General features: G+C 50.4%; 4 protein-coding genes, 2 long non-coding RNA genes, 1 other non-coding gene and 1 pseudogene across 14 annotated transcripts; 4 read left to right on the top strand and 4 right to left on the bottom strand.

Annotated features, from left to right (window-relative positions):
• Positions 1-20,380: 20,380 nt before the first annotated feature.
• On the bottom strand, positions 20,381-107,969 carry FBLN1 (fibulin 1). Of its 2 annotated transcripts, XM_047785992.1 has the most exons (17): positions 107,797-107,963; positions 91,840-91,945; positions 84,291-84,426; positions 81,644-81,815; positions 78,333-78,392; positions 77,018-77,119; positions 76,239-76,376; positions 74,809-74,946; positions 69,656-69,799; positions 68,781-68,909; positions 67,929-68,054; positions 65,426-65,545; positions 64,013-64,144; positions 62,221-62,344; positions 46,306-46,448; positions 44,288-44,419; positions 20,381-21,186 (listed from the first exon to the last, which is right to left on the bottom strand). In XM_047785992.1, the coding sequence occupies exons 1-17, from the start codon at positions 107,873-107,875 to the stop codon at positions 21,047-21,049; spliced, it is 2,121 nt and encodes a 706-aa protein (XP_047641948.1). In that variant the 5' UTR covers positions 107,876-107,963; the 3' UTR covers positions 20,381-21,046. The 2 variants fall into 2 exon arrangements, with proteins under 2 accessions (XP_047641948.1, XP_047641949.1); XM_047785993.1 differs by lacking the exons at positions 20,381-21,186; positions 44,288-44,419; positions 46,306-46,448 and adding an exon at positions 55,492-55,964 and having other exon boundaries at positions 107,797-107,969.
• Positions 98,122-100,663, bottom strand: LOC125130544 (uncharacterized). Its single transcript, XR_007135729.1, has 2 exons — positions 99,182-100,663; positions 98,122-99,123 (listed from the first exon to the last, which is right to left on the bottom strand). It is a non-coding gene; the product is annotated as an uncharacterized LOC125130544 (long non-coding RNA).
• Positions 107,970-108,382: 413 nt separating the features above from the next.
• Positions 108,383-138,010, top strand: LOC125130545 (uncharacterized). 5 transcript variants are annotated; one of them, XR_007135734.1, is made up of 5 exons: positions 108,383-108,651; positions 110,565-110,661; positions 131,984-132,120; positions 133,852-134,825; positions 137,346-138,010. It is a non-coding gene; the product is annotated as an uncharacterized LOC125130545 (long non-coding RNA). The 5 variants fall into 5 exon arrangements; XR_007135733.1 differs by lacking the exon at positions 137,346-138,010 and having other exon boundaries at positions 133,852-134,985; XR_007135732.1 differs by lacking the exons at positions 131,984-132,120; positions 133,852-134,825; positions 137,346-138,010 and adding exons at positions 116,585-116,652; positions 117,358-117,670.
• On the top strand, positions 109,242-109,348 carry LOC125131931 (U6 spliceosomal RNA). Its single transcript, XR_007136102.1, has one exon. It is a non-coding gene; the product is annotated as a U6 spliceosomal RNA (small nuclear RNA).
• A 10,079-nt stretch (positions 138,011-148,089) lies between the features above and the next one.
• Positions 148,090-156,956, bottom strand: RIBC2 (RIB43A domain with coiled-coils 2). Its single transcript, XM_047785994.1, has 7 exons — positions 156,659-156,956; positions 155,790-155,871; positions 153,719-154,063; positions 152,705-152,823; positions 151,420-151,647; positions 149,425-149,591; positions 148,090-148,324 (listed from the first exon to the last, which is right to left on the bottom strand). Exons 1-7 carry the CDS (start codon positions 156,770-156,772, stop codon positions 148,246-148,248), a joined length of 1,134 nt encoding a protein of 377 aa, XP_047641950.1. The 5' UTR covers positions 156,773-156,956; the 3' UTR covers positions 148,090-148,245.
• Positions 156,957-157,070: 114 nt separating this feature from the next.
• On the top strand, positions 157,071-251,108 carry SMC1B (structural maintenance of chromosomes 1B). 2 transcript variants are annotated; one of them, XM_047785995.1, is made up of 25 exons: positions 157,071-157,224; positions 171,628-171,816; positions 175,707-175,819; positions 175,908-176,111; positions 179,289-179,527; positions 180,745-181,003; positions 182,774-182,914; positions 189,649-189,731; positions 191,049-191,256; positions 193,869-194,054; positions 195,885-196,064; positions 203,981-204,127; positions 212,228-212,365; positions 213,353-213,469; positions 214,852-214,958; positions 226,624-226,765; positions 227,557-227,702; positions 229,887-230,040; positions 234,736-234,834; positions 236,860-237,016; positions 238,162-238,316; positions 239,451-239,602; positions 241,385-241,454; positions 248,898-249,008; positions 250,528-251,108. In XM_047785995.1, exons 1-25 carry the CDS (start codon positions 157,116-157,118, stop codon positions 250,627-250,629), a joined length of 3,708 nt encoding a protein of 1,235 aa, XP_047641951.1. In that variant the 5' UTR covers positions 157,071-157,115; the 3' UTR covers positions 250,630-251,108. The 2 variants fall into 2 exon arrangements, with proteins under 2 accessions (XP_047641951.1, XP_047641952.1); XM_047785996.1 differs by lacking the exons at positions 239,451-239,602; positions 241,385-241,454.
• LOC125131011 (V-type proton ATPase subunit E 1-like) lies at positions 209,330-210,921 on the top strand (annotated as a pseudogene).
• A 2,631-nt stretch (positions 251,109-253,739) lies between the features above and the next one.
• FAM118A (family with sequence similarity 118 member A) lies at positions 253,740-284,635 on the bottom strand. Of its 2 annotated transcripts, none has more exons than XM_047785997.1 (9): positions 284,391-284,635; positions 276,659-276,714; positions 274,989-275,241; positions 271,873-272,094; positions 269,913-270,041; positions 267,813-268,098; positions 266,119-266,151; positions 264,382-264,465; positions 253,740-254,835 (listed from the first exon to the last, which is right to left on the bottom strand). In XM_047785997.1, the coding sequence occupies exons 2-9, from the start codon at positions 276,703-276,705 to the stop codon at positions 254,816-254,818; spliced, it is 1,074 nt and encodes a 357-aa protein (XP_047641953.1). In that variant the 5' UTR covers positions 276,706-276,714; positions 284,391-284,635; the 3' UTR covers positions 253,740-254,815. The 2 variants fall into 2 exon arrangements, with proteins under 2 accessions (XP_047641953.1, XP_047641954.1); XM_047785998.1 differs by having other exon boundaries at positions 276,659-276,784.
• Between the last annotated feature and the right edge of the window lie 363 nt (positions 284,636-284,998).

A 284,998-nucleotide genomic window follows, 5' to 3' on the forward strand; every position in this document is an offset into this window, starting at 1 on the left:
TGTTGTCATTTTCACACACTTTGCCCAGAATCTAGCAGATTCTCCATAAAAATCATGGTCAGCCCCGCATCCATGGTTCAAACAGAGATCAGACAGCGAAGAGTAATGACGACGGCCGAGGTGGCCCATAAAGACGGCGCGGGCGCCTCTAGGAAGCCCGACTTGGACCCAGTACCAGCCTAGGTACTGCTCACAGTGCCAAGCCATGCCTCTGCCCTGTTGCTATTCTTCTTCCACTTCGTCCACCAGCACATGGACTCAGAGAGGTGCAATGGCTTGTCCGGACCCACATAGCTGTGAGGTAAGTGGCTGCCCTGTTTTGCTAAGTTATATGCTTGGAACTATTTTAAATGACTCACGCATGCTCTAGCTCCCTATAGAAGGTGAATTTTTTTTTTTTATGTACCTCTAATAGTATCTCAAAAAAAAAAAAAAGAAGAAGAAGAAGGAAAGGAAGAAAGGAAACTTTTTTTTTTTTTTTGGCTGTGCCCACGGCATACAGAAGTTTCAGGCCAGGATGGAACCTGCTCCACAGCAGTGTCAACACCAGATCCTCAACCCACTGAGCTACCAGGGAGTTCCCAAAAGGAATCTTTTCAGGGTGCGCAGAAGAGTCCCTGTCTGTGTGTGCCGAGGGGCGCCCAGAAAGCTGTTGTGATAAATGCCGCCACAACGTCTGTTTTTCTTTTTCTTTTTTTTTCAGGAGGTCTCTTTCTCCCTCCGTAAGAGAAGATGACTACATGACTCTGCCACCGATGTGTTTTGCTGGAGTGAATCGGTTCACCCGTGAGCCTTTCTGGAATGTGGAGCCATTCTCAGGCTATTGTCAGACCAGTCTATCGTCTCCCCACCACGAGGCACACCCGTCACGCAGATCAGGAGCTGCCTGGGTTTCTGGAAATATTTTACGGAAGCAAACATGCCTGACTGCGGTATGTTCATTGATTTGTTATATCCCATTTCATTCGAGGTTTGGGGGGGTTGTTTTTTTATCCAGTCCCTGGAAAGGAATTCAAGGGTGAGACCCACCCAGATAGGCAAGGCCTGGATGCCACTCCCTCCCCGCGAAGCCAGGGCCAGCGATGCACCTGCAGATAAGCGAGGGGGCCTGGCCGCTGGGCTGGGGAGCCTGCAGGGTGGAAACACACAGCCCCAGCTCAGCACCACCTCGTCCCACCTGCAGGCCTGGGGCTTTGCAAGGCAGGGAACAGGATTTAAAATGTTTACATTTCAGTATCTCCAGTCATTGCTTTCACTGCCATTAGAGACTTTTGCTCTTCGTTTTTCCCGTATTTCTACCTCCACCCAAATCAAGAGGCCTGGGCTGGGCTCAGACCCAGGTCAGATCTGGACTCCTCCTCTCACTAAACCTGCAACTGTGCCAGGGCCCGGGCCTCCGTTTTCTCATCTGTCAAAGAAAAATTAAAGACACAAGGAGTTTGTCGGGAGGATGAAGCTGGTGTACATGGCCTCAGCCTCGCTCAAAGCAGCTGGTTTTTTGTCTTGTTGTGTTTTGTTTTTCTCTTTTTGCCTTTTCTAGGGCCGCTCCCGCGGCATCTGGAGGTTCCCAGGCTAGGGGTCCAATCGGAGCTGTAGCCGCCAGCCTACGCCAGAGCCACACCAACACGGGATCTGAGCCACGTCTGCGACCTACACCACAGCTCACGGCAATGCCGGATCCTCAACCACTGAGCAAGATCAGGCATCGAACCCACACCTCAGGGTTCCTAGTCGGATTTGTTAACCACTGCGCCACGACAGGAACTCTCCAAAGCGGTCACCTTTCTCCCTTGACTGTCCTCACCGGGAGCTCAGGATGTGATAAAGGCCTGTCTGCTGAGTACTTGCTGGCCCTGTGCTGGGCTGGGGGTTTGGTGGGAGATAAAAGTAACAATGACAACAGAAAAAGGAGTTACCTTGTGGTGCAATAGGAGGAAAATCTGGCATTGCTACTGCAGCAGCTCGGGTTGCTGCTGTGCGCGGGTTCGATCCCTGGTCCGGGACCTTCCCAATGCTGTGGGCACAGCCCAAAACAGCAAAGCAAGGGAAAGGGAAGAGCATCCTTGCTCCGAAGGAGCCGAATCCAGTTCTGAGGACGTGGCTTCAGACGACTCAAACAGGGCAAAAGGTGGCAAAAGGATTCTAACCCGAACAGGTGTTCGCCTCTGCTTCTTGAAAGGGGAAACCCGGTCCTAATTTGGCTCCTACGTTGCTGCCCTCTAGCAACTCCAGGATCTGCCTGGTGACCGCGTCCGCCCGCCCGCTCTTGTCCAAAGCCGCAGAAGAGGCTGCCTCCTCACACGCATGTTCCATCCCGGAGCCAGCGACCTCTGCCAACGATGACGCAGGTAAACAGGCCATCGGGCCAGCCGCCAGTCTCCCCGCTGTGCTCCGGTCCCTGGAACCAGGGTGGGACCCTCTCCACTCGGCCGAGCAGCTCCCAGGAAACTCCCTGGCTTGTCTCCACGGGAATCGAGGCGCAACCCACAGACGGAGAAAATCACCTTACAGTCACCAGCGGGGAGATGGGGGAGGAGAAATGAGGAATTTGGGGTGAACAGACACACGCTTCTAAATATATGCTAAGTAAGCACCAGGGACCTGCTGTACAGCACGGGAACTCTGCTCAGTATTTCGTAACACCCTATGAGGGAAAAGATCCTGAAAAAGAAAATATATATATGAAGAATACATATGTGACTATATTTAAGAATATAATATAAAAGAATATATGTGATATATGCCTATATATAAATACATATGAGATATATCTCTACATGGGTATAACAGAATCCCTTAGCTGGACATCTGAAACTAACACGTTATAAACCAACCATACGCCGGTAAAAAAAGAAAACACATGTCCATTTAAGGACTTATTTTTAAGGAATAGAGTGGCGTTCCCATTGCAGCCCAGCAGGTTAAGAATCTGACCAGTATCCATGAGGATGTGGGTTTGATCCCAGGCCTCGCTCAGGGGGTTAAGGATCCAGTGTTGCTGCAAGCCGAGGTGTGCATCAAAGATGTGGTTCCAATCCTGCGTTGCTGTGGCTGTGGTGTAGGCCAGCAGCTGCAGCTCTGATTCAACCCCTAGCCTGGGAACCTCCATATGCCGCAGGGGCAGCTCTAAAAAGACCAAAAAAAAAAAAAAAAAAGAATATAGATGCAAGAGAAGGAGAGAAATGAGTGGGAGGAGAAAGAGGACAGCCGTGTAGGGGACGGTGGAGGAGGGCACACATCTGCAGTGCTTGACGCTCGGCCTGGGCTGGGAGGACCGCCAGCAACCAAGCAGCTGGGAGACTGACTTGCAGGAACTTAGGGTCTAACGGAGGCAGCATCTCTAAAGGACAAGAGGACATACCTACCAAGAAGACTTCTGAAATCATTACAAATATGGTAAGTTCTAGAAGGAAAAAAACAAAATGGGGTGATGAAAGAGGACCTAGTGTAAACTGGGAGGGGGTCAACATGGGCAACTTCAAAAGGAACCTTGAAACAGAGACCCGCAGGAGAGGGCCTGGATAAGCATATTCACCAAGGGAACAGCATGTGGGTCCCCAAGGCGAGAGAGAGTTTGGAACATTGGAGGTATTGAAAGGCGGCCAGAGTATTGTGAGCACAGGGGACAGTGGCCTGATGGCCTTACTTCACAGAACGAAGTGTAGCATCTTTGGTCTCCTGTTTGTTGGGTGGAGTTGCTAAGACTTGCTTCAGAGCACGGGGCTCTGAGTGGGTTGAGAACGTGGGTGGGACATGCCCAGGATGGTGATGGGCACGTGGTGGCCCTCGTTCATAGGAGCTACTATCCTTGTTCCAAACACCTACCCTCACCCTCGACTTGGGACCCTTGGGTCCTGAATAAATGCAACTGCCCCTTCTGGTTTTTCCTCTTAGCTTCCTCAAAACCTGAAGGAGGGAAGAGAGTAGTATTTATTAGGACCCTTTTGGACCCCCCCCCCGGCCCCAAACCACACAGCCAGAGGGTGTGGGTGACGCTATCTAAGAGGAGGGAATCAGTAGAGAATTTGGAAGGAAAAACATTTTTTAAGGACAAGAATAAATGTTTGAAAAGCTATGTAATATGTTTGTTTTGGCAGCACTTGCATAAAAATTGGCCTGACACATGGAAGATGGCATGGCCCCCAAGGGTGACATGCAGATTCGTGAAGCATTTCATGTTTTTGGAATCCAGGAGACAATGGAATAACATCTTTAAATTGCTGGGGGGAAAAAAGAACTCCAAACCCAGCCAACATTTTTGAAGAAGATATTATGCAGAGAAACAGGCCAAACAGAAGGGGCTTTGAACAGAAGCTAAGAGAAGTAGTTACTACCAGCAAATCAACACGACAAGGACCCCTGCAGGAAGTTCTTCAGGCTGAAGGAAAGAAATCTCAGGTGGGAGCACACACTACAGGAAGGAATAAACACTGGAAAGGGTAAAGATACACAAATATTAACTACTTAAAGCAACTATAAATTATGAAATGCCAAAAGACACTATCAATGGCACCAGGGCAAGGAAGGGATAAATGCAGCCATGGAACATTTACCAAAATAGACCATACGCTGGGCCCTAGAGCAAGTCTTAACAGGTTTCACAGGGCTGAAATCACATAGAGTGTGTTCTCTGACCACAGTGCAATTAAACAAGAAATTAATAACAGAAAGATAATTAGAGAATCCCCAAGTGTTTGGAAATTAAGCAACACACTTCTGAGTAACTCATGGGTCAGGGAAGATAGCACAATGGAAATTAGAAAATACTTGGAACTGAATGATGATGAAAACAAATGTACTGAAACTGGTGAGAAGCAGCTAAAGGAATACTTGAGTGGAAGTTTTTAGGTTTTTTTTTTTTTGTCTTTTTGCTATTTCTTTGGGCCACTCCCGTGGCATATGGAGGTTCCCAGGCTAGGGGTCCAATCGGAGCTGCAGCCACTGGCCTACGCCAGAGCCACAGCAACGCAGGATCCAAGCCGAGTCTGCAACCTACACCACAGCTCACGGCAACGCCGGATCGTTAACCCACTGAGCAAGGGCAGGGACCGAACCCGAAACCTCATGGTCCTTTAGTCGGATTCATTAACCACTGCGCCATGACGGGAACTCCGAAATTTTTAGTTTTAAATGCACTCATTAGAAAACTAGAAGACTGAAAATCAACACTCTAAGCTTCTGTCTCATGAAACTAAGAAAAAACCCAGTAAATTAAATCTAAGGAAAGTCAAAGGAGGACTATAATCAAGATGAGTAGGAATCTGGGCGTTCCCATTGTGGCTCAGCAGAAATGAATCTGACTAGTATCCATGAGGATGCAGGTTCAACCCCTGCTCTTGCTCAGTGGGTTAAGAATCTGGCATTGCTGTGAGCTGTGGTATAGGTCGCAGACTTGGCTTGGATCCTAAGTTGCTATGGCTGTGGTAGAGGCCAGCTCTGATTCATCCCCTAGCCTGGGAACTTCCATATGCCACAGGTGTGGCCCTCAAAAAGCCAAAAAAAAAAAAAAAAAAACAGTAGGAATCAATTAACTAGAGCACAAAGTACGATAGAAAAATTATCCGAGCCAAGTTAGGTGTTTGAAAAGACAAGTACAAATTAATAATCCCATCAAAATTGATCAAGGTAAAAAGTAGGAAAAAAAATAAGGAGTTCCCGTCGTGACGCAGTGGTTAACGAATCCGACTAAAGGACCATGAGGTTGAGGGTTCGGTTCCTGCCCTTGCTCAGTGGGTTAACGATCCGGCGTTGCCGTGAGCTGTGGTGTAGGTTGCAGATGCGGCTCGGATCCCGCGTTGCTGTGGCTCTGGTGTAGGCCAGTGGCTACAGCTCCGATTCAACCCCTAGCCTGGGAACCTCCATGTGCCTTGAGAGCGGCCCAAGAAATGGCAAAAAGACAAAAAAAAAAAAAAAAAAGCCCCACATTTTTTTTTCATCCCAATAACAGAAATTAGAAGGGGCTATCACCATAGACCCCAACATGTTAAATATAATGACATTATGAACAACTTTGTGCCAATAAAAGTGACAACCTGGCTGAAAAGGACATATTTTTTTAAAAAAATCACAATTTAGTAAAACTAAAACAAGAAAAAACAGAAAACCCAAAGAGTCTTGAATTGTTTTTTTTTTTTTTGTCTTTTTGCTATTTGTTTGGGCCGCTCCCACAGCATATGGAGGTTCCCAGGCTAGGGGTCGAATCGGAGCTGTAGCCACCGGCCTACACCAGAGCCACAGCAACACGGGATCCGAGCCGCATCTGCAACCTACACCACAGCTCACGGCAACGCCGGATCGTTAACCCACTGAGCAAGGGCAGGGATCGAACCTGCAACCTCATGGTTCCTAGTCGGATTCGTTAACCACTGCGCCACGACGGGAACTCCGAGTCTTGAATTGTTAACAACAATAAAATCTGTATTTAAAAAACCTCTCACAAAGAGAACTTCAGACTCAGGTGGGCTCACTGTTAACTTTCCAAACATTTAAGGCAGAAACTATACCAACCTTCCATAAAATCTTTTCATGAACAGAAAAAGGGAACACCTCTCAACCCATTTTATGAGGCCAGCAAAACCCCTGATATTAAAACTTGACGAGGACATTCCAGTATAAGAAATCCACAGGCTTATATCTCTCACAAATACAGATGAAAAATCTTAAACAGCACATTAGTAAATCAAATCCAGAGATATATTAAAAGCCTAATATTTCATGACAGGCAGAGTTTACTCCAGAATGCAAGGTTGGTTTTAACATGTGAAAATCAATCAATGTCATTTGCCAGAGCAACAGAATCAAGGAGGGAAAAAAAATATGATCATGCCCATTGATGCAGAAAAACATTTGAGAAACTTTAACTCTCATTCATGATAAAAACTTTCCATCGATCAAGCAGTTTTAAAAAACGTTCCGAATCTGATAAAGACTACATATTAACAACCCTACTGTTAATGTAAATAAAACTTCTACATACTTTCCTCTCGTCATCCACTGTTACCACTTCTGTTCAATATGTCCTGGAAATCCTAGACAGTGCAATAAGGCAAGAAAAAGAAAAGGAAATAAAGATTGGAAAGGAAGAACGTAAAACTGTTTTTTATTTTCAGGTGACATATTTATGTACATGAAAAAATCCAAAAGAATGTACAAACTATTAGAATAATGAATTTAGCAAGATCACTGGATAAAATGTTAATATATGAAATTAAGTCTGTTTCTATATACTGGCAACAAACAGCTAGACAATGAAATTAAAAATAGCTTATAACAGCATAAAAACATAAAATATTAAGGAATAAAATATGGGCAAGACCTACACTGAAAACTACAAAACATTTCCAAGAGAGCTTAAAGAAGACCTACATAAATAGAAAGATATACCACATTCATGGATCAGAAAGTTCAGTACTGTGCTAGCATCCAGTCTTCTAAATTGATCTATAGATTCGATGTAATCGCAGTCGAAATCCAGGCAGTGGTTTTGTAATGGGCATTGACAAACTGTTTTAAATGGAATTTCAAAGAACCTGGAAAAACCAGGATGATTTTGAAGAAGAACAACGTTGGGAGACGTATACTAGTAAATATCAAGACTCATTTTTAAAGCAACTATAATTAAGCAATGTTAATTACGCAGTGCCGGAGATGTTGCTGATAGAACAGACATAGACCCATGGACCAGAAATAGACCTGCGCATTTATGACCCCTTAATTTACAACAAAGGCACTTAATGAAGACAACGGAGGAAAGGATGGTGTTGTCCACAAATGAGCCTGCACTGGATATTCACGTGGAAGAAAGGGAACCTTGGCCTCTACCGCACAGCCTGCACAAAGATGAATTCAAGGATGAGTCTATTCCTCACGAGAAAGGTAAAACAATAATGCTTTCCGAAGAAAACAGGACAATGTCTTCAGGATTTTCAGTTAAGCAAAAAGTTCTCAAACAGGAGATAAAATGAATTAATTGTAAAGGAACAGGTTGATAAATTGGATGATATTAAAATTAAGAACTTATACAGGGACCTATAGCTCATCGCTTGTGATGGAACATGATGGAAGATGATATGAGAGAAAGAATGTATATACAATGTATAACTGGGTCACTTTGCTGAAAGTTGACGGATCATTGTAAATGGACAGACTCCTGTAAATCAACTCCAATACAGAATTAAAAAAAAAATAAGAACTTCTGTTTACCAAGAGAAACTAATAAATGAGTGAAAAATATAAACTGCAGCCTGGGAGGAGATGTTTACATTATGTATATCCAAAAAAGGATTCATGCGGAATATATCAAGAAACCACAGATCAACTGAAAGAGATAGGTAACTTCATTACAAATGGGCAAAGGACTTGAAGAGACACCTTACGAAAGAGGATTTCCAACCAGAAAACATAACAAAAAGAGCTCAGCAACATGAGATACCAAAAAATAAATAAATAAATAAAATTAAAACCAACAAATTTGGGAGTTCCCATCGTGGCTCAGCAGAAATGAATCTGACTCGAATCCATGAGGACGCAGGTTCCATCCCTGGCCTTGCTCAGTGGGTTAAGGATCCGGCGTTGCTCTGAGCTGTGGTGTAGGCCAGCAGCTACAGCTCCAATTCGACCCCTAGCCTGGGAACCTCCATGTGCCACGGGTGCAGACCTAAAAAAGATAAAAGCAAAACAAAATAAAACAACCCAACAAATTTGGAGTTCCCATCACGGCTCAGCAGAAACGAACAGCATCCATGAGGATGCAGGTTTGATCCCTGGCCTCACTCAGTGCGTTAAGGATCCAGCGTTGCTATGAGCAGTGGTGTAAGTCCCCGATGTGGCTTGGATCCTGCATTGCTGTGGCTGCAGTGAAAGCCAGCAGCTACAGCTCCGATTCAACCCCTAGCCTGGGAACCTTCCTATGCTGCGGGTGTGGCCCTAAAAAGACCAAAAAAACCAAACCAAACCAAAACAAAAAAAACCCTCAACATATTAGGGTTAAGGAAGTACGCCAAGTCATATAGCTAACTAGAATGGCTAAAATGAAAATGACCGCAGTACCAGCTGGGTAAGGACGTAGAATAAATACCACTCTTACATGGCCATCACTATGAAGGCACATAGCTGCTCTGTGATAAAGAAACTGTAGGATTTCCCTGGTAGCTTAGCAGGCTAAGGATCCAGCATTATCACTGCTGTAGCACAGTTCAAGTCCCTGGAGGGAAATTTTTGCATGCCTAGGGCACTGCCCAAAAAGAGGAAATTGTAGGAGTTCCCAAAAGGGTGCAATGGGATTGGGGGTATCTCTGCAGCTCCAGGACACAGGTTGATCCCGGGTCTGGCACAGTGGGTTAAAGGATCCTGCCTCTCCCTCGTCTGCCACCAGCCACACTTAAAGCACCGGGCATATGGCCCCCCCTCTGCCTTCCTCCTTTCCTGGAGGGCACCTCTTCTCTTCTTTTCCGACGTCCTTGTATTGCAGTGGGACGTCCCTCCCCCAGCCAGCTGACAAGCAAAATTGGGCATGATGATATAATATGGGTAATAACGGGGAAGCAGTGTGAATCCCTGGAGGCCAGAGATAAAATAAAACGGTGATGACAGTGGCGGCTGCTGCTGAAAGGCCACATTTACTGTGTTCCTTTCTGACGAGGCCCTGTGGACCCGCAGGTGGGGGAGGCGGGGGTGCAAAACCGCCCACCTGCTCCGGGAGTGAGGTTTGCATCACATTTCAGCGGGACTGTGTTAGCTGCCCTGGGAGCCAGGCTGCAATGCCTCCTTGGAGAGGGCTAGACGTAGGAGGATAGGAGTTCCCATCCTAGCGCAGCCAACACAAATCTGACTAGGAACCTTGAGGTTGCGGGTTCGATCCCTGGCCTCGCTCAGTGGGTTAAGGAGCCGGGGTTGCTGTGAGCTGTGGTATAGGTCGCAGGCGCAGCTCAGATCCCGAGTTGCTGAGGCTGTGGTGTAGGCCGGCAGCTATAGCTCTGATTAGACCCCTAGCCTGGGAAGCTCTACACACACACAAAAAGAAAGGACCTAGGAGGAGAGATACGTCCAAAGGTGGAAGCTACAGCAATATTTTTCTCCTAAGGAAAAAAAAAGCAGAAACTGGCCCAGGGCATTTTGTATAAGACAAAAATTCTACAGTGTTCATTTTCAGGTGATTTCTCTCTCTCTCTCTTTTTTTTTTGGTGGTAAATAGTATAAAATTTACCATTTTGGAGTTCCCTGGTGGCCCAGTGGCTAAGGATTCAACATCATCACCTCTGTGGCTCAAGTTCGATCCCCGGCCTGGGGAACTTCCGCATGCCACAGGCAAGACCAAAAAAGAATTTTTTTTTTTTACCATTTTAATCATTTTTTTTTGGCCAGGCCCACAGCATGTGGATGTTCCCAGGGCAGGAATTGAACTCACACCACAACAATGACAATGCTGGATCCTTTAACTGCTGGGCCACCAGGGAACTCCCCATTTTAATCATTTTTAAGTGTATCATTTAGCAGCATGAAGTACATTCATCTTGTTGCATGACTGTCACCACCCTCCACACCCAGACTCGTTCCCCTTCCCAAACTGAAACTCTGTCCCCATTAAACGCCCACTCCCCATCTCCCCTCCCCCAGCCCCCCAGCACCCACCATCCTACTTTTTGTCTCTATGAATCCGATGACTCTAGATACTTCGGAAATGTGGGATCACGCAGTATCTGTGTTTTTGTGACAGACGTATCCTCACTGAGCATAACATCCTCAAGGATCATTGTGTAGTCAAACTGGGTCAGAATTTCCTTCTTTTTTAAGGCTGACTAATATTCCACTGTATATGTAGACCACAGTTTCCTCATCCATTCATGTCAATGGACCCTTTGGTTGTTTCCACTTTTGGCCTATTGTATCAGGTGATTTCTATGATAATACTCCATCTTTTACTAAATTATTTGTAACTTGTGCCTCATTTGTAAAAAGAATATGAGATGACTTCCTGTTTTAAAAATATGCTTTAGCAGAGAAAAAACTAAAGTGAAAAATGGAGATTAGAAACAAAGTGGAAGGTAAAATTAAATTTTAAATGTCAGGTAGGATATTATTCAATTAAGCATTATATTTAGATCTGAGCTTCCTAGTAGCCAAAGTAAAAAGGGATATGTTGATTCTTAGGGTTTTAATAGCATATGATACTTGCATCAGCAAAGTTAAATTATGACCACTTCATTGGATCTTTCTTTGAGAATTTCTCTGAATATTTGTAAACTCGAAGTCTGTCTTAAACATCTTGTTGCAAAGAGAGAAAACTAGCAAACTAAAACTGATGAAAACAAAATTGAGTCCAGCAAGTTTGTAAGAGACAGTGAAAGAAACCAGCTGCTTCTAGACCCGAAAGACGCCCCCCTCCCCCCAACTCTCCATCTTCCCCACTGGCCACTGTGTCTTGTTCACTGTATCCCTGGGCTTGGCTCCACACCTGTGATACAGAAGATGTGCAATAAAAATTTATTTAAAATTTCAAAAAGAAGGGAGAGTGAAGTGATGTTTCCTGAGAGCCACAAAAGCGAGTCCCCAGGGAAGGAAGCGCGGGGTGGGAGCAGGTGTTTTCTGAGCTCCTCTTCTGGCCCCGGCCCAGGGTTCAGGTGAATGCGTTTCCCGCTCGCATCTTGCTTCTTTCCACTAAAATCTCTGTGAGGGAGTAACTACCAGGCCCATTTTTCAGACGAGAAAACGGATCCAGATGAAGAAAACTCTTAGAAAGATCCTGAAATGAGTGGAGAGAAGCGCTGGACATAGAGTTTGGTCCTAGGGGGAGAAGTGAGCGAAGGCCTTTTTTTCCGGGGATTTAATGCCAGATCCGCCCTCCTGGGATGTGGGGAACGGCCTCGGTGGCTCAGCTGCTCTGGTGCCACAGAGAAACCTGTTCTGGACCCCGAGTCCACGGCCAGCATCTTGTGCTATTGTCTTTATTTCAGGCGTATTTGGAAATGGGGATTTGCATATTATAACTATTCAGTCAACATTTATCAAATTAGGAGTTCCTGTTGTGGCTCAGTGGTAACAAACCCGACTAGCATCCATGAGGATGCGGGTTTGATCCCTGGCCTCGCTTAATGGGTTAAGGATCCTGCATTGCCGTGAGTTGTGGCGTAGGTCAGAGACATGGCTCGGATCTGGCATTGCTGTGGCTGTGGCGTAGGCCAGTGGCTACAACTCTGATTTGACCCCTAGCCTAGGAACTAGTGCAGCCCTAGAAAGACAAAAAAAAAAATATCAAACTAAATGGAAAGTTGTTTGCAGGAAGGGAAGATGTGTCCATGGACCTACAGTTTATCGAGAGCCCAGATGGAAGGTAACTTCTCCTCTCTGTACGGTGCAGAGGGCGTCCACAGGCCCCAGAGGAGGGAGCAGCCTGGCCCGTTGCTGGTCTCCAGGGGTCCCTTAATGTTTGAGCTAAGGTTTGTCCTCTGCAAAATGGTAACGAGCTCCCAGTGTTGTCTGGAGGCAGCCTATGCCACGCCAGGGATATTTCTTTTTTTTTTTTTTTTAAAGCTGCACCTGCGACATATGGCAGTTCCTGAGCAAGAGGTTGAATCAGAGCCGCATCTGCAACTTACACCACAGCCACAGCAACCCTGGATCCTTAACCCACCGAGTGAGGCCAGGGATCAAATCTGCATCCTCACGGACACTATGTCAGGTTCTTAACCTGCTGAACCACAATGGGAACCCCAAAGCTGGGGGTATTTCTCCAAGAACGTCATGCTGCTCCCGTTGAAGCTGTCTTGTCCTGTCTTGTCTTGTCTTTTCCAATCTCTATTTGAAACAGACTACAGGAGTTCCTTGGTGGCTGAGTGGGTTGGGGATCCAGCAGTGTCACTGCCGTGGTGCAGGTTTGATCCCTGGCTCGGAGAACTTCTGCATGTGCAGGTGTGGAAAGAAAAAAGAAGGAAAGAAAGAAAGAGAGGGAGGGAAGAGAGAGAGAGAGAAAGAAAGGGAGAAAGGAAGGAAGGAAGGAAAGAAGGAGGGAGGAAGGCGAAAGAAAGAAAGGGAGAGAGAGCGGCTATAAACATTCGAGGGCTTCTGTCTCTGAGCTCCGCCCTCCTGTCGCCTGTCACGCCACCCCGCCTCTCCCTAAGCACCTGGAAGCACAGAGGACCCGGGGTGCTCTAACCACCAGCCAGGCCTCACCGCCAGCTGCATCCATCACCCTGTCGGAGAATAAATAGAAAGCCTGGCAGGAAAGCCACAGACTGACCTAAAACACTTTCTCGTATTTTCTGCCAAAATGGGGGGGCACAGAACAAAATAAAACCAGCCTCCTTCCCCCCATGGAACTGGAGGGTCTGGAATGTGGAAAACGTCCCTCCGTCCAACTGGATGAATTATGCTGCGGGGATTGCTTCTCGCTCACCCCAAACGCTGATACCATCAACATAAGTCACCCCTGACGCAGGACAGAAGGGGCTCTCCCGTGACCTTGATGCCACTGGCCTGCGGTCCAGGGATGTCAAAGTCTATCTCTGCCGTGACTTGGGTTTGGGGGCAAGTGGGTTCCCGTTTCCAGGGCGACGCCACAGGAAGGGTTCTGTCCGTTCCCACCAGGAAAAGCTCAGGAGAAGCGCTTTCAGGCCGGGGGCTTTGCCAGTCAAGGGAACGAATGTGGAGATAGTTTCTTTGGGCAAACCCACGTTCCTCGTGCTGGGGCTGGCGGGGTCTGCTGTGGGGAGCAAGAGGTACACACCTGCTGTGTGCCCTGCTGCGTACTGGTCAGAGAGAGAAGCCTGTCCAGGAAAGTGAGTTCTTGGCTCTCGGAAGATTTCTCCTGGGATCTGCCTTATTTTGACCCCAAAACTGCAGAATAGGCTTTCGCCTCTCAGGAATGGTCTCAGCTCACTGGCCAGTGGACCAACAAATGACTAGAGTCATTTGCCCTTAACCGTGCAGAAACAGGGGCAAGTGCTGCAGGTAGTGATACAAAGTCGGGGTCAGGTGTGTTGCTTGAGGAGTTCCCGCTGTGGCGCAGTGGTTAAGGATCCAGTGCTGCTGCAGCTGTGGTGTAGGTCACAGCTGCAGCTCAGATCGGACGCCTGGCCTGGGAACGTCCATGTGCCGCGGGGGTGTGGCCAAAGCCCCCCAAACCCCTGACTCTATGCCTCAAGGTGGGGAGACAGTTTGACTTCCACCACCATGGCAGGACCTTGGTTCCAGAAACGGCCTTGGACTTGACCCAGCAGAGCAAACAGGCAGCAGCAGGGCCACCAGCGCCTCAGGCCAAACTGCTCCCACAATCAGATGTGAGCACAGCAGCCCCAGGGCACGCTGGTGGGCGGCTCTCCCACCCTGGGATCTGGTGCAGGGGTGCGCCTGGCCACGTTCCAGGAGAGTGGGCGTCAGGCTCCCCCCTAATAACCACCTTCGCTGGGTGAGTTACCTGCATGCAATTAATTATGCAATTATCTAGGCTGGGCAGAGAAGAGCAACTATCAAGCTGTCAAGATAGGCCGAGGCCGAGAGCATGTCCCTCGCAGGGTGGGAAGAATTCCTTTCTAATTTCTGCCGCCCATGCGACGGCCATACTTAAAGCAACACCCCACACTTTCGGAGTAGCCCAGCTTACCTGTGTATTTCTCATTTTTAAAACTGAAACTCTGAATGGACATTGAAAGTACAGGTCAGCCAGCAAGTACCACAGAAAGACTCTCAAAGTACAACAGAAAAGGAGAGAACTGATCAGACCTGATCAGTTCCTATCAACTCCTATTAAAGGAGTTCCTATCAAATCCAACTAGGTTCCATGAGGACGAGGGTTCAATTCCTGGCCTAGCTCAGTGGGTTAAGGATCTGGCGTTGCCATGAGCTGGGGTGTAGGTCACAGATGAGGGAGGCTTGGATCCCGTGTTGCTGTGACTGTGCCGTAGGCCAGCAGGTGTAGCTCTGATTCAACCCCTAGCCTGGGAAGCTCCATATGCTGTGGGTTCAGCTCTAAAAAGACAAAAATAAATTAATTAATTAATTAAGGCAGTGTCTCAGAGCACTTGGCATTTTTTTTAGCATTTTAAAGAATTATGGTAAAATAGAAATAACATAATATTCATTGTAAGCATAAAATTCAGTGACGCTAAATATATTGTGTTGTAGCTATAGTATTTTTTCCAGAACTCTTCCAAGCTCAACAAAAACCGTGCCCATTAAACACTAAGTCCCTTCCCCCACCCCTCCATATCTCTAGTCTGCTTTCTGTCTATGACTTTGCCTCTTTTGAGTACCTCTCAGAAGTAGGATCTTCTAATATTTGTCCCGTGTCTGGCTTACTTCATTAAGCATACTGTTTTTAAGCTTCATCCGTGTTGCTGCATGTATCAAAATCTCAAGGAGTTCCTTTGTGGCTCAGCAGGTTAAGGACCTGATGTTGTCTCTGTGAGGATGCAGGTTTGATCCCTGGCCTCACTCAGTGGGCTAAGGATCTGGCGTCGTTTGCAGCTGCAGCTCCGATTTGACCCCTTGCCTGGGAACTTCCACATGCTGCAGGTGCAACCGTAAAAAGAAAAAAAAAAAGTGCTCTTTGTTAAGGATGAGTAATATTCCATGATGCGGCTAAAGCACATTTTGTTTATCTGTTCGTCTGTTGATGGACATTTGGGTTGTTTCCACCTTTCGGCAATCATGGGCAAGGCCGCTCTGAACATGTGTGTACAAATAGCTGTTCGTGTCTCCGCTTTCAGCATTTTTTGGATGGGTACCCAGAGCAGTGGGCGTGTTATGCTGGGTCGGGTCAGGAGAAGTTCCCCAGGCAGAGAAGTGGGAAGGGGTGTTATTCCAGGTGGACGGCCTCCCCTGGGCAAAGCTCGGAGGCCTGCTCGTCCAAATGAGTTCTGCGTGTCTGGACGCTGTGTAGACTGGATGGCGGGGCTCATGGGAAAAAAGGTTGTGGCCCAAAGGTGAAGGTCCTGCGGCTACGCCACGAGGTCGCAGGAGGCCCTGAAGAGCTGAGATCAGGAGGAGCTCCCATCCAACCTGGGGTTTGGACAGACGTCCTGGCAGCTGCAGGAAGGCTTGGACAGAGAGGGGAGGAAACTCAGGTGCCATGATTCACCAGGGGGAGGGGTGAGATGAGGTCACTGAATGAATGAATGAATAAAGAGGGTGGATGGAAGGACGGGGACCAGATGGCTCAAGGGCTTGCAAACGAGGTGGGGGAGTTGGCGTTAAGTGTGTTTTACTCGAAATGAATAAATGAGGAGCTCCCTGGTGGCTCAGTGGGTTAAGGACCTGGCCTCAGTAGCTGCTGTGGCACCGGTTCAGTCCCTGACCCGGGAATTTCTACATGCCACGGGCGCAGGAAAAAAAAAAAAAGGAGCAAATTGCCAGGAAGAAGCAGGACCTGGAGGTCAGGGCAGCTGGAGTGAGAGGAGTTAGGATGCTCCATCCAGCAGCTCCAACTCAGAAGAAACCTGCACTCGTTTCACGGTTTGGTACCAAGTACAGCATCCAAAACTCGGCTCAAAGAATCACAGCATTGGGTTCTTAAGCGCCTGCAGAAAATCAGCAAGGAAGAAGCCAGAGTGATGTTTATCTGCAGGGCAACCAAGGCCAGGGGGGTTTTAACAATTCAAAGTAATCGCTTCGGTCTGACCTATCCTGGTGACCCTTCCCACGCATAATGTCATGCGTAATTATAGTTCCATTGCCTAAATCACACTGATTCATGCAGGAGCCACCACCGAATATGAACAAGCCGCTGTGTGAAAGCTGGATCACTCATCATGAGCCAAGGCCTGCAAATGCCCCGTAACTTTTAATAATTGGATGGTGACACCTCAGACTTGCAGCAGACACTGCACAGCCCAGTGGAACTGTCTAAAGCGAGGCAGCTGCCCTTCGCCTTCTGTGGTCCGTGCGGTCACTTAGGGGGCTGAGTTTCCCTGAGCCAATCGTGTGGAGGTGGCTGCTTCCCTGTGCGTGGTGGCCCCCCTTCTGGCAGCAGCTCCCAGGGAAGTGGGGTCTCCAGACGGAGCTGCACCCCTCAATCTGAGACCATGGGGACCCATGAGACACACACACACACACACACACATACATGCCCAAGAGGGCCACGTCTTTGAAAAACGTGACAAAAGAACAGCATTCATTCATTACCTATGCTGTCCAAGGAACTGACAAACCAAGAGATCATGACTGGGTAGGAGTTTTTAAAATATACACATACGCACATATGTACACCCCCCCCCCCCCCCACGGCTTCCTAGGGCTGCTGTAAATTACCACACACTTCATGGCTTAAAACAACAGATACCTCTCGTCTCTCAGGCTGGAGGCAGTGGTCAGAAATCAGGTGTGGGCAGGGCTGGCTCCTTCTGGAGGCTTCTTCCCAGGCCTCCCTCCCAGCCTGGTGGGTGGGGACAATTTCTGGCCTGCAGGCATCTCACTCCACTCTCCGCCTCCGTTTTCACAGAGCCTCCCCTGTGGGTGTGTGCATCCTGTCTCGCTTTCCTTTCTTTCTTTCTTTTTCTTTTTCTTTTTTAGGGCCACACCAGCAGCATGTGGAGGTTCCCAGGCTAGGGGCTGAATCAGAGCTGCAGCTGCAGCTGCCGGCCTACACCACAGCCACAGCAATGCCAGATCTGAGCCGTGTCTGAGACCTATACCACAGCTCTCAGGGCAACGCTGGATCCTTAACCCACTGAGAGAGGCCAGGGATCCAACCTGCTTCCTCATGGATCCTAGTCAGATTCATTTCCACTGCGCCACAGTGGGAACGCCCAGAAACTTTTCATAATAAAATATTTGGAAAGAAAAGAATGCGGCATGTTTTTTCCCCCAGAACAGACTTGAGAACCTTGCCGGGACTGAAAAAAAGCTGACTTACCTCCTTGGGGTTTCCTTGGTGGGTGGGCACTGCCACCCTTAACACTGGTCCCTTCAGGACACCAGGTGATCCTACCACATGCCATGGCGCTGCTCTGAACATTAGAGTAGGTTCCCTTATTCAGAGCAGGCACAGCTTTCTGGTAGAATTGTATAGCACAAGACCTTCTGGAACCTTCCTTCCAAGCTTCTTCCACTACCAGATCAGCAAAAATGATTCAAGCTGGTGTCTCCTGTGTTTGCCCTCTCATCCTGCTTATAACCTGCGTTCCCTTTAGCCATTCCCCTCAATTGTTTTGTTCTGAGGCTGCACTTAAGGGGTAGCTGTTGTGGGGGAGGGGAACCCAGAGGCACCGCTAGCTCCCATGAGCTGGTCCCCTAATGCAGCCGACACTGGGCCATGACAGTAATTACTCTACGAGAATAATGGGAAATTTATCTGTCCATCAGATGCCCAACTTGGAGCATGGTTTGAAATATGAAAAGTTAGGCTCGGGTGTAAATGTATGCGACTGTCTATATGGAGTCTCTCACGGACGCCTGAGAAAAGGAAACGCAGAATTAAAAAGTTGCCTGGCTTCCAGAGTGTCTTCGGCGGCTTAAGAGTGGTTGCTGTTATCATCATCCCCCCTCATGACCGTGAACAATGAATGAAAACATCTCACGCAGGTGCACAGGTTATGCAGCGCGCTACGGTTTGCAAAGCCCTTTGCGCTCCTCACCTCCAGCGCTGCTCGCCGCCCCCTGGGAGCAAGGCAGCTGAGATGCAGAAACCGAGAGCTGGCAGGTGGGTGGCAGTGACAAGCTCCTGCCAAGGTAAGTTCAGACCTGGCCCCCCGACTTTCCGATGAATCAGGGAGGACCAGGACACCCCTCCCTCTCTTCCCGTCTGCTTTTCTTCCCCCAGCTCCCAGGCCTCACCGCCTCGCCTCTGCTTTTTCCCATGCCCCACCTGCTCCACTTTTCCTCAGGAAAGCCTGATTGGATAGCCTGAGTCATGTGCTCATCTGAGAGCCAATCAATGGCGGGAGGCTTGTCTCTACTTACCAATGGCCTCTCTCCCTCTAACCTATGTTGCGTGGAGGAAAGGCCGTCTCGCAGAAGGAACCAGTCCTTATGTCTCTGCACCCCACTCCACCCAGCCCTCAGGAAGGAAGAGGCCCCCAGAAACCTTCCTCGCCAAGGGCCGGGACCCAGCCCTGCCCCCTAAGCTGCAGGTGGGAAACTGGAACCCCATGTGGCCTCCACATTTCCTGCCCTTCCTGTGATCAGGCCCCAGGCACCCTCCCCTGCCCAGACCCCCATTCGCCAGCACCGAGAGGTGCCCAGGTGCACCCCCTCCTCACTCTCTTCAGCCCTGGACTTGACTCCCAGGGCCGTCCAGCCCCACTTTGATTCCCCACCCCCACCCCCCCGTTCAAGGTGCCCAGACCCCAGCAGGCCTTGTGACAGGCTATCCCAGGCCTGGTTTTGATGGTAAGTGACCTCAGAAATACTGGGAGTTCCCAAAGGTTCTACAGAGTTGGAACAGGGCTGGCTTGAATCACCAGAACACCTGCTCCACTAAATCCCAATGAGGCTGAAGTCCCATGTGTGGGGCTGAGAGCTCTGCCAGTGCCAGGGTCCAGGCTGCTGAGATGAGCTGGGGCGTGAATGGGAGGCCTAAGAAGATGGGATAAACCCAGGGCAGGATTCAGAGGAGAGGTGTGTGTGGACAGACACCAAGGGCGTGGATGTTGAATTCCTGTGAACTCAGCAGGGTCTAATCAGGCCTGGACGCAGTTGGGGGCTGGTGTAGAGTGCCGTTGCCCCGCCATTCCCGTTTGAGGTGGTGAGGAAACCCCGTATATCCTCCGCCACGTCTCTTCTGACTCAGGGTTTTAGGAATGGAGTTTGGAGTCTGATCAATTGAAGGTGAATCCCATCTTTGCCCCTAAAAAGTTGTGTGACTTTTGGGCAGCTGAGTTCCTCTCTCTGAGCCCAGTTTGCTCCTCTCTCAATGCGGCCGGATCACCCCCACCTGGCTGTGTTGCCTGGAGGAAGGAATGAAGCATCACCTGCGGAGTGGGTGGGGACTCCCCCTCTGACGTCTCTGTTCCCGCTGAAGAGAATCATTTCCCTCCCTCCACGTGGCGCAGGGAAGGTGCTCCAGCCACGATTTTCGGGGGGAGGCATGGTGTCAGAAGTGTCGTGGGCTGAAAGGTTTTCTTTTTAGAGCCGCATTTTCGCAAAGGGAAGTTCTTATGGGCTAGAGCTTGAATGGGAGCTTCGGCTGAGGTCTACACCACAGCCATGGCAACACCAGCTCCTTAACCCACGGAGTGAGGCCAGGGATCGAACCTGCATCCTCATGGATGCTAGTCGGGTTCTTAACTCCCTGAGCCACAACGGGAACTCCCTAGAAGATTTTCTAATGCATACCCTTGGCCCCACCCCAGAACCTTGGGGGTCAGGAGGGTCTAGGAGAAGCCCTTGGGGAATATTTGCGGGCCCTTTGCAAGCAGGGAGCCCCCTCTGAGAGACTGCCGTGCACGGGTTATCAGGAGGATCACACAGCTGTTTATTTTCCCACTTATGATAAAAGACGGATGCAAGGTGCCTTGACCTAACAGCCTCTGCTTTACCGAGGGGGTCTCTGTTTCCACAGAACTGTGACTGACCTTTAAAGCATTCCCCAAGGCACTGCGACATGCTGCTTCTGGGCAGAGTGGATCATACCTTTGGCAGCCGTGTCCTTAGAACTGGACATAACAAACTGATTGGCAAAAAAAAAAAAAAGTGCCAGATGTCAAATTTCATACAATCAGGGCAAGAACTGGTCTCCTCTTGGCATTTGGATTACCTGCCCCCTGAAAAAAAATGCCTTTTTTTTTTCCCCCCTTGATCTTTAGCAATAATGCCCAGCTCACAGGCAGGAAAAAAGGCAGGAAAAAAAGGGAGCAAAATTTAACCTCTGCCTTAAAAAAAATAAGCAAGATTTTCAACTGAACAGTGAAGTAATTGGACTCATTTTTGAAACATCAAAATACATCAGATGGATGTATTCATCTGGCCCAGCTTAATACATGTCAGCCTAATGCTACAAACAAGTACATACAATCAAGATATGTCTGGGTGGTTGGTACAAACAGGGATAGGGTGTTGTCGTTTTGGCAATGACTTGGCCTGGAGGCACTGACGTGGCTGCTCCGTGGACCGGGCCTCAGAACCAGTACTCAGAGACGAAGATGTGGACGTTGACGACATTCCGATGGGACACCACACCCCCGACCACGTAGTTCATCTCCAGCTTCAGGACCGCGTGAAACGGGCCCACGATGGGCCGCACCTGGCGCACAACACCTGGGGAGAGAGCAGAAGGTGTTCTGGAAGTTAGCAGGGACCCCGGCAATGGGGAGAGGCTAGTGACGTCCCCTCCAGGGATTTCAGAGCTAGAGGAGGCCTCAGACCTCATCGAGTCCCACCCGAGCCAGAAGCTTGGGTCTCCTACATAGCATCTCCATCCATGGTCACCCTTGGGCTCTGCTACCACCTCCAGGGCCGAGGGACAGTTGGCTCCCTATGACATTCCCACTGTGTGCCACTTGGACTGTGAAGGAATCTGCGTGGGGTGGGCTTTGGCGTCGGGTGGCTTAGGGTCAGTGCCAGCTCCCGTTCTCTCGGAGCCCAGGTTTCCTCTTCTGCCATCATCTACTTGACCAAGGATTTGAATTCTTTTTTTTTTTTTTAAGGCCGCACCTGCGGCATATGGAAGGTCCCAGGCTAGGGGTCGAATGGGAGCCACAATCACAGCAACACTGGATCCAAGCCTCATCTGCAACATACACCACAGTTTGGGGCAATGCTGGATCCTCACCCCACTGAGCGAGGTCAGGGACCAGCCCACATCCTCACAGATACTATGTCAGGTTCTTAACCTGCTGAGCCATAATAGGAACTCCCTGACCAAGGATTTAAGAGTCTCAATAAAGGGCCTGGCACGGAGCAGGTGCCCAGTGGACCCCTGTCCCTCCCTCCTATCCACTGTGCCCAGTCCTGCCCTCGGGAAGAACAGAAGCAGGTGTGATCCTCCTCCTGCAGTGCCTCATAGTGAGGATGGGCGCTGGGGTCCTGGAAACCTTTTATCAGACTAGAAATGTCCCCATTCCCTGTGGGACACGCTCCTGGATCTCTCGCTCACCACACCTTTTTCCACTGAAGGCTGATAGTGTTCAGTGTTCATGGTAACAGGTAAGCCAGAGGCGCTTGGGTCCAGCCAGAACAGCAGAGATGGGTCAGGACAATCAGAAGGAGGGCAGGTGGCAGAGGGGAGACAGGTGTCCATTCTGGGGAAGCAGGAACCCACTGTGTGAAGCTGCTGGGGGAGTTCTGCCTGGTGCAGGGTAGGGACAGGCAAAGGCCATGATCCGTGGCCTCCCCTGCCGACTCAGACAGCACAGGGCAGACGAGCTCGGCTTGGTCAGGGTGGAAGAGGAGCAGCCCCAGGCGTTCTGCCGAGGAGCAGGGGAGAGGGTTGGGTGCTAAGAGGGGATTCCGTGACTCTCCCCAAACCTGTGCCTGGTAGCTCCATGTCTCCAGGCCGGGCCCTCGTGGCACCTCCTGCCTATGCAGGCCACTCAGAGGCTCACAGAGAGAACGCTTCTGCACTCGGAGACAAGACAGAGGAGGCCAGGGCGAGTGTTACTGTCCTGGACTTGAACAGACGCCGCCCTTCCTGGGCCTTGGGTTCCTCAGCGAGCCGCTGATGCCACGTGAGCCTGTGCTTTTTTGCTCTGCTCCGTCCAGAGACCCCAGCACAGCGTCTGCCCAGGTGAGAGCTCCAGATGTGCGGGTGACCTCCCCACCAGACAGCGGGCTCAGCTCTCCGCCCCTGGGGCATTCGCACTCCTCCCCGGGCCCCAGGCGCTGTTCCCGTGATACAGAGAAGACACACAGGATCCTGCTTTCAAAGCCGGTGGCCGGTCTAGGTGGGCATGTCCTCTGAGAGAAGTTGGCATGTTGTCCAGCAGGGGCGAGGATGACGGTGAGGAAGGCTGAGGGAGTCAGGAAGGCTTCCTGGAGGAGGTGCCCTATTCCGCAGATCCCTGGTGCCTGGCACAGAGCAGATGCCACCCGCAGCTGTTGACAGGAAAGGTCCCACCTCCATCGCACCCACTGTGATATTAGGACCTCCCCCAAGTCAGGGGGCACAGGCGTGCTGGGACGGTCAGCTCTCTGCTCGTCCTGTACGTCAATGTCCTTGGCCAATTTCAAGACACCAACATGACGTCCCAGAAGGCGGGGTTGGGCAGTGCCTGGTCCCCACACGCCACTGCCAGGATTCCTGCAAAGAACGCCCTGGAGCCTGCTGCTCCTCAACCACGTGCTGAGAAAGCACCACTGACGGTTTACTGCGTCCAGTTGCTGACTGCAGGCGGCTTTCTCAGCAGCCCCGCCGCAGACCCAAGGACGTGCACCAGGCGGCGGGGTCAGGCCTTTGGTGCCCGATCCACGTGCAGTGCCAGGGGAGACTGAAGGGTCCTGAAGGCCCCTTGCATCAGTGGCAGGTCCCTGGTCAGGGCCACCAAGTTCACGCTCAGAGGGGGAACTTGGGTGCGCCACCCCTCTCTCACTCCCTGGGCTTCTGTTTCAAAACCAAAGTGCCCAGCCCCGGGTGGAATTCCAGGCTATTCTAAGCAAACAAGGGCTTTAGCTGTGATGGGGAGATAAGCACAGGCTTCTGTGGGCTGTCAGCACCCTTTCTCTGCCCCCGCCAGGCGATGACATGGCAGCTTTGTCCTGCCGGAACGCCCACAGACATCTTCAGCTCCTGCAGTTGTCACCACCCTCAGTTTGTCCACGGCCCCTGGTGACCGGCCGCTCCTGCTTGCTCCTCCCCAGGGGCAGGCTGGGCCGGGGTTGGCGTGGCCCCCATAGGAGCACCATCCAAGGGGCAGGGCTCCCACCAGTGTCACCCCCTCCTGTCCCCAGGCCTGAGACCAACACTGGAGCCCACCGGCCTCAGTGGCCTGGGTCACATCCCAGGGGCAGTGCTCCGAGGGGCTCAGGGGACCTGAAGAAAAGAGGTGAGAGGTTGGAGGAGCCCACGATCTATTTTAGGACAGAGGAGCAGCGGGGGGGGGGCACATTTCTGCAAGCTACGATCAGATTATGTATTTCTATATATTATTATTACATCAAATATCATATAATTAATATGATATCTGACTATACAGTATTACTATAAATACAAAATATACATCATAGCCATGTGATATAAAAATGTAAACAGACTTATTTAAAATAGATAAAAATCTAAGTTATGTATAAATATGATCATAAATCAAACCGGTTATTTCTTCTATATTTGTATACACTTTTGCATATATGTATATATTTTATAGAGCGGTTTGTAGAATGTGCAAATGTTATAGATGTATGCATACATATGTATTATATATGTAAATATGTAATGCTGATATGTGTAAATATAGGTTTACATAGTAGCATTTAAATGCTTATATATGTAAGTATTACACATGTGAATGTCTGTAAGTTATATTAACATGTACAGGTGTGTATTACCAATTTATAAAGTGTGAATTTACAAAATATTATAAAATAATTATATCACGCACAGGCACATTTAAATATAGATGCCTGGCTGCATGTGGGAAGCTTGATACCATCAACAGTTCAGCCCCACAGAAGTTTCTGGGCCCACCTCTGTGTGCCAGGCACCGGGCTAAGGAAATAACATCGAGAAAATGATGAGTTATGCTTGGGGGGCTCAGCCTGAGGATGGAAAGGCAGCGTGCTGATGCAGTGAATGTGGCTCCAGGACGCGGCCACATTCCAGCTGGATGCTGGGGTTCGAAGCTCTGCAGGACACCCGGTCTGAGTCCACCTGACCAGAGTCAGTCATGTGCCCCCCAGGGAGCTACTTAACCTTTCCAAGTCTCCACCCCCTTGTCTGTGAAACAAAAATTCAAAATAACAACCTCCAGGAGGTCCCTGGTGGCCTGGCAGGGAAGGACTCAGCGTGACCATGGCTGTGGCTGGGGTTTGATCCCTGGCCCGGAAACTTCCACATGCTGCGGGCAGGGTCCGAAACAGACATATCAGCCTTCAGAATCAGAAACAAAACCAGCCCAAGGCCATCCTGCTTCTCCTCCAGCAGAAACGACCGCTGGAGATGGATAACCTTCCCACGTTCCAATGAGATCTGACTTTCAGTGAAAGCGTGGCTGACGCCGTGCGTGACTGAAAACGGAGCAAGGGTTGAGTATTTTTACTGGACTGACTTAAAATCTTATGAGACAGGAAAGCTCGGAGTGTGTAGAAAACCTCCTTAAATATACCATGTTGGGGGCCCTTCCCAGAGTCTGTTTTTTTTTTTTTTTGTCTTTTTGCCATTTCTTGGGCCACTCCTGCGGCATATGGAGGTTCCCAGGCTAGGGGTCGAATCGGAGCTGTAGCCACCGGCCTACGCCAGAGCCACAGCAACGCAGGATCCGAGCCGCATCTGCGACCTACACCACAGCTCATGGCAACGCCAGATCGTTAACCCACTGAGCAAGGGCAGGGATTGAACCTGGAACCTCATGGTTCCTAGTCGGATTCGTTAACCACTGCGCCACGACGAGAACTCCAGAGTCTGGTTTTTAAGATGGCTAAAACCCAGAACTCCAAGCAGTCGGCCGGCTCTTCCGACTGCACACAGCTCGCAGACAAAGAAAACGCTGAAGGCGGGAAGGGCTGCTTTAGGGAAAAAGGGCGTTGAGAAGGGGCAGGGAAAGCAGGAGGCTGAATTTCAGAGACGGGCAGGTCCCCCTCTGGGCCTGGATTTTCTCAGGACCTTTGCATCTAACAAGAAAAATGACTAAGGTGGAAGCAACAGGCGTGCGGCCAGGGTTAACCAAGACATCCCAGGTGTGTGCCCAGCAGGTGCTCAGGGAATGTGCCTCCCTTCCCGGCCCCCCAGAATCAGCGCCCCTGTCCCTCTCCTCTGACCTGAGGTCCACACTGCATCTCCAACTCCACCCACACCCCTCGTCAGCCCGGGGCTCCCTTCCAGGCCACACCCATTCAGTGCCTTGACCACAACTCCTCCATCCTCGCTGGGAGCTCTGATTTGGGTGAACCTGCTCTCTTCTTCCCCGGTTAGTTCAGGCTTGAGTCCTCACCTTCACTGAACCTAGACTTTCTCCTGAGCTGACTTCTTTCTTCACAAATTTCCTGCCTATCCATCCAACGACCCACCCAACCACAGACCCATCCACCCATCCACCCATCCATCATCCATCCACCCATCCATCATCCATCCATCATCCATCCTTCCACCCAACCATCCACCATCCATCCATCCATCCTAAGGAGACCATTCTACATGGAGGAGGTTTAAGGGGGATTCCACAGAGAAGCTGACTTTAAATTATATTTCAAAAACTAAGTAGGACCTAAGGAGGCAGCTAGGACACGTGCAAAGTACAAAGGTTCAGGCCAGTTCTGGAAACAGTGTAAATCTTGGGGAAAGGCAGGCCGATGAGGCCAAGGAGGTGGGAAAGGACTTCTCCAGGGACCCCACACCTTGTCAGGCTCCCAGACCTGGGGATCCCAGTCCGCAGTCTCCTGGCTTCCTCCCCACCACCGATTCTGGACCAGTGTTCTTTCAGAACCACCAGCAAGCTTCCATGCAGGGAAACATGAGAGGGAAGAAGAGAAACCCTCGCTGTCCATATGTGGCACCACAAATATTAGAAACTGGACCTCCTCCAGGGGCCCAGTTCCATCATCCCTTGATTCTACAGACGTGAACTTGGCATCTGCTATGTGCCACGCACTGGGGACCAGCTAGACCGCCTCTTTCTCCTTTTTAAAGCTATGCCTGCTGCATGCACAAGTTCCCAGGCCAGGGATCAAACTCGTGCCACAGCAGTAACAATGCTGGGTCCTTAACCCCTAGGCCACCAGGGAACTCCCCAGACTGCCTCTTTCATGAAGGCTCCGTGGCCCTACTCTGTGTCACTTGGTACGTGGTACCCTTGGTTGCACCACTGCATCTCCCCACGGCAGGGAACCTTCAGCCGGCTCCCCCTTCAGGGGCAGAATCTGCATTGTGTTCACCTCTGTCCCACTGTTCCCAGTGGCGAGCCGAGGGCAAGACACCTCAGCAGCACCATGACAATTATTGAGTGCGATGCAGGCAGAGGAAGAAAGGAGAGAGAGAGGAGAAGAGGGAGAGAGGCAGGAAGGGACATGCGTCCTCAGAAGCCCACAATCTAGGAAGGAAGACAAGGCTTTGTCCTAAAGGGAAGGGGCCCCTTGAAGGTCCCGAGCGGCAGCAGCTTTATGCAGAAGGACCTTCCCACAGCAAAACGCAGCACAAAGGGAGAGGGGCGTTTCCCTCGCGCCTGCCTCGTCCATCTTCCCTGCTGCGGTGTTTACCTCCCCAGCTTTCAAGAGCCCCAGGAGGGAGAAAAAAAAAAAAAAGGGCCATGATGCTGAATTCAACTGTGTTAATCTTCCAAGCCCTCATCCTGGCATTTCTGCTCCGGGTCTCAGACACTGCTGGTATTCCGCGGCGTGTCTGTGCCTCTTAAAGATATAATTAAGCCTTTTTTTTTTTTCCTTTGAAAAATGTAGGTCCCCTCGGGCACTTCACCTTCATGTCTTGACTCTGCTTTGTAAATTGCAGCCCATGTGCCGGGGAGGCAGGGGCCTGAACACAGAGCAAGGGAGGCCCCGCGAGAGCCCTCCATCCCCTCGTGGGGTCTGGGGCTTGGATTCTGGGCCCCTGACGCCAGTCCCCAGCTTTTGATGTTGGAGGTGGCCAGTGACTGTCCACCCGAGGAGGAAGATCAGCCGTGGGCGCGAGCGCCATGCGTCTTCTGTGTCTGCCGTGCGGCCCTGCTGTTAAAGAGACCTGGAGTCACGGCGTGGGCGCCTCTGCTGGCTCCTCACCGACCAGCCATGCGACCTTGTGCACGTCACCGTCCTTCTGATGTTCAGGCTCCGACGGACGTTGTGATCCCGTGATTCTAAATGACCAGGTGTCACGGCGTGAGCAGCATTGTCAAGGAGCAGCGTGACAAAAAGACAATCCAGAGACGGCACGCCGCCTCATGCCCGGGGGAAATTAACCGTGCTCTTCCAAAGGCAGAGATTACGCGAGTTAGAAAAGCCAGGGGTGGGTGAGAAAGCTACAGGTCATTTGTCTTCCTGGTCATCGCAGTCTTCCCACGGCCACGTGCGGCCAGAGGCCGACGGCACTGTCTTTCCTGGTCCCTCTTGTGTCTCTGGTTCTTGGGCCATAGCAGGTCCTCGGTCCTACCGTGTACCTGACACACAGAAGGCGCTCGAGCAACAGTTGCTGAGTGAACGACTGAACTAAAGCTCAAAGCATGAAGCGCAAAGGTATAAAGCTGAAAATTATCACCCAGAAATGCAGGCGCTGGGAAGGGATGGACAACAGCCAAAGGTCATGGGGCGTTCAGGTGCTGACCACGTGGGAGGAGAAAGGGGACCCATGAGAGCCAGGCCGCACTGTCTGGCCCTGGTGGCCCCCACACAGAGCCAGGCGCGAGAGGCGGGGTCAGGTGTGGGCCTGTGGGGATAAGGTGCTGGAACAGAGAACCTGGGAGCTCAGAGGAGGCCCACGAGGTCTCGCCAGACACTAATGTGGTGGGAAGCAGCAAAGCATCACCCGGATGCCAGTCAATTCTCCTTGCTGGAGTAGTGAGCTCCGCAGGCTAGATTATAAGCACAGACCAGGAGTTACCGCCGAGGCACAGTGGGTTAAGAATCTGACTGCAGTGGCTCAGGTCGCTGTGGAGACCCCAGTAGGCTCCCTGGCCTGGCGCAGTGGGTTAGAGGATCCAGCTTTGCTGCAGCTGTGGCTCAGATTCAATCTCTGCGCCAGGAACTTCCATATGTCGTGGGTGTGGCCAAAAAAAAAAAAAAAAAGGCATAGACCAAAGGCAAAGAGGAACCACCAAGAATACAGAGAAAGGCTGCCCGTGCTTCTCAAGCAAAGTCCTGGTGTTACTGATGGGCTGGGAAGAGTCCACAGCCGGGTAGAGCATGGAACTCCATGGGCCCCACGTGCCCACTGCGCCCTCCGTCTGCCCGCCCTCCTCTGGAGGGAAGGTGAGTGCCTGCCTTTCACTGTGGAGCAGAACGAGGCTCCGGAGGCAGCAGGTCCCAGGCCCTGCAGCTCCCGGGCTGGGCGTGGCTTCCACCCGGAGGGGACTGACCCTGAGCCCGGCTCTCTCCATCCCAGTGTGACGTGTCTGGGGGAAACTCCCAGAACGTTCTGCCCCGTGGCTGAGTCATCCAGGGGACCACAACGGGAAGCGCAGGCTCATCACATCAGTAACTGGCGGTGAAGGAAAGGGATTCCTGAAAGCCCGTCTTCTCCTCTTGCCCTGAAAAAACACCAGGCAGGAGCTCGAGGGAAAGGGGACAGGTGTCTGGACCACTTCAAATACCAAGTGCAGAACCTGGCAGAACGCAGCCTGATTTCTTCATTACGACACATGCGCTCCCCCGCGGGTGCCCCCTGAGCCACACCAGACAGTGCGGAGGGGACAGCTGCCAGTACCTAAGCGCCACCCCAGTGCCACCTCTCCCTTGGGGAGGAACGTGGAAAGAAACGTCAGCTCTGCACAGGCCTTTCCCATGCCTCCCTCACGCGATAATGACATGCCCACAGCGCCTCGTCAGTCCCAGGCCCACTGCTGTCTCCTTCCCCCTCGTCTCAGCCCCCCGCCACGGGGCCTCGTCCCCCAGGTCCCTGGAGGGGCAAAGGAGGCTGTGGCGGGGAGCTGAGTTCTCCAGGTCAGGGACCAGCAGGCAGCACAGCAGCCCCCGGACCCAGATGCTGGCCACTGCCCCTTCCGCCAGGCTGGCCAGGGGAAGAGAGGCCTGGGCGGTTTTCTGGGAGAGGGCTGCCCTCTGATGCACCTGCTTTTGCCAAGGTGGCCGACAATGTGACAGGAAGGGTGAGAAATCCTTTCCTCTTCCTGTGTGTCCTCCTGCCTGGACGGGTGCACTCACCCACCTGCTGGGGTCCCACCCCCTGCCCCCACCTCCTCAGCCACTCACATCTCCCCAGATGCCCCCAGATGGGCAACTGGACCCCCCATCCTCGTCCCCCAAACCTACTGCCCTTCTCCCAGGCCCCTAGTCGGGTGCTTGCAGTCCAAGGCCACAGGCAACCAGCCTCCTGCTCCACCCCTGCCAAGGCTGACTCACTCCACTGCTCCACCCGCAACCCCACCTGCCTCAGTTCCGGCCTGTCTTTCCACCTGAACGCTCCCAACACCTTCGTCCTCACCCCAGGCCCCCCTCCCACCCTGGCCGGAGCCAGCCCCCTAGAAGCAAGTCCCCTGGGGGTCACCTTGCGGTGCCGCCTGGAACTCTTCTCGCCCGGCAGGTGAGGCACACCTTGATGAGGCCCTGCCCCCCATCCAGGCTGATTTCTCAGCACTGCCCCTGCTCCAGCCCCGCCGAACCCCTCGAAGGCCCCCCAAGATGAGCTGAGACCACGGGAGGGCAGGATGGGCACGGGTGTGGGCAGCCTGGCCTGATTGAGGACGGAAGACCCGAAACACGGCTCTCCAGGCTCCGAGCCGCGCTCCCGCCTCCCAGAGGCCATCAGGCTGAGGGATTAAGAGGCTGGATCGCCGCTGATCTCCGCAGGGCAGCCTGGGCGCCCCGAGCCCTCCGCGGAGCTGTGTGTGCGCTGGGGGTACAGACAGTGAGTGGCGCTGGGTCCTCCCGAGCCCTTGGCCCCCAGGGAAGGCAGACAGACACAGATGACAGCAGAGGTGCTTTGGTACGGCCAAGGGAAGCGCCCCCCCCCCCCCCCCATCCGCCCCAGACCCGGCGCAGGGCCTGGGGATGCTTCACCAAGGAATTGACCTGGAGCTGACTTTGGACTGTTTGGGGTTTTCCTTGTTTGCTTGGTTTGGGGTGTTTTGTTTGTTTGTTTCTTGGTTTTTAGGGCCGCGCCCACAGCATATAGAGGTTCCCAGGCTAGGGGTTGAATTGGAGCTGCAGCTGCCGGCCTACACTGCAGACATGGCAATGCAGGATCTGAGTTGCGTCTGCAGCCTACACCACGGCTCACTACAACACCGGGTCCTTAACCCACTGAGAGAGGCCGGGGATGGAACACATGTCCTCATGGATACTAGTTGGGTTCTTAACCCACCGAGCCACAGCAGGAACTCCTGGCGCTGGACTTTGAAGGAGAGGTGGCCAGGAACAGACAGCGGGGAGGGGCTCACGTGGAGGGTTTCTGCTGTTTCCCAAGTGGGCGAGAATTAAGGGGGGCGGGCAAGCAAGGAGGCCAGCGGGGGCGGAGGGGGTGCCAGCGGCCAGATGGCCCGAGGCACTGAGACCCCTTCCAGGAGCGAAGGGGTCACCGTGGGATCTCAGAAGGAGGGGACATGCTGAGGTGTGGTGAGAACTGTCACTTTTTCTCCTTTCCTCCCCAGGAGATGCTACGAATGAGCCAATTCAGGACAGAGGAGGCTTCCTGCTGGTGGGGCCACAGCATGAAACCCCCAAGCTTCAATTCCCTTGGCCCCCAGCCAGGGCCCCGCAGAGGTTCGGGATCCTTAGAGGCAGAAGCACCAACCAGCCTGCGACTGAACATTCATTATGCACCGACTCTATGGACTGGTTCACTGCCAGGGCTGCAGAGAAATGCCAGGCCTGGGAAGACCCTGAGGAGGAGGACTCGGTCTACCCAAGGTCACACAGGAAGGTCACGGTGGCAGAAACCCCACAGGGAGCACACGCCTCAGTCTCCTCACCTGAAAATGGGACCAGCACCTCCTCTCCGAGGAACAAGCGACACGGCACGTTTTTACAGCGTGCGGGGAGGGTGCCTGGCGCACAGCAAGGGCCCAGGAAGGTTTGCTGTCAAGATGGCTGTGACAACAGGGACCGATACCTGGGCTTCCCAGCCGCAGACACAGATGGAACATGCTTGGCTGAGTCCATCAGAAACACCGCCACCAAGGCCAAAGGACGTGCCCTTCGTGACAATGGCTGATGGGGGGGTGCCTGGGTCCTCTGTGACTTGACGGTCGTCAGGTGAGGCCGTCGGAAGATTTGTATCATCGTCAGCCTGTTTTTTTCTAATTTTGCACGACATGCCTCTACTGCTGTTTGGCTAACACACTTCATTTTCTTAAAAAAAAAAAAAGAATAATTTATGAATGTGCCGGTGATACCAAAGGCTTTTCAAAAGGTGCCTAAGAGCAGCGGTAAGAGTCACAAATCATTCTGGACACAGACGATCCCCAGGAGAACCTTGGGAGATGCTGAGAGGCTGCTCTGGGCTCACTTTAACCCCTTGGTGACTCTGGAAGGAGCAGGAGAGCATGATCCTGCAGCCTGCTGGGCGCTGGGCCCGGGCCACCTCCTGGTGGGTGGTATGTGCGCGTAAGTGTGTGTGCAAGAAAGAAAGATGAACATGCTGACGGCCTGGGGTGTGGCACAAGTGAAGCCCTTGTAGGCTCTTTGGATAATTTTTTTTTTTTTGTCTTTTCAGGGCCAAACCCACAGCATATGGAGGCTCCCAGGCTAGGGGTTGAATTGGAGCTACAGCTGCCAGCCTACACCACAGCCACAGCAACACCAGATCTGAGCCGCATCTGCGACCTACGCCACAGCTCACGGCAACGCCAGATCCTTATCCCACCGAGCAAGGCCAGGGATCGACCTGTGTCCTCGTGGATACTAATTGGGTTTGTAACCCACTGAGCCATGACGGGAACTGCCCCCTTGTAGGTTCTTCACTCTGGGAATTCACAATCCATGGAAGAAAAGTCCGGCAGAAACTCACAAAGCCGTGACCACCACATCCTTCCCACTGGCCCGAGCCCCTCTCTGCTCCCACCCAGGGCAGGTCTTCTGGAAGGGGTTCCCCAGCACCGCCTCCAGAGTTCCCGCTCAGGTGTGTCTCTCTTTGACCCCACCCCACTGAGACGGCCTTGTCAAGGTCACCATCAGCCAGGGCGACACGGATCCCAGGCTGAATCCTGGGTCCTCCTCCGACAGGACTCTCACCATTGCTGACACGGCCCACCGCCCCTCCCCCTGGAAAGCCGCCTTCTCCGGGCTGGTCTCCTCTCTCCTCTGTCCACATACAGTTCCTCGGTGAGCTTGTCTGGCCTCGGGCTTCCAACCACCGTCCACACACTAATGCCTCCCAGACTCATTAGTCTACCCCACGTGGCCACAGGGGTCCACCAAGCCCCCTCCATCTTACTGTCATCTTCTGACCTCCTCAAAGCTGCCGCGTCACAGCTTCCCTGTCTCACCTGAAGACAACCCTAATTTCTTTGATCTTCAGGTCAAAACCCACGGCGTTACCCTTGCCTCTGTGCCTCACCTGGTACCAGCGCCCGATCGTGCTGGAATCTGTCTGCTGCTCACCCCACCAGCTGGGGTCACATAGTCACAGCCACCGTCATCAGGATCCCACCTGCATCCCCGGGCTAGCCTGCAGCGCCTCCCTGCGCCCAGCCACACCCCAGCACACGGAGGGCGCGTTTTCAAAAAGGGTCGCCTGGCGCCTTGTCTCCAGACCCTCATGGGGACCCCATCTCACTCGGCAGAAAAGCCAGAGCCATTTCGGCGGCCTCCAGACCCTGCCTCGTCAGCCACTGCCTCACACCTCTGCTCCAGTCCAGTGGCCTCCTGGCTGCAATTTCAAATACACCAGACTTGCCTCTGCCTCGGGGCCTTTGCACATGCTGTTTCCTCGGCCTGAAGCTCTGGGTGTCAGTCTCCGCATGGTTCGTTTCCTCAGCTCCTCGGGTCTTAAACAAACTGCTCCTCCCCGGACCCTGCCGCCCACTCTGCCCTCTGCCTGGCACTCATGGTGTAGAGATGCTTGTTTCTTGTCTGCTCCTATCTTCTGAAATAAAACACATCTGAGGTGTGGATTCATGTCTGTCACTCTTGGTCACTGTCATCCCCTAGAGCTGGGCCTGCCCCCATACAGGCCTGAAAGGTTCGTCCTGGGTGCCCTGGGGGCACCAAGGAAGGCGCTCCACATGCTGCCCGTAGGGGGCCTGGAGGGCAAGGGAGAGGAGGTGATGGCTGACTTGGGCTTTGAGGGATGCATAGGAGCTCACCAAGAGGAGAAGCAGGTGAGTGCCATAGCTAAAGTCTGGGAGGAGAGAGGGGCCATGACAGGGCTGGGGTCTGGGACGTGGGCTGGTGTGGCTGGAGTCAGTGGAGGGGACAGGAAGGGCTAAGGGTGCTGGACGCTGGGAAAGAGCTAAGCAGGCTGAGGACGTCTCTCCAGCACACGGGCAGCGGGTCTGAACAGGAAAGGTGGGGTTCGAAACCTGGCAGAGCCAGCAGCAACCGCTCTGGGGGTGGGAGGTGGGGAGCAGAGGGTCCCTGGCTTCTGGCTTCAGGAACCAAGTGGCTAGGGCATCTTTCACATGATTGGGGCACACTGCTAAAGAGGGGGGGCTCTGCCAGGCTCAGAGGTGCTCATAGGACCACACGTCCGGGTGAAGACCTCAGGAGGCGGGGCCCGCAGGTGTAGGAAGCATCCCACGTCACACAGGGGTCTGGGATCAGGAGCTGGGAGGTGTCCGGCGCGGCTCCCTGTGGTCCCTGAGTGGGGGACTCACAAGCAGTGGACCCCTCTGAGCCCACAGGGTCCTGCCCAAGCCAGGGGGCTGCCTGGGGGTGACCTCTGAGAGTTTCCGCGTCCGGGAAACTGGGCAACGAAACCCCTCCTTACTGAGTCTCGGAGGGGGCATAGCTGTGAGTCAGGACGGCGCTGGGCCTAACCAGACCCCATCTCTGCTCCTGGGGTCCCAGCAGGGAGCACGAAAAGTGCCAGTGTTTGTCCCCCTCTTGTCCCCGTCTCCGCTCTCTGAGGGAACCCCACCTGCCCTCAGCCTCCCTCTGACGCACGGCCAGCCTCCAGGTGAAGTCGGCCGAGGCTGTCCCGCGTTGTCACCTGGGAAACAACTTGGCTGCTGGCCAGGGTGTGGCCCCGGGTGACGGGGCTGTGCCTCCCAGAGAAGAGAAAGCGCCTAATCCCCGGGATTTGCCGTGGAAGCCGGGACAGGACCCATCACTCGCCACTGGCAGGGACGGCCTCGCTGTTGTTTTTAGGTGGAATTTCTGAATCTCATTCGTAATGTGTACTGATCCCGGGCCAAGCTTTCCGAATCAGGCTGCTGGATGGGGTCAGCAGCGCGTGTTTAACCCCTTCAGCAGTAACGATTTCAAAGAAGTGATCTGGGCCCTGCTACCTGGGACAATTGATGGTGACTTGAAGCCATATGGCTGGGCAAGCAAGCTCTCCACTTTGTCTGAGGCCTCGCCTGGCCAGGGCAGAGGTACAGCTAGGTTGGTATCTTCACTAGCAAGCTCTTGCATCTGGGCTGCCATGTCCAGTGGAGTAGGTTGTGCACTGTACACAGAAAAGGCTGTGCGCATGCCCATGGGGTTGTGCAGTGCACAACACTTTCAACGGTACACGGCAGCCCTTCTCTCTCTCCTGCTGAGACATTAACAGGGACAGAGCCGACCACTGACAAACAAGCACTTTCCACCACAGGAACTCAGCAGGAGGCCAGGAAAGCTACGAGGCAGCTTCTTGGAGGCAGCGTCTGTGGCTTGGGTGTAAATTTGTTCCCCGGCACCCAGCACAGGGCTTGGCTTGGGGTAGGAACCCAGGACATTCTTGTTGAATATTCATTATATTCAGGATAATTCAAGGATGACAGAACATGGGAGGCGTGGCCTCCACTATTCTGCTTCAGGGTGGGCCTGGCCCGTCAACCCAAGCCCTGAGCTCCCAGGTAGCTGGAACCACTCTAGGGAAAACTGTCCTGGCATCGTCCCATGTGCCTCCCTCTGGCCCGCTGCCCTGTCCTCTAGGGGGGCTCTGAGCTCTTGCCAGCCGTCCAGCTCCAAACAGCTTCCTCGCACTGGCACCTTTAGCCCCTGAACAACCTACCCAGTTACATCAAAACGCCTGCGACTCCTCCGGGTGCTCATACTCCCACAAGGCAAATATTATTAGGACCATTTTGCTGAGAAGAAAACCAAGGCCCAGAGAGGTCATGGGACCTGCCTGAGGTCACACAGCTAGAATCAGAGAAGCAAGAATCAAGCCCAGAATGCAGGACCCCGAGTTCAGTGCTCCATCTGTGGCAACAGACCCTACGGGGCTGGCCCTACAAGGGTCATGCCGGCCGTCGGTATTTTCCGAACTTGACGAGAAACAGAGCGTGACTTCAAGAGGTCAATGTTTGGGCTTCCCTTTCGGAGGGGGTGTGAGGCCTTGTTAGGAGGGTGGTTACACTTAGAGCCCCTGTGTGTCTTCAGCACAGACACGTTACACTGGGGAAAGGACTGGCTTCCATTAATACTGACTTCCTGCACACCTACTATGTGCCGGGCACCGCTAGGAGCTTGCACGTAATCGCTTCATCTAACAAGAGCGGCGTCTGTAACGAGGGACTGTCCCTCCTCAACCTAACGCAGGTGGCCACCTCGACGGTCAGCCGGACCGTGTCATTCCTTCCGATTCACTGGGAGCAGGGCTGGCGGCCGGGGTGCCTGGCCCGGGGCTGAGGGCAGGAGCCCCTGCGCTTCTCAGGGGACCTAGCGGAGGACGAGGAGCGCAGGGAACAACCCACGGCAGGCATGACATCCTGCACACCTGCTTGCAAACTGCGGCGCCGACTCCCTGCCTAAGGGCCCCGGGGCCGGCACTTGAGGTTTTTTTTATAGAAACTGATGCCAGTCCAGGGGGGGCCGGCCACCCTGCGAGGCTGCGTGAGCGCCTGCGTGACACTGTGAAGGGTGAGTGGACAACACGGGGACGCTGGGTGGCTCGTCCACTCCCGAGCAACACTGAGCAAAATCTCTAGACCTTGTGCACGGGTCCAGGGTGGCCCCAGCCTGGGGACACGAAGCCAGGCCTTGATGCTCCAGGGTTGTCCCTTTCTCCCAGCCAGCGAGGCAGAAACATCTCAGAGGTCAAACCCTGCGTGTGGACACACTGGTCCCTACCCCCCCTCACACCCACACAGCCCGCAACACCCTGCTGATACGTTCACTCCCACCTAAACTCACACACACACACCTGCACTCAGCCCCCCAGACCCGCATGCGCACCGAGTCAGACCCGAGCAGAAAGAAGCTGTGAAGGCGAGTGGGGTCGGAATCTCTTCTCAAATGTGCAGGTTATACTTAAAGCACATTTCCAGCCAGAGAGGGTCCTGCCCAGCCTACAACAACCTGCCTAAATCACAGGCGATCTCAGTGTCTGCCTGAAGGCAGCGTGGCCCGGCTTTGGTTGCACAGCCCTCCCCTGAGACCCCAGACCCCCCACCAGTTCCTGTCTGCAGAAGAGGGACCGGGCAGAAGCCCCTAGGCAGGAGCTAGTTGGCAGTTCTGCAGGGGAAGGGCCATCGGGGAGCCTCCAGGACCCTGTCCCCTCTCTAGCAGGGTGGTGGTGTGAACCTCACATCTTTTTTTCTTTTTGGGGGGCGGAGTGCACCTGCAGCATAGGGAAGTTCCCAGGCTATGGGTAGAATCAGAGCTATAGCTGCCGGCCTACACCACTGTCACAGCAGCACGGGATCCAAGATGCATCTGCAACCTACACCGCAGCCTGTGGCAACACCGGATCCTTAACCCACCAAGTGAGGCCAGGATCAAACCCGCATCCTCATGGAGACTATGTTGGGTTCTTAACCCGCTGAGCCACAACAGAAACTCTGTGAACCCCACCTCTTAACCACAGACTTGAGGGGTTTCTGAGTCCCAAAGAGGTGGCCCAAGCCCCCATGGCCAGGAACACTGCAAGGGCTTAAAAGGAGACACTTCATTATGTATCCTCTCAGACTAAGACATGGACCCAATGGCTGCTGGTGTAGACACCAGCTGGTGTAGACCAGAGAAAAATGGAGACAGATGGCCTGGGTCTAACTCCCATCCTCAAACCCTCCTGGGCTGGGAGAACCTGGGCAGCAACTAAGTACCTCTGGCCTCAGTCTTGTCATCTACTAAGTGGGGACAACCACCACCTCACGGTGCCAGAGGGACCTTGAAACACCACCATGGGCACTGCCAGCCCCCCAGGAGCATCTGGGGGGCCACAGGAGAATGTCCATGGAGTCCCGGGGGTGCAGACACCCCCATCCCCTGCTGTCTTCTTCCCTGGTGCATTCTGGATGTTTTGGGGGCAGTAAATTGGGTGCCCGCCCCCTCCCGCCTCTCATCACACAGCCCCTGGGCCAGGAATGCCGTTTTGCGCGGTCGCTCCATTTTGGCCATCAAGACCCAACATTTATGTTGGGTCTTCCAAGAAGCCTCCCCAGACTGCTCCATGAGTCCCGCCAGGCTGCCTCTGCTCTGCACGTCCAGCACCTCCCATGTGGTATTAGAACGGTCTGGTGGGGCATCCTTCTCCCCCTCTGGGCTGGGAGGTCCCTGAGCGTGTGAGCTGTGTACCCCCCACTGACAGCCTCTCCAGAGCCAACCCACGGCCTGGCCGCAGAGGGCCTCAGAGTGTGTCTTGGATTGAAGGGACAGTTAGGTGACAGGATGACAGTCTTGGTAAGGCCTCCAGGTGCACAAGACTGGTGGGAACCAGCAGAGAGCGGTGGGGAGTGGAGCAAGAGCCAGGGAATGCTGGGTGTGTGTGTGTGCGTGTGTGGTCACGGGAGATGAAAACTAACCTGCATTTGGTCCCTGGGGCGGGTCAGTGAGGACTGTGACAAGATGCCAAACCCCAGGACCCTGGGAAGTCACAGCTGAGATTTGTTGACCTGCGCCGGCATTGAAGGTGAAGAACGAGCAAGACTTGAGCCGAGCTCCGTGATTCGAATAGGAGCAGTGGTCTCGAAGCTTCAAGGCCACCCTTTTATGAGGAAGGACGCCCCTTCAGGTCTCTGTGGTCAAGAGGAGAGGTTCAAAATGCCACCACGCCAAGGAAAGGAACAGAGCCCTGGCATATCCGTCTCGGAGATTCTTATCCTGGCCGCCTCCTCCATGCAGCCTGCCTCGATTGGCCCAGGCACAGGCAATCCGGGCTATGCACCCACAGTACCTCCCACAGTGCTGTCTTGTCACTCTCTGGTGACTGCCAGCCTCCCTAGAGGCAGAGGGGCCCCCTCTTCACTCAGCACATAGTAGGTGATCCATAAGCACGGTGGTGGAGCCAGTGACCTGATTCGTCCAAGTGCCCTCCAGGCCTGCTGGCCCTTGACCTCCGAGCAGCCCACGGACAGCCCTGAGCCTGGACACAGAGCCTGGTCACAACGGAGGGAGGCTTCTTACTATCCTTAAGGACCTTCTCCGCTAAATGGAACAGAAGCGGGGAGGGACAGTGCGTTTCAGGACATGGGGGCAGCTCAGGGAAACTCTCTGTTTCTGAAATGATTACTCGTGTCTGAATGAAACCCACGTGAAACACAGATGGACGTACTTCCTTCCAGGAGCTGAGGCCGCAACACAGGCACTCGCGTCACAGTTTAAGCGAAGGGACTGGCGGAAACTCCCGAGGCCCAAAGCTAATACCGGGGGTCCCTTAACAGGGATTTATTTCTGTTTCGATGCTCCTACTGGTTTTCATAAAATAGAGGCTTCCTGTTAATTACGCAAAGACTGAAAAACAAAACTGGTAGGGGAGGAAAAATGAGGAAAGGCCGCTCTTTCTTTCAATCTCCTTTTGGGCTGGGGAGCTCACAGTTTTAGAGCTGTTCTTATTTTTATTAGCAGTATTGCTGTCACTTTTAACAGCCACACCTGCTGTATGTGGACATTCCCCAGGCCAGGGACTGGATCCGAGCCTCAGCAGCTGTAGCAACATCCTGCTCCTTTGCAGCAACCTGAGCTGCTGCAGTTGTGCTCTTAACTCACTGTGCCACAGTGGGAACTCCTAACTGTTACTGTTATTAAGAAGGGACATCCATCAATACAGTTGAATTCGACGAATCTCAACTCACATGCCAGGGGCCCGGCGTGGCTGATTCCTCTCGGAAACCAGAGAGCCGGGATGCGGAGCCAGGAGAGGCCAGGGCGGAATGGCCATTCCATCACCTGTGGGGGGTCCTGTCCTGCCAGGGAGGTGTCCAGGCTTCGGAGGGCTGTTTTCCCATTGAGCTCCCACGAGCTGGGGCGCTGGTGTCTTTTCCGCTAGGCCTTCAGTACGGACTTGATGGCGCGTGTACCGGACGTCAGCCCCTGGCGGCAGCTCAAAGTCCTCGCCGCCCAGACCTCACGCTCCATGGGGCTAATGCGACAACACTCCCAGCACGTCCACAATCTCACGAAACATGTCGTGTGACAGGAAGAGCTGACTTGCAAATAACTGCTACCCTACTGCCACGTACCACGCTGGCCAAGGATCGGGCTCACAGAATCCACCAGAGGGTCTAAAAAGCAAGCTAACTGAGAGCTGTCTAGTTCCTACTGGCTTCGGGCAAGGTGTTTTTTGTTTTTTTTTTTTAGGGCTGCACCCGTGGCATCTGGAACTTCCCAGGCTAGGGGTCGAATCGGAGCTACAGTCATCGGCCTACACCACAGCCACAGCCATGCCAGATCTGAGCCGCATCTGCGCCCTACACCGCAAGTCACGGCAACACCGGACCCTCAACCCGCTGAGTGAGGCCAGGGATCGAACCCACACCCTCATGGATACTAGTCAGGGTCGTTACCGCTGAGCCACAACGGGAACCACTTGGGGAGGTTTTAACAGAAATTTTGGCAAAGCTGATCCTCAGTATAGAGATTTTTTTTCCCTCTCCTTAGAAAAACAGTTACAAAGCAGTGGTGGCGGGGCCGCGGGGGGTTCGGGGAAGGCTGAGGCTCAGATACCAGCCTCTACCCAGCGGCTGGCTGTCCAGGGGCGGCCGCACTTGCTGGTGGCTGATGATAGGCAGCCCACGCCCAGCTCGCGAGGGCGCCCATTAGTCATCTCTCGGGAGCTATTACCTGAAAGACCCCTTATGGAGCAGCCCCTGCTTACAGCCGGCACTCGGCTGAGCAAGGAATGAATCCGGGGGCTGGATAAGGAAGGCTTTGTAGTGGCCCGAGAATACCTCAGGCATTAATAGAGCATTTTTGTGCAGATGGAGAATACACATCCTTCATTTTTCATTGACAGCTGGTGAAAGAGGAATGCAGCGGGCGGCCGCGCGCGGCTTTACACGACGGCAGCTCGGCCCTGCTTCACAGCCGCCTTTATCCCTGCCAAGAACTGGTTTTTAAAGGATGCATTAGGGGCAGGCCCGGCCCTTTTAGGTTCTTAATCGACTCTGACTCTGGGGTACTTTTTTCTTCTGTTATCTGGGGAGGAATGAGCTCCATGGCCTGGGGGTCTTGGCGGCTTGACCCTGGTTATTTTTTGGGGATGCAAACTCTTAATAACCGCATCCAAGCCAACACCAGCAGCTGGCGGGCTCCAGTTCTCTGTGTTTGGGGAAGGCTGGGCTCGAAGCCTGCTCTGCCCCCAGCACCGAGTGGCCTAGGCCAAGCCTCCTGCCCTCATTGGCCCTTGCTCCTTCACTGGTGAGTGGGGAGACTCTCACCAGGTCACAGGTTGTGGTAGTGACAAGGCACCTGCTCCTGGTACTAAGTGTGAGCTGCTCCTTCACGTGCCTTATGGCCTAGCTCAGACCTCACCTCTTCCAGGAAGCCCTCCAGGCCCGGTGGCCAGTGTCTGCACAGGGCGTGGCCTAGAGCTCTCTAGGCAGGGGTTCAGGCATCGCCTGTGAGTAGTAGGCAGGTGTCCCCTCTAGGTGCTGCAAGCTCAACGGGCCTGGGAGCCCCACTGGGGGTAGGGGGTACAGCAGATGGGAGGCTTAAGCGGCCAGGAAAACACTTTCCTTGGACATAAAGGGTTTCTGCCTAAGACCCTGCTTGAAACGAGAATGCACGGCTGAAAATGAGTCTGCAAACATCCTGGGCCCTGCGGTTTTTCAGTTGCTTAGTCTCAGACAGTCATTTCCTTGGCTCTGTCTTTGCCAAGAGAGACAATCACATCCCCAGAGGCCTTCCGGGGACCGACCGGGGATGTGGCGGGTGAGCGGGCTCGGGGCGGTTCCCAGGCTACTCGAGGCCAGGGCAAAACCAGCCATTGCAGGTGGATGGACCCAGAGCCGTAGGGCCAGACCCGTGTCCAGGGCTGGGATGCGCCAGGGCAGCTACCCCCCAGAGCTCAGAATATTCCAGGATGCACAGAAGTTACTAGGCGCAGAAGAGGAGGGGGAAGGGGGTGGGATGGGGGGAGCCCAGGGGAGAGACACCCCCCGACACACCCTGAAGCAGAGAAATAAGGCAGCACCTGGCAGGCACAGAGAGCCAGAGCTCAGCACAGCAGTGAGCAGAGGCTTCTTTGTCTCTGAGGCCCGGGGAGGATGGCACCTGTGGTGGCCTCTCACACCAGGGGCTCTGTCCTGTCTCTCCCCTGAGAAGACCAGCCAGCCCCCTTGCTGCTCTGGGCCTCGGTGTCCCCTTTACAAAAGAAGGAATTGGAAAAGATAGCCTCAGAGAGCCTCCGGCCTTTGAGATGCCAGGATTTTCTGCCCCAGTGGATGGGAAGCCAAGAAATAGAGACTCCCAGGTTGGTTCTGTTTGGACTATAGATGCAGCTAGAAAAATGTGCTGGTGAGCACTGGCTCCAGGCCCGGCCGCTTCCCAGCCCCCGGCCCGGGTCACCCCAGGAAGGCTTTAGCTGGAACGGAAGGCGCACACATTCTAAGGAGCCTGCCCCCCAGGGAGGCCTCGAACCGTTGGAGGCTTGTCCCTGCCTCTCGGTTGCTGCGCTTTGATAACCTGTTTCTGTCCCCCTTTCTCAACCCGGCAGAAGGCAAAGCCTTTAGGGGCAGGAGCTGCGTGGTATTGACTCATCTCTGTACCCACAACGCTGGCCCAGGGCCTGGTATGGGGCGGGGGCCGGGGGGGGGGAGGCTCTGCAAGAAGAGAGCACAGAAATGCAAAGAGTGAACAACCACCTGGGAAGGTTCTGATTCCAACTCCTGTGGTTCCGAGAGCTGCGAATCGCCCCAGAGCCGGCCGTGTTGCAGCCACGCCTACAGGCTCGGCATCAAGCACGAGGCTGGCCCAAGGTGCGCTTCTGCGTGGGTGCCAGCAGGCTGCTCACCAGCCCCCACACGGGGGGACAAACCCTCGACCTTACCTCCTATCGTCTGCTCCCACCTCCCCATCCAGGCTCCGGAAGGCCCCTTAAGCATCTCTCCACCTAACGACGGGGGAAACTGAGGCCCCGAGTGGGCAGTGACTCAAGGGCAAGCGGCAGGTTTTATGGCTGCTGACACCCAAACGTCCGGCCCTCCCCTTGGCATCCCAGCCATGGCTAATGTGCCATTCATTGTAATTAACTAATTATTCCTGCTGCCAACTAGCGGAGGAGGCCGGGGGTGGGAGGCCCCCCCAGATGAGTCAGTCATGTTTACAACATGCAAACCCATTTAACAGCTTGTAAAGTCACTATAAATGACTCTTTGGCAACAGGGGAAAAACCATCCCCTGTCTCCAGCTGCAGCTTAACAACGGTCGGCTCCGGGGCCTCGGGGACCAGGGTTCTGAGGTCCAACAGCGCCACCTAGAGACCGCATTCCAAAAACGCTCTGCTGGGGACCAACCGCAGGGATGCTGAAGACCTCACAAAATCCCGGGCCCGGAGACGCCCGTAGCCCACTGCTCCCGGCCCGACTCACAGCGGGGAAACTGAGCAAAGGCAAAGGACAGCGCCGGGCCCTCAGCGGCTCAGCTGCTTGGAAAATGTTTACAGAGTCTAACTGTAGATGCCACGTGGCAGATGTGGTCGTTTTCAACCCACGAGTTTGGATCCTTTCCAACGTGACCGTTCAGGAGAGGCGTTGCCGAGGGCTTCCAGGCTCACCAACACCTGTGTTCCTCCCGCCACCCCCCCCCCCCAATTCCAGCCCTCTTTGTACACCCAAGGCATGTTCAGAGGCCTGGTACATCTACCCACCGACACGCGGGAGTGGCCACTACTGGACCGGGGGCAGGTGAACAGGTCCTGATGCCCATTAGCTAGTCTCCAGCTGCACCACAAGAATAAAAATCCTATCTGCTCCTACAACTGGGGGACGGTGCCAAGTCCTGGGACCAGCGCTTGGCCTGCGGGATCTTGTCTGAAATTCACAGTGGGGAGATGCAGAGACCTCGTCCGTCCCCAGTTAATCCACCCCTGGTAGGTGGGGAGACTGAGGCCCACAGGGGTGTCCCCGAGAGCTGGTGGCTCCACCACCCTGGGCGACGAGGGGGTTCCAGCTGGGCCCTGAAGGATGGGACGCAGGAGGGAACTGAGTTGGTCCCCCACAGGCCTGGGCTGAGCCACCGGCTGGGCGGGCGGGGGGGGGGGGGAGGGGGGCACGTCCGGACGGCCCTGACGTCTCCGGCCACTCACCCACGGTCATGCCGTCCATGTAGCGCTTGATGATGTCGAAGGAGTCCCGCAGGTTCCCGTCCGTGATGTCGAAGATGATGTCGGCGTGGTTGGCGGGATGCGCTGGCGTGACGGCCCGGAGGAAGATGATCTCTGCCAGGGAGAAGGATGGCATGAGAGGGCACAGCGCTGGGCCCCGCGGCCCCGAAACAGCCCCTCGGGCAGTGAGGACCCAGCACGGGGGGCCCCCGTGTGGGGAAGGTGGAGGGGCCCCCAGGGGCCCTGGATCACAGCCCATCCCCCTTTTGCCAACCGGGAAGCCGAGGCCTGGCGAGATCTGGGTCTTCCCTGAAGTCATGGGGCTGAGGAGGGGCAGGGGCGGCGATGGAAGGAACTGGAATTAGTCGTGAGTCCTCCGGAAGCCGGGCTGTCGCAGAAGGGAGGAGGGTGAGGGGACAAGGAGAGAGAGGCCGGAAAGGGCAAGGGAGCTGGCTGGGCTCCTGCCCGCAGCAGTGAGGGTCAGACAAGCCACTGCCCAGGCCGGGCCGGGCAGTCTGGTGGCTGGGTCCCTCTCCCGGACCACCCGACACCAGGTCGGCTGGCTGTCCTTGGCCAGGAGCACCCCCTCTCTGTGCGATCTCTGGGGCGTCCTTTCTCTGGGCCTCAGCTTCCTCACCTGAGACGTGAAGGAAGTGCCCAGCAAGGGTCCGCCCATCACCAAAGGTCAAGGTCTGGATTTCCTGGGCCCAAGAGGCTAACAGGTGTCCCTAACCACGCCCACTCCCGACACAACCAATTATAGGTCTGCCGGGGGGGGGGCGGTGGGGGGACACAAAACCGGGTTAGGGATTTGGGAGGGATTCATGTGTGGTTTAGTGGAACCGCCATCCTGCACAAGGCAAATAGCACTCAGGGATTTTCTCGGACCCAAGTCTGGGCCATGCTGCAAAGATTCTGTGCCTCCCCTTTTCTAGAGGAACAAACTGGCGGCTAGGGGCCAGGGCCACCGGCTCCTGCAGGCGACCACATCCCTGGGGCACCTCTCCTGCCCTCCCACCCCCGCCGCCAGGTGCTGTGTCTTGGCACGGGCTCCCGCATCACCTGAGGACCCTGTTGCACTCGGCGTGTAGGCAAAGGGCAAACGGTCTGTCTTCCCTGAGAAGGCCAGGGGCTCCCTGTTAGCGCTGTGCCCCACACCAGCCCTGGCCTGCAGGCTGCACACCCCAAGGCGAGGCGTACAGAGCAGCACCCCATTTCATCGCTGCCTGCCCGGGCCCCACTGGTGTGAAAAGAGGGCTGTGATGGCAGGTCTACACTACAGGCTGGGAGCTGCCTGTGGGGGTAGGGGCGAGACGGGCACACTGACTGCTTGACTGCTGGGCTCTTGGAGCCAGTCTAGCCACGCCAGCCCATCTGTCCCCCTGTCTCCAGGGTGATGCTGCAAAGAGCATCAGCTGCAACCCACTACTGGCTCCCAAAGCCTTGGACTTGAAGCCCCAGTTCCAAGTGCAGGCCCCCACCTACCCTTTCAGCTCACCTCTTGCCAAGCCTCTACCACTCCAGCCGGAAAAACTCGCTTCCTTCCTCAAAGGTCCACACTCCTCACGTACCGGCAGGCCTTTCGGGAGGTGTTCTGCTCTGCCTGGGACCCTCCTGTCTCCCGGCTCCCCGACTGCCCTAGATGAGCTCCCAGAGGAGAGTCATTGCCTCCTGGAGGCCCTCCCTGATGCGCCCGTGCTCGGCACAGAATTGACACTTGGTAGCTAGTTGCTGAACGGCTGAAATCCCTAAGAGACCCCCCCGCCCCCACACCTGCCCTGAACTGAGAGACCCAGGGATGGGCTGGCACGCTGCTGTGTGGTCTGAGGAGACGGAGGAGATGCAGAGGCAGAGAGAGCGGTACCTTGCAAACCCCAAAGCCGCATCTCACCCAGGAGGGGCTCCTTCAGGCCAAGCTCTCAGCTCCAGCAAGGGGGCTGCCTGGCCGGGAAGCTTACCCAGGCGACGGCCCGTCCCAGGCCGTGGGAGCGGCCACTCACCTTCAGGGCGGGTGAACTCGCGGAAGGTGGGCAGCGAGACGACGGTGTGGGAGATGGTGTGCACGGGGGCCAGCACGCAGGTGACGTCGTTGGGGCGGCAGGACTTGATGCATCGGATGGTGTCCGTCTTCTCCTGGCGGAGCCTGAGGGGGACCACAGCATAAGGGGCAGAGCAAAGCTGGGGCCACCACGCCCCCCAGAGACTGGGGTCCAGGCAGGAGATGCCGGCGGCGGGACAGGAGCGCCGGTCCCCGAGATGGCTCCGTCGGAGACCTGTCCGGGCTCCACAGCCCAGCAGCTCCGTGGGGAAGCCTCCTGGCCCTTCCTACAAACTGAACCAAACAAACACCCACCACGTGCCCCAGGTTCCGTCTGCCCTGGCCAGGATGAGCAGAACTTTGCTCTTGGCCAACGATATAAACTGAGCTTCAGGTTCTCCAACGGCAATCAAATTCGTTCATTCGCTTGCTCAGCAAGCGTGTCTTGAGTATCTGCTGGGTGCCAGGAGCCAGGGACACCAAAGCAAACGCGGGAGACAGGGTCCCGACTTCCTTGGGGCCCCGGGTCAGGTGGGTGGCAGGGCTAATAACTGAGGGTGTGATTGTTTTTTTTTTTTTTTTTGTCTTTTTGCTATTTCTTGGGCCGCTCCCGCGGCATATGGAGGCTCCCAGGCTAGGGGTCTAATCGGAGCCGCAGCCACCAGCCTACGCCAGAGCCACAGCAACGCGGGATCCGAGCCGCGTCTGCAACCTACACCACAGCTCACGGCAACGCCGGATTGTTAACCCACTGAGCAAGGGCAGGGACCGAACCCGCAACCTCATGGTTCCTAGTCGGATTCGTTAACCACTGCGCCACGACGGGAACTCCTGAGGGTGTGATTATAAAGCCCCCAGCTCAGTGCCCAGCACGAAGCAGTTAAAGCCCCTGTCACAGGACAGATGGGGAGGAAGAAGGGACATACGTTTGTTACAGGCCTGGGTATATTTTATAAACCTCTTCGGCATAAAATACAACATAAATGCAAGAGCTACACAAGACAAAGGGACAGATGAATGAGTATTTTAAGGCCAAGCACTTTATAATCAGCACTCAGGGCAAGAAAGAGATCTCCAACTCATAAAGTCTTTTTTTTTTTTTTTTAGGGCTGCACCTGCGGCATATGGAGGTTCCCAGGCTGGGGGTCCAATCGGAGCTGTAGCCACCGACCTACACCCCAGCCACAGCAACGCAGAATCCGAGCCACGTCTGTGACCTACACCACAGCTCGCGACAATGCCGGATCCTTAACCCACTGAGCGAGGCCAGGGATCGAACCCGCAACCTCATAGTTCCCAATCAGATTCGTTTGCACTGCACTATGACAGGAACTTCAGAGATTTTTGCAACCAAGTTTCTGGTTACCTAAGGGGAGACGTGGTGGGGGAGGGATCAGTTGGGGGTGAGACTGACATGTCTACACTACTGTCTAGAAAATAGGTGGGTGACTAGGACCTGATGTACAGCACAGGGTAATCTACTCATAGAACCCAGATGGGAAAAGAACTGAAAAGGAACGGATACATGTGGATACATATAACTGATTTACCTTGCTGGACACCTAAAACTAACACAACTTTGTAAGTCAACGCTGCTCCAATAAAATTTATTAAAGAAAAAAAAAAATACAAGGAGCTCCCATTGTGGCTCAGCGGTTGACGAACCCAACTAGCATCCATGAGGACACAGGTTCGATCCCTGGCCTCACTCAGTGGGTTAAGGATCTGGCGTTGCCGTGAGCTGTGGTAAAGGTCGCAGACGCGGCTTGGATCTGCCGTGGCTGTGGCTGTGGCATAGGCAGGTGGCTGCAGCTCCGATTGGATCCCTAGCCTTGGAACTTCCATATCTGTGGGTGTGGCCCTATAAAAAAAAAGGGCAAAAAAAATTTTTTTTCTAAAGAAAAAAAGATCTTCCCCTGCCACCTGAGGTCCCTGCATGTGTCCTGGACCCGTCTCAATCCCCTTGGGCGTCCCCAAAGTAACCCCTGTCCCCACTCTCCTAGAAATCGCCTACCTGGGTTCCTTTGCGTGGCATCACACAGGTGTGCCTTGCCAGACACAGGCATGTAAACGTTTCCACTAAAAAGTCTGTCATCTGTTACATCTTTTGAAAGTCCTTTCTAACCCACAGGTGTCCTCCCCACCCCTTCATCGTCCATACAGTTTATCTGTTAAGGAAGCAAACAGGTGAGCCAGAGCGCTTCCTAGACCTGGGCGTGCTGACCACGTCCTCCTGGTGCAGCCTCGCCCGAGCCTCTGTCCTCAGCATTCCTGGCACGTTGGGAGCTGGATCCAGACACCTGATCAGATGCAGACCCAGGCCCTTCGGAGAAATGATAGTTGATGGTGAGTCTTCCATGGGGAGGGGGTGCACGTGGTGTCTGCGCGTCTCCTTTCCGTGATGTCATCAGCTGCTGATGCTCAGGGCCCAGATCTGCTGGTTTATCGTGGATCGAGCCATGCTGGAGTTTGACTCTATAGTTTCTTTTTCACTTAGTAGTTTGACTACTTCTGTAAAGAGATGCTTCCCCTCATACTCTCTGGCTACCAGGGGGCATAGTTTATAGAGGAAAAGCAAGATCACTGCTTGATTGTTTATCTGCATTGACCCGAAGGTAGCTATCAGCATTCAGAGGTTATTAGTTGACTTTTAAAATTTTTTTCCTTTATTTTTTTTTTTTCGGCCGCACCTGCAGCATATGGAAGTTTCCGGGCTAGGGGTCGAAATGGAGCTGCAGCTGCAGGCCTACGCCATAGCCATGGAAACACTGGATCCTTAGCACACTGAACAAGGCCAGAAATCGAACCCATATCCTCACGGACACCATGCCAGGTTCTTAACCCACTGAGGCACAATGGGAACTCCCAGTTGATGTTTTAAAAATATCATAGAAGTTCCCTTTTGGCCCAGCAGTTAAAGGATCTGGCATTGTTACTGCTGGGGCTCAGGCTGCTGCTGTGGCACAAGTTCGATCCCTGGGCTGGGAACTTCTGCGTGCCATGGGCACAGCCAAAATAAATACATAAATAAAATTATCAGTATGAACTCATAGCTTTAAACTATTTGATGAATTTCAATCCATTGCACTTATTATCCCTTGTTGGAGCTCAAGTTTTCCCATCTTTGGCCACAGAAAAAACCAGATTGGCCGCTGAATGCTCGTGCTGGGGCCCTAGGAACCTCTGATAGCTTCCTGCTCTCTGGTCTGACAAGGCGGTCCAGTCTCGTCTTATACTTTATGCCCCAGCTATTTCTCCAACAAGTCCTGGGTTTGTGTTTCGGTTTGGTTTTGTGTTTTAGTGCAAAAGGGTATTTCAACCACAATCTGGATACCAGGACTGCTCAGCGCTCCTGAGCTGGTCCTTGCTTCCAGGCCTCTTCTGTGGACATGTTCAAAAATAAAATACATCATGAGTTCATCCTGATAGCTACAATTCAAAACAAGAACTATACATTTTAAAAAAATTAATCTCCCCTACATACAAAAGAAATGTCTCTCTCTTTTTTTTTTTTTTGGCTGCTCCCATGGCATGTGGAAGTTTCCAGGCCAAGGATCAGACCCACACCACAGCAATGACAACAGCAAATCCTTAACCACTAGGCCACCAGGGAACTCTCTAAATCTCCTTTTTTTTTCCATATCAAAATCCTGGTTCACAGGAGAAGATAGACTATCCCGTAATTATTTATCTAATTTATTCCCTATATTGACCCAGCAGTCTCAGAATAACAATGCTAAAATTACCATCACTGACACTTAATAATTTTTTGGATCTGTTTCCCCTATTTAAAAAATTTATTTATTTAGGTCTTTTTAGGGCACATGGAAGTTCCCAGCCTAGAGGTCGAATGAGAGCTGCAGCTGCCGCCCTAGTAACACACAGCCACAGTAACACCAGATCTGAGCCACGCCTGCGACCTACACCACAGCTCTCAGCAATGCTGGATGCTTAACCCACTAAGCAAGGCCAGGGACTGAACCCTCATCCTCTTGGATACCAGTCGGGTTCTTAACCTGCTGAGCCCCAGCAGGAACTCCCACAGGTCACAGTTTTCATCTAGTCTTTCTGGTGTACTTTCTAGTGGATGTCACGCTGTTCTTTTATTTTTTTCCCCCCTCCTTTTTTGGCTAATCATTCTGTTCTTTATTCCATTTTTTCCTACAATAACTTCATATGAGATTTCACCTTGATACATTTTGGTTGATCTTTTTTTTTTTCTTCTTTTCTTGTCTTCTTTTTTGGCCTCCCCGTGGCACATGGAGTTCCCAGGCCAGAGATCAGATCTTAGCCTCACTTTCAACCTACGCCAAAGCTGCGGCAACACCGGGTCCTTTAAACCAGCATCCCAGGGCTCCAGAGATGGCGCTGATCCCATTGCACCACAGAGGGAACTCCTGCTTGATCATTTTTTATGTAAAATTAGCTTTCCTGGAATTTGAGGAAGAGGTGCGGTTTCCAGCGGTTTCTCGGAGCTCCCTCGTCTTTGTTCTTGGCAGCCTGCTCTCAGGACCTTCCTTTTCCAGAGTCTCTACTCTCGCTTTCCCACTCAATTCTCTACTTCATTTCTAGCAGTTTCTCCTTAGTGTGAGATCCTGACCTTCAGAGAAGGCCTGATGGCTCAGTTTTCAAAGGTCCTTGGCATTCCCGTGTGGCTCAGAGGGTTAAGGATCCAGCATTGTCACTGCTGTGGCTTGGGGGTCACTGCTGGGGTAGAAGTTTGATCTCTGTCCAGAGAACTTTTGCATGCTGTGGGAATGGGCAAAATAATAATAACAATAGTAATAAAAATAATAAAAAGGTCTTCCAGGCTGGGCACTCCATCCCTTCCACCCTGCCCTGAGCTCCCTCTACTACTGGCCACTGGAATGAGCAAGATGCCTCCGGGTCTGCTCTCGGGCTGGTCTGCCGTGCTTTCTAGGGGCTACGTGCTGACTGCTCTGGGGTTTTCCCACGGCTCTCTCCTGCACGGATGCCAACACGACACAGGTGGCATGAACAATATTTGGGGGTTCATGGGGACACTGTGTCACCTTGTTTAGCTGAAAATGTTTTCCGTGGAGTAAAAAAAAAGTCTTATCTCATTCCGGGTGCTTTTTGCTTGGGATCCAGAGAACTTCAAAAACCACACGGCAGCATCTTCCCTGACCACGGTGCCCGACAGCTGGCACACGTCATCTCATGTAAGCGTCCCAGCTTTTTCCGCTACACCGCACTGCCTCCTCCCTTAGCTAATAAACTGCCTTGTTTTTCACTTGGGAATTTTAGAACGGCGCTGGTCTGAGGGGCTTTCTGAATATCTGACAAGCAGAGACTAATCCAAGGAATCCTGCCCTCTTCGCAGCATGGGGCAGGGCTTCTGAGAACCAACCGTGGAGCCAGGCTGCCTCGATTTAGAGCGTGGCCCCACCTTACACCAGGGGTGGGGCTCTGGGTCAGTTAGTCACACTCTTTCCGTGTCTTCACCGTGAAATGGGGTCACAACAGTACTTTGCTCACAAGGCTTTGCGAAGCTTATTTAAGTGCTAGAACAGTGCCTGGTCCACAGAAAGCAGTGTCATCATTGTTATTATTTTTATTGTTATAATAACAACGACCCTAACTATCCCTCACCCTGGGGAGCTCGGTTTAGCACAGTGACAGTCAGAAGCGCACGCCCAGGTCCAGGAGTTGGAAGTGATGGCAGCTCTACAAATTCTCTGAACTTTTATTCCCCATTAATGAATTAATTTATTTTATGGTTGCACCCCCAGCATATGCAGGTTCCCTGGCCAGGAAGAGAATCCAAGCCGCAGCTGCGGCAATGCGGGATCCTTTAATCTGCTGCACAGGGCGGGGGATTGAACCCGCACCTCCGCAGCGACCCAAGTCGTTGCAGATTCTTAACCCACTGTTAAGGAACTCCCACTCCTCATTTAAATCAAGATCCAAATGAACATTCAAGTACTTTCCAATAAATGGAGAAGCCAACACTTCCTGGCTGCCTGCTAGACGCCACACGCGGCCTTGTGCCTAAGTAACTTCATGTTATTTTCAAAATAATCCACAACATGGGCCTTGAAGCTCGGAAAGGCAATGACGTATCCAAGGTCACAGAACTAGCAGACAGCAAGGTGGACATTCAAACTCTTGTGTTTTGGTCTGTTTGGTTGGTTGGCCTGGTTTGGTTTTTGTGCACCGCGTGACCTCAGCAGACTGATACTGGATACCACGATGGAGCCTCAAGGGACTGCGGGAGGTGAGCATTCAGGTAATTCAGCTATCACCCCCGACGTGTGCCCTCAGGCACACACAGAAACACCAGCGGTGCCCTAAAATGGAGCAGGCCACTTTAAGAGGTAGGGTGCTCCACAAGCAAGGGATTGTACAAGCCAAGCTGGATAGGCAGTTGGTGGGAATGCTGTAGAGAGGATTCTGGCCAGCCATATATGGTCCGTGAATGGCTTATAAAGCCCCCGAGAATTTTTCTACCATCTTAACACCCCTTTGGAAAAAAGTGCTCCTCTAGCCTAGGAATCTGGACCACGATGAAAGAACAACTGAACACAGTCATGAGTCCTTACAGTGCCCTGCTGATGTCACAGAATAGGTGGAATATGAACTAAGCCTTGAAAATACCATCCATCCACCCAACCTTCAGTCATCCAACCTCCATTCATTCATCCATCCAACCATCCATCCTGCATCCATCATCCATCCATCCATCCATCATCTATGCATCCATCCACCATCCATCCATCTTTCATCCATTCATCCAACTATTTCCTATCGAACCATCCATCCATCATCCATCCATCATCTATCCATCCGCCCCCCATCCATCCATCCATCATCCATTCACCCAACTATTTCCTATCCAACCATCCATCCTTCATCCATCCACCCATCATCCATCCATCCTTCATCCATTCATCCATTACCTACCCGTCCAACCATCCATCCCTCATTTACCCATCCCGCATCCATCCATCTATCCATCCATCCATCCCCCTCCATCCATATGTTTATTCAGATGTTTACTGCGTTCCTCTGACAGGCTGAACATTCTGAAAGCAACGGAGAGAATATACAGATCCAACCCCTGCCGTCAAAAAGGCCCCAGAGCAGTGGGAATGATACAAAGCAACAACAGCAAATGCCAGGGTAACTGCTCTGATGGAGTTCGCCCGGCACTAGAAAAGCTCAGATTCAGGAAGGGCTTCACTGAGGAGGTGACTTTTACACTAAGTCTTCAGGGAGAGTGGCAGTTTGCAGGAGGGTGGTATGGTACGTGCTAAAGCCAGGAGAAAGCACATTCAGAGAAAAGCAAGAGGCCTGTGTGACCAGACATGAGCGAAGGGGTGAGCCAGAACAGGGAGCAGGAGGGAGACACAGCTGCAAAGATGCGCAGAGGCTGGAGCTGGCAGGGCCTCGAATGCCATCCCAGGGAGTTGGGCTTCAACTTCTAGTACAAGAACCACAGAAGCTTCTAAAGAAGGTATAGACATAACCAGACTCATCCTTCTGAAAGGCCCTCGGATAATGGGATTCTGGAAGCTGGTCCAGACCAGAGAGCTCAGAGGGCAGTCTGGGAGACAACGAGGAGCTTGCAGATGAGTGGCTGGAAGCACGTGTATGCTGCCATGGCAAGTACCTGCTGCCTCTGTCAGAGGGCACAAGCCATAGAGTTAACTGGAAATCCATCGTCTCTACTGGACAGCCCTTCCCCACCTTCCTTCCATGTCCTTGCAGGCAGGACCTTAGGATTCTCCAGTGTCTTTTACTTGAGTCCTCCGACTTTCTGCCTTCCCCTCATGTTTCTGCTGGAAAACAGCATCAGAAGCCACAGAAATGACAGGCACATAAAGCAATGTTGGCAGGAAGTCATCCAGTCCCTCGACAGACATGGGAAGGGCACCTACTGTGTGCTAGGCACTGCCAGGAGCTAGGGACACAGCACTGAGTGGGACAGAGTTGGCCCGGGCCTGCACAGAGACTTCGGAAGAGGGGGAGACGAAGGTGAACACAGATCAGCGGGACCCGCAGACTGCAATGAGCATCCCAAAGGCAGGGCTGTGTGCGGAAGGCGGACAGAAGAAACACAAGGGTGTCAAGGGAGGCCCCTCGGAGATAGGGGCCCACAGGCTGAGGTTTAGCCAACATTCAGGCCAAGGGCGCAAAAGCACGTGCAAAGGGCTCGAGGCAGCAAAGAGCTCAGCGGTGTGGCTCAGGGCAAACCGGCAAGGGGTAAAGCACCTGAGGTCAGGCTGAAGATGGACATAAGGATTAAAGCACGTGGGGCCTCGAAAAGCACGCTGGAGGCTCGGCTGGGATCACGGTGGGAGAGATGAGGAGAGGCAGACGGATCGAGGCCCTCATGGGCGGTACTGTGACAGAAGGGAAGAGTCCAAGCTGTAGAGTCAGCAACCCGAGGTTCAACTACACACTGTGTGATCTTGAGAATCACTCACCCGCACTGAGCCTCTCTGGGGCCGGCACGCCTGCCTCACAGGATGGGCAGTAATGCATGGCAGGGCGGACACACTCATGATGCCCTCCTCTGCCTCCTCCTGGTACCAGCGCAGGGGACAGACCTCACTCAGGTCAGGGCTGCTCGCAAGATGCTGCAACTTTGGATGCTGCAACTGTGCTCAGGGTTTTCCACCACAGGTTCGGGCTTCCCATCCAGACAAACAGAACCAGAGGCTTGAGTCTCAAGAGACAGCTTTTTGGTCTCGTTTAAAGCCTCAGGTCCTGGTGATACAACATGAAAACCAAGCTGGTGCCAGGAGGCTCGGATGGACCACAGACAGGCCACGGAAGCTTGACCGAGCCCGAGCCCCCTTCTCTGGGCCTCGATTTCCACATCCGTGGAGTGAGGGGGGGATGGAACTCCATTTGCTACCGTCACCTCGTCCTCTGGGCTCAACCCAAGTGGAGGAGAGAGAATCAGCTCAAGATAAACCCCAGAGCCAGCTCGTTCTCCCTCGCCGGGGCCCCCTGGCGGTGTAGACCCCGACTCCCACCAACGGGGCTCCCAGGCGCACACCCCTCACGGAAAACACTCCTCGGTCACCCTGGGGGCTCCAGGCCGAGCTCAGCTGCCCCAGGGGTCACAGCGGCAGAGACTCCGGACCGCGCCAAATAAAACCAAGGCACGCCCGCCAGCCATGCTGGGTGGGATCTCCCGCTAAAACTTTATTCAAATCCCGGAGGGGAGGGCGAGGAAAGCAACAAGAGGGAGCCCCCCCCCCCACCCCGGCCCTGCCACGGCCCAAAGCGAGTGCTCAGAGCTCTGCGGACACAAAGATGTAAAGCTTGGCCACAAAGGAGCTGACGGTGCCGTGGCGATAGAGGTCCATTCTGACGGTGAGCAGCAAGTCCCTGGGCTCGGGGACGGGCTTGGTGAGGGCCACCACCCCGCTGTGGTGGTTCACCTTCTGGGTGGTGAAAAAGCCCTCCTCATTGCCGCCGGTGATGGCCAGCTGCATGCTGTCCCCGGGGACGGCACTGGAGGGGCCCATGCGGAAAACCACGGCGGGCACTTGGATGTTGGTGGGGAAAGAGAGGTGGTAGTAGGTTATTCGCAGAGGCAGCTTGGGGCACTCCTGATTCTCATGGCAAGGCAAGCGCTCGCAGCGGCTGCAAGAAAAGTGGACAGAGAGACAAGACGAGGGTTAGGGCCGGTTCAGCAAGCGGAGAAATAACAGAGCAGGGCTGGGGAGCGGGGGCTCGCTGGGCGGGGCCTCCCGCAGCCCTCTGGCCAATCAGCCAACGGGAAGCGCACCCCTCACTCACCTGTGGGAGGGGCCGGGGACCTCCGGGCCGCGGACTCAGGCACCAGCCTCTTCCAACACCCTGGGGGGGCGCTGGGTGGCTGGGGTCAAGGGTCGTGCCTGGAGTGAGGTGTGGCCCCTCCTCGCGGGCAGAGCCCCACCCCGGGCTGTCCTCACTGGGCACACCCTGGCCCCTGAGTGGCGTCCAGGCTCCTGGCTCCTCGCCCAGACAGTGGTCTGGGCTGCACAGGGCTCGCGGTGGCTCTCGGGGGCGACCCCCCCGACGTGATCGCCTCCGCGCCAGCCAGCAGGGCTGCGGCCGGTCCCCGAGCGCTTGGCTGGCCGTCCCGACGCATGTGCTGGTTTGACCGCGCCGGCGCTGGGAGGGTGGGCTGAGGGCAAGTCAGCGGCCTTCCCGGGGCCACCGAGAGAGCGCCCGAGGAAGCCAGACCTGCGCGCAGGCGGCGAGGTCTGTTCCCCTCCCTCTCTAAGCCCTGTGCTCTAGGCCCGACCCATCTGCGACCACAGGGCCAGCCAGGGCTGGCAGCCGGGATGGGACAGCTTCTCACGCCCTGTGAGGGGGTCTCACTTCCTGAGACAGGATGGGGACAGGGTCTCACTTGCCACGAGGTGATAAGAATAGGGCCCATCACCCTCTGAAGGCGGCGCCTGAGAAGTGGAGGAGTCAAGGCGCAGAGTCCCACAGGACCTGAGCGCGCTCATCCCAGGACGTCCCGCCGTCTGGACTGAGCTGGATTCTCCAGTCGGGAGCATCGACTGTCCCGGACTCCCGTCCAATCTCCCCTTCCACTTTCTACGTTTGCATGCCTCACGTTGGGTGAGGAGGACGTATTTGACACTTGGCACTTACTGTGAGCGCCGTCTCTTTACGTCCTGGGCCCAGGCTCTTTATCAGGACTCACAGGAATCCTTTCAGCTACTTGGCCATGGGCCACTCGGACCTCTTAGAAAGGACAGCCCTCGGAATGAGCTCCACGCTAGCAAAGGCACGCGAGGGGCAGGAACCCCGAGGAGGAGGCTCCTGCATGAGAAGAGCAGGGCCCAGAGGCAGAGGCAGTGATAGGAAAGAAGGCAGGCGTCAGGGCTGCTGAGGGGCGCCCACCCCCAGAGACACCCAGGTCCAGGCCAAATAAGAGTGTGCCCGGTGACTGGGGAGAGACCGCGGACCGGTGCCTGGCCTAGTGCTGGGTACATCGGGGCTTCTCCTCTGCCAAGCTGCCCTCACCGTCCTTATTCTACTGACCGGAAGACCGAAGCTTGGTGAGGACACGGGACTTGCCCAGGACCTCACAGTCTGTGCTAACTGGCAGAGGCAAGGTCAGCCTGTCTCACTCCAAAGACTGTACACACACACACACACACACACACACACACACACACACACACACACGCACACACAAGCACGCGCGCGCGCGCGCACACGCGCATGTACCTCCCCCCCACCGCGCTCCAGCTGCTTCAGGAAGGGCCTGGGGGTCTGGCCAGCAGGTGGCGCTAGAGTCCCCTTCATGTGCCTTCGGTTTTCCCACGTCTCCCACGTGCAAGGCCAGGGGTTGGCTTTTGCCAGGGGACGAACCCCGCGTGCGCATGCGTGGAAGGCAGGGGACATGAGCGGTGTGCGAGGTTCTGGTACAGCCCCCGTGGCCATCGCACACCCGAGAGCGGGCCACATCTTCCTCTTCGATGAGCTCCCTGCCCCCAAACCCACAGAGTCGTTAACTGGAGCCCCCCGAAGCTTTTCCTCACTCTGGGCATTTCTGGGCCTGGCTCCTTCGGGACACTCACGTCCCCAGGGCAGGAGCGTGGCTCTTTGGCTTCTTCTCCCCAGCAGCAGCACCAGCTGGACGCCTACCATGTGCTTTCTTCATGTGCACAAACCAGTATGGCCCCATCCCGGCTCCGACCGTCCTATCCTGCTCCACCCCTACTTGCTCAAACAGCCCAGAGAGCAAACCTACCGCAGCCGGGAGGCTGCCTGTCCAGCCGGGGATGGCACGGAAGTCTTGGTGCCCGGGGGTCTGGACCGGGGAGGGGCTGCCGCGGCTGCATTTCCTCCAGAGCAGGGGAGGCCTGGGCCCCTGGGCCCCAACACCTCGGTTTCCATCTCAACTCACGTGACACAACAACACGCCCCAATGTTTCAGTTCAACACATTTGATCAGGACACCCCAAGTTCCATGAAAACGCATCTGCTGCAAGGCGCCCCACACCAGAGGCAAACAGGCTCCTCCGGGGGGGGTCCCTTCTCCTGGGAGGCACAGCGTTCCGGCCGCCCCCAGGCCGTCTGCTGGCAGCTCCCCGACTTTCATGCTCCCGCCATCCTGGCCGCTCTTCTGGACACAAGCCCCAGGAACCGGCCAAGGCAGGGCTCCACCCGCTCTGCCCACCAGCATCACACCCTGGGGCCGGGAGCCGCGCCAAGCAAGGCCGCTCGGCCCGGCTCTGCTTTCCCAGACCACTGGTGGGGTGAGGAGGATGTTTTGGTCCCGTCTCCGCTCCAGGACCCGGCACATTCCTCTGGTGGGTCGGAGGGAACTGTGTGGTCAGCGTCTTAACAGCCCTGCCGGTCCGTGAGGCCCAGGCCTGTGGTTTGCGGCCCAGCCTGCTGGGTCATGCTCCAGTTACCACCCTCGGCCACCAGGGAGACTGGCCAGAAAGTGGCTGCGAGCAGAGAGAGAGGACTGGCCGGAGAGGGAGAGAGACAGAGACAGAGACCCTCAAATCCTGCCTGTCAAGGCTTCCTGCGTGTTAACCACTGAAGGGCTGGCCGCTCGTTTCTTTCTCATACAGCTCTGTTTTTTTCTTTTTCTCTTTTCAGGGCCGCACCCGCGGCATATGGAGGTTCCCAGGCTGGGAGTCGAACCTAGCTACAGCTGCTGGTCTACACCACAGCCACAGCAATGCCCGACCCAAGCCATGGCAATGACCTACACCACAGCTCACAGCAACGCCGGATCCTTAACCCACTGAGCGAGGCCAGGGATCGAACTTGCATCCTCATGGATACAAATCAAGTTCATTAGAGCTGAGCCACAAGGGGAACTCCTCTAATACAGCTCTTTTAAATTTTGCAAATTGCTTTCTAAAGGTCAGGTAATAGATTCCTTATAAGGATGTTTGCCGAGAAGGAAAAGGCCCATAAAATAGAAAACTCCAGGCTGAGTTGTCCGCAGCGCTGAGGGAAGGTTGGCCTCTGCTCACCTGGAGCTTGGCCTGCGTCCTGCCCACATCAGTGCCTTGTCCCCATGTCACACTAGGCTAGGGGTGCTCCTGTGGTCCCAGAGTAACTCTCCTGAATGGAAATGGGGCAGCCAGGACAAGACCCCCTGAGGCCCTCAGCCTGGGAGTCCGGGCCCTGCCCCTACTTCCTGTGCCGGATGCTGGGCTCCTGGCTGGTCCGATTCCTCAGCAGTGTCAGCAAAGGAGAAATTGTAACCAAGCCCTGCACTGTGTGCAACAGGAATGGGCCCTGGACCACAGAGCCCCTGGGGAGCCCGTGTCTTGTCTTCCCAGGGGAAGGCTGAGCAGCCCTAGCCTTGGCCGGTCCCAGTCAGCCCACAGGGCACATAGTCAGCAGCAGAGCCGGAGCTGCGGAGCGGCTCTGAGGAAGCTCTGTATTCTGAGAACGAGGCGGCCAATTCTCAGCCTCCTCGCCACCACTGTTCCCTAAGCACGGATGCCGGCTCGGGGCTGGGCACCTGGAGCTCGTTACCGCTAATCCTTGTTAATCCCCAAGGCAGTGACCAGCGGGGGCTGCCAGCGCTGTGTTACCGAGACAGAAGGGGCCCTGGGTGGCCAAGACCCAAGGTCATGGCACCAAGGAGCAGGACTGTCAGGTCCTGACACGGGGGCCACCGCCCACCTTCCCGCTGTCCATAACAACTGGCAGTCAATACACCTTGGGGCGCCTCCCCACACTCCCAGGGCTGAACCCAGCAAGCAGTGTGGCGGTTGGCTCTGCCACAATCACAGGTGGTCCCACAGGAACCCAGGGGGACAATACCAGCACCCCCTTTACAGCAAGAAGTTCACGGGACCTATTCCCAGTCAAGGTCAAGGGGCCTGGAATGGACTGGGCTGGGAAGCAAACCTAAGTGAGCCCGACACCCAAGCCAGATCGTTCCAGAAGGAAACAGCATCTCCACTAGGCTTGGGAATAGCCACAGGGGACCCTCACACCCTCCCCAGCTCCACTTGCCTGCCGGCCTCTGCTCCGGTGCCAGGTGGTGCTGGCGAGCAGAATGTGTGTCACCGGGGCAATGGTCTTCCCTGGGGGCTGCCTGGAGCCTCCTCCTCCCCGCTCCTCTTCACTGTGGGTGGGGGCCCGCTTCCTGCCCTTAATACAGAGACTGCTGGAGCCCCCACTTTATCCGCCCCCAGAGGACAGGCTGACACATCCCCGGGATGGGACAGACCAGGCCCTGGGGCATCACCCGCTCTGTCAGCAGAACGCGGTTCCACTTCCTTGCTGGGAACCCTCCTGTTCCCCCTTAATGCATGTCCACACCCCACTCCAAGCCCACCTCCGCTGCCTCCCTCTCTGCCTGACTCCTCTTCCCTCCTCATTCAAGCATCACCACCTCCGGGCATCCCTGCCTTGTGCCCCCAGCCGGGCGGGGCCCTCCTCTCGGCATCCCTGCTCTCTGGAGCCACTGTGCTTCCTGCCCACGCTCCTCCTGGGTGCAGAGCAGGAGTTGGGGGTCTTTGCGGGCCCACTGTCTGTCCGGATGCCCGCACGTAGTAGGCTCGAGGTGAACCATCTCCCCAAATGAGTAAAGGACTTTCCCTGGCACCAGCGGGGGCTGGGGAGGTGGGGAGGGTGCAGCCAAGGATTCCACTACTTGCATCCGGCCGACTTCGGCTTCAACCTCAGCGCGCAGCGCCAGCCTGCCACCCCCGGCCCCGGCTTAGGAGGAGGGAGAACCCCCTCCCCTGTGGCTTTCGTGGCTGTGTGGGAGTTAGAGGCCAAGAGCAAACAGCCCATCTTCAGGAAACCTCAAGCCCAGACACAGGCAAGGGCCTGGGAGCGTGGGAATCTGGACAGACAGCCGCACAGCCTCAAACGGAGGACACGGATCTCTCCTCACGGCTCTGGGGGCACCAGCCCTGCCCACCAAGCTGCTGCTGGGCCCACGGGCTCCTGGGAATGCTGTGCCCTTGCACGCCCAGTTCTGGGGCAGCTTCCCCTAACCAGCTAGAAGGCAGCTGGGGAACCAGAGGGGGCCTGGGGGGGGGGCAGATGAGCACCCCAATGTCGGAAGGACAGCAAGCCCCTGAGCGGCTCCCGCTCTGGCAATCCACCAGGACAGCCAGAACTGTGGACGTGAGCAAGTGGACGCCGGGGCCTGGCACTGACCCTCTGGTGGGAGGAGCAGGAGCAGGCTCAGGAGGCGAGTCACCCAGGCAGCCTGGCGGTGGCTTTGAGCGCTTCCTGGGACACATGTCTGTGCTCCTGACATTGGCTCCCACCGCAGGGCTTTTCCTGAAACACCTGCCAGGGGCACTAATACGATAAGGGGTGGGGTCGTGTGTGGCAAGACAGAGGGTCCTCACTGATCCTTGAGGAACGGGGTTCCTGGACACCCCAGCAGACACCCCGGGGGCCTGAGAGGGGCAGGCTCACAATGACATGTGGACACACAGTGACAAGCTGAGGACACAGAACCTCCCGAGCTGTCCGCGCAGTCACTGGGCTGAATGGAATCTGGCTTTCCCCCCCGTTTCATCTAAAACCTGGGCTGAATGGAATCTGGCTTTCCCCCCCCGTTTCATCTAAAACGGCACCCCAGCAAGTCACAGCAGCTCACCCACAGTCGTGGTCACCTTCACCCGACCCAGAGCACGCTCTGACACCTGCGGCTCACAGATGCGGAAACTGAGGCCCAGACCCTGGCCCGAGGTTTCACCCGGCAGAGCGAGAAGTCATGACCTTGGCTTCCTGGGACCCGTCTCACGGGCAGGTGGGGGCCTGAGAACCAGGGCTCCTGGAGTTTCCCAGGAGCCACGTGGGAGGGCACAGCTCATTAACTCCTGGCCCGGGCGGGGAGCCGGGCCCCGGCAAGGCCGACCCAGACAGACGATCGCGGGGCCCAGGGACTTACGTGTCTGCGGAGCGGCGGTAGTTCTCGGGACACTCGAAGGCCAGGCAGCGGAAGCTGCCCTGGATGTTGAAGCAGGTCTCGTTGATGGAGCAGTTGTGGATGCCGGTCACACACTCGTCGATGTCTGCGGGAGACCCCGAAGCAGCACCGTGAAGGCCACGGCCCCCCAGGCCACCCCTGGCCACGGCGGGGGGTGCCCAGACCTCCCGCCAACCAGGGCCGGGGGAGGTCAGCCCATCCGTGCTGTCTGCTGGCTGCTCTTTCACTTATAAGTGATTTAGATTTAAATCTAAATGGCTGTTGGTCACAGTTCCCGGGGCGAGCGTGGTAACGGTGGCGTCCAACGCTCTCTGATGGCCCTGGTTTTGCAGGAATAACGCCCTTGATCCTCATAACAAGTCGATGAGGCAAGGGCTGTGCTTATCCTCATTTTAGGGACGAGCACACAGAGGTTAAGCGACTGGCCCAAGGTCACGTATTTTGTAAGTGGCAGAGGTGAACTCGGATCCCAGGCAGCCAGCGCCTCTCTGAGGCTCAGAGGTGCCCTTGTAACGTCCCGGGAGGAATGAGCAGAAGCTACCAGCCCCGCTTTACAGACGAGGAGACTGAGATTTAACGGGTTCTATGTCCCACCCAGTGTCCAGCGCTGGTCACTATCTGGGCCTGGGGGACTGTCACAAGGTGACCTTGGCCATGGGGAGCCGTCCCCCTTCCCACAACTGTCCAGAGCAGCCAAAGGGTGGGTTCAGGGGATGTCACCGCGCCAGAGGCATCTGTTAAGAGATGCCAAATCCTGATTGCCGGTGGCAAAAACAGCCCTGCCCAACCTCAAAGGCTGAGGCTCAGGAATGTGTTTTTGCCGCGTCTGGCAGGACCCCAGGCTGCGGTGAGGGCGCCTGGCCAGGATCAGGAAGTCAGCTGCTCCTTCAGAAACGCGAAAACAAAGCAACTTCCACCCAGAGTCCTGGACGGGCTGAGCAGGTCCCTCCTAGGAAAGCCCGCAGCTCCTTCCCCGCCTTTGATCTAAGTCCTCAAACCTTCTGACCAGGAATGACACCTGCAGAGCCCGGGGCCCCCAGCCGCAGAGGGGGTCATCAGGAAGGGGCTGGACAGACCTGACCTCTGACTCAGCCTCTGCGGCCGCTCCCGGCAGAGAGGCCCACGTGTCCATTCCAGGGCTGCTCGTTCACAAATAATCTGCTCAGCAGCCCCTCCGGAACCAAGTGGACCATCTCAGGTGCGGGGTGTCCTCAGAAACGGGAGCCGAGTACCAGCCGGATGCCACTTGCCCCTCTTTTGGCAATGCTGGAGGCGACTCTCAAGCCCCAGCAGACCCTACAGCCATTAGGTCCCTAAATACAGAGACCTCAGGCTTGTCACACATCCTGACTGGCCCATCTCCTTGCCAAGTGCGGACCAAGACCTTGAGACAGAGGCCTGTTCCATCTGCTCCCTGCTTTGCCCTTCATACCTGGCAGAGCCTGGCCCAAAGCAAGGGTTTGTTGAATGACTGAAGGAGAGCCTAAAGGGCAGTGCTAGGCTGTGGGTCTTCCTGGCACTGACGGCCCGTTTCCTTCACAGTGGGCATCTTCCAAAAGGCTGCCCAGCCCCCCTTTGGGCCCCCCTGGGGCTTCCCAGGTCGGGGCAGGAGGGCTCAGCCCTCCCGGAGGACCAAGTGTGCCCGGGGGCAGGAGATCAGGGTGCCTGTGGGCCCCAGGACACAGCTGGGCCCCCTACCCGAATGCAGAGCCCCAGGACGGCCTGAGAGAGACCAGGGGCTCCACGTGCTCACCTTGGCAGTTGCGGCCGTTGGGGGCCAGCCTGTACCCGGTCGAGGGGCAGCTGCACTGGAAGCTTCCCGGGATGTTGATGCAGCGGTAGGAGCAGATATGGCCCCCGGTGGGCAGGGCGCACTCGTCGATGTCTGTGACGGCAAAGCCCACCCTCAGTGTCCGTGTGGACCCTGGCCGGGCTCCACCCCCGTGGGCTGACTGAGCTGCGGCCTGGGGGGCAGCTGCCCAGGACGAGCTGGACCCAGGGGGCCTTGAAGCGCTGGGGCTGGGGCGGCCTCAGAGGCCATCACGTCAGAAGGGAAAACTGAGACCCAGAGAGGGGATGCGCCTAGCCTGGAGCCACACAGCAAGTTCATGGCGTGAAGCGTGTTTGTGGGGGAGGAGCCAAGGCTTCAGGGTGACTACATGGGGAAGTGTTTTGCCAGCCAAGCCCTAGTGCCACTTGTTAAATGTGTCATTAACACACGCACCTTATGCAGAAGTAGGAATCATCTTAACAACAGTTGCCTAGGAGTTCCCGTAGTGGCTCAGTGGTTAATAAATCGGACTAGGAACCATGAGGATGCGGGTTCAATCCCTGGCCTCGCTCAGTAGGTTAAGACTCCGATGTTGCCGTGAGCTGTGGTGTAAGCTGGGAGCTGTAGCTCCGATTCGATCCCTAGCCTGGGAACCTCCATATGCCACAGGTGCAGCCCTAAAAAGACAACAAAAATAAAGAACAAAAAAAACAGTTCCCCTTCAGGCACCCTAGGAAGTGCTTTTAAGCCATGATTTGGTTTCCTCCTCCAAGAAGCTGCAACTGTGGGCTTAACCCGCATGTCACAGCAGAGACGGCCCAGGCCCAGAGAGGGGCTTTTAAAAGGCCCAAGGCAAGGAGTTCCAGCTGCAGCTCAGTGAGTTAAGAACCTGACTAGTATCCATGAGGATGCAGGTTCAATCCCTGGCCTCGCTCAGTAGTTAAGGATCCAGCACTGCTGCAAGCTTCGGTGTAGGTGGCCCATGCAGCTTGGACCTGGTGTGGCTGTGGCGGTGGTGTCGACCAGCAGGCTGCAGCTCCGATTCAACCTCTAGCCTGGGAACTTCCATATGCTGCAGGTGCGGCCCGAAAAAGGAAAAAGGGCCCAAGGCAAAGCTGTGAATCAGCCCCTCCTCACCCCTGCACCACCTGCCCGCGCCAAGCCCCGCCCAAGGTCCCCCCACGCACAGCAAACACCGCCGGGACGTTTTATTTCACTACAGAAAAATCCGAGGAGAGGGTTTGCTCCTTTGCAAGCTTTACTCCATGATGGGTAGAGGGCATCCTACGAAATCTTGGGGGAGTGAAACCAAACCACCCGCCAGGCAGAAGGGGGGGGCGGGGACAGGGACTGAGGTGGAGGTGCTCCGGCCTCCGCCCAGCGGGAAGCCCTCACCTTCGCACGTGGTCCCGTCCACGTCGCTGAGCTGGTAGCCTCGCCGGCAGTAACACTGGTAGGAGCCGTAGACATTGGCGCACTCCTGGCTGCAGGGGCTGCTGTGACACTCATTCACGTCTGAAAGAGACAAGGTTCCCCGCTCGGAGCTGCGTCACCCATCCCTGGCCGGCCTGGGACCTCCCTCGCGTTAACACATAGGCAGAGGCAAAGCTTTCCAAGTTCGGGGATCAGGCATCTGCCCGGGGTCACCCCAAGGGAGACAGACCCCAAGGGAGAGAGACCTCACGGCTGGGGGATCGGGCATCTCCCCACCCCCACCCGCTTCAAGCCACACGGCCTCTGGGCTCTGGCTCCTCTGCTCGCTCAGCAGGGATTGGCCAACTTCCGGCCCCCCACTTGAGTTTGCAAATAAAGTTTTATTGGCACCCGGCCACGGCCATTCGTTCACCAGGGTCTGTGGTGGCTTGGGCCTCACGACAGCAGAGTGGAGCTGTCACAACCCAGAGGTGGCCAGCAAAGCCTGAAAGATGTCCTGTGTGGCTTTCAGGAAAAAAGCCTGTCCATCTCTGGCCCAGGAGTGTCTTCTCACATCTGTTTTCTCCTAATTCTGGGCAGCCAAGACTCTCCACTAGCCTCGCATCCCCTGTCTCAGCCCTGAGCCCCACACACTTGGCTGCCACCTGATCCCCTGTTCACATGCTCACCTCCGCCCCATGTGGCTTCTCACATCCTAGAGACACTCCCTGAAGGCAGGAACCTGGGCGGGAGGCAGTGGAATAATCTGGCAAGGCTGGCCAGGCCCTGGTTTTATGTCCACAGTATGAACTAGACAATATCTGTGTTAATCAGTGGTTTAGGGGCAACCAGGGACAGCACAGGTCACCAATATAATAACAATAATGCCAGCAGCCTCCATACGGGAGCACTCTGACTCGTCCTGGGCACTGTGACAGACAATACATCACAGGCGTCCCCTGGGTTCATCCTGACGTCCCCCACGGGGTGGGCCCTACCATCCCCATTTCACAGATGAGGACACTGAGGCCCAGAGACGCTAAGCTACTTCTTCAAGGCCCTAAGAATGACAGAGGTGGGATTTGAAGCCAGGCCCAAGGGACCCCCAGGCCTGAATCTTGTTCCCTGCCCTTCCACACATGTTGGGTCTGGTTCCTGGGGACAAATCCCAGCATCTCCGGGGAAGCCCAGCGCCCAGGAGTCCCTCGCACTGTCCATCCTCCAGGCCGAGAGCTACAGTCTGGGGGGCATCCTGGCACATCCGATTTTTGTGCTCATCCCTCTTAATCCAGGATTTTAAGAGCTGCTGAGTCTTGAGTCTGGCTCACAGGTCACCCCCGGGGCACTGCACTGCCAAGAAGGGGGCTTGATGGGCCACGTGAGGAGTTGCCAAGGGGGGTCCAAAGCTCTCCGTTTCTACTGACCTCATCACCTACTGCCCGCAGAAGATGTGGCGTCTGCTGAGCACCCACCGTGTGCCAGGCCCTGCGCGGTTCACCTATCTCAGTCCATCACCACAGGGGGCAGTGTTATCTGAGAACCCCAAGACTCTCGGCACCAATAATTCGGTCCAACCCACCCCCCAACACAGAGACCCAACCAAACTTCAGCACCCCCCAAGACCATGACCCTGCCTGGGAAAGCTCAACGCTGCCAGAGAAGTTACTGAGGGTTCCGGCCCGCATCAGACTACAGGCCCTGACTCCCTTTTTTTCTCAGAAGCAGGTACTTTAGAAGACCTGCGAGTACATATCCTTTCTCTGTCCCTTCGAGGTGTATCGTTAGCAGCCCCGGAGCATCTTTCTAAGGACCTGGGAACCCAGCCTTTGAAATGCGATCATCAAGGAGGGGAGGCCCCGGCCCCCAGACGCGGCAGGAGGGTCGGAGCCAGTGAGCAGGCGGCTGGCCTGACCGCACCAGCCACTCCCCCTGACATCCTTCAGCACTAATCCTTAACCACTCGGGCAGGTGACAAGCCTGCGCTTTTTCTTTCGGTGGAGCCGAGACCCATTTGTGCTGAGGTCTCTCTCCTCTGCTGCAGTAGCCTAAAGCAAATCCGTCTTACCACTTTAAACAAGTGTACCGCTTTTGTTTCTCTTTGTCACAACCACCCATGTGCCCTGGGAGGATGCTGAGGCAGGTGAGGGCAGCCAGGCCCCAAGGGCATGTCGGTGGCGGGTTGGATGCCCCCAAGCCCCACCCTCCCCGCCACATCCATGCAGCTTCTGCAGCCAAGTCGCCCACCCCCATGTGTGCAGCAGGTGTCACCAGCTGGGCCAAGGCCCAGGGAAAATCGAGGTGAGCTGTTGTCTCTGACAGGTACATTTTTAGAGGCATTTTCTCCGCTAACACGTCCTTTCCTATGTGCCGGGGCACGGATGTGACGCAGTCCCAAACGGGTCTGTAGACCGGGCAGAGTGGTGAGTTTCCCCAGGAGGCTGCAGCCTGGGGAAGGATGAGGTCTCGGGGCACCCCCGTCCCCCACCTTCACAGGAGCGGCCGTCGGAGGAGAGCCGGAAGCCTATGGTGCAGCTGCAGTAGTAGGAGCCCGGCGTGTTCTCGCACTTGTGGCCACACAGGCGCCCCGGGTAGCGCCGGCACTCGTTGATGTCTGAAAAGAGCAGGCAGGCGGCTCGGGCAGCATCCTCCCTGGGCAGCCCCCAACCCTTGTCCCCCACCTCCCCGGATCTCCTCCCAGAGAAAGGCACCGTGACTTGTCCCAAACACAGGACGAGTCGGCAGGGGGAGCCGGGACCACACTTGGCCCATTTGCCCACTGGGCAAGCCTCGTGCCCCCTCCACGATGGCATGTCCGGGCACATGCCCACCTGCCAGTCCTTCACCCCAGAGCCCAAAGGAGGAATCTGACAAAGGTGCCAGGGGGGTGGGCGGGGCAAGTGCCAGCCTCCCCTGAGCACCCCAGTTTGGGGATAGGATTTGTTCTGGCCACTGTGCCATCCTGGGTTCTCTCTGCCCTGGGTGAGCTCTGGGCCGTGCAGGTCAGCAGTGGGTCTCTGGGGAATCATCAAGACTCTGGAGCTTTTATAGAGCGGACTGAAGTCGCATAAGACCCAGGAGGTCCTAGGCCAGGCAGAGCACCTATTCTCCAGATGGAGAACCTGGTTCACGCCCGGGGGTGGGGGTGGGGGCTCCCGAAGAGCCTCAGGACTGGCCAGCTAGAATAAGGGGGAGTCCCCTGACTGGGGTCTTTCCTCTTGGACTGTCTACACTTGGCATTTTCAGAGGTGAGGAGCGGGCCTCGGTCACTGCAAAGGACCCCCAGGCAGGTCTCTCCGGGGCATCACCCGGCTGGCCCCCTGAGCAGATGGCCACGTACCTACACACGTCCTGCTGATGCCATCGAAGTAGTAGCCGGCCTTGCACTCACAGCGGAAACTTCCAAGAGAGTTCACACACATGTGCCCCGGCCCACAGGGCTCAGCGGGAGGTGAGCACTCATCCACATCTTGCAAAAGAGAAAGAGCCAGTGAAAAACCTCGTGTGTGTGTGTGTGTGTGTGTGTGTGTGTGTGTGTGCTGGGGGGGGTTATGGGGGGGAGGGCCTGCCCTGAGATGATCAGAAAGAGGGGCATGGAAGGAGCCCACAAAGCAGCACCCGTTGATTCTTCAACACAACGTCACAGAACACCTGCAACGTGCCAGCCCCAGGCCAGAGAGACAGCTGCCTCTACTCTGGGGGGCCCCTGCCCCTGGGGGGCAGGCAGGGACCCTGGTGGGGGCTATGAAAGTGCTCGGGGGGCTATAGGGAGGGGACCGTCCAGCCGGGATCTGGGCAGGCTGGGTGCACAGGAATGCACAGCAGCTGAGTAGAAGGCCGCACGTGAGAGCAAAAACCACACGGAGAGAGAAGGGCAGGGCTGGGCGAGGACTGACTTGTAAGCAGGGCCACCTGCCCTCTGCCTGTCACCCCTGGGGAGCCATCACCAGGGCTGTGAGCAGGGAGGGCAAGAGAGCCTGCAGCTCAGGACCCACTGGACAGAACGAAGGGGCAAAGCCGCTGGCAGTAGCTGGGCTGGCATTCCACTAAACCAGTCCAGGCACTAGCCAGGAAGGACCAGCCACGACGGGAGGGATGGACGGGGGTCAACAGCTCCCTTTGGGGAGCGGCTCTCTCCTTCCAGAGAAGGAGGGGCTGTGCTGGGAGCAGATGGGAACGCCCACTTCAAACACGGTTTTCTTTTTTAATACCAACCAACACAGCGGGTTCCCTCCTCGTTGAGATGGTAGCCACGGCCACAGTTGGGCACGTTCTTCTGGCATGTGTAGGAGCCTTCTGTGTTGATGCAAGTCTGCCCGACAGGGCATGGGGCACTGATACTTAGACACTCATTGATATCTACAGGGGGGAAGAGAGAGAGGGTGGTCAGACCCGGAGGGCTTTCCCAAAGCCAGTGCCTGGATGGCCAAAGAAATCCCATCCCCCTCTTTATAAAGCCGCAGACGGAGTGACCATGACGCCGCACCCTAGACCCCTCAGCAGCCTCCTCACTGACTCCCCGATTTCACCAGCACACCACACCTAACTCCCACCTCCCTGTCCATCTTCCTGCCCCTAGGCCCCCAACCCCTCCACGGTTCACAGCACCGAATCCCCAGCCTGGCGCTCCAGGCGCTCTCCTGTGTTCACAGACTCCTCACCGCAATGAGGGTCTTCCCTGAGCTGGGCAGGGGCTCAGGGGGACACGGTGGCCGCCGCTAGGGGCCAGCCCTTGTGTCCTGGGCTCCTCCGCCTCCCAGCCTCACTCCGGCCGGTCTCTCCAGCCGCTCAGGCTCCAGCCCTAACAACACTCCGATGCCACCTCTGTGCCTTCGCTCACACGGTCCCTGCCCGGGAAGCCACTGCCCCTGGCAAACACACCTCTCTTAAGCTACAGCGGGGCCCCCTGGGCCCGGCTTCCTCCCACATCCCTGCCCCCATTCCAGGCCCCCTCGGGCCTGCACGGACCGGGGCAGGGCAAGGGCTGCTCTGAGGTCACCCACCGACCAGCGGGCTCCCTCCCTGACTGGACCAGCCTCTGATGGGGACCACGGGGTGTTCACTCCCCTTTGACGAACACACGCCCAGCAAGTGCGGATCAACAAAGCAACAAGAAGGGGGGTTCCACATTGGTTCACGCCTCACGCTTAGACTGGATGCAAAGCCACAGCGATGGGACTTCCCACCGGGGGGGGGGGTCTTCCAGAAGGACCTCAGGTTTTAAGAATCACTGGCTTGACACTTATAAACACCTGGGGGGTGGGGGTGGCGAGGGAAGGGGGTAATGATGGCAGAAGGTCAGCTGTGCTTCTCCTCTGGCCACCAAGCTCCACCCTCTGCAGACAGAGGGGTCAGCCTGCCTTCCTCCTTGTCCTTTATACTGATGGTCTCACGGGGGCAGCACTTTACAGTTTACAAAAGCGTTGACCCCATTACAGCCCTCGACCACCACCGCTAGCCCGCAAGATAGGCAGGCCCGGGATTGTCATCTGCATCTTTTTTTGGCCACATCCGAAGCACGCGGAAGTGCCTGGGCCGGGGAACGAACCCGGGCCACAGCAGCGACCTGAGCCACTGCAGTGATCACGCCAGATCCTTAACCCGCTGTGCCACCAGGGAACTCCTATTATCTGCATTTGAGAACCAGGAAACTCCCTGAGCTCAAGGCTGGAGTTGGGGTCCACTCAGATCTAAAACCAAGGTCTCCTGCCCTCCAGCCAGGACGAGGACCCTGAAATCTGGGGTGGGCAAAGCACAGCCTGCGGCCAATGCAGCCTGTGTTTTTCAACGCAGTTCTACTGGCGCACAGCCAGGTCCCTTCTCTCGTGTGGCTGCAACAGAGACCCGACAGTGGGCGAAGTTGATGTTTGCTCTCTAGCCCCACAGAGGAAGAGCCTGGCGGCCCCCACCCTGTATCAAGAATAAGGACAGCATGTAGACACACTCCTGCTGCCTTCCCCGGGGCCACGAGCACGCCAATCAGACCTATAGTTCCCAAACTCCGAGCCGTGGAACCCTGGGGCCCCTGGAGACATCACCCGCTCCACGGAGAGGGGAGCCCCCAGGCGCTGTGCTCCACAAGATAAGGACCAGGTGATGAAGGCAGGAATGAAGGGAGGAAAGAGGGGGTAGGAGAGTGAGCAAACGGGATGGGCAGACAGAACCAATCCGGGGAGCCGGGGACCCAGATCGTGCAATCTCTCCTCTCAGGGGATCACGTGGGGCAAGCCCGGGTGATGCCAGCTGCCGGGGGTGGGGTGGCATGGGGGTGGCGCTCCCTTTGTTTCACCCAGTGATCCCGAACCCAGGACCCTCAAACATCTGGAGACCAGGGTGGGTCCATGGTGGGAAGCCTGGGGCTGGCCTCTTCTCTCATCCTCACTAAATCGGAAAGGGAGGGAGGTCGGGAGGTGGGGAGGGGGGATTAGAAGACAAAGAAGAACGAAAATCTGGAGAAGACAAGACGTGAGAGTCGCAAGGCTCTCGGTGACCAAACCTCAAGGCCCCGGGACATTCAGACAGGCTCTCGGGACCCAAGGGATGGGTCCAAGAACTCCGGGAAGATGGTTCTGGCTACACACGAGGTCCCAGCTTCCCACCACGGGTCACGCTGCCGCCCACGGAGAAGTGCACACCAAAGACCCAGGACGTGGGGGGTGGGGGGGGACCGCCCTCCCCCCAACACCCATCCTGACACTCTTCTCTTGATACACTTTCTCCCTGGAAAGGTTTACTTTGGACCAGGCAGTCATTTTTTTAAAAAAAAAAAAAAGACAGAGAGGTACTGGCATGAAATGCTGTCAAAATACATGAAGTAGGTTTAAAAAAAGAGTGGCTGAAACGTCTGCCCCCCCCCCCCCGCCTTTTTGGCTGCCCCACCACACATGCAGTTCCTGGGCCAGGGGTCAGATCTGAGCTGCAGTTGTGACCTAAGCCGCAGTTGCGGCAATGCGGGATCCTTAACCCACTGGGTGGGGCCGGGGATCGAACCTGTGTCCCAGTGCTCCCAGGACGACACTGATCCTGTTGCGCCACAGCAGGAAATCCTATCTGGTCCCATTTGTAATAGAAAAGAAAAAAACCTAGGATACACAGACATTGCCGAGCAGGGGAGAAGCTTTCCCTTTCTGCACTGGGGTTTTGCTTGCTTTTTTTTTTTTTTTTGCAAATAAAGATGAATATAGTTTTTGAAATAAAAAAAGGTAATTTCTATGAAGAAAGAATCCCGAACTTGGTGGCAAGGACTGTGGGCACATGAAAAGCCCCACCCCCTGCCCTGAGTGTTGAGATGAGGGCACCTCCAGGAGCCACGCTGTGGTCTCCGAAGCCCCTGGAGACCCAAGTTCAAGAGGCTGGGCTGCCGCCAGTCCTGGGTCCCGGGCTCCTGCTTTTTCCCCTCCCCCTGCACAGAGCTGCACCCCATAGTGGGGGGGGGGGGGCGGGGGAAAAGGGGCTGGGTGGAGACTTGCAAAAATGCTCCGTCTTTGTGGAAACCAGACTGATTCTGCCACGAGTCTGGTTTCCATCGTCCCTGGAGCCCCTGTGAGCTGCAGGTCTGGGCGGGATCCCCTCCGTCCTGGCCCGGGGAGAGCTGTCAGCCTCCCACTCACCGGCCCCCTCCTTGGAGTGACGACAGCCTCGCCGGCAGAAGGCTGGCGAGGGGCCAGCCGCAGCCAAGCTGAGGCCCCCACAGCTCAGACGCCTCCCACTGAGAGGAGAGTTTTAGGGACAAAGACCGGGGCCGGGTTCAGACCAGCTAAAGACAGAAGTTCCGTTTGTCTTTAAATGTCCTGGGAGGGAGAGGAAAGGGGGAAGGGCTCTGGATCTAAAGGCACCATCTCAGGTCAAAGATCTACAGACTTATCTGCAAGAGGGTGAGAGAGAAAGAAGACAGAAATTCTCCATCCTTTGCTCCCAGCGGTGCCTGCCTTTCAAGGCGGGTGATGGGCAGCCCCAGGGAGGCTGGTTCCTGACTAGTGGCCCCTGCGGCTCAGATCAGGGGAGACGTCTTTCTGACCTCAAAAGGAGGACCCAGAAGCTTCTGCTGAGCAGAGGGCAGAGGGCAGCCCCACAGACCAGGACTCAACTCCCCGCAGCAATGCAGTGACCCCGCCAGGTGGCTGGCGGGGACACCTGCAGGAGAAAGCAGGGGCCACCTCCTGTTTCCAGAACAGGCCACTCTGGCCACCGCAGCCCCCGCCCGGCCACCCGCGGCCGCGGCAACTTGGCCGGTCTCAGCCAGACCTTCCCTTTTTACTCAATTCCGTGGGGTTTTCCTTCATTTCACACGGACCCTCCTCTGACAGCAACGCCGTATTTTGCCAGTTTGCCCCCGTTTATGTGTACAAATGAGTGGCATCAAGCCCTTTCTCACTGCCGTGCAACCCTCAGCGCCTCCCCCCACGGAACGCTCGCGGCACCCCAAGCAGAGCTCCACCTGGATCGCCACTGATCCCCCGGGCCCCCCGCAACCACCATTCTATTCTCTGTCGCTGCAAATCTAACGACTAACACAGAGCACCTTTCAGAACAATTTTTTCCAATACACAGGGCACTTCACAACCACCTTGCTTAAATCCTTGTCTTGCGCCTACAAGTCAGCTATGGTGACTGGTCCCTTTCTACAGAGGAGGAAGCTGAGGCTCAGAGGAGGTACGTAAACGACCCCAAGTCACTCAGTTCAACCCCAGGTGTCTCTGACTTCAAAACTCAAGCTCTTTTCTTTCTACGTTTTGGCCGCACCCTCAGCATGTGGACGTTCCCAGGCCAGGGATCAAACCCGAGCTATGGCAGTGATCCTTAACCCACCAGGCCACCAGGGAACTCCTAAACTCAAGCTCTTATAACCACCAAGGACTTAACAATAGAGCACAGGGAACTAGCTTCAACATCTTGTAATAACCTATAATAGAAAAGAATCTAAAAGAGAGTATATGTATATCATATATCTAACTGAACCACTTTGCTGTATGCCTGAAACAAACACGACATTGTCGGCCAACCATATTTCAATAAAAATGAAGAAATAAACATAAAAAAACCTCAAGCTCTTTCATCCAAACCAGGGGTTGCTAAACGATAGCCCCGGGGGGCCGAATCTAGCCTGCCACCTGTTTTTTTGTCAATAAAGTTTTATTGGGACGCAGCCCCGCCCACTTGTTGACACATCCGTGGCTGCTTTCCAGCTGCAACGGCAGAGCTGAGCAGTCGCAACAGAGACCACACGGCCCACGGGGGTCTGACTTATTTTGCCATCCAGCCCTTCACAGGAAAAGCCGGCCGACCCTCCTCTGCCTCATGCGGTGCCCGAGTCTAGAGACACTGCCCAGCATCACCGGACCCCGTGAGCCCCGGAGGCAGTGTCTTACCAATACAGTTGCCTAGAGCATCTTGTATAAAGCCACTCTTGCACTGTAGCTTGGGTCTGCAGCGGAATGATCCCAGAGTATTCTGACAGATAAAATCGGGGAGGCAGTTATGAATACCACTCTCACACTCGTCAATATCTGGTACGTCATAAAAAAAGGAAATTGTTAGCAAGAGTCCTGCCAGAAGCATCTTAACAACACTCTAACATCACAAGAAAGTTCTTTTTTTTTTTTTTTTCATGCTCATTTACCCAGACTATAATCCAAAACATTCCAAGAGCGAGGTCGCATACAAAAAGGACCTTCGTTAGCCAAACAGGGCTCATGTTGTTACAGACTTAAAACGCTTGACTTTTTTCCCCGAGGCTCTTATGATGCAAATTTTCTGTTCTATAATAAATAAGCCAGGCATTTTCCTGGCAACATGTGGTTTGATTTTGTTTTGTTTTCACTTCGGGCTAAGTGCATGTTTCGTTTAGATTATAAAGCAATGACGATCTTAGCGGCAATAAACACCGTCCCCATAAACTGGTTCATTCTGAAGTCCTCGCAATCTTCCAAATATTAACAACAGGGACTGTCATGATTCGACATGTTGGCTGCCCTTCCCTTGAAGTTCATGGCTGTCAAATGTTCAAAAGTGTGTACTCAGCTGGCTGGGCCCCTGGGTGCTCCGGGTCCAAACCGCCCAGTGAAGCTGCAGGGGTGGCGGGGACCGAGGCTGCCCTCGGACGTCACGAGGGTGTGACCTGCTTTGGAGCTGCCCTCGTAACTCAGCCGACATTTTTCACACAAGTGGTTTTGTCGTTCTGAAGGGCTGGAAACCCTCCACAGAAAACTATGTTCTAACAGATCCTCATCAAAGGCTTATCTGCCAAATAACATCTATGGTTTGGCGGGGAAAAGCCAGCAGCCAGAAATGTCATGTTTTTAGGCAGCGGAAGGGATAGGCTTTGAACTTCAAGGAAGCCTGGAATCAGATGGGAGGCAGCTGTTGTGCAAAAAAAATACATTTTTTTGATAGAAAGCACATGTCAGCACCTGAAATTCATCTCTGATGTTGCTTTTTTTTTTTTTTTTTTGGCTGCACCCGAAGCACACAGAAGTTCCCCGGCCAGGGACAATCAAACCCATGCCACAGCAGTGACAATGCCTGATCCTTAACCCACTGAGCCACCAATGAAGTCTTTTTGGTCTTGTTTTTAAATGACTATGTTCTGAGCCTTTTCAGAAATCCACACTCTGACATTAAGTCAGCTTTATGGTAAAGACAGTGAACCTTCCCCAGTAACGAGGCTGGCTGGTGCCCCAGGCAGCCACGGGGGCACAGCCCCAAGGAGCCCAGACCCGGGGAGCCTGCTGCCACCTTCCCATCACGTCATCTCTACTCCTGGGGGGGATGCGGTCTCCAGACTCGGAGCCTGTTATACCTTTGCAGTCATTGTCCTCCGTGAGCTCATAGCCAGTCCCACAGCTGCTGTCGCGCTGGCAGCGGAAAGAGCCCACTGTATTGATGCACGTTTCTCCCAGCCGGCAGTTTTGGCTGCCCTTGATGCATTCATTGATATCTAGGAGAGACACAGCGGTAACCAGCAAGGACTACGGATCCTCGGGCTTGATCAGAAGGAACATTCCAGAAGACACAGTGGGATCGGCTCACTGCATCCGCCAAGCCCCCCACGCACGTGGGAGCTCAGGCCAGGCACCGAGTGGCGTCCTGCGTGCTCACCATCACCGCGAAAGCAAAAGCAGTGGGTTCTCTCCTCTGCTGAGTTTCAGATCTATTGCTCTTTCTGAGCACCTGCTAAGCAAGTGCCAGGCCTTGTACTGCACTTGTCCAGAACCGGAACCGCAGTCATGGGATCGCCCAGAAACTGAACTGCAGTCATGGGATCGTCCAGAACCCCATCGCCTCCTCATCTCCTCCATTTCACAGATGAGGAGCAAAGAGAGCCTGGGGATGTCCCCGGGGCCATTCAGCAGATCCCGGATTCAGAGCTTGGTCAGCCCCCAACCCCAACCCGTTCCCCCTCGCAGTGTTTATATTCCCCTGGATGAGAGCCAGGGCTGGAAGCAGGCGCGGCAAACCCCAGGGAACGCTGGAGAGCCAGCCCTGGGTCGTCCCTCAAGCGGGGGTCAGGCAGAGGCAGAGGCTCCCGAGGGCTGCGACCTGCCGTCCCGCTGCCACCTGGAGAGCGGTGGCACTTACCTTCGCAGGAGACGCCGTCGGGGAGCAGCTGGTAGCCCACAAAGCAGGAGCAGACGACCTCCTGGCCCGTGTCTCGGCACTGCTGCTTGCAGGGCCCGCCACCTGGAGGCAGAGCAGACGTGAGCTGAGGCAGAGCCCCCCAGAGACCTCTTGGTTTCATGGTGGCTTGGACGAGGCCAGAGCAAGGGCCCCCAGGGTGGACTGACACAGCAAGGCAGGGTCCCCAGGCTGGAGCCCCCTGCAGCCTTCACGGCACCCCTCCTCCCCCAGGGGCACCTCCAGGGTCTGGCTCTGGCACCTCCGGGGCTGCTGCTTCAGGTCCCAGCCCTGGCCTGGCAACTGGGGGGTGGGGGGTGGCGAGCAGGGAGGGCTCTGGAGGCTGAGGTGGAGCCTCAGGGGCAAGACAGATAAGAGGGTGATGCCACCGCCCAGCACGGACCCGGAGAGAGCGGGCCCCCAGCCCCAGTACCCCAAGTCCATTGCCGCGGACTCAGCTCCACCCGCTCACCTGGTACCACCCCTCCAACCACGCTTCCTGCAGGGCAGCCAGCGTGATGCTCCGAGAGCGAGTCTCATGGGGACAACCCTCCACCAGGTCAAGAGGCCACGAAACAAAGTGGCCCACTCCTCCAGCCTCCTGTCGCTCCCTGCACCCCACCCTCCCCACCCACCCCCAGCCCACGCAGCCAGTGCCCAGCTTCCGCGGGCCTGCGGGTCTCCTCTCCCACTGCCCCTACCCCTCTGTCGATGTCCCTTCCCGGGCAAACCCATCCTCGCCCACGGTGAACCAGCCACCCCTCCCCCAGGAAGACCTCTCTACATCCCCCAGAGCGGATGACGGGTCTTTCTGGGGCTCCCTGCCCCCCATCCCCAGGCCTCTGTGCCAACTGTCACTGTACACCAACCACTCCATCCTGCGATTCAGTGAACGCCCAGCCCCCAGGCAAGCCACCAAATGAGTTTGTGGAGCAGACCTGCCAGCCCAGACATGCGGGAATGTTCCATAAACGATATTACAGCTGGCACGGCTGGAGCTCCAGGACACAAAATGAAGTCACACTCACCCCCCCTCCCCCGAGGGGCAGCCTGAGGCTTCGCACGGCCCCTTCTCTACAAGGCCCCCTCTCCCTGGCTCACCTACCAGGCCCCAGCTGGGGGGACAGGGAGGAAAGGACGCAGAAGGGGGGACGACAGGGATTTACAGCGGACTCCCAGCCAAAGGGCACATCGCAAGCCCAACGTCACGCCCCCAGTGAGACAAGCACGGACTCCCCCCCAAGCATCCCTAACCACGAGCTGGCAGGTCCCGTCTCACCTCGGCAGCGGTCATTCAGGTAGGGGTCCTCTTGCTCCTCCTCGATCTCAGAAACCTTAGCTAAAGGGAAAGAGACAAAGACACGCCGTCCACACACAGTGCCCGATTGCCGCAGAGGAAACCCCCAACGCCTTCTCTTCTCGTACATGTCAGGCAGCGCCTGCATGTCCATCTGATAAACGGCTCAGTGTTCATTTTATCCTTTTTAAAAACAGAGTTACCCTCACAAAGATAGCTGAATCACTAAAAAAAGGAGTTGTGGCTCAGTGGGTGAAGGACCCGACCAGGGGAGGATAGGGGTTCAATCTCTAAAAAGACAAAAAAAAAAAAAAGCATATCCCCAGGGAGTTCCCACTGTGGTACAGCCAGTAACAAGCCTGACTAGTATCCGTGAGGATACAGGTTCGATCCCTGGCCTCACTCAGTGGGTTAAGGATCCAACATAGCCGTGAGCTATGGTGTAGGTCGCAGACACGGCTCGGATCCCACGTTGCTGTGGCTGTGGTGTAGGCCGGCCGCTGTGGCTCCGATTCGACCCCTAGCCTGGGAACCTCCACATGCCGCAAGTACAATCCTAAAAAGCAAATATATATATATATATATATATATATATACACATGAATATATTAGTAATTCTGCTGTGAATTTCAGTATAACATTGCTTTTCTGGATAATCAGATTACGTATAGTATTCCAAAAAAACAGTCTAACATTACATACGCTAACTATGCATAAAGCATTGTTTTTCAGGGCTTTGAAAATCATTCAAAGACTTCTTCGAAAAAAAATTTTTAATTAAAAAAAAAAAGACGCCTTTGGCGGAGGCGGAACCAAGACACGGTCTTGAGGGTTTGAATCTTCTCGGGCTGGGAGGCTAGAGCCCCTCACTCAGGAGATTTCACCTGGGAACTCTCCATTCACTCGGGGCATTCCCTCCCAGCAAAGCCCCAGGCCCTGGCACGTGCCAGACACAGGCCAGGGTGCCCAGACCCTGCCACCCAAGGAGTCACAGTGACAAGGCCCCGGTCTTCCAATCTGCAGAATGGGCGCAACCAAAGGAACCTTCCCAAAGGAGAGGGGTTCCTTACCCCATCTGGAGCCAATTCTTAGATAACTTACAATGCAGATAATTAGGAAAACCAAGTTAAGAAAACAGATATACAAGCTCCGATTTTATATTTAGATTAAACAGACATAAGCTACTCCATCAAATGCTCAGAGGAGTTTCTGAAAGCTCACTCTCGATTTCTGTACTTATGTCGGGGCAGGCCAGCCCCGGTCTGTGGGCCCCCTGCGCGGCCCCCACAGGAGCCCATCGTAGGCCCACCACACATGTTGGGGGACGAGCGGAAGGCAGGTCTGCACCCGGGTGGGGAGGAAACCCAGGGACTGCCGCACAGAGACACTAGAGAAAGTTCTGCGGCAGGAACGGAAGCAGATAAAAGCAGAGGAGACGCAAGACATCTGGAGAAGCCGGAGAGCTCGGGGATCAGGCACGAAACAAGACAGAAACCGGCAAAAGTCCTCCCGGGAGACGCAGGAGGAATTCTCCAGCAGGGCGGATAATCTGAGCTTGTTTAAACTGAAAATGTCATCTCTGATTTCAGACGTCACGGCGCGGGCCAGAAGGCGGTGCCCAGCCCGCTGTGTGACTAAGAGATCTGAAATCAGCCCTGTGGCATCCACGGGCCCCTGGACTCGAGACATCAAAGCCACGTGGCCCAGGTCCCCAAAGCCACCGGAGTCGATGGCCTGACTTAGGGAGCCCCCACCCCCCGGCTGGGAGCGCCTCCTTCCCCGCCCCTCCCCGCCTCTTCTCCACCTCTAACTGGGGGGCAGACGGGGCGCAGAGGGAGAAGGCAAATGTCCCAGTCACGCAGCAAGCTCGGGGCAGAGCAGCTGCCTGAAACTTTCCAGGGCTCCTTCTCTCATGGCACAGGAAACCATTGCCTAAGTGGAGGAGATGATGAGACAGCCAAGACGTTTCCTGAACCATGTAACTGAACCATGCCCCGAAGCCTCAGGATTTATGGACAAAACGGGGGGCGGAGGGCGGAACGGGCGGACGCACAGCTGGGAGCGCTCTTGAAGCTGCTCCCGGGGTCACTTGCCTCTGGACGGGATACATATCCAAGATTTGAAAGCGCACAGCCTGCCGTGCATGAGGGGTGGCCCCTGGCCTCTCGGCTACACGTCAGCAGCTCCGGATGGAGAGAGGACGGGGCGCCGGGCAGGCAGCGGAAGGCCAGCACACTCTCCCTCTTCGGAGCGGCTGCCATGTGATCTCCGGTGCCAGGTCGGAGGGATGGGGCCCCCTGTGATGGCAAACACCTTACATCCATGCTCCCACTGCACCCTCCCAGCAGCCTGCGGACGTAGGAGTGTAATGCCCCCCATTTCACAGAGGAGGGCGCTGAGGCCTGGATGCATCGGTTTGCCCAAAAGACATGTCAGGCCAGGGACGGGAGCCCAGGTTTGTCGGCTCCCAGAGCCCAAGCCCCCGTTTCACTCGGGTGGACGGATGAATGTGCAACTGCTCTCGCACCGACAACCAGCCTGGGCTGAGCCAGGCGATGGGAGACGTGCACGCCCACACTGCCCGTGACGGTCAGCTTGGTAGGGCCATGGTACCCAGGTATTCGGTCCAACACCAGGCTGGATATGGCTGGGACTGTCTTTTTTATTTTTTTCCTTTTTGTCTTTTTAGGGCCGCACCCGTAGCATATGGGAAGTTCCCAGGCTAGGGGTCTAATCAGAGCTACAGCTGCCGGCCTACACCACAGCCACAGCGAATACAGGATCCAAGCTGCGTCTGTGACCTACACCACAGCTCATGGCAACACCGGATCCTTAACCCACTGAGCGAGGCCAGGGATCAAACCCTCGCCCTCATGGATACCAGTTGGATTTGTTTCCACTGAGCCACGACAGGCACTCCCGGGGCCATCTTTTTTTAGATGAGACTAACATTTAAGGCAGCAGACTTTGAGTAAAGCAGACAGCCCTCCATTATGTGGGTGGGCCCCATCCAATCAGGGGAGACTTTAAGAAAAAGACCTGCAAGCAAGAAGGAACTCTGCCAGCGGATGGCTTTCAGACTCAAGCGGCCACATCAGCCCTCCCCTGGGCCTCGGGCCGGAGGGCCCACCCTGAGGATTTCAAACCTGCCCGTCCTACAGTTATGTGAGCCAATTCCTTAAAAATAAATTCTCTCTCCCTCTCTGTCTGTCTGTCTCCATATTCTTTTGGTTCTGTTTCCCTGGATAACTCTGACTAATGCGCTGTCCAGGGGGGAAGAAAATGGGAATTACCTGTTTCCTGAAGGTCCCCAATGTCTCCCGGAGCAAAGTCTGCGTTCTCCTGGCCCTTGACACAGCACGCCCGGAAGACCAGTCCACACTGGTAGCCGACCATGAGGTTGTACTCGCAGCTCTGGCCCTGGGCCTGGGCCGCCCTTCCCAGCAGGCAGCAGTGGCAGCACCTCTGCAAACACAGGCGGAGACTCCAGACGCAGAAGCCAGGCACACGACAGAGTGGGCCCCCCAGATCGCTGCCCCCACCCTGTATTAACTCGCCCTGGATGGTGACGACCCGTGCCGGACTCGGCCCCCACCTCTAAATGCTGGTGGTACGACAGAAAGCAAGCCAAGCCGGAGGGTTGCGCCCCCTCCCCCCCACCCCCCGCATCGTGCAGGTCCTGGGTGGGGTTTTTTTTTGTTTTCATGGAAGCATGGTTGACTTACAGTGTTGTATTAATTTCTGCTGTACAGCCACGTGATCAGTTATACATATGTGTATTCGCTTTTAAAAAAATATTCTTTTCCATTATGGTTTATCAGAGTTTAACATACTGAGCACTGTTCCGTGTGCTGTACCGGAGGCCCTAGTCATTCATCCGTCCTATTTACAATCGTGTACACCTGCTAACCCCGACCTCCCGCTCCTCTGTCCCTCCCTCCCCCCGCCCCCCGGGCGACAAGTCTCAAAGGTCCCGTTTGGAAAGGACCCTGAAACCTGAGAAGGGCTCATCCCAGCATGGGCTCCATGACAGCTGACCCCACCTGTTGCACACGAGCGCCCCCCCCCCGCGAGGGTCCTTCCTTCTGCCTGGTCTGAGATGGCTCTGCCCCACTTGGAAGGATGAACTTGGAAGGATGAATAGGCACCTGGTCTCGTCCCCTCCCCGAGCCCGGGGGTTCACAGCAGGAAGGGAACCATCGTGAAGGACACGGCTGCTGCCTGTCACCTGGGCTCTAGTGCTCCCAAAAGTCACACCCGAATCCCAGGGACAACAACGTTCCCAGCCCCCCTGTCCCTGGCACATAAAAAGCCCCATTTCGGTCCTTATCCTCCTAAGGAAAGCACAGAACTTTCCAAGAGGCCCATGGCCGAGCAGGGGAGGGGTGGCCTTTCTTGAGCTCCAGGAGGGTCTCCCATCCTGCTCATGCCCCAGCCTCCGCCACCAGGAAATGCGGAGCCCAGTTCCAGCCTCCACCTTTTAGGGCACAAGTAGTCCCGCCCAGAAACACAGCTCACTCATCTGCCAAAGTGATCTGTCTCCACGCCCGATAGAATGTTCCAGGCTTTTCTCTGGAGTCTGGGCCCACGGGCAGAAGGGCCTGCCAGGCAGATGGCGTCTGCAGATGCCCAGCCCTGCCCAGGAGGCAGTCACTGACCATGTAAGGTCCTGGCTCCGAGGCCCCCCCCAAGACCAGCGCATCCACCCCCACCCGGCTCTGTCACACCAGAAGCCCACAGAGGCCGAGGGCGGGTGGGGGCTCCAGACCCCCCCCCCACTCCTGCGTGGAGTCTCCCTCCACGTCCCAGTCTGGGTGAGGAGAGACTCCCCCGAAAGGCACCCACACCCCCTCCCGGAATCCAGACTCCACTCCCCCTTCCGCTCCTTGAGATGCCTTCCGGGCCCTCCTCACTGGGGACCAGAAAGCTCCCGTCCAGGAAATTCGTTTCCATTGCCCGGCCCTCCCCCCGAAACCCAGAGACCAGGTTCACCACCTTCCCAGGGCGAACTCCTTCTGTCTTTCTCCCCCAGTAGGTGGTGAGGGGGGGGGAGAGCCTAGTTTATCTGCAGTTTTCAGACCTGGGAACGCGGCCCTGGGCAGCCATGCCAAGACGCAGGCCTGCTCTCAGTGACCCGGCCTGGCCTTGGCGTCCTGGGACCCCTCACGCATAGCTGACCTTCAGGGCAGGGCTCCCTCTGGGCCCCGATGGACCCCACCCCCAGCTCAGCCTCACCAGACCCCTCCCCTGCCAGTCCTCAAGAGGCCCTTTGCCGAGTGTGGCGTGTGGGCCTCTCGGAACCTCCGTTTTCTCTTCTAGGGCAGTTAGAGAGCTCATGGGTTGTCGGAGGTGTTGGTGAGGGTCCCTGCTGAGCTCCGAGTCGCTGGAGGGCAGGGAAGCTTGAGGGCCTCCTGGGTAGGACGGGGGTGCCGACCTTGACTCGAGGGTCCAGAAGGCTCCAAGCCCAGGCGACCCTCATCCCAGCCTCTGTCTTCCTACTTGAAGCCCCCGGACTGGAGGTCTTCAGGGCAAGACCGGGCCACCCCATCCCTGCTTCCCCAGGGTCGGACTGGGCCCGGGGGTTGTCCAGGGTTTACCGAATGAACTGGGGTGTTTGGCCATGGCCACAGCACGTGGAAGTTCCCGAGCCAGGGATAGAACCCATGCCACAGCAGTAACCAGAGCCACAGCAGTGACAACGCCAGGCTCTTAACCCAATGAGCCGCCAGGGAACTCCACGTTTCTGGTTTTTTGTTTCGGGGTTTGTTTGTTTGTTTGTTTGTTTTAACTGAATAAACTAGAAGAGGTGGGGAGACTTGAGGGGTCCCTTCTCCCCTTGCTGGGCTCATCCTGCTGCTCAAAAGGCAAGGCATCCTGAGGTCAAGCTGCAGGGACAAGGGTGCCCTAGGCCTCTGGCTGAAGAAGGGGCCGGGTCCTCACCTTGACGATCATGGCCTCGAGGCTGGCGTTGTCGCCCTGCGGGGCGGCACAGCTGTCCCCCTCGTCTGCCAGGCTGATGCCCGCAGCACAGTGTAGCTCCTCCAGCTGGTTCTGGCAGCACTGCTCCTGGACCATCCTGCGGGCAGAAGGGCAGGCTGGGCTCAGGGCTCTGCGGGTGAGGGCTGCCGCGGGGACGCAGGGCCCGGGGGCAGGACCCCCCTCAGGGATGGGAGCTTGGTCCTCTTTGGGTGCCCCTGCCCTTCCTGGTCCCCTCACTCGCCCACAGACACACACACAACTGGCACACAGAAGGCGCTCGACAGTGTTTAATTAGAAAGACTGGGAGAAGAAAAAGAACAAGGGAGTTCCCCTGTGGGTTAAGGGTCCAGCATTGTTAGTGCAGTAGCCTCGGTCACTGCTGGGCTTGGGTTCAATCCTTGGCATGGGAAATTCAGCAAGCTGCCAGTGCAATCAAAAAAAAAAAGAAAAAGACAGACTGAATGCAGGGTGGTATCCGGCAGGGAGACATGTGACTCTTAAAAAGAGAGAGAAAGAGACCCAGCTGTGTGGCCAGAGCCCCGGTTCACCTCTTTGATCTCAAGTCTCACCCACAAAAAGTTCCCACTTCTTTAAAAAACAAATAGCTGACTGCTGACCCTGAGACAGGCCCGGCCACCCTCCATCAAGCTGAATTCTTCCCAAGACCCATCCCCAGGTTCCAGCATCAGAGGAAACAGCTCCAGAGGGGTGGAGTAGCTTTTTGCCCAAGGCCACAGAGTGCGGGACGGTGGCATCCTTGCCCCCTCCCCTGGTCCTGTCGGGGACTCCAGGAAGAGCCTTCTGCCTTAAGCCAGAGTCATCAAGGCTTGTGTCCACAGAAGGACGGTCACCTGTCAGAAGTAGTCCCTCAGATACAGCTCAAAGCAGGCAGGTGAGAGAGCAGGAGGTGAGTCACAGGTGTGGATCCCACCAGACGCCAAATACATTGGCTTCCGCCAAAGCCAGCAAGGGGCAGGAGAAGCTGCCCAACCCCAGCTGGTCTGGAGAGGCAGGCCCTGCCGGCCCCTCTGTGCCACCAGCCAGGAAGCCTCTGCCTGTGGGCTGCAGCCCCGCCTGCCCACCCACAGCCTCCATTCTGCGGGGCTAGAGCCCTGCATCTGCCATCCCACGTGCTTCTAGAACTGCCCTCCGGCTCCAGGATGTAGCCGTGTACCCAGGCAGACCTCAGAGGTACTGCAGGTGTGGTTCCCGGCAGCCACGATAAAGCGAGTCCCCATGAACTGTTTGGTTTCTTAGTGCATCTAAAGAACTCACTTTACGTGCAGTATGTTTCGTGTAGTTGTGTTTACACTGTCCTACAGTCTACCGGTGTGCAATGTGTGTTTCTTAATGAAACATCTTTATGGCTAAGAAATGCTGACCATCTTCGGACAAACGCAGTGGCCCCAAACCTTCAACTGGTCAAAAACGCACCCTTCGAGGCACCATCAAATGAGATAGGCCTGTGCTCTGCTACTGCAGATGCACTCAGGCTCTGAGTGGATCTGCGAACAACAGGCACTTCACCAAACTGTCCGGGGGAGCAGGCTGCTGTGCATCCATCCAGCCCGTCCCGCCAAGATATTTACTGGCTGAACAGAAAACAGGGTTGTAGAAAAGCTGGAACGCTTGTGCGTGGTTGGTAGGAATGCTAAACGCTGCAGCAAGGCAGTTCCCCAAACACTTTAATAAGAGAAGGACCACAGCTCTCGGCAATCCCACTTCTGGGTACAAACCCCAACGATTCTAAAGCAGGGACTCGCACAGATGCCTGCACACCCACGTTCGCGGCAGCATGGTTCTGAATCGCCAAAAGATGGAAGCAGCCCAAGTGTCCACCACATGTGGTCCACACGGACCAGGGAGGAAATCCTGATACATGGTACAACGCGGGTAAATTCTGGGCCAGAGGACTGAAGGCTCAGTGACATAAGCCAGCCACAAAAGGACAAATACTGTGGTTCCCCGTCTCTGAGGGACCCGGGGAGTCAAATTCCTAGAGACAGAAAATAGGAGGGGCGGGCTCAGGGAGGGGAGGAATGAGGAGGTTGCGTTTCCTGCGTTGGACTCTCCGTTTGGGAAGATGAAGAAATTCTGGGGACAGATGGCAGTGATGGCCATATGATGATTTGAAGGCCCTGAACGGGACACCTGAAAATGGTCAAGATGGGAGTTCCCGCTGTGGCCCAGTGGGTTAAGAGCATGATATAGCGTCCATGAGGATGTGGGTTCGATCCCTGGCCTCCCTCAGCAGGTTAAGGATCCAGCATGGCGGCAAGCTGCAGTGTAGGTGGCAGATGTGGCTCGGATCTGGTGTGGCCGTGGCCGTGGCCGTGACCGTGGTGTAGGCCGGCAGCTGCAACTCCAATTTAATCCCTAGCCTGGGAACCTCCATACACTGCAGGTGCAGCCGTAAAAAGAAATTAGTAGAAAATTTAAAGAGGTACTAAACGAGGACCCCATTAAAAAAATAATTTTAAAAAATGGTTAAGATGGACGTTTTACTGCAATTTTTTTTATTAATTTGGCTGTGGCCCTACTGTGTGCCAGGCCTGTGCAGCGGCTTCGGGGACAGGGAGAGGAATGGCCTGGCGGGGGAAGAAGGGTCTCGCACACCTGAGGAATTCAGGGGCAGCGGTGCCTAAACTCTGCCCTGGCGGGGCTGGACTGGTGCTGGGCGTCCACAGGTCTGCTCCCCGCTTCGACTAGAAACAGTGACCCTGCATGCCACCTGGCTGGCTGGCTAGCCTCCTTCAGGTCCTGGCTCAAACCCTCAGTTCCAGCGAGGCGTCCCCAAACAGCTCTACCTAAAATTGTAAACCGGCCCCAATCAGGAGAGCCCACCCCCAGCCCTGGTGTCTCCATTCTCATGACACTGGGTATCTTTGTACAAACCATAGACTCCCTCCCTCTGTCACTGTCTCTGTCCTCTGGAGAAGGGACCTTGCCTATCTCGTTCTCTGACTTATCCCTGTCTCATCGAAGGCCCTCAATGCTCTTTGTGACATAAATCCATGCAGGGGTTCAGAGCGTGCCTGTTGGACCAAAAAGTATCAGCTTGGTTCCTGCTTTAGGTTTTGGCTCCATGCGTAGCCAAGTTCCTCTGAGAGACTCGGGGGCTTGACTCAACCAGAGGTTTTAGGCAAATTTATACTTGGATCTAAAGAATGCTGGCCCATGGTGAAGGCTAGAAGGCACGGCGATGCGGGAACTGGGGGGAACGCTGGCTGCTGTTTCCTGATGGCCCCACAAAGTGCCATGTGTTAGAGGCTCTGCAGAGGCTGGCAGGGCTGGGCTGGAGCCCGGGTGTGCAGGGAGGTGCAGGTCCCCACCAGTCTTTGTCCCCAGGGCCTCTCTGGGTCCTGCAGCGCCTTGGCGCCTTTCCCCCTGGACTCTGCCCTCATCCCGGGCTTAGAACAGCACCAACGATGAAAAAGGATCGGGGGACGAATGAACACTTAAAAGCAGGGAGCCTGCTTGGAAAGGAGAAAAGTGACACTAGATCCTTTGAGTTCCCAAGTGGCTGGTGGTCCGTTTCTTGCATCTTTTTTTTTTTTTTTGGTCTTTTTAGGGCTGCACCCGCGACACATGGAGGTTCCCAGACTAGGGGTCTAATTGGAGCTACAGCTGCCGGCCTACACCACAGCCACAGCAACGCAGGATCCGAACTGCATCTGTGACCTACACCACAGCTCACAGCAACACCAGATCCTTAACCCACTGAGTGAGGCCAGGGATCGAACTTTCGTCCTCGTGGATACTACTCAGGTTCCTCACCTCTTCTTTGCTGCGTCTTTTAACTGTTACTACTAAGAGGACTGGATTTCTGACCTGTCTCTTCCTTCTCTGCCTTTTCCTGGAAAACCACCCCCGCTCCCAGCATGGCTGTGCTCCCAGCATGCCTGCCCCACAGCCCCTCACCCTGGCCCCGCAGCTCCACCGTGGGACTCAGGGTCGTCTGCCACATACCATCCTCACCTGCTGGGCTGGGAAGGCACGGAGGGCTGGGTGGGGGTCTTGTTCTCCTGAGTACCCCCAACAGTGGCACTCAGTGGAGTTAAAACCCGGTTGTGATCTTAGCTGAGCTGTGTCCCCAGCTGTGTCTTTGAGCCAAGACCCCAGGCTTGGCCTCTAACCCCTGCACACCGTACATATGGGGTTCAGACCCGGGCATTCTGTGACAAGAGGCAAGGGTGCAGGGCAGACTGGAGGCAGGGCAGGGCAGGGATGTGGCCACAGCCCATCAGCTCAGCGGCAAAGTCACCAAGAGGCCTGGGACACAGACGCAGCCCCTGCCCGTGAGCTGAGAGATGAGGCAGCTGGCTCCCCTGGGGAAACAAAAGGCTGAGGGCTGACAATCCAGGTCCTGGGAGTTCTCAAGTGTTTCAAGGACCCTGTGATGCAGCAACTCACACTGTCCAACCAGAATTCCCTCAGGTCCCCCACGATGAAGTGGGTGAGCCCCTCCAGAAAAAGTCAGGGGTCGGCGGAGGGGCGCCTGGACTTGCACCCACATTTCCCACAAAAAGGAGAAGTCAGCCCCTCTCAGCTGTTCAGATGATACGACTTACATTTCAGGAAATCGCTTGACACATGTCGGAAATTTACCCCTGATTTACCCCAAAACGGAGATGCGGACGCAAAGGCCTGCTGCAAAGCCAAGAAGGTGTTTCTGCATCGTCTGGAGCCCACCAGGGATTAAAGAGAACCCCAAGGAGTCCCCATTGTGGCACAGTGGAAACGAATCCGACTAGGAACCATGAGGTTGTGGGTTCCATCCCTGGCCTCCCTCAGTGGGTTAAGGGTCCAGCCTTGCTGTGAGCTGCGGTGTAGGTTGCAGACGTGGCTCAGATCCCGCGTTGCCGTGGCTGCGGTGTAGGCAGGCAGCTGTAGCTCCGATTCAACCCCCAGCCTGGGAACTTCCCTATGCCGAAGGTGTGGCCCTAAAAAGCTAAAAAAAAAAAAAAAAGATAACCCCACACTTAGTAAGGGCATTGGCGAGTAGACGTCGGTAATAAATTCAGTTGTGGCTAAACCCCAAATGCACAGTCGGGCCCAGAAGCCCCGGCGCCTGGGAGCTCAGGGTCTCCAGCCCCGAGCGGAGGGCCGGGCGGGCTGGCTGGCGCCTCGCTGTGTGAGTCTGTGATTTACAAACGTGCGGCCTGTGACTAGTTGTGCTTTGTTGAGGTTTCAAGCCCAGGACCTCCCACTGCGACGTATTTGGGGACTGAGTCTTTAGGGAGGTAATTAAGGTTAAATGATGATCGGGGCAGATGTCCTGCAATCTGCCTGCTGTCCTCAGAAGAGACGAGGGCACAGACATGAGGGCGGGGACACCACGTGGGGCCATGGGGAGAAGGTGGCACCTACGAGCCCCGGAGGAGTCAAGCCTGCCGACACCTTCACCTCAGACTTCTGTCCCTCAGACTGTAGACAGCACATGTCTGTGGCTTAGGCCACCCGGGGCGGGGGGGGGGACATTACGGTGGCCGAGCAGATGAAGATGCCCCCACTGCCTGGCTTCGTGACGCATGCTCGCCTTACCTCTGAGATCAGCACGGCCCCAAAAGGAAACTATCACTGTCCTCGCTTTAGCGTTGGGGAAACTGAGCCTCCAAGCGGACTCAGATCACACAGCCGGAAATCCAGCTGTGGGGTGAGGGGCAGGGCCCCAGGCCGGCCCAGCTGCCTATCCAGGCACAGTCTGTCCACAGAATGCCGGGCACTCACTGCCCAGCTTTGCTCCGGAGCCACCAGCCGCCCTCTGACATGTGTAGGGTAAAGCCCAGCTTGGGAGCCAAAAGCCCAGCCCTCACTCACTGGATGCACCATAAATCCTAATGGCCTGGGAGTTCCCGCTGCATCTCAACAGTAATGAACCTGACTAGTATCCATGACGACTCAGGTTCAATCTCTGCTTGGCTCAATGGGTTAAGGATCTGGTGTTGCCGTGAGCTGTGGTGTAGGTCAAAGACCCAGCTCCAATCTGGCGTTGCTGTGGCTGTGATGTAGGCCAGCAGCTGTAGCTCTGATTCGACCCCTAGCCTAGGAACTTCCATATGCTGAGGGTGCAAGTTATGGGAGACGAAAAAAAAAATCCTAACGGCCTGGTCTCCCAGCTGATTCAAACCGTCCCCGTGCCCTGCTGTCCATTCCTTTGTTTGGTCTCTAATGCTCTTGACTTTGCAAGAATCTCCTAAATCGAGCTGTCACAGCTGGCAGGCGGCAGCCTCTGCTCGATGCCAACACAAATGCAAAACTCCAGAATGAGGCGAATGCCATTCTTTCCCTGGCAGCTCTCCACCCAGCATCCCCCGGCTCCAGGTGTCACAGCAGCTTGACTCAGATGGAAGGCAGAGAAAATGAACAGATGTCGAGTGATGGGACGTGTTCATACCCCCGCCTCCCCGACCTCTGCTCCCGGGCAAGCAGAGCCAGGTTCAAGTCCTAACGCCACCCCCTACCAGCTGTGCGTACTGGGGACAGCTCAGTTTCCTCATCTGTAAAATGGGATCAGGCGCAGTGACAGATGACAGGATGAGCATCCCAGGCCCAGTGCCAAGCAGGTGCTTCACAAAGGCTCGCTCTTGTTCTTACTGTTATCTTTACGTGATGGCCAACATTGCCTGCCTCTGTTATTTATTCTAAGCTTGTATTCTCCCAAAACTTTGAGGGCGCTTGAGTCAATTTAGGGAGAAAGGAATAAACCTGTCGGATCCAGGAGTTCCCTGGAGGCCTAGTGGGTTAGGGATCTGGCGTTGTCACTGCTGTGGCTTGGGTTCCATCCCTGGCCCTGGAGGGGCCACAATAAAACCCCCCAAAAAAACAGATAGTGGACCCAGATGTTGGCCACTGTACAAAGTGGTCAACTGTCTGGCAGGACTTTTGCTCTGGGACTGGCTCATCTGTGTTTTCAGGGTCTGAAGGTGGCCCCTGCTTTTTTTTTTTTTTTTTTTTTAATGGCCATGTGGAAATATTCTGGCCAGGGGTTGAATCCTAGCTACGGCTTCCACCTACACTGCAGCTGTGGCAACACCGGATCCCTTAACCTCCCCTGCCAAGCTGGGAATCGAACCCTCACCCTGCCAGCGACCTGAGCCCCTGCAGTTGAACCCTTCACCCACTGCGTCACGGCAGGAACTCCGCCCCTGCCTTGATTGGCAAAGCTACCTCCGGTCAGCCACATGATGTCACCTGCCCTCACAACCACCCCCTCTCTAGGGGACTTGGCCACAGTGTCCAGCTGTGGTCATGAGGGCTTCTTGGTGTGGCCCAATGACACGTCAGGCCACCCCAACCATGGCACGGGGAGGGGGCATGGAGTCCCGTTCGAGGATGGTGGGAGCACAGAGGAGGGGTCGAGGGCCCACCGCACTTCCCACAGCCTGGGCGGATCTGGCCCTGGGTGCCCAGCCTTTCCCAGGGCGCCTGGCACCCACCATCCCTGCGTCCTCTGCGTTTGCCTCGACGAACACTCTTCAGGAAAAGCGGCGGCCACGGGCAAACGTACCTGCATTCCTTGGATTCCGAGGTGTAGGGCAGGGAGCAGTCCTTGTGCTGAGTGGCCATCTGATGTCCGTCTGTACAGCAAGCCTCCATGGGGACCTCCGCGCCAGCTGTGCAGAGAAGAGAACCGGGTGACTGGGGACAGGCGACTCCCCGCACCAGGCCTGAGGTCCCCTTGGTCGAGCAACCTCCCTCGGGTGGCCAAGGGCACCCCCCTCCCGGCCGCATCACCGGGACGCGGCTTCCTTCAGCCTCCTCTACAGCAGCAGGCCGGATCTGAAGAGGCCGGAGCATGTCTGTTCCTTTAGTCACTCGACAAACACGTACATACTGAAAACTGAGCACGCCCTCCGCTCCCCTTATTAAGGCCTGAAACCTCCACTACCACCTGCTGAATCCACTTCTGTCGGGGCTGCAGCTCAGCAGCCGGGAACCCCTGCTCCAGCCAGACGCCGGCAACTCGGACGGGGACCTGCCCAGATGGGGTTTCTGCCTTCGCAGTGCAGAGGGCAAGAAAGACAGGTGCCATGACCAAGGCATGGCCGAGTTCCTCTCGTCCGGCCCGGGGGTCAGGGTATCCTGGACCTGACTCCTAGGGGTCCGAGATGGTTGTCTCACTAAAGACAAACAGTGCAGAATGCGGGAGGCCTGAAGGGGCTGAGCAGGGCTGGCACCCCAAACTGGGACAACCAAGGAAGGCTTCTCTTCAGAGGGGGACCCAGCGTGGCAAGTGGGAAGTGAACACTGGGGAGGAGGAACAGCATAAGCAGAGGGGGGAACAGAAATGCGGGGCCTTAAATGCCCCCGGCTGGCTCGGTGAGAAGCAAAGCGCCAGCGTCGCGGGCTCTCACTTAACTGCTGGAGCCACCTGCTAGGAAAGCATCAGTCTCGCCACGCGGGGGAGCAGACGGGCGGGTGCCGGTCTCTGCCCTTGATCTGCCCCCAGACCACAAGTTCAGGTACACAAAGGTGAAAGGCTCAGGTGGGTCCAGCAGGTGGCACCCCTCCCGGCCACACTGCGACCCCATCCCCAAAGGAGGACCAGCCGGGTACCAGGCCCCCTCAGCATCAGTCCCCCCCACAGCTGGGAGGAAGCATGAGTGGAGTCACCAGCAGAACACGTCAAAATTGGGCTTTAAAGGAGTTCCCATTGTGGCTCAGTGGAAACGAACCCGACTAGTATCCATGAGGACGCAGGTTCGATCCCTGACCTTGCTCAGTGGGTCAGGGATCTGGCGTTGCTGTGAGCTGCGGTGTAGGACGCAGATGCAGCTCAGATCTGGTGTTGCTGTGGCTGTGGTGTAGGCCAGTAGCTGTAGCTCGATTCAACCCCTAGCCTGGGAACTTCCATATGCCACAGGTGTGGCCCTAAAAAGCGCAAAAAAAAAAAAAAAAAAAGGTCTTTAAAGAAACACCAGGTTTTCTCACTGCTGGCTCTCCCGTGCCCCACAGCATAAATCCCGCCAGGCTTGGTGGCGTTTCCTGGCACCAGTGGCCTTGGGGCCCTGTTGGAGCTCATTATTCTTCCAGGCTCAGCCCTGGAGGTGGCCCAGTACGAGGCTGCTGTGTCCTAAAGCTCCAGCAGCGACCACGAGCCAGCAGCCACCTCCAGCATCTCTGCAGACAAACTGCGCCTGGAACACAGGGCCCTTGAACCCCTTGCGGCATCAGGTGCTCACATAGAAAGAGCCCACAGGTAAGGTCAGGGTCTGGGTGAGGAGCCGAGGCTGGGCCGGCCATTTGAGCCAGGAGGAAGAAAGGCCACACAAGCCCCCGGACAACGACGGGCCCCCTGTCCTAGGGGAGCTCTGAGCAGACAACGGCCCTGCCCCCTCCTCACTGGCTCGGGCTCCCCAGGCCGGCAGAGGGACCCCGAGGTGGTTTGGTTAAGGGGGACGGACCATCCCAGAGCAAGGTCTGCCAGCCCATGGCCAGCCCACCTGTCCCTACCTTGTTGTTCCCTCTCTACAATCCCCTCAGTGCCACCTGGTGACCCTGGGGGTCACCCACGGCCGGGGCTCAGCTAAAACTGGCATTGCCGGCTCCCCAGCACCAGAGGTTAAGGTCCATCACGAGGGATGGCCTCATGGCTGCGGGGACGCCCTGCGGGGATGCCCTCCAAGGCTCCCCCTCGCTCATCACCCCTTCCTTCATTCTCGCTCCAGTCGATTCCACAGAAAGCATCCACGAGACGCAGGACCCCACCTGCCACAGATAAAACGCAGCCCGTGGCTCACCCCCAGGACGGCCGTGACTCAGCCACGTGGCCTGACACCAGGGCTGTTGTCCCCTGTGAGGCCAACCCTGCTCCCCCTTCACCCCAGCCCCAGCCAGCCCCACTGAGCCCTCCCACCCATGGCCTCACCCCTGGGGGGGTCTCACAGCCCCCCCCAGCCCTGGCCCAGCCCCATCTGGCCTCTCACTCCTTCCAGAGCCTGCCGGCCCACCAGCCTGGCTGCCTCGCCCTCCCTCCCCCACAGGAGCTGGGCCTGCCTCTCGTCCTCTCCAATCTCAGCAGCCGCAGAACTGATAAGGAAGAGTCAGCTTGGGAGCGCAACAGCCTCGGGCTCCAATCGCAGCTCCAGTGCTTTCTTGCTCTGTGACCCTGGGCGGGTGACTGCACCTCTCTGAGCCACAGCCTCTCTGGTGCCAAATGGGGCTCCTGATACCTTCGGAGTTGCTGAGGGGATGGATAAAGCTTATAGAGCGCACAGGGGAGCTGGGTGACATGTGAAAGGAACAAAGAGAATTTGGTTGCTGTTGCCTGTGAGAAACGGGGGTGCTGCAGCCCCACTTCAGAGTGCAGAAAGGCTCCAGGATGAGTGGCAGCCCCTAAGCCTCCCTCAACTCCGAGAAAGACACGCAGAGGTGACCTCAGACTCCTGCAGCTGGCTCAGCGGGGCGAGAGCTCGGTGCCCTGAGCCATACAAACACTTGGAAACGATTCCTGCTGGGGAGCCTGGACCACTCTGAACCTTATTCTCAGCAGGACGATAAAACGCTGTTTTGTACTTTTTTTTTTCTTTTTAGGGCCGCACTCACGGCATATGGAAGTTCCCAGGCTAAGGGTGGAATCGGAGCTGCAGCTGCCGACCTGCACCACAGCCACAGCAACGCCAGATCCAAGCCACGTCTGCAACCTACGCTGAGGCTTGCAGCAACACCATATCCTTAACCCCGTGATCGAGGCCAGGGATCGAACCCACTTCCTTGCAGACACTATGTCAGGTCCTTAACCCCACTGAGCCACAACAGAAAGTCCAATAAAATGTTAAGTCATTTGCTCCGTCCAGAAACTTGGAATGTCCTTGGAAGGCACCAAGCAGCCGTAAACCCGTAACTCTTGCGCAAAGTGGGCAGCTGGGGAGATGCCCACCAGCTAAGGAGAGGTTCCTGCCCAAGAGCGCGATGAGGCAGGTCAGGGCAGAGCTGGCAGACACCACCATCCTCCTGGGAACCACGAGCCCGCTGCGTGACAACCCCACCGAGATGGCTCTTCCGTTCACCACCTCTCAGCCCCCAGCCCCTTAAATTCCTCTTTATGCCACCGTGCCAGGCACACGGCATCACGCCTTTGAGCAGTAGTGTCACCTCCAACCCATCCCTCTCTTGGCATCAGTATCACTTCCAATATTGCATCGGGGGGACCCCCCGCTCGGGCTGAACATCTGCACCTGTCAACCTTGTGTTCAGATTCTAAAGATCCCAACTTGGCTCTTCTACTAAAACCGTGTTGAGGACAGACGGTCTGGCTTTGCGGGCCGATATTTATCTTCCCCTACGTCCTGTAGGACAGTGGTTACACAGCCATCCTTGGGGTAAAATTACTTTGGGGAAGCAACTTTTTGTTTGTTTTTAGGGCCACAACCGCAGCACATGGAGGTTCCCAGGCTAGGGGTCGAATGGGAACTGTCGCCGCCAACCTACACCACAGCCACAGCCACGTCAGATCCGAGCCACGTCTGCGCCCTACGCCACAGCTCACGGCAACGCCGGATCCCTCACCCGCTGAGCGAGGCCAGGGATCGATCCCGCATCCTCGTGGATACTAGTCAGATTTTGTTTTCTGCTGAGCCACGACCTAGGGAAGTAACTTTCCGTGATTGTTGTTTTTGAGAGCTGAGCACATGCCCAACATTAAACTAAAACCTTCTTTAAAATTTGTATTAGTGACAACATTCTACTCAGTAAAATAAACCAGCCACAAAAGGACAATGACTACGTAATTCCACTTATATCAGGTTCCAAGAATAGTCAAAAACCAGAGACAGAAAGTAGAATGAAGGTCGCCAGGGGCTGGAGGATGGGAGGGCGGGGTGGGGGGAAGCACTCAGGGTTTCATGGGGCCAAAGCTTCCATTGGGGGCAATGAAAAAAGCTCTGGAGGTGGCTGGCAGTCAAGGTTGCACAACAGGAGACTCCTTGATGCAGCGACCTGTGCTCTCAAAGACAGCTAACACGGTCAGTTTTAAGTTATGAGTATTTTTAAAATGCATTTAAAAAATTCTACCATCTTGCGTTAGGAAGGGAATTGGCGGTTCCGCGGATTAAACCACTTGTCATTTTCAATCGATGCTGTTTTATGCACTCATCCGAATACTGGTAAAGAGAATTAATGTGCCAAGTTGGGGGGTTTTTTTTGGCTGCACACGTAGCATAGAAAAGTTCCTTGGTCAGGGCTCAAACCAGAACCACAGCAGTGACAACGCAGAATCCTTAACTGCTAAGCCACCAGGGAACTCCTGGTAAGCTGTATTTCTGAGCCTTCTTGCAGAGCAGTTTGGTGGTAAATGCAATGGTTTCCACAGCACATTCTGAGACCTCAAATGGCAAGAGTGAAAATGTTTTTTTAACAAAGTAAATTGCACCTTTGCAACCGAAATAAAGATGATTTAAAAGTTACAAACAGAACCAAACCTCCCCAGGGAATCACCCCTCCCCAAAGTCTCGGCAGAGAGTGGAACAGGTGGAGGAGAGAGAGAAGGACTGAAGTTCAGACGTGCCCGGGCTCTGACCCCCGCATCGCCGCGGGCACCTCGGCTTGCTCTTGGCACCTGGGGGTCAGGTGGCCTCTCAGTTGTGTCCCATCTCCAAACTGGGGATGACGTGAGGCCCAGAGAAGCACCCCCCTTCTGCCTCCATCTGTGGACACGTCCATCGACACCCACCCTACCGGCCTGTGCACCCCGTTACATCCCCCCCACCCCCGTGTGGCACCTTCTCAGGGGTGACGCGACCCAGACATGCTCAGACTTGGGGGGGAGGGGCATCTGGTCAAGTGAACGTCACCTTGCAGCGTGACAAGTCCTTTGGCAGAAGGGCCACAGAGCAGAGGCAGCGGCTCCCTGTCAGAGCCCAGAGGAGACGGGAGGGAAGACACCCCCCCCCCAGCTTCCCGCATCCCCCCACCACCACACACAGCAGGGGCTCAGCAATATCAGTGGAGGAGAAAAGGGGGGGGGGGGGCGGCTCCCTGGCTATGACTCCACTTTGTGACACAGGGCACATGGCTGGGCTGGACAGGAGACAAGAAGAGAACCGAGGTGTCACCCCCCCCCCACCTGATGCCACCCCTCACCGGTACCCAGGGTTTCACCATAGCCAATAGCATCAGACAGACCAACCAGGTCTACCGGTGGTCATAGACCCCTGGTGGCACCTCCCATGGGGCGTGAAACTGAAGAAATCTCAAGCACAGGCAGACCCTGCCATGTCTAAGTGGCCTTCGTAAGTCACCTCAGGGAAGCAGCCTGGCCATCATCACCGCTTCCACCTCTGCGGCTGGAAGCAAGGCCACCCACCCACACCTGCCACGTGCTCACTGCTCATCTCCCGTCCTGGGCTGTAGGTGCTCTTAAGAGAGAAGTGGGGGAGTTCCCTGGTATCCCAGGGGTTAAGGATCCTGCGTTGTCTCTGTCGTGGCGTGGGTTCCATTCCCGGCCTGGGAATTTCTGCATGCAGCAGGCATGGCCAAAAAAAAAAAAAGAAAAATTTTTTTTAAAAAAGGAGAGAGAGGAGTGGGGCTTCAGGCAAGTCTGGAATCTTCTCCCTCAGATCCTTTCCCTCTGAGCGGAAACTTCAGCAGAGCACAGTTTTAATCTCTGCTCCCTGTGATCTGAACGTGTGAATGAGACCCACAAAGATAAAGTTCCCAGACCTCATCCTGCCAACGTCTGGGGCATTAAAATTGCCTTTCTTGTACACGACATGCTGAACTCCGAGACGGTGGCTGGTTAGTTCTCTATTCGGTTTTGTTTTATTTTATTTAAGCTTTTTTTTTTTTGATCTTTTTGCCTTTTCTAGGGCTGCTCCTGTGGCATACGGAGGTTCCCAGGCTAGGGGTCTAATCGGAGCTATAGCCGCTGGCCTACGCCAGAGCCACAGCAACGCCACATCCAAGGCACATCTGTGACCTACACCACAGCTCACGGCAATGCAGGGTCGTTAACCCACTGAGCAAGGCCAGGGATCGAACCCACAACCTCATGGCTCCTAGTCGGTTTCGTTAACCACTGAGCCACGACGGGAACTCCCTATTTAAGCTTTTTTTTAGGGCAGCACTTGTGGCATGCACAGGTTCCCAGGCTAAGAGTCGAATCAGAGCTGTAGCTGCGAGCCTAGGGCACAGCCACAGCCACACCACATCTGAGCCACGTCTGCGACCTACACCACAGCTCACGGCAACGCTGGATCCTTAATGCACTGAGCAAGGCCAGGGATCGAACCTGCATCCTCACGGATACTAGTTGGGCTCGTTACAGCTGAGCCACAATGGGAACTCCCATATTTGGTTTTATTTTAATACCCTCACGCGTATCTGTTGCACAGCACTGTCTAAAGCTGCAGCAAGGAGTTAGAGGGGTCCTCGTGGGGTCAGGACCCTCATAACTGGGAAGCCTGACATGCAGTGAGATGCCAGCAGGAAATTCCAACCAAACCGAACCACACACCTCAGCCCATCCCCACCGGACAGCCCCCTTCACCTCCTGAGCCTGGGGAGCCAGCAGGGGCCCCTCTTGGGATCCTTTCATGTACCAGGCTCTGGGCCGGGGGTGAGGGATCCAGTCAGGAATCTGTCCTCAAGGAGCAACACCCCAAGGAGATGCCAGGCAATTGTCACCCGGTTGTGCCCCAGTGTCTGTGCCTCTCTCTGCAGGACAAGGATGAGGACAGACCCGGCTCCCTCTTCAAGGCCCCCTGGTCTCCCCAGGAGAAGGCAGGACATGCAGAGTCTGCTCTCCCGGCTCTGGCCCCGTCCCCAGCATCCCCAGCACCAGACAGCTGGTGCCCTCACCCCCGCCCCCAACACACACACACACACACACACACACACACACACACACACACACGCCAGCCCCCTCTACAGAGAGACGGGGTCTGGGAGAGAAACCAGCTAAAGGAGGCAGCCAGAGGGAAGGAGCAGTAGGCAGATGCCTGGGAGGCGAGGAAACGCGGCTTCCACGTTGTTCCTCCAGGCGGCTCATGGGGACCTCCTGGTCCACGCCCAGGGGACATGTCCCCATCTCTAGGCATCCTCCCAACAGGACCCGACTCCCCTGGTTCTCCTCTCGCCTCTCAGACCACGTGTGCACACCAGTCAGGTATCCTCCCCCCACCCGGCTCTTGGAAACCGAAGCTCTGCCGGGCTGGGGGTCCTGCCTGGGGGTCCTGCCTCGGGCGAGCTCGTTCACGCCAACACCAGGTCAAAGGGCCTTTCCTCCGGAGCTCCCTTTGTGGCTCAGCGGTAATGAACCCAACTAGTATCCCTGAGGATACAGGTTCGATCCCTGGCCTCGTTCAGTGGGTTAAGGATCCGGCATTGCCATCAGCTGTGGTGAAGGTCACAGATGCAGCTCAGATCCCGGGTGGCTGTGACTGAGCACAAATAATGAACCGTGTGTGACCTCGGAGCCACGCGGGCCAGACAGGCGTCCCGTTCAGCACCCTGCCCCCGAGCCGGCCCCAGAGCAAGCACGCAGGAAATGTCTGTGAAGGAATGAAGGCAAAATGACCTCGTGGGATCCTAGCAAGTCTAAGAAACGGGACAGGAAGAGAGGAAGCAAGTGGCCCGCGGCCACAGGACACGCACAGAGGCTGCCCTGGAATCTGGCTGTGACTCTAAAGCCACACGCCCACACCATAAAAGGCTAAAGGAGACAACAGTTCCCCCGACCCCACCCCCGAAGCAGGACTTAGAAAAATGCAGACTTTGCAGTTGGAAAGATGAGTGAGGCCGTTCAGTGTCCTGCTTGCCAGCACAATGTCAGGACTATTAGCTCCCTGGCGGCCTCATGGTTAAGGATCTGGCATGGCCGCTGCTATGGATCGAGTCACTGCTGGTTCCGATCCCTGGGCCTGAACTTCCACACGCCTCGGGGGAGGCCAATAACAATAAAAAAAAGAATACAATGCCAGGGCCTGGCTGCCCATGTTGGAATCCTGGTGCTGCCTCTTAGCCGTGTGTCCCCAGCCCTGGCCTCTGCACTCTGGGGCTCTCCCACCAACGACGGAGGATGGAGAGAGAGTGACGGGATGGGACAGTGGGCTTGTGAGAGAATCCTTAGGTCACAGCGGGAAGCACAGGTAGGTACCAAAACTTCGAGTACTCTCATTCCGGCAGGCAGCAGCATCCAAAAGAACTAAGTTCAAGAGAAATACTGGCAAAAAAAGGGAGGAAGAAGGAAAGGAAGGGAGGAAGGAGAGAGAAAGAAAAAAGACGGAAAAAAGGAAGAAAGAGAGGAATTAAAAAGGACTGGCTCAGCCCGCTAGCCTAAAACTCACTCATGCCTGGCATCTAAACACCAGTCTTGGCGACATCCCAGCTACCAGCCCGGGCTCGGGGGACGCCCCTGAGGAGCTGAGCCGCCTTCTGCTCCCCCACAGCAGCCGGGGAGGGCTCAGAGCCGAGGCCACCCCCAGCCCCCCCACCCCGCCCCCTCCCTGGGTGGCCTCACCCAGCCTCACTTAGGGGCCAAGACTCCCATTTCGGTCTGCAGCCTGGTCTGGCCCCGGAGCCTGGACATCTGATGGGAAACTTAAGGTGTCCCCACGGACCTCTGATGCCCTCCCTCGTCCTGCTTCTCCGCCTCAGTAATTAGCCGTCTTCAGGCATCCAGAGGCTGCGGCCAAAATTACTGGGTCACCCCGAGTGCTTCCATCTTTCTCAACCTCCACATCCAAGCCTTCGTGAGTCCTCACCACTCTGCCTCCCAACGCCCTGAATCTGCCCGCTTCTCCCCAGCCCCCCACAGCCACCCCCTCCAGGGAGTCTCTGGCCCTGGGCCCTTCGGGAGGCTCCCCCACCCCAGCATGTTCTGCCTGCACTCTGGTCCCCCTGTGATCCAATCACCATGCGGCACACACAGGGACTTCTAGAAAAGTTAAGTCCGGGAATGTCAGATTCCTGCTTCTGCTCCAGGGCTGCCCTGCGCATCTAGGGTAAAATCCACAGGCGGCACTGTCATTGTTTTTTCCTGTTTTGGCTGCCCCGGGCCAGGGATCAGATCTGGGCTGCAGTTGCCACCTTCACCATAGCTGCGGGAACACCAGATCCTTTAACCCAGAGTGGCTGGCCGAAGCCGAACCTGCACACACCACTGCAGAGAGGCTGCAGAGCTTTGCACCACAGTGGGAGCTCCTCCGGATGGAATGTTTAAGGCCTCCCCCACCTCGGCCACCGTCTCAGGCACCTCCCTCTCCCCTCCCTTCGCTCCTGGTCCCACCGGGGGCCTCTGTGCCCACTGCTCCCCCTGCCCCAATGCTCTTCCCCGGGTCTGTCCACTCAGGAGACCGCTCCTCGCCACTCCCATCTGAGCTCAAGCATCACTCCCCTTCCTCCCCTTGGGAGCCACCCTTGTCACGGTGTGTCCCCGTCACTGCAGCACAGGTCCCCAGGACACTCTGGTCAGTGCCTGCTCTTAGAACGTGCAGGGGGTTGAGTGTGCCCCAGGCAGATATGTCCACGTCCTGACCCCTGCGACCCATGGACGTGACCTTATTTGGAATAAGGGTGTTTGCAGATGGAATGAACGACCTCAAGACGAAAGCGCATCCTGGACTATCCAAGCGAGGCCTAAACTCAGAGACGCACAGAGAGGAGACAGAGGAGGCGGCCTGGAGAAGGTGGAGGGAGAGGCTGGAGTGAAGCAGCCGCTAAGCCGAGGAGCTGCCGGAGGCCCCAGAAGTGGCGAGGGGCAGAGAAGGCTGCTCCGCCAGAGCCTCCGGAGGAAGCAGAGCCCTGCAGACAGCCTGACACCCGACTTCCGGCCTCCAGGGCAGTGAGGATAAATTTCTGTTGCTTTAAGGCACTTGGTGGCAGTCACTGTCACTGGGTCCACAGCCCCAGGAAACCCATCCAGTACACAAGCTCCATGGGGCAAGAATCTTATCTCCGCCCCCCCCCCTCCCCGGTCCCTGGGGCCTAGCCCCTCACCTGACTCCTCCAGGAGCACTTGTTGAATAAATGAATGCAACAAGGTGACAAAAGATGCCTGTGTGACAAACAGCTCCTCAAGGGCCAGGCCCAGCTCACAGGAGATGCTTGGGAAATGTCTGCGGAACAAGTCCGAAAAACAGCCTACAAATGACACCACTTGGCAGCTGAGTGACCCCAGACAAGCCACCTCCTCTTTCTGGGCCTGTTTTCCCATCTACATAAAGGGAGTGGATCGGCTCATCTGCAGGTTCCCATAAACAAACCATTCCTTCACCGGAGTTCCCGTCGTGGCACCTCGGAAATAAATCTGACCAGGAACCATGAGGTTGCCCGTTTGATCCCTGGCCTTGCTCAGTGGGTTAAGAATCCGGTGTTGCCATGAGCTGCGGTCTAGGTCCCAGACAAGGCTTGGATCTGGCACTGCTGTGGCTGTGGCTGCGCCTGGCAGCTGCAGCTCCAATTGGATCCCTAGCCTGGGAACCTCCATATGCCATGGGTGCAGCCCTGAAGACCAAAAAAAAAAAAAAAAAGGAAACCATTCCTTCACCAATTCTGCTCATCACCAGACCCCTCCTGGGCCCCATCAGTCCCCAAGGCTGGCTCTTTAGTTCTTGCATCTTTGCTACAAGCCACAAAGAGGGCGCTCCCGGTGTGTCCAGACTGCTGTCTATGGGGTGTCCCCTCTGAGTGACCTGAAGCTGGCCGCGCAGGTAATAGCACCCATCACAAACCCTTCACTTGGCGAAAAGAAGGCTCTGGGCCCCCCTGGCCTCTGGAATGAGTGACCAGGCGCCCTTGCGAATTGGATCCCCTAGGAAGCAGGAGACGGGGCTGGGTGGGAATCCAGTTTCCAGACTGCCGGCCCTGGCCGTGCAGGCTCAACCCTCTGGCAAGCTTACTTGGAAAGGCTGGGGCAGTGTCCCAACAGATTAAGCAGGGACATGATTTAAACAAGGTCCAGGGCTGGTCTTTGCAGAGGCTGGGCCTGCCCTGCCGTGTCCAGCACACGGGACCAGCCAAGACTATTTTCTTTTATAAAGATGCCAAGAAGGGGCCACTCTCTCTACCCTGAAGACGGTTCCAGACCGCTCCCAGCATCCTGCGGCCAGAGCCAGCTGAGCCCTGCAGTGTGAGGAGCATAAGGGGCTCTAGCTCCTTGGGGGCCTCCTGAGTCCCATCCCAGATGGCAGGGAGGAGGGCCTAACTCAGGCCACACCCACTGTGGAGGCGGAGCCAAGCCAGACCCTGGGCTGGAGGGTCCAGGGCAGGCTGGACCCCAGACCTGAACCAAGACAGGTGCCACCACCTGAGGGGCCACCTCCTGCCAAGCCAGCTGAGTGCCCCTCAAGGGCCCAGGCTGTGGCTCCCGCCTCTATGGTCTCCCCCCACCCCCCAACACCCCCATGAAAAACGCCTATTCCTTCAAAGGGGCCTCTTACTCGTTTACCGACCAAAGTGCCATCCAGCCAAGGGGTTAAACACACAGGGTCCCAGCTTCTCTACTTGGTACCTCGTCCTGAGCAAGGACTGGTCTTCCGATGCCAGTTATCAGTGTTTGTAGGTTCATGAGCTGAGCCAGTATTTTTCTTGAACCTGCTCTTCCTTTGAGAGCGTGTCTCCTGCTGGAGTAAATGCTCTAGACCTTGGCTTACATGCCTATAAAATGGAAACAGCTGTGGGACCTACTTCACAGAGTCATTGAGAGAAGTAAATTAGTGACTAAATGTAAAAGACGTCAATTATAAGAAGCTCCTCAAGCAGTATTTAAGGAACCAGAGAACAGAGAGGGGGCAGGGGTTGGCCAGGCTCTCTGGAGTCCCTTCCAGAGCTGGGACCAGTCGGCTAACCCTGGTGGCCCCCACCACTAGGCGGGTCAGTGCAGGACCCTCCCGAAAACCTGCAGGCAGCTGGCTCCCTCCTGCCCCGGCCTCTAGGTCGGACCGGCCTGGGGGTTAAAGGAGGCAGCCAGAGGAAAGTGCCAGCCGCAGGGCAGGGCACAACCTCCGGTCCTGCCGCGTCTGCTGGACGGTGTGACAGATGACTTAGCCTCCGCGCCACACCCTCCCAGCTCTGCGCTCCCCTGCAGGCTGGAGGGTCTCTGATCCCAGGAAGGTTGACAACTTGCGTGCCCCCCCTCCTCTGTTATCTGGCCACATTTGAGATCATTACAAGGAAACTGGAACCCTATGAAGCCTGCAAAAGCCTGTGTTAACAAAACTGTTACAATTTGTTTTGAAAAAAGAAAACAAAAAACTTTTATTGTATAAAATGTACCGGCAAAATATGCACCCTATTAGAAATGTTTTCCTGCGAAGCTGCTCCACCTTCAGAGGAATGGGGGGCGTGGGGGGTGTTGGGGGGGCTGCTGGAGAAGTCCCCGGGCACTGCGGTCTTCCCCAAGCACCAGGAAGGCCCTCCTTCTGCTCCTTCACATCCCAATTTGCATGGCACCTGCTCCAGGAAGTCTTCCCTGACTTTCTCAGCTGAAGCTGGTTTGTAACTGTTCACTCTTCTAGACCTTCCGGGGGATGCGACCCATGGGCAGCAGTCTCTCTTCCTCCCTGCCGAAACCCCAAGACCTAGAACATTCTCTGGCACTGAGCTGCCCTCAGCAGGTATTTAGCATACAGATGACCGAATGCCTCAGGAGGCCAGCCGAGGCCACCCTGCATGACTGGGCCAACACAGCTTTGGGGCTCAACAGTTGCCAGTTCTCTGGCCCTGTGGGGCCTCCTTCCCCGCTCCTGGCTGGGGAAATGCACCCTTAATAGAGCAATCTTGGGAAAAAGGACACTAGCCTGGTCCAGGAAGGGGACAACACAAATCACAGAGTAATAAATTCAGCCACCACGAAAGGCACTGCCCTATGGTCCCTCCCTCAGTCCCCAGGGCAAACCGGGAGGCGGTTTCTGTGACCTTCACTTTACAGATGAGAAACCCGCCAGACCACCCCTGGGATGACAAGGTTCTTAGCCATCCCACCAACGGCCCTGGCAGCCTGCTGGGTCCCCAAGGTGAGGGAACCACGCTCCCCCCCAACACATCATCGGGGCAGCAAATGTGGCCTGAGTTGGGGTGGCCTCAGGCAGTGCCAGGAGGGGGTGTGTGACCAGGAGTGGTGGCCCCACAGGAGAGGCCAGGGCGCTCCAGCCACCCCGCTACCCCCACCTCAGCCCATCCGCCCCGTCGCCCCGTCGCCCCCCGACTGGGAAACTTCCAGGAGCCGCAGGGGCGCAGCCGCGTGTTTCAAGCCAAGTCCTCGCCCCTTTGTTCTCCTCTCTGTAATCAGTCGGAAAGGCTGCCCGGCTGGAGCCAGAGGCCAAGAAAGTCTTGGAGGAAAAACACAACCCGTCTTTCCCCCTCCCAGCCCGGCGCTCAGGAAAGCCCAGCAGAATGGACGGACGGAGGCAGGACAGACAGACCTGTGGTTCCAACTCTGTCCCTCGGCACCAAAGTCCAGGGCCCTTCTGTGCCTGTGGCCGGGTCACCAAACGAGTTGAGCAGATCAGCTCACAGGCTCGCCGTCAAGGCCTTTTCCAAGATCACTTTTAAACTGCATGTTTCCTCTCGGACCCCAGGGCTCTGGGACAGAGGGTGGGGGACAGTGTCACCCTGGACTTCAGCAGGCTTCAGGGCACCTTGCAGCTCTGCGCTCGCAGGCACAGGATGGAAGCAGGCAGACTTCTGGCTCCCTCACCCCAAACCGCACCAAACTTATTGAAATTCACAAGAGGGACCTCCCTCAGCCCCCAAAGGGCCACATGGGGTCTCATCGGTGTGCAATTAAGAAGTTTCTTTCACACACTTCAGGTTAGGCCCTGCCCTTTGAAGAAGCTGGTTGCAAAACCATCAGGCAGGCCGGGGAGCCACTCCAGCCAAGCGAGTCTCCTTCGAAGCTGGACACGGCCAGGCTGCAGGCCACTCTTCTCCCACAGTGGGCAGAAAAGAACAGCCATGGAGGATCTGGGGACCTGGGCTCGGAAAAGTTCCACTATGTCTTCTCTCTGGGCTGCGGTTCCCTTGTGTGTAAATTACAGGGAGTTTGGGGGCCCTCCCGTTTCCAGTAGGGGTTTGCGTGACCCCCAGTCGGAAGCCCCTCTAGACTTTCACTGCAGCCAGCGGTCACCTGAATTTGCTTCCTTCCCCGCCTGCCTGACCAGCTCAAACACCACTTCCTCCAAGAAACCTCCCGTAAGCCCCAGGGCCGGGGATGGTTCTTGCGGCCAAGAAGAGCAGCCTGCCCGACGCCCCCTCCCCCAGCCCCCACGAGATGTCCCCTAGGACCTGCCCAGGATGGCGTCGATGCCTAGAACAGCCAGAGCTCAGTGAGGGTTGGCTGCAGGGAGCAGGGGAGCCAAGAAACCTCTGCAGAGCTCTCCCTGCCCCCGCCTGCCTCTCAGGGAACCCTGAATCCCTGATGGGGAACCCTGAATCCCTGATGGGGAACCCTGAATCCCTGGCGAGCATTACCTGGGACAAGTGACCTTTGACAGAGGAGGAGGGAGGTCACCTGAGAGTTGAAAAGAAACTCAACTAAGCCAGAGATAAAGAATCTGGAATTCCGAGGGTGGTGGTCGGGGCGCTTATCTGGGCCTGGCCCCAGAAAGGCTGGCCTGGCTAACAACTGTTGAGCCAAGGGTCAGCAGAAAAGTCAGAGGTCATGGCTGTGATCCGCAGGGCCTTGCGGTCCAGGAGCTCCAGGAGCCCGAGGATTAAGGAAGAAAGAAGGATGGGCGGGTGCTTGTGAGCCCAGCGCCATCGGTCTCCAGGCTGGGGGCTCTGGGCCTGGGTCCGCTAGTGGAGACGCCCTGGCAACCCACTGTCACCAGGTGGGTGGGTTTGGAAGTGGCCTGTTCCCAGCCACAGCTGAGCATGGATCCTGGCAGAACCTCTGTTTTGGGGCCCCCTGTGCCCCAAAAGGGCAGGCGGGGGTCTCCCCCCTGGCAGCCATCATCACCCTGAACACCTCCAGGCTCCTCCCCTCCTTTCTGAGTTCACGTCCAGCCCCTACTCCGTCCATGACTGGTTTTGTCTCTTGTTCCCCGTCCCCCGCCCCCCGCCGCCGCCCCGGTTTTCTCATTAGCAAGCTGGGTATGAGAGCCCCCAGCAGGGTGGGGAACAAGTGTGTGCCAGGGCACTCCAGGTGCAAGGAGTGGGGCACCAGGGTGCTTGGCAGCCACCAGGCAGCGCTTCCTCGCCCCCCGCCCGCCTTGGCCCCAGTGGGCGGGTGGGCAGGAGGATGTGTTTGGAGGGCTCCGTCTTTAAAACACGTCCCCAAGTCAGCGAGGCGATCAGGATGGAAGCCAGGAGACGGCTCGAGGGGGGAACGTCGCCCGGGCCTGGCGAGGCGCAGCTCCAACATCCCCCCGCCCCCCGGGCCGCCGAGGGGGCGCCCGCAGCTCCAAAACTCCCACGGGACGTGGGGCCGGGCAGTCCGGGGGTGGGAGAGGCCCTTGAGCCGCAGCCGTCGACTTGGGGCGCCTCCCCCCGCTTCCCTCCCGGCGCCCCCCTCCCCCAGCGCCCCTACCTCGGGCCGCCAGCAGCGAGAGGCCGCCAAGCAGCAGCAGCGGCAGCGGGACCCGGCGCGACGGGGCGGCGCGCTCCATGGGGCGGCGGGCGGCGGAGCGGACAAAGGCGCGGGGGCGGCGGGCGGGCGGGCAGCGCGGGCTCCGAGCTCCGGCCGAGCCTCCGCAGCCAACGCAGGGCCCCGGCCGCGCGGTTCAATTATCCCGCCCCGGAGGAGGGCGCGGCGGAGGCGGGGCCAGGGGGCGCCCGCTCCCCCTCCCCCTCGACCGCTCCCCGCCCGGGACCTCGGGGCCCCCTCCCTCCTGGCGTCCCCCCGCCCCGCCCCAGCAGCGCGCGGGCCCAGGGCCGGGGAGGGAGCAGGGACCCTCGAACTGCTCCCTGTGGGGAGTGGCGAAGGGGGGCGCTTTCGGAGCGTAGCACTCCCACCCCCCTCATCCCCCCTCATCCCCCCTCATCCCCCCTCATCCCCCCTCATCCCCCGCCCCGGGCTCGGGTGAAACTCGATCCCCTCCCCCCCCCCGTGGGCGGGCTGGGTAGCAAAGGTTAGCTCCGCCCAACTCCGCGGGCAGGGCGGGGGAGGGGGCCCTGGGCGGCGGGGGACCCGTGGGTAGGAAGCGCCTTCTTTGGAGGCGGGGGAGTAAGGGGAGGCTCCGGTCCCCAAAGAACCCCCACCCCCACCCCGAACACACTGTCTGCTCGTTTCCCGCTCTCGATCTCCCTGCGCGCCGGCTCCCAGGGTTCTGCGAGTCGGTGGCTGACCCCCGGTGTGTCCTGGGCTGCGTACCGGCCCTGCCCTCAGGGGACCCCCAGTCAGTCCTGCCGCACACAGACGCCATCAACCAACATCCCAACACCGGTGAGTGTGATGAACCCCCAACTCCCAAGCTCGAGGGAAAAGCGATTCCTTTGGCTGGCGAGGAAACAGCCTTGGAGCTGGACCTGCCAGAGCCACCTCTTTGTGTAGCGATTCATGACTGCCACCCGTCAATGGTTACTGAGGACGATTTAGTCTGTAGACTGTTTAAAAGAAAAACGAAAACAAAATGTGGGCAGGGGAAGATGAGGAGCCATGGAATGAGACCCACATGACATTAGCCAAGTGTAGATGTCGCCTGACCCAGCCGTCTTACCCCAGTTTACACCCAGCAGAAAGGCATACACGTGTCTGTGCTGGGAGGCAGAAAGGCATGCAGCAGAGGGTTCACTGCAGCACAGTTCATAAGAGCTTCCAACTGGGAAGGGCCCAGCCTCACCAGCAGCAGGGTGAGAACACTGGCCAGTCAGCATGGAGCAGGACACAGCCCTGAAAAGTGAGAGCCCTACAACCAGGGCAGAAATAGGAACGGTTCTCGGAAACCATGCTTCTCAGATGGTTCTCAGCCACCATGGAGCTGGACGCCAAAGAGCTCTAATGGCCAGATTCTCTTGTTATAAAGAACAGGAACGGTGCTTGCTTCCAGAGCACATATACTCAAACTGGAACGGTATAAGGAAGATCAGTGTGGCCCCGGAGCAAGGATGACATGCAAAGTCGTGAAGTGTTCCGCGTTTTAACTGTTGCATTCGGAGTGGTTGACCAATGGGGCCCTGCTGTGCAGCACAGGGAACTGTATCTAATCACTTGTGATGGAACGTGGTGGAGGATCATGTGAGAAAGAGAATGTATATACATGTATAACCAGGTCCCCTTCCTGTAGAGCAGAAATTGACAGTAGATTGTAAATCAACTATAGTAAAAACATTTTTTTTACTAAATGAAAAAAAAAAAAAAAAACAGGAGCAAGTTAGGAGTCAGGAGAGTGACGGCTCTGGGGATGAGTTAGGAATTGCAGGGGACATGAGGAGGCTTTCAAGAGGTGGGGGGCAGGGGACTGGTTAGGATGTTTTTAAAATCTGTCTCAGTTTCAAGGTTGGGTTCAGTTTGTGCGAATTGATCAAGCTATTTACTTATGATATGTGCCCTTTTCTGAATGAATACTCCTTTTTTTTGCTTTTTGCTTTTTGCTTTTTAGGGCCACACCCATGGGATATGGAAGTTCCCAGGCTAGGGATCCGATCAGAGGTACAGCTGCTGGCTTATACCCCAGCCACAGCAACTTAGGATCCGAGCGACATCTGCTACCTACACCACAGCTCACAGCAAGGCCAGATCCCTGACCCACTGATCGAGGCCAGGGATCAAACCTGCATTCTCATAGATAGTACTGGGATTCATTTCTTTTGTGCCACACGGGAACTCCCTATTTTTTTTTTTTTTCTGCACCCACTGCATGTGGAAGCTCTCTCACCAGGGAGTGAACGCACACCACAGCAGAGACCCTAGCCTCTGCAGAGACGACGTTGGATCCTTAACCCACTGCACCGTGAGAGAACTCCTGAATGCTGCATTTAAAAATAAAAAACAGAGGGAGTTCCGGTTATGGCACGACGGGTTACGAACCAGACTAGCATCCATGAGGATGCAGGTTTGATCCTTGGCTTCCCTCAGTGGGTTAAAGATCCAGCGTTGCCTGGGCTATGGTCTCGGTCACAGGCTTAGCTCAGATCCTGTGTTGCTGTGGCTGTGGTGTAGGCCGGCAGCTGCAGCTCGGACGGGGCCCTAGCCTGGGAACCTCCATGTGTCACAGGTACGGCCCTAGAAAGACAAAAAAAAAAAAAAAGGGCTATATAAAAGCTATGTTTATGTAGCTACAGATCAAAAGAGAGCTCCATGAAAATGGATGTTGTGTTTGACTAGTGAAAAGGTTATTCTTAATTTTTAATTTTTAGGGAACACTTGAGAGAGAGAGGACTCATTGTCCTGGAAACCTGGAGCCACATATAATTCCTACACCTACCCTGGACTCTGGGTTTCTTGGCAACCAAGGTAAAAAGCCATCTCATGAGCGCTTACGCAGCCCCTGTTTTCTCATCAGAGGAAGTGCGGCATTTTGTCGGGAGAGACAAGGTTCTTTTTGGCCCTAAATTCGAATCCTTTTCCTTCTGGGTCTTTAAGTAAAGGGACGGGAAACGTGACGAGCAATGCATTTGCTTCTATTTTGCAGAAGATGGGATGGTCTTAAAGAGGTTCCACTTGGGGGACTGGGGACCGGGGAGGCCCCCCCCCACCATCTGGTCCCCGGTCCAGGGCGCCATGATCCACCCCTAGGGTTCTGCTCCAAGCAGGAGGTCATTCATTGTGTCCCGTTGTGACAGCCCAGCTTTCTCTCCTCTCAGAGGAGCAGAACAAATGGTCACCCTGCCCCCCGTAACGAATCATTCGCTGTTTGTTTGAAAGATGACTCTTGGCACACGTGAACTGTTTCTCTCCCCAAGTCAGAAAGCAAATGGCTTTGACACTGCCCAGCCTCTGCAGGACATGCCTGCTGTGGTTCTTGCACCTGGGTGGTTTCCTGAGGGCAGCAGCTGCCCTGGCTTCTGCCCGCCCCTCCAGGCGCATCCTGGCCCTGCAGCCCTCACCCTGGAGGTGGCGGCCCCTGGGCCTTTGCACGGCTCCTAGAACCCAACTAAGCACCTCCCCCTCCCCTCCTGCCTCTCAGCTTTGCCTGCCTGTCCTGCCCTTCGGGTCTCAGCTGAGATGCCACCCCCTTTATGACACTTATCTTGCTTCATGCTCCTGTCTTTCTCTGTTAAAGGGTGGTTTTTCTCCACCCGCTAGCCCATACGCTCCCTGAGGGCAGGGGCTGTGTCTGCATACCTTTGGTGCTCATTAAATCCTGTTGAGTGTATGAAGGGTGAAAGCCGTGTCTTTGGCACCTGGCCGTGCGGCATGTGAGAAGAGCTCAGCTTTGAGGCAGAGCCATGCCCAGCATCAGGGCCTCTACTGAGATGGGCATTCCCACCGCACCACCCCCGACATGATGCCTGGCTAGAGACCGCCTCTCAAGGAGATGGCAGAGCTGGTACCCTGTATGGCCCCGGGCACTGCCCTCTGCCATCCTAGGAGGTGGCCGAAAGCTGCCGTCTCCATTGCCGGACCCACTCACTCAGTCCCTTCTCTGCTACGCTAGTGTCTTTCCTCGCTGACAAAAAAATTCCATCCCATCCCAGAACGAGAGCTTCCAAATGATGCCACGTACACAAACTGGAGGGCCCCTGGGTTCTCCCCGCCCTCCAGTAGACATCCCTCTCCTGACTCCCACACCCTTGAACCTGTGCCCCCCCCCAAAGCTTGGCTCCTCCACATTCCTGTCTTAGGTCAGGTGGTGACCAGGGAGTGACCGGAAGTCCCTGACTGGTCCCATGACCCCTGTGATGATTCAGGATGCAGCTCCCAGCGGCCCCCCACCTTTGCACATCTCCAGCTTTAATCCCACTTCACACGTACAGCCAGCGTGAGGAAGGCGTGCCCTCCCCTCTGCGTGAACCCTGTTTCACGGCAGGGAAAGCAGAACCAGAGTGGAACCTGCCGGCCTCACATGGACCAGCTGCTGGGCCAGGAAACACCCCAGGCGAGCCTGGGTCCTGAGTCCACACGTTCATCACCACCCCCCAGCGCCCACCCAGTACAGTGGCAGGTGCTTGGTTAGTGTTACAGGTGAAACTGAGTCACTTCACCCCCACCCCCCGCCCGCCCCACCAAAAGCCACAAACTGAAACCCTAACCCCTAGTGCTTCTGAATGTGACTCTTTGGAGTCAGGGCCTCTGAAGAGGTCATTAGAGTGGTCCCCAATCCAGAGTCGCTGGGGTCCTTAGAAGAAGGGACAAGGACACAGACACACACAGAGGAAAGACTGTGTGAGGACACAGGGTGAGAAGGACCATCTACACGCCAAAGAGAGCCACGTCAGAAGGGACAGACACCTGCCTCTCCAACTTCTGGCTTCTAGAACAGAGGAGACAAGTTTCTAAGTCCCCAGGCTGTGGCTCTTTGTTACGCAGCTCTAGCTGACTAATAGAGTTAGAGAGGGTGGGAGAGAGGTATTCTGTGTGTGGCAGGGAAGGAAGCAGGTGAGGAGCCACAACGGCCCAGGGAGCTGGAGAACCTCAGCTTTGCCGGGACTCTCCAGGGACCAGAAGAAGGATTATCAGGGCAAATTCAAATAAAACCATCATCAGTGCTCCAGTTGTGGCTCAGCAGGTTATGAGCCCAACTAGTATCCATGAGGATATAAGTTCCATCCTTGGCCTCGCTCAGTGGGTTAAGGATGCCGTGAACTGTTGTATAGGTCCCCGATGTGGCTTGGATCTGGCGTTGCTGTGGCTGCGGCGTAAGCCAGCAGCTGCAGCTCCAATTCGGTCCCTAGCCTAGGAACGTCCATATGCTGTGGGCGCTGCCCTGAAAAAGAAAGAAAAGGAAAAAAACCACCATCATTTTGTGTGTTTGTTTTGCAGCCCCACCCATGGCACATGGAAGGTCCTGGGCCAGGAATGGATTGAATCCAAGCCACAGCTGCCACCTACCCTACTGCTGCAGCCAACACGGGCTCCTTAACCCACTTTGCCACAGAGGGAACTCCCACCATCCTTTACGTTCATATGAAAACATAGTTCTTGAGGAGCTGTACTCTGCTTTGAAGACGAAAGCTCCTGCCCCACACAGACAAAAGCCCAGAAAACAGAAAAGCCCACGAGGACCGGAGGTTGGGCGGGGGGCGTGCATGATGCTTGGCTGCCCTAAGAGCCAAAGGGAAGGGGAAGGGGAAACGCGATTGTTAAAAAGATTAAATGCATCGAAACTCCTGCGGTCCAAAAAGAAGAGGAGGAGGAGAAGCCACCACAGGACCGTGAATCGCCTGTAATTTTGTTTTGACAAAATGAAACTCTAACTGCTGAGGTTCTGGAAAAATTGTCCCCAGACCCCCCTGGGGGCAGCCGTGGCGCCTGAGACGGCCCTGGATTTGGGGATGTGCTGGTGTCCGGGGAGATGTGCTTTCCTCCTGTCGTTGGCCATGGACTGAAGGGGGATAACCTTTGCCTTCGCTGCCCGTCCCGCGGAAGGAAGGCGATGGTAACCGAGCTGCACCCTCTCCCCACCTTTGCCGGAGACATTCCTCACTTCAAAGCCCGGTGGGGAGGCCCTGCTTTCTTCCCTCTCCAGAAGCTAAACTCTCACGTCTCCTTGCCAGCCTCCCCCAAAGCTGGGCTGCGGGCCTCTGACCAAGGCGAGGCCGCCTCACGTAACTGCCCCAGATTTTGTAGAGGCAGCTGGGGATGGAAAGCATCAGAGTTGGAGGCGAATCCATTTTGTGAGCAGCTAGAAGCAGCAGCAGCAGCCGCTGCACCAATGTGGAATTTCTGGAGTCAACGTTGGAAGCAGAGCGAGCGGTGGTGTCCGGTGTCGCGTGGCCTGGTGCCAGGGGGCAGTGACTTCACCTGTCGGGTTTTGTGGCCTGAATCTGGCTGTAGCCCCGGCTTTACGCCAAATGTGCCTGGTCTAGCTCAGCTTTTGGGTTTGGTCTGCAGGCTAGTCCTAATAATTCTACGAGCTGCCCAATACCATTTCAAGACATTTCTTTCTGTTTACATTGGCCAGAGCTGGTTCCACAACTAAGAGTCCTGATTGACACTGGAATGTCACAGAATTGGTGCAGGTGTGGGCGGTCCCCTGGAGATGGTGGACACTGAACCGGGGGCTTAATTTGATCCCATCTGGAGGTAATATCTGAGCATGACTTGAGTTGCCTCTGGTCAGGGGAAAGTTAATAACTTGCAGTTGTATGGGAGAGAGTTGAGTTGAATTAAGAAAAACAAGTTTGTATGTAAGAAGCAAGAGGATCTGGGTGTTTTGAGCAGCTCGGGGTTGGGGGGGGCGTGGTAGGTACCTTTACCAAATGAAGCCCAGCCCCCTCTTCTTTGAGATCTCCAACTTTTATGAACATTTTGCAGGTTTCTTTCTTTCTTTTTTTTTTTTTTAAGGGCCACACACTCAGCATATGGAAGTTCCCAGGCCAAGGACCGAATCTGAGCCACAGCTGCAGCAATACCAGATCCTTTAACCCACTGCCCTGGGCCGGGGATCGAACCCGAGCCTCTGCAGTGACCCAAACCGCTGTAGTTGGTTTCTTAACCCACTGCACCGGAGTGGGAACTCCTTGCAGTTTTTTTTTTTTTAAGCACAGATTTTACTTACGTCTTACTACTTTAATTCCGAACACTTTATGTGTTTCATTGTCATTCTGAATGGAATAGTTTTTCCATCATGCTTTATAATTTGTCATTGCTGATATAAAGGAAAGCAAATAAGATTTCACATATTTATTATGTACAATCATATTTATTGCCATGAGGTTTTTAATAGAAACATCAACTTAAATGGAAACACAACAACTAGGGTGTAATATGGAGTAAGAGTTAAGGAGTTCCCATTGTGGCTCAGCGGTCATGAACCTGGCTAGTATCCATGAAGAGGTGGGTTCAATCCCTGGCCTCGCTTAGTAGGTTAAGTGTCCAATGTTCCTATGAGCTGTGGTGTAGTTCGCAGATGTGGCTCGGATCCTGCTTTGCTGTGGCTATGGTGTAGACTGGCAGCTTTAGCTCCGATTTGATTCCTGGGAACTTGCATATGCCCTGGGTTCAGCCCTAAAAAGCAAAAAAAAAACCAACCAAACAAACAAAAAAACAAAAAGAGGAATGGTTAAGTGAATACATGACAGAGCCCCACTATGGAATATCACGTAACTCTTTAAATTTAAACTATGTAGACTGTTGCCACAGAGGTGTTTGTTTTTTAATAAAATAAAAATGAAAGAAGAACTTAAAGTTTCATATACGTTAGGCTTTGGTAAAATACATGTAAATATGGGGAAATATCGGAAGAAAAAGGCAGCATCATTAGGGTAGTGGCATTTTGTAGGTCTTTCAACACTAAACATGTTATTCTGTATGTGTGTTACTTTTACACTGAAAAAAAGTCTAAAACAGGCCTTGTTCCATTCTGCAGAACTTGTCTCTCTTTTTTTTTTTTTTTCCCCTGTCTTTTTGTCCTTTTAAGGCCCCACCCACAGCATATGGAGGTTCTCAGCCTAGGGGTTGAATCAGAGCTGTCTGCCGGCCTACACCACAGTCACAGCAACGAGGGATCCAAGCCACGTCTACAACCCACACCACAGCTCACGGCAACGCCGGATCCTTAACCCACGGAGCGAGGCCAGGGATCAAACCTGAGGTCTCGTGGTTCCTCGTCGGATTCATTTCCGCTGCCCCACGACAGGAACTCCTGCAGAACTTGTCTTTACAAAGCCCCCAGTTCTGTCTGTCTCCTAGGAAAACCAGCCATTGTTTCTTTGTTTTGACTTCTTTTAGATTTATAATATACTTTAACTCTAACCACGTTGCAAACAATGGGGAAGACGGGAAAAAGAATTACCCCGCGGATCCCATCCTCTTGACACAAGTGGAATTGTGGTGTCTTTATTTCCAGTATTTTATATGCATCGTTTACATAGCTCGTCTCGGGGTACAGAGTTGGTAACCCGATTTCCTTAATTAACATTCTCTCCTAACCAAGCTCGGCGTGGCTGCAAAGCCTCCACAGCCATCCCGCCTGCTGGCCAATAAAACCCCATCCAGTCGTGGAAATGGCCTCAGCTCATTCCTCTATTGCATATTCGGGCGGAGTCCAGTTTCTTTGCTGGTCGAAGAAATACTGCACAGACCGTTTATTTGTTCGTGAGCCTTTCCATGGTGGGGATTATTTCTTTAGGACAGATTCCCAGACGTCAGACGAGTGGGTCAAAGGCCACACTGCACTGAACGAGCATGCGTCTCTTTCTCCGTTGGCCCCAGCCACCTGCCATTCGCTGGAAGGACACATGGTTCTAATTAGAGGCCTGAACTTTGCTCATAGGTTCCAGCTGCGTGCATGGGGGAGCCGCTGGGGTCTCCGCAACCAGAGCAAGCTTGTTCAGCTAAAAGGTGGGTGCCGGGAGTCTCTGTACGTCGTGTTCCAAAGAATGCAGCAAGCTTCTGATTGTGTGGATTCATATTTTCGGAAAATCTGTTTAGCCACGAGCCTTCCCAAGTGTCTGCTTTGCTTAGCAAGGAGCAGGCCCACCAGACCGCCTTACCGTTGTCCCTCCCTGCAACTCAGGGTTTATGAAAGCCTTTCGTCCGTCTTTGCTTCAAACTGCCCCCATTCTACAGATGAGGAAAACTGAGGCTCGAATGGGTGAAAGTGTGTGACCACACAGTAGTTAAGTAGCAAAGCCAGTGCTTGATCCGGTCCCTCCAGCTCCAGGGCCATTTCAGAATCCATCCATCCGTGTTGGATGGGATTTGTTGATCCGCAGACACTGAGCACAGATCTGTGTCAGGCCCTTTGCGGGGCCCTTGAGAGCCAGAGGGGTCAGGCCTGGCTCCCTGGAGGCTCGTGGTCTGGGGGAGACCACGGGTGCCCTTGGTAGAAGCAGGCTGCAGGGGACAGGCACTCTCAAGGGTGCCCAGCAGAAGTCGGCCAGGCAGGCGAAGGTGAGAGGGAAACAGAGGAGGAAGGGCTGATGCATTTGACCTGCTCGGGGGCCTGGGCCTGGCTCTCAGGAAGTTCAGCTCCCCATCTCCCCATGGAGACAGCCTGTGAAGCAAACCCTAAAGGAAGCTGATCCGGATTCCCTGTACACACAGAGTGCCAGGGGACCAGGTTGGAGACCCAGACTCACTCATGTCAGTGTCTTCTGACCGCTAAGAGCAAGCCTTGACCGCACAGACCTCTGCTGAAGCCCTACCTCCACCCCGCGCTGGCTGGCTGACCTTGGGCAGGTCACCTGCTCTGAGCCGCATCGGGTAACCTTTCTTGATAAAAAAAGTTTATTGATATCACCTTCATACGGGTGTTGGGAGGATTAACTCGGATACCGTATATAAAGCGTCTAGACCTGCGCTTAGCGCGTGGAACCGTTCTGCTGAGTGTTAGCTGTGATGGAGAAGTGGGGCAGGGGGAAGAGGAGGATGTAGGGGCCACTGATCTTGGAAGGCTTCATGGAGACCCTGAGATGGGAGCCAGGAAGGGGATGCAGGGTCCCGTGGGCAGAGTCCCGTGGGCGGAGAGGTGCCCAAAGCAGAGAGAACAGCCAAGGTTTGGAGAGAGGCCCTGGCCTCTCCAGATGGGCCTGGCGTTCCTGTGGTGTTTGCAGCTCTCTCCTGGGATGTCTCTGTGGAGCCCTGACTGAGGGCCTGGCACCGTGCCACCTGTTGGCACATCATCAGCTCAGATCCTCCTAGAAACCTTGGGAGAACTGCCATTGCACAGACAGAGTCACTGGGGCATGGGGCGGGGGTGGGGAGCTGGAAGAACCCTGGATCCAGGTGTGCCCTCTGCTCAGGGCACAAGGTGGCCTTTTCCAATGCCTTGCCTGTGGCCGATGGCCCTGGCTTCTTCTGCTTAGCTGGAAGGCCCTCACCTTCCTTTGGGCCACTAGGTTTTGCTCAGGGCTGCTTCCCGCTTCCTCTTGTGGCCATGCATTGGGTGTGGCCAGGAAAAGCCTTGCATGCACTGCCAGCTTTACAGCAAGATCCCGGGCCAAGCACCCCGGCTGTCCTGGAGGGCCAAGATATTTGTGGCTGTGGCCATGGCACTGCCCAGAGCCCAGCCAGCCCCACGCCCACTGCTCCCTCCTGCAGTGCCCGGGACAGTTGGGCCACAGCAAGGGGATCTTGCCGTGTCTCTGCTGGCTCCTCGCTGTCTGCAGGACCCCGTCCAGGACCTCAGACTGCTGCACGGGGCCTGGAACACTCTGCCCTGCATCCCTCAGTTACATCTTCAGCCTCTTCTTTCTGCACACCCAGCAAATGGCTCACTCATCCCCTCACTCAACAGGTATTCTCTTGAAGATAATGTTATTTCTCCATCCTTACTCCCACTCCCAGTGGCTTTAAATACTGTGCTTTGTTTTTCAACTGTTTGACTATGTTCTGCTTAGAATGTGCTTTTCTTCGTATTTATCCTGTTTGGGGTACATTGAGCTTCCTGAATCTGGGGGGCAGGGAACATCCTATTCTGATCACAGAGACACAGCGATGCCTGGAGACATGGTCCCGCCCAAAGGAGGTCACAGGTGTGAACCAAACAAGGGAAGGGCAATTCCATGTGCTTCGTCTATGACAGACGGACACACAGGGACAAGGACATGCAGAGGAGAGGAGACAGGTAACCCAGACGAGGGGCAGAGGGGTCTCCCCAGAGAGGGAGCATCCCCCTGGGTGAGAACCCCCTGGGGAAGGGGAGGATGTTCCTGCTGGAAGCCACCAGCACGTGCTCTCTGCACCGACCTCTAGGGGGCGACCACTGCCCCACAGCCCTGGGGGTCAGGATCCACCCCCGCACTTCTCTGGGGGGGTCCATGGCCCCCAGCAGGTTGGGAGGGAGGAAGGGGCTGCCAGGCACGTGGCCCACCAGGCACTCAGCAGCACCAGTTTCTCAAGCAGCTCTTGGCTTTCAAGGCACCACCTTTGCCCTGAGTTCCAAAAGTCCATCCTGAAGCGAAGGCAGCACTGTAGCCTTTGCCCTGAGGCGTGGATCACACTCCTGCACACCCATCTGTTTTAACACATCTCCTTTTTTGTTTGTTTTATTTGGTTTTTTTTTTTTTTGGTTGGTTGGTTAGTGTTTTTTGTGGGTTTGTTTTTTTTTTGTATTTTGGCCATACCCATGGCCTTCAGAAGTTCCGGGGCCAGGGATCGAACCCGAGCCACAGCAGTGACCACGCTGGATCCTTGAGCCCCTGCACCACCAGGGAACCCCTAACACACGTCTTAATGTCAAATGTTTTAAATAATCCATTCAACTGGTATCACTAAGCGCCTGATGCTGTCTGACCTTGAGCGAGGGATTGAAAATGAGGAAATCAATGAGTCCCAGTCCTGCCCTTGGGGAAGAGGCTGATGAGAAACATTTGGGGGCCAGCCATTGGGCAGACTGCTTTCAAGCCAATGTGCTGTAATTTTCTTTCTTTCTCTTTTTTTCTCCCTCCACATGGGGTTAAGCTTTAGAAGTATGTTTGGCCAGTACTTTTAACAACCTGCCCTGCTCCCAGCCAGTATTTGTTATCGGTCTGAAAGAACATTGGAAGCAAGACTGTCCAAAAGGCAGGAAAGTCTTGGGAAGTGTATGATCTCATAATTCTACCAGTTTTCCAGGTGTAAGTCTTGGCAATTTAGAATCACAGGGGGGACGTGGGCCAAACACGCAAAAGCAAGCCCAAACCAAAAAAAAAAAAAAAGTGTGTATATTCAAAACTATCATTATCTATGCAAGCGTGAACCCTGAAATCACATCTGAGCCATTCCCTGGAGAATGTGGCTATTTTTTATGGCAGGTTTTATACAGACCTAATCTTTTTCTGCACACAAAAATCATTTGAATAAAACGTCCCCACACACTCACGTTCTAGACAAGAGAGCATCTGTTGGCAATTCTGAGGTCTTATGACTTCATTCTGAAGCCAGGGGAAAATTCAAAATATCGTTTTTGAACTTCGATGGAGAAATGAAACAGCCCATAAAGATAGGAGATCTCCTTTAGAGGGACAAGCAAGAATTTGTTCTGAGTTATGCAGGATTCATGAGCCTTCAGAACTGATCCCAAACAGCTTTTGTTTTAAAAAGTGAAGTCGTCACCAAGACTTAACACGAGGGGCTCTGGTGCCTGAGGACCCTCTGGGCTCTAACGCAACAGGATCACACCTCCCCTTTCAAAACACTGCACCGTATCCACTCGCTGATCGAGTGTGCTGGAAAAGATCCCATATTCCATGGGAGCCGCTTTTGCCCAGTGTTGATGCTCAGGCCTTTGAGCAACAAGCCTTTGCTTCTTTAGTTTGACATGGAAAGATGTGAATGGAAAGATTTCCAAAATGCAGGCCTCATTTCCTTTTGCCTTGAGAAACAGAGCCTGAGTTTCTTTCAGGAGGTTTTTCTCTGAAGGTTTCTAGCCATGATGACTGCGTCTGGCTCAGCTCTGGGCACCGGGCCCCCGGTCCCACCCAGGACAGACACGCCGTCAAGGTTTGGGGCTTGAGCTTTTCCATAAGTGACATTCAGAAGATGAAGAGAGAGGGAAGAGTGGTTCCAAGCAGCTTGGGATGAACGGCTACAGGCACTATGACCTCTTCTCAATGCATCTGCTCCCCAAACACGGAGGAGGGTCGGGGTGGGGGGCAGTGGTGAGAGAGCCCCGGGAAGGAATCCCAGCTCATGCACGCTTCTGGCCCGCTCGCCAGGAAATGCTGCCCCAAGACTGTGCACGGCCAGCAGGAATGCTAACTGGGCCTGGACCAATAAGAATATCACCAGGCGTTTCTATTCTGTCCGTCCCTTTTGATAAGGACCGACCACTTTGCTGGGCAATGGCCACGTGACAGCATAACTCTCCCCTCCCCCCCTTGCTTTCTAAACATGCCGATGCTTCATGAGAAGCTTGCAAAAACCTCAGGATAGTAGGAGCAAAGCGAAGAGAAACGAGGCAGGGAGAGAGAGTGAATTGATGCTAGGAGAGCAAACAGAGCCACGTATATACAGTAATTTCTCAGTCTGACAGGGCTCATGACATACCCTCCGCCCTCTTCTCTTCTCCATGTCCTGAAAAATATGGAATGAGAATTGTCTATAGGGGTTGTCTGCAAGGGTCACTGCAGACAAGTTTGTTTAAAGTGCAAAGCTGAATGCTTTGCTTTTCAGCCACAGACCCCGCCCCTCCCTATTGCCCTCAGCTCTTTCACCTATTTATATCACCGGTCCAGTCTTAAAGCCATCTGAACTTGAAACCCTTGGTCTTGAAGCACAAATGTATTCATCCTACAGGTATTAAGTACCTACCATATTGGCAGAGTTGGGGGAAGATCCAGAGACTAACAGATGAATTCTATAAGACAGTTAAGGAAAAAATAAGGTCAATTTTACACAAACTCTTCAGAACATAGAAAAGGAGGGGCTGCTTCTCAACCCATATTATAAGGCCAGCACTACGGTCTTACCAAACTAGACAAGGGCACTACAAGAAAAGGAAATTGTGGCTCAATATCCCTTAGGAATATAGACACAAAAATCCTTAAGAAGCTACGATCAAATCAAATCCAGTACTACATATATATATATGTATATATATATATATACATATATATATATGTATACACACACACACACACAGTATAATGCATCATGACCACTTGGAATTATCACAGAAATACAAGGTATGTTTAACATTTAAAATTAATCAACATAATTTACTATATCAACATAAGCCATAAAATCATATGTGGCTTATGTCAATATAGTAGAGGCAGGGATCGAACCCACATCCTCCTGGTTACTAGTGGGTCCTTTACTGCTGAGCCACAGTGGGAACTCCTAACCATGTGCTTTTTAACTTAATATTTACATGGTACCTCTCTTTCTACCCTTTTGCTTTTAAGGTTGCCTCTGTTATTGTCGGCAGGTTTCTTATAGACGGCACATAGTTGGGTCATTTTTAGAATTCCCTCTCCCTATTTCCTTTTTTTTTAATGGCCAATTTCTGTCATTTAACTGGCTTTAAATGGTCAATGATCATTTACAGTTAATATCAGGATTGATGGTTAGGGCTTAAGTCGGCCAATTTGTTTTTTGTTTTATATTTGTTCTACTTTGTTTTGTTTTTTTTTCTTTTTTTGGCCATTCCCACAGCATGCCCAAGTTCCTGGGCCAGGGATGGACCCCGCACCATAACAGTAACCTGAGCCACAGCAGCGACGCTACCAGGTCCCTAACCCACGAAGCCACCAGGAAACTCCTCTTTATTCTATTTTTTTCTTTGTTTTTCTGTTTTCTTTTTCATGTCATTTTGTGGGTTAATTGAACAGTCCTTAGGGGTCCATTTTTATTATTTATAGTGGTTTTTAATACATGTCTTTATGTAACTATTTTGGCAGTCCTTCTAGGTGTTACATTACACACGCCCAGATGATCAGTCTACCGGTGTCATCTCACCAGTAGGAGTAAGTATGGACAGCTCATCTCCCTGTAGGTTCCTTTACTCTTGCCACTTATGGTTGTTTTAAATGGTTCCTCTACATAAATTTAGAACCACATCAGACAGTGTTAGGAGTTTTGCCTCAATGCCAAACATAATTTGGAAAACTCAAGAGAACACAACTCTTGTCACACTTCCCTGTATTTTCCTTCCTTTCCTAACGTTCCAAGAACTCATTTATTCCTTCCTGCTGACAAAAATCTCTGTAGCAATTCTTTTAGGATAGGTCTATGAGAAAATTTTCTCTTAGTTTTCTTTTATCTGATACTGCCTTGGTTTCCTTTAACGCCTACAGAATATTTTCTCAACTGGGTCAGCATGCTGTACAGTAGAAAAAAAAATTGTATGGGGGAAATAACTTAAAAAATTAAAAAGAAGAAAAATAAAGAACGTTTTCTCTGAGTATGGAATTCTGAACTTTTTCTTTCAGCCTTCGTTAAGGGTGTGCTACTTTCTTCTGATGAGAAACCTGCTCTAATTTGAATGGTTTCTCCTCTCAGTACAGGGTCGATGCGTTTGAGATGTTTTTTCTTTGTCTTGAATTATTTGACGTTTTGACTGTGGTGTATCTCCACGTGGATTTCTTTGGGTTTTATCACATTTGGAATTTGCTCAGCTTCTTGAATGTATACGTTTATGTCTGTTGCCAAATCTGGGAAGTTTTCCATTATGATTTCAGCCCCACCCTCTTTCTCTTCACCTCCTAGGACTTGATGTAAGATATTCGATCTTTTGTTATAATCTCATGGGTCCCCAGGGCTCTGTTCATTTTTCCCCAGTCTATCATCTCTCAGTTATCCACACTGAAGAATTTCTATTATTCGGTCTTCGGCTCGCAGACGCTTTCCCTTCTGCATCTTCTATTTCTTTGCCGAAACTTTCTATTTTTTTTTTCAGTGGTTTGGGGCATATTCATAATTGTTTGTTGAATGCACTTCCCGTGTGGCTCACAGCATGATTGTTTGCTGGAGCATTTTTATCAGGGATGCTTTGAAACCTTTAGCAGCTAATCTAACGACTCTGTCAACTCACAGGTGATGTCTTGTTATGTTTTTCATCCAGGTTGAGGTCTTTTGGCTCTGAGTACACTGGGTGATTTTCAGCTGAACCTGGACCTTCTCATATGACATGGGAGGCTCTGGATCCTATTTAAACCTTCTCTTTCAGCTGGCTCCCTCTCTCTGCTCTGGCGGGGGAGGAGGGGCTCTGCCGCATTCCTGCCAGGTGGTTTCCTACTTGGCCTTCATCAGCAGCCACAAGGGGCGCTCCTCATCGCCCCTGGGCACGGTGGGAGCTCTGACCCCCCCGCTCTATCTGCACCGAAACCTCCTTGGCTGGGAGGGGCAGAAGGCTCTATTTCTTCTCTTCACCTGGCCACATGGGGCAGGGGGAGGGGCCACCTTGTTACCATGGCCAAGGTGACGGTCCTGGCTTGGGGTGGCAGTCTGGACTCCCCAGATGTCTACTGACACCCCGGGAGGGGGCCTCCTTTCCGGCGGGCTCCCCCTCAGCCTCCTCTGGCCCAGGGGGGCGTTGGGGTAGCTCATTACCGTCTGCTGTGGGCGTGGGCAGAGCCAGGTTCTCTTCTGGGTGTTTAGCTAAAGTAGGGCAGTTATTGTCTGAAAGTTTTCTGTTTTGCTGGGCTGCCCTTTCCTGGTCCCTTGGCCAGAGAGAGCTGGCTTTTGTCCGACTTTTGTTTGTCTGGGGCTGCTGGTGTTTCCAGATGCCAGCTTTTCCAGCTCCAAGTCCAGGATACCCGCGGCCAAAGAAAACCCAGGGACGTCGCCACTGTGCAAAGCCTTGGATCCTGAGGTCCCGGTCAGCCCGTGAGCTTCCCTCCACCTCTCAGAACCTTCTTCTGTTTGTTTTAACTCAAACATTCAGCGTTTTTCGTGGTGTGGAGCAGGAGGAATAGGGAAACGCACGTCTCCTCCGTCTTTCCAGAAGCAGACAAGTCTCTCTGTGCTAGTTTTGCAACTTCCTGTGAACCTATAATTCTTTCGAAATAAAAGGTTTAAAGGAAACTCTAGCACGGGTGTCTCCCCAGTGTGTTCGTGCATTAGAATCCAAGAAAGAGAGTCGCTCTAAGAGAAGGAGGCTGTTCAATTCACATCGATGTGTGACACATTCCAAAGGACAGTGACACCGAGGCAGGAGCGGGCTACCCCGCAGGGCCCAGAGAGCTGCGGCTGGGGGTGGCTGGGGACAGACGTGTGGGGTGGATTAGGAAGCCCTTTTCAAACCAAAGGCCCCGTTGCGGCCGGCCTGTGGGGGTCCTCGGACGCCTGACTTTGATTCTGAGGCAGCCGCGAGCCCAGGCGACACACGATGACGACGGATGACTGTTGGCGTGGAAGGGTCCTCGGGGACCATCTGCCCAGCTCCCCCCTCCCCGGCCCCTGTCCCAGGCCGCAGCCACGCAGCGGGCGGAAGCGGGAGGCTGAGCTGAAGGAGAGGCCCCCGTGGGGGCCCCGCTGGCCAGCTGGACTCCTGGCTGGAGCCGATGGCAGCCTCTGGAAAGCATCAGTCCCTTGGACCCATCAGCGTTTCAAGGCCAAACAAAGAAGCAGTGAGCACAGCTGGCTTTTTCTCCTCCTTCCAAGCCGAGCCGCACATCTGGGTGCTTGGTTTCAGCTCACGGTCCCCTGTGGACACGGCGGGCGCTGCCCTGGCGGCGGAAGCCCTGGTCATGGAAGAGGACGCATTTACCCACCTCGAGCTCCCAGAAGTGGACTGAAGTCACAAAAACAGACATTCCCACCTGCCTAAGGGAACCTGGAAATGACTCTTTCCATATCTCACTTTCGATGCTATTCCCGAGCCAGGCCTGGGATGGGGGCGGGAGGAGGGAGCAGATAAAAGCAGGACTAAGACCCTGCCCCAGACAGTCGGCCGTCTGGGGGGAGACGTGGAAGGGGCTGAGTGCCAGATGGAAAAACAGCCACTGCATGGAGGCCGTTCACACGACGACTGCCCCGTCCTCCTCCAAGCCCTCCCTTCCTCTTCCCGGAGACCCGTCTGGAAACTCACCCTGCTCTGGATCTTCCCAGGTCCCAGCAGCCACAGCGTCACCTTCCCTTCCTCGGACTGGATTCCTGGACGCTCCATCCTAAATCTCTTCTTTTCCTCTCCCTCCCTCTCTCTCCTGGACCAGTCCCCCCTCTCCTGTGACCCCCATAACCATTTCTTTGCCCCCCACTCCTGAATTCACAGCTCCAGCCAAGCCCTTCTCTCTGAACCCAGGCGGACACGTGGAACATGGCCTCTGGGGTGTCTGCGGGGTTCTCGGGACTCAACCTGTTTACTGTCACACACGTGGTGTTACGGGCTGAATCTCCCCAAAATCCATCCTAATCCTCAGTGCCTCACGGGTGACCACACGTGGAGACGGGGTCTTTTAAGAGGTGATCAAGGTAAAATGAGGACAGGAATTCCCATTGTGGCGCATCGGTAATGAACCTGACTAGTATCCACGAGGATGCGGGTTCAATCCCTGGCCTCACTCAGTGGGTTAAGGATCCAGCACTGCCAGGAGCTGTAGTGTATGTCAAAGGCATGGCTCAGATCCTGTGTTGCTGTGGCTGTGGTGTAGGTCCCAGATGTGGCTCGATCTGGTGTGGCTGTGGCTCTGGTGTAGGCAGGCAGCTGCTGCTCTGCTTCGACCCCTAGCCTGGGAACTTCCATATGCTATGGGTTCAGCCCTAAAAACAAAACAAAAAAAAAAAAAAAAAGAGGTCATTGGGGAGTTCCCTGGTGGCGTGCCCTAGCAGTTAAGGATCCGGCATTGTCACTGCTATGGCGTGGGTTCGATCCCTGGTCCAGGAGCTTCTGCATGCTAGGGATGCAGCCAAAAAAAAACCCCACAGAGGTCATTAAGGTGGGTCCTAAACCAATATGACTGGCATCCTTATAAGAGACGAGGACACAGACACAGATATGACCACGTGAGGAAGAAAGCAGTTATCCATCCCTAAGCCAAGGAGGGAGGCCTCAGAAAGAACCAGCCCTGCTGACCCCTTGACCTTGGGCTTCCAGCCCCCAGATAAACGTCTGTTGTCCAAGCCCCCGTCTGGAGTGTCTGTGGACAGTCCTAGGAAGCAGTACACGTGCTTCACCCCAGCTGGCTTGCCTGTCGTGTTTCCGTTGCCCATGAAAGATGTCACCACCTAGCCAGGTGCCCCCGCCGGGAAGAGGCCCAAGATTTCTTCCAGCTCCCGCCTCTCGGCATCTCCCGGTTATCTGCAGCTACACCTGGGGAACCGGGCTTCCAGAGAGCTCTTCGCTCTGTTAACTTTGCGCCATCCCTTCTGCCCCACACCCCCACACACCCCAAGACTGGCTGACCACGACACAGGCAGGACGGCCAAGCTCAGTGCTTCTCGGGGTCAGTAGCCCCTGAGGGCCCAACCACACGTGGCCACAGATGGGTCATCACTTTGTGGTTACCGGGGCTGTGGGGGGTGGGGGGTGGGGGGTTGCACGTGGGTGCCACCCAGGCATCGCTGCATGACCTACAGGCTGATGCCAAGACACCACGCTGCTGTGGTCTCAGAAGTCGCCCCTCAGACTTGGGCGTCACACTCATGGACAATTTTAGCAGCCACAGAAGGCAGTTATGCTGTCATTCCAGAGTGAGGTGCTTTGGAGTACGAGGTCCCTACTTTTGGCAACTCTCAACTCAGAAAGCCCCGACCCAGGGCTCACGGAATGCTGTCACCGCCAACCTGAACACGTCTCCCGGGAGGAAGGGGGCGGCCGTGGCCCCACGCTCAGCAAGCATCCTTGGCCGGGCCTCACCTCGGTGATTGGCCAAGAACGTGGCGTCTGGCAAACGCGGGGCACCAAGCAAGCCCGAGAAAAGACAGGCTAGAATCCTGCAACCGTCAGATCTAGAAAGATGCTGTATACAACAAATGCTAGATGGTTCGAATTACCAGCGGGAGCTGAACCTGGGATGCCGGAGGTGGACCAGTAGGCCCTTCCCGGACACTCACCGCCAGACCCTGCCCACAGCAAGCAGGCCCGTCTCCTAGGACCCACTCTCGACGGCAGGAGGTAGACAGTGAACACGGAGGAACTGCAGAGATACGTGGTGGGGACAGTGAGGCCCAGGGGGAGGAAGGAGGGAGCGGTTCCAGAAAAGACACCAGAACCCCCGTGTTCCAGCGGGTATTGAAAGGTAAGGAAGAGGGGTCTGTCAGGCAGACCAGGTAGGACAGGCCGCCTGTGCAAAGACCCAGAGCCATGGGGTGGGGGCAGTGGGGGGGGGGGGCGCGCAACTGGAGCCAGGTAGGTGGGGGCCAGGAGCAGAGGTGGCTGCAGGGACGCTTCGGAGCCACACCCACCTGCTCTGACGTCCTACGGCGGGGGGCGGCGGGGGGGGGGGTCCCCGGAGGATTGAGCCGAGTGATGGGGTCAGATTTGGGTTCTGGAAAGACGCTTGGCTCCAAGGTCCCTGTACTGTCAAATGACAACCTCAGTTTCCCCATCTGTTAAATGGGGATAAGGACAGGACCTACGTCGTTGGGGTTGGGCGGGTTAACTGAGTGGATGTAGGACCAGATGTGCTTAGGACGGTGTCTGGCACTTTGCGAGCACAGGTCCCTAGGACCCATTTCACAGCGGTGTCACCGTTGTCATTGTCAGGGCCTGGAGCTGGATGGCAGGCTCAGGAACACGTGGCCTGGGCGCTTGTGACTGACGGCCTCCTGGCTGAGTGTGACGCTGATGCTGCACACAGACGCAGGGCCGAGGGGTAAGTGGTGGCCCCAGTGCCACCCACTGCAAGCTGGGCAGGCTGGGTGCCTGGATGCAGGACTACACCCAGCAGAGAGCAGATGCCCTTTTCTTGGTCTTTTTGTTTGATTTTTTTTTTTTGTCTTTTTAGGGCCGCACCTGTGGCATATGGACGTTCCCAGCTGCCTGCCTACACCACAGCTCACAGCAATACCGGATTCTTAACCCACTGAGTGGGCCCAGGGATGGAACCCGAGTCCCCATGGATATGAGTTGCATTCTTATCCCGCTGAGCCACAATAGGAACTCCAGACGCCCTTTTCCAATTTGCCAAGCCCCCCACTGGGAGAGGGGACTGGGGGCCTTTCTGAATTCCTGCCTGACACCCTGGAGCCCCCAGAGCAGTAAAGGGGGCTTCACTGTCGCTGCCATTGGGGGTGAGGGCTGGAAGCTAAGCAGACGTGTCTGAGTGATGTTGGGGGTTGGGGGGCGAATTAGGAGGGAGGCCCGCCCCCTCGAGACCCCAGTTCAAGGCCCCTTCTGTGGAGCACATGCCCAAGGCCAGTTAGAGGCCGATGGAATCCCACATTAAAATAAAATCCACAGGAGTGGAGTTCCCACCATGGCGCAGTGGAAACGAATCCAACAAGGAACCATGAGGTTGTGGGTTTGATCCCTGTCCTCGCTCAGTGGGTTAAGGATCCGGCATTGCTGTGGCTGTGGTGTAGGTTAGCAGCAACAGCTCTGACTGAACCCCTAGCCTGGGAACCTCCATATGCTATGGGTGTGGCCCTAAAAAGACACAAATACAAAAAAAATATATATATATCCACAGGAGTTCCCTGGTGGCTCAGCCGGTTAAGGATCCGGTATTGTCGCCACTGTGGCACAGGTCTGATCCCTGGCCTAGGAACTTCCACATGGCATGGGCACATCAAATACATATATACATACATACATATATAAAATAAAAATAAATAAAATCCGCAGAACTTCAGAAGTCGGTATCTGCTGACGTGTGTGTCCTCCAGCCCCCAGCTGAGCGTCATGTTCAACACAGAACTCAGAGTCAAATAAACCTGGATTCAGATCTCAGGGTCCCCCTGTGGCGAGGGCTTGACCCCCTAGGGCTTGGCTGTCTCCTCCAGCACATGGTGCGATGACAGCAGCTCCACAGCACAGCGTGGACGGGAGCCCAGCATGAACGAACACCTCGAGGGCAACTAGCATGGTGCCTGGCACAGAGCAGACGCCCCAGAAATGCCAGCCACGCGCTGTCCATCCCACCTGGGGAAACCTGCATGGAACATTTTCCACGACAACCACAAAATGTTAGAAGCTTGCAGTGTGGCCAGGTTTATTTAAATCAGCTAGCTAGCGGCAGGAAAAGTTGATTCAGGAATGTGAGTGTTTGATGATCTCCCCAGGTGGGAGGGAAAAATATTAAATGACAAAAACAAATTGAGAAACATTCTTGAGGGAAAGAGAGAAAGAGGGAGAGAGAGAGAGAGAGTCCTGTTCCTAGCACTGCCTAAATATAGCAGCGCGTATTTTTGTCGATGGCAAAAAGGGTGCCCAACCTGCAGAAGAAAATCCTGCTGCTTCCCAGATTTTCCGACTAGCTCTTTCTTGAATCAAAGTGGCCAGGCACGTCTGGACGCCTCCAGCCGAGGGAGTGTCAGCCTGTGAACCTTTGTGCTGTGCGCCGTCCAGGGCAGAGGGACAAAGCCCAACAATTTTCCAGCCCTTCCCAGAAAACCCAGTGCAGCAGCCCGACGGCAAGACCGCGGTCTTCCCACCTCCAAGGGCCTTTTTTTCCGTCTGCATCTTAAAAAAGAAAAGATGAACACGGCTCCACAAAGGGCCCTCAGAGGCAGAATTTGGTCCAAGAGCTTCACAAACAAACGGGAGGCCCTGAGCGCCCCCAGGCCCCTAATTGGGAACAGGTTAGCGGAGGCGTCCGCAGGGAGTCGCCATGTGGTCTCCAACAGCGGCCTTCCCCACCGAATTCTTTCGCTTTGATTTCGACATAAGCCACAACAACACCATGCAGAACCAATTATGCCCGGCTCCGCAGAGGAGGCTGCGACTCCAGTCGGGGTGGCTGGAAGTGGCCGCCCTGGGCCAGCCTCCTCTGCGGGGGGCCAGCCTCCTCTGCGGGGGGCCACCCCCTTCTCTGTCCTGTGACCCTCCTGTGTCCAGAGCCCAGCCTGCCCTCCCAAAAGAAAACCACACAGCATTTATCATGAGCGCGATGAAACGCTGGAGCCTTCTGTGGGTGGCCGACAAAGTGTTGACCACAGAGCTGACCACTGGTAGGGAGCAGCCGTGGCATCAACGTTCTGGAAAGAGCGGTGGGGGGTCCATTTATATTGAATGAGTGGATAATGGGGACTTCCCTCCGGGGAAAGCAATCCACAGCTGGACAAAGACCTTCGGGGCGGAATCAGAATCCGAAAGAGGTGCTTCATAGGGAGGGCGGGGGTTGGATGGGGGGGAGCTGCTGGGTGGTGGAGGCTATTTGGCGTCTGATTGAATAATGCATCTGTGGAGTTCCCTGGTGGCTCAGTGGGTTAAGGATCTGGTGTTGTCACTGCTGTGGCGTGAGTTTGCTCTCTGGCCTGGGAACTCCCACATGTTGTGAAATGAGTAAATAAACTGCACCCGTGACCTCTTTCAGCAAACATCTAAGAATGTCGACGTTGAGTTCAAATCTTGGTTCCACCATTGACCGACTGTGACCTCGGGCCAGCCACTTAGCTGACCTGGGCCTTGATTTCTCACCCACCAATGGGTATAATCACTGTGGGCAGCCCACAGGCTGTTGTCACAATTGCACGAGACAATGCAAACAAAATGCTTAGTGCAGAGCTAGGATGCAGCAAGGATTAGCTGTTCCTACAGTCCTGCAAGTGGGGTCACCACGGTGAAAAACCCACACTGAGCTCATCAGCTTTGCCCTTTGGGTGTCCCGGAGCAGACCGGGGACAGGGGGAGCCAGTTTATGGAAACGGAGCTATGCATTCACCTAGCAAATATTTAGTTCCGAGCTGCCTTCTAAGAACGAAGCAAAAGGAAGCAAAGGCATATGAGTCCGTTACTCGTCAGAGCCCCCTGAGGCTGCAAGAGGCGGGCTCCTCGGCACTGCAGGGATGCTGGCCTGGGCCCAAGCAGCCAGCTCCAGGTGAGGGGTGGCGGGGCCCAGGGGCGTCTCTGTCCCCCTTCAGGATTCCCAAGTGCAAAGCCCAAGCAAAAGGCTGCCAGGAATGGAAAGGGGCGGGGGTGGGAGAGCTCGTAGCCTGGCTTATCAGTCTAGTGCCTGGCACTGCCCCACCACTGTCCTGCTCACACTGGGTCGGCTTCCCCAGACCATAGGCCTCGCTCCATTCTTTTGGCCTTTTTTAAGGCTCAAGGTTTTCTCAAGCTGGCCCTGCCCCTCTCCGGTCCCTCCTTCTGGAAATATTCCTTCGAGTCATTACTAACTACCCACCCTCCACCATCCTGTTACAGGGGCCAGGATCCTGCCACCAGACCGTCAGTTCCATCATCCAGGATGTGATGGGCAGGAAGAAGGGGCAGAGTCTTCCCCCAGGGTGTCCTGGTCTCAGGGCGGGTCCTAGAAGGTCCCTTCTCATATTAAATCCGAGGTACGAATTGTTGTTATTTACTTTTTTCTTGGAAGGTGGAGTTAAGTGGAGAATCACGGATTCATGTTCCAGTTCAGTTCTCCAAAAGGTCCTCGGCCAAGGTGGATCTAGCTGGGTCTTTTTTTTCACAGCCGCACCTGCAGCATAAGGAAGTTCCTGGGCTAGGGGTTGATTCGGAGCTGCAGCTGTTGATTGCAGCCACAGCCACAGCAGTACCAGATCTGAGCCATATCTGTGACCTATACCACAGCTTGGGCAACACAGGGTCCTTAAGTCACTGAGCAAGGCCGGGGATGGAACCCGCATCCTCATAGATCTAGTTGGGTTCTTAACCTACTAAGCCACAGGGGGAACTCCAAAGATCAGTCCGTCTGGAAGAGTAGGGAGTGGGCTGCAGAGGTGTGCAAGAGGAGGCTACTGCGATGGTTCAGACTCCAGAGGAGGACCCCAAACCGGATGGGGGCCAGGGGAAGAGGGGAGCAAAGCGGAGAGGAGAGGGCCGGCTCTTGATTGATGTGGGGGCTGCATGGGCAGTGGAGGGGAAAGTCAGGAACGATTCCCAGAGGTCCTGCCGGGACGAGGTGGCGCCTTTCATCCATGTGGAATTCAGAGAGAGCGGAGTAGGTTTGGAGGGGATGGTGGACGTGCTGAGTTGGAGAGGCCTGGGGACATCCAGGTGGGGAGCCTAGAGGTGGACGAGGAAGGCCGGAGGTGGGGGCTGGAGGGGCGATTGGGGCTGTGGGATATTTACTACCGCACGGTGCCGCCTCCCCCAGGACGCTTCGCCCCGGTCCTTGTGCAGCCTGGACAGAGGAGAAGGCAGGAGACCTGAGTGTTGCAACATCCCGAGGTGATTTATAGGGGCTATGTCCTGTGTGTTTGTTTCTCAGCACTGCCTTCCAAGTGGGAACCTAAAACCCCACATTCTGATCCGAAGTGTAATTTCCAGTCATTTCCACCGACGACATTTGGTTCTTATTATCAAAAGATACTCACCCAGATGTAGCATTAAAATCTTGGCTTCAGCGGATAAAGAAAACAAGATTATCTCAAGTATTGCAGCAACTCTCAGACATTTATGATTCCAAGAAATGGCTGTTGGATCACTGCTCAGGAGATCCATTTTCCAGTGTGTTTCTGGGTGGAAGAGAGCCAGTCACTTAGTAAATTTCACGCTGTTCGTCTGAACTTTCCATTGGGAAGGTCCTAGGGCCTTAGATGGCGAATTCCTTAGGGATAAAGGTGGAGGCATTCCCTCCCCCCACCCCGGCATCCCCAAACCCCTCACACAGGCAGGCACCCAGAAGTGCTCAACCAGGGTTTGTTGACTGAAAAACAGCCCGATACTGTTCGGTCAGGACATGCGAGGTTTTCTCATTTGACGTTTCCTTCCAAAGGTTCCGAGGGCTTGAATTACAGGGAAAGGCAGCTTCTGTAAGTCAGACATGGAAAAACGTTTATGCCGAAGTGATGTTTTGAACTTTAATAGAGAACTTTATCTTTCCTGCATCCAATTCTGAATTAGTGGTTTGAGGTCCCTTCAAATACCAGGCTGGGGTATGGCGTCCCCCATTCATGAGTCCTGACGTCCTCAAAGTGACTTTTTTACACACACTCAGGCATCGCTGATGCTTCCAATGCACGTCTCATGTGCCAAACGCTTGAACAAATTATCCCGTTTCATTCTCACAATGATTCTGAGCAATGATGCTTATCATTCTCATTTTACAGATGTGATACCTCTGCCTTGGGGAACGCAGGCGGTCCTTCCAAGGGCCCATGGCTGGCGGCAGGCAGGGCTGATGTTTGAGCCCAAGGAACGTGACCCCACGGCCCAGCTCCCCACTGTTTCCGGGGCTTCTGGGCAGGGCTGAGTGGGATGGGACTTCATGTACATTCACCTGCTTACCCCTCTTGGCAACCCCAGGAGAGGGGCTGGTGTTCGGATCCCATTTTACAGCTGGGGAAACTGAGCCTCACAGAGGTGAAGCCACGGGATGTGATGAAGGCCGATCCTGGGTCCAAGGAATCTCACTCGCCACTCTGTCTTCCCACCAGCGCGGGACTCTGCGCCTCCCTCTGCATTGCCTGAGGACCTCACAGGCTCCATCAGGCAGCCGGTCCTTGTCAGGTCCCTAGGGGCACCGAGGTACAGAGGGGACAGCTTCAGCGCAGGCAACCTCCAGGACCACGGGGCCTCCATGCAATCGTGGTCGTGCCAAGCCTGGCTAGGGAGGCAGAGAGAAGGACCACGAGCAGCCAATTCTGAGAGAAGCCAGCCTGGGTGCCAGTTCCCACGCCCTCCTTTGGACATCTCCCACCTGTGCGTCCTGTGCGCATGGCCACAGAAACAGAACCGAGACTGAATCCAGTCCTGTCCCTCCTCCAAGGCTTGCGCTTAGCGGGTCTGAGTTAAGGTCAGGGACACCTCTCTGCCTCCCCATGTGGGGCCTCAGTGACCAGCCAGCCCCTGCCCCATCCCCACGGCCCAGCAGGCAGTTTGCGCGTTGCCACCCAGGAGAGAGGACTGGGCTCCCCTCAAACAGACTCACCTCACCCAGGAAGCTGCCAGCCCAGAGCTGGTTCTGTCTGCTCTCGGTCTCCTCGTGGCGGTCTCGGGATCGAGAAGCGGCGGCTTGCGGAGACTCCGGTGGACCAGACTTCTGCGCGTGCGTGGCGTGGAGTCCTCCCATTGGCCCAGGCAGGTGAGCAGGTGTCTCTCCCATTGACAGACAGAAGGCAGAGTCCAAAGTGGGCTTTGGGACCGCGTAAGCCTGTGGCAGCTCAGTATTGCCTGGTTTTGAGCAAATCCCTTCACCTCGCTGAGCCTGTTTATCCATCACATTGGCAAAATAAATGCGTCTGGGACTGCGTAAGCCTGTGGCAGCTCAGTAGTGCCTGGTTTTGAGCAAATCCCTTCACCTCGCTGAGCCTGTTTATCCATCACATTGGCAAAATAAATGCGTCACAGGGGTTCTTCATCTGGGTCCACAGATCCCTGAAAGATCCTTGGAAAGGATGGGGGTGGTCCTTAAAAGAGGATAGGGAGGAGTTATCTTTTTTTTTTTCTCTTTTTAGGGCTGCACCTGCAGCATGTGGAAGTTCCTGGACTAGGGGTCACATTGGAGCTGCAGCTGCCAGCCTACACCACTGCCACAGCAACGCCAGATCCGAGCTGCATCTGTGACCCACACCACAGCTTGAGGCAACACAGGATATTTTATCCCACTAAGCGAGGCCAGAGATTGAACCCGTATCCTCATGGATACTAGTCGGGTTCTTAACTCACTAAGCCACAACAGGAACTCTCCAAAGTTACCTCTTTATGCCAACCAGCCTGAAACTGAAATGCAGCATTTCCTTCTACTGTGAAGGGACAGCGTGACCAGAGAAGGATTAGTCATACCTGTGGCCGGTCATCAATTAATGGCCGTGGCCGCTTCAAAACTGCAGGCATCACTAGATCTCTCCCAGGGTCTTGCTGTTCGATGCCTTACTTTGTCAATGCTCTTCCTGAAGTGTGTGTCCTAGGGAAACGGAGGCCTCGGTGGGGCGGTGGGGTCTGTTTTGGCCCCTCGGCTGGGTGGTGGGGTCTGTTTCGGCTCCTTGGCTGCGTGAGGTCCCTCTGTGCCCACCTGACTGCCAGTATAGAGGAGAGGGTTTGAAGAAGGACAGACTCTTTTTTGGCCATGCCCATGGCACGTGGAAGTTCCTGGGCCAGGGATGGAACCTGAACCACTGCAGCGACTAGAGCCACAGCAGTGGCCATGCTGAAGGACTGGCTCTTGAATGCCCAGCACAGGCCTGGCCTGGTGGGCTTGACCCAACATCTTTAAGAAGGCATCCACTTTTTTTTTTTTTTCTTTTTTGGCCGCCCCACGACATAGGGAGTTCCCGGGCCAAGGGTCAGATCCCAGTGTAGTGACTGTGGCTACAGCAATGCAGGATCCCTTAACCCACTGTGTGGGTCGGGGATCCAACCTGCATCCTGGCGCTGCAGAGATACCAGTGATTCCATTGCACCACAGCAGGAACTCCTAACAGCAACGTCATTCAAACAGTGGCTCAGCCCCCAAACTTTGGAGTCACCCTTGACTCTTCTTCCCACAGCCACGTCCAGATCTGTCAGCATATTTGTTGGCTCTGTCTCTAAATCTGTCCATGAGGGGACATGGACCTCTGGGCTGCCCATTGGAGACGATGACCCGGTCTTCTCAGATGCCCTGGGCACGAATTTGGGTTGGAAATCAGGAAATGGGGCCATCAGTGGGGGGTCTGGGTCACTTCCCACAGGAGCAAGCCAGGCACAGAGTGACCTTGAATCCTCATGGTGGCTGCCTGGGTCCAGTCTCATCCCGGGAGGCCCAAATGGCCATCAGGCTCCCTGAGTTCCCAGTGGACATCCAGTCAACAGAGGCGCATGGGTTGAGCCCGGGAGCCTCAGTGGGAACCTTACGGGGTGATTAGCTCACAGCCTGGCCTGCCGTGGAGGAGATGCTCCAGCTGCTGGTTTCTCCAATGAGCTCTGGAATGTTCCGCCCCCACCAGTGGTGGAAAATACGGTTGAAGTCTCTTCCGGCACCGTTAGGACGAGTGTGTTGGAAAAGCTTTCTAGGACGTCTGGTAAAAAAAGAAAAGACCCACCAGATTTCCTGTTGTGGCTCGGTGGTAACAAACCCGAGTTGTACCCATGAGGCCTCAGGTTCGACCCCTGGCCTTGCTCAGGGGGTCAAGGATCCGGTGTTGCCGTGAGCTGCGGTGTAGGTCAGCAGCGGCCGCTCTGATTTGACCCCGAGCCTGGGAACATCCATGTGCCCCGGGTGCGGCTCTACAAAGACGAAAAGAAAAGACCCACTAAATCACAGGTATTCCTTCTTCCCACATCCGTGCCCAGGTCCACATTCTGGGGCTGTAACGGGGGCCGGGATTGGCTCTAGGGACACTGGACACATCCTTCTTGGTGAAGAAAAGGACAGACCTATCAGACACGGGACGGCGGAAACCAGCTTTGCCAGCTCTGGGCAGAGGGGCAGCTGGATTCCAATATGGGGCAGCATGAACCGGGGTGGGGTGGGGGCGCGACCCTGGGCCTTCACGTGGGTGGCGGGGTGAGGGGTAAAGCACAGAGGAAGGCCCCACCCTCACTCCTTTCTCCGCGTTGCTCTCTCTTGCTCTCTGCATCTCCTTTTCGTCAATGTCTTTACATGCTACGTGTGGTCCAAAAGATGCCTCGTTTGGAAACCGTACCCAAGAAGTGCCTGCTCCATTCCCCAGCCTTCTCCACGTGCCTGCCTGCGACCAGGAGGGAAGCATGGGGACCAGTTGTGGACTCACTGCACCAACACCCCAACGTGGCTGTCACAGCAGGTCATACCTACAGCCTGCACTGCAGCCCCGTGTGTCTGCCTGCAGAGACAAGAGGCACACGGAAATGACATGGCCAGGGGGTTGGGGCCCTGATGAGGGGCCAGGGCACGCGAGGCAGAACTGCCACCTGCTGGCGGACATCGGCAAGGGCAGCCGGCCACCAGCTCACTTTCTTTGGTCTGGTCACAAGTGTGTTAGGGCCCCTCCTTTTGCTGTCTCGGTGGGAGTTGGGGTCGGGTGGGGGGTCTTTGCGTTTTTTTCTGTACATTTCCATCACCCCCCAAAAAAGTCGCCCTTTGCAGTCCACTCCCATACCCTTGTCCTAAGCAAACAGAATATTTTTGCACATTCTAGAACTTCATGTATAGACAACTGAATTGCTATACTTTGGGGGTCTGGTACATTGTTTCTGATTCAACCATGTTGGTGTTAGGGGTTTGTTTCTTTTAATCGGTGAGCGGAGCGGGTGTACCATTTGTTTATCTGAGAAACAGACTCACAGACATAGAGAACAGACTTGTGGTTGCCGGGGGGAGGGGGAGGGAATGGGATGGACGGGGCATTTGGGGTCAGTAGATGCAAACTATTACACTGAGAAGGGAGAAGCAGTGAGGTCCTGCTGTACAGCACAGGGAACCCTATCCAATCTCAGGATAGGCCATGATGGAAAATAAAAGGGAATGTGTGTTATATATATGACGGGGTCACTTCGCTGTACAGCAGAAATTGGCACAGCATTGTAAATCAACTATACTTTTTTTTTTTTTTAAGTTTTAGGGCTGCACCCACAGCTTATGGAAGTTCCCAGGCTAGGGGTCGAATGTGATCGAATGTGCCTACGTCACAGCCACAGCTACGCAGGATCCGAGCCGAGTCGGCGACCTACACCATAGCTCATGCCAATGCCTGATCCTTAACCCACTGAGCGAGGCCAGGGATTGAACCCACATCCTCATGGATCCTAGTTGGGTTTGTTAAACGCTGAGACACGATGGAAACTCCTCAACTATTCTTTCATTGAAAAAAAGTTCAAAATGCCACGTTTGTTTATCTGATTACCTGTTGCTAAACATTGTGGTGGATTCAATCTTACAGCTACTATGAATAAAGGTGCCATGAACACTTCCATAAGAGTCTCTTGTGGGCCTGTGTTTCCATTTCTCTTGGAGTAGCTGGTTGTAGGATAAATGCATGGTTCGCCTTGTTAAATGTTAAATGTACGGGGAAACGCAGGGTGAGACGTGTGGTTAATCTTGTGAAAACTGCCTCTTTCCACGAATGATGGATTAACGTTCTAGTTCCTCTGCATCTTGGTCATCAACTGGTATATTTTTTTGTTTTTTGTTTTTTGTTTTTTGTTTTTTGTTTTTTTGTCTTTTTAGAGCCCACCCATAGCACATGGAGGCTCCCAGGCTAGGGGTCAAATCAGAGCTGCAGCTGCCAACTCACGTCACAGCCACTGCAACGCCAGATCCGAGCCGCGTCTGTGACCAGCATGGCAGCTCATGGCCATGCCGGATCCTTAACCCACTGAGCGAGGCCAGGGATCAAACCTGCATCCTCATGGATACTAGTCAGATTTGTTTTGTGCTGAGCCACAACGGGAACTCCCCTTAGCATGCTGTTTTCAAGGTTCATCCACGTGGTAGCATTTATCAGTACTTCACTCGTTTTTATGGTCAGTAATATCTGTTGCATGTACACACACATATTTTGTGTACCCATTGGTTGGTGGTGGACATTTGGGTTGTTTTCCCTTTTTAGCTAATTTCAATACAGCTGCTCTGAATGTTCACGTCCAGGTTTTGTGTGGACATGTTTTTACTTCTCTTGGGCACAGACTTAGGAGTGGAATTGCTGAGTCCCATTGTGACTCTGCCCCACAAATTCCAGCCGCCTCAGCTTTGCTGACTTGGAGCCCTTCCTCCTCCGCTCTGCGAGGTCGGTGCCCTCCCCCTGCCAAGGTGCAGCAGGGCCTCCAGGAAGAAGTCCTGGCGATTGTACAGCGCACCTGTTCCCTTCCCTCAGGGAGCACAGTCCTGTGCTATCTGGTGTCCGTTGTCTGAAAACTGCTCTTGCATTTATTTCATCCAACGTTCTGCTGTTTGTAGCCAAAGAGATAGTTTGGTCACTACATCCAGTCTGGACACAGACGACCTCTACACTTTTTTTTTCTTTTTTTTTCACAGCCGCCCCTGCAGCATATAGAAGTTCCTGGGCCAGGGGTCCATTCAGAGATTCAGCTGCCAGCCTACGCCACAGCCACCACAACGCCAGATCAAGCTCCATCTGTGACCTATACCACAGCTTGTGGCAGCTCCAGGTCCTTAACCCACTGAAGGCCAGAGATCAAACATGTGTCGCTGCGGGCACTATGTTGGGTTTTTAACCTGCTGCAACACAACAGGAACTCCCTTGTACACTTTTTAAATACCTATATCTGATAAGTTCATCATCTAAAGTTCTAGGGAGACCCAATTCTGGCTGGTTGTTTTACCTGACATTTCCTTGTGGCAGGTTGTTCCCGTGTAAGTTTGTGTGAGCCTGTCTTTGGTTGAATTTAATCTGAGAGACTCGGGAGAAGTCTAAATTGGGACTACTTTCTTCCAGAGATTGTGCGTTGGTTTCTACCAGGTACCGTGGAAGAAAAATTAACCGGAGAACACTGAAAGTTAATTTTTGTGCTGGGGATTTTCCTCGCCTCTTTGGAAAAAATGGAACTTCTGGGGCTACATTAGAGTGAGCTTATGGGTATGAATTCTCAAGGACCACCATCACCACCGTCACTATCACCACCACCATTATAATTGTCACCATCACCACCATCACCAACACCCCATCACACCACCATCACCACCACCATCACCAACCCATTGCATCATCATCACCACCACCCTCACCACCACCATCACCATTATAATTGTCACCACCACCACCATCACCAACACCCCATCACACCACCATCATCACCACCCCATCACCATCATCACCAACACCCCATCACCATCACCACCATCATCCCCAACCCATTGCATCATCATCACCACCACCCTCACCACCACCATCACCACCATCACCATTATAATTGTCACCACCACCCCCATCACCAACACCCCATCACACCACCATCATCACCACCTCCATCACCATCACCACCATCATCCCCAACCCACTGCATCATCACCACCACCCTCATCACCACCATCACCACCATCACCATTATAATTGTCACCATCACCACCATCACCAACACCCCATCACACCACCATCATCACCACCTCCATCACCATCATCATCACCTCCATCAAATCATCATCACCACCACCATCACCACCTCCATCACCACCACCACCATCATCCCCAACCAGTTGCATCATCACCACCACCCTCATCACCACCATCACCACCACCACCATCACCAACACCCCATCACCACCACCATCACCATCACCACCATCATCCCCAACCCATTGCATCATCATCACCACCACCCTCATCACCACCATCACCACCATCACCACCATCACCATTATAATTGTCACCACCACCACCATCACCAACACCCCATCACACCACCATCATCACCACCCCATCGAATCATCACCACCACCACCACCATCACCAACACCCCATCACACCACCATCACCACCACCATCACCATCATCACCATTATAATTGTCACCACCACCACCATCACCAACACCCCATCACACCACCATCATCACTACCACCATCACCAACACCCCATCACACCACCATCACCACCACCATCACCATTATAACTGTCACCATCACCACCATCACAACACTCCATTACACCACCATCATCACCACCACCATCACCACCACCACCTTCACCACCACCCCATCACACCACCATCACCATCATCACCATTATAATGGTCACCATCACCACCATCACCACCGTCCTCATCACCATCACCATCATTACCACCATCGCTGTCATCACCACCCTCATCCTATCTCAGCCAAAATGAAGACTCTTTAGTTTCCAGCAGTCTCTCCATCCCTGAGGGTGTAGCCACCTCCAAGCTCCCAGATTAACGCAGAAGTCTCAATGTTGATGCTTCCCCACCCCATGAAGGTCTCTCCCTTTGCTCCTGCTTCTTAGTCCCCAGAGCTCTGGGTTCCTGTTATGAGCCTTTACCACCAGGGCAGCCTCAGCTTCTGTTTCTCATTACGGCTCACTGTCCTGGTTTCTGTGCATTGTTCTTTCTCGTGCGTGTGTGTAACTTTCCACGCTTTCATTTATTCCCTGTGACCTCAGCAATGCATATAAAATGCTTGCTGTAGTTTATCCAGGATTGAGGTGTGTTGCAGTAGACGTACATGTTGGGATATTCAATCCACTGTATATATATCATTCCTTTGGAAGCAGACATCCTCCACCTCAGTGACTTCATCTGTGAAGAATGGCAACAAAAATCCTGCCTGCTGAGGATAGTTGGAAGGCACCGAGATTTGTGAGAGACATGTACTTAGCACAGTACTTGGCACAGACGGAGCCTGCGGGCAAAATCCATTCTGACGTGGGAGGTAGAAGCACCAGCTGCAACACAGTGCACTCTTTACTCTTCGTCAACAACAGAAATTAGGCCGAGTACCCAGGGCAGAAGCACCCCCTCAGGCTGGGGGTTTATATGCCTGATCTGGGCCTTTCTTAGTGGATAGATAGTCTGAGCACTAAAGGAGGAGTCAGCATGACCTGGGTTTGAATCCTCACTCTGCTCTTCTCATGCTGTGACACTTCTCTCTCTCAATCTGTCTCCTTATCTATTAATCAAGGGACTAACTGACTCACAGGTGTGTTTCAGGGATCCAGTGGCATCATGCCACTGACACTTCTCTGTCTACAGTGCAGCACGTAGATGCCAGAGTTTATTAAGCTGGTCAAAACGGAGAGAGGGAGATGGCTTTTTGAAGGTACATGGGCATTTCTGTGCCCATGAAATGAGGCTGGCTGGTAGTGCTACCGAGTCCAAGCTCATACGACTCACCATGCAAAGGACCAATAAATTGAGAGAGCAGATATTGGGGCAGAAAAAGTGACTTTGTTCAGAAAGCAAGCAGACTGCAAAGAAGGTGGACTCATGTCCCAAAGACCCATCTTGCCTGGTTAAAATTCAGGCTTCTTTTATACTCAACAGGGAGGGAGTAAAGTCAAACATCCCCTGGTTCCACTCAGCCTTCAGAGGCAACGTGTTCATTTCTTCTTGCCTTGAGTCATGCACAGGTAGGTCTGCTCAGGATGTTATTTTAGCACACAAAGCTATTTCAGCTTAGGGCTCATCACCTAGGTGCCCAGGGACGGGCCATTGAAGTTCATAATTTAAGCTTATAGGCAAATCCCTTGGGTGATTGATTTGTGATAGGACACAAAGCTTCTTCCTCATTACAGCAGCTGGGGGGTCGGGAACGCCAAAGAGTAGGGAGAGTGATGGCAATCAGGTTATCTGGGTTTGGAACCAGCTTCCCCACCACTAGCTGTTTGACCTCCAGCAGGTCGGCAACTTCTCTGTTCTCCAGCTTCCTCACCTGTAAAACAAGGCTAAATAGCAACCAGGCGGTTGTGGCAAAAAGCTGATATTCCGTGGAACACAATTACCCGAGTTGGAGTAGCAGGAACCGTTCCCATAATGGGGACATTTGGAAGCCAAAAGGGTGTGACACAAGTCTAATGGGACTGTCAAGGCGATGGAGGCATGTTTTACACTTTCTGTGAAACAAGTGGAAACTCGAATGCGAGTGCTGTGGTTTTCGTATTTGGAAAACATGCAAAATCAGGAGAAAAACCCTCAGCTGGGGACAAGAAGATTCGTCAACAGTTTTAACAATAATCGCATCACGTGCTCTCCTAGCTGAGAAGAGAAGCTTTCCCCGTAGAAAATGCTTCCTAAGAACTCTCAAGTGGGAATCTTGGAAGAGCAGAGGATACGAAAGGACGGAGTTCTGCGTGAGATGGTGCAGGCAAGGATCAATTAACATTGTATTTCCCTTTGGAGCACATTTATGGGAGGACACAAATGGGTGGACGAGCCATACACATGACATCTGAACAGGCAAGGGACACTGACAAATATCAAATGCTTCCAAACTATTTCTTTAGTCAATCCACCCTCTGGCAAAGTCAGAAGCGCTCACCTGGAGCTCCCTGGTGGCTCAGTGGCTTAAAGATTCAGTGTTGTCAGGGCTGTGGCTCACATCACTGGTGTGGCACGGGTTCAATCCCTGGCCTGGGTCCTTCTGTATATGCCATGGGTATGGCCAAAAAAAGAAAACAACAAAAAATAGTGCTGACTCCTGAGTAGGGAGGAGTAAAAGTAACAGAATTTTGCTAGGTTTTCCTAGAGGAGGGCACGCCTAAGGAGATACATGGGGGAAGGTACTAGTAAAAATGATGAGAAGCAAAATCAAGTTTCTGATGTGTGCAAAGATGTCCACTCCTGAGCAAAGAGACGGTCGTGTGCAACTGCCGCTTCTGCTACCCTGACAAAAAGGAGGTTCCCCGGGTGAAATAATGACCCAGGATTTAAATACTTGTTTTTGCCATTAAGGTATTAGGCAGTGTTTAGGGACCTGAATATTCAGGGATTCTTTTTTGTGTGTGTGTGTGTGTGTGTTTTGTCTTTGTTGTTGTTGTTGTTGTTGCTATTTCTTGGGCCGCTCCCGCGGCATATGGAGGTTCCCAGGCTAGGGGTCCAATTGGAGCTGGAGCCACCGGCCTACGCCAGAGCCACAGCAACGCGGGATCCGAGCCGCGTCTGCAACCTACACCACAGCTCACGGCAACGCCGGATCGTTAACCCACTGAGCACGGCCAGGGACCGAACCCGCAACCTCATGGTTCCTAGTCGGATTTGTTAACCACTGCGCCACGACGGGAACTCCTTCAGGGATTCTTGATTCTACAACACCCACCATGAATAGAAGCTGGGACAAAGCAGGAACAGGGCGGTGGGGCAGGAATAAAGGTACACAGTTCATTCTCCATGATGCAGCCGTGGAACGGTGCACACGCTCTCTCTGTGGGGCCACGTCTAAAAAGGACGGATAAGAGGACAGACAAGGGAATTTGGGTCTAGGATCACCCCCCCACCCCCGGCTTGGCACAGTCACTCATTTTGTATATTCTCACCTAGGACAGACAGGCAAGGCCAGGGGTGACACACAGGCTGCAAGGGAGAATCCTTAAATTACTTTGCATAGAGATAAGCCTTTCTTTTTCAGTTTTCCCCTCCATTATTCTGAACCCCAGTTATTTTATGGCTTCTTCCTTTTTATATACTAGGCTTCCTTCCTTCCTTTTTTATTTTTTATTTTTATTTTTTTGTCTTTTTTTTGCTATTTCTTTGGGCCGCTTCCGCGGCATATGGAGGTTCCCAGGCTAGGGGTCGAATCGGAGCTGTAGCCACAGGCCTACGCCAGAGCCACAGCAACGCGGGATCTGAGCCGCGTCTGCAACCTACACCACAGCTCACGGCAACGCTGGATCGTTAACCCACTGAGCAAGGGCAGGGACTGAACCCGCAACCTCATGGTTCCTAGTCGGATTCGTTAACCACTGCGCCACGACGGGAACTCCCCTTTTTTATTTTTATTTTTACTTTATTTTTTGCTTTTTAGGGCCACACCTGCAGCATATGCAGGTTCCCAGGCTAGGGGTCAAATCAGAGCTACAGCTGCTGGCCTATGCCACAGCCACAGCAGCGCCAGATCCAAGCCTCGTCTGTGATCTACACCACAGCTCATGGCAGTGCGGGATCCTCAACCTCCTGAGCGAGGCCAGGGATTGAACCTGCAACCTCATGGTTGCTAGTCAGATTGCTTTCTGCTATGCCACGATGGGAACTCCCTCTTCCTTCCTTCTCTTTCTTTCTCTTTCTTTCTTTCTTTCTTTCTTTCTTTCTTTCTTTCTTTCTTTCTTTCTTTCTTTCTTTCTTTCTTTCTTTCTTTCCTCCTTTTCTTCCCTTCTTTCTTTTGTTTGCTTTTTAGGGTCACACCTGCAGCATATGGAAGTTCCTAGACTAGGGGTCGAATCTGAGCTGCAGCTGCTGGCCTATACCACAGCCACAGCAAAGCAATATGGGATCTGAGTCTCATCTGTAACTTACACCACAGCTCACGACAACACCAGATCCTTAATCCACTAAGCAGGGCCAGAGATCGAACCCACATCCTCGTGGATTCTAGCCAAGTTCTTAACCCACTGAGCCACCACAGGATCTCTGCAAAATGTTAACTGTAGAATCTGCATAGTAGGTATATGAGTGTATATTGTACAATTCTTTCGATCTTTCTGTATGTTTGAAATTTTTCATAATAAATTTGGGGAAGGGAGTTCCCATCATGGCTCATCAGAAATGAATCTGCCTAGCATCCCTGAGGACGCAGGTTCTTTCCCTGGCCTTGCTCAGTGGGTTAAGGATCCGGCGTTGCCGTGAGCTGGGGTGTAGGTGGCAGATGCAGCTCGGATCTGACGTTGCTGTGGCTGGGGCTTAGGCTAGCAGCTACAGCTCCGATTCCACCCCTAGCCTGGGAACCTACATATGCTGCTAGTGTGGCCCTAAAAAGACAAATGCATAAATAAACAAATTTGGGGGAAAAGTGAAAAAACAAAAAAGAACCTTCTGTTGTGTGCGTGTTTGTGCACATGGGGCCATTCAGGGGAGCCATAGAGAGGGTCCCACATCTGGATTCTGGCTCTGCCTTCCAGGTGGAGGCAAAGTATTCCACCTCTCTTCTTTTGTTATCTCTCAACAGGATGGGAATCACAACACCCAGTGGTGCAGGGATGTTGTAGGAACCTGCCCGGCCCTGGGCCTGCCCGCAAGTAGTTGAATCAATCAGGGGTCTCATTCATTTTCCTGTCCGAGAAACACGAGGAATGTTGTTGTGCTGCTGGTCACCAGCAGAGGGCGCACTTAAAACAAACAAGCGTTCCGTTTCCAAGCCTCGCCTTCCTTTCGAAATATTTTTTATAGGGATGGAAAATGCAGAGTCACAGCAAACCTCTCCACGTTGGGCCCATGATTCCAGGCTTGAAGCTGTACTGCCGATGCTGCAGCGGCCTCCTATCGCTGTCTCCCTCCTAGCCCGTGCCCATCAGCCCCAGGCCTGATCCCACTTCCTCCCCATCCCCAGTGAGGCCCTGTTTCCACATTCGAGTCTCCCTCCGGATTGTGAGATCCTAGCACAGGGCCCAGCACAGCGTCCAGGCCTTGGAGGGCATTCGAGGTGCACTGAATCAACTGACCTCACCTCCGATCACTGACTGCGTCTCCCTGCCCAAACGTCTGCAGGAGGATAAACGGTCTCTACAGGCTGTCACCCACCCAGCATCCCCACTGAAGGGTGGCTCGTTCAGCTTGGGCAACAACCTTCTTAATGGGATTATCCTGGGAAGCCCTGGGGCCAGGTGCCCCTCAGCATTCCCCCTGTTCAGGGTGGAATTGTGCCCCCTCCTAAAAACATGTATTGGCGTCCTGACCTCCAGTGTCTCAGAAGGTGAGCTTACTTGGAAATGAGGTCACTGTGGCTATTAGTTTAGGTCATTATATCATGGTGGTGCAGCCTAATTAAAAATGGCTAGTGTCCTTACAAACAGGGAACACTGGAGCAGACACACAATGTGAGAAAGCCACGTGAAGAAGAAAGCATCGAGGCGGCTGATGCCTCTACAAGCCAAGGAACACGAACAATCGTCCCCAAATCCCCAAAGCGAGGAGAGGAGCCAGGAGCGGGTTCCCCGGCAGAACCCTCAGAGGGAGCCAGCCCTGCCGACACCTTGACCTTGGACTTCTGGTCTCTGTACATTTCTGTGTTCAAGCCTCCCAGGGCGTGGTACTTTGTTATGGAAACCCCAGGAGATGACACTCCCCAGCCTGCTTCCCTAAAGGGTGCAAATATTATAGTATTGCCTGTTGCATGATGAGCTTGCTCAGCTTCCTGCAGCCTGTGCAGCCACATGGTCACGTGACTAAATTCTGGCCAATAGGATGTGAGCAGAGGTGAAATGTACGATTCCCCAGCCACCCTGAAGCTGTGCTGCTGCTGCCCTCCCCACTTCCTTCCCATTTTCTCCTCCCTGCTGCTGTGAAGTGCACGACGGTGGGAGCCCAAGGAGCATTCCTGGGCCACAGGGTGAGGGTGGCAGAGCACAGAGGTGGCACTGCTCAGCTTGGACTTTGACAAGAGGAGGAAATAAACTTCCATTTGGGGAGTCACTCTTGTTTTGGGTCCGCTTACCTGGACCCAGGAGAGAGAAGGGGGTGAGAGCCAGACTGTCCAGGTTTAATCCCGGGGTCAGTGTGACCTTGGGCAAGTCACTGATCGGTGTCTATAGCTCAGGCTCTTCACCTGGAGAGAATGAGGAATAAATATACCCACCCCTGACTGCTGTGAGGACCAAAGTGGTTAAATCCAGGTGAAGGGGGTTAGAATGATGCTGGTGAGTGCTGGCAATTGCAGCAGGTGAACTGAGAGTCTGAATAACACGCAGGCTTTCATCCCGAATCCACAGCACCCAGAGCTGCTCTAGAGACGGTCTGAGCTGAGTTGAACAGACAAGCTTGCTCCTCACAGAAATGCAGGGAGAGGTTTAATCAAGTTTTGACGACAGTGGAAAAATTAAGTTGAAGGGTCCTTCTGGACCAAAGCGCATTTTTTTTTTAACACATGGGACTCTTTAAGGGTACAGCACTTTATACAATTCAGCAGGAAGGCAGGTGGCCTTTTCATTATCGACTTCTTGTATTAAATTGTGTGAAATAATCTTCAGTGGGCTGATTTGTATAGATTTCCTTCATATATTTTTTCCTGATAATAAAACAAGGAGAAAAATAAATCAGCAGGTGCCTGACTTCCTAAATATTCTTTTTATCGGTGTGTTATTCCTATAGGACACAGAACACATCCCCGACCTGTGAGCTCGAGGGGGAAGGAGGGGGCATTTTGTCACCTCGTCCCCACAGACCAGTCTAGGGACACGGGAGCTACCTGCAAGTTCCATGATTATAGGGCATTTGCTCATCCCATTTGACTTCTGTGAGATTATCTCTCAAATGCTCCTTACTTAAGCCCCAATGACGGACCTTCGGATCAACAGACACCTGATTGGAAAAGATACTGGAGGGTCCCTTCTGAGTTCAAGCCAGAGCTTGATGAATAGATAGATACGTCAGTAAATAAATAATGTGTTTTATTAGTGACAGGTTCACCTGCTGATCTGCATTTGACATTTTCTGTAGCTGGAACTCTGAACTATTCCTGGGGCATGTCTGTCATGAAGAAGAGACTCCAGGCAGCCCAAGAGCCCCTTCCTCTGCCTGGGGAGCCCCTCTCTCTGCCCAGAGAGCCCTCCCTGCGGTGGGCGGCTGGCACTGTCCTAGGCCATGTCTCCCTCAGGTCCACTCAGTGCCCTCCCCGGGGCTCCCGTGCCCTCCAGGTACTCCATCACCCGTGTCTGAGCCCACTGGGCGTCACCCTGCCTAGGTGAGGATTGCCTGCGGAGGGGTGTTTACAGGATGAGGGCACAGTGAAATCTCAGCCCCCGGTCTGTCTGGGGACCAGTGGTTTCCCAGCACTTAGTCTCTGGCTTCCCAGTTCGGAGCCCTTCTTCCCTTCCTCTTTACCAGGAGGCTGTGCCATCGCCCCAACCACTGCTGCTCCAGGGCTTATGGGGAAATATACCCCAAGGGTCCTGAGCCTTTGGGTGGGAAAGAGGTAGGGGGGTGAGCAGGGGTCCCAGAAAGGATGGTGCCTGTTCTACGGGCACAGCAGCGTGCCAGCGCCCATCCCCTCAACGGTGCACACAATGCCCCTTGACCCTGACCTGGTCCCACCCCCTCTGCCTGCCACCCCTCCACCCTGTCGTCTCCGCTCACTTCCTCCCGCCCCAGCGTCCGCCCCACACTCACTGCAAAAGCAGCTCCTTGGCCAGGCTGAGGTTGCTGCCGTCCAGGGCTCTGCGCAGCGCACGCTGCTGGCGCTGCAGCTGCCGCTCCGACAGCAAGGTGGCGCGAGCCCTCTGAACCCTCTGCTGGTCCCAGTCCATGTCTCGCTGGCGCTCCTCTTCCTGGAGCCTCTGGGGAGAGGAGACGGGACTCAGCACCCTGCCCCAGCAGAAGAGCCCTGGGAGAGCCGCCCTTTCATTTTACAGATGGGGAAACTGAGGCTTGGGGGCAGGTAGGTGAGCAAGGCCAGGCAGGAAATCGGAGGAGACACGACCGCCCCCCACCCCGTCCCCTGCACCTGCTATCATGTTGGTGGCCCAGCCACTTGCTTCCCCAACTTGGAAGGCCTGGGCCGGCCCTCTGAGGCCTGAAGGAGACAGCAGAGTCTCCCCAGGGGCTTTCTCCCCATCTCCTGGTGCAGGCCACTGCTCCTCCCCCATGCCTGCCCCCTCACCCTGGCGGGGCGGCCACCTGCTGACCCAGGAGCCCCGCCCATCCTCCCCAGGTCTGAGAACCCCTCCGATACTTCTTGCCACAATTCCGAGTGGTTTCAACACCTTCCCTCTCCCTGCCTCTCAGCGATTCTGCCTCCCCTGGAAGACCCCTTTCCAGTCTGTCAGCTGTCACCCCAGTGTAGGGGTCCCCTTGTGGGGGGCTTGCTAGGCCACAGACGATGGGCCCCATACAGCCTCAGTAGGTCTGGGGAGGGGCCTGAGAACCTGCATTTCTCTGAAGCTCTTTGGTGATGCTGAGAGTGTTATTTGTGCTTGCTTGCTTTCTTTTTTTCTTTCCTTCCTTCCTTCCTTCCTTCTTTCTTTCTTTCCTTCTTTCTTCTTTTGCTTTTTAAGGCCGCACCAGTGGCATATGGAAGTTCCCAGGCTAGGGGTCGAATTGGAGCTGCAGCTGCTGATCTATGCCACAGCCCCAGCAACACGGGATCTGAACCAAGTCTGTGACCTACACCACAGCTCACGGCAACCCCCTTGCCTGAGCGAGGCCAGGGATCAAACCCATATCCTCGCGGATACTAGTTGGGTTCATTACTGCCGGGAGCTCCTTTCTTTGGGGTTTTCGACTGAATGCTTAACGGACACAGACGCCTGAAGAACACCGCCCACGTGTCCCACGTGGCCCTTGTGATTCCCGCTCCCCATCAAGCTCCCTCCAGACTTGCTCCTCCCACCCCCTTCCCGTCTCGGGAAACACCAACTCCATGCTTCTCGTTGCTCAGGCCAGAAGGCCTGGAGGATTCCCAAACTCCTCTGTCTCTCCAACGCCACGCCCAGCCTTTCAACCCATCTCGTAGGCTCTACCTCCCAAACAGATCCAGAATCCAACTGCCTCTCAGCACCCCCGCTGCTGGGGCCCCGGCCTCTGCCAGCACCCGCTCTCACTTGACCACCTCATCTGCCTCCCCAGCCAGCTCTCTCCTTCCGCCTGGGCCCCTAGGTCCACCCTCAACCCAGCAGCGGGCGGGAGATCCTGTCCCTTCTCTGCTCAGACCCCTCCAGAGCCCCGCAGCGCAGTCCCAGAAAAGGCACGGTCTTCCCCAGTGGCCTGCCAGGCCCTGCCCTCCCCTCCTCCCACCTCGGCCACCAGGCTCCTCCCATGTGAACAGGTCCGGGTGGTCCTGGACCCAGGGGTCCTGCCTCGAGGCTTTGCCCTTGCCATTCACCCCGTCCTCTCCCCAGACACGGGCAGGGTCCCCTCCCCTCCTCAGGGCTTTGACCCAAAGCCACTTCTCAGTCCCCTGAGGACCCTCCTCCCTCCCAGCGCCCCCAGCCCCCTCTCCTCCCGAGCACTCGGCATGGGGGCATAAATCAGCTCTTGTCCTCCCGCCACCCAGAACCCGGACAGCTTCTAGGGCCAGTGTGACACTGGCTACAACTAGATGCTTGAGGCAGCGGCAGGGAGCCCAGAGCTGCGTCTGGGGGCTCGGGGGTGGGGGTGGGCAGGCACCAGCTTCTCCTGGACTTGCTGTTTCTGAACCAGGCGGATCTGCTCCAGCTGCTCGTGGGTCATGCCCTTCCAGCGGTCGGGGACCACGCGATGGGGCCCGAAGGAGCTGGCTGCCTGCTGCGGGTCCTCCGACAGCAGGTCCCCACGCAGCAGGTTGGTGATCTCGGCCAAGTTGTCCTCTTCTTCCTGTTTTCTCTCTTGACGTTTCTTTTCCGCTGACTCCAAGGCCTGCACAGCGAAAGAGGCTAAGGAGGCTGCTCTGAGTGACTCCAGTGGGATGCAGCGACCCCATAGGCTGGCCTGTCTCACTGCCCCCAAAGGAAGAAGGGCCCCAGGGATGGGTGGCTAGGGAGGTACCCTTGTCAGGCACAGAGGTGGAAAGGCCCTCGGACCCTCCATCAGCTGCCTGGGCAATGACGGGGGAATGAGCTGGGCCCCGGGAATCACTAGGACTCAGGTCATGTGCATAGTCACTGAGGGTCTTGGTTTGCAGCGATTGGCCAAAGCGGGGAGCTGCCTCCCCCTTTTAGGCGGCTGTGTCCCCTCGGCTTGGCCTCACCCACCCCCAGATGGGGTCTGTGGCCCTGGTCACCCTTGGACAGCAACCAGCCACAGAGAACGACCAACCCGGTTCACAGCAGTGGTGATTCCTAAAAGGCGCTTCCACTGCCCGGTCACCTCAGCCCCAAGGAGAGATCAATCCCTGGCCCAATCCCAGCTCCCTAGAGGGTGATGGGTGGAGGGAGTGGGCCCTGACTGTGTGACCTGGAGCAGGTCACTCCCCTGTCTGGGCTGCAGTTCTCTCTCAGTAAAGTCAGGAGATGGATTCAGAGACATTTATCAGTGTTCCTAGTTCTCTTTAGTAATGAACCAACGGACAGGGCACTTTGCCAGTGGTGCCCAGCAGGGACTCACAAGGGAACCAGGTTACAAAAGCCACATTACCACCTTACATAAGCTTGTGCTCTGCAGCTGGACAGGCCCAGATTCAAATCCTGGACTTGCTATATTTGGAAGTCCAGGGTTGGAATCTGCCAAAGCAGATCAGGTTAGGACTCAGGCGTCCTTAAGAAAGTCAGTTCCCCCAGGAAGCCTGCTTCTTTATCAATTAAAGTGGGTTAATCATGCCCTCCCGATATGGATGTTGAACACGATGACTGATAAGAGCAGCTAATTGTTGCAGGGATTAGAAGGAATGGCCATGATTGGTGAGCCAGGGAGGTTGGGGTGCCCCAGGAGGTGGCTGTGTGTTTGTCCTCCCCTCCAGACAGTGCCTGGGGTGTACCTGGTTCTTGTTGAATTCTTTCACAGCTGCACAAACCGCCTTTCTGGTGGTGCCTTCCAGATTCTGTAAATGCTTGGCTGTTTCATCAAACTGCAGCCTGGTCTCCAAGTAGAGATCCTCTGAAAAGAAGCAAAGTGCAATCAAACCTTGCATGCACGTGTCTGTTCATGCACCTGCTTCTCATCCTGCACCCGTCTAAAGAAAGAGGATGCATGGGGGGGCTGTGGGGAGACTGGGATGAGTTCATGCAAGTGAAGCTCTTCAGTGGGTTCCTGGCACGAATGTCAGCAATCATGTCTATGGATGGGTAATGTCTGCTATGGATTAGTAATGTCTGCAGCGCTAGCAGTGGGGTTGGGGAGGTAGGGTGCAGCACGGTGGGAGATACGGTCAGATGGTGAGGGCCTTGCTGGTCCTTGAAATAAATTTGGTTTTTATTGAGTGAAGCTTTTGGAAGGTTTTGAGTAGATAACTTTGAATACAGTCATCCTGGCTGCTGGATGGAGCAGAGACGGTAGAGGAACCAAAGCAGAAGCCAGGGGACCAGTTAGGGGTTTTACTGCAGTCCTCCAGTTGGGAGATGTTAGCTGCTTATCCCAGAGTGGTGCTGGTGAAGGTGGTGGGAAGCTGAGGTGACCTGCTCTTGGACTGCGTGTGGCATTTGAGAGAAAGGGAGGAGCCCAGGCTACTTGGGCTGGGCCTGGTCAACTAGGAGAACGGAGCTGGTCTTTTTAGGGCTGCACCCATAGCAGGTGGAGGTTCCCAGGCTAGGGGTCCAGTTGGAACTACAGCTGCTGGCCTACACCACAGCCACAGCAATGTGGGATCTGAACCACGTCTGTGACCTACACCCCAGCTCACGGCAACGCCAGATCTTTAACCCACTGAGAGAGGCCAGGGATGGAACCCACAACCTCATGGTTCCTAGTCGGACTCATTTCTGCTGCACCTTGATGGGAACTCCTGATCTGCTGAAGAAGGTACTGAGACCCGTTGGTCTTTTTTGTCCCTCACCGGCGTGTTTTTGGTCCTCACGGGCAATCTTCCACTCCCTTTGCTGTTGCAAGGACCATTCTCTGTTTTGTTCCTCTTGGAATTTCCTCCTCTGATGGACGTTTAAATCCTCTCCCATGAATTTCTGCATTCCTGACACCGTATTCCGAGCATCATTATCGGACTGCCGGGCTGGAAGATCTTTCTTAAGGGCAAGGGGGTCAGAGAGGTCAAATTCACGGCGAGTTTCTGGCTTCTGAAAGCTCTGCTGGAAGTCATTGATAGCTTTACAGAGATTTTTCCTATCTCTCCTTGCCCGGTCTTCTAATATGCATGTGATCTTGTCATTCTGCCTCATTTCAGCAGCTAGAAGAGACAGAGCATATCTATAACGTAAGGTTCAGAGGGGAAAATAAATTTAAATCCACTTTAAACAGAATTTTCAGGCAGTTCCCTTCGTGGCACACCAGTTAACGAACCCGACTAGGATCCATGAGGACACAGGTTCGATCCCTGGACTCAGGTTGGATCCCTGGCCTCACTCAGTGGGTTAAGCATCCAGCCTTGCTGTGGCTGGGGCATAGGTTGGGAAATTCCACATGTCGTGGGTGCAGCCAAAAAATAATAATAATAATAATTTTTAGTGATTCTAAAAGTAATACAATCCTCCAAAAAGGTAACACAACCATTAAAGGGTTAGTATCCTGAATATATAAAAAGCACCTATATTACAATTTAAAAAAACCAAGCAATCCAACCAAAAAAGGGGCAAAGGATGGGAAAAGGCAAACCACTATAAAGAAACCCGAGTGATCAATAAACTGAAAAAATTATGAGTCTTACAAGATGGGAAACAGTCAATGAATTGGTGAAATACTTCGAATGCTAATAATAGCACATATTAGTAGGAATATGGGGAACTAAAGATTTCTTTTTTTTTTTTTAACTTCTTAAGTTTGTCTTTCTTCCTTTTTTTTAGATTTCTTGTTTACTGTTTATGGGAGTGTGACTTGGAACACTTATACCTTTGGAAGGCAATTTGCCAATATCCCATAAAACTGAAAAGCACATATCCTGTGACCCATCAATTCCACTTCTAGGTACACCAGGGACAATTACTCTTAGGGTGATAATGCAGGGCAGTCATGAACATTATTTGCAGTTATTTAAAAAACTGGAAAAAATCTAAATCAGACACCAGTAGGGTAATAAAGTAATTGTGGTTAAAATTCATATAACAAAATACTATAAAGCAATTAAAATGAATATTCTGTATGTAGATCACTGATTAATTCCAAAATAGACCATTGAATTTTTTAAATGTTGCAAAAGGATATATCCAGGGAGTTCCCTTCGTGGCTCAGTGGTTAACGAACCCAGCTAGGATCCATGTGGATGTGGGTTCGATCCCTGGCCTCGCTCAATGGGTTAAGGATCTGGCATTGCTGTGAGCTGTGGTGCAGGTTGAAGATGTGGCTCGGATGTGAGGTGGCTGTGGCAAAGGCAGGCAGCTGCAGCTCCAATTCCTAGCCTGGGAATTTCCATATGCTGGGAGTGCGGCCCTCAAAGCAAAAAAAAAAAAAAAAAGTATTCTTAACGTAAGATATCTAAAGCCAGGTTGGCAAAATGTTAACATCTAATCGGTGGTGGGTATGTATTATGTCTGTTATATCATTTTTCTAAGTCTGAATTACTTTTAAACTAGATTTTTTTTTTTTTTTTGTCATTTTCTTGGGCCGCTCTCATGGCATATGGAGGTTCCCAGGCTAGGGGTCGAATCGGAGCTGTAGCCGCCGGCCTACGCCAGAGCCACAGCAACGCGGGATCCAAGCCGCGTCTGCAACCTACACCACAGCTCACGGCAACGCCGGATCGTTAACCCACTGAGCAAGGGCAGGGACCGAACCCACAACCTCATGGTTCCTAGTCGGATTCGTTAACCACTGCGCCACGACGGGAACTCCCAGAAATTGTGACATTTTAAAAGGAGGAAGAGCTTGAAAACAAGTTTGTACATATGTGAGGAAATAAGGTGAGGGGTCTAAAGGGTGACAGCCCTGAACCACTAAGTGGCCATGCAGGGGACACTCACCAAATGTTTCCTGTCTAGCTTTCTCAGTTGCTTCTCTTATCTTCTGGTCACAAACCTGAACATTCCAGGCGTCTATGTCTCCCTGGGAAAGGAAAACCAAGGGAGAGAAGTATAGCCGGATAATTTTATTCAGTTAATAACTCTCCTACTTATCTTTTTAGATCAGAACTTTTCATACTCTGATGCTTTTGAAGAAGTTAGTTCTTCAGCCTGTCTTAACTTTCCCCAAAGTTCCTTCTCCCTTTCTTAGTCAATAGATCCTCATTCTCAGAACCCTACTTGGGCATCACCTCCTCTGGGAAGCCCTCTCCGATTCCCTCTCCCAGCCTCAACTGGTGCTCCCTGGCACCCTGCGCTCTTTTCCCTGGCAACCCTGACTCCACTGCATTGTAACGAGACCATTTAATGCCTGCCTCCTCCACTGGGCTGTGAAGGTCAGGACTGCTTTATTCCTCATCTCCTGGACCCAGCTCAGGTCTGCCACAAAAGAGGAACTCCACTGGCATTTGTCAAATGAATGGACTGGAAGGAGCTCCTGGCAATAGAGAAAATCTGGCTCAGAGAGAGGAGAACTGTGTCCAGTCTCTTTCCGCCACTAAATCCAGCAAGCCCCCTCCCTGCTGCAGGACTCAATTTGCCTGCCTGGCAAGAGATAGGGGGCATTATTCGGTCTGTTCAGGTCTCTCCCATCCTCAGCAAAGTCAGTACATCGAACTATTCTTCCAGGCAAGGTCTGGAGCTGTTTGCAGCTGTACCTGGATCAAAAGTTTCACTCCAAGGATTTGTCTGCTCTTGCCTCCCGCAGCCCGCCTCTCGTGCCCCTCAGCTGCCCCCGTTCGCCCTTTCCATTCCGGGCTGGAGGGGCTCACCCCAAAGATCCTGTTCCTGGCATTGAAGATCCGTTTCTGCCTGCACAGCTCTGCATGTCTCTTCTTAGCCTGGCCAAAGTCCTCCTCCAGGTCCTTGGGCTGAGCTACCTCCATGACTGCAAAATCGCCCAGAAATTCCAAGAGGTTTTTAAAACATACGAGATAAAAAGAAAAGACAACAAAAATAAAACAAGCTCAAGCTAAGTGAGGCTGGTTCCCTAGGAGGCTGGGCCGGTGGGATCCGCGCCTGCTCCAGAGACTTTCAGTCCATTCTTCCTGCCCTTCGACGGGCTTGTGGAGACCGGGTTCCCTCGGAAACGTAAACAACTCCGGTTGCTAAGGAACAGCGCAGCGCTCGCGCGTGTTCTGGCTTTAGTCTCGCGAGACTGCACGAGGCCCTTCCCGCGCTTTTCCCGCCGGCGTGTGAGGACGCCGCTGAGGCGCGGAGGGCGCAGCCATGGGCCATTTGGAGCTGCTGCTTGTGGAGAATTTCAAGTCGTGGCGGGGCCGCCAGGTCATAGGCCCCTTCAGGAGGTTCACCTGCATCATCGGCCCCAACGGCTCCGGTAACTTGGGAGCTGGAACGCTTGCCGGCCGTTCCCGGCGTCCGGGCCGGTTCTCCCGCAGGGGTCGTGAGGGTGGCCTCGCGGCCTGGACTCGGGCGGCTGCTGCCCCGCGGGCCCCGACCACCTCCGCCGCCCGCCCCTCGCCCTCCAGCTCGGGGACCGGGGTCGGGGCGACGGTCAGACTCTGCCCGGGGTTGGGGGGCGGTTGAAGGGGGCGGGGAGCCGGCCCTCGCCCTCGGCCCCCAGCGCCCCACCCGCAGACCACACCCCCGGGACCCCACCCTCGGCCCCCTCCCCCCCCCCCCCGCTCTGCACCGCGACCCCCACCCCGGGGCCCCACCCTGGCCGCTCCTCGCGTCGCCCCCGCTCCCCTGCCCGGCGGTTTCTCCTCCTGCCCTCAGCCCCGTCGCCTCTGCTCTCCACCCGCCTCCCTCTCTCCCCCCAGAAAGCGAGTGGGAGCGCGGTCTGGAGGAAGGAATCGGTTCCGGGGAGCCCGAGCCGCCGTGTGGTTCCAGGGAACCGGCACGGCGATATATATCGGGACAATGACCACGTTTAGGGAGCTTTTTCCAGACTCGTGGCACCGCTGTTTTGGTTTAATCCTCACCAGGGTGTATGATCCCCATTTTACAGTTGGGGAAACTGAGGTCCAGAGAGGCCATGTAACTTTTCCCAGGTTGCCCAGTAAGTGGCAGAGCCTGGACTGGAGCTGGGGCCTGGCCAGGCTCCCCTCGGCTCTGGGATGGGAGGTAGTGGGGTACTGACCCCCCAGCAGGCAGAGAACGGCCTAAAAGGATGGTTCCCTGGAGAGTATTTTTTCCCCTAAATCTGGAGTCTCCTTTTGGCTCTTTTGGCCCGGATTTCCTTTCTTAATTCGGGAACCATATTTGAGTCAAGAGATAACTTGCCGAGTTCCTGTGGTGGCACAATGGAAACGAATCCAACTAGGAACCATGAGGACGTGGGTTCGACCCCTGGCCTTGCTCAGTGGGTTAAGGATCCAGCGTTGCCATGAGTGTGGCATAGGTCGCAGATGTGGCTCGGATCTGGCTTTGCTGTGGCTGTGGTGTAGGCCGGCGGCAGCAGCTCCAATTAGACCCCTAGCCTGGGAACCTCCTTGAAAAGACCAAAAAAAAAAGATAACTTGCCTCAGTGCATTAAGCAACTTGGCAGACATGAATAGGACACTGTCCCACAGATCTGGAATATCATTCTGGGGGAAGAAGCCTTTTGAAATATCTATTGCCTTATAAAGCAGCTGCTGTTTCATGTTTTCTTATGCACTTAGTATACGTGAAGGAACACCTGAGCTTAGAAATAGTCACGTATGTGAAGATTTCCTTACCTCTTCTGTGTAATGTATTTCCTCATTTTCACTGTATTCCGTTACCAGAAAACACTGAAAAGATAATTAGTGTAATCACTGCTGCCTTGTTAACCCTCACTGATCTTCTCCACTCATTTATCAGGAAGTTCCTGAACCCACCACCAGCTGATTTTCACCCTTTAACTGGCGATTAGGTGAAGGCAGCTCAGTTACATTTCACGGCTGCAACTGTGTGGTACTTGGAGTATCTGCACAGGGTCTTGAACTTCATTCAGTCCACTTGAACTCCATGCCCCTTGCCACTCCAGATCCTGTTAAAGTGGGGTTTGGAATTTGTTTAAACTAGTGCCAAACGTGTTTCAAAATAATCTCATTTCTTAATTTAAAACTACATATGGTTACTAACATACCTTAAGATGGTAGTGAAAATGCCTTTACAAATTCCTCTTGCCCCTCCTTAGATCCCTAGATCCACATGCCCTGGAAACTCAACTCCCCTCTTGAGAATCACTGGCAGCTTAGAGGCTATGCTAAAGGAAGTTATGGATTATTTCAGCATTGCCTTTTTTTAAAAATGACTTTTATTCTTTCCATTATAGCTGGTTTGCAGTGTTCTGTCAGTTTTCTACTGTACAGCAGAGTGACCCGGTCACACATGCTTTTTCTCACATTATCCTCCAGCATACTCCATCACAAGTAACTAGATGTAGTTCCCAGTGCTACACAGCAGGATCTCATTGCTTATCCATTCCAAAGGCAATTGTTTGCATCTGTTAACCCCAGATTCCCAGACCATCCCACTCCCTCCCCATCCTCCTTGGCAACCACAAGTCTGTTCTCCAAGTCCATGAGTTTCTTTTCTGTGGAAAGGTTTATTTGTGCCATATATTAGGTGCCAGATATGTGACATCATATGGCATTTGTCTTTCTCTTTCTGACTTAACTTCACTTAGTATGAGAGTCTCCAGTTCCATCTATGTTGCTGCAAATGGCATTAGTTTGTTCTTTTTAATGACTGAATAATATTCCATTGTGTATATATACCACATCTCCTTAATCCATTCATCTGTTGACGGATTTTTTTAATATAAGTGTTTTAATTTTTTTCATTATAGCTGATTTACAGTGTTCTGTCGACTTTCTACTGTACAGCATGGTTTCTCACATTCTCATGCTTCATCATAAGTGACTAGATATAGGAGTTCCTGTCGTGGTGCAGCGGAAACGAATCTGACTAAGAACCATGAGGTTGCGGGTTCAATCCCTGGCCTCGCTCAGGGAGTTGAGGATCCGGCGTTGCCGTGAGCTGTGGTGTAGGTCACAGACGTGGCTCAGATCTGGCATTGCTGTGGCTCTGGTGTAGGCCAGTGGCTACAGCCCCTATTCAACCCCTAGCCTGGGGACCTCCATATGCCCTAAAAAGGACAAAAAGACAAAAAAAAAAAAGTGACTAGATATGGTTCCCAGTGCTACACAGCAGGATCTCATGGCAAATCCATTCCAAAAGCAAGAGTCCAGCATTGCCTTCTATACCACTTCTCCACAACAAAAATTTCTGGTTTGCTAACTTATTACTGAGTTTTGCTAAGATGTTCACGTTCTCTCTGCAATTTGAAGGCCAAAACTCGACATGGAACTTACCCATGACTGATGTAATGGGTGATATTCCATTTATAGTCATTTGAACATTTTTTGGTAGATAATTTTTTAATCTTACAGAATTATTGGCATAGTCAGATAGACTTTGTTAAACCAATTAATAACTTCTTGTCATGCTCATTTCCTGTTATACTTTAGTTATATTTTTTGTAGTAGTTTCCTATTGTCACCACCTGCCAAACTTGACATATTCTCATTTGTGTTTTTAGTAAACTCTTAATTTGGGGCTTTTTATGAGTGGTAGAACATTTTCATCCTTCATGTTTTCCACTCAGATGCAGCAAATAGTTGTTGCATATAAGGAAGCAGGAGCAGAAGAGGATGTATAGACTAAGACAGCTCCTGCTCTGAAGGTGTACAGAGTAGAAGAAAATGATGCAGTAACTGAAAGAGAAAGCCACATAACGCTGTTTATGAAACTTTAAACAAGGAACGTGCAACATCTGATTTGGGCAGTTATGGACGAGGAGTGAAGATTAGGAAAGGTTTTCTACAGGAGTTGGCATTTGTGCTGGGTTCAGAGAGTAAAGAGTATTTTTCCAGGGGTTTGTGAAAGGTTTATTTGTGTGACATGTAGTAGTCCAGATTGGCTGGAATATAGTGCACATGCAGGGAAGCAGTGGCATAGACCGGAATCCTATTGGGTAAATCCTTGCCAGAGTGAAGAGTTTGTATTTAACTTTCTGGGAAAAAAAAAAAAGTTAGACTTTGAAGGATTTTTAACCGTGGACGACCACAAGGGTGCCTGAATCTAAGGCCATCCTCTCCACTGTGCTTTGGATCCTGTCCCCTCCTCAATTCTTGGCTTTTGTAATTGTCCTCTTTCTCTTTTGAACTGTTATCTTTTTTCCCTTGTGGATAATTTTCTTTGGCATAAATAGATACATGCCTTGTTAACACTCTCAGGACACTGAGGATGGACGTATGTGTGAAAAGCAAGTATAGTGCAGTGTTCAACGGTAGGATTTAGTGGTAAATGTATGGGTGTTTCCTATGAAGTTTTTGTATGTTTGAATATTTTATAATTGAGTGCATGGGGGGGAATGTCCCTTGAACCTCACTGTCTTCTTAGGCTATTGCCCCGCCCCCTTAAATCTGTCTGTAGTTCCATTCTCAATACATTCAATTCAGTTTTTAGCCCCAAACGCCACTAAGATGACCCTTAATCTAGGTCACCGTTGAGCTATATCTTATTAAAATCAGTGGCCAATTCCTTATTCTCATCTTGTTTGACATTTCAGCAGTATTTCATTCATGTAAAAATCATTGAGGCGTTCCCTGGAGGCCTCGCAGGTTAAGGATCTGGCGTTGTCACTTCAGTGGTGCTCATTCAGTCCCTGGCCCAGGAAGTCTTGTATGTCACGGACATAGCCCCCCCGCCCCCACAAAAAAATTGAGTGCCTACTGTGTGCCATGCACTATTCTTGGTTATTTGGGATTCATCAGTGAGTTTAACGTAAAAATCCTGCCTGGGAGTTCCCACTGTGGCCCAGGTATAATGAACCCAACTAGTATCCATGAAAATGTGGATTCAATCCCTGGCTCAGTGGGTTAAAGGATCTGGTGTTGCTGTGAGCTGGAGAGTAGGCTGCAGACATGGCTCAGATCTGGCGTGGCTGTGGCTGTGGCTGTGGCATAGACCAGCAGCTGCAGCTCTAATAGGACCCCTAGCCTGGGAATTTCCATGCTGCAGGTGTGGTCCTGAAAAAAAAATTCCTGCCCCTATAGAACTGGCATTCAAGTGCAAAGAGACAGACAAATATGAAAAGTATACCGAATATTAAAGTGTTAATTTTTAAAGAGAAAAGAAAAGCAAGGTTAGGGAGTAGGAAATGCTGGGGGTGACTTTTTTTTTTTTAAAGAAGTTGGTCATGAGAAGGCCTTGCTGTCAAGGGACAAGGTGGATCACATTTCGTTTCTCTATCATAAAATACTTCGCACTCTGAACTCTCTCGAGTATACCAACAAGGTTTTCTCTGCTCCACTGGCCACCCCCGGGTTATTGGCTGCTTCTCCTCAAGATCTCTTAAGCGCTAGAGCGCCCCCTGGGCGTGTGTCCTGTCTCTTCCCTCTCTTCTCCCCCCAGGTGGTCTTAGCCAGTCCCATCCTTATGCTGCTGACTTGGAAATTATATTTCCAGCCTATGGTGTTCAGCATCTGGTTTCCTAGTTCTAGTAGACATCTAAAACAGTATAATCAGGCAGAGTAATTTCCTCTCCCCGCCTCTACCAAACAGCAAACCTATTCCTTCCTAGATCTTTACCAGCTTAGTAAGGGGCGACATTTACTCATATATTCAGACCAGAAGCCCACAGTAATTCTTGATTTCTGCTTTTACCTTCCATACCCCACTTTCCTTGTCCAGTTGTCTATAAATCCTAATGATTCTACCTCTGAAATACATCCTAAATCCAATACATCCCAAATACATCCTAAACCCAATACATCCTAAATCCAGTTGCCACTCTTCACTGGGAGAGTCAAAGCTGCTAGAGCTTTCATTTAAACTATTGCTATAATCTCCTAGCACGTCCTTGTGCTTGCTTGCTTGTTTTTGTGCAGTGCCTTCTCACAGCAGGATATAAATTAAAGCACTCCCCAACTTAAAACTCCAGTGGCTCCCATCTTGCACTTGGAATAAAATTGATATTTCTTACCGTGATCCCCAAAACCCTTTATAATCTCTATGCTCAGGTCAGAATGGTTTGGTTTTTTTTATTTTTATTTTTATTTTTTTGCTTTCCTTACACAGCCAAGCCCTTTGCCATTTCAGGGTTTTAGCATTTGCTGTTCCTTGGACTTAGTATCCCTTTCTCCCAGGATTTCATGTGGCTTCTACCTTAGTTTTTGAGGTTTTTTTTTTTTAGGGCCGCATCCGTGGCATATGGAGGTTCCCAGGCTAGGGGTCCAATCAGCTGAAGCTGCCAGCCTACACCACAGCCACAGCAATGCAGGATCTGAGCCGCGTCTGCAACCTTCACCACAGCTCACGGCAATGCCAGATCCTTAACCAACTGAGTGAGGTCAGGGATCAAACCTGCAACCTCATGGTTCCTAGTTGGATTCGCTTCCTCTGTGCCATGACGGGAACTCCAAATTTTTTTTTTTTCCTACTAGCTTGATAAGCTGTCCGTCAACCCTGATAAGTTCTCCCTCTTACAGCCAATATATTGCCAATCATCCCAGTCCTGCTCTTTAATAGCCTCATCCCTTTCTCTCCATTCCCACTGCTGTCACTTATTTCTTCCTTGGATTAATGCAGTCACCTTTTGGCTTAATTCCCAACTTCTGGTCTTACCCTACTTTAATCCATATGGCACACTGCTATCAGAGTAATCTTCATTTGTTCTTTCAAGAAACAAGATCCATTTTATTTTCTTGAGGAAAAGGCATTTGACAAAATTCAGTATTCCATCGACAGTTTTTTTCCAGAAGGTGTAATTTTTCAGGTGACTTAAAAAGTACTTTTCTGTTTTCCAGAACCGTATATTGAATGGTTTACTGTTCTAATCAGGAAAAAATGTTGTTATTATTATTTTTTTTTTTTGGTCTTTTTAGGGCTACACCTGCGGCATATGGAGGTTCCTAGGCTAGGGGTCGAATCAGAGCTGTAGCTGACAGCCTATGCCACAGCCACAGCAAAGAGGGATCTGAGCCACATCTGCGACCTACACCCCAGCTCACGGCAATACCAGATCCTTAACCCACTGAGCAAGGCCAGGGATTGAACCTGTGTCCTCATGGATGCTAGTCAGATTCATTTCCACTGAGCCACAATGGGAACTCTGGAAAAAAGTGTTATTTTTTAAAAACCATTTTAGACAATTTTAAACATGTTTAAACATTTTAAACATTTTAGACAATGGCTGTTGAATTCATAAAAATAATATTTTATTATTATAAAAACTATATATGTGTGTGTATATATCTGTGTGTATATATGTATATATATATACACACACACACATTGTAAAAAAATATCTGTGTGTGTGTGTGTATATATATGTATATATATGTGTGTGTGTATATATATATATATGTATATATACACACACACACACACACACATTGTAAAAAGTTAGAAACTAGAGTAAAAAACTGAAACAGGAGTTCCCACCGTGGTGCAGTGGGTTAATGATCCAGCTTATTTTACCACCTGGTTTGACCCAGGGGTGCAGGGGGTTAAGGATCTGGTGTGCTGCATCTGTGGAGAGGGTCAGAGCTCTGGCCTGGATTTGATCCCTGGTCCAGGAACTTCTATAAGTCTTGGGGGCAGCCAAAAAGAAAGGAAAAAAAAAAAGTAAAATGTATTCCCACAAACCAGAGAGTACTACTGTAATACCTGAGGCCATGTCCATATAGATGTTTTTCTTTGCAGACTTTTTTTTTCATGAAAATGAGATCATACAGTACATGCTATTGTCTAACTTATTCTTTTTAGACAGTTATCCGCACCTTTTTTCCTCATTCATTTTCTCTGATGTATAGCTCTAGTTTAGATTTCCTCAGTTGACTTCAAAATGTTCTTTGACCAAACCATAATGCTGCCATGAACATCTGTGTGCAAGTTTTGGTGTGGAGATTTTTTTTTCTCATTTCTTTTGGGGATATGCCTAGAAGTGGAGATTCTGGATCCTATAGTAACTCTGTTTAACAATTTGGAGAACTGCCAGACTGTTTTTCAATGTGACTCATCATTTTACATTCCCATTGTCAGAATTTTCCATATCTTCACCAGTAGTTGTTCCTGTAGTTTGTCTTGTTTCTTTTCACCATCCTAACTGATGTGAAGTGGCATTTCATTGTAGGGTTGTTTTTGTTTGTTTGTTTTTGTCGTGTCTTTTTAGGGCCCTACACACAGCATATGGAAGTTCCCAGGCTAGGGGGTGAGTCAGAGCTACAGCTGCCAGCCTACACCACAGCCACAGCAACGCCAGATTCTTAACCCTCTGAGCAAGGCCAGAGATCAGACCCCAGTCCTCGTGGATACTCGTCAGATTCAGTACCACTGAGCCATGATGGGAACTCCTTTCATTGTAGTTTTGATTAGCATTTTCCTAAGGACTAGTGTGACTTTGAGCATCTTTTCATGTTAGAGTAATTTTTAAAAATTGAGTTCACGCTGATGTTTTCCATTTGGGTTTTGAAAAATTTTTTATTTAAGTACAATCAATTTACAATGTTCTGTCAATTTCTGATGTACAGCAAAGTGACCCAGTCATACATGTATATGCATTCTTTTTCTTGTATTATCTTCTATCATGTTCTATCAACTGATTGGCTATAGTTCCCTGTGCTATACAGCAGGACCTCATTGCTTATTCCCTCCAAATGTAATAGTTTGTACCTGCTAACCCCAAACTCCCGGTCCATCCCACTCCCTCCACCCCTCCTTGACAACCACAAGTTTGTCTCCATGTCTGTGAGTCTGTTTCTGTTCTGTAGATAGGTTCATCTGTGCCATATTTTAGATTCCACATATAAGTGATACATGAGGAGTTCCCAATGTGGCTCAGCGGATAACGAACCTGACTAGTATCCATGAGGACACGGGTTTGATCCCTGGTCTTGCTCAGTGGGTTGAGGATCCAGTGTTGCTGTGAGCAGTGGTGTGGGTCGCAGACACGTTTCAGATCTGGCATTGCTGTGGCTGTGGTAGTACGCTGGCAGCTATTGCTCCGATTCAACCCCTAGCTTGGGAACTTCCATGTGCCGTGAGGGCAGTGCTAAAAAGACAAAAAAAAAAAACAAAAACAAAAAAACCCCCTGATATATGGCATTTGTCTTTATCTTTCTACTTCATCAAGTATGAGAATGACTGATTCCATCCATGTTGCTGCAGATGGCATTATTTTGTTCTTTTTTAATGGCAGAGTAGTATTCCATTGTGTATATGTACCACATCATCTTTACCCGTTCATCTGTCCATGGACATTTAGGTTGTTTCCACGTCTTGGCTATCGTGAATAGTGCTGCCATGAACATAGGGGTACATCTATCTTTTTGAATGAAAGTTGTGTCTGGTTATATGCTCAGGAATGGGATTGCTAGATCATATAGTAGTTTTATAGTTTTTTGAGGAACCTGCATACTGTTTTCCATAGTGGTTGTACCAATTTGCATTCCCACCGACAGTGTAGGAGGGGTTTCCTTTCTCCATACCCTCTCCTGCATTTGTTATTTGTGGACTTATTAATGATAGCCATTCTGACTGGTGTGCTGGTCATTTTTAACTGTGTTTTCACTGTTCCTTGACTTTTGTCATTGTAAATATTTTTCCTTACCCTGAAAATCTTATTTCCTAACATGACTAGTATAATTATTTGCTTTAATGTACAATATAAAAAAATGCCTTAAACTACCAATAACATTATAAACAATAAAGCTACTAAAGGAAATTTAAAATTCCTTTGTACTTCTTTTTGGTCCTTAGAATGGATTCTACTGAGAATGTACGGTCACAATCCTGTGATCCAGAATCCCTTGAAATGAATCATTTCAGTATGCCTATGTTACCAATGTAATACTCAGTTAAGTTTACTTGTTTGTGATTGTTTTCATTTATGGTATTTTTTCCTTAATTTTTTATTATAGTTTATTTGCAACGTTCCATCAATTTCTTCTGTACAGCAAAGTGACCCAGTTACATAACATTCTTTTTCTCTCATTATCCTCCATCATGTTCTATCACAAGTGATTGGATATAGTTCCCTGTGCTATACAGCAGGATCTCATTGCTTATCAACTCTGAATGCAGTAGTTTGCATCTACTAACCCCAAACTCCCCGTCCATCCTACTCCTTTCCCCCCCTCTCGGCAACCACAAGTCTGTTCTCCATGTCCATGTCCATGCTCTTCTTCACCTTCTGTACATAACCATTAGTTCCTTAATGATCCTTTATTGTTTCTTTCTGCAAATTCTCCCAAGTATGTGTATACTGTTATTCCCAACCCCTCACTTTTTCTTTAAATAAGTCTGTATTCGTTTTTTTTTTAATTTACTGTCTACTGTTATGTACTTTTCATTTCCTACTTCCTCTTCTATTCTCTTACTGCTGTGTGATTTCTCTTTTCTGTGGCTATTACGTGGTTATTTCAAATAGACTTTTCTGGAGTTGCCATTGTGGCACAGCAGAAAAAAAATTGACTAGTATCGACGAGGATTCGGGTTCAATCCCTGGCATCGCTCAGTGGGTCAGAGTTCTGGTGTTGCCCTGAGCTGTGATGCAGGTCCCAGATGTGGCTTGGATCCCTTGTGGCTGTGGCTGCCAGCAGCCATAGCTCCAATTCGACCCCTAGCCTGAGAAATTTCATATGCCGTGGGTCCAGCCCTAAAAAGCAAAAAAAAATTTAAAAATAAAAAAAAAATCAAATATTCCTTTAATTTTTGAACACAAGTTGTTTTCAGTCCTTCTGTGTTAGAAATTACCTATAATGAATTGTATAATTGTGTTTTTGCCATTGTGTAGTTTTTGTTTTGTTTTGGTTTTGTCTTTTGTCTTTTTAGGGCCGCACTCACAGTATATGGAGGTTCCCAGGCTAGAGGTCGAATTGGAGTTGTAGCCACCGGCCTACACCACAGCCGCAGCAACACCAGATCCGAGCCATGTCTGTGACCTACACCACAGCTCATAGCAATGCCGGACCCTTAACCCACTGATTGAGGCCAGGGATCCAACCTGCATCCTCATGGATACTAGTTGGGTTTGTTAACTGCTGAGCCATGACAGGAACTTCTCCATTGTGTAGTTTTGCATCTGTATCAGGGAGATAGCTCCCTAGAAGTGAAATTGTCAGTTCAAAAGCTAAATGGGGTTATAACTTAGTTAGCTGTTGCCAGATTCCCCCCTCCATAGTGGTCGGATCATTTTGTACTCCCAAGAATAATTTAATGAGAGGCCTCGTCTCCCTCTTGCTGCATCAAAAGAATATGTTTTCAAATTTTTGGATTTTTGCCAGTCTAGTAGATAAGAAATGGTAATCAAAACAGTTTTAATTTACATTTCTCTTATTATGACTGAGTTCAAGTATCTTTTCGTATGGTTAAGCACCTTTGTATTTCTCTTTCTCTGAATTGCCCTTTCATTTCCTTTGCCCGGTTGTCTGGTGGGTTATTGTCTCAGAAATCTTTATAAAATATATCGGAAAAAGTCACTGCTGTTCCTAAAATCCTTCATGGTTTCACATAATCTTAAGCATAAAGTTGATTTCTCTTTTATGCCTCCTAACCTTGCAAGCTTGGCGTCACTGCTATATAATCACTTACTCTTTCTTATGGAACCTTGCTATCCCATTTGTACCGGTGACCAAGCATTCTCTTTTCCTGGAGTGGTTCTGGTTACCTTCACCACCACCTCCGCAAACTTCTACTTACCCTTTAAAACTCAGCCCAGAATTATCTCCTACAAAGCCTACTCAGAGTCTCCAGTAATTAGGCCCCCCCCCCCAAGTGCTTCTATAGTTCTTTGTGTTAATTTTGTGTTAGAACTTGTAGTAAGTTATAATTTCCTGCTTTGAGTGGGAAGAGTATAGGTTTTGATATCAGACACCTAACCCCAAAACATGATTTGACTTTGAGCCTCTGCTTTTTTAATTTATGAAATGCAAATTAAATACCTACGTCATAGGATTATTGTGAAGACTGAATGAAATAACATATGGAGTGTCTGGCACAAAACAGGGTTCAAAAAAAATTGATCATATTCCCCCCCTGTAAGCACCTTAGGGGAAAATCCTACACACTCTTTCTCTTTAAGCCCAGTGTTTGGTAGAATGCCTGATTAATAGATGTTCCATCAGTGTTTGAATGAATGTGAAGAGGCCAGAGAGTGAAGGTTGAGTCCAGCTACGAGGCTCGTGGGAGTTAGGCGGTCTTGAATAACGAGAAGGGATGGTGGATGGAGGAGCAGAATGGAAGGGACGTGCAGCATCAAAATCAAAAGGGACTTAGCAGCTGTTGGTAAGAGGGCAGTGTTGTAAGAGGGCAGTTGAGTGTCAGATATTGAGGTTTTGAGATGGGAAAGTGAACTAATTTTTGTGTCTTTGACCATTTGGTCCATCTTCATCAAGTGATGATAAGCCAAAATGGTAACTCTTTCAGAATTCTTATTTTCCTGATGTTGGTTTTGAATTATTAATCGCAGAGGTTCCTGTTCTGACCATTACAGAACTTAACTTGATTTATTTGCTCATTCATCCATTTTTCTCAACAAGCGTTGTTAAGCTAACATTAGCCAACAGATAGGCATTTAATAAATGTCTCCTTGACCAAGCTATCTGAAGTCACCTCTCTCAGTTACCCTCTATTTCAACAGTTTGTTTCCTCATGATACTTACTATAATACGTAATTCTTTTTCGTTTATTGTTTGACACTCTTAGTAGATCATAACCTTCATTAGACAGGGCTGGTTTTTTTTGTCTTGTTCTTGTACTGTATCCTTATGACCTAGCACATGGAAGAATTAATGAAATTAATGAATCTGGTTGGGGAAGTGTTCATTTTGGGCAGATTTTAAATAAGGGTTGACCAAAACCATTTTCTGTTTAATTGTGTTATTGTCAGACTTAGTAATTCAATTAATGTTGATTTGGTCCTATATATGTAACTATCTTAAAATAGCTCTCAATCTTCAGACTATCAGTTAACCCAAAAAACCATGTTAATTAACAGACTTAGCTAAATACAGCTACAGCATTTTACTATCTAGTTCTTTTTAGAAAGATCATGGACTTATAAAACCATGCCATATTTCCAATGACTGGCAGTATTTTCTTGTTTATGTAACTTTTCCCACTAGAAATTTAAATTTCTTCTGGATATGAGGGAAGGAACATTAAAAAGAAAAGAAATTAAATAGAAACAGTGGTAGCTGAGAGGACCCTGCATCTTGGATACTGTCTTAGAACAAACTATGGGCTCAGGGTTGGAGAACAATTTGCCGTTTGGGTCAGGAGTCTCCAAGACTTCCCCCAGTGTTGATGGTTCACTAGGAGGACTCACAGGACTCAGCATAGTTGTCATGACTGAAAGGAAACAAAGCAGACTCAGGCAAGAGAATAGGTACATGGGGTGAACTCTTGAGGAAGCCAGGCACAAGGTTCTCTGAATCCTCCCCTAGTGAAGTCGCACAGGACAGGCTTAATTCTTCCAGCAGCCAGTTGTGACAGCACATGTGAGATGTTGTCTACCAGAGAACCTCATCAAGGACTCAACGCCTAGGGTTTTGATTGGGGTATAGCCACATAGGCACCTCTGCCTAGCACACACCAAAATTCCAGACTCCTAGAAAGAAAGCAAGTATTCAGCATAAATCGTAGTGTTTATATAAACGGTTTAGGTGCAGTGAAACATTCTTGTCAGAAAGTGGTGGAAATTCTCATGGAATCCAAATCCAAATCAAATCCTATCATGCCAGCCAGGCTGGTAAGCAGGACTTTCAGAGGATAGCAGGCTTGGACATGCTTTATAATTCGTCTGCACTACCAACTCATACCAGTCATAAATATTCTAGCAACCTGAGTCCAGGCCTTGGGAAAATCCTGGAGATAGATAGCCATTTAAAAAAATATATGTGGAGTTCCCACTGTGGCTCAGCAGGTTAAGAACTCAACATGGTGTCTGTGAGGATGCGGGTTCGGTCCCTGGCCTCGCTTGGTGGGTTAAGGATCCAGTGTTGCCGCAAGCTGTGATGTAGATCACAGATGCAGCTTGGATCTGGTGTGGCTGTGGCCTAGGCCACAGTTGCAGCTCTGATTCGACCCGTAGCCCTGGAACTTCCATGTGCCATAGGGTATGGCCCTAAAGAAGGAAGAAAAATGTGATACTTAAAATTTATGAAGTGGGGATAACTGAAATTCAGAGAAGTTAAATGATTTGCCACGGTATGATATTTAATAGTGGGAGAGAGCTGGGGTTTAGATTCATGTATGTATGTATTTATTTATTTTTTTAGGGTGCAGCATATGGAGGTTCCTATGCTAGGGGTCAAATCGGAGCTGTAGCCGCCAGCCTACGCCACAGCCACAGCAATGCCAGATCCAAGCTGGTCTGCAGCCTACATCATAGCCCACTGCAGTACAGGATCCTTAACCCACTGAGAAAGGCCAGGAATCAAACCTGCATCCTCATGGCTGCTCATCATATTCGTTTCCGCTGAGCCACAACGGAAACTCCTAGATTCATGTATGTAGCTCCTTAAATTTTGAACACTTAATACTCTACCATAGCTGCATAGAAGAAACCAGTAATCTACATAAAATTATTCAGTAACATGCATTTTGAATATAGAAAAGACAGTACTATTTAGACGTGTGACCGCCTCTATTTCACTTACATTGGTAACCTGGTCTCTTTGGCTCTGGGCAAGGGTTCTTTTTCATTAAGAATAAATAACTTTTTCTCTCTTTTCTTCCCCAGGAAAATCTAATGTAATGGATGCACTTAGTTTTGTCATGGGAGAAAAAATTGCTAATTTAAGAGTAAAAAATATTCAAGAACTTATTCATGGGGCACATATTGGCAAACCTGTTTCTTCTTCTGCAAGTGTGAGAATTGTGTATGTGGAGGAAAGTGGAGAAGAGAAAACATTTACAAGGATTATCCGAGGTATGTTTTTTTTTGTTCTTTTTTGTTTTTTTTTTTTTGTCTTTTTGCCATTTTCTTGGGCCGCTCTTGCGGCATATGGAGGTTCCCAGGCTAGGGGTCGAATCGGAGCTATAGCCACCAGCCTACACCAGAGCCACAGCAACACTAGATCCGAGCCGCGTCTGCAACCTACACCACAGCTCACGGCAACACCGGATCGTTAACCCACTGAGTGAGGCCAGGGATCGAACCCGCAACCTCATGGTTCCTAGTCGGGTTCGTTAACCACTGCGCCACGACGGGAACTCCTGTTTTTTATTTTTATCTTGGGTAGCAGATCTCAGAAGCAGGTGATAGAACTTGTCTGATTCTCCACTGGACTTTAAGCAGGCATATTATTCAAATTCCCTACTCTTTGTTTGGGGTTTGTTTTTTGGTTTTTTTGTTTGTTTGGTTGGTTGTTTTTGTCTTTTTAGGGCCACACCTGCGGCATATGGAGGTTCCCAGGCTAGGGGCGAATTGGAGCTACAGCTGCTGGCCTTCACCACAGCCACAGCAACATTGGATCTGAGACGAGTCTTCGACCTACACCACAGCTCGTGGCAATGCTGGATCCTTAACCTCCTGAGCAAGGCCAGGGATCCAACCTGCATCCTCATGGATGCTAGTTTCCACTGAGCTACGATGGGGACTCCCAAATTCCCTACTGCTGAGTAACATTCTTCTCCCTGGTTAGTAGGTTACGATGAAGGAGCGAGTCTGCCTCAAAGACAGTGATGTTGTAAAGCCCTTCCTGAGCGCCTCTGTGTATGAGCATCTGCTTTTCCTAGGGTGGAATAATTCAGCACATGTTTTTGGTTTGTTTAGAAAGCTGTCCCTACCACCAAAAGCAAGTTGAATGAAATATTCGAATCTCTGTTTTGTTTTGATTTGTTCATTAAATCCCTGTATTTCTTGACAAAACAAATCAAGATTTATTTAATTATATTTTTTCTACCTATGCTAGGAGTTTACAGAGCTTGTATAAACAGATGTTTCTTATTTTCGTTTTTTGTTGTTGTTTCTTTCCATTCTGCCACTAGAACACAGTTTTAATGTTCTAATGTACAACTTTCCCCAAATTCAATCATAGATAATTTTAGAAATACTTATTATTATGTGCGTCTACCTTAATGTATAATTTAAGTTTTTTACCACTTTATCACCTAGATGTTTCTTTATTGGTTATTTTTCTCACTTTCTTTGAGTTTTTTAATCAAAAGACTCCATCTCAATCAGAGTCCCAAGCTTGCTTTCTTTTCTTAATAAGCCACTATAAGTTCATTTTTCCATATTTATTGAGACATAATTGTCAAATAAAAATTGTATATGTTGGAGTTCCCGTCGTGGCACAGTGGTTAACGAATCCAACTAGGAACCATGAGGTTGCGGGTTCGGTCCCTGCCCTTGCTCAGTGGGTTGACGATTCGGCGTTGCCGTGAGCTGTGGTGTAGGTTGCAGACGCGGCTCGGATCCCGCGTTGCTGTGGCTCTGGCGTAGGGCGGTGGCTGCAGCTCCGATTAGACCCCTGGCCTGGGAACCTCCATATGCCGCGGGAGCGGCCCAAGAAATAGCAACAACAACAACAACAACAGCAAAAAAGACAAAAAAAAAAAGAGAAACTTTGTTCCCCTTGACCAGAAACATCTCCCCATTTCCCCTCCCCAGCCCCTGGCAATACCGTCCTTCTGTCTGTCTCTATGAGTTTAACTGTTTTCCATTCCACGTAAAGGTGAGATCGTGTATATGGGTTATTTCACTACCGTAGCATCCTCCGGGTTCATCTGTGATGCCACAGATGGCAGAATTTTCTTCTCTTTTAAGGCTGAGTAATATTCCCACATTTTCTGTATCCAGTCATCCACTGGCAGAGGTTTAGTTTGTTTCCATATCTCAGTTATTGTGAATAATGCTGCAGTAACATACGAGTGCAGTTAACTCTTCAAGGTACTTTGATTTTCTTTGCATATATACTCAGAAGTGGGATTGCTGGATCATAAGGTGGTTCTATTTTTAAGTCTTTTAGGAATCTTCATACTGTTTTTCATAATGGCCATACCAATTTATATTCTCACCAACAATATTGAGGGTTCCCTTTTCTTCACGTCCTCACCAAAACCTATCTTTTACATTCTAATAGGTATGAGGTGATTCCTCATTAAAGTTTTGATTTGCATTTTGGTGGTGATTCCTGCTTCTGAGCACTTTTTTACATACCTGTTGGTCATTCGTATATTATCTTTTGAGGAATATCTATCCACGTCCTTTGCCCATTTTTAAATTGGGTTATTTGGGTTTTTTGCTGTTAAGTTCTGTGGATTCCTTATATATTTTGGATATTAACCCCTGTTAGATATTTGGTTCCAAAATATTTTCTCCCATTCCACAGGCTGCTTTTTGTGCTCTGTTGGTTATCGCTCTTGCTATACAGAAGCTTTTTAGTTTGATACAATCCCACTTGGCTGTTTTTGCTTTTGTTGCTTGTGTTTTTGATATCACATCCAAAAAATCATTGCTCAGAGAATCATCACGAAGCTTTTCCCCATGCTTTCTTTTAGTAGTTTCACAGTTTTAGGCATTAAAGTCTTTAGTTCAAGTTATTTTTTGTATAGATGTGTCCATTTTGTATAAGGGTCCAATTTTATTCTTCTGCTGTGGATATCCACTTTCCCCAACACTGTTATTGAAGAGACTATCTTTTTGCCGTTATGTATTCTTGGCACCCTTGTTGAAGATCGGTTCACTGTAGATGCTTAGATTTCTTTCTGGATTCTATTCTGTTCCACTTTTCTCTATGTTTTTGTGCCAGTACCATACTGCTTGGATTACTGCAGCTTTATAATGTATTTTCAAATCAGGAAGTGTGATGCCTCCAGCTTTGTTCTTCCTAGCTCATCTATCTTAGTCCATTCAGGCTGCTATAATAAAATACCACAGACTGGTAGCATATAAACAATAGAAACTTACTTCTCCTGGTCCTGGGGGCTGGAAGTCCAAGATGAGGGTGCCAGCATGGTTGAATGAAGCTCTCTTCTGTTGCAGACCCCTCATTGTACCCTCGCATGTGGATGCAACTACGGAGACTTGAGGGCTCCTTTTATGAGTGCTATTTGTGAGGGCTCCACTGTCATGACCTAGTCACCTCCCAAAGGCCTTACCTTCTTTTTTTTTTGTCTTTTTGTCTCTTTTTTAGGGCTGCTCCCGTGGCATGTGGAGGTTCCCAGGCTAGGGGACCAACTGGCAAGCTGAAGCCACTGGCCAAAGCCACAGCAACGCGGGATCCAAGGCACATCTGTGACCTACACCACAGTTCATGGCAGTGCTGGATCCTTAACCCACTGAGTGAGGCCAGAGATCGAACCCGTGTCCTCTTGGATCCTAGTCGGGTTTGTTAACCACTGAGCCATGACGGGAACTCCCCAAAGGCCATACCTTCAAACATCACTTTTGTTGTTAGGATTTCATCATATGAATTTAGAGGGACACAAACACTCAGACCATTGCACCATCCTATTTAAAATTGCCCTCTCTCTCCCACGCAGAAACTTCCACACTCCCTTCTCAGCTCTGTTTTACTCCTTAGCACTTAATACTTTCTCACATGCTTTATTTTACTTACATAGCTTATCTGTCTCCATTACTAGGATATAAGCTCCTTGAGACCAGACTTTTGTCTCTTATGTTTATTGCTGTATAATACTCCTTGGCATGTAGTAGACACTCATTATTTGGTGACTGATTAAATGCATTTATGAACATGTATGTTATTGTATAAATGGCCATTTTAATAAGACAGTTTAAGCTTTCAGTAGTTGGCTTACGTATGTCTGGTATTTATACTTCCTATAACAGTCTTTATTCTTTTACTTTAGGGGGATGCTCAGAATTTCGTTTTGATGATAATCCTGTGAGTCGTTCTTCTTATATTGCAGAGCTGGAAAAGATAGGCATAATAGTCAAAGCACGGAACTGTCTGGTTTTTCAGGTAAGTAGCTGCAGTAGTTTATTTTATTCATAATTTTGAAAATACATCGCTATATTTTACATGTTGGTGTGCTTTACTGTTTTGAAAGGGAACTGTGGAATCGATTTCGTTGAAAAAACCCAAAGAAAGAACACAGTTTTTCGAGGAAATCAGCACTTCTGGAGAGCTCGTAAGAGAATATGAGGAAAAGAAAAGGAGGTTACAGAAAGCTGAAGAAGATGCACAGTTTAATTTTAATAAGAAGAAGAATATAGCTGCAGAACGCAAACATGCAAAATTAGAGAAAGAAGAGGTAAGACGTCATGACGTAACCACTTGAGTGTTGGATGCAAAAACTTCTGCCACAAGTGTAGGTACTGGTTTGGGGTTGCTGAAAAGATTTTTAACAACACGTAACAAAGCCCAGGATTCATCAGTGGTAAACTTTGTGATATATTTTCCACACTTTAGGTTTTTTCGCCCAAATAGGATAACCTGAACTACAACGATGTCTGTTTTCCCAACTAAAATTAAACTTGAGGGATTTGTGTCTTATATGGTGGAGACTCTCCAACTTTTGGATCCTGTCCTCTTACACTTTAAAAATTATTGAGGACCCCAAAAGTTTCCGCTTATGTGGTTATATCTGGTGATAATTATTGTATTTGAAATTAAAACTGATACTTTTTTTGTTTTTGTTTTTTTTTGTCTTTTTGCCATTTCTTGGGCCGCTCCCGAGGCATATGGAGGTTCCCAGGCTAGGGGTCCAATCGGAGCTGTAGCTGCCAGCCTACATATGCCAGAACCAGAGCAACGCAGGATCCAAGCCTCGTCTGCGACCTACACCACAGCTCACGGCAACGCCAGATCGTTAACCCTGAGCAAGGCCAGGGATCGAACCTGCAACCTCATGGTTCCTAGTCGGATTCGTTAACCACTGCGCCACAATGGGAACTCCTTGAGACATTTTAAAAATGTATTTTAACAATCAGCTTTTAAATGGCAATAAAAATTTGTTGCATATTAACAACATTTTTTTGAAAAATGATTCTTAAAACCAAAAATTAGAAGGGTAGTATTGTTTTACAATTTTATAATCTCCTTAATATCCATCTTAATAGAAGACAGGTGACTTCTCATATCTCCTTAAATCTTGTGTTAAATCTTATCTGTGCTGAGACTTAGCAGCTTTACCATCCATTGGCTCCTACACCATCAGTGCAGACATCAACACAGCAAAAATGGCAAAGAAAATCTTAGTATTGCAGAATTCCCGTCATGGCTCAGCTGTAGCAAATCTGACTAGTATCTATGAGGCCGTGGGTTTGATCCCTGACCCTGCTCAGTGGGTTAAGGATCCAGCGTTGCTGTGAGCACAGACACAGCGCGGATCTGGCGTTGCTGTGGAGTAGGCCGGTTTGGACTCCTAGCTTGGGAACTTCTCTGTGCTACAGGTGTGGCCCTAAAAAGCAAAACAGAGAAAAAAACTTAGTTATTATTATGGCATAGTTTTGACCTCAGGGCCTCTGTAGAAGGGTGTGGGGGAAGCCTAGGAAACCGTGGCCACATTTTGCAGGCGCTCTTCTGTGGTATTTCTGGGTGCCCTTCACAGTGCCTAGTATAGTGCCTTGTGTATTGTTGGTAATTGTTTGCCTTTAGCGTAGTCGCTTTCAAAGGCAGCTCTGATTCTGTCTGTCTTGCAGAGCAGGGCTCCCCAGTGCACTGATAATCACATCTCCCTATCCAGCCTGCTGGTCTGCCCCTTGTTCACCTCTGAAGCTTTACCTTCCTCGTATTGACCTTTATTATTTATTGAACACACCATGCTCCCTTCTCTCCTGAAGCTTTTGTTTTTTCCTCTGCCTAGATAGTCATATGCCTGATTTGTACATGGCTGATACTCTCATTCAGGTTTTCATAAAAAGCCGTTTTCTCAGGCAGGAATTTGCTGTCCATTCCTCCAATCTAAATTAGCATCCTTTCCCTGGTACTCTTTGCTTATTTATTTATTTATTTATTTTTTTGGTAGATTTTGCTCTATGAAATTTTCTTGCTTTTTATTTGTTTGCTTATTTATTCTCTGCCTCCTTCCCTCTCTGCCCCATTAGAATACTTAGATTATAAAGTCGCAAGAGCAGACACTGTCTCTGACTTCTTCTTCACTATATTTCCAGCAGGGAGAAGAGGGCCTGGCACACAATAGGCAGTTAATAAATATTTGAAGAAGTAAATGAAGAGTGGATTGTGTTTCTTATTAGAGATGTTTCTTCATATTTTTATATGTGTATATGTGTTTTTGGTTTTGTCAGTGGAAAGGGGTGGTGTAATTGAAAGTCCAATTATAGTATTCGTAATATACTGAAATAGCATGTGGCAATGTAGAATTTTAGAACTTTAAACATTATAAGGACAGTTAGAATAGTCCAAGTTCCTAATTATTTTTTACAACATCCTGGGAGATAGCTATTTACCTGTCCCTTGGGGTATTTCATAGATATGAGCTTTGATTTCAAGGCAGCACAATCCTTTATATCTTTTTTTAAAATATATAATGTTTTTTATTTGTTTTCATCATAGCTGGTTTACAGTGTTCTGTCAATTTTCTATGGTACAGCATGGTGACCCAGTTACACATACATGTAAAGATTCTTTTATCTCACACTATCATGCTTCATCATAAGTGACTAGATATAGTTCCCAGTGCTACACAGCAAGATCTCATTGCTTATCCATTCCAAAGGCAATAGTTTGATTCTATTAACTGCAAGTTCCCAATCCATCCTGCTCCCTCCCCCTTCCCCTTGGCAACAACAAGTCTATTCTCCAAATCCATGATTTTCTTTTCTGTGGAAAGGTTCATTTGTGCCATATATTAGATTGCGAGTATAAGTGATATCATATGGTTTTTGTCTTTCTGTTACTGACTTCGCTTAGTATGAGAGTCTCTAGTTCTATCCATGTTGCTGCTATGGTACAGTGGGTAAAGGATTGAGCATTACTGCAGCTGTGGCATAGGTTGCAGCTGCAGCTTGGTTTTGATCCCTGGCCCAGGAACTTCCTTGCAGGTGGCCATTAAAAAAAGAATTCATCACAGATCACCTGTTGGTTTTATAATTGAGTTTATGAAAGGTCAACATAAAATATATTTCCTTTTGGAGTTCCCATTGTGGTACAGCAGACTAAGATTAACCTGATGTAGTCTCTGTGAGGATGTGGGTTTGATCCCTAGCCTCACTCAGTGGGTTAAGGATCCAGTGTTGCCACAATCTATGGCATGGGTCACAGATGTGGCTCAGATCCAGTGTCGCTGTACTGTGTGGTATAGGCCGGCAGCTGCAGCTCTGATTAGACCCCTAGCCTGGGAACTTCCGTATACCGTAGGTGTGGCCTTAAAAAGAAAAAAATATATACTATTTTATATATATTTCATATATATAAATATATATATTTCATAAATATTGAACTGTTGTTGAATTATACTGTTTTATAGGCAGAACGCTACCAGAATCTCCTTGAAGAACTTAAAATAAATAAGATACAACTGCAGCTTTTCCAGCTGTATCACAATGAGAGAAAAATTCATTTTCTGAACACTGAGTTGAAACGTGTGAATGAGGATTTGAGTGTCACAAAAGAGTCTCTTTCTCGTCATGAAAACATAGTTAAAGCCAAGAAAAAGGAGCATGGAATGTTAAGCAGACAACTACAACAAACAGAAAAAGAATTAAAGTGAGTTTTTTAAAATCTTTGTTAACACTTGGGTTTTATGTAGATTGATAGATGAAATAAAAATCTAAGTGACACTTTGAAAGTTAACTTTAAAAACTTTTTTACTTTGGAAAACTTTTAGATATAAAGAAAAATAATAAAGGTAGCAGAAAGAGTTCTCCTTCCCACACCCAGTTTCTCTCATTCATAGTATATTGTGTTGCTAGTAGGTTACCTTTGTCAGAATTAGTTAACCAGTATTGATGTATTACCATGCTAAGTATTACCATACTTTATTCGTACTTTTTAGGTTTTACCTAAGGTTCTTTCTTTGATCCGGTGCACCATAGTATATTCAGTCATCGTGTCTCTTTAGGCTCCTCTTAGTTGTGACAGATTCTCAGACTTTCCTTATTTTTAGTGACCTTGACAGTTTTAAGAAGTATTGGTCAGCTTTTTTGCAGAATGTATCCCAATTAGGATTTTTTCTGCTGGTTTTCTTATAGTTGGACGGGATTTGTGGGTTTTGGGGAAGCAGACCACAGTGGTAGAGTGCCATTATCATCACGTTGTATCAGGGATGTCAGCGCATCCTGTATGTTACATGACATATCATCTATGTCATGTAATACCAGCATGGCATCGTGGTTGATGTTGACCCTTTTTTGCTCATCTGTAACCCTCCATCCCGATAGTATGAAATCTGGGTTCCACAGTCTCCCATCCATTAGCTTAATTGTGCATTTCCAGAAATCATGCCTGGCAATATCAGAATGAACAACCGTGTCCTTGTGGGAAGCGACCTTTATCAACTAGAGTACAGGGCTTATGTACAGTTCCTCTTGCTTTCAGTTTTAAGACTCCACTCATTTCCAAAGTCACCCAGGTTATTCCCCCACCCTCTTCAGTAAGGTCATTTCACACATTTGTAATACAGTTAGATTCTTTGTCACACCTATAGTCCATCTAGGAGCCCTCCGTCTCCTAAGTGGTTTTTCAAAAAACGTGATACATTAGGGCTCACTGTTGGTGCTGTGAAGTTCTGTAGGTTTGGACGAATGCACGGTGTCATGTGTCCACTAGTATAGTGTCATACTGTGTAGTTCTCACTCTTAAAAAATTTCCCCATGCTTCCGCTATTTGGTCTCCCCTCGACATCTGGCAACCACTGATCAAAAGAACTTCCCTGTGTATATTATAAAATTTAATTGCCTCTAAAGCAAACTTTTTCTTTTTAGATCTCTTGAAGCACTTTTAAATCAGAAGAGGCCTCAGTACATTAAAGCTAAAGAAAACACTTCGCACCACCTCAAGAAATTAGATGTGGCTAAGAAATCAATAAAGGACAGCGAAAAACAATGTTCTAAACAGGAAGATGACATAAAAGCCTTAGAGACAGAGCTGGTTGATTTAGATGGTGCATGGAGAAGTTTTGAAAAGCAGATTGAAGAAGAAATCTTACACAAAGGGAGAGACATTGAACTAGAAGCCAGTCAGGTGAAAAAGTCAACATACGGGAAATCATATGTTGTTTCTATTGTTTCAGCTTCTTCTTTTAATTAGAAAATATTTAAAGGATGACTTCTCTTTCTGATATTTTATTTTATTTTATTTTATTTTATTTTATTTTATTTTATTGCTTTTTAGGGCTGCAGTCACATCATATGGAGGTTCCCAGGCTAGGGGTCCAGTCGGAGATGAAGCTGCCAGCGTACACCACAGCCACGGCAACATCAGATCCGAGCCGCATCTGCAACTTAGGCCACAGCTCACGGCAGTGCTGGATCCTTAACCCCCTGAGTGAGGCCAGGGATCGAACCTGCAACTTCATGGTTCCCAGTCACATTCTGTTGTGCCACAACGGGAACTCCTCTTTCCGAGATTTTAAAGATTGCCCTCAGAATTTAAATTATGAGAATTAAAATTTTTCAGCCTCTATGTAGAAGCTAAGTTTTAATCTTTACACTAGGCTGTTTTTCCTTCATAAGATTAGATGACATTTATGAGTTAAAGTCATAGAAAATACTTCAATAGGATTACATGGTAACAGTTTGTAATAAAAGTTAAGTAATTAAATTGTATTAGGTTGTTAAGGTTATCATTTTTCCTCATGAATATTCTCTTCGTTTGCTTTTCAGGGCTGCACCTACAGCATATGGAAATTCCCAGGCTAGGGGTCAGATTGGAGCTGCAGGTGCCGGCCTACGCCACAGCCACAGCAACAGGGGATCCAAGCCATGTCTGTGACCTACACCACAGCTCACAGTAACACTGAATCCTTAACCCACTGAGCGAAGCCAGGGATCAAACCCACATCCTTGTGAATACTGGTTGGGTTCGTAATCCACTGAGGGAACTCCTTCATGAATATTGTAAAAACTTAAAAGTCAGATAGTATATGGCATTGAAGAGACATGATCACTTAATTGACAGGGGGAAATTGATTACTTAAGATGATTAAAATGTTGATGAGTTAATATCTACTTTGTTATGTAAGATTTAATTATATTAGGTTGATTGTAGATATCCAAAAATTTGTAATTCAGTTTCCAAACAATCTTTGAACTAAATTTCTATCATTTATCTCTTTCATTAAATTTTTTTGTCTTTTGTCTTTTTATTTATTTATTTATTTACTTATTTATTTATTTAGGGCCGCACCCGCAGCATATGGAGGTTCCCCAGCTAGGGGTCTAATCAGAGCTATAGCTGCTGGCCTACACCACAGCCACAACAACGCCAGATTCGAGCCTTGTCTGTGACCTACACCACAGCTCACGGCAACGCCGCCTCCTTAACCCACTGAGCAAGGCCAGGGATCGAACCCGCAACCTCATGGTTCCTAGTCGGATTCATTTCTGCTGCACCACGGTGGGAACTCCTCTCTCATTAATTTTATGATAATCTTTTATTGCTGTGTATATTAAAATAATTATGACCATTTAAATAGAAAAAAAATAATTTTCTCTTAAACTCCTCCTGCTTCTGGACTATTAATGAGTTTTAATGCACTTTCTCTTTTAAGAATTTCTTCAGAGACCTTATGGAGTTGGTTTTGAATATGTTACTGATCTGTCTAAACAGTTTTAAGTAGGATGTTTATTTTATGTTCATACTGTCTTAGCTGGAGAAGATGGCCAACTGTGGTCTAATTTATATAAAACATGTTTGATAAGTTTAAATATCTGCTAGTAGAGGATATCACATAAAGAATTTCCTCCCTGCTTCTTTAAGTGAGTTATCAATGTTTAAACGATCCTTGTACAGCTGGACCGTTACAAAGAACTTAAGGAACAAGTGAGAAAGAAAGTGGCTATAATGACCCAACAACTGGAAAAACTGCAGTGGGAACAGAAGGCTGATGAAGAAAGACTGGCATTTGAAAAGAGGAGGCATGGAGAAGCTCAGGTACCTTGGTTTGTGCAATGATGATGTAGCATTATTTTCCATGAAATTTTATCCCCTTTTTGTATTGGCTTTTCAGTATATAAATGGACTTGGACCAGACATAAGGAATTCATTAAATTTTCTGGATTACCTGTTATGCTGCTTAGTACCATTCAGGAGCTCTTTCTTTCATGGTCTAAGATGTAAATAGGCAGTGCCTTCATTCATATAATCAGTAAGCATTTTATGTGCATCCGTATAATGATAGGTGCAGGCGGATGCTATTACCTGTTCTTACGTGTGGTTTACCCCAGAGAGGTTAGGACGGGGAGGATAAAGGGGAAGAGCAGCAAGTGTAACATAGGTGAGAAGTCACTAGGAAACACGAAGGACATAGCCCCGGAGGCCCTTAGTGGTCCACATGAGAAGTGACCATCAAGGCAGCCTTAGAGTGCTCTGCTTTTGAAGAAAGCAGACCTGGCTTCCGGCCAGTCTTGTCCCGTTACTGACTCATGTTGGTGTAACTAAATCGTGTCACTTCTCTGAGCTTTGAGTTCTTCCTTTGTCCAGTGAAAACAGGCATGTGTCCCTCGTAGCGATGGGCAGGCTGAGTCAGGTGAAGGGGAGTGTGATGGCACACCAAGCGCCCGGTCCTTCCCCGTGGGCCTCGTGACCTCCTTCACTAAGGGCTGAGTGAAGACTGCTGTGAGGTTGTTGCTACGGCATCTCAACAGTAGTAACAGTTGTGTACTTTGGAGCCTGTGGGCCCTACTGAGCATGTGAGCACCATTTCTAGTGAGAACTGTAATGGGGAAATGATTCTAAATTATATATACACTTGATCTATAAATGCGTTCTTAGAATTCTGAGGAGAAAAGGTTTATTGATTATTTTTCTAGGCGCTTTTCATTAATTAGCTCATTTATATCTCACAATAATACTATGGGGTTAGGTTTTTACTCTAGGGTACAGATAAACTGAGCGTTAGGAAGTCTGTCTCAAGAAATGGGTCTGACATCTTCCGGAGTAGCAACAAAACCATTATAATGTCGTGTTTGTTAGTGCAGTGTGTATGTGCTGCATTTACGTCACTGCTATAAACCCAATTTATTTAATCCTTAAACAGCTTTAGGAGGAAGATAATCAGTATTATGTTTTCATCATAGTATTTTTCATTTCAGCATTTTCTGCCTTGGTGTCTATAATCTCATAACTTTATTTTTAATTAGCTTTTGTCGAAAAAGTAATCTATGCATATGGAAAAAACAGATTTGCAAAGGAGTATGAAGGGAAGACTCAGCCACTCCACACTCCCACTTAGAGTCCACTCCCATAGCTGTTAACACTTTCTTACATACCTGTCCAGAAATACTCCATGTAAATATAAGCGTATGTGTCTACACATGTCTGTGGTGAACTTTGATGTTCCTGATTTTGGCTAGAGTTTATAGGCCTCATATCTTCAGATGTGCTCCAAACACTTTTGATGCCTAGAGGGTGTGTAAGGTCGTTGTGATGGCTCACTTAATCTTCTAGGAGGTCATTGGTGGGCATCAGTCCCCAGGGTCTGTTCCCAGAGGCCTCATTTCCCTTCTAGTCAAGAAAGAGGTAGGTGGTAGGCTCTGTTCTGTAACCTCTTTGAGATCAAGGACCTTTCTGTTGACATCTCGAATCTACTATTCCATGGTTCGCTCATGTTAGTATCGTAAAAATGAGGGCTTCTAAGAAAGGTCTCAGCCATGTAAGAAATATGTAACATAGCACCCCATTGTTCATAGCAGCATTATTTGCAGTAGCCAAGACATGGAAGCAGCCTAAATGTCCATCAGCAGATGAGTGGATAAAGAAGATGTGTTGTGTGTGTACACACACACACACACACACACACACACACACACACACACAATGGAATACTACTTAGCCATTAAAAAGAATGAAATTTTGCCATTTGCAACAACATGGATGGACTTGCAGGGTATTACGCTAACTGAATTAAGTCAGAGAAAGACAAATACTATATGATATCACCTATATGTGGGATCTAAAAAATACCTCAAATTGGTGAATATAACAAAAATGCAGACTCACAGAGAAGAAACTGGGGGTTACCAGTGGGAAGAGGGAAGGGAGGAGGGTAAGAATAGGGGTACAGAAGTAAGAGACACAAATTATTGGATATAAAATAACCTACAAAAATATATTCTACAACATGGGAAATATAGCCAATATTTTATAACTATAAATATGGAATATAATCTTTAAAAATTGTGAATCACTGTATTATACACCAGCTATATTTCAACAAATATATATTAAAAAAAGAACTCCTTTTTACCTCCACACAGTAAAGGCAGTGGGAACCATTTTTTTAAAGAAGAAATATGTAGCACATAATCTGTATTGAAAGAAAAATGCGTTCTCCATAGTTTTGCCAAGAGTTATTTTTATTTGATGTTGAAACATAAAAAAGAAAAGCTTTTGTACATTTTATTTCAACCAAACTATTAAGTGCTGATCCAAATAGTTTAGTTCAATAATAATTCATATTTGTGATCATAACTGAGCCACTGAAAGATTGTGAAATGAGGTGTTTTTTTTTTTTTTTTGCTTTTTAGGGCCTCACTCGTGGCATATGGAGGTTCCCAGGCTAGGGGTCCAATGGTAGCTACAGCTACCGGTCTGCACCACAGCCACATCAACACCAGATCTGAGCTGCATCTGTGTCCTACACCACAGCTCATGGCAACGCTGGATCCTTAACCCACTGAGCGAGGCCAGGGATCAAACCCTCAACCTCATGGTTCCTAGTCAGATTTGTTTCCACTGTGCCACGATGGGAACTCCAGTAGGTTCTCTTTAATTCATCCATTTTTCACTGTTTATTTTTGACAACATTGATATTGATAAAGATTGCATGCTTTGGGGGAAATGCATTGTTGTGTACCACAATATTGCAATGGAGTCCATCTTATTTGCTTCTTAATAAATTGTGGTTTAAAATGACAATTACATGAGAGGTTGATAACATCTCATAATTAGGTACCATCCTGCATTTGAATATATTTCTACTTGAGAAATTAGACTATCTGGCACTTGATATCACACTTATATTTTAAAAATACTTAGTATTTTATAGTTAATGGTTCTATACCTGTAATGTTCTGGAAATAGACAGCAGTGTAACTAGATGGTGGAAATTGAGATCCACCTATGTTCACCAGTGAAGTTGGCCTTGATTTTCTTATTTTGGGTGCCTTTGTCTGGTTTTGGTATCAGGGTGATGCTGCCCTTGTAGAATTACTTTGGAGCATTCTTTTCTCTTCACTTTTTGGGAGCAGTTTGAGAAGAATAATTAGCTCTTATTTATTTGTATTTATTTTTCACCTGTCATCACTTTTATTGGTCATATATCCAGAATTCTTTATGTAAATCTTTCAAAATAACTAGATATTACAAGAATAGTTTACGATTCAGCTCTGATTGCACAAATACTTGACACAGGAAACCATTTTTATAAATACTTATTTTTCTTATAAGAATACTTTAATACAGAAAATAAGTCTCTATATATCTTACAGCAAACTCATTGCTGTTTTTTTCCCATCCAGTCATCATTTCAGGTTTCCCATCAGAGACATGTCCATCACATCCCATAAATACAGTTATAACCTACTGCTGCTTCTCATTGTCAATTGAGATTCACACTGTTGTAAGAATTTGTAGGCTTCTCTTGCTAATCTGTCCTGATCTGAAAGAATTCATGTATCTAGACTAGAAGAGGTAATTTTAAAACATCCCCTCTTGTGGTTGTTTTTTTTTTTTCCCTTTTCAGGGCCACATCCATGGCATATAGAGGTTCCCCGGCTAGGGGTCCAATTGGAGCTTCAGCCGCCAGCCTACACCACAGCTCATGGCAACGCTGGATCCTTAACCCACTGAGCAAGGCCAGGGATCAAACCTGCGTCTTCATGGATGCTTGTCAGACTCGTTTCTGCTGAGCCACGACGGCAACTTCCTAACATTCCTTCTAAATGTAACTTGTATCAGGTTAATCACTATGCTTGGTGAAAAAATGCTTCACTTAGGCTAGACCAGCTAGTGGTGCTCCTGCTGTATCAAGCAGAAAGGATAAAGTCCTTACATTCCTAAGACTTTCTGAACTTCAAAAACAAAATCCTAGAAACAAGAGTTAAATATAAGTCCTTCGAAAGCTGAGACATTTGCTGATGATTAGAAGTAGAGAATGCTTTTAGATTTGAGGTCTCTCCTAGGTTGAAGAAGATACAAGAAGGTGTCAGGATGTGGCAATAGTTTTATAAAATACTGAAAAACTACAAAAAGTGAATCACTTAGGTCAGTGGTGTACTGTTTCCAAAGGGCCAGGAGATGCAGAATCTCAGACTCTGCCGCTCGCCGCACTCAGTGTTTGACATTCTTCTGATGCTGTGGCTTGGAAACAGCCTCATAAATACTCTGTTGGCCAGAACAAGTGAGCATCTAGGCCAGAGGCCCTTCACAGAACACTCACCACCTTTCCCTGAAGAGACATGACCCACTAGGGAAACACTTGGCATTCATTCCATCCCTTCATTGTTACTGAAAAGCATGTCCAGTTAGCAGACCTGGTCCTATTTTTCAGGCAGCCTGCATTACAACCAAGATCCTGGCTCAGCTCCCATCCAGTTTTCTTAAAAGGATTCTTCATAATCAAGCCCTTGTCCAATAAGAGAGTTAACCGTACTTGGGGACTCAAATATGTCCCATTTCTCAGCTTTTTAATTTGTCCTGATTGCTCTTTCTCATGCCAGTGTAACAAACTGCTACAGGTTTTTACAAACACTGCTACTGCAGTATTTTGGAAATGAGCTATCTTGCATTACTGAAAGTGTATGGTCACATTATAACGGGTCACGTTTGCGTCAGACTAGGAGATGGCCGCATTGCGTCTCTTGCAGTGATTTTGCCACTCGGCATAGTCACAGGCGATGTAGCCGTCATTGTTCTTGGCGTCATCTTTCAAAACACCATCTATGAAGTTGATCAGTTCATCTTCACTCATTGGCGCCTCTTCATTCCCTTCATCCTTATGGACATGAGTGAGGGCTGCGGAGAGTTCTAGGCCGTCACGCAAATTATTGCCGTCATAATCCTGCATCTTGAAGTAATGGAGCTGCAGTTATTGTGGGGACATCTCTGCCTCTGGTTTGTTGACGACAAGTTAACTCTTCTTTAAATGGGGAAAGTCCCCCATGAAGCCATATGGTTGTGGACTTTTGTTTATTGGTTTGTTTTTTTTTTCCTAATTACTGATTCAGTTTCATTACTGGTAATTGGTCTGTTCATGTTTTCTGTTTCTTGCTTATTCATTGCTGTGAGATTGTATGTTTCTAAGAATTTATCCATTTCTTCTAGGTGCCCATTTTATCAGCATGTATTTGTTCCTAATGATTTCTTAATGATCTTTCTACTTCCCTGGTATCAGTTGTAACTTCCCTTTTGTTTCTGGTTTTATTTATTTGGCCCTCTTTTTTCTTGATGAGTCTGGCTAAGTTTTTATCAATTAAAACAATTTTTTCCCTTCCAGTTTTATTGAGACATAATTGACATACACCACTGTGTAAGTTTAAGGTATACTGCGTAATGATTTGACTTACACACATCGTAAAGTGATTATCACGATAAGTTTGGTGAACATCTGTCATTTCATGTGGGTACAAAATTAATTTTTAAAAAATTTTTCTTGTGATAGAGCTCTTTAAGATTTACTCTCTCAACTTCATGTATCACGAACAGCAATGCTAGCTATATTAATCGCGTGGTATATTACATCCCTAGTATTTATGTATCTTGTAACTGGAAGTGTGTATCTTTTGATCGCCTTCACCTGTTCTCTCTCCCCCTCCCCCACCTCTAGGAGCATAAACCTGATCTCTTTTTCTGTGGATTTGTGTATTTTTGAAGTATAATTGACCTGTGACACTGTTAGATCTTGTAACGCAGCATAGCGATTCGCTACTTCTGTACCTTTCACACTGATCGTTGTGACAAGTCTGGTTACGACATGTCACCGTGCAAAGATAGCACGTAGTGATTGACTGTGTTCCCCATACGGTGCTGCCCTCCCGGAGAGGCCTGCCGTCTGCGTGCCCAGTCCCTTCTGCTCCCTGTACCCTGGCTCTTCCTCCCATGGCATTTGTCCCCTATCACGCCGTTTATTTGCATATTACTGTCTGTCTAGAACGTCAATCCCACAAGAACAGGGTGTTCGTCTCTTGTTCGCTGATACATCCCCGGCACCTAGAGTAGTTCCTGACCTAGAGTAACTAATCTGTAAGAATTTACTGAATTAATGAACTTTAGAGGTGAAGGAATTGAGGCCTGAGGTGGTTAACTGGACAGTCAGTGGGGGAACTGGAATTTGATTCTAAACACTTTTGTCTTCAGAACGAACCTTCCTGATCCCGACCCTGTATACCTCTTATTTTAGTCTCTTTGTCATTCGGCAGATGGGAATACAAACTTGAAGGGTGGTATATGATAATGTGCTAATGTATTTTGATAATCATATGAGCAGAAGAGAGTAAACTTGCTGGAGCTCAGATATCTAATCAATGATGGAAACAAGATGCGAACCTGGATTCTTGAAACTTCAGAGCTTTATACCTCATGCTGCCTTTTCAAAATTAAAATTTGGTCTTATGAGAATTTTGTTTGGTGTTGCTATAATTGACTTCAGACTCCATTTCCTCTTTTAGGAAAATCTAAAACAAGTAAAAGAACAAATAGAAGATCATAAAAAGAGAATAGAAAAGTTGGAGGAGTATACAAAAACATGCATGTAGGTATAGTAAAAAATGTATGTATTCCTTGCAGCTTTTATATATCTCGAGGTTCTGGTATATTTGTGGTATATTCATCAGATGAATGCTTCCACTACATTATAATATTCTTTTTCCTCCATTGGTTTTTTTGTTCGTTTGTTTCTATTTCCGTTTTTGGCTATACACATGGTATACGGAAGTTCCCAGGCCAAGGACTGAATCTGAGCCGCATCTGTTATCTATGCCATAGTTGCAGCAACACCAGATCCTTAACCCTAACCCACTGCGCCAGGCCAGGGATTGAACCAGCAGTGCCACAGAGACAAGCCAGATCACTAACCTACTGCACCACAGTGGGAGCTCCTCCATTTTTTTATTTCATTATAGGTAATTAAAAACTATCTTAACCACTAAGATTTAAGTTTTGAAAATATAAATGTTTGGAGTTCCCACTGTTGCTTAGTGGAAACAAACCCAACTAGCATCCATGAGGATGTGAGTTCAACCCTGGCCTCGCTCGGTGGGTGAAGGATCCGGTGTTGCCACACACTGCAGCATAGGTCGAGGATGTAGTAGGCCGGCAGCTGCAGCTCCAATTTGACCCTTACCCTGGGGATCTCCATGTGCTGGGGGTGCGGCCCTGAGAGAAAAGAAAAGAAAATATAAATGTTTAACAGTGGTGAAACTTGAAACTCTCTTTTGGCTTTTTTTTTGGGTATTGATATTTTATGATAAAAGTTATGTCATAAAACCTAGCATGACCTAAGTATTCTTCCACTGAGAATTTCTTATTAGTTGGCATTTACTTACTATTAAGCTCTTAATGATTGCTCTGGTTATAATGATCTAGCCTTTCTTTTCCAGTATCCAGGAATATGGATCGTTTGAATCAAGAAAGAATGACTAAACTCTCTTGTCCATGTTTGATGCTAGGTTTATTTTATTGTATTTTTTATCATTTAAAATTGATAGGCATTCCCATTGTGGCTCAGCGGGTTAAGAACCCGACTAATATCCATGAGGATATAGATTTGATCCTGGCCTTGCTTAGTGGACCTGGTGCCACAAGATGCGGTGTAGATCTCATATGTGACTCAGAGCTGGTGTTACTGTGGTGTAGGCCAGAGGCTATGGCTCTGATTCACCCCCTAGCCTGGGAACCTTCATATGCCTGCAGGTGTGACCCTAAAAAGACCAAAAAAAAAAAAAAATTGATAGCCCCTATTCTGTTCTCCTGCAGTGCCAGACCAGAGTGTATTATATCTTGTCGTTCCTAAGCCGTGGTTCTTCTTTTTGCTGTATAGTGTGTTGTTGTTGTTGTTGTTGTTATGCAGGACTTGCTTGGAGGAGAAAAAGCAGCAAGAGAAAACCCTAGTGGATGAAATTGCAAAAACAAAATCAAGAATGTCTGAAGTGAACGAAGAGTTGAATCTTATTAGGAATGAATTGCAGAATGCGGGAATTGATAACCACGAGGGAAGACGTCAGCAAAGGAGAGCAGAGGTTCTGGAGCACCTTCAAAGACTTTACCCAGATTCTGTGGTAATTGAAATAAAACGGCCAGGCTTGCTTATTTGGGATTAAAAATTTACCATTACGAGGAAGTCATTCAGAAATCTGTAAATTTTGAGTTTATATTTAAAACTTAGTAGTAGATGACCAGGGTCAAATGTCAATAACTTAATTTTTTCAAAAGTCAGTAACTTCAGGGATGTCTACAGATAAGTGATTATTGGAGAGAAACTCTGACATGAACACATTACCCAGAAGGTCCAGGTTATGGCCAGCATCCCCAGAGGACACAGGTGCAAGAAGTAGTTTGGGAGTGTAGTACCTCGCAGACACACGGCCTCACGCGTCTCCTTATTCGTGATGTCGTTTACTGGGGTTTTTTAAAATGTTTTTTCAGTAGACATTGTTGGCATACTTTTGCAACGGTGAACTTTTATTCTCTAAATCTGACTGTCCACCCAGTATTACTAGTGTATTTCTTAATCCAAATACAGCAATATCCAACGTGTTGTTTGGAGTGTCGTCTTCCCGGAATCGTTTCCTTTGGCATTGGGGTCTGGCATCTCACTCTTGTCACTAACACCAGTGTACACTTGTCCCTGTTTTATGACAGCGTCTTGTCAGCATTTGACACTGTTAACCACTTGTACTGTTTGGAAACACCCTCCATTGGCCTCCATGATACCACACTCTGTTGGTTTTTCTCTTGTATCTCTGGCCACCCATCTTGATTTCCTTTACAGCATCCTTTTTGTCTCTTAAGTGTTAGCCTTGACTTTAGATAAAGATGGAGAGTGGAGTTCCCATCGTGGCTCAGCGGTTAACAAACCCGACTAGCATCCATGAGGACTCGGGTTTGATCCCTGGCCTCGCTCAGTGGGTTAAGGACCCAGTGTTGCCGTGAGCTGTGGTGTAGGTTGCAGACACGGCTCAGATCCTGCATTGCTGTGCCTGTGGCGTAGGCTGGTGGCTACAGCTCCAATGGGACCCCTAGCCTGGGAACCTCCATATGCTGCGGTTGTGGCCCTAAAAGGAAAAAAAAAAAAAAAAAGATGGAGCGTTCAGTCGGGATCACAGAATTCCCGCCCCAGTACCAAGTGAGATACTAATTCAAAACCGTTTGAAGAGAGGGGCTCATGCATCATGCTGTAAATGTCAGAAAATGGTAATGGTCCGGATTTTAAAAAAAGGTTGAGGTAGAGCATTGCTTGCTCTTAATTCTGCAGAAAGCAAACTGATAAATTAATACCTGCAAAGTCAAAGAGTAGTTTAATGGTAATATAATAACAAAGAGAAAGAATAATTTCAAAGGCATTTAGAAGTCAAGGGCCTTGTGGAAGAAGTGTACAGAACAAAATTCCACATAAGTATTTTGTGCTATGAACAATTTAATAAGAGCTTGAGTTCATAAAACTAGATCCGAATATGAGCTAAAACAGAATGAAAAGAAAAATGTAGGGCTGAGAGGAAACAAATCAAAAACAAACATTGGAGTTCCCATCGTGGTGCAGCGGAAATGAATCTGACTAGGAACCATGAGCTTGCAGGTTCGATCCCTGGCCTTGTTCAGTGGGTTAAGGGTCTGGTGTTGCTGTGAGCCGTGGTGTAGGTCGCAGATGTGGCTCGGATCTGGTGTTGCTCTGGCTCTGGCATAGGCCAGCAGCAACAGCTCCGATTAGGCCCCTAGCCTGGAAACTTCCATATGCTGTGGGCAGCCCTATAAAGACAAAAGACAAAAAAAAAAAAATTAATGAACTAATAAGTTGCAAGCAGCCAGGAATGGGTTTTATAGCTGAAAATCACACTACTGACCTAGAAGTAAGGCTTAAGAATTGAGAAGGAAAAAAATGAAGAGCAAGATAATAAATATTAAAGTCAGTGATGATCTATCATAAAGCAACTGGTATTTCTAAAGTAGGATCTAGCAAATGAAGAAAGAGTTGACATGTGTAAAATTAAACCTTCAGACATTCTAGGGAGCATTGGTAAAGACCTGTTGACATTCTGACATTTGTTGGAAGACTCTTTGAATTTCAGTCTGATTCCTGACCAGTCTCCAGATCTCCAAAAAACTTCTCCATGGGAAGCCTTCTCTGACTTCTCAGGGCAACCTGGTCCCTGTTTTATACTCTTAGAGTGCTCTGTGCTTTATCAGGGTCTATTATGACTACTCCGTAGTTGTATGCGATTACTGATTATTTGTATCTTTCTTCCCTCCTAGTCTGAAAGCTCTGTGAGGTCAGAGAGGATCTGTTTTATTCAGTGATGACTACCCAGTGTCTAGCTTAGTACCTGCATGAGTAGGTACCGTACAGATTCTAACTTAATAAATAAGTAATGCATAAGGGAATGAGTAAATACTGTTTAATTAGTGTAGCTTTGTAGAGTATTTTAATAGCTTGGTGTGACCAACCCCTCCTTTTTACTCTTTTTGTTGAATGAAGAGTGACACTCCTAAATGGATATTTTGTAATGAAATTTATGTCCATTTGAACAATACTCTGTTAAATGATGATGTTTACAGTTTTACAGAATTAGTTTTCAGTCTATGCTGCTCTGTCTGTTACACTAGAAAACGATGAATTGTATGTTCCTCACTAATGTATTTGTTTTTTTCCTCTCCTTGTTTGAAACCTGCTAAGTTTGGAAGACTGCTTGACCTCTGTCATCCTATTCATAAGAAATACCAGCTGGCTGTTACGAAACTCTTCGGCCGGTACATGGTCGCCATTGTCGTAGCCTCTGAAAAGGTAGCGAAGGATTGTATTCGATTTCTGAAGGAAGAAAGAGCTGAGCCCGAGACATTCCTTGCTCTGGATTACCTTGATGTAAGAAATGTATAATAATCCTTCGTATTTAGTGGTGACATTCTTTTAAAGTATATCTGTATTAACTACAGATGTGATAAATTCACTTGAGTAATAATACAAAAAGAATGTCTACACACACACACGCACACGCACACACACAGTATGTCTGTATTGCCTGGTACTGGCAGTGACTGAGGAAATCATAGGTTGGATGCCAATTAGGGAGTCATTCAAATGGCTAGTGTTAACGGCTTGTCAGGCAAAGAATAGTAATCGAGTGGGTGCTGTCTTTCTTAACTTCCTTTTTTCCTAATCTGGTTTTGCCTTAATTTGCCTTGATGATTTTGAGCACATTGCTGTAGCAGTGTGCCACCCTGCCTATTAGCCAGCAATTTATTTTGTTCTATGGCAAAGTAAGGAGATGGCTAAGGCATATGTTCTCTAGGTGAAACGCCAGCCCGGCGTCTCAGTTGTAAATATGTGGCCCAGTACACACATGCCAGCTTTTGGTGGAGCAGGCAAATTTTGAGCCCTGAGGTATGTATGAAGAGCCTTGGCGCGTCCACTGTTTAACTTCCTGAGGCAGGAACTCCATCCTTATCATGTCTGACGTCCTTCAGTGACTCTTCCATTGCCTCCTAAAGAAAGGTTCTGCTCAGTTCAGCTTTCAGGCCCTGACCTGCGGGCAGCGTGCGTGGTGGTGCAGATCACAGTCCTACAGTTCTGCTGACCTGAGTTTGAATCTCAGCCCTCCTTCTAGTTCTTACTGATTGGTTCTTCATTTTTCTGAGCTTCGGTCTCATCATTGGTCCAGCCGAGGAATCACTCCTTACCGCATGGGATTATTACAAGGGATCTTTACACGTGAAACACCGAGCACCATGCCTGGCGCAGAGGAGGGCTCAGCAAATGCCAGCTGGGCCTCGGGGGTCCAGACTTGCCTTTGGTACTTTCACACTCTCACTCATTCTTTCTGCCCACTAAACTATGTAGCCTAATCTAAATTTCCGTTTTGCTTATTCTGTGCTTGAGATTTTTTTTAAGGCACACTCATTTTGTAAAAAATGTAATACAGAAGAATATCAGAGATAAAGGAAGTACCCTACCTCTTCTCAGTGCCCAGTTCTTTCACCACAACTATTTTAGATTTCTTCCATCCATAGAAATTTATATAAAGATATGCTCCCTATGTATATATGTATTTTGATTGTATACAGTGTTTTTGCTTTATTTTACAAAAATGACTTATACTTGGCTGTTTTTCAGTAGTACATTGCACATCTCTCTTGATCTCTTTGTAGACCCAACTTAAAAGTCTTGTCAAAGTTTCTTGGTGGTCTGATGGTTAGGATTCAGTGCTTTCACTGCTGCAGCCCAGGTTCAGTCTCTGGTCTGGGAACTGAGATCCCACATCAAGTGGCCGCACACTTTGGCCAAAAGAAAAAAAAAAAAACTTTCCTGACCTTTTAAGCCTAAAGTGATTTTTTGAGTTTTATACTATTATGCCACTCTTTGGAAGCATGTAAATGAGTATTATCTCCCACTAGATTTTATGACTCTGAGAGCATGAAGTGCTTCTTATGCATTGCTTTGTCCTAACTAGTTAGTGATGGTGGAGTCTGGAAATTATATCTTCTGGCTTTTGATGAAGTGTATTTTAAAAAAATATTATCTGTGCCCATGTTGGGATATTGTTCATCAGCTTGTTATCAGGATTTATTGTATGTAAGTACATCCTCTTAATCATTTGCTGTCATGCTTATGTATGTTTTTTGAAAAAGAATATACTAAGTATTCGATTTTTATTTTAATATACCTAATGTATCACATATTCTTTGAACCTTTTAGATCAAGCCAATCAATGAAAGATTAAGGGAGATCAAAGGCTGTAAAATGGTGATTGACGTCGTAAAGACTCAGTTTCCTCAGCTGAGGAAAGTAATTCAGTTTGTGTGTGGGAATGGCCTTGTCTGTGAGACGGTGGAAGAAGCAAGGCACATTGCCTTCGGTGGACCTGAAAGACGGAAAGTAAGGCCTAGATTGTATTTTTGGATAATTTGAACCAGTGTTTGTAAGATTCACATATCACACACTCAAATATGTATGCTTTCATAAGTTCTCTAATAGAGGGAAAACTAACACAGAATTAAGAGGTTTATGGCATCAGTAGTTTTCATAATGTTCAGTTGAGTTTTCAAAAAGGTAATTTCTATAATACTTCCCCAAGTTGTAAATCATATTTTTGGAAGTTAGATTTACTGTAGTGGTCGCCTAAAGCCAGTAGTTTTTTTTTTTACTTTATATATGATAAATGTCCTTGCTGAATCTTGGATTTTCCCTGCATTTGCATATATAAGACGTGTTTCTGAATGCCAGGAACGATTTGGGGTGCTTATTTTACCTAAATAGCTTAATAAAGATGTTAAATGTCCTTTTACACATTCAAGGTTTTCACACATTTGAAGTTATAAAAATAGCGCAATTGAAACTAGACTACTAATCTCTCAAGGAGTTAACTTTGGTTTTAAAAATACTGCTTTACTCTGAGTTAATTAAGAGTTTGTATTTAGTTAAGCAATGTTAAATTCTTTGAATTATCTGATGTTTTTTTTTTTAAACTACATTTGTGATAACACAGTGCCTAAGGGCATAAACTCTAGAGTAAGACCAGTGATACTACTTAGTAATTCATTATGTGACTTAGGCAAGTTTCTAAACCTCTAATTTTAGTTTGTCATCTAAAATTGGGAAAATAATAGTACCAATTTCATAGAGTTATAGAATTAAAATAAATAATAACATCTAAAGTCTATTATAATGCTCAGCAAATAGCTCTCAAAAAGCGATACTCATTTTCTAATTTACTAGTCAATTTACGCATTTGATCTGGAATGTCCAGAATTGCAGATTAACACAGAACAGGCTGTTTTTCTGGGAGACAGGAGTCGCTAGTGTTAGCTGTATCGGCTTGTCTGACGTGATTAACTTGTCACCCACTTGAGCAGCTCCGTCTGTAATAACCTTGATGATGATGCAGTCACGGTCTTGGGAATCGCTGTCAGCGATTCTTACATGTTAAATTAACGCAGGGGTAGTAAGTGAGCTACTAGGGTGTCTTCCTTAGTTTGCTACCTAATTAACTCCGCTAAAACTGGTGTTTGGAGATTTCTGTGGTCGACGTAAGTCACATGAAGATGACTGTTTTAACCTTCCCTTCGTTCAGCATACCTTTATGATTTATATCTTGTTCACAGTAATATGCTCTACGCCTTTAAGTTATATTTTATTCTTACCACTATTTCAAAATTTTAATCAGCTTTACTTGTTGTATTTTTACCTTAAGTATATTCTGGGGTCTCTTATTTTCTCCCCATTACTATTATTCACTTGAAGAATTTCCTCTGTGTTTTAGGATTCATAAAACATTTGCACAGATGTTACATTTGCACAGAAATCACCTGATGTTTTAAATTGTACTGTCGCTTTTCCATGGACTTGATATTTTTCCATTTACTTGATAGTATGTTTTAGAATTTTCTTTATTCAGGCATTGCAAGTAACATCACAAAATGATATTTTGGTTAGTTTATAAACTACATAAGTTCATATAAAACTATGTAATATAAATTACAGCAATTCTGCTAGCTATAGTTTGGTCACCAAGGTTTTTAGAATGCAGCTTTTAAATATTTTAAAAATTTATGTAACAAAATTTTAAAATCTGGAGTCTCTTTCAATACATGTAATTATTTCATCCATTTCCCTTAAGCAAAGAAAGAACAATTATTTGCTTTCTTTTCCCACAGAGTTGATGGTTATTATTAGAAAAATACATAGAAAGATCTATCTTTGCTTTACTTTTTTAATGTGATGTAGCAACAACAACAACAAAAAAATCCAAAACACATACCCCCCCAAAATGTCATTAACCAACTGGTAATTTGTGAAGTGATTATTTTTCCAAAAATTGAACACATTAAATAAGAATAAAAATGTAGGGTACAGTGAGTTGGAAAAACCAGGGGTACCATCTGAAGTAAAATACAATTGAATCTAAACTTTATACCTTCTATCAGAGGACATTCCACATGGATTAGGAATGTAAGTGTTAGAGTTCCTGCTGTGACACATGGGTTAAGAATCCAGCTGCGGCGGCTCAGGTCACTATAGAGTTTGATCCTGGGCCCAGTAGAGTGGGTAAAAGGATGTGGCATTACCACAGCTGCAGCATAGGTTGCAGCTGCATCTCAGATTCAGTCCCTGACCCAGCCATGTGCTGCAGGTGCGACCATTAAAAAAGATGTAAATGTTAAAAAGTGAAACTATAAGGATACTAAGGGAAATACAGAAAATGTTTTAACTCTCAGAGATAGGAAGGCCTAGTAATATGACAAAACTCTAAAAGCTATAAAAGATGGGTAAACTCACATAACCATAAAAATTTCTGCATGGTCAGAACCACCATATGCAAAATCAAAAGACATGGCAAACCAGGGAAAATACTTGCAACTCATAATAAAGAGCAAAATTTCCTACAAGCCAACACAGAAAAGAACAGAAATAAAGTTGAAAAATGAACAAGGAAGATGAGCAAACTTATTTTAATGACAGGAAATATAATCATTCTTCAACGTGAAAACTCGCCCTTACTTAAAATATGGGAAATGCTCATTAAAACTGCACCGTAGCTCCGATTCTACCCCTATCCTGGGAACTTCCATATGCTGCCGGTGCGGCCCTAAAAAGACCAAAAAAAAAAAAGTGTGATAACACTCTATGGGGACTGCTGTGGGAGTATAATGTGTATCCACTCTGTGAAGGGCAGTTCTAGCAGTTGCGCTTCCTAGAACTTCTCATGCGCGTAGGCTCGCATGTATGTGAAATGACATATACACAAAAGATTGTTCATTGAGTCACTGTGTGCAGCAGGGAAAATTGAAAACAATTTGCCCAAGACTAGTTCAGTAAAATTATACTGCGTTCATAGAATGGAACACTCTGCAACCTTAAATAAGAGTGAGGCTCTTTATATACATGTGTGAGACAATCTCCCAGATATATTCAGTTTTTTAAAAAGTAGTGTGTGGACTAGTGTGTATAAAAATTGGGGAAAGAAGAGATGTATGTGTATATCTGTTTATGCAAAGGTATCTCTGGGAGAATACATAAGAAATTGATAGCATCGATTACCCCTGAGGAGGGTCACACAGTGGTGGGAGCCAGCAATGCCAGGGACATTTTTTACTCTGTACTCTTGTATCTTTTTGGATTTTGAACTATGTGAATATTTTACCCATTCAGAAACAAAAGAAAATGTTAGAGTATATTATTTTTCACACCAGTGAAAGGCAGCTTTAAAAATATATATAATCTATATAACACAGAAATTATAGGAGAATCTATTTTAGCAGCTTGTAACGCTGAAGTAATATTTCTTGAAGCAGTTGAAGTTGGTTCAGTGGAATAATTGGTTATCCTGCAGAACAAATTTTTAATGCCAAAGAATTCCTAACCCATCTTCTCTGGAAGTTTTATTTAATGCTATTTAAACATTTCTGCAACTCTTTATTTTATATGAGATCCCAGTCCCATTTTTTGGGGGAATGTAACTTCCAAAGTAGGTATAGGATTACTGCACTGAACAACTCATATAAGCCATAAGTAAGGGATTTGCAGGCTGGAAATAGGAATTATAGTCTTTTCAGAATAGGAATTTGATTGTAAATCAAATGAAAATAGGTTATTTGATAATAAATTTTCTTTTAGAAGGAGTAAATTTTTTAATAAACCTAGAAACTATCCCCCCCAAGACCTATAATCCTATGACTATTTGGCCATTTTTTAGAATTTAAGGTGGTGTATAACACGGTGGTTAAGAACATAAACATTTAGGAGTTCCCATCGTGGCCTGGTTGCTAACGAATCCGACTAGGAACCATGAGGTTGCAGGTTTGATCCCTGGCCTTGCTTAGTGGGTTAAGGATCCGGCGTTGCCATGAGCTGTGGTGTAGGTGCAGATGTGGCTTGGATCCTGAGTTGCTGTGGCTGTGGTGTAGGCTGGTGGCTACAGCTACGATTGGACCCCTAGCCTGGGGACCTCCATGTGCCGTGGGAGTGGCCCTAGAAAAGGCAAAAGGACCAAAAAAAAAAAAAAAAAGAACAGGGACATGGATGTCTGACTAACTTTTTAGTTTAGGGATTTTAGTCCCTGTGTATGGCCTCAGGCAAGTTTCTTAATATCCTTATCCCCATTCTATAAATGGAAATAATATTTTCCTCATAGTGCTGCAAACAGAATTGAATAGCATACATACACTACTTCAAGCAGACTATGGGCAGTGGTAAACAGTTGCAGTAACAACAGCAGCAGCCAACCAAGCACTAAAGTAAAAAGAATCTCAGAAAATCACTTGTACCCCTGCCCAAAGAGGGGAAGTGTCTTGCCCAAGTATCATGGCTGGGAAGAACGTTCACATTCAAACACTATGGGAATTACCTCAAAGTTCTCGATACACCCATTTCTCTCTCTTCTCGCGGAACCAGCCCATGGAGTTTTTCTTTTATGTCACATTTGGCTTTTATATATTGGAAATGGAAGTTAATAAGTGTTAGACCACGATGGAGAACAGACGGAGGTTCCTTAAAAAACTAAACATAGAACTACCATATGATCCAGCAATCCCACTCCTGGGCATATATCCAGAGAAAACCATAATTTGAAAAGGCACGTGCACCCCAGTGTTCACTGCAGCACTGTTTACAATAGCCAAGACCTAGAAGCAACAAAAATATCCATCAATGGAGGATAGGATAAAGGAGATGTGGGGTGTGTGTGTGTGTGTGTGTGTGTGTATACACACACGCACAATGGAATATTAGTCATAAAACAACAAATTATACCATTTGCAGCAACATGGATGGACCTAGAAATTATCATTCTCAGTGAAGTCAGAGAAAAACAAATACCACATGAGATCACAAATATGTGAGATCTAATAGAAATGAAACAGTAGAACTTATGAAACAGAAACAGACTCAAAGATTTCAAAACCAAGCTTATGTTTACCAAACAGGAGATGTGGCAGTGTGGGAAGGAAGGATAAATTACAGTTATTACATGTGGAATAGACAGGTAATGGGGAGCTGCTGTATATCACAGGGAAACTCATTCAGTACTGTGTGGCAGCTTGTTTGGGAAAAGAATCTGAAAAAGAATGGATTTATGTAAAACTAATTTACTTTGCTATGCTCCTGAGATTAACACAAATTTATGAGTCAGCTGTATTCCAATAAAACTAAAAAAAAAAATGGAAAGGCTTACCATGTTCTGAGATTGGAAGAATCAATGTTATCAAAATGAATATACTACCTAAGACAGTCTACAGATTCAGTGCAATCCCTATTAAATTACCAATGGCATTTTTCAGAGAACCAGAAAAAAATATCTTTAATTTTTATGGAAACACAAAAGACCTCGAATATGTAAAACAATCTTGAGAAAGAAGAACAGAGCTGGAGGAATCAGTCTCTCTGACTTCAGACTACTACAGAGCTACAGTCATCAAAACAATATGGTACTGGAGTTCCTGCTGTGGTGCAGTAGAATCAGTGGCCTCTTGGGAGCTCTGAGGCATGGGTTTAGTCCCCAGCCTGGCACGGTAAATTAAAGCACTGCGCAGCTGTGCCTTAAGTTGCGAATACAACTTGGATCTGATCCCTGGTGCGGGAACTCCATATGCCATGCGGCAGGAAAAAAACAAAACAAAACAAAAACCAGTATGGTACTGGCACAAAAATAGACATACAGATCAGTGGGACAGGATAGAAAGCCCAGAAATAAACCCATGTATATATGATCAATTAATCTGCAGCAAAGGAGGCAAGAATATGCAAAGGGAAAAGACGGTTTCTTCAATAAGTGGTGCTGGCAAAACGACCGCCACATGTAACGGAATGAAACTAGAACACTCTCTAACACCATACAGAAAAGTAAACTCAAAGTGGATTAAAGACCTAAATGCTAGACCAGACACCATAAAAGTCCTAGAGGAAAACATAGAACACTGTTTGACATAAATCACAGCAGTGTCTTTGTAGATCCATCTCTTAGACTAACGAAAATAAAAATAAACAAATGACCTAATTAAACTTAAAAGCTTTTATTTATTTATTTTACATGCATACATTCTTTTTTCCTCACATGATCTTGCTCCATTGTAAGTGACTAGGTATAGTTCCTGGTGCTGTGTATAGCAGGATTTCATTGCTTATCCATTCCAAAGGTAATAGTTTGCATCTGTTAACCCCAAATTCCCAGTCCATCCCGTTCCCTCCCCCTCCCCCTTGGCAACCACAAATCTGTTCTCCATGATTTTCTTTTCTGTGGAAAGATTCATCTGTGCCATATATTAGATTCCGGATACAAAAAGCTTTTTTTTTTTTAACTTTTGCACAGCAAAGAAAACCATTAACAAAATAAAGATAACCCACAGAGTATGAAAAAAATCTTTGCAAATACCATGACTGACAAGGGATTAATCTCCCAAATATGCAAACATCTCGTACAGCTGTATATCAAGAAACAAGCAACTGAATTTAAAAACGGTCAAAAGATCTTAACAGACATTTCTCCAAAGACAGACACAGATGGCCAAAGAGCACATGAAATAATGCTCAACGTCACTAGTTACTAGAGAAATATAAATAAAAACCACAATGAGGTGTCACCTCACTCCACTCAGAATGGCCATCATCAAAAATTGTTTAGCCAAGACATGGAAACAACCTAAATGTCCATCGACAGAGGAGTGGATAAGGAAGATGTGGTATATACACACAATGGAATATTACTCAGCCATTAAAAGGAACGAAATACCGGCATTTTTAGCAACATGGACGGACCTAGAAATGATCATGCTAAGTGAAGTCTGTCAGACAATGAGACACCAACATCAGATGCTTTCACCGACATGTGGAATCTGGAAAAAAGATGCAGTGGACTTCTTTGCAGAACAGATACTGACTCACAGACTTTGGAAAACACGTTTCCAAAGGAGACAGTTTGGGGGGTAGGAGATACACTGGGGGTGTGGGATGGAAATGCTATAAAACTGGATTGTGATGATCATTGTACAACTATATCAATAATATATAACTATTGATAACTATATTGATAATAATAACTATATTAATATTTATATTAAATTCATTAATAAAAATTTAAAAATTGTTTATCTATAAACAAATGCTTGAGAGGGAGTGGGAAAAAGGGAACCTTCCTACACTGTTGGTGGAAATACAAACCGGCTTTCCTTTTTATTAGTTCACATTACATGGTTTTAGTCCTCTGTAGGCTGTCTCCTCTGCTTTGACTAATTAATTAGAAACATTTGCAAAGCATTTGGGAATTGCTTTCATTTATTCCATAAAGCATGTGGATACTCACAGGACTCTGAACTTCAAGATGTTTTTTATATATTTGATTACATTTTAAAAAATTGTATTGGTCCCAGTTTCATATTTATTTTAGAGAGCATGATATTTTTAGTATCCTAAAGTAACTAAGGCTATTTTTTTATAACTTTGACATGTGATATCAGATTCTTCAAAATGTAGTATTACATACTTGAAAACTATCTGATGTTAAATATAGATATTCTTGGTTTTTGCTTCTCAATATTGAGTATGTTTGGAACTAATACACAATTTTATTTCAAACTTTTCAAATCGCTGCTAATTTCTTGCCTAGAATTGTTGGGGCCTTCGCAAGACAGAGTTCTGTGTTTGGGTTTTTGGCCGGCATCCCTCATGAGCTAGTTATTGTAGAGTTCAGTTAAGTAGTTTTTCTCAGCTACAGATTCTCAGGTATAAACATTGCCATATTATGTTCTGTTTTTATCTTCTTTGCGTACATTTCTCCAAGGTAAAATATTTTTATTTTACAGACAGTAGCTCTTGATGGAACATTATTTTTAAAATCTGGGGTGATCTCTGGAGGGTCAAGTGACTTAAAATACAAGGCTAGATGCTGGGATGAGAAAGAGTTAAAGAATTTAAGAGACAAAAGAACCCAGCTAATCCAAGAATTAAAGGTAAATCCATGTTGTAAAAATTGTAGAGTACTAAGTAGAATAATTCTGTTTTTAAGCTGATTTTTTGTTTGTTTGTTTTTGTCTTTTGTCCTTTTAGGGCCACACTCGCGGCATATGGAGGTTCCCAGGCTAGGGATCCAATTGGAGCTACAGCCGCCAGCCTACACCACAGCCATAGCAATGCCAGATCCGAGCCGCATCTTCGACCTGCACCACAGCCCACGGCAATGCCGGATCCTTAACCCACTGAGCAAGGCCACGGATCGAACCCGCAGCCTCCTGATTCCTAGCCGGATTCATTTCCACTGTGCCACGACGGGAACTCCTAAGCTGATTTCTTGAATAATGAAAGTATGATCCCCATATTAAAATTCAAATTATGTGGGATGGAATAAAGTTAAAAAATAAAAATCTTTCTCTTACCCATCTTTACATCTTAGTGGTATTTGCCAAACATAATTTGGTACATAGCCTCCAGAAATTTCTTCTATATATGCAAGTGTATGTATTATTTTATGATTTTTTATAATAGACTTTTTGCTGTAGGTAGTGTTTGCAACGGACCTTTTTATTTGATATCTTAACATGGACATGTTTTCATTTTGGCGTATAGAAAACTGCTTTTTTTTAATGACCCCTGTCTGGTATTTCATTATGTAAATTTTGTTTATTTAACCAATGTCTAATCATGGCCGTTTTGTTTTTTGCTATTACAAATGATGCAGCATTAAACATTCTTTAGAGAGGGAAAATAGCACAATGTCTAAGAGAATAAGTCCTGTAGCCTCTCGGCCTGAGTTTGAATCCTGCCTTTGCCACTAACGAGCAGTATGACCTTGGGCAAGTCACCTAACCCCTTTGTACCTTAACTTTCCATCTGTGAAACGGGGATAATAAAAGGACCTTCCGTAACCAGATAGTCCAGATAAAATACTTAACAATAATGCCTGGCAAAAATGGTAAGCACTATATAAATGTTTGTTTTTATTGTTATATCTCTAAGATGTTTTCCTTGTGTGGAATTTCGGGGCTGAGGATATGTGTATTTAAAATGTTGATAGATGTTGATAAATTCCCACCAAAAGAAAACCTGTGATAGAGTGGGTATGTCCCTGATTGCAATACTAGATATTAACAAAAATTCAAATATTTGCCCATCTGTTAAAAAAAAAAAAAAGGAATCTAATTGTTTGACTATACATTTCTTAAATTATAACTGAAGTTGAGCATTTACTTATGTCTTTGTTGGTTCTTTGTAAATTTTTTTCTTTTGTGAACCTGTTTGTTTCTGTGCACATTTTTCTATTAGGTTTTTACTTTATTCCCCACTTTAAGAATTATTATATAATAATTAGTCCTTAGTCATATATGTTGTAAATATATTCTCTATTTGGTCTTTTTTTTTTTTGGCCACACCTGCATCACGCAAAATTTCCTAGGCCAGGGATCGAACCTGCACCACAGCAGTAACAATGCTTGGTCCTTAAGCTGCTGAGCCACCAGGGAACTCCTCTATTTGACTTTTTTGTTGGCTATATTGACATATATAATTTACATGTATTAACAGTCACCAGTTTTAAATACATGATTCAATAAGTTTTGACAAATGTATGTAATCAGGTAACTACCAGCAGCATGATTAGAACATTTCCATAACTGCTGTAATTCCTTTGTGCTCCTTTGTAGTCAGTCCCCTCCCCGGACCCTCTGGACCCTGGTAACCCAATCTATTTCCCATCATTAAAACTTTTTCTCACTTAGAATTTCATATAAATGGACTCATACAGGAAGTAGTCTTTTGTGTTATGCTTTCTCCATTTAGCCTAATGCTTTTGAAATTCACGTTGTGTGAATTCCACACAGTTCCTTTTACTGTTCAGTATCTGTTTGACATTTGACTTTGTTTCGTCACATGTGTTTTTAATCTTTACACAGCCAAATTTATTTATCTTTTGTAACTTCGGGATTTTACTGTCATACTCAGAAAGACCTTATTTCTGAAAATGACAAAAGATTCAATCATGCTTCCTTGAAAGGTCATCTTTAACAAAGTAAGTAGAATGCTTTTAGGTTGCTTATTTTTCCTGTTGAGCATCTTTTGTGTATACAAATGGCTAGTTTGTGATTCAAGGTGACCTTCTGGCAAGGTGACTCAACTAATTTAATCTTTTTCTTTAAGCATAATACCACAATTATGTTTTGATCTAAGGAATATACATATTCAGCTTTTGAAGCTGTTTAGAGATTCCACTAAGCTCCTGCCTGTGTCTCACCTGAACCTCATGGAGAGGGTGTGAATGATATCTTGGGTTCTAGGGGAGCCACTGGGAGAAGTTGATGCAGGGCTTCTCTTTTGATCTTTGAGGAATGATGGGAGAAGAATCAGGACATAGGGGGATCCTGGAGAGAGGTTAAATGTTTCTCCCATGTGATATCTTGGCCTTGAACCCCATGAAGCTAAATATTAGTGGGTTGTGGCCTCCCTTTTCCTGAGTTTGGGGGAGGCCAGAGAGATATCTTTTCCTCTGTCTCAGTAGGGCACTGACCATCTTCTGTTGTAATTGCTGGCCTGGGGGGGTGAGAATATTTGTGGGTTGACAGTTAGGGTATCGTATTACCCAGACCTGATCCTCAGCAGATAAAGAAGTACCTCAGTGCGCGGAGGTATTCCGGGATATTCCAGGAGCCAGTCAACACTTGAACCAAAAGCAAGTGGAGAAGCAATAAGGAGATGCAGTGTAGTGTTGACCCTCCCTCTGTCTCTACAAACAAAGGCTTTCTAAACGATAGAATAAAGTGGATGGATTGAAGGATAAGACGGCCATTGTCGAGAACCCCATTAACCTGGAAGACCAAGTGCAACAGTGTTTCAGTGAGCGAGAAAATCACAAAGATCAGAAAAAAGTCATGAGAAAAATAGAGACTTAGGTAGACTCAGGAGACGTGGAATGGGAATAATAAAAGTTTCAAAAGGAGGAAAAGGAGCAGAGAGAAGAGGAAATAGTTTAAAAAGAAGAAAATGTCTCTAACCTGAGAATCCACTTTAATTTACCATGCAGTTCTGGAGTTTCCATCATGGCTCAGTGGTTTACAAACCCGACTAGCATCGGGGAGGATGCAGGTTTGATCTCTGGCCTCGCTCAGTGGGTTAAAGATCCGGCATTGCTGTGGCTGTGGTGTAGGTCGCAGACGTGGCTCAGACCCCGCGTTGCTGTGGCTGTGGCGTAGGCCGGCAGCTATAGCTCCGATTTGACCCCTAGCCTGGGAACCACCAAATCCTGTGGTGCAGCCCTAAAAAGACAAGAATTTAAAAAAAAAAAGCAAAAAACTATACATGCAGTTCTATGTACGTTTAATGATAAAAGGGCACACAGTAACACAGATCTAGGTGTAATTCCTGAACACCTAGGTTATAGAGGCAGTGCTAAAATACACCCTTCCTTAAAAATATTCCTTATGCGTTAAAAAAAAATCAAGCTTGTATCAGACTACAAAACAAGGTGAGACTGGAATAATAGCTTTAGGCAACCAAGGGAAAAGGGTGCTGTCCCAAGACTGCATTTACCCTTCAGGAGTCTGCACATAAGCAGATCAGAATGTTATCCACATATCCCACGGGACAGAAATACCAGATAAAGTACTCTAAGCAACACATGAATTAGAACAGACCTAATTATAATAAATGAATAGTGCTAAACTAACGCAGCAAAACCTGGGAACAGGAAATGGAGAGAGAAATGTGTTCCAAAGGTCTTATCCTTGAGAAGATGAAGAAATAATATTCCAGAGGCTGTGTCTTGGTAGATGGGGTGACAGAGTGGGACGAGAGTATTTAAAAGTATACTGGGAGTGCCCGTCCTGGTGCAGCGGGAACAAAGCCGACCAGGAACCATGAGATTGGCCTCCTTCAGTGGATTAAGGCTCCAGCATTGCCATGAGCTGTGGTGTAGGTCGCAGACACGACTTGTATCTGGTGTTGCTGTGGCTGTGGTGTAGGCCGGCAGCTGTAGCTCTGATTAGACCCCTGGCCTGGAAACCTCCATATGCCACGAGAGCAGCCCTGAAAAGACGACAAAAAAAAAAAAAAAAAAGGTCAGATGGAGGAATTAAAACTTCTGTGTATTGGTCACTAAGGTAAACACAGTGGGTTTAAGTTTCCCAAGCTCGTCATAGCTAAAAGGCAAAATTCAGCTAAATGTCCTCGTAAGAAATTGTCAAAATTGAATGTTGAGAAGTATGAGATCAGCACCTGGCAAGTGCAAACAAAAAAGAAAGGAGGAGTTCCCGTCGTGGCGCAGTGGTTAACGAATCCGACTAGGAACCATGAGGTTGCGGGTTCGGTCCCTGTCCTTGCTCCGTGGGTTACCGATCCGGCGTTGCCGTGACCTGTGGTGTAGGTCACAGACGCGGCTCGGATCCCGCATTGCTGTGGCTCTGGCGTAGGCCGGTGGCTGCGGCTCCAATTCAATCACTAGCCTGGGAACCTCCATATGCCGCGGGAGCGGCCCAAGAAATAGCAACAACAAAAGACAAAAAGACCAAAAAAAAAAAAAAAAGAAAGGAGTCACGATATCAAACAATGTGAACTTAAGCTTTCAATAAATATATCAAATGAATTGAATGAAGGACATCCTGTATTTAAAAAAAAAAAAACCAAGATCCCCATTGTAAACTTTGCAGCACATAGTACCTAAATATTTGAAGCAAGAATAGGTAATAAATGGAGTTCCCTGGTGGCCTATTGGTTAGGGACTTGGTGTTGTCCCTGCTGTGGCTTGAGCTGGATCCCTGGCCGGGGAAACTTCCACATACCGTGGGCATAGCCAAAAAAACAGTAATAAAAAGAATACTTGGAAGTTCCTGTCTTGGCACAGCGGAATCAAATCTGACTAGGAACCATGAAATTGTGAGTTTGATCCCTGGCCTCGCTCAGTGGGTTAAGGATCTAATCTGTGGCGTGGATCTGGCGTTGCTGCGTCTGTGGTGTAGGCCAGCAGCAACAGCTCCGATTAGACCCCTAACCTGGGAACTTCCATATGCCTCGAGTGCGGCCCTAAAGACAAAAGACAATAAAACTTTTTTTTAAAAGAATACTTAATGAAAATGGAATTACGGTGAAACATTTTACTATATGTACCTCTTTCAAAATTGGACAGCCCTGGTAGACAAAAACAGTAGCTTAGAGGAGTTTGAATCATAAAGATGTTGCACTACCTGAAGAAAGCCAGTCGAAAAACGACAAGTACTGTGTGTGCCTCTGCTTTCCTAAAGCAGTCACATTCATGGAGTTGCAAGGGCATAATGGCGATTGTCAGGGCCCGAGGGCATAGGCGGGGGAGTTGTTTTTGTGAGTCTGGTTTCAGTTTTGCAAGGTGAAAAGTGTTCTACGGATTGGTTGCACAGCGATGTGAGTACTTAAACACTATTGAACACTAAAAAATGATACAGAGGAGTGTCCGTCGTGGTGCAGTGGTTAACGAATCCGACTGGGAACCATGAGGTTGCAGGTTCAATCCCTGCCTGTGCTCAGTGGGTTAAGGATCTGGCATTGCCGTGAGCTGTGGTGTAGGTCACAGACGTGGCTCGGATCCCACATTTCTGTGGCCCTGGCATAGGCCAGAGGCCACAGCTCCGATTCGACCCCTAGCCTGGGAACCTCCATGTGCCACAGGTCCGGCCCTAAAAAAGACAAAAACAAAACAAAACAAAAAAACAAATCCATTAGGAGTTCCCATCGTGGCTCAGTGGTTAACGAATCCGACTAGGAACCATGAGGTTGCGGGTTCGATCCCTGGCCTTGCTCAGTGGGTTAAGGATCCAGCGCCGTGAGCTGTGGTGTAGGTCGCAGGTGTGGCTTGGATCCTGTGTTGCTGTGGTTGTGGTGCAGGCCAGCAGCTATAGCTCCGATTCGACCCCTAGCCTGGGAACCTCCATATGCCGCGGGATCGGCCCTAGAAAAGGCAAAAAGACCCCCCCCCCAAAAAAAAATGTTTTTTTAGGGCTTTTCTCTCCTCTTCACGAGAGTTTCTCGTCAGCCTTGAGCTCCGGCCCATATCCCGTCGCCTCACATTGCTTGCGCTCTGGCTCAGCGATGCCCACGTGCAGAAGCAGATTAAGCACATGATGGCTTTTATTGAACAAGAAGCCAATGAGAAAGCAGAAGAAATAGATGCGAAGGCAGAAGAGGAGTTCAACATTGAGAAAAGTTGTCTTGTGCAAACCCAGAGACTGGAGATTATGGAATATTACGAGAAAAAAGAAAAGCAGATTGAACAGCAGAAGAAAATTCAGATGTCTAATTTGATGAATCAAGCGAGGCTCAAAGTCCTCAGAGCCAGCAGTGACCTCATCACAGACCTGCTAAATGAAGCAAAACAGAGACTCAGCAAAGTGGTAAAAGATACAACCAGGTACTGAGTGTTGTTGGATGGAGTGGTCCTCCAGGGTTTGTACCAGTTGTTGGAGCCCCGAATGTTCGTTCGTTGCAGGAAACAAGATTTCCCTCTGGTAAAGGCTGCCGTGCAGGAAGCCATCCCTGTTTACAAAATCGCCACCAAAAGAGATGTTGATGTCCAGACTGATCGGGAGGCCTACCTGCCTGAGGAAGTAGCTGGCAGGGTTGAGATCTATAACGGGGATCAAAAAATCAAGGTTTCCAATACCTTAGAGAACCGGCTGGGCCTCACAGCTCAGCAGATGATGCCAGAGGTGCGGGGAGCCTTGTTTGGTGCAAATGCCAACAGGAGGTTTTTGGACTAAGCCTGGGAGGTGGCGTTCATTCCCTGTTCTCCTCCTGGGACGTGACGTTCTGACATTTGAAGACACCCGCATAGCCTCCTCTTCACTGTTCTTACATCCTGTGTTTATCAGTGGGTACCCTTCTGTAGTTCACACCCCTGGCTGATGGTAAATGATGGCAGAGAGTTTTATTTAACATGATGGGAAACCTTTCTCTAGCTTATCTGAAAGTAACCCAGCTTCCAGCTGGTTCTGAAGCATGAAGGTCCCCAAGTCATCTGCCCTTCTCTGGCATAGCGTCCAGCCAAGAGGTCTGGTCTCTGCTCTCTGGGCTTCAAGTGCTTGTGGGGCCACATTCCTTCCAGCAGTAGCAGCTTAACTGTTAACTGTTTGGGCTAGATGAGTATACTTTATTTATTAGAACAAAATGTGTACGTGGAAAAAAAATTTTTAAATAAGGTTCATCAGTAACAAACCTGACTAGCATCCATGAGGATGCGGGTTCTATCCCTGGCCTCAGTGGGTTAAGGATCTGGCATTGCTTTGAGCTATGGTGTAGGTCAGAGACATGGCTCAGATCCCATGTTGCTGTGGTTGTGGTGCAGGCCAGCAGTTACAGCTCCTATTTGACCCCTAGCCTGGGAACCTCCATATGCTGAGGGGGCAGCCCCAAAAAGACAAAAAAATTTTTTTTAACAAAGGTAAAAGCCATTGTATACACTTTTTAAACATTTATAAAGAAGACTACATTTTGTGGTGGCAAAAACCTGGAAACAAAGTGAATGCCCATCAAGAGAGGGTTGAATCATTTTGTTACAGTCACACTGGAATAATATGCAGCCATTAAAAGAATGAATTTAGAGCATTATCCATTGACTTTTGTGAATAACTGAGTAAGAAAAGCAAGAGGCAAAAAAGCATGTTTAATACGATTCTAAATTTGCAAAACAAGACTGAAGAAAACCACATAAGTAGGTGAACATATATGCACATGTTTTCACACAAGGACGTGGAGTGAAAATCTAGAACATACCTTCGGGAGTCACGTGGCTGAGAAACGGGAGGGGGGTAAGGGACAAGGATGTGCTGAGACAAGGCAGCGCATGTCACACGACCTCCTTGATGCGCCGAGGCGGGAACATGTCTCCCCACTCCTCATTTTCGTGCCCGTTTCCTGCTAGGCACTGAGTTTTTGAGGGTGCTGTGTGGTGTCTCGTTATTCCAGTCCTTCACTGCCCCGTCTTTTGTTGGCAGAAGAGAAGACAGTGTATGGGTGTGGTTACACGTCAAAGTCCGTGAATTCTGACATATGAAAGAAAGCATTTTCACTTTTATAAAATATTATTTTTTCTTCTTTTTTAGGATTTAATGAAAGCACTTCGCAAGGAAGCAGATTTGAAACAAATACAGGCACTAATACAAGGAACTCATACGCGACTCAAATATTCGCAAAGTGAACTAGAAGTAATTCAAAAGAAGCACCTTGCTGCTTTTTACCGGGTAACGTAGACCAACATAAAACTTGATGGAAATTAGAACCAGGACATAGAATTTCAGGAATTACATTTATATAGCACCATGTAATTTTTACACTTTTCTGTGAGGTTTATTTTTTTTGTCCTTTAAGTTACTTTATTTTATGTTGTTGTTGTTGTTGTTGTTGTTGTTGCTATTTCTTGGGCCGCTCCCGCGGCATATGGAGGTTCCCAGGCTAGGGTTGAATCGGAGCTGTAGCCACCGGCCTACGCCAGAGCCACAGCAACTTGGGATCCGAGCTGCATCTGCAACCTACACCACAGCTCATGGCAACGCCGGATCGTTAACCCACTGAGCAAGGGCAGGAACCGAACCCGCAAGCAACCTCATGGTTCCTAGTCGGATTCGTTAACCACTGCGCCACGACGGGAACTCCTATTTCATGGTTATTATTGTTATCCAGTTATACCTGAATTTACTTTATCTCGCAGATTCTCTTTTTGTTCTGAAAGATACCTATCATGTCGGAGTTCCTGTCATGGCTCAGCAGTTAACCTGACCAGTATCCATGAGGATGTGGGTTTGATCCCTGGCCCCACTCCGTGGGTTAAGGATCCAGCGTTTCCGTGATCTGTGGTGTAGGTCACAGACACAGCTTGGATCCTGAGTTGCTTGGTTGTGGTATAGGCCAGAGGCTTCAGCTCCAATTGGACCCCTAACCTAGAACCTCCATATGCCATGGTGCAGCCCTAAAAAGACAAATATAAATAAGTAAAAGATAACCTATCATGTTTTGGCTTCACTATATAAAGTTAAGCTGGCCAGTTTAAAAAGATCCTTTTTTGGGAGTTCCCTGGTGGCACAGCAGGTCAAGAACCTGGCACTGTCACTGCAGTGGCTTGGGTCTCTTCTGTGGCACAGGTTCAGTCCCTGGCCTACGCACTTCCATGTGCTGTGGGTGTGGCCAAAAAATTAAAAAATAACACGTGTTTTTCTCTCTTCTGTATTTAGGAACAGTCTCAGCTACAAAGCGAACTGCTGAATATTGAGTCACAGTGTACTATGTTGAGTGAAGGAATCAGAAAACGGCAACAAAGGATTGAAGGATTTCAAGAAAAGATAGATAAGGTTATGAATGATATATTTATTACTAGGTCACATGCAGGATGTAGTTCTAGACAGATACCAGATTTAGGGCTTCTTCAGTATGTGCTAAAGCAAAGTACGCTAAGTGCTAAGTTTTGTGGGTTTGCCAAATTTATTTCCTTGTGTTTTTTGAGAACCACTGTTGGCTCATCTCAAGACAATGACTAGTGCATACTTACTTTCTTCTGCTCTCCAACCTTCCCTTGTCTGTTGTCAAAGTTTCAGCCACTTTCTTTCTCTCAGTGCTCCTAACACCAGGACGGAAAGAAGTTTGTGTCATCTTTAAGATCGTGTATTTACTCTGTAATTTTTTCTTGAACATTTATTATGTCCCAGGCATAGTTGCTTGACTCTGGGTCAACAAAGATTTGATCATCTAGCCTCTGCCTGTAAAGCAACATGAGCTTTCTGGCTTAATTCATTCCACCGTTGCTTGTCTCTCATCCTTAAAAATGTGTCTGTCACCTGCTCATTCAGCAACTTCCACCCATTGCTTTCACTTCTGCCTTTTACCACATGACTTGAAACCACACAAAGAGATACGTAATTATCTCTCTTCCAGGTTAAATACTCCTAATTCCTTAGTTATTTACACTTACCATGATTTAAGACCAGTTTTGATAACCAGCCTTTTGGTACTCTGGTTTTGGTCAATGCCCAGAACAAAAAATAATCTAAAAATACTGTCTGACCAGTACAGAGTACCCTGGGACACTGCCCATGGAACTGTAACTTTCCACGGCTTGGGTTATATACTTATGTAAGTTATAGCTTACTGTTGCATCAGTCATATCCCCTTCATATTTAATTTACATTCAACTGAAATCTGAAAGTTTTTAACATGTCTGTTGTTAAAACAGTTCTCTCTTCTCCTATAGCTGTGCATAAATAGGGGCTTTAGAAACATTAATTTTAAATGTTACTTTGTTAGATTTTGCTCATTCTAGTTTTTCCAGATTTTTGAGTGTTAGTTCTGTGCTTTAGTCCACTTGGTTTTACATTGCCTAAGACTCTATAGTATTACCTACATATAAAGAATGTTTTATTTATGTGGAATGTTATGTTTTGGTGTGGCTAATATAAATTGAATACTTCTGACTTTGTATTACACAGTTCATAGAGCCAAAACACTTAACAGGCCAGCTATGAACCTTCTTATTTCGTTTTTAGAATAGGAAATTTGAAAATAGCTAAGTGTAGCTTATGGAGTTAAAGAGAAAACACTGACTCCTCAGGGTACAGTGAAGCTTGTTGGGATTAGTCTTTGGCTTAGTCCAGGAGCATCTTGGTGGAGAAAACAGATTTAAGCACTGTCTATATATGTTCTTAAAGTTAATTATTGTTGTTCTAAAACAATCTAAAAGGTTGAAGATGATATTTTTCAACACTTCTGTGAAGAAATTGGCGTAGAAAATATTCGTGAATTTGAGAACAAACATGTTAAACAGCAACAAGAAATTGATCAGAAAAGGTATTTTTATTGAGATGTTGGTAAGAAATTACAGATATATAAATGTAACTGTTATTTCATAATTTAAAGGAATTTTGCCTGAGGTAGTCTTAGTTCATCAAGAAATAGCTATTCTTATAAAGAGGTCTTTTTTTTTTTTTGTCTTTGTTGTTGTTGTTGTTGTTGTTGCTATTTCTTGGGCCGCTCCCGCGGCATATGGAGGTTCCCAGGCTAGGGGTTTAATCGGAGCTGTAGCCACCAGCCTACGCCAGAGCCACAGCAACGCGGGATCCGAGCCGCGTCTGCAACCTACACCACAGCTCACGGCAACGCCGGATCGTTAACCCACGGAGCAAGGACAGGGACCGAACCCGCCACCTCATGGTTCCTAGTCGGATTCGTTAACCACTGCACCACGACGGGAACTCCATACAGAGGTCTTTTAATTCCACAATTTTTTAAAGGGAGAATGCTCAAATATACAAAGTAAGAGAATGAGGAAATAATTACACACACAGCGCTTATTAAATTTACTTAGTTTTCTGTAAATATCCATATATGTGGGGGGAAAAATGATAGTTTTTAAGAAATAATAAATACCAAAAATTACCTCAAACAAGATAGAAAATTTAAGGGGGCCAGGTATCATAGGACAAAGAAGTTAAAAATCTTCCTACCCACTTACCCAAATTCACCAGGCACATGTGGTTTCACAGATGAATCTCCCTAGCAAACTCTAAAAGCATATATAACTTTGACATTTATATTTAAACAAATGTTCGATATTTAAACTGCTTCTTGGTTTAAAAGAAAAAAAAACATCTTTTTATTAAATGAGCATAATGTTGATGCCAGAATCCAAAAAGACACGTGCACATGTAATAAGGAACTATGAATCCGTCCCCCCTGTAAACAACAAGGTGAAGTAGAAACAAGCGGCACAGCGTTGTTGCAAAACTCTTACATGTGCTAGCTCCCCTCTTGCCTCCTGGGAGCACTTTTCTCAGGGCTTCTTGAGATGCCGCCTCCCAGGCTAAAGTCCTCAGTTTTGATACCAAATAAAACATAACTCTCAAAAAAAAAAAAAGAAGAAAGAGAAAAGAAAAAACAAACAGTACAATAACAACAGCAAAACATTGTCTAGTGGATTTCATGCCAGAAATCAGTAATTATTGCTATAAATGTTATTTATATGTATTGCTATCGTATTAATAGTCAAAGGAGAAAAACACATGATCAACTCTATAGATGATGGAAAAGGCGCTTGACAAGAACAAAGCATCCGTTCTTGAAAGTTTTTAGATGTGAGTTAATGTTTGTGATTCGAGAAAATACATCTCATTCTAAATTCATGGTGTTTTCGTGGAGTGTTCCTAGTAAAGCCCAAACTAGAAAAATAGTGTCACCACCGTTAACAGTCTTCTGAAATACCAGTCAGTTGAGTCAGACGAAAAGTGTAAAAGAAGTACAAAATTTCAGAAAGAAGGAGGTAAAATTATCACTATTTGAAGATTATATCGTATATATTTAGAAGTTCCTAGAAAACAAAAGAAAACCATTTAGAAATAAAAAGAATTCAGTAATGTGGCTAGATACAAATATTTATATGAAAATTTTTAGTTAAAAATTAATATAGAGAGTTCCAGTTGTGGCGCAGTGGTTAACGAATCCGACTAGGAACCATGAAGTTGGTTCAATCCCTGGCCTCGCTCAGTGGGTTAAGGATCCGGCATTGTCGTGAGCTGTGGTATATTAGGTTCCAGAAGCAGCTCGGATCTGGCATTGCTGTGGCTCTGGCATGGGCTGGTGGCTACAACTCCAATTGGACCCCTAGCCTGGGAACCTCCATATGCTGCAGGTGTGGCCCTAAAAAGACAAAAAATAAATAAATAAATAAAAATTAATACAGAATTAGGAGTTCCCATTGTGACACAGTGGAAATGAAACCATCTAGGAGCCATGGGGTTGTGGGTTTGATCCCTGGCCTCACTCAGTGGGTTAAGGATCCGGTGTTTGCATGAGCTGTGGCATAGGTCAAAGACACAGCTCAGATCTGGTGTTGCTGTGGTTGTGATGTAGGCTGGCAGCTGTAGCTCCAATTGGACTCCTAGCCTGGGAACCTCGTATGTCGCAGGTGCGGCCCTGAAAAGCAAAAAAAAAAAAAAAAAAATTAATACAGAATTAAAATGTATAGCCTTTCTAGAAACACACTACCAGGAGACAATATTAGGTGAAAATATCCCAATTACATTATGAAAAAGGTAAAGTACTTAGTTCTTAGAAATAAACTTACTAGATGTGAAAACAATATGTAAAGAAACTCTTAAACAAGACCAGATATATACAGAAATGTGAAAAAAAGGACTCAGTGTTATAAAATTGTTTTTCCCCAATTTACTCTATAATTTATTTTAAATCTAATGTAAATATCATCTCAGTACAAGTATGAACAAAAAATATATATATATTTTGGTCTCGTTAGGGCCACACCCACAGCACATGGAAGTTCCCAGGCTAGGGATCAAATTGGAGCTGCAGCTGCCAGCCTACATGACAGCCACAGCAATGCCAGATCTGAGCCACATCTGCGACCTACACCACAGCTCTCATGGCAATGCTGCATCCTTAACCCACTGAGCAGGGCCAGGGATCGAACCCATGTTCTCATGGATACTAGTGGGATTCATTACCACTGAGCCATAATGGGCGATTCTAGAGTTCACATTCAGAGGAAAAATTTTGTTTTTTAGGGCTGCACCTGCTGCATAAGGAGTTTCCCAGGCTCGGGGTCTAATCAGAGCTACGGCTGCTGGCCCACGCCACAGCCACAGCAACTTGGGAGCCGAGCTGAGCCTGTGACCTACGCTGTAGCTCATGGCAACGGCGGATCCTTAATGCACTGAGCGAGGTCAGGGATCAAACTCACAACCTCATGGTTCCTAGTCGGATTCGTTTCCGCTGAGCCATTATGGAAACTCCATCAGAAGAAAAATCTTAAAAAGATAATGAAAAAGGACAAGATTTTAAAACATAGTATAAATCTATCTTTTTTTTTTTTTTTTTTTTTTTTTGCTCTTTAGGGCCACGCCTGCTGCACGTGAAGGTTCCCAGGCTAGGGGTTGAATCAGAGCTGTAGCCACTGGCCTACGCTATAGCCACAGTGACTTAGGATCCGAGCTGCGTCTTTGACCTACACCACAGCGCATGGCAACGCCAGATCCTTAACCCACTGAGTGAGGCCAGGGATCGAACCCGCAACCTTGTGGTTCTTAGTCAAACTCGTTTCCACTGAGCCATGACAGGAACTCCAGGATAAACCTATCTTAATGAAATCTTGATAGTCCAGAAATATTCTGAGATCTATAAGGGAAATTTGATTTAATAGGATGCATTTCATATCAGTGGAGAAAAGATAAACTTTTCAATAACTCAGTTGGGATACATGTATTAGCTTCCTAGGGGGAAAAAAATACCCCTACTTAGACCCATACTTGAGTCCTTAGACTCACATTAATTCCACATGCAGAAGTTCCTGGGCTTGGGATCAAACCTGCTCCATGGCAGTGACAGTGCTAGATCCTTAACCCACTGACAAATCTCAGAAGCCTTAAAGATTGATAAAATGCACATGTACAGAAATTTTGTTTTGTTTTTTGTCTTTCCTAGGGCTGCACCTGCAGCATATGGAGGTTCCCAGGCTAGGGGTCTAATCAGAGCTGTAGCCATCGGCCTATATCAGAGCCACAGCAACGCTGGATCCGAGCCACGTCTGCAACCTACACCACAGCTCACGGCAACACCAGATCCTTAACCCACTGAGCAAGGCCAGGGATTGCACCCACAACCTTATGGCTCCTAGTCAGATTCATTAACCACTGAGCCATGACAGAAATTCCCATAAATTTTTTTAAATGTGTGTAGAAAAGAGCATTTTGAGGAAAATGAGAAGACAAATGACAGGAGGAAAATGTGTATACGCAATATGTTTAGATATTGTAAGAGTAGTTTCTTCTGGGTAGGCACAGGGGAGGTGAAAGATATTTTACTTTTTATATATTCTTACACTTTTTGAATTTTGTGATAGGTGCCTCTTGGAGAAAATAGAGAAAACTTTTAAAAATCAATTATTATTCTATTATCCAGAAATAAGAGGAGAAGACTGTCAACATTTTGACCCACTTTATTTCTGTATAATTTTCCTTAGTCCATTCATTTATTCAATATCTGTTTACTATAAGCTTTCCATGAGCCGGTTACTCTTCTAGGCACTGAGGATACAGCAGTGGAAAAGAAAGGTCAAAACCCCTGACTATTCTAGGTCCTTTGCATTTCTGTGTACATTTTAGGATTAGCCTTTCAATTGCTGTATTTTGTATTATTGAAATCCTTTTAAATGGATTGAAGCTTGATCACTGGCATGGCATGTATTCTCTTAATAAATGTTTCACGTGCACTCGAATATGCATTGTGTTGTTGGGTGCAGTGTTTCCTGAGCAGTGCTTCAGTCAAGCTGATTGGTTGCTCAGGTCTTCTGTGTACTTGCTGACTCTCTGTCTAGTTGCTGTAGTGTTCACTAAGAGAGGAGTGTTGAAATTTCCAAGTATAGTTTTGGATCTGTCGTTTTCTTCAGCTCTTTCAGTTTATACTTCATATATTTTAAATCTTGGTGGGAGTTTCCTTGTGGCATAGTGGGTTAAGGATCTGGTGTCACTGCAGCAGCTCAGTTTACTGCTGTGGCACAGGTTCGATCTTTGGTCTAAGAATTTCCACATGCTGCAAGCATGGCCAAAAAAAATCCTTGTGACTAGATTCGTACACATTTGAGATTATTATGTTTTCTTGCTAAATTAATTTTTTTGTCATTTTAAAATGCTCCTCTTTATCCCTGTCGTATTTCTTTTTTTTTTTTTTTTTTTTTTGCTATTTCTTGGGCCACTCCCGCAGCATATGGAGATTCCCAGGCTAGGGGTCTAAGTGGAGCTGTAGCCACCAGCCTACGCCAGAGCCACAGCAACACGGGATCTGAGCCGCGTCTGCGACCTACACCACAGCTCACGGCAACGCCGGATCGTTAACCCACTGAGCAAGGCCAGGGATCGAACCCGCAACCTTATGGTTCCTAGTCGGATTCGTTAACCACTGAGCCACGACGGGAACTCCTCCCTGTCATATTTCTTGTTCTGATGTCTATCTGAACTTTATTATACTTTCTTTCTGAAGAATTCTTCCTATTACTGTTTATTAAGTTTTTATAAAGGTCCCCTTGGAATTCTGATTGAGATTGCATTGGATTTATAGATTTATTTGTGGAGAATATCTTCGAAATATTTATGTCCTTTAATCTGAGACTGGTGTCTCTTCATTTATTCTCATCAGCTATACTTCATTAGACTTTTAATGGTCTTTCCCATATAGGTCTTGTGTTCTTAATTTCTAGATTGTTTCTCTCTTATGACTAGTATCTATTTTATGATATTTTCCTGGTTGCCTTCTACTGGTGTAGAAAAATGATACCGCACTTTAGATTAAGCTAATATCTGATAACTTTGCTAACCCCGTAATTACTTCAAATAGCTTATCTGTTATGTATCATAGGTATTGGTTGAGATGCCTGTGACATCCAATTGGAGGTAGAGTAGACAGTTGAATCCCAAGTTAGGAGTTCATGGGAGAGGGCCAGGCTGGACACACACCTTTAGCAATGGTCAGTACACAGATGGCACTTCAAGTCATGTGACTGGGTAAGCTCCCCGGGAGAATGAATGCAGATAGAGACGGGAGCTCCTAGGCCCTGTGTAGGTAAGTTGAGGACCGGAGAATGAGCAATGAAAGTAGCGGCCAGTTAGGGGGAGGAGAGCCAAGGGAGTGTGGTATTCTGGAGCCCAGCAACGGAAAGAAATGTTCCCTTTGTAATAGCCTGTGTGTCTGCCTCCTCAGCAGACATAAATCCCTGAAGCGTTTGTTCTTAGCCCCTCCTGCATGCAGCACGGTCAGCGGTTGAGGACAGGGAGTCTCTGGCCCTTGCCTGAGCCTGTCATGCCTGAGCCTTCCCTCAAGGGTTGGTAGCCTTGGGCAAGATGCTTGACTCTTGTGTCTTGGTGTCCCCACCTGTTAAATAGGGATAGTAGTGTTACCAACTTCAGAGAGTCCTATAACTTAAGTAAATTTATTCATGTAAAAGCATCTGTAGTGTCTGGCATAGGAGTAACACCTCATTAAATATATTTGTTTTTGTCATTACTGTCGTTGCCTTTGTATTAGTAGTATTTAGCACAGTAATTGACACAATTAGTGGTTTAAAATGTTTCTTTTTTTTTTTTTTTGGTCTTTTTAGGGCCATAGCATATGGAGATTCCCAGGCTAGGGGTCTAATCAGAGCTGTAACTGCCAGCCTTCTCCAGAGCCACAGCAATGCCAGATACGAGCCACATCTGCAACCAACACCACAGCTCAGTGAGCAAGGCCAGGGATGGAACCCGAAATCTCATGGTTCCTAGTCAGATTCGTTAACCGCTGAGCCACAACGGGAACTCCTAAAACGTTTCTGGAATAAAACATTTATTATCAAGGTATGTGAGGGAGAGGAGGGAGAAAGGATGGGACAGTTGCTATTGAAATTGTTTTTTTAAGAGATATGACTTTGGAGTTCCCGTCATGGCTCAGTGGTTAATGAATCCGACTAGGAACCATGAGGTTGCAGGTTCAATCCCTGGCCTCGTTCAGTGGGTTAAGGATCGTGAGCTGTGGTGTAGATCGCAGACTCGGCTCGGATCCAGAGTTGCTGTGGCTCTGGCATAGGCTGATGGCTACAGCTCCGATTCGACCCCTAGCCTGGGAACCTCCATATGCCTCGGGAGTGGCTCAAGAAATGGCAAAAAGACAAAAAGACAAAAAAAAAAAAAAAGCTATGGGTGTACAGCATAGTGATTCACAGTTTTTAAAGGTTATACTCTGTTTATAGTTATTATGAAATATGGGTTGTATTCCCTGTATGTTACAGTATATCTGTGTAGCTTATTTTACACTTAATAGATTTACACCTCAATCCCCTGTGCTCCTGTATTGCCCCTCCCCCACCACTGAAACCACTGGTTTATTCTTAGTCTGCTTCTTTTTTGTTATATTCACTAGTGTGTTGTATTTCTTAGATTCTACATCTAAGTGATATCATACAGTATTTGTCTTTCTCTATCTGACTTACTTTACTGAGCACAATACCACAAGTTCATCCATGCTGTTGCAAATGGCAAAATTGCATTCTTTTTTTGTGGTTTGGTAGCATTGCATTGTGTGTGTGTACATATATACATATGTCTTTATCCATTCGTCTGTTGATGGACACAGGTTGCTTCTATATCTTGGCAGTTTTTTAAATCACGCTGCTATGAACACTGGGGTGCATATATCTTTTCTTTATATTTTTAGGGCTGCACCCGCAGCAATATGGAAGTTCCCGGGCTAGGGGTCCAATCAGAGCTGTAGCTGCCAGCCTACACCACAGCCACAGCAAAGCCAGATCCAGGCTGCATTTTAGAGTTTCACCATAGCTCACGGCAAAGCCAGGGATGGAACCTGCATCTTCATGGATACTAATTGGGTTTTTAACCTACTGAGCCACATTGGGAACTCCTCATATATCTTTTCCAGTTAATGTTTTTTTTTTTTTTCAGATATATACCCAGGAGTGAAATTGCTGAGTTATGTGATAACTCTATTTTTAGTTTTTTGAGACATCTCCATACTGTTTTCGACAGTCGCTGCACAAATTTCTATTCCCACCAGCAGTATATGAGGGTTCCCTTTTCTCCACATTCTCGCCAACATTTTTTTTCTCTCATTTATTTTCTTAAAATTTTTAATGATTTTTATTTTTCCCATTATCGTTTGTTTACAGTGTTGTCAGTTTTCTACTGTACAGCAAAGTGACCCAGTCACACATACATATATATACATACTTTTTCTCATATTATCCTCCATCGTGTTCGACCACAAGTGATAGATATAGTTCCCTGTGCCATACATTGCTTATCTACTCCAAATGCAATAGTTTGCATCTGTTAACCCCAGAATCCCAGTCCATCCCCTTCCCCCTCCCCCTCGGCAACCACAAGTCCATTCTCCATGCCCATGAGTCTCTTTTTCTGTGGAAAGTTTCATTTGTGCCATATATCAGATACCAGATGTAAGTGATATCTCATGGTATTTGTCTTTCTCTTTCTGACTTTCTTCACTCAGTATGAGAGTCTCTAGTTCCATCCATGTTGCTGCAAATGGCATTATTTTGTTATTTTTTATGGCTAAGTAGTATTCCATTTGTGTATATACCACATCTAGTTAATCTATTCATCTGTTAATGGACATTTAGGTTGTTTCCATGTCTTGGCTATTGTAAATAATACTGCAGTGAGCATAGGGGTGCATGTATTTTTTTTTTAAGTAAAAGCTTTGTCCAGATTTATGCCTAAGAGTGGAATTTCTGGATCATATGATAGTTCTGTCTTTTTTTTTTTTTTTTTTTTTGTCTTTTTAGGGCCACACCTGTGGCATACGGAGGTTCCCAGACTAGGGGTCGAATCAGAACTGTAGCTGCCAGCCTACACCACAGCCACAGCAACTTGGGATCCAAGCCGTGTCTGCGACCTACACCATAGCTCATGGCAACACCAGATCCTTAACCCATTGAGCGAGGTCAGGGATTGAACCCACAATCTTTTGGTTACTAGTCAGGTTCGTTAACCACTGAGCCACAATGGGAACTCTCGGTAGTTCTATATTCAGTTTTGTGAGGTACTTCCATACTGGTCGTATCAGTTTATATTCCCACCAACAGTGCCGGAGGGTTCCCTTTTCTCCACACCCTCTCCAGCATTTGTTATTTGTTGGTTTGTTAATGATGACCATTCTGACTGGTGTGAGGTGGTATCTCACAATAGTTTTGCTTTGCATTTCTGTAATAATTAGTGATCTTGAGCATTTTTTCATGTGCTTGTTGGCCATCTGTATAACTTTGGAGAAATGTCTGTTCAGGTCTTTTGCCCATTTTTCAATTGGGTTGTTGATTTTTTTTGCTGTTGGGTTGTTTAAGTTGTTTGTATATTTTAGAGATTAAGCCCTTGTCACATCATTTGAAACTATTTTCTCTCGTTCCGTAGCTTGTCTTTTTGAGTTTTTTTAATGGTTTCTTTTGCTGTGCAAAAGCTTGTCAGTTTGATTAGGTCCCATTGGTTTATTTTTGCTTTTATTTCTGTTGTCTTGGGAGGCCTTGCCGGCATTTGTTGTTTATGTTCTCTTTAATGATAGCCATTCTGACAGGTGTGAGGTGATAGCTCATTGTGGATTCGATTTGTATGTTCCTGTTGATTAGCAGTGTTGAGCACTTTTCCATGTGTCTGTTGGCCGTCTACATTTCCTCTTTAGAAAAATGTACGTTCAGACCTGCCTATTTTTTAATTGATATATTTGTTTGATGTTAAGTTGTATGAGCTATTTGTATATTTTGGATATTAACCCTTTACGGGTCATGTAATTAGCAAATATTTTCTCTTCAGGAAGGTGTCTTTTCCTTTTGTCAGTTGTTTCCTTTACTGGGCAAAAGCTTTTAAGTTTAATTAGTTCCCATTTGTCTATTTTTGCTTTTATTTCCTTTGCTTTAGGAATGGATCCAAAAAAAATACTGCTACAGTTTATGTCAAAGAATGTTCTGTCTGTGTTTTCCTCTAGGAGTTTTGTGGTTTCCGGTCTGACATTTGGGTCTTTAATCTCTTTCAAGCTTATTTTTGAATATGGTGTTAGAGAATGTTCTAAGTTCGCTCTTTTACATGAGCTGTCTAGTTTCCCAGCACTGCTGCTGAAGAGACTTTTTTTTTTTTTTTGGTCTTTTTAGGGCTGCACCCGCAGCATATGGAGGTTCCCAGGCTACGGGTCCAATCAGAGCTATAGCTGCCAGCCTACACCACAGCCACAGCAACGCAGGATCCAAGCCACATCTGCGACCTACACCACAGCTCACGGCAATGCCGGATCCTTAACCCACTGAGCAAGGTCAGGGATCGAACCGGCAACCTCATGCTTCCTAGTCAGGTTCAATAACCGCTGCGCCACAACAGGAACCCCAAGAGTGTCTTTTTGATGCTGGAACTTTTAATGGGGAGCACCTGAAGCTGGCAAAGTGGAAAAGTGCGTCAGGAAGGAGCCAGGTCTTCAATTCCCAAGTTTGGAGTTTGTGAATGAATAGCTATTTGAAAAGACTAATTGGCTAAATAAATAAGAATAGGAATTCCTGTTGTGACACAGCAGAGACAAATCCCACTAGTATCCATGAGGAGGCAGGTTCTATCCCTGGCCCCACTCAGTGGGTTGAGGATCTGGCGTTGCCATGAGCTACAGAGTAGGTCACAGACACGGCTCAGATCCCACGTTTAATTAGGTCCCATTTGTGGCTGTGGTGTAGGCTGGTAGCTACGGCTCCAATTCGACCCCTAGCCTCGGAACTTCCATATGCCACAGGTGTGACCCTAAAAAGCAAAAATAAATAAATGAATAAGAATAAACATGTAAATTGTAACTTAAAGAAAAAGTTAAGGACCCCCCCCCCCAAAAAAAAGAGAGAGAGGGAGTTCCTGTCTTGGCACAGTGGAAACGAATCTGACTAGGAACCATGAGGTTGTGGGTTCGATCCCTGGCCTCACTCAGTAGGTTAAGCATTGCTGTGAGCTGTGGTATAGGTCATAGATGCAGCTCGGATCTGGTGTTGCTGTGGCTCTGGCGTACGCTGGCAGGTGTAGCTCCAATTCAGCCCTTAGCCTGGGAACCGCCATATGCCGTGGGTATGGCCCTAAAAAGACAAAAGACCAAAAAAAAAAAAAGTTAAGGGAATCTATAGATTATAAAAGATTTAAGAAACATATTCATATACACCATATGATCCTGATTCAAACAAACCAGTTTTTTTTTTAATTAATGAGACTTAGGAAACTGGCAAATTTTATATTAGAGAATTATTAAAATTTCTTTTTATAAAAGTTTATGGTTATATATTAAAGTCACTTTGCTTTTGGAGTTCCCATTGTGGCTCAGTGGAAACGAATCTGACTAGCATCCATGAAGACACAGGTTTGATCCTTGGCCTCACTCAGTGGGTTAAGGATCCAGCGTTGCCACGAGCTGTGGTGTAGGTTGCAGATGTGGCTCAGATCTGGCGATGCTGTGGCTGCGGTTGTAGGTGGCGGATACAGCTCTGATTCAACCCCTAGCCTGGGAACCTCTATATGACATGGGTGCAGTCCTAAGAAGACAAGAAGAAAAAAAAAGCCACTTTTATTAAAATAGTTACAGGTTAAGGTCTGATATCACTGCTGTGGCTCAGGATGCACAGGTTTGAGCTCTAGCCCAGGAGCTTCCATGTGCCGTGGGTGTGGCCAAAAAGAAAAAAATTACAGACGGATGTCTGAATTTGCTTCAGATAATCCAGCAGTGGGAAGGAGTGATGAGCAGGATTATAGATGAAACGAGATTGACCATGAATTGGTAGCTATTCGAGGTGGGTAATGGCTCTATGGGGATTCATTATAGTGTGTCTTCCACTTTTATATTTGTATTGACTTTCCATAATAAAAGGAAAAAAGAGTTTAAAAAAGAATTGAAGAACTCTATTTACCAATTGTAATGCTTGACTTTGTTATATTAGATTAGAATTTGAGAAACAAAAAACTCGGCTAAATATTCAACTTGAATATAGTCGCAATCAGCTGAAGAAGAAACTGAATAGGATTAACACATTAAGAGAAACTGTCCAGAAAGGTAGAGAAGACATTGATAACCTAAAGAAGGTAATTATTGATGGGCGACTGGAGTCTCATTGAAATGATGGCCTCCAGCGAATAACCGCTTGTTCTGATGATGTTCTAACAGCGATATGAAGGGGCATGGGGTGCAGACTTGAGAAATGCTTGTAATAAAATCCACACAGTTTCAGGAGTTATTAGATATTGAAAGGGCTGTGCCCTGGAGGCATCCTGAACTCTCACTTGGGCGAGTGGTAGAGATTAAGGAGAGAAAATTCTGGGCCTGGATGTGTGACATCCAGACAGCCATGTCTAGCAGGTGGGTAGAGCGTACTTAGACAGCAGGAGAAGTCTGGGGTGGTTTCTGGGAATACTCTGAATCCGGACGTGCCCAGGCGAGACGCAGGCAGAGAGGTGGGCAGTGAAGAACAGCGGAACAGGATGAAATTCTGGAAGGTTACGTAGGTTATGGACAGAGTCGGGGGTGTGTGTCGTCCAGAAGCCCCAGAGTGCGAGGAAGGAGGCAGACAGGGAGGTTGTCAGGTGGTTTGGGAAATGTCTGTAATTGCCAATCACGAGGTCATGGCAGCACAAGTGTTGTCACTGGACAGTGGGCACGGAAGCCAGATGGTAGCAAGCTCAGAAAGAGAAAGGGAGGTCGTGATTACCCGAAAGTATAAACAAGAGCGGGCCCCCTTTTACGACAGGTTCAGCCAGCTCACAGGATAGAAGTGGAGCTCAGAATGACTGGTTTGGCTCTATTAATACTAAGAGGATCTACTGACCTTATTATTGTAAAAGACGGTAAATTCACAGTATAAATCATCTCCATTCAGACAGAAGAAAATTGTCTGAAAATTGTGGATGAACTCATGGAGAAACGGCAGCGACTTAAGGACGTATTTGTCACTCAGAATTCCAACATTGAGAAAGTCCAAGCTCAAACTGAAGAGGAACGGAAGAAGTTTTTGGCTGTTGATAGGTAATTAAGAAGCTTATCAGTTTGCAAGACCATAACCAGTTTTCAAGATGTTTGCCATCAATTTGAAATTTATTACAGGAAGTTTGTTTGAGTATGTCCCCGTTGTTGCTTTTGGTCCCACATCACACCTATCAAGCATTCTCATCTGGGGGGAAACCGAGAGAAGTAGTTAGTTTAGAGTGAATAGTTCTCTTCGGTAGGTGAGAACACGGACCTGGGTAAAGAGTTCCTTCCCCTAAATCCCCCCTGACACCACCAGTACCTTCCTGTTGAGGTGTCTCGGTCCGCTAGTCTGTTCATGTGACAAACCACAGCGAGGGAGCCATGCAGCGTGGCTCCGTGTCCCGGCCCTGCTCTGCTTGTACACCGTGCCTTCCTTGCCTTACCAGGAAAATGGGCACAATCATAGTGCCGACCTCATGGGGTAAGGATTAGATGAGTGGCCGTATGGCACTTGGAACCGCATCTGGCCCGTGATCACCGTGCAGTGATGACGAGTCAGCTGGCTTTTTGCACCACAGTGACATCTACTTCCCTGTGTGGCTGACGCAACCATAAGTAATCAGATGACACGAGCTCTGCTTTTGCTCAGCCTCTGGGCATATCACAATTTTCCTCACTGTTGAGAGATCCCAGTGTTTCATGATACTGCCAGAAAATTCTTCGTCTACAATTTTTAAGTGGAAATAAGTTTTACTCTTTTTTCTTGTTTTTTGTTTTGTTTTGTTTTTTTGTTTTTTGTTTTTTGCTTTTTAGGGCCAAACCCAAGGCATATGGAGGTTCCCAGGCTAGGGGTCAAATCAGAGCTACAACCGATGGCCTACGCCACAGCCACAGCAACACCGGATCCTTAACCCACTGAGCAAGGCCAGGAATTGAATCCACAACCTCATGCTTCCTAGTCAGATTTGTTTTTGCTGCGCCACGACGGGAACTCCACGTTTGTTTACTCTTGATGTCTTTTTTACTCTTATGTGCTTTAAACAGAACCACATCTCCTGTTTGTCATCATATTCTTTAAAACTGTTTAATTCTTAATTTGTTTTATTTTTAGTTCTGCTTCTCACTTTGTTTCTACTGGTAAAACATCCAAGCCCTCATTAAGAAGGGATTAGAAGGCATTTAGAGTTCTGGTTGTCACTCAGCAGTAATGAACCCAGCTACTATCCATGAGGACAAGGGTTCAATCCTGGCCTTGCTCAGTGGGTTAAGGATCAGGCGTTGCCATGAACTGTGGTGTAGGTCACAGATGTGGCTCAAATCTGGTGTGGCTGTGGCTGTGGTGTAGACCAGCAGCTGTAGCTTCTATTCAACCCCTAGCCAGGGAACTTCTGTGTGCTGCACATGTGGCCCTAAAAAGCAAAAAAAAAAAAAGTTAACTGGGAAAGCACTGTATTATTGCTAATGTAATTAAAGTAATGATGTTTATTATTAAAAATGCTCCCTTGGATTAAATAATTATATTCATGGCCTTTGTCTGAAGTGTTAAGGTTTAAATTACAAGCATCCATGAGGTAACTCTGGAATTTATGGCACTCATAGGAAAAAAAATTTTTCTTTTCTTTTTTTTTGTCTTTTGTTGTTGTTGTTGCTATTTCTTGGGCCGCTCCCACGGCATATGGAGGTTCCCAGGCTAGGGTTGAATCGGAGCTGTAGCCACCGGCCTACGCCAGAGCCACAGCAACTCGGGATCCGAGCCTATCTGCAACCTGCACCACAGCTCACGGCAACGCCAGATCATTAACCCACTGAGCAAGGGCAGGGACCGAACCCGCAACCTCATGGTTCCTAGTCGGATTCGTTAACCACTGCGCCACGACGGGAACTCCTCTTTTCTTTTCTTTTCTTTTTTTTTTTTTTTTTCTTTTCAGGGCCACACCTGTGGCATATGGAAGTTCCTGGGCTAGGGGTCAAATTAGAGTTGCAGCTGCAGGCCTACGCCACAGCCACAGTAATGCCAGATCTGAGCTGTATCTGTGACCTATGCTGCAGCTTATGGCAACACCAGATCCCTAACCCACTGAGTGAGGCCAGGGATCAAACCCTCATCCTCACAGACACTATATTGGAAATGGAAACTCCTAAAATAATCTTTTTAAATGTAAGCTTATAACATGTTTTTCTTCCTTTGTTCATCTTTATATAATTAGTAAAATATAATCACCTTTTTATATCTATTTATAGGGAAGTGGGAAAACTGCAAAAAGAAGCTCTAGCCATTCAGACTTCTCTCGAACAGAAACGGTTAGAGAGACATAACATGTTGCTGGATTGCAAAGTTCAAGACATTGAAATAATTCTTTTGTCGGGGTCATTGGAAGACATCATTGAAGTGGAGGTATGCTAGCAAATGATTTTAAAATACATGCAGTTGTGTGGAACCTACCGTAATACCTCCGGCTGCTTAGTGGAATCCCAGCTGTACAGATTCCTCCTCTTGTTCTAAAGCCTCTTTAGGGGCAGGAAAGACATCTCGTGGAGGAAGCCGAGTAAAACAATCCTCCTTTCAGAGGACTGGGCGTTTTGTGCATTTCTCTTATTTCTCGTGCTCATCCATGTGCTTTAGCTCCACAGCAGGGACCAGAGAGTTTGTCACTTGTATGTAGATACCCAAGAGGGATCAGAGAATCAAGGCTCTTGGAGTTGGGGCATTCTGGGAGGCGGTGTTGGCCACAGTGACCCTCAGGCCATGTGCAAGTGGCCTGCTGCCGGGAGCAGTTCTCTGTACTCCTGTAACAGTGTCCATGGTACACGGAGGGGTCTTTCTGCACCTTCCCCCACAACTTGAGGTGGTTCTCAGCAGCACCGTGCCTCACGGAGTCTGTCCAGGTGGTGAGTATGTTGGGGAGGCAAGAATGGACAACCAGGGAACTAGAAGGTGAAACCAGAGTCTGCTAACGGTGGGCATTTCTCTGTTTGCCTTCTTTTTCTTCCTTTCTCATCCCATTCGCATTACACAGTACTCTTGAGGGTGGCTGGAAGGGTGTACACCCTTAGTGCTGTCACTCGTGTCAGGACAGACGCCACTGTACGGTTCAGGAAGAATACATCACTGTTAGCGAATCCAGAGGCTGGTGAAAATCGCTGTTTTGCCTCCCGCGTCATCGCTGAGCTCTTTGGTGACTCTCTTCTTGGGGTCTCCCTTCCACATCCCGCCTCCCTTTCCCATACTCAGCAAGCCATGTAGTTCCAGCAGTTTCCTCTCCAGAAGAGGCCCTCCGACCTGTGGGTTCTTTGGTATTTAGTAACTGTAAAGTAATTTTTCTCTTGCTAATATTGACCACTTCTCATAGCATGACTGATATGCTATGATATTAGGATATGATATTATACTCAAAAAAACCTTCTTCCTCTGTTTTAGCATGATCACGTTCCAGATAGAAGGTAAGGAAAGGAAAGGACCCTTTCTGGGCCACAAGTGTCATCAGCTCCTCCCTTAGATGGCTTTAAAGGTGGAAAAGGGAGGCAGAGGGATAGGGCCAGAAGGAAGGCATCTCACACACGAGTCAGTCCAGGACTTTGAACATTGTCAAGAACTCTCTCTGGCTCGATGAGCTTTCCTCACGGGGCTGCAGCTGTAACCATTGGCTTTGACCAGAAGGAAAAGACACCTCTCCCCTGCCCGCTGTCAGAAAAGTCCTGGGGAAGAACCCTGATTGGCTTAGCTGGGCCCTATGTCCACTCTTAAGGGTGCAGAGCGAGGGAAGGGAGGGCTCTGTAACAGCAGCCAAGTGGAGTAGAAAACCAGTACTCCCGCTGTTAGAAAGGATATGGAAAGTCTATTTGTTTGGTTTTGTTTTGTCTTTTGTCTTTTCAGGGCCGCACCTGAGGCATATGGAGCTTCCCAGGGTAGGGATCCAATCGGAGCTACAGCTGCCGGCCTACACCAGAGCCACAGCAACGCCAGATCTGAGCCGCGTCTGAGACCTACACCACAGCCCACGGCAACGCCGGAATCTTAACCGAGCGAGGCCGGGGATCGAACCCGCAACCTCATGGTTCCTAGTCGGATTCATTTCTGCTGCGCCATGACGGAAACTCCTGGAAAGTCTGTTTAAAAGGCAACGGGCAGTCCCGGGCACTTACATATAGGGCAGGTGTGGCCCTCCCAAGGAGGGGCGGGGTGGTTTAGAAGAGGTCGATAGAATAGTGCAGAGGAGAAAGCAATTTTAATGCCTATCTTCCAAGTAAACACTGTTGGTCAGAATTCATGCTGCTGCTTTGGTCCTGTTGATCTGTCAGTTACGTGAACTTTCAGAATTATTCTCCAACATGCCCACTGTGAGTATGAACTTACTTAACTTCTTTATTAGCATGGATGGCTTTCACATTTACGGTGGCCTATTTCAAAGCAGGTATTAAGACCTTAGGCTGGGTTAATACTGCATCATTATCTTTTTTTTTTTTTTTTTTTGGTCTTTTTCTAGGGCTGCACCCACAGCACATGGAGGTTCCCAGGCTGGGGGTCTAATCAGAGCTGTAGCCGCAGGCCTACGCCACAGCCACAGCAACGCCGGATCCGAGCTGCGTCTGCAACCTACACCACAGCTCACAGCAACGCCGGATCCTTAACCCACCGAGTGAGGCCAGGGATCGAACCCACAAGCTCATGGTTCCTAGTTGGATTCATTAACCACTGAGCCACAACAGGAACTCTAATACTGCATCATTATCTTAAAAGACAAAGTGGTGGTTCCACTCCGCTTGTGCTGTTCAAGCCACAATGGGGTGTTACACTCACTTTCTAAAGCATGATGCTTTTTGAGTCAAGTGTCCAGGCGAGTGAAAAGGCCCAGATCATGTCATGCTAGCGAGAGAAGGCTTGGGGGATATGGTTGTTTCCCTCCAGTAGAAGAAGGTCTGTCGTAGAAGAAGTTCTGTCATAGAAGAAGACACACTTGTTCATTCTGGCCCCAAGGGGGTTCCTGCGGTTGGAGGAAGAAGGGCGAAGAGTCAGTTGTCTCCTGCCAGGGAACACTTCCTACTGCGCAGAGGGAGGGCCTTGCGTGGCGAGTCCTCTGGTTGGGATTCTGTAAGCACATCTAGCAGTAGCCACGCAATGGGGCTGCCGTACGAGTTGGTCTGTAAGGCCCAAAACAGAGAAGGCGTTGGGTATAAATTGTCTCTCTCCGGAGGGCCGGACAAGGACCACTGGATAGAACTGTCTTACAACAGTTGCTCTAGGAGTAATTGTCTTAGAGCCATCGTTAAGGTAGAGCCTGAGATTTCCCTTCCATTGGAGGTGTTCAGACAGGGTCAGTTGCCTACCTCTGCCGTGGTTCTCACGGAAGAAGCTCATGCTGTGGAGAAGCCTATGCCAGATTACTGGTTCCCAGACCATGCTATACACATGAAGCGTCTGGGGATCTTGTTTCCTAAGAGATGGCATTTCTGATGGCTCCCAGGTAAGGCCCCAACCACACTTAAATAGCAAGGCATCAGATAACTCATATAGAAGCATAATGCAGGAGTTCCCATCGTGGCGCAGCGGAAACGAATCCGACTGGGAACTGAGAGGTTGCGGGTTTGATCCCTGACCTCGCTCAGTGGGTTAAGGATTCGGCGTTGCTGTGAGCTGTGGTGTAGGTCGCAGACGTGGCTCGTGTCTGGCATTGCCGTGGCTGTGGTGCAGGCCGTCAGCAACAGTTCCAATTAGACCCCTAGCCTGGGAACCTCCATATGCCACGGGTGCAGCCCTAAAAAAAAAGACAAAAAAGGAAAAGAAAGAAGCCGCTTAATGCAAGATACGATGTAGAACCACATCAGTGGGAACCATGAGGTCAGGGATTCCGTATCACATTCTGTATTCAGTTTCCTTTTCTCTGTGAGCAGCTTCAGTGTAAATGTGTTACATAAAATGTGGACTTTTTCCAAAAGTAGTCTCATTGGGTTTGCCTCAGCTGAGAACATCTGGAAAGGCAGGAGTGACAAAGGAGCTTTCTCTCTCTTAATTTCTAAGTCTCAGGTTTTGTTGTTTGGGCGGGGGGACGGTTTGTTTGGTTTTGGGGTTTCTTGGCCACGCCTGCAGCATGTGGCAGTTCCTAGTCCAAAGATAGGACCTGAGCCACAGCAGCAGCCAGAGCCATGCCGTGACAACAGTGGATCCCTAAGCTGCTCTCCACAAGGGAACTCCAAGTCTCAGTTCTTTTTTTTTAAGTCTCAGTTCTTGATATCAGCACTACACCGAAGGCCAGCCTGTAGCTGAATAAGTCCTCGTGTGTGTGTTCCTCCTTTCCTAGTTTCTTCACTCAGAGAATGATATATACTGAAACTGCGAGGAGTGCTGCCCGAGGCGCTGAGAATACAGCAGTGGATACAACTGCCAAAAATCCCTTCCTTGACATCTGGGGGGAGGAGAGAGAGGCACAGAAACAAAGTGGGGAACAGAGTCTGAGTTTGGTGGAAACATAGGCTAAAGAAAACTTCATGCAGGAACAGGAATAAAGAGTAATGGTGGGGAGTTCCCACCGTGCACGGCGGGGTCGGCCCCGTCTCCGGAGCGCTAGGACACAGGTTTGGTTCCCAGCCCTGCGCAGTGGGTTACGTAGCCAGCGTTGCCACAGCTGCGGCTCAGGTGACGTCAGCTCCGATCTGACCCCGGCCCAGGAACTCCCTGTGCCGCGGGGTGGCCCAAAAGGGTCATGGTGGAGGAATTTGCAGCATTAGAGGCAGAGGCCATTGGTGTCCCGAGAGAAGGCAGCCGACGAGTAGAGGAGGTAAAGGATGATGAGATACAGACATCTCGGGGGAGGTTGTCCAGGCAGGGGGCAGTGTGCCAGCCCTTCGGTGGACATGCGCCCGGTCTGATCAGGGAGACCCGTGTGGCTGGAGCAGAGTGGTTACTGGGGAGCGTTCACAAAATGAAGTTAGAGGGACGTACAGGCCCGATTATCATGGCCTCACAAGCCAGCATGAGGGTTGTCACTGTCAGTCTGAGCGCAGTGGCAGTCAGCTGTCGGCTGGAGGGCGGGACGGATGGTGACGGGCGACCACCACTGCAGAGAAAAAGGAGAGGGCGCCGTCTGTTTTCCAGTTGGGAGCTGAAGCAGAAAGTACCCAGGCAACCACTGACATGTATGAAAAGGAAGAAGCCATTGAGGTGGACTACAGCCTGCTGCGAGAGGATTTCAAGGTAACCGAAGCTTTCTCTTGTTTATGACGAACTCGTGGAAATAGTGAATATTCAGAGATACAGACTAATTTTTAGATGATAAAGCATAAGTTTAGGGAGAAAAGTAGAATTCCTCATTTTTTTAAAAGACATGTTATATATATAGGTTTATATCAGCATTTCTCACCATGTGTTTTATAGAACACCAATAGCATGAAATGTCCTGCCAAAACGAAACGTTTCTCCCAGTTTTTGGAAAGGCTGTTCCCTTCTTAGAGATTTACAATGAATAATAAAGTCTTTGAGACGTCCTGAAACAGACAGAAGTAGAGCCAGCATACTCCAGCATCCCAAATTGCCCTGTCCGTGTCCCAGCGTGGCGGCCGCGGTAGGGGACACATCCTCCACAGCCGCAGAGCTCAGAGCCAGCATCCAGTTCCATGGTCTCTGATTTAGCAGCTGCGTGTCTCAGTTGCCCTGTAGCCCAGGGCAGCTTTCTGTTTTAACTTCCTTCTGAGGCTGCTTCTCTCAGGAGGCAAAACGACCCTAGTCCCTTCACACCCTCAGCCCTCAGAGAAGAGGGGGACTGCCTTCGGGACCGGTGCTGTTCTACAGACTGCAGAAAGGTCTTCCCACAGAACTCCGGCAGCTGTCCCCTCATCACCGCGGCCTGAACTGGGTCACATGTTCACTCGAAACCGATCACTCTTGGGGGTGGGGTGGACTTAGCTTTATACCCACCAGGGTTCCTGCGACCCATGAGGGAGAAGTGGTCACACACGGGCTCCGTTAGAAAGAAGAGGCGGAGAATGGATGCCAAGGGGCAGTGTCCACCACGTCTTTTCATTTCATGTGCTTTTAATATATTTTGTTAGGTTCATTGGGTTCTTTGTATGTGTGGTACTTTGGGCAATCAGAAAAAAGCTCATTTTTTATTTTATAGTCTACTCAGTGCTTTGGTATTTAAAAAGTCCTTCCCCACATTACTGAGTAAATACTTATACTTTCTTCTTATTAATGAATTTCTTTTGTTTTCACTTGCCTATTCGTCTGGAATTTATTTTTGTATGTGGTATGAGGTAAGAATCTGTTTTTTGAAAGTATTTTAAAAGTTATCTGTGTTTTAAAAGTTAACCAGTTTACTCAACATTTTACAAGTAATTCTTTTCCCAGTGAATTAAAATGTCACCTTTATCAGATACTAACTTCCTCTAGGAGGTTAAGAAAGTTTTCCTGGAAGGTGATACCTGTGTTACTTTTCCCCTCTCTCCTCATTCAAGTTGGGTTCATTGTCTAGGTTTCAGTGTAAGTGTTACCCTCCAGAAGGGCCAAGTCCCTGTCGTACCAGTGCCTGCCTGGTGGAGGGTTTCACACTGTGGTAAACGACTCCCTGTGAGCTCTGGAAGGGCAGAGAAAGAGCTGTTTTCATCACTGAATCCTGTCTAATACATAGCAGATGATCAGTATATTATAATGAACAAATAAATGGAGAGAGAGATATATATATGTACGAATTATTACTTTTTTTTTTGTCCTTTTTGGGCCACACCTGTGGCATGGAGATTCCCAGGCTAGGGGTCAAATCAGAGCTGTAGGCACTGGCCTACGCCACAGCCATCACCACAGCAACACCAGATCCGTGCCGCGTCTGTGACCTACACCCCAGCTCACGGCAACACCGGATCCTTAACCCACTGAGCAAGGCCAGGGATCAAACCGGCGTCCTCATGGATGCTAGTCAGATTTCATTTGCACTGAGTCACAACAGGAACTCCAAATCGTTGCTTTAGCCAGATAAATATGAAGGTGAAGCGTGTTCCGAGAGAGGGGCATCTATGACACCAGAGCTGTGATAGAGCACAGCCAACTCAGGAAGCTGCAAATAGTGTGACGTGACAGCGTTTCCGACTCAGAGGGCTGCAGGCGAGGGCAGGAGTGGACGTGGGGGGAGTGAGACGGGCCGGACCCTGAAGGGCCTTGCGCCTCGTCACCGCAGCAGTTCGCATCTAAAGGGCATTGATCACCACACTTCTCTGCCAATAACAGGCTCTACAAACTGATAAGGAAGTTGAGGCCCACCTTAAACTCCTGCTGCAACAAGTAGCATCCCAAGAGGACATCCTGCTGAGGACGGCGGCCCCAAACCTGCGCGCCCTGGAGAACCTGAAGGCTGTGCGAGACAAGCTTCAGGAGTCCACAGACGGTGACGCTGGGCTGTAGTTGTTCACAGGGTCACACTCGTGACTGTCATGGCTTTTGATTTCTAACACCCATGACCCTCCCTGGCATTGCTCTTTGTTTTTATTACATATTCCTCCTGTCGTCTTGTAAGAGCATACTTTTAAGGGTGAATCACTCATTCCTCCCTTGTTGAAAAGCATTGTGCTTTAATTTATGTATTTATTTAGGTTGTTTTGTTTTGTTTTAAGAACAACACCTCTTGCACATGGAAGTTCCTGGGCTAGGGGTGCAATTGGAGCTGCTTTCCTACGCCAGAGCCATAGCAACGCCAGATCCAAGCTGCATCTGTGACCTACACCGCAGCTCACAGCAACGCTAGATCCTTAACCCACTGAGCAAAGCCAGGGACTGAACCTCACAGATACTAGGTGGGTTCATTACTGCTGAGCCACAACGGGAACTCTCCCCTGCTTCAACTTAAAAATGAGTGTATTGGTTATTTTCATACTAGCATATGAGGCATAAATATAGATGCTCTGTTGGAATTTGTTATTATTTAAAAATCAGCCCTCTGATTTGACCCCTAGCCTGGGAACTTCCAAATGCCTTGGGTACAGCCCTAAAAAAATAATGATAAATAAAAATCAGACCTACTAGAAAAAGGGCTCATCAATTTTAAGAATCATTTTCTTGAGATTAATAACAGTTAAGGTATTCTGAAGGTAGATTTTACTCAAGACAGCTAAACCCAAAATCCAATTTAAGAGTTTCCAAAGTGGGTTAAGAATCCAACTGCAGTGACTCACAGCTGTGGCTTAGATTCAGCCCCTGGCCTAGAAACTTCCATGTACCGTGGGTACAACCATAAAATTTTAAAAACAAGTTCCCTGACTAGTATCCATGAGGTTGTAGGTTCAATCCTTGGCGTTGCTCAGTGGGTTAAGGATCTGGCTTTGCCATGAGCTGTGGTGTAGGTCACAGATGGGGCTTGGATTTGGCTTTGCGGTGGCTGTGGTGTAGGCCTGCCTGGGAACCTCCATGTGCCACAGGTATAGCCCTAAAAAGCCAAAAAAAAAAAAAATTTTTTTTAATATTTTATGCTTTAAAGTTAAAATAAGAGAAGACCTTTAGTGGTCTCCAAAATAAAGAACATTGATTCTCTCTTAGCTTTTGAGGCCAGCAGAAAGGAAGCCAGAATGTGTAGGCAAGAGTTTGAACAGGTGAAAAAAAGGAGATATGATCTTTTCAGCCAGTGTTTTGAGCACGTCTCAGTCTCAATTGATCAAATCTACAAGAAGCTCTGCAGAAACAACAGTGCCCAAGTACGTACTTTTTACCCCAAATATGAGTGGGAACTTTGTGTTGTTAGGGGTGTTTTGTTTTGTTTGTTCTGGCGGGAAATCACCACCACTATTTGAACAACCCACTCACAGGGCAACGTCAGCTTATGACTGTTGGTTGCCACCATGGCCTGTGTTCTAGATCCTCCTCACCCCACCACTGGCCAGCCTGGACAAGCCAGAACCCCGCTGGTCCTGCTGCTTCTCTGCACCAGGAGGGGGTCAGATCCTCCGGTTTCCAAGTTCTCTTCAGTTGTGGAAATCTCTCATCTATACTCACGTGCTCTTAGCGAGCTGACACTGGCCTCTGTAGTAGTTGGGGTAAGGTGGAGGAACTTGGGGGAATAGGGACCAGGGCTGTGGACCTGCCCACAGTGACAGAGGAGGGGAGAGGACTAAAGGCAGGTTCCGGATCTGGACACGCCCTTGGAGTGACAGGCTCCCTGCTCCGTGGTCCACACCCACAGCACACATTTGGTGGGACTAAGATGCGGATTGAATCTTCGGTATCTGCTTCCCCTTTTCACGGTGCTCGTTCATGACTGAGGTACTCTTGAACTAGATATTTAGAATTTCAACCTAAAGTAGTTTTCAATAAAGTAAGAGTAAAAAAAAATCCCATTAACTCCTTGAGGGCAGGGTTCATCTCTGTATCTATAGAACCTAGCCTATAATAGGTATTTAGCAAAGGTTTGATGAAAGGCGTCAGCTCTCCCCGACCGTCGGAAGGTTATCCTGCTGTGCTGGCAGCATCTCTTATCTCAATAAACTCTTCTTTCTTTAAAAAAAAAAAAACAAAAATTTTTGACAAAAGGACCAGTGAATGAATTGAGTGAAGGCTGTGATAAGACAAGCGTGAGCTGCTAAAGTTGAGGGCTAGTCTGGCGGGAAGGCCTCGTCCTTCCTGTCTGTTAGATGTTTCCCTCTGCGCCCCAGCCAGGCAGCCTTGCTGTGATTACAGGTAGCGCTAAATACTTATTTTTCAGGCATTGGTATTTTTCCATCAGAATGGAGGGAAATCTCACCAACAGCATTTTGCAGTTAAACTCTTACAGTCCTAGTTGAAATTTATGAATAGCTTTTCTGATATTGCTAAATAAATAATGTATGTTTCAGGCATTTCTTAGCCCGGAGAACCCAGAAGAGCCGTACTTGGAGGGCATCAGCTACAACTGCGTGGCCCCAGGCAAACGGTTCATGCCCATGGATAATCTGTCCGGGGGAGAGAAGTGCGTGGCAGCGCTGGCCCTCCTGTTCGCTGTGCACAGGTGAGGCCCCAGAGGTCAGAGCAGAGGCCGGTGGACCTTCCTGCAGGAGACGTCAACCACCTGTCTTTGCTCACCTTTAGCCTGTGTGACACAAAACCGACTTCGCAGCCAGACCATTCAGGTTATGTTTTAGGCCTAGAACAATTTAGGCAGCAAATCTAGTTAAGTCTTTGACAGATTTTTATCCAATTTGTTACTATCAGCAGCTACTAATACTCCAGCTTTATAGAAAAGAAAAAGAAGTATCGGTGGCCAAAAATGAAATCAGGATTGCCAAAAAACCCCAGAACAGTAGCAGCAAACCCAAACGAAATAAAAACACCTAACTCGTATATTATCTTTCTAGCCCATATCCAGCGACCTGCTATTGAGTAAGGAGTGAAAAAGATGTTGACCCTCATTTCCACTGACGATGATGGCACTGTATACCTGACCATGACCGGGTGCCACCCCATCCTCCTGTTCAGCAGATACTAAATATTTCCTGTGTCAAGTGGTGGTGCAGGCGTTAGAGAGACAAATACCCTGCCTCAACCATAGTTCATTTCAGTTGGGGGAGGAGAGATGATGAATGAGGCATGTTCGTAAAGTCCTTCTCTAACAGAGAGACTGTGAGAAAATGGAGAAAGTTAAAGATGGGAATGGCAACAGTAACAGGGCAGGGTTTGCAATATTTGAAGTCTTCTGGGGAGGCCTGTTTGAAAAGGTAACAGTTGAGCGAAGAATTGAAGAAATGAAGGGAGCATGTAACGAGGATAGACATTCTTGGACAGGTTTCTAAGGGAAGAATGTTCTAGACACAAGGAACAAGTGCAGAGGCGCTGAGGCCGGAGTGGGCCTGGCACCTGTGGCGTTCGGGCTGTATACAGCAGTGGCAGGCACAGGTTGGGACTCCGTCCCAGCAGTCAAGGTGGAAGATGGTGCCCGGTAGGACCAGGGAGCAGGAGGCTGAGCAGACAGGGCGTGGGGCATGAGGGACCCAGGGGTGATCCCGTGGGGTTTGGCCTAATCAACTAGAGTAATGAGATCTGCCATTAACTGAGATGAAGACTGTAGGAGGAGCAGGTTTGGAGCGGGTGGGTGAGGAGTTTGAGCTGTTAAACAACCACAGGAGCTGGGTGTTTGTGTGTGTGTGGCGGGCGGGTCATTTGTTTGGCCACACCCTGGCTGTATAGGAGATCCTAGACCAAGATCAGAACCAGAGCCCCAGCAGTGGCCCAAGCTGCTGTACCAACAGCACCGGATCCTTAACGCGCTGCGCCACAAGAGAACTCCCCCAACGTGGAGCTGCTGAGTACGCCTTTGCACATGTGAGGCAAGGGTGCGAGAGAGGTCAGAACGCTCACACTGATGTCCAGGGGATACTTAGAGATGAGGTCACCAAGGAGCTAATTATATAGGAGAGTGCCCTAAGCACGAAGCCACGGAGGTACCAGTGTCAGGAAGTCAGAGATGGAGTTGGTAGAGGAGACGGGGTCCTGGCGCCCTGGGTAAAGCAGGGGGTAGACCTTGTCACCCCTGATGTCAGAGGAACGCGGAGGACCACCCCAGAGCCACCTGTGCAGGCCACACAGATGATGAGTGAGGCGTGTTAGCAAAGTAAGCCTCTAACATGGAGACTCTTAGAAGATGCTCTCTGACTGGGCACGGAGCATCGTAGTTACGACACAGAGGACAAGCATCCAAAAGGATGCATCTTGTTTATTCCAAATACTGCTCGTCCTCTGCTCCAAGGCGTTGGTAAACAAAGTTGTAACGTACTTAATTGTACTTTTCTTGTAGTTTTCGGCCTGCTCCGTTCTTTGTTTTAGACGAAGTGGATGCAGCCCTGGACAACACTAACATTGGCAAAGTAAGTTTCTTTGTGCTTTTAATTTCCAATAGAATATCTACAATTCAGGGGTCCCATTGCTATCAAAAGGCAGTTTACCTTGAACAAACACTGTTTGATAATTGCTAATTAAAAATGAAATCTAGGAGTTCCCGTCGTGGCGCAGTGGTTAACGAATCCGACTAGGAACCATGAGGTTGCAGGTTCGATCCCTGCCCTTGCTCAGTGGGTTAAGGATCCGGCATTGCCGTGAGCTGTGGCGTAGGTTGCAGACGCGGCTTGGATCCTGCGTTGCTGTGGCTCTGGCGTAGGCTGGCAGCTACAGCTCCAATTCGACCCCTAGCCTGGGAACCTCCATATGCCGTGGGAGTGGCCCAAGAAATGGCAAAAAGACAAAATAAAAATAAAAATGAAATCTAGGAGGGAGTTCCTGTCGTGGCGCGGCAGAAACAAGTCCGACTAGGAACCATGAGGTTGCAGGTTCAATCCCTGGCCTCACTCAGTGGGTTAAGGATCCGGCGTTGCCATGAGTTGGGGTATAGGTTGCAGATGCAGCTCGGACCCCATGTTGCTGTGGCACTAGCATAGGCTGGCAGCTACAGCTCCGATTAGACCCCTAGCCTGGGAACCTCCATGTGCCTCTGGTGCGGCCCTAAAAAGCAAAAAAAATAATAAATTAAAAATAGGAGTTCCCGTCGTGGTGCAGTGGTTAACGAATCCAACTAGGAACCATGAGGTTGCAGGTTCCATCCCTGGCCTTGCTCAGTGGGTTAAGGATCCGGCGCTGTGAGCTGTGGTGTAGGTCAAAGACGTGGCTCGGATCCCACGTTGCTGTGGCTCTGGCTTAGGCCGGCAGCTATAGCTCCGATTGGAGCCCTAGCCTGGGAACCTCCATATGCTGTGGGAGCGGCCCTAGAAAAGGCAAAAAGACAAAAAATATATATAATAAATAAAATAAAAATGAAATCTAAGTTAAAATCCAAAAACAAGATGATTCAGGATAGTATTTTCATTCAGGTTTAGGGGACCCTCAGTCAGTTACTGGGGAATTGACTCAGGGAGGACCCACAGATTGCTGCTGGGTGTTTTCCCCACATCCAGGCATTTGGACCTAGTGTCCTTAATAGTAGACCCCATGGAAAACCAAATTGGTTTTATTAAAAGTCCCGAAATAACATGTTTAAGTAAAATTCCAAAGGCATTTATTAAAAATTATTTATTAAAATTTATCTGGTCAGTTACCGCACTTCTGCATAATCCTGTTTTCAGTATTTGAGACAATGAGGGAACTACGCGCTCACTTGAACTCTGCAGAATTCAATTTTTAAGGTCAGCCTTCAAGATCAGTGCAAGGATATATAAAGCCCCCTGAGAGACCACCCATCTTGACGATTTAAATGAGAATAGCCTTGAACACAGAAGCATGACCAAAGGAGTGACACAGACACTGGCAGTGCCCATCACTGCCCCGGCCTAGGACAGCTCCATCCTGCAGATTCCCTGTGTCCTGAGGGTCCTACGGCCAGAGCCGTCCATTTCCAGAAATGGATCAGTTAAATTCCTGGTTCTGATTCCAGGGTCATCCATACTCCAGAAATGATGGGCTTTGCATTTATAGCTGCTTACAGGGAGTCTGGCTATTCTGGTCGTGCTGACAGACAGAGGTCATGTCACTACTGATTTGTAGCCTGGCATTCTGTTTGATATGTTAGTCTCATGAGCTTGGTTAATGAGTCCACTCCTGAGAGAGACAGTCACTCTTTTCGTCTTTTTTTTTTTTTTTTTTTTTTTTTAATGGCTGCGTCCTCAGCATATGGAAGTTCCCAGGCCAGGGACTGAATCCGAGCCACAACTATGACCTATGCTGCAGCTGCAGCCTACACTGCAACTGTGGCAAGACCAAATCCTTCAGCCCCCTGTGCTCAGCCTGGGATGGAACTTGTGCCTCTGCAGCAACCTGAGCTGCTGAAGTTAGATTTTTAACCCACTCCACCACGGTTACTCCAAGATGCGTTCCCTCTTGAGGTGCCACCCCAATAGATTTTCACATGTAATGCCCGAGAGTTAGGATTTTCAGGAGCTGCAGCCAGGAGTAACTTCTCATGGCAATAAATGTCATCTTTCAGCATTTCCCAGGTTGTATTCATCTAACACAAATCTCTCTAGGACCTTGCTTTTTGAACATGTCACAGCATATATATGAATAGCATAACAACTCCATACCCACAAAAGTTGGAAAAAATCCAGAGTCCCCCAAACCTTATAGAGAATGTGGCAAGAGCTGTGAGCAATCAGAGACTTAAGGATAACTGGAGGAAGAAGAAAACACAGGAACAAGAGAAATTTTGTTTTTTGCTTTTTAGGGCTGCACCCACAGAATATGGAGGTTCCCAGGCTAGGGGTCTGATTGGAGCTACAGCTGCCGGCCTACACCACAGCCACAGCAACACAGAATCCAAGCTGTGTCTTCGACCTACACCACAGCTCACAGCAATGCCAGATCCTTAACCCACTGGGATTGAACCCACCACTCCATGGCTCCTAGTCAGATTCGTTTCCACTGAGCCACGACGGGAACTCCTAAAAGAAAATCCTGGTTTGTTTCTCTTGAATGCCAGCCAGTCTGCATCAAGTAAGTGGACGCCATGGCCTGACTCCTTTGGGAGAAATTCCCCTTCAGGAAGTTCATGTTAGCACTTGTATCCCATATCCTTCGCGTGTTGGGGTGGGGGCAGGGATCCATCATTGTGGACTCCTCCCCGGAGCATTTAAAAATGTCTGCATCTTCTGGCAGAATTTAGATGTATGTAATAAGGGCACCTTCAGGTACCAGGTCTTACCCGACTCCTCTTTTTTTCAGGGCCGCACCTGTGGCATATGGAGGTTCCCAGGCTAGGGGTCGACTCGGAACTGCAGCTGCCGACCCACACCACAGCCACAGCAACTCGGGATCCAGGGTGAGTCTGCAACCTACAGCACAGCTCACAGCAACGCCAGAGCCTTAACCCCCTGAGCAAGGCTAGGGATCAAACCTGAGTCCTCATGGATCCTAGTCGGGTTTGTTACTGTGAACCACGATGGGAACTCCTTAGGAGATTACGTTGGCACCTATCCTATGTATTTAGAAACTCTTAGTTTCCAGTTTCCCTTTGAGACTTAGATTCCTGGCACCCCACTTGAGTATGAGCAGTTACGTGGTATGAACTACTAGGGTTGAGTTTTCACTTCCTCTTGTGATCAGGGCACCCAACATTCATCATAGGTAACTGTCCTGGCATAACGCACTCCTTATATATTTGCATCCTGTCTTCTCTTCCATTCTAGCAATATCTCAAAACAAAACTCCTACAGACAAAAAGTCCAGGACCAGGAGTTCCCTTCATGGCTCAGTGGTTAACGAACCCAACTAGGATCTGTGAGGATGTAGGTTCGATCCCTGACCTCGCTCAGTGGGTTAAGGATCTAGCGTTGCCATGAGCTGTGGTGTAGGTCACAGACATGGCTCCAATCTCGAGTTGCTGTGGCGCTGGTGTAGGCTGGCAGCTATAGCTCTGATTTGACCCCTAGCCTGGGAACCTCCAAATGCCGCGAATGCGGCCCTAAAAAGACCAAAAAAAAAAAAAAAAAAGGCCAGGACCAGATGGCTTCCTAGGCAAATTCTTCCAAATATACATAGACGAACTTAGACTGATCCTTCTCAAATTCTTCCAAAAGACTGAAGAGAAAGGAACACTTTCAAAAGACATTCTGTTGCTGTGGCTCTGGCGTAGGCAGGTGGCTACAGCTCCAATTAGACCCCTAGCCTGGGACCCTCCATATGCCGCAGGAGCAGCCCTAGAAAAGGCAAAAAACAAAAGACATTCTGTGAGGCCACCATCACCCTGATAGCAAGACCAGATAAAAACACTACCAAAAAGAAAATTATAGGCCAGTATCTTTGATGAATATAGATGCAAAAATCTCAACAAAACATTAGCAAACCGAATCCAACAACACATGAAAAAAGGTCATGTATCATGACCGAGTTGGATCCATCCCAGGGTCACAAGGAGGGTTCACTGTGCACAGGCCAGTCAGTGTCACACGCCCCTTTAACACAAGTCACAAGCCAGGTGGTCATCTCAGTAGACGCAGAGAACGCGTCTGATAAAACTCAACATCCATTCATGATAAAAACCTTTATGAAAGTGGGTATACAGAAGGAACATGTCTTAAGATAGTAAAAGCTATTTATGACAGACAGACAATAGAATACTCAACAGTGAAAAGTTTTTCTGCTAAAATCTGGAACAAGACAAGGGTTACCCACTCTCACCACCTCTATTCAACATAGCATTGGAAGTCCTACCATGCAGTCAGACAAAAAAAGAAAGAGAAGGTATTCAAGGAGTTCCCGTCGTGGCTCAGTGGAAATGAATCCGACTAGGCACCATGAGGTTGTGGGTTCGATCCCAGGCCTTGCTCAGTGGGTTAACGATCGGGCGTTGCCGTGAGCCATGGTGTAGGTTGCAGACGCGGCTTGGATCCTGTGTTGCTGTGGCTCTGGTATAGGCCAGCAGCTGTGGTGTAGGCCGGCGGCTGTAGCTCTGTTTGAAACCCTAGCCTGGGAACCTCCACGTGCCTTTTTTAGGTGCAGCCCTAAAAGAGAAAAGGTATTCGAATCAGTAGGGAAGAGGTAAAACTGCCATTATATGCAGAATGACATGATACTGTACGTAGGAAACCCTAAAGACTCCACGCAAGAGCTACTAGAACTACTCAGCAGGTAGCAGGATATGAGATTAACTTGCAGAAATCTGCGGCGTTGCTTCACAGTAGCAGTGCGATAGGAAAAAGGGGAGGTAAACAATGACTTCTCAGATCACATAAGGAAACAAAGTCCTTGGAAACAAACCTTACTAAGGAGGTGAAGGACTTACATGCTAAGAGCCACAAAACATTAAGAAAATTGAAGGCGGTTCAAAGAAATGAAAAGATTTGAAGAATTTGAAAAAATTTGAGGAATTAATATTGTTAAAAGGGCCATTTTACTACCCAAAGCAACCTACGATTTTTTTTTTTTCCGTCTTTTTGCCTTTTCTAGGGCCGATCCTGCGGCATGTGGAGGTTCTGAGGCTAGGGGTCCAATCGGAGCTGTAGCCACCGGCCTACGCCAGAGCCACAGCAACATGGGATCCGAGCCACATCTGCAACCTACACCACAGCTCACAGCAACGCCAGATCTTTAATCCACTGAGCAAGGCCAGGGATCAAATCCACAACCTCATGGTTCCTAGTCGGATTCGCTCACCACTCACTGCGCCACACGGGAACTCCCAGACTACAGATTTAATGTGATCCCCATCAAATTACCCATGATACTTTTCACAGAACTTAATAATCGTAAAATGTATGTGGAACCATAAAAGACCCATAATTGCCAAAGCAATCCTGAGAAAAAAAGAATAAAGCAGAAGGCAGAACCCTCCCAGACTGCAGACAATACTACAAAGCTGCAGTTATTCAGAGTTATTGGCACAAGGAGTTCCTGCCGCAGCTCAGCGGTAACAAACCCGACTAGTATCCATGAGGATGTGGATTCAATCCCTGGCCTCGATCAGGGGGTTAAGGATCTGGCGTTCCTATGGTTGTGATGTAGGCCAGCAGCTACAGCTCTGATTCAGCCCCTAGCCTGGGAACCTCCATGTGCCGTGGGTGCATCCTTAAAAAAAGAAAAGAAGAAAGTTATTGGCACAAAACGGACATATGGGTCAATGGAACAGAATAGAGAGCCCAGGAGTTCCTGTTGTGGCTCAGCAGGTTAAGAACCCGACTAGTATCCATGAGGATGCAGGTTCCATCCCTGGTCTCACTCAGTGGGCTAAGGATCCAGCGTTGCTGTGAGCTGGTGTAGGTCACAGATGTGGCTCGGATCTGTCGTGGCTGTGGCTGTGGTGAAGGCCAGCAGCTGCAGCTCCGATTTGACCTCTAGCCTGGGAACTTCCACGTGCCACAAGTGCAGCCCTAAAAATCAAAAAACAAAACCAAAAAAAAAAAAAATCTAGAAATAAAGTTGCCATATGATTCAGTAATCCCACTTCTGGGTGTATACCCAGACAATTATAATTTGACTTTTTTTTTGGTCTTTTTAGGGCCGCATCCATGGCATATGGAGGCTCCCAGGCTAGGTGTCCAATCAGAGCTATAGCTGCTGGCCTACACCACAGCCACAGCAATGCCAGATCCGAGCAGTGTCCGCAACCTACACCACAGCTCATGCCAACTCGAGATCCTTAACCCACTGAGCAAGGCCAGGGATCAAACCTACATCCTCATGGATGCTAATCGGGTTCGTTAACTGCTGAGCCACGACAGGAACTCTGATAATTTGAAAAGACACAGCAGCACTATTTACAATAGCCAACACATGGAAACAACCTAAATGGCCACAAAGGAACGGATAAAGGTGTATATATGTGTACACACACACACACACACACACACACACAATGGACTATTACTCAGCCATAAAAAGAATGAAATAATGCCATTTGCATCAACGTGAATGGACCTAGAGATTACCATACAGAACTAACCAACAAAACAGAAACAGACGTCCTCAGAGTCCTGTATCATGGTGGCTACCTAATCGGCACCATGGTGCCTCCAATGCTGGAGTTCCTTCTGCCTACGAATTCAGCCTGTAGCCCAAATTCACCTCAGCCAGGGACGCATTCCTCAACCGAAGTGGCCATTCCTGCCTCCAGAATGTGTGTTCTCAGTATCTTGGCTGCAGTCAGGCCAATACACACAGAGAAGGCACACTCTAGGCTTGCAGAGAGATCCAGGGAATTGGCAAGCATCTTGTTAAAACTGTGATTTGAGTCTTAAGTTCTTTGTCATTCTCCAGATTCTGAGTAGAGATTTTCACCAAGACGCATTTCTATCCAGTCTGTTTTGTTCTTACTCCATTCCTTGGAATTAAGGCTCCTGAAGGAGCCACTGAATTCCCCGCTCACCAAATGAGTTGATCATGGATAATGAATACATATATAATTGCCATATTTCTCCCATCTTCAGCTTTTGAGTTGGCAACAGAGGAAGCTGGGAGCTTAAAATACCAGCCCTTCTCCACCCTCATCAAATACCCAGGTGGTAGTTTTATCTTGTTGTAGAAGTTGGTTACATATTCACATGATAGTCTAAGTTAGATGTTTTTCTTAAAAATATTTAGGTTTTCAATCAGATTTAATGAGGTTTCTAGTTTTCTAACCTCTTATTTTAGAATCTGAGCTATCTCCGCTTCTGCGGTTGCAGTGACTCCCTGACTGAATCACCAGGAAGGCAGGCAGGCGTCCTGTCAGACTCAGACGGGCAGGGCCTGTTCTCAGGGCCCCCAGGAAGGCCGCCTTTCCTTACTGAAGGGCCGGGTGCCTTCTGCATCCTTACTGATGGGGCGGGGCGGATGCTTTTGGTTCCTCCCAGGTGTCAAGTTACATCAAGGAGCAGACTCAGGAACAGTTTCAGATGATAATTATTTCCCTGAAAGAAGAGTTCTATTCCAAAGCTGATGCGCTGATAGGCATCTATCCAGAGGTAAAGACACGGCAGAGGGGAGGAGTAAAATCAGCCCGGGGTGGCGGTGGGGGGGTCCCAGCAACAGCACCTCAAGTTCCTCACAGAGTGTAGACACTGTTTGATTTCAGCAGTGGCAGATATAGGCTGGGGTGATTTTTTAATCAATAAGACTTAAAAGGAACTACTCGGACGTTTTTCTGTGGCCGTATACAGAAAGTTAAGATCTGTTTTAAGTGAAAAAGCCAGTTGAAAATTGCAGAACTGTAAGTATGATAGTTTTGCTTGTAAAATAATAGTACATATTAACTTACAGGAATTAGACTGCTAGTATTATATTTCCTATTTCTGTAAGGTCTGAATGTTTTAGGCAAATAGAAATGCAACATGGTAGAACTAACAGGGCACCATTTATCCTCCAAAAGTACCAGAGGAAAAAACAAAGAAATTGACCACCAGTTCTCAGGTGCATAGTCATTCTAGAATTCTAACACAAATTTCGTAAGCCCTTGAAAATACTTACCTGCGCTAATGGAGCAGAGCAACTCATTCAGATCATTCAGTCCTTAGACAATTCGGTTTCCCTTCCTGAGTCCTCCTTGAAGCCAAGATAAAATCCACTTCCCTCCCTGCGCCTACCTCATGTCAGGGCATCACTGGAACACGCTGCAGGAGAGGAACGGGAATTCTCATTGCCAGTGTGGGACAGGAATAAAATCTTTCCCCGCCCGTCTCAGGCTCTCGGGCAGGCCCTGCCAATTAGACCAGCAGTAGGCGAAAAGGTAATAAACAAGAGCATCAGCCTGGGACCTGAGGGCACACCCAGCAGGGAACAAGCCAGCGGTGTTGAGGGCCTGGACGGGAGACAAGCCTGCGAGGCTAGAAGGCAGAGGCCTGGGGCTCCGGGCGGGGGAGGCAGGCGACGGGAGGGGAGCCAGGAGCAGGCTGGAGTCAGAGCTGCCCTGCAGATGCCGCTCGCTGTCTTCTGCACTGGCCAAGAGTGAGAGGTTGGAGCTCCCGTTGTGGCTCAGCGGTCAGGAGCCCAGCTAGGAAACGTGAGGATGCGGGTTCTGTCCCTGGCCTCACTCAGTGGGTCGAGGATCCGGCATGGCTGTGGCTGTGGTGTAGGCCGGCAGCTGTAGCTCTGATTTGACACCAAGCCTGGGGGCATCCACGTGCCATAGGTGTGGCCCTAAAAAAAAAAAAAGAAAAAGTGAAGAGGTGGCCATCTTTTATGTCAATGAATTTCCTTTACCAAAAGGGAGTCTTGTGCTTCGTTTTTAGTTTTTTCCTCCGTCTGCTGTTTCTCAGTAGCCTTTCATTTAAAACAATCCGTATGTGAAAGGCCCGTTTGGGGTAGCAGAGCTGGTACATTTTGCCAGGTAACTCCAAAAACTAAATAGAGCTCATGTCAATGCAGACAGGTGATACGTTTGGCTGCAAGGAGGGTCCTTTTGCAAAGCTCAGTCCAGACTCACTGACGGCCCTAACTTTACATCTGATGACAGGGGCTGACGGTACTGTCTTGTCTCCGTTTCAGCAAGACGACTGCATGTTCAGCCGAGCTTTGACCCTGGACCTTTCCCAGTATCCAGAAACCGAGGGGAGAGAGAGCAGCAGGAGGCAGCGGGAGCCCCGTTAGGCCTCAGAGCGATGGTAGCGGTGCGCAGAGTGCTGCATGGTCAGGCCAACCCTTGTTCCGTTCTCACTCCCATGTTCCATCTACCTGACAGACTTCGGGAGCAAGCAAAAGCTTGTCCCCCGCCAAAGATGCTTGCTTCTCTTACAAAGCGTTCAGGCCCCACTCCAGTAAATAGCATCTCCTGTGCGTTAGCTCTGAATGAGCTTAAAAAGAAAACATAGTTTTAACTTCCATTTTGAAATCCAATCAAAGTTTTTGAATCCAGCATCACTCACCTTCGCTGTGATGTTGCCTTGTACGGCTTAAGTAAACCTTTAAGAAAAGAAACTTGGTTTCTAAGTGTGCTAGTTACACAGTATTGGATCTGTGTCTTAAGGAAAATTATTTCAGAGGGACTGAAACCAATACTGAAAGTATCAATAAAAATAGTCTAATTTCAAACGTCTACACTCTGTAATTTTAGAAATAAAGGATTTAAGGTGAAATTGAGTTGTTTCAGAGTTCCTGTTGTGGCTCGGCGGGGAAGAACCCCAGGTGGTGTCTGGGAGGATGTGGGTTCAATCCCCGGCCTCCCTCAGTAGGTTAAGGATCTGGGGTTGCTGTGATCTGCGGCATAGGTTGCAGATGCAGCTCAGATCCAGTGCCGCTGTGGCTGTGATGTAGGCGGCAGCTGCAGCTCCCATTCAACCCTGGCCCAAGAACTTCCACACGCGGTAGATGTGGTCATAAAAAGGAGAAACAGGACACAGGCTCTCCCAAGCAACAGCCGACTGCTCCGCTCGACCACAGTGGTCCCTTCTCTCTCTCTGGGAGCCCCGTGTACCACAGCCCAAGGATGCTCCAGTTCCTTATATGCGTTGGTAGGAATCTGCATACAGCCCACACAGCCTCCCTTTAACCATCTCTGCATTGTTTATAGTGCCTGACACAGTGTAAATGTTTGTAAATAGTAGCCTATACACGGCAAATTCTAGATGGTTTTGGAACTTCCTGGAGTCTTTTCACAACTATTTTCAATCCAAGGTTGGTTGAATCCAAAGTTGCAGAGCTTATTGGGAGTTCCCGTTGTGGCTCAGTGGTTAACGAATCCGACTAGGAACCATGAGGATGTGGGTTCGATCCCTGGCCTCGCTCAGTGGGTTAAGGATCCTGCGTTGCTGTGGCTCTGGCGTAGGCCGGTGGCTACAGCCCCAGTTAGACCCCTAGCCTGGGAACCTCCAAATTCCACGGGTGCGTCCCTAAAAAGACAAAAAAAAAAGGTGCAGTGTTTTCAATAGTACTTCATTTCCATTTAAAAATGGAAAAAAAGGGAGTTCCCACTGTGGCTCAGTGGTTAACGAATCCAACTAGGAACCCATGAGGTTGCGGGTTCAGTCCCTGGCTTGGGGACCTGCATATGCCGTGGGAGCAGCCCTAGAAATGGCAAAAACACAAATCAATAAATAGAAATGGAATAAAAAATGATGGTGGTGCTGTATTTAAGTGCCAATCGGAGTCGCCTCCTGAAGTAATGGAATCACCTTTGAACGACACTGTTCCCTGTAAACAAAATACACTCTGTGCCTAAGAAACAGATTAAGTCACCCAAAAACCTGCTTCCTGCCCTCCCCCAGCCAACCTCTGAAGGCGCGAGGGCCAGAAGTCGCCCGCTTGTACCTTTTTCCAGTCCTGGTGGGCGCGACCTTCCTCTGCCTTGGAAAACATCGAACCAGCCCTTCGGTGCCACACGGCTCAGGGCAGACGCTGACCTCACCCCCGAGGCTGCGGACTGTCAGAGGCCTTCAAAGCAGGGTCACTGCTCCGTCCAACACAGCAACCCTCATCCCGGAAAAGCGCAGGGCTACGCCAAGGCACACGGCGGAAACTGCAGGGGGACAGCAACTGTGGGGCGGGGGCACCAACTCCCAACAAAAATGAACCTGGTAAGTAGCCGGCTTTATAGGGGTTAAATGGCTAAAGGCACAGCTACACAGGACACAGGCGCCTCACCCCCAAACCGCCCGGAAGCTGACCTGGGAAAGGGGCGCCCCCGTGACGCTTGCTGCCGCACCAGTGCGGGTGGGGGCCGGAGGGCGGGCGGCCTGTTCCCCCAGGGCGCTGGGCAGCTGGCTGCAGCCTCCTGCTTTCCACCTGGAGCAGGTCCAGCCGCCTTCAAGGGCCAGAGAGTCTTTCAGGCTTTGATGAGGCAGCAGAGGTTACCATGCAGGTGTCTGGATAGGTACATGAAATACAACCATTCAAGAATGTAAAACCTGGAGTTCCCGTCCTGGCGCAGTGGTTAACGACTCCGACTAGGAACCATGAGGTTGAGGGTTCGATCCCTGGCCTTGCTCAGTGGGTTAAGGATCCAGCATTGCCATACACTGTGGAGTGAGTCGCAGATGTGGCTTGGATCCCGCGTTGCCGTGGCTCTGGCGTAGGCCGGCGGCTACAGCTCTGATTAGACCCTTAGCCTGGGAACCTCCATATGCCATGAGAAGCGGCCCTAGAAAAGGCAAAAAGGAAAAACAAACACAAACAAAAATCAGAGAAATGACTAAATACATCCTTTAAAGCAAGGCCTTTCTGCATGGCGATTCTCAAAGCTCGACCTGAGTTGGCCCTGCTTTACCTTCCAGCTTTAGATTCTCTTTCCAAGCTCGTAATATTGTCACCGTGTGTCTCACCAACTTTCAGATTCAGCCATCCTGCCCCCATTGCAGTTTGTAAAATGTCCTCTTTTTTTTTTTTTTTTTGGCTATTTCTGGGCATATGGAGATTCTCAGGCTAGGGGTCCAGTCGCAGCTGGAGCAGCCGGCCTACGCCACAGCAACACAGGATCCGGGCCGCGTCGGTGACCTACACCACAGGTCACGGCAAGGCCTGATCCTCAACCCACTGAGTGAGGCCAGGGATCGAACCGGCAACCTCATGGTTCCTCATTGGATTTGTTTCCTCTGTACCACAAGGGAACTCCAATGTCTTCTTGTTAAAGCAAACCTAGATGTTTACTTTTTAAAATTTTAAATACTTAAGTAATCAATTAATTTCACAATTGAGTGGCAACTCAAGGCAAAAATTCTCATGAAATACATCGTACCACATCTTGTAACTAAAGAAAAGCTTAGCAATAGAGTTGAAAATAAAATTTTATTTTTGACAAGAGTAACATAAAAGATCCGTTTTCCATGCTTCAAAGAGAAAAAGAAAAGGCCTTCAGCAGCTCTGGCTTCTCTCTCTCCCTACACATCCCAGCCTCACGTTTCTTGTTCACTTTCTTTACGTCCACAGGGAGCTACTAAACAGGCAGCCTTGGCACAGATGCCAAGCAGGGCGGAGCCAGGACCAGGGGCCACCGGGCACAGGCACACAGCCCAGGCGGCTCTGCCCTGGGAGAACCCCGAGGACTTTAAAACGGCACAGACGAACTTGTGCCTGCTCCACTCTGTGCAAATCCTTTCACGTGGGCCCTGGGGAGAATTTAAGAGCTGAGAGCAGAAAGGCTGGACCTTAACCCACAGAAAGAAGGCTTGAAAACCTTGAAATTGACTTAACTAAACATGTAACTTGCAGCTTCTCAGGTAACCATCACCAAACCATGTGCCGACCCTGCACCGGGCTTGTGCGCGGGCCTCTGGCTCTTCCGGGCTCCGCAGCAGTCAGCCCGCTGTTCTTCGGAGACAAGGTCTCCAAAAGGACCGACTCCCGAGAAGCCCCGGGACCCAGCGAGTCTGCGTGTGCGCGTGGCTCCCGCCCGCGTGCTCAGTGCTGTCTTCACCATTGAACAGACATCTCGCTTGTTCCCGCAGTAACAGACGTTTCTACCTAAAAGCTACATAAATCTAAGCGTCTAGTTTATTTTCTCTTTGGCAGCTACTGTTGCTTGGACAGTCTTCACTCTCCCGCTTTTAATAGAAAAAAAAACCCTGACAAAGAGGCCCTGTCACCTGGGAGTGGGGCAGGCCAGGTACCCCGCCCTCAGCTGGTCCCTGGGGTGGTGGCTGTCGGGCCCCCGAGGACACCTTCGCCCCTGGAGCAGTTACCCAGTGGGGCGCGGGGCCCGCACGCCCGCGTGGTTCTTTGGGGGTCTTGGCGGTTGGCTGCAGAGGTCCCGCGCGGCTTTCCCTAACGTTCCTTGTGGCTTCGGAGGGCACTGTGGTTCCAGAGGCTGCTTTTCAAGTTGCAGGTTGTGTTGGTTTTAAAGATTTCAAGACCCCCCAGCATCATCTGTTTGAACAAAAAGCAACACCAAAACACGCATTAATGCTGATGCCAAACAAGTATTTGCAATGGGGTTTCCATTTCAGAAACTGATTAGGGTTTTCTTATGTGCGAAAGACCCTGAGACACCTCCACGATGGAATTGGCGCTGTGAGTTACAAGTACCACTGGGGACAGAGGAAATTACGGGACGTTAGATTTGCAAAGCGCTGGCCATCCTGACCCCTGAATGTGGGTGCTTTTCCCCTTCTTAGCGGACGGGGGAGGGGCAGGGTCCGCACACCTGCAGCGGGAGCCTGGGGACCGGGAGAAGCGGGCGGTTCAGGGGTGGCCTCAGGTGGGGCCGGGCTGCTCCGCCGCGCAGCCCGAGGGCCTGGCCAGCAGCACTGGGGACAGAGACACACCGGTCTCTCTCCCCCTCGAGCAGAACAGGACAAAGCTCTGTGTAAGGGACCAGAGGGCTTCCTCTGCAGAGATGGGCTGCCCGGAGAGGTGGCTGCTGGTGTGGGTGCCAGCACCCAGGGCACCCCGAGGACCCCAGTGGCTGGCCTGCCCACTGCTCCTGGCCAGGTCCACCGGCAGGAGGCTCTGCTGATGGCACAGATCGTAAGGCCATGCGGAGGTCGCCCCCAGGCCGAAGAGCTGCGGCGGCGGCGGCAGCAACCACACCACGGACGGAGGACCGTCGGCTGCACCCGCCTCCTTAACCACAGCAGTGAGGTGTCCTGGGGACAGGAGGGAAGCCAGAGACTAGAGGGAAGGAACCCTCGTCTGGAAGGGAGCAGCCCAAAGAACCCAGCTTCACTGAGTTACGGATGAACTCCTGGCTGAATTCACAGTCCAGGTATCTGCTCTAAGACTTCAAAGAATTTTATCCAAAATACTCTCAACATGGAAATCTCCCTCTAAAGACAGGTTCCGGAGTTCCCGTCGTGGCGCAGTGGTTAACGAATCCGACTAGGAACCATGAGGTTGCGGGTTCGGTCCCTGCCCTTGCTCAGTGGGTTACGGATCCGTCGTTGCCCTGAGCTGTGGTGTAGGTTGCAGACGCGGTTCGGATCCCGCGTTGCTGTGGCTCTGGCGTAGGCCGGTGGCTGCAGCTCCGATTGGACCCCTAGCCTGGGAACCTCCATATGCCGCAGGAGCGGCCCAAGAAATAGCAAAAAGACCAAAAAAAAAATAAATAAATAAAGACAGGTTCCTTCAAGTTGTAAAATCTAAGGGAGCGGGAAGTTCCCGTCCTGGCTCAGCGGTAACCAACCCGACTAGGATCCATGAGGACACAGGTTTGATCCCTGGCTTCCCTCCGTGGGTTAAGGATCCAGTGTTGCCGTGAGCTGTGGTGTAGGTCGCAGACGCAGCTTGGATCTGGTGTTGCTGTGGCTGTGGTGTAGGCCAGCAGCTGTAGCTCCAATTAGACCCCTGGCCTGGGAACCTCCTTAAGTCATGGGTGCAGCCTAAAAAGACAGAAAAAAAAAAATCTAAGGGAGCAGGTGTCACTCAGCCAGTCCCCTCCACCACCACCAGCCAGCAGGAGCCACCACCTCACCCCGCAGGCAGCCTCTGCCAGTGCTGCCATAGCTGTTTATTTGAATCTGTGTCCGTAACAGACTCAACCGTACATGTTCCTTGTGGCGCAGCCGGAAAATGGGGCATCAAGTACTCACTGCTCCATCGTACCCGCTGAGGAGCTAATTTACACGCTAAGTAAGGAGGGACGGGATTAAGACGGCGGAATAGAAGGACTGGAGCCCAACTTCTCTCCTAAAAACAACAAAATTCACAACTAAAGGCTGAGCACTCTTCACCCAAATGGACCGGAAACCTTAAAAAAGATACCCTACTCCAGAAGAAAAAGAGGAGGCCACATCAAGAGGTAGGAGGGGCGATTTTGCGATATAAACAACCCCAGACCTCCTGGGTGGGAAGCTCCACAGACTGGAAACTAACTGGTTCACAGAGACTCACCTACAGGAGTGAGTGTTCTGAGCCCCACATCAAACCCTCACGTGTGGGGATCTGGCACAGGGAGAAAGAGCCCCTGGAACGTCTGGCATTGAAGGCCAGTGGGGCTTGTGCGCAGGAGCTCCACGGGACTGGGGGAAACGGAGACCCCATTCTTAAAAGGGGGCCTTTCAGACTTTCACGTGCACTGAGTCCCAGGACAAAGCTAAGTCTCCAAGGGAATCTGGGTCAAACCTGACTGCAGTTCTTGGAGGACATCCTGGGAAAACAGGGGTGAACGTGGCTTGTTGTGAGGGAAGGACACTGAAAGCAAAGCTCTCGGGAATCTTCAGCAGCTGCCTTTCTCTGGAGGGGGCCATTTTGGGAAAATGTGGCTCCACCCTTCAGTCAGATGCTGAGAAGCCCCAGGGCAAACCACAATCCCGGTGGGACCACAGCCCTGCCCATCATTAAACTGCTACCTAAAGACCCCTCAGGCACACAGCTGCCTCTAATCCCATCCAGAGACTAAGCCCCACCCACCAGAGGGATTAGAATCGGCTCCTCCTACCAGGGGGCAGGCATCAGCCCCTCTCATCAGGAAGCCTACACCAAGCCCCAATACTGACTGCAGCCACAGGGGGGGCAGACACCAGAAGTAAGAGAGGCTACAACTCTATTATCTGTAAGAAGGTCACCACACCAAAAACTTATAAAAATGAAAAGACAAAGGACTATAACTCAGATGAGGGAGAAAGGAAAAACCCCAGAAAAACAGCTAAGCCATAAGGAGAAGATTCTCAGCCCCCAGGAAAGACTTTAGACTGTTGATGCTGAAGATGATGCAAGACATTGGAAATAAACTGGAGGCAAAGATGGATAACTTACAGGGAACACTGACCAAAGAGATACAAGATATAAAACTTAAGAAGAGATGCAAAATACAATAACTGAAATAAAAAATTCACTAGAAGCAGCTAACTGCAGAATATGGGAGGCAGAAGAACAAATAAGCGAGGTGGAGGACAGACTAGTGGAAATTACAGATGCAGAACAGAAAAGAGAAAAAAGATTGAAAACAAATGAAGAGCGTCGCAGAGAACTCTGGGACAACGTGAAACGCACCAACATCCGTATTATAGGGGTGCCAGAAGGAGAAGAGAGAGAGGAGACAGAAAAAAATATTCCAAGAGACAATAGCTGAAAACTTCCCTAACATGGGGAAGGAACCACTCACTCAAATCCAGGAAGCACAACGAGTACCGTATAATATAAACCCAAGGAGGAACACCCTGAGACACATACTAATCAAACTGACTAAAATTAAAGACAAAGAGAAAATCTTGAAAGCAGCTAGGGAAAAGAAACAAATAACATACGAGGGAACCCCGATAAGGCTATCGGCAGATTTTTCAACAGAAACTCTGCAGGCCAGAAGGGAGTGGCATGATACACTCAATGCGATGAAAGGAAAAAACCTCCAACCAAGATGACTCTACCCAGCAAGGCTCTCATTCAGATGTGAAGGAGAAATCAAAACCTCCACAGAGAAGCAAAAGCTGAGAGAATTCAGCAACCCTAAACCAGCCTTACAACAAATACTAAAGGAACTTCTATAGGCAGAAAAGAACAAGAGAAGAAGGAAAGGAAAAAGAGCAGCAAAAACAAATCCAAAGTAATTAATAAAATGGCAATAAGAACATACATATCAATAATTACCTTAAATGTGAATGGACTAAACACCCCAGCCAAAAGACATGGACTGGCTGAATGGATACAAAAACAAGACCCACATATATGCTGTCTTCAAGAGACCCACTTCATTTCTAGGGACACATACAAATTGAAAGTGAGAGGATGGAAAATAATATTTCATGCAAATGGGGATCAAAAGAAAGCTGGAGTAGCAATACTCATATCAGACAAAATAGACTTTAAAATGAAGAATATTTTCAGGGACAAAGAAGGACATTACATAATAATCAAAGGATCAATCCAAGAAGACAATATAACAATTTTAAATATCTACACACCCAACACAGGTTCACCACAATATATAAGGCAACTGCTAACAACCTTAAAAGGACAAATTAACAATAACACAATCATAGTGGGGGACTTTAACACCCCACTCACAGCAACGGACAGATCAACCAGACAGAAAATCAATGAGGAAACACAGGCCCTGAATGAAGCATTAAACCAGATGGACTTAATAGATATTTATAGGACATTCCATCCAAGAGCAACAGAATACACATTCTTCTCAAGTGCACATGGAACATTCTCTAAGATTGATCACATCCTGGGCTACAAATCCAACCTCCGTAACTTTAAGAAAATTGAAATCATATCAAGCATCTTTTCCAGCCACAACGCCATACGACTGGAAATCAACAACAAGAAAAAAACCGCAAAAAAACACAAACACGTGGAAACTCAACAACATGCTACTAAACAACCAATGGATCACTGAAGAAATCAAAGAGGAAATGTAAACATACCTAACAGCAAATGACAACAAACATATGACACTCCAAGACTATGGGATGCAGCAAAAGCCGTTCTAAGAGGAAAGTTTATAGCAATACAAGCCCACCTCAGGAAACAAGAAAAAGCCCAAATAAACAAGCTAACTTTACATCTAAAGCAGCTCGAGAGAGAAGAACAGACAAGACCTAAAGTTAGTAGAAGGAAAGAAATCATAAAGATCAGAGCAGAAATCAATGAAATAGAAACAAAGAAAACCATAGAAAGGATCAATGAAACGAGAAGCTGGTTCTTTGAAAAGATCAACAAAATTGATAAACCCCTAGTCAGACTTATCAAGCAAAAAAGAGAGAGGACTCACATCAATAAAATTAGAAATGAAAAAGGAGAAGTAACAACGGACATCACAGAAATACAAAGGATCATAAGAGACTATATGATCATATGCAACTATATGCCAATAAAATGGAAAACCTAGAAGAAATGGACAAATTCTTAGAAAAGTACAATCTTCCAAGACTAAACCAAGATGAAATAGAAAAGATGAATGGACCAATCATAAGAACTGAAATTGAAACTGTGATTAAAAAACTTCCAACAAACAAGTCCAGGAACAGATGGCTTCACAGGCGAATTCTATCAAACATTTAGAGAAGAGCTAACACCTCTCCTTCTGAAACTATTTCCAAAAATTGCAGAGGAAGGGATACTCCCAAACTCATTCTATGAGACCACCATCACCCTGGTACCAAAACCAGACAAAGACTCCACAAAAAAAGAAAACTATAGGCTAATTTTCACTGATGAACATCGATGCAAAAATCCTCAACAAAATACTAGCAAACCACATCCAACAATACATTAAAAGGATTGTACATCACAATCAAGTGGGATTCATCCCAGGGATGCAAGGGTTCTTCAATATCCGCAAATCCATCAGTGTGATACACCACATTAACAAACTGAAGGATAAAAACCATATGATCCTCTCAGTAGACACGGAAAAAGCCTTTGACAAAATCCCACACCCATTTCTGATAAAAACCCTTCAGAAAGTGGGCATAACGGGAACCTACCTCAACATGATAAAGGCCATATATGACAAACCCACAGCGAACATCATTCTCAATGGTGAAAAGCTGAAAGAATTCCCGCTGAGATCAGGAACAAGACAAGGATGTCCGCTCTCGCCACTACTCTTCAACATCGTTCTGGAAGTCCTAGCCACAGCAATCAGAGAAGTAAAAGAATAAAAGGAATACAAATTGGAAAGGAAGAAGCAAAACTTATCCCTATTTGCAGATGACATGATACTATACCTAGAGAATCCTAAAGACTCTACCAGAAAACTGTTAGAGCTCATCCACGAATTTGGCAAAGTCGCAGGATACAAAATCAATACACTGAAATCGACAGCGTTTCTATACACTAACAATGAAAAAGCAGAAAAGGAAATTAGGGAAGCAATCCAGTTTACCATCGCCTCCAAAAGAATAAAATACCTAGGAGTAAACCTACCTAAAGAAACAAAAGACCTATACTCTGAAAACTACAAGCCACTGATGAAAGAAATCAAAGATGACTCAAATAGATGGAAAGATATACCATGCTCGTGGATTGGAAGAGTTAATATTATCAAAACGACTATGCTACCCAAGGCAATCTACAGATTCAATGCAATCCCTATCAAATTACCAAGGACATTTTTCACAGAACTTGAACAAAATATTTTAAAGTCTGTTTGGAAGCACAAAAGACCCAGAATAGCCAAAGACATCCTGAAAAAGAAAAATGGAGCTGGAGGAATCAGGCTCCCTGACTTCAGACTATACTACAAAGCAACAGTCGTCAAAACTGCATGGTACTGGCACAAAGACAGAACAGGATAGAAACCCAGTGGAACAGGATAGAAACCCAGAATTAAACCCACGCACCTACAGCCAACTAATCTATGACAAAGGAGGCAAGAATATACGATGGAGAAAGGACAGCTTGTTCAATAAGTGGTGCTGGGAAACCTGGACAGCCACATGGAAAAGAATGAAATTAGAACACTCCCTAACACGATACACAAAAATAAACTCCAAATGGATTGAAGACCTAGATATAAAACCAGACACTATCAAACTCCTAGAGGAAAACATAGGCCAAACACTCTCTGACATAAATGACAGCAACATCTTCTCAGATCCACCTATCAGAGTATTGACAATAAAAAGAAAAATAAACAAATGGGATCTAATCAAACTTCAAGTTTCTGCACAGCAAAGGAAACCCTAAACAACACAAAAAGACAACCCACAGAAAGGGAGAAAAATGTTTGCAAGTGAATCAACTGATAAGGGATTAATCTCCAAAATTTATAAACAACTTCTGCAGCTCCATACCAAAAAAACAAACAAGCCTATCAAAAAATGGGCAGAAGATCTAAACAAACAGACAATTCTCCAAAGAAGACATACAGATGGCCAAGAAACACATGAAAAGATGTTCAGCGTCACTCATCATTAGAGAGATGCAAATCAAAACCACGATGAGGTACCACCTTCCACCAGCCAGAATGGCCATCATCAAAGTCTACAAACAATAAGTGCTGGAGAGGGTGTGGAGAAAAAGGAACCCTAGTACACTGTTGGTGGGATTGTAAATTGGTGCAACCACTGTGGAAAGCAGTGTGGAGATTCCTCAGAAAAACTAAACATAGAACTACCATTTGATCCAGCAACCCCACTCCTGGGCATCTATCCAGAGAAAACCACGACTCGCAAAGACACATATACTCCAGTGTTCATTGCAGCACTATTTACAATAGCCAAGACATGGAAACAACCTAAATGTCCATCGACAGAGGAGTGGATCCAGAAGATGTGGTACATATACACAATGGAATATTACTCAGCCATTAAAAAGAATGAAATACCAGCATTTTTTGCAACATGGATGGACCTAGAAACTATCATGCTAAGTGAAGTCAGCCATACGATGAGACACCACCATCAAATGCTTCACTGACATGTGGAATCTGAAAAAAGGAGATGGAACTTCTTTGCAGAACAGACGCTGACTCACAGACATTGAAAAACTTATGGTCTCCGGAGGAGACAGTTTGGGGGGTGGGGGGATATGCCTGGGCTGTGGGATGGAAATCCTGTGAAATCAGATTGTTATGATCATTATACAACTTCAGATGTGACAAATTCATTTGCGTAATAAAAAAATAAATAAACGTTAAGTAAGTAGCTGGTAGTACGTTCAAGGTGTCAGGGCTCTCAGAGACTCTTGGCAGATTATTATATAGGTGCGTCAGAGTGTTTTAAGAAGTTTTCTTATCTAATAAAGAATAAACTCTGTTATCTGAAAAGCCTCTATCCTGCTGTTTTCAGGAAGAGGGTAGGTCAGACAACCAGGAAAGTCTCTGCCATCTCTAGAGATGTGAAAAGACATCACGGTCCTAAAACAACAGATGCTATGAAGACGACGAAATCAGAAAACAAAAGCTGAAAGGAAAAAAGAAAACAAGAGCTTAGAAATTAGCAATAACACTCAAAAATTTAGCCTGAGTAGAAACATAATTTTAAGAATCTCCCAGAAAGTTTTTGAAAAAAAAAAAAAATGAAGACAGAAAATGAAAATTAAAACATTAAAAAAAACAAAACACAGCAGAAATTAATTCAAGAGGCCCAACTAATATGATTCAATGAAGAAGGAACAGAGAAGACGATTCCAGAACTGGAGGAAAAAAGAACTGAACAAGATACATTAAAAGGATTTCCATCTACATACAACCTCCTGAAATTTCTCACCACCAAGGAGAAGAAGATCCTAAAGCTTCCAGAACGGAAAGCAACAGGTCCCCACAGATGAGAGACGGGGGTCGCACCAGACCCTCTTCAACAGGAAACCCGGTTCCTGAAGGATCCCACACTCCCACCAGCCCTCGGGAGGCTGGCCTCGCACACGGCGGCCGTGGGAGCTGCCGGAGGAGGTTCTGGCTGAAGCGGGTGGCATGGGGAGAAAGCAGACCCGGCACCGCCCAGGAGGGCGAGGAAGGGGCTCCAGGCCAGGCCATACCCTCCGGCCGGAACAAGGAAGACTCAGAAAACGAGGGGCAGCATGATTAAGAGAATACAGAGGAGTTCCCATGGTGGCTCAGTGGTTAACAAATCCGACTAGGAACCATGAGGTTGTAGGTTCGACCCCTGGCCTCGCTCAGTGGATTTAAGGATCTGGCATTGCCATGAGTTGTGGTGTAGGTCGCAGACGCAGCTCGGATCCCATGTTGCTCTGGCTGTGGTATAGGCAGGCAGCTGTAGCTCTTATTCGACCCCTAGCCTGGGAACCTCAATATGCCGTGCAGTGCGGCCCTAAAAAGACAAAAAAAAAAAAAAAAACCCACAGAAGCAACACGAACACCACGAATCTGCAACAATGAAAAATGAGCGTAATTAGGAACTGTGAGGAAAGGAACTCACTGGACCTTGATCTAAGCAGGACACACGGCCGCAACTCACAAGCTGGCCAACCAGGAAAAATGGTTCCTGCCTTTTAATTAAGTCACTGCTTTTGTGTTCCAGCTTTTAGAGCCAACCTGTAGACCGGCAGGTCGATGTAAAGCCCGGTGGGCTTCGGGGAGGTGAGGAAGGGGAGGCGTGGAGGACGGAGGCCCCGCAGCCCCAGCTTCACTATGGGACATGCTGTTACCATGGACACCGGGGGGAGGCGCGGGAGGGCCGCCTCCCCGGGACAGCGCCACCTACCGACCAGGTGCGGACAAACCTCACTCCAGGAGAGCCTGACTCGGAGGCGGCTGCGCTGCGCTGCGCTGCGCGGAGGGGGCGCCTGAGAAGTGAGGGCGGGGACTCCTGAGAACATTGCGGTGCCTGAACTGCAGGGTTCACGTCAACACTCCTGGGCTGACCTGACGATTTGCGTTCTTTTTCTTCACTAAGGTGCTGACTTAGAGGAACAGAAACTCTTAGAAGCGGAAGCTCTGGGAGCTGGAACGGTGTCCACGTCCCCCCTGTCCCCAGGAGGCCAGGGCGTCAAAGCGAGTATTGTCACTGAAAACTACAAATGCGGCCCGGCTGCAAGAGGCCCCTGAGAGAAAGGCCATCATACCGGTATCAGATTGCCTGGGTTTTTTCGAAACTTCAATTCCATTTTCTTCTAACTTCCTCTTTGCGCAGTCCTGGCACGCATTACCTGAAAGAGGAAACCCTGGGTTAAAAGCCTCTCTGAGGACGGCTGCCTGTCATCAACAAGAAGACACCACTTGCTGGAGAGGGTGTGGGGAAAAGGGAGCCCCGGGGAGGCTGTGCTGCCGCTGTGGACAAGAGCATAGGGATCGCTCCCAAAACTCAACAGAACCCCCACATGCCCCACCAATTCCACTTCTGGGTGCATATCCGAAAAACACCAAAAACCCTTATTTGAAAAGAGTTATTTACGCCAAGGCTCATGCAGCATCATTTACAGTTGCAAGATATGGAAGCAATCAAAGTCCACCAGCAGATGCACTAAGAAGATGTGCAATGTGTGTGTACACGTGTGTGCGTAGGTAGACACACACACACAGGACAACGACTCAGCTAGTAAAATAAAGGTGGAATTTTGCCATTTGCAGCAACATGAAGGGACTCGGAGGGCATGACGCTAAGCCAAGTCAGACAAATACTGTCTGTCCCTTACACGAGGAACCCAAAACACCCAAGCTAGTGAGGTAACAGCAGAGGAGGCTCACAGTAACTTATATAAAATGGTACAGCAACTATACTTCAATTAAAGAAATGTTTTGTAATTTGAAAAAAACTTAACCTATTCTAGAATCCACCCTCCAGGACCAGCTCATAAATCTGATTTAACTGGGGCACCAACCGAGCAATCGCTGCCATGTGCTGCAGCAGTCTATCGAGTTAAGGCTTTTTTCCAAAGCTCGGCCACTCTGGGAGTGAGAGGAAGCAATGATAACTGTGTTCTTCTACATGGAAATAAGCTAGAAAAGGAAAGCTGAAGGCAACTGTTCTCTAACTGCCACCCCCCACTACCAAGACGCCACCTGGGGCTCCGCTGAGACAGGCCAGGAAAGGACCCACTCGCTGACAAAAGAGCCCCTTCTAGCCCAGTGACAGCCACGTGGGAGCACCAGCCACCTGCAGTTCCTGTCGTGACTCAGCAGAAACGAATCCGACCAGGAACCTTGAGGATGAGAGTTCAATCCTGACCCTGCCCAGTGGGTTAAGGATCCGGCGTTGCCGTGAGCTGTGGTGTAGGTTGTGGGCTCGGCTAGGATCCAGCGTGGCTGTGGCTGTGGTGCAGGCTGGCAGCTGCAGCTCCAACTCGACCCCTAGCCTGGGAACCTCCACATGCCACAGGTGTGACCCTAAAAAAAAAAAAAACCTGGCACCAAGTTCACCCATGGGTAAGATTAGATGCCAGGAGCCACTGGCACCTCGTCAAGTCATAAATGGGCAGGGTTGAACCCAGCAAGAAGAGGACACACATTTCAAGTAATAAAAATAGAAAAATGCACATAAATAGTTAGAACCTACAATTAAAACCTCTGAAGGGGATGGGTTAAAAATTACTACATCTGAGGCCAACTGGTCCGATACAGACTCTGGTTCAAGGACAGGAAGCTATTCTCAGGCAGCGGGAGGGGCCCGTGTTTGGCGAAGCTGTGCTCCCCAGGGGATGGGCTGCATCTGCCATCCCTTCATGAAGGCGCTGCTCTGTGTCATCTCAGCACAACTTAAGCTATGTGTTCCAGGTGGGGGACGCCCTGTGACAGTTAAGGAAGGAGCGGCAGGGAGCCTGTGCAGGCAGAGGACAGGCTGCGAAAATCCAGAGCTGCTTTACCCAAGGACGTGGTGCTGTCCACTCGCTCAGCATCTGGAGAAGAAAGGAAAGGCGTCAGCACAGCCGAGACCTCACAGCGCTGCCTCCGCAGGCAGCCCAGCTCCCGCCACAGCCTCCATCTCCCTGCCACCCTCTCCAAACAAAAGCGCCTCAAGAACGTAAGCCCACGGCCACAGAGTGCAAGTCCCCTGGCAGCCTGTCCATCCACTCAGCTGCCAGGGTCCAGCAAAGGGGGCGTCTGTGGGGACAGGAAGCCCTGCCATGAGCGGCGCTCCGAGGCCAGGTTAAGCCCGCGGTGGGGGGGGAGGCTGCCCCCTCCACACTGAGTTGCACATTTGACTCTGCTCTTGGTCCAGGACCCCAACCTCACCTCCACAGAATCTGGGCACCAACTGGGAGAGCAAGGCACCTCTCTGAGCTCGTCTCAGCAGCTTGAAAATCACCTACTTAGTAGCAGTGGATACTGTGACTCAAAATGCTATACGGGAGTTCCCACTGGGGCTCAGCAGCTTCCTGACTAGGACTCCTGAGGATCCCTGGCCTCTCTCAGGGAGTTAAGGATCTGGTGTTGCCACGGCTGTGGTGTAGGTCCAGATGCAGCTGGGATCCCGCGTGGCTGTGTCTGTGGCGTAGGCCGGCAGCCACGGCTCCAATTCAACCTCTAGCCTGGGAACCTGCACATGCCACAGATGAGGCCCTCAAAACCGAAATAGGTAAATAAAGTTGTATATAAAAACATACAGAAATGAAAGACACTCAAGAATGTAAATTCGTAGCAGTGTTACCCACAACGTTCCCCTCTCTCTCTCTTTGTAAAACTACCATCCTATAGTTACACTCTTATCAATGGAAATGCAACTAAAATGGTCCGCCTTGTTCATGACTAGTGCTTTTAACAAGGACTAGAGGCAAGAACCAAGCTGCTGGATCACGCGTGCAGCCAGCCACCACGACCATCGCGTCCTGCGGTCTTCAAAGCCATTGCTGTCACCCCCAGCCATCTGTGCGGCTGACCCACCCGCCGCCAGGGTGACGGTCTGGTCTCCTGTCCCGGTGACATGAGAGCCAAAGCGGACCTTTCCCGGCTGCCGTTCTTCGTGCTGCCTGACACTGAAGGCAAAGCCATGACCTGCCCGAGGGCCTCGAGGCGGCCCCTTGTCGTGGTCATTCCTGGCAGGTGGTCACCGCTCCCCCCCGCCCCCGGAAAAGGGAGGGCCGGGGCAGGGAGTGCGGGAAAGGGTGCTGCGCTTGGCACCACAGGGAGAAGACGCTATGGGAAAAAGGCAGCTCTTCCTACAGTCATCCGGTGCCTCTGCAGTTGTAACTTTAAAAGGCACTGACAGGGTCAAGCTGTGAGAAACCTGCGGTTCAGGTCTTCGGCGTCCCGGCTGAAGGAGCCGGCTGGGAGCTGGCTGTCTCGGTTAAGGGAGTTGGAAGCACGGCCTGTCCCCTGAAACGGGCAGGCGTGGACAAGCACGCTGTTAAGTGTCAAGTTCCAACTACCCCAACCTTCTCTCTGTAAAGTGCACAGAGACGCTAAAAAATAACAGTAACAGGAAGACCAGTGGATCCAAGAGTAGGAAAAACTCCCTCTTGATTTTATTTTACGGCATGTCAATCATACCTACCAAAAGGGGGAGAAACAGGAAGAATCCTCGCGGTTTTGTATACTGAAGCAAGGCAAATGCCCCTACCTGGACTTCGCTGCTGGCAGATCTGAGAGGCGAGATCCTGCACGTATGCCGGGAAGTAGTCGAAGCAGTCCCCGTAGGACACGACTTTGATCCCGTGCAGCAGCATGTCTGCCTGGTGCTTAAAGAAGTGGTCCTCGCTCTCCTTGAGCACGACCATGTAGTGCTCCAGATCCACCTTGTTGGGCACCGAGTAGAGGAAGAGGGCTTGGAATATCTGATCCCGGAGCGTCTCTCCGCAGCCCACAAACAGGAACGACTTGGTGCGGTACAGGTTCTGGAGAACTTCCTGGGAGGGAACCGAGACGCTGAGCTGCTCATCTGAAAGGGAGTCAGGTCCCATGACTGACCCCAAAGTTACACCTTTGTGCTTTTATTTTTTTCTTTCTGGCCGCTTGTGGAAGTTCCCAGGCCGGGGACCCAACCTGCACCACCGCAGGGACAACGCCGGATCCTTCACCCACTGAGCCACCAGGGAACGCCTACATGATGGCCCTTTTAAATCCCTGCTCCCTGACGGGGCTCCCCCAGGAGCCACGCGAGGAACAAAGTAAGGAGAAAGGGAGTGGGAGTTCCCGCCGTGGCTCAGCGGTGACGAACCCGACCAGGATCCATGAGGATGCAGGTTCGATCCCTGGCCTCGCTCAGTGGGTGAAGGGTCCGGCCTTGCCGTGAGCTGTGGTGTACGTCGCAGACATGGCTCAGAGCTGGTGTTGCTGTGGCTGTGGTGTAGACCGGCAGCTGTAGCTCTGATTCAGCCCCCTAGCCTGGGAACCTCCATATGCCACGGGTGTAGCCCTAAAAAAAAGACCAAAAAAAAGAAGAAGAAGAAGAGGAGGAGGAAGGAAAGAGTGGGCCTCTTCCTGGGTCCAAGCCAGGGTAACCGGCCCAGTCCCCAAACCCCACCCACCAATCTTGTCAGTGCAGTCACGCAATTCAGATCTTCTAGAATTATGTACAGTTTTAAATGGTTAAAACATAATAAGGACGTGAATTTTTTTTTTGGTCTTTTTTTTGTCTTTTTGCCTTTTCTAGGGCCGCTCCTGCGGCATATGGAGGTCCCCAGGCTGGGGGTCCAATCAGAGCTACAGCTGCTGGACTACACCACAGCCACAGCAATGCAGATCTGAGCCGCATCTGTGACCTATACCACAGCTCACAGCAACGCCGGATCCTTAACCCACTGAGCAAGGCCAGGGATTGAACCCACAACCTCAGGGTTCCTAGTCAGATTTGTTAACTACTGCTCCACGACGGGAACTTCCAAGGACATGAAATTCTTTTCAGAGCTGTGCACACACCAGGCCCCAGAATTAACATCTGTCTCAATGGATCACAGCCAGGAACCCTGCAGGGAGGGGCCTGGCGTCAGGAGAGTAGGGTTTGGGGGGTGAGGGCAGGAGAGCTAAGGAGGGGACCAGGGACAATGACCCAAGCGAGTGGGCACAGAGAGACACAAAGCTTTGAATCAGTGGGGTCACTCAGGCAGAGAATCACCAAGGAGAGCCTCAAGAGAGCGGGTCGGCGGTGAGGCTTCTCATCACACACCAACCGCATCTCGGCTGCAAGGCCACACCTGGGCCCCGGGGGTTTGCACCCAGAAGAGGGCCAGACTCTGAGCTCGTCAGTGACTCAGTGAATCCCTGTAGTTACAAGCGGGTTTACAAAAAGCTGGGAGCAGTGTCTCCACACTTCATCTTGTCTAGGATATCCAGAAAGCTCACAGACCATGACATTTGAAAACTAGGTTTAGAAAGAAACGAGAAACCGCTGAGAAAGGAAATGCGTGAGTGAGCACAGGAAAAGGAGGAGCAGGGAGGAGTGGCCAGAGAAGAACCTTCCAGAATGATGCAGGGCCTGCAGGTCACGCCAAAGGAACTCAGCTGTGTCCCTGGGCAAGAGGACCACTGAGTGTCACTGAGCATCTCTTCCAGGGCCCGGGAGCCACACGGAGGGCGCCCGGCTCGCCCCACCCCGCCCGGTAGGAGCGTGACCCGAGCGGGGATGGGGGGCCTGGAGCCCAAGTCACTGCTCAGGTGGCCCCAAAAGGCTGGCGGCCATGCAGCGCAAGGGCACAGCTGGTGCCCGTTCAGGGGAGCGTACCATGACTTCCGGGTCTTGAGTAACATCCTTATACCCCGAAGGATCCAGCACCATGCCGCAGGGGTCGGTGTACAGGCCGTGGATGTGCAGCACGCCGTACCTGATGTGCCCCCTCGCCCACTGCAGGACCTGGCAGAGCAAGCACACAGGGCAGGTCGCCACTGTTCCCAGCAGCTACGACAGGAATGTGGAACCTGATTCAGGGTTTCTCAAGCCGCCCTTGCAAACAGTAAGAGAGACGCTAGGATTGTAATTACACCTTTAAAAGTGGAGACACTAAGCTGTCAGTGCCCGTCATTCCTGCCCGTGGCATCGACAAGAACGGAGATGGTTCTGGGAAAAACTCCCCCAGCATCTCAGACCCCAGCAAACCGCCAGGCCTGCTAACCTCTGCCTTCATGTCTCGTGCTGTGTTTGCACTACTGCTGTGTATACACTGTGGTCACACCCAGAAAACAGATGCAAAGGAGAAATACCTGATTCGAGCGCTCTACAGAGCAAAGGCCGCAGGAGGCGGCCCTGAGGCGGAGCCGCTCATGAGGGCAGCCGCGGCGGGACCGACAGCCCCGGACACACGGACGGACACAAGCAGCCAGATGAGCTCCTGACACCACACCTGGTGCCCGTGTCACTAAGGGCTCGGGAGGGGCCTGCGGCCACGTTCACCCTCCAGCCTCCTGGGCCACGGCCCTCGAGCCAGGCAGCACGTCCGGGCTCTGGATGAGACTCCACGGCCGGGCCTTGCCATGCAGAGCGGGGCTGAGCCCACCCTCTCATGGGGAGCGGGTGACAGGCGGGGGTGACATAAACCACAGGCCAACACAGAGAGGACGCAAACCTGTCATCAAAGAAATACGATCAAGACGATGACTGTTCAGCCTCCGTAAGAGAAGAAATAAAAATAAAACCCGCTCGTATCCAGTGGGAGAAACGCACCCTGGGTTTTCAGTAAAGCCACGTGCGGGCGGGTCTCTGGTCCGAGAAGCAGAGGCCCCGCCCACAGCCGGGGGTTGGGGGTGGGGGTGTGGACCGCTGGTCTTTTCTGGAGAACCCTTGGGTCATTTACACCCTTTGTCTTTAAAATCGTCACGCCCTGTGACCCTAACACTTTCCTAGGAACCTGTGGCAGCCTCGTCTGTAACTGTGATCGGGTGCTGACAACAGCAGAGGAAAGTTAACAACTATAATCTAGTTCCGGGAGTTCCCACCGCGGCTCAGAGGTTAACGAACCCGACTGGGAGCCACAAGGACGCAGGTACGATCCCTGGCCTCGCTCAGTGGGTTCAGGATCCAGTGTTGCTTTGCCTCTGGTGTAGGATGGCAGCTACAGCTCCGATTGAACCCCTAGCCTGGCAACCTCCACATGCCGAGGGTGGAGCCTTAAAAAAAAATCTAGTTCTCAGTAAAACTACATTGAAAAACCATGCTGCTTTTTTTGGGGGGCGGGGGGGGGCCTGCGCCTGTGACATGCAGAAGTTCCCGGGTCAGGGATCGAACCCAAGCCTCAGCAGTGAAATGCTGGCATCCTTAGCCCACTACACCACCAGGGAACTCCTAACACCATGCTTTTAAAAACAGCTTAATGACAGGAAAACGCTCACAGTGTAACATAAAGGGGGGAAAATCAGGCGAAAACCTTTACATACACTGCAACCCCAAGCTGTTAATGAACAAGGCAAATTAACCACAATCCACAGCGAGAGGACTGTGGGCGAGTCTGTTCCGGCTCTGCCTTCACCACCCAGGCCTCCCACAAGGAGGCCCACGAGGAAGTGTAGATGCCGAGCCCCGCGCAGGCCAGGGGGTCCTGACAAGGGGGCAGCACCCATCCAGGGCCCTCGGGCCTGGTCCACGTGGAGAAGGGCCTCCTCGAGTGAGCGGACACACCTTCCTGCTGCCAGGGCCGCGGGGCCACACCCACGGCGGGAGGGCGGGGCAGGGCCCCGCCAGCTGTCCGCACCTTGGTCTTGTCCTTCAAGTCCAGAGACTCCATGGGCTTGCTCTGCTGCCGCCCGAAGACCTCCAGCAGGTTGTCGTAGTTGGTGGTGAGGGCCATGGCGCCCCGCTCCATCAGGCTGAGGATGGACTGCAGCACCAGCGGGTTCTGGATGTGCCGCTCCAGGTCGTCGAAAACCTCCATCAGGCAGTCCTGGAAGAAGCTGGGCTTGGTGTCGCCCGTGCGCTGCGGAGAGGTGGAGCCAGAGTCAGGAGAAACATCGTCTCTCAGCCGCTACTCCACACCTAGGCAGCTGATGAGAGCCCGGGTGCTGGGCACATAGCAGTGTTTTTAAAAAAGAAAGAAAACTGCTGACCTCGCAGAGCCTGGAACTCTGGAAGAGGCCGAGGCAAGATGCAAGTCTCTAAGTAAAAGGTCGGCTGTGATGGGCGCCACAGGGAAAGCAGAGTGGAGAGAGGGGGCCAGCCCCGCGGGGCAAAGGGTGGACAGGTCACAGGGCATCCCGTGGGGAGTGAGGCGCCCTGGAGGGGCTGATCCAAGCTGGCAGGGGGTGCGGAGGGAACAGCGAAGGCCGGGCCAAGGGCTGCAAGGGGCCCTGGTCTCCAGAGGGGAGTGAGCGCACCTGTCCCAGAACCAGATTTCGGAACCAGATTGCGGGGGCCCAGAGGTCACAGTGAAGACCGTGGCTCTCCTTGCGCCACAGCCACAGAGGTACCGGTTTCCCCACTGGGCTGGGAATCGGGTCATACCGGGAGAGAGCCAGCGGGACAGGGCTGAGGTCTGGCCCCTGCATGCAGCACTGAGGGTCACTGGCAGCCTTGACCAGAGCCGCCTCGGGAGCCCAGCTGGGCCACGCTGGGGAGAGGGAGGCCACCGGCAACAGCAACAACCCCTCCGAAGAGTTTCAGTGTGGAGGGAGCAGAGGAGGGGGTGCTTCGTGCTCCCCGGCGTGAGCGCCCCTCACCCAGCCCTGCACTGGGACTGGCGGGACGGCTGGCCCGCACCCCAGCCCCCCGCATCGGGAGTGCCCACACCTCCGGCCTCTGGACCCCCAGTCACCCTCAGCCCACCCTCCCCACACCACCATGCTCCTTCTCCACTGAAAGTCAGCTCCCCACGTCCCTGGCACCCTGACGCCCTGACCAATGCGTGTGCGGGCGGCACCCGCTCACCGACAAGGCCCCTCGGCGGTGGTGTCTCTGTCACAGTTCGAGGTGGGTTTCCCATCCACGCAGTCGCCCCTCTCGGCGTCACGGCCTCTGCCTTCCTCACCCCTCGCCTCCAGTGGTCTTGTCCCACCTCCGCCATCCGCGCCTACGGCCACGTCCTAGACCTCGTCATTACCAGAAGCCCTGGTCCAGCCTCTCCCCCACCTGCTCGGGTCTTAGCACCCGGCTCCCGGGAGACGGCACCCCATCAGAACTGGCTGCCACCGGCCCGTCTCAGTCCCCACAGCCTCCCTTGTCCCCTGAAGCAGCTGAGACCCCCTCATGTGCCACTGGGGTTGCTGCTCACATACGCTCTCCCCAGTCTGGGCCCTCCCCGGGCGGACCCAGCCCGGATAAAACCAACGCTCCACCTGCCCGGCCCCACGGGGACACACCGTTCTGGTTCTGAATGGCCTGACTCCTCTTTTAAGGAACTTCCCGAAAATACACACATGTAAACCTCCCAACCCTCCTCTCCTTGATTAAGGGGCCCCGAGCCGCCCAGCGTCCTGCAACCCCACTCCGGCCCATCGACCCTGCACCCCCCACCCCAACAGGACTCAGCAGCTTGTCTGTAAAGGACCACAGAGCAAACTATTTTGGTCACACGGTCCCTGCTGGTGGAGCATGAAAGCAGTGCTAAAAATGTGCAAACCAATGGGGCGCATTTTACTTAGAAAAAGAAGCCACAGCCACCCCCTGTGATGCCAGCTGCCACACTTGGCATCGCCACCCAGCTAAAACTACTTCCCAGACTCCAGTCAAGCCAGGGGGGCCATGGGTAAAACTATGGCCAGGGCCATGAAAACAAAGTGAGGTGTGCATCAGAGCCCTAAGGGCTGCCACATGGCCCTCCCGCCTGCCGCCCCCCGCCCCTCACTAGCTGGATGCACTCTTTTCTGGCAGGAGGCAGCGCGGTGAACCTTAAGCACAAGGCAGACACTGCGGTGAGGATGGCAGAAGCACGAGGGAGCCCCCGCGCTCCCCGGGACTGCCCCCCACCGGACTGCAATGTCAGAAATGTAAGTGCAGAGAGTTCCCGTCGTGGCTCATCAGTAAAGAACCCAACTAGCATCCATGAGGACGCAGGTTCAATCCCTGGCCTCGCTCAGTGGGTTAAGGATGCGGTGTTGCCGTGGCTGTGGTGTAGGCCTGCAGCTGCAGCTCGGATTCAACCCCTAGCCTGGGAGCCTCCATATGTCTTGGGTGCAGCCCTAAAAAGACAAAAAAAAAGAAGAAAAGAAAAGAAAGAAAAAGAACTGTAAGTGCGGCCACGTGGAAGCCACGCACTCTGGGTTCTCTGCAGGCGCCCGAACCCTGACCCCTGCGTGCTGGTCTCCAGGCTTCCTCGTCACTCCTCCAGCATCCACCCCGCAAGGTGCAGGTGACGGCCAGCCGTCCTCAACAACTCGATGAGAAGAAGCGCGCCTCGGGCCTCTACCACACGGCCTGTCGGACCCGCTGACCCCAGGGCATCACTCAGCAGCCTCCTGTATCGCCAGCTGCTCTTCCTCTGCTGGCCCCCTCCTCACAGCAGACAAACAAGCTGTGTCTTCGCCCGTCTTTAATGTTTAGGAGCCACTCGTCTCGTCATGAGCAGATGTGGCGGCCCGCCTAGACCAGAAACAGACCTGGATGCCCGCCCCCCCCCCCCCCGAGGAGCCCCCGAGGGCTGCACCGTGAACCCCCCGAGACGGCGCACGTATCCAGGCTCCATTTAACACAGACTGCGTCGGGGGACCAAAGCGTGCCTGCATCCCCTGGTGAACTGAGCCGTCTCTGGCTGGCCGGCGCCCTCCGGGAGGCGCGGACACAACGTGGGCTGGTGGGAATTGAAATGCTCCATCCCAGCTTCACCACCTGGCCCAGAGCCTGCTGTCGCCCGCACGCTGGCTGGGCCGAGAGGCTTACCGGGGACATCTTCCGGATCAGATCGTGGGCGACCACCAGCAGGTCCCTGTCCTTTGTCACCTTCCTGCGGAACTCGGCCACATCCCCCGGGTGCAGCACCTCCAGCTGCTCGGCGGCCTCGATGACGGCCTCGATGCAGCTCCTCCACGAGCAGAGCGCCGGGATTCCCGGGGCCACGGCCGCGCTGACCCCTGTCCCCATCACCAGGAGCAGCTCCTGCGGCTGTTTCCGGATGAGGCTTTTTAAAAACTTTCTGCTCAAAAACAAGGGTGGGAGAGAGGGATGGTCAACACGAAGTCCAGGAACGCGCAGAAAGTGCAGCCCGGAAGGGCCTGCGAAGGGTCGGGTCAAGCCCAGCAGGGACGGGACACACAGGCAACGTCCCTGAGTTTCTACTGATGGCAACAGAGCCTGTGTGTTAATCTCACATGTTCTAGCCTCTTTCCAGAAGGGACTTGGGGATGGTTGTGTCTTATTTACCTGAGTTCCCTACCGTGCTGAGCGCACATTTAAGTGATAATATGTTTGCAGACACAAAAGCTCAGCATGGAGTTCCCATGGTGGCTCAGCAAAAACGAATCAGAATAGCATCCATGAAGACTGGGGTTCGATCCACGGCCTCACACAGTGGGTGAAGGATCCGGTGCTGCCGTGAGCTGTGGGGTAGGTTGCAGACTTGGCTCAGATCTGGTGTTGGTTGCTGTGGCTGTGGTACAGGCCAGTGGCTACAGTTCCAATTCAACCCCTGGCCTGGGAACCTCCATATGCATCGGGCATGGCCCTAAAAAGACCAAAAAACAAACAAACAAAAAGCTCAGCAACTCTAATTCCTTTAATACTGAAAACAGCTTGTAAATGCAAACTGCAATAATTAAATGATCCCTGACTGCCATTCCTGTTTCAGCTCAGCAGGTTAAGAACCTGACTCGTGTCCATGAGGATGTGGGTTCTATCCCTGGCCTCGTTCAGTGGGTTAAGGATCTGGTGTTGCCACAAGCTGTGGTGTACGTTGCAGACACAGCTCAGATCTGGTGCTGTGGCTGTGGTGGAGGCTGGCAGCTACACTTCCAATTCAACCCCTGGCCTGGGAGCTTCCACATGCTGCACGTGCAGCCCTGAAAAGGAAAAAAAAAAAAAAAAAAAGCTCCCTGATTACAGCAACAGAAAATTCCTGGTGAAGTGCTTGTCCTCCCTGTGTATCAAGCCAGCCCACTGCCCAGCAAGGACTCCTGGGTCACTGGACCTGCGCATTTATGGTCGGATTTCCTTCTGTGAAGCGTGGCCCCCAGTCTTGGGCCAGACCCTCTGATCACTTGCTGGTTGGTGTGGAGACCAGGTGACAGTCACTTCCTCGGGCAGGAAGAGAACCGCCTCCTGGAACACCTCAGGTGTTGAGGCAAACGGTAGTTACCGGCCAGTGAAATGCTCTCCTGCCTTTGACCTTCACCCTTGTAGGCCCTAAATAACATCGAAAGAGGCCTGGGTTTTCTGGCCACACCTTTAGCAGGTGGAAGTCCCCAGGCCAGGGACTGAACCTGTGCCACAGCAGCAACCTGAGCCACTGCAGTGACAATGCCGAATCCTTAGCCCACTGCACCATGGGGAACTCCTGTGAGGAGCCTTGTGAGGGAGGCCACAGACCTGTTTGAAGGTGCAGCAACTTCCTTTACCTTGACTTGTGTTCACTTCTGTGTGCTGTCTTTTCCACTGAATCCATCTGTGAATCCTAAAGAGATTCAGAGGCAATTAGTCAGAAGCAACTTCTATTTCCCAGACAAGGGTTTTCTTGTCAGTTCCTGGAAGAGAGATGAGGCTGGAATTAAAATCACAGGTCCTGGAGCTTTCGTAAATCAGAACACCTGAAGAACTTCACATACAAAAATATACATCCGAAATGGCCCCCAAGCCCCCGTCCCCAATTCTGGGACTTAGCAGGCCAGGCCAGGTCTCAGGCTCAGATTCTCCAAAGCGGCACACAGGACGGAAAAGGAAGAGAAAGCAGCACGGCAGACAGAGGTGGTGCTGTCACCCCCCCCCTTTATGACTCTGCTCCAGAACCGCTTCCACTTGACAGGAACACAAATGACCCATCGAAGGAGGACAACGCACAGGGCCCAACCAAGTAAGCCTGAAACTGCCCCCAAAATAATCCACATCACTTTCAAATAGAAGCCTTTTTTTTTTTTCTTTTCAGGCCCACACCCACAGCATACGAAGGTTCCCAGGCTAGGGGTCGAATCAGAGCTACAGCTGCCGGCCTACACCACAGCCACAGCAACACCAGATCCGAGCCGCATCTGTGACCTACACCACAGCTCATGGCCACGCCGGATCCTTAACCCACTGATCGAGGTCAGGGATCGAACCCACAACCTCATGGTTCCTAGTCGGATTCGTTTCTGCTGCGCCAGGACGGGAACTCCTAAAATAGGAGTCTTTGACCTCATCCTGCTCTACACAACATTTTAGAATATTTTTTAAGCAGTCACTGATCAACCACGACGTAAGAAATCACGCTGTCACCATAATGAGGAACTTAAAAAAGGGGGCCCCGGTTCTTTCCACTGCTGTTCAACTGCTTTTGATGCCCCATATGTGTACAATCGTAGATACCTACTGAAAACCCAAATACCACGTTTACACACCTGCAAAAAAGCATGAACAAATGACACTTTGTGGGCTGGACTGAACTCCAGAATTAAGTGATTTCAAAGTTTTCCAAAGGACAAGCTGCCCCTACAAGTACTGAACGCTTCCATGACAGGGGACAGCCTGCACTGCCGTGTGGCTCGTTGCTGGTTTAAGGGCTCCAGCCTCTTTCTCCTCCTGAGCCTGACAGATGAAGGTCTGGAGCTGGCTCTCCGAGGCACTTCCAACAGAATCCCACAGGCTCCAAACGTCACAGGCAGATGGGCCTCTAGCCTGAAATGCTGACGTGTCCCTTTAAGGGTCCAAGGCGCCAACACAGGAAGTACCCGATTACATGACATCTCAGCACAATAACTCTGCAGGGATGAACTGCAGCGCTGCCCATATTTAGACACTTGGAGTTCATTATAACACTACCCGGTTAAAGACATTGCCTCATTTCCTGTTCTTTCAGCAGAGTAATTATCAGAGCCAGATCTCACAATGACTTAGAAAGTACCCCCAAACCTCTCCTTGTTTTTAGACGAAGGGCCAAGCAGGAGAGTTCAAAAGCACCTCGTACCGGACCCTGGAAGTTTCTGTGGGATGGCAAGACTCTGGCGTTCCACTCCCATCCCCAACACCATTCTCCTAATGACCCAATCAGACTCCCGACAACAGCAACAAACGCCTTCAGAGGCCTTCAGGAGCTGCATCTTTTGGTTTCCTTGGTGATCATGTCGTCACCACAGTTTGCAGGCCCAAAGCCAAGTCATCATAGCAACCCAATTTTTTTTCAAGGACCTATCAGCATTTTCAGAAAGCGAAATCAGGCCCCGACACAGATTTGGACAAGCAGTTCCTGCCCTTTTTATCGAAAGCCCCGAATAAGAGTCTGAATAGGGTGTTTTCTGCTTAAAATCTGAGATCATGAGTATCTTATGAACGAATTTCAGATAGCCAAAGACTGCCTTCTTTGAATCCTTAGCATCCAGCACTAAGTTAAATGTTCATCAAACTGAGTCTAGAGAAAGCAGAACAAACTACGAACAGGTAACCTGTTATTTACAGCTAGCAAAACAAAGGCCCTCCCCAGCTCCCTAACTCTAACTCCACTGTGCTATGTTGTTAAAGACTTCTCCCCGCCACCACACCTCCTGGTACCCTGGCCCTGGCACAGTCAGTCCCCTCCCTCGCTGCGGCTGGGCCTGGTCATGTGACTTCTTTGGCCAATGGGATGCCGGCAAAGAAGCAGGCAAGCCTTTGTTAAGCAGGTTGCCACTGGAGCCTGTCCTCTTGGAACTCAGCCATGTAAAGCCCAGTCTGGCCTCCTGGACGGCCACCAGTGGAAAACACACCAGATGACAACGAAGCAGCAACCACTCAACATGCAAGTAAGGCCACCTGGGATCCCTCAGTGCCAGTCAAGCAGCCAGGGGACCACAAGGTCCTAAGCGAGCCCAGCGAGGCCAGCCTGAGTCCTGCTGAACCAGGCCCAGGTGCTGATCTACAGAACTGGCCATTCTCTGAAGCACGGATACCGTTTTTCACTCCGCCAGAAAGAGCAGAGGGATGGGAAAGGAGGATATCACGGGGCGGGGGGGGGGGGCGGCAAGGAGAAAATGTCTAGAATAGTAATTTATTACAAGTAACATAATAAAACATTTAAAACTAATCTCTTTCTATGGCAAACTACACCTTCACTTAACAAGTACAACCATGAACTAGAAGTTTCAAGTCTGGAGTTTGCGTAGTGGCTCAGAGGAAATGAACCCAACTAGTATCCACGAGGACTTGGGTTTGATCCCTGGCCTCGCTCAGTGGGTTAAGGATCCGGGATTGCGGTGGCTGTGGTGTAGATCTCAGATGCAGCTCGGATCCCATGTTGCTGTGGCTGTGGTGTAGGCCGACAGCTGCAGCTCCGATTCAACCCTAGCCTCGGAACGTCCATATGCTGTGGGTGTGGCCCTAAAAAGACCAAAAAAAAGAAGTTTCAATAGGATCCTCAAAAATATCCAGGAAGACTTTTAAATTTCTTGCTATAAGTAAATTATCCTAAGGGTGTTGAGTGGAATAAAAGAGCACGGAGCTGAGAGTTCCCAGGAGGCCAGGAGGAATGGGGAGTATGGCAGACACACGCTCAATATGCCTCTTTCAACAAGGGGAGGGGACAGCGCAAATATTTACCAACATTTCTAAATGCTGGCTGTTAAGTCACCTGTAGCCGATCGCGAGTGATGGAATAAGAGGTCCCCAGGGTTTGAGCGAAAACTCAGGTCACTATAAAACCTGATTCGTGTAAAGGCCTGCAGGCTCTCACCTCAACACCACCCCTCCGATGCTGTTACAAAGTTACCCACACTAAGAAGCCATTTACAAATCTGCTACTCAGGGAGACCTGGAAAAACTAGGATGAAGTGTAATCCATGTCACCACCGTGGTTGCTAAAGGCTGGAATGTCCCAAACCTTGCACTCTGACTACACCTAGGGAGGGGCGGGAGCCTCCGGCTATAAAGCAAGCTCTTCCCTGCCCCAGGAGCATATTCCAGGCACCCTGCGGCTAGTCAGGCTCAGAGCTGGCTGATACCGACTCACCTGGTCCTTAACGGCACCCTGCCCTTTACTCTAACTCCATTCCCATAAACTGCCTTTTTCATGGCAATCTGGCTTCCAGTTTTTTTGACCTGGGAGGGAGCCATAGAAGCAGAAAACATTTGGCATCGAGAAAGTTTCTTTCCTTTTTTTCTTTTTCAGGCCACACCACCACATATGGAGGTTCCCAGGCTAGGGGTCGAATTGGAGCTGTAGCCGCTGGCCTATACCACAGCCACAGCCACGCCAGATCCAAGGCACATCTGCGACCTACACCACGTCTCACAGCAACGCCAGACCCTTAACCCACTGAGCGAGGCCAGGGATTGAACCTGCGTCTTCATGGCTACTAGTCAGACTCGTTTCCGCTGAGCCACGACAGGATCTCCAAGAGTAAGTTTTCAAGTACACCTGACAGACTTCTAATCACTCATCAACCACCTGGGACGTGGCTGCTGGAGGTATTTCTGGTGAGGCTGGTTAACATAACGAAGTTCCTCTGAGCTGAAAACGGGCTTCCTGAACTGCAGAGAAGAGGCCTGCCCAGAAACTACAACACCCGAAGCAGCGCTGGGGCTGTGGGGAAGACACCGTATGCCCAGCCCTGAGACCTTACCCAACCTCAGGGTCCAAATCCGTCAAATGGGAACGCCTGAATCAGCCACGTCACCGAGGGGATTGTTGTGAAGGTTTTTTGGGGTTTTTTTTTTTTTTTTTGCTTCTTAGGGTCACACCGGAGGCATATGGAAGTTCCCAGGCTAAGAGTCGAATCGGAGCTGCAGCTGCGGGCCTACACCACAGCCGCAGCAACCAGGGATCCAAACCACATCTGCGACCGACACAGCAGTTCACAGCAACACGGCAACCCGGAATCCTTAACCCCCTGAGCCAGGCCCGGCTACAGCTGGCCAGCTACAGCTCAGCTTCAAGCCCTGTCTGGGAGCTTCATATGCGGCAGGTGCGGGCCTAAAAAGAGCAAAAAAAAAAGGGTTCATTTGCTTCTTGAAACCAGTTCCTCCAGACAGCACATGGTTACATATATTTAAACCAAAAGAATGACAAAACCCACCACTAATAAAAATGTAAAGGTCACACTTTACTTCAAAAAGCAGCACTAATTACTCACATTCTACGCCTCTATGCGGTTCAAGGGAAACGCTTTCCCGCGGTCTCTCACTCAGGCCTCTCACTCACCCAGTGCAGGGGCCCCTGTTATCGCCTCTCACCTGGCCCAGGCTGACAGTAAACTCTCTTAAGTGGCCAACTGCCCTGGCAAATGAGGTTTTGCACATTTTCTAACATTAGCGCAACTCGGAATGCCAAATGCTCTTGACATTTTACCAGGAACACTGCCAGCAGCTCAAGTGTGCAGGGTAACAGTTTGTCCATCAGAGGAGACACGCTGCATGAATCAAACAGACATGTTACTTAACAAGCCAATAATGGTAAAAATGCACCAATAGAGAGACCAGTGGCAGGCGGAACCACCAGTTTTTATCCATCCCAAGAGGGATAAGAAACATTCTGGAACGTAAACCTCCAACGAAACCTGAAGTTATAGAATCCTGGAGCTGGAGGAACTTAAAGGCTATGTGATGCCAAATACCCTATTTGTCGAAGTGACAATTGAGACTGAGAGGCTCTGATTTGGTCAAGGCCCCCCAGGGAGTGGGGGTAAGCTGTCAACTCATTCTGTGCTCATGTCCCATAATCTTGCCACTTCCCCAGGCACCACCTGGTTCACTGTGCCCCCCAAACTTCATGGAGAGCATTCATTTCTGCATCTTCCTACCACCAATACTTTACAAATACAGTTTGGCTGATCTGCAGGTTCCAGATATGCAAAGAGAAATGGCCATCAGGAAGATAGAGGAGCAGCAGCGAGAAGCCTCAGGCAAAACAACCAGCTCAGAGTTTTCTGTTAGGGCTCATCACACAACTGTCGGGTTAACTTTATCAGAGAACAGATAAGGAGGGCTCAGCAGGGCAACAAAGCCACCACTGGGGAGGACTTCTCCTGGAAAAGGACCTTCAGGCTCCTTGGATCCAGGGGAAAGAGGCCAGGCCTAGAAGTTAAAACCGGGAATGAGTCAAACCACTTAATAAGGGGGTAAGTTACTCAGTCCCTCTGAGCAGTATTTCCTTTATCTGCTAAAAAAAAAAAAAAAAAAAAGGAATATCTTACACCTCAGAGTTTTGGAAACATTAAAAGGGATAATGGGGGGGGCTGCCCTGAGGCATATGGAGTTCCCAGGATCCCTGGCCAGGGATCAGATCCGAGCTGTACTTGCCACCTACACCACAGCTGCAGCAACACCGGATCCTTAACCCACTGCACTGAGCCAGGGATCAAACCTATGTTCCATGGCCCCAGGAACTCCAGGGGTTCCCTGCAGTCCAGTGGTTAAAGATCCGGTGTTGTCACTGCTGTGGCGGGGGTTTGATCCCTGGCCCTGGAACTTCCCTGCACCGTGGGCGTGGCCGGAATAAATAAATAAATATTTTAGAAAAGTTTAGAAAAAATAAAAGAGCAAAGCCTACAACACGCTACATATGTGGTGGGTCTCCTTCCCAGATGTAGTCAATTAAAACTAAATAAAATGTAACATTCAGTTCCTCGGTCACACTCGGTCACATTTAAGTGCCTGACAGTCACATGTGTGCAGTGTCTGGGGAGCAGAGACACAGGAGAAGCTTTCGTCATCACTACACAGGGTCAGGCCAGCGCCTCCCTCTCCCTCACCAGGTCCAGACCTCAACACACCCAAGTCCTGCGGCTTTCTCTTCCTAAATCGCTCTCTAAGCCACGCCCTCTGCCTGCCTCAAGGTCCCCACAACTTTGGATGGCTGACGGCCTCCCTGGATCTCCAGGGTGATGGTTCTGCCGGGACATATCTGAACTCGTCTCTTTCCAGGGCTTTCTGGGTCCTTCAGGAACCCCAAGCCCAGCCTCCAAACACTCTTAGGATCTGGTTCCACTTCTGAGACCCAGCCCCTCTTTCCTGCCCACTGTGCCACATGTGCCTCCTGCATGGAGGCTGGGCTCCCTCCGACACAGTCACCGTGATGAAACCCTATGGGCCAAAGGACAGAACCTCACTTAAAAGGAGTACTAAGTTCCCAACACCGACCCCAGGCAGAAAACTGTAGCCTGAGACAGGAAGGAGCCGGAACACCAGCCTTTGGGTCTGGACTTTACGAAGCCTAGCCCTGCTTGAGGAAGCCATGGTCTTCACAGCCACCGCCTGGCCTGGGTCACCTCCTCCTCTGCCATGGTCGACCTCCCTCCAAACGATTCTCTCACATCACAGCCATTTAAAAAAAAAAACAAATCAGCTCCATGAATGAAACAATTAAGAGGAGGAGACAACCCCAAAGCATCCTGCTCTGCCCCAAATCCCTCACTGCTTAGCTCTGCCTTCCCGCATCACTTCGGATCTGTTCTCTAGGCTCTTCTGTGGGGCCGCACGAGTCTCATCAAAGAGCATTAAAAGTTAAACACTGTCCTGCTTTGCCCTCAATGCCACAGAAGACACATCTGCAAACTGCCCCCGCTGAGCTCACACCCCCTGCCTGGTTTCAAAGGGTCATCAGGGGACCCATTAGATGCCTCTACTTTTATATTTTACCATCAAGAATTCACAAACCCTGGGGGAATACCTTAGCAGACGCCGACGGATGCACGGACCCCAGGGTTGGGAAACCCAGCCCCAGCCGAGACCAGAGGGCAGAGGGAGGCAGGCGGGGGCTGAACCTCAGGGCGGACGCAGGGGGTGGGGACGCGGCCTGGGGAGCGATGGCACGGAGGGTCGGGGGGAGCTCTGAGGCCTGGGGCGGGGCCCGGGGGGAACCCTGGCGGGGGGGGGGCCTGGAACTGCGGATCCTAAGGGAACTCTGGACCCTGAAGCGGCGGGAGGGTCTCGGAGACTAGGGGAAATCCTGAAGGGTTTCCGGGCTCGAGAGTCCTGAAAATGTAGGGACCAGAGATGGTCGGGGGCTCCGACAGGGTCTCCGGGGCTGAGGTTCCCAAGGGAAGCGGGGGCGGTCTCGGGAGCCGAAGTTTGTCGGGGTCCTCGAGGTGGCTGTGGATCCTGAGAGCGGCCGGGACCCATCCGGAGGGTCTCGGGGTCTTGAAGGGCTCTTGGTCCGGCAGCCCCGGCCTCCCCAAGCGGCCCGCTCACCTGCGGCGCCGCCGACACGCAGGTCGGAGCTCGCGCCCCCGCCGCCGCCTCCGGCTCAGCGGTCCAAGTCTCCGGGGTCTCGGGGCGGCCGCGCGGAAGGCGGTCTGCGGGGAGGGGGACTGCGCGCGCAGCCGGCGCGGGGGCCCGAGCCGGAGCCGGAGCCGGAGCCGGTGCCGGTGCCAGAGCCGGAGCGGACGCCACGCAGCCCTCAGCCGCGACTCCCACGGAGGCCGGCCCGGGCGCCGCCGAAAAGCCTTCCCCCGCACGCCCGTCCACGCCTTACGAAGGTTCCGCCCCGAAGCCAACGGCCCCACGGAGGCCCCGCCCCCAGCCCGAGCCCCAGGCCCCGCCCTCCCGCGGAGGCCCCCGCCCCGCCGCTGGCGCAGGCGCGAGCGAGTGCGAGGAGAACGCTCGCGCTTCGGAACCCTCCTCCGCACTCCACCAGCTCACGCGCTTACTCTGTGTCCTCAGTTTCTTCATCCGCAAAATGGATGCGGGCGCACTTTGCAGGGACATGGCGAGCTTTCGGTGCGATCGGAAGCGCCCCTCTGCAGCCACGTCCTGAACACGCTCATATACAGCTTCAATCCTCCAACCCGAGTTGGGTC

The sequence above is a fragment of the Phacochoerus africanus genome, chromosome 7, assembly GCF_016906955.1.
Source record: "Phacochoerus africanus isolate WHEZ1 chromosome 7, ROS_Pafr_v1, whole genome shotgun sequence".
Classification (NCBI taxonomy): domain Eukaryota; kingdom Metazoa; phylum Chordata; class Mammalia; order Artiodactyla; family Suidae; genus Phacochoerus; species Phacochoerus africanus.

Excerpts from the sequence above, each read along its gene's own strand:
- SMC1B (XM_047785995.1), top strand. The coding sequence starts at position 157,116 with ATGGGCCATTTGGAGCTGCTGCTTGTGGAGAATTTCAAGTCGTGGCGG. Across the intron at positions 171,817-175,706 it reads ATTTACAAGGATTATCCGAG|GGGGATGCTCAGAATTTCGT; the intron begins GTATGTTTTTTT and ends CTTTTACTTTAG. Across the intron at positions 181,004-182,773 it reads TTGAACTAGAAGCCAGTCAG|CTGGACCGTTACAAAGAACT; the intron begins GTGAAAAAGTCA and ends ATCCTTGTACAG.
- RIBC2 (XM_047785994.1), bottom strand. The coding sequence starts at position 156,772 with ATGGAGGTAGCTCAGCCCAAGGACCTGGAGGAGGACTTTGGCCAGGCT. Across the intron at positions 155,872-156,658 it reads CCAGGAACAGGATCTTTGGG|GGAGACATAGACGCCTGGAA; the intron begins GTGAGCCCCTCC and ends TTCCTTTCCCAG. Across the intron at positions 151,648-152,704 it reads AAGAATTCAACAAGAACCAG|GCCTTGGAGTCAGCGGAAAA; the intron begins GTACACCCCAGG and ends TTCGCTGTGCAG.
- FAM118A (XM_047785997.1), bottom strand. The coding sequence starts at position 276,705 with ATGGATTCAGTGGAAAAGACAGCACACAGAAGTGAACACAAGTCAAG. Across the intron at positions 270,042-271,872 it reads ACTTGAAGGACAAGACCAAG|GTCCTGCAGTGGGCGAGGGG; the intron begins GTGCGGACAGCT and ends TTGCTCTGCCAG. Across the intron at positions 268,099-269,912 it reads CTCAAGACCCGGAAGTCATG|GAAGTTCTCCAGAACCTGTA; the intron begins GTACGCTCCCCT and ends GTTCCCTCCCAG.
- FBLN1 (XM_047785992.1), bottom strand. The coding sequence starts at position 107,875 with ATGGAGCGCGCCGCCCCGTCGCGCCGGGTCCCGCTGCCGCTGCTGCTG. Across the intron at positions 81,816-84,290 it reads TCGAGGCCATGATCGTCAAG|AGGTGCTGCCACTGCTGCCT; the intron begins GTGAGGACCCGG and ends CTGTGTTTGCAG. Across the intron at positions 68,055-68,780 it reads CATCAGCAGGACGTGTGTAG|ACATCAACGAGTGCCGGCGC; the intron begins GTACGTGGCCAT and ends TGCTCTTTTCAG.